This window comes from Typopeltis vanoorti, chromosome 13 (assembly GCF_054136105.1).
Source record: "Typopeltis vanoorti isolate ZY-2024b chromosome 13, IOZ_Tvanoo_1.0, whole genome shotgun sequence".
NCBI lineage: Eukaryota > Metazoa > Arthropoda > Arachnida > Uropygi > Thelyphonidae > Typopeltis > Typopeltis vanoorti.
The window spans coordinates 50,293,019-50,501,256 of record NC_143561.1 but is presented as its reverse complement, the minus strand read 5'-3'; the positions used below and the strand labels follow the sequence as shown (position 1 = coordinate 50,501,256).

General features: G+C 35.1%; 4 protein-coding genes across 6 annotated transcripts; 2 read left to right on the top strand and 2 right to left on the bottom strand.

Moving 5' to 3' along the window:
* The first annotated feature begins 5,361 nt into the window (after positions 1–5,361).
* On the top strand, positions 5,362–26,597 carry RpL37A (ribosomal protein L37A). The gene is made up of 4 exons (XM_090402896.1): positions 5,362–5,383; positions 7,488–7,616; positions 15,801–15,883; positions 26,478–26,597. Exons 1-4 carry the CDS (start codon positions 5,381–5,383, stop codon positions 26,539–26,541), a joined length of 279 nt encoding a protein of 92 aa, XP_090259022.1. The 5' UTR covers positions 5,362–5,380; the 3' UTR covers positions 26,542–26,597.
* Positions 26,598–43,018: 16,421 nt separating this feature from the next.
* Positions 43,019–72,294, bottom strand: fest (wurstfest). 2 transcript variants are annotated; one of them, XM_090402586.1, is made up of 3 exons: positions 72,065–72,294; positions 54,403–54,480; positions 43,019–44,348 (listed from the first exon to the last, which is right to left on the bottom strand). In XM_090402586.1, the coding sequence occupies exons 2-3, from the start codon at positions 54,406–54,408 to the stop codon at positions 43,176–43,178; spliced, it is 1,179 nt and encodes a 392-aa protein (XP_090258712.1). In that variant the 5' UTR covers positions 54,409–54,480; positions 72,065–72,294; the 3' UTR covers positions 43,019–43,175. The 2 variants fall into 2 exon arrangements, with proteins under 2 accessions (XP_090258712.1, XP_090258713.1); XM_090402587.1 differs by lacking the exon at positions 72,065–72,294 and adding an exon at positions 65,563–65,738.
* Positions 72,295–85,803: 13,509 nt separating this feature from the next.
* On the top strand, positions 85,804–164,075 carry LOC150100142 (tubulin gamma-1 chain). 2 transcript variants are annotated; one of them, XM_090403278.1, is made up of 12 exons: positions 85,968–85,978; positions 96,593–96,643; positions 99,227–99,320; positions 120,193–120,254; positions 128,588–128,755; positions 140,551–140,699; positions 141,346–141,559; positions 142,668–142,817; positions 147,277–147,429; positions 155,818–155,979; positions 159,038–159,229; positions 162,467–164,075. In XM_090403278.1, exons 5-12 carry the CDS (start codon positions 128,657–128,659, stop codon positions 162,485–162,487), a joined length of 1,140 nt encoding a protein of 379 aa, XP_090259404.1. In that variant the 5' UTR covers positions 85,968–85,978; positions 96,593–96,643; positions 99,227–99,320; positions 120,193–120,254; positions 128,588–128,656; the 3' UTR covers positions 162,488–164,075. The 2 variants fall into 2 exon arrangements, with proteins under 2 accessions (XP_090259403.1, XP_090259404.1); XM_090403277.1 differs by lacking the exon at positions 99,227–99,320 and having other exon boundaries at positions 85,804–85,978.
* Positions 164,076–166,701: 2,626 nt separating this feature from the next.
* Positions 166,702–203,166, bottom strand: LOC150100141 (toxin-like protein 14). The gene is made up of 3 exons (XM_090403018.1): positions 202,786–203,166; positions 178,493–178,613; positions 166,702–167,660 (listed from the first exon to the last, which is right to left on the bottom strand). Exons 1-3 carry the CDS (start codon positions 202,916–202,918, stop codon positions 167,546–167,548), a joined length of 369 nt encoding a protein of 122 aa, XP_090259144.1. The 5' UTR covers positions 202,919–203,166; the 3' UTR covers positions 166,702–167,545.
* Between the last annotated feature and the right edge of the window lie 5,072 nt (positions 203,167–208,238).

The window sequence follows — 208,238 nt, the reverse complement described above, 5'->3', positions numbered from 1 at the left end:
TAACGTATTTTACTTTGGGATTATGTACCCATACATTTGTTATCACAATGCCAATTAATATTAAAACTAGCATGGAATATACTTATTTTGATATGTATGATATATTCTTCTTCAAGCTGTACGAAAAGACTGCATAATAAAAAATAATAACACACGATTTAGCTTCAACACTAAGCAACATCAACATGGTAATAGAAATAATTTCTACAAAAACATTTGAAGAATCAAATCAGTAGATGTAAAGTATTGCACTTGTAGTTAAAAACGATCCTGGCTACACAGTAATGCAACAAAATTCAGGTAAAGACGTTTTTCCCCTAACTGGAATGACAACAATATTACTGGCTTCATGAGTGAAGCATAAAATGCTTTTTGTTTTCCCCTTTGTCTGTGTCGGGAAGCTCGATGGGGGGGAGAAAGGTCGTGAGCTTTATGCTTGCACTTTGTGGACTATGGAGTTAGCTCTGTTCTGTTGAGAGCAGGATTGCCTTGGGTCTGTTATGTTTGTGATAGTCGTGTTTACTGTAACTGAAAGTTTGTCTGATGAGTAGGTTGGGATGAAAGTGTGCCTTGCTGAAGAATGTTTATGCTTGATCGTGGAGGAGGGAATGGATGTCTCGGATTCCAGTTTCCTCTATGGATCTGTGTTTCTGACGAACCATGGGGCGTCCAGAATCATCAGCAGGCACTTCTTTTTTATCCACTGTAGTATCAGGATGTTGGTTTTGGATGTGTGACTCCATGCTGGGAATGCATATGTGGTTACTGGTCGTATTACCATCTGATATAGTAGCAGCTTGTTGCATGTGTCCAGTTTGCTGTTGCGGTTGATCAAGGGGGTAGAGATGGGCTCTGGCTCTAGATGTCTTTGTACCTATGAGTTTGATGTGGCTGTTGAAATTGAGTTTTATTTCTAGCTGTATTACAAGGTATCTGGTTTCTGTTTGCCAAGGTATCTTTTTTCGAGGAGTTGAATGTCATCTTGGATGAGGGCTTTGCATCTGGTGAATAGCATATCTGAGTTTTTGTGAGGGTTTACTTGTATCCTCCAGTCCGAGAACAATTTCTCTAGTGTTGTGATGGAGTCCTGGAAACAACTGATCGCCAGGTATTGGAATTGACGAGGCACTTTTAGCTTTATTTACATTTTGAAGAAGGGGGCAGGGTTTAGTCTCCACTAGTACCCAATCAAAGATATCTGGCTCAAGATTACCACTATTTATGCATGGCATCCGATGAAGAGAGGGGACTGACTAGTGCCATCTCGTGTTCCTTGATTCCAACACTATGTTTAGTGTCTGAAAATAGTGTGAGTTCTTAGAGTTTCGCTAAAAACAAAGAGGCATGTCATATCATAATTTTGTTTGGAAACAAAAATAATCAGACTTCAAGCAGACATGAGCAATTAAAAAAATTGTAACAAGTAAACTCAAGGAAGAAAAATTCAAAGCGCAGTCATCTTAAAACAAAATCTAACACTGAAGTGTCAGTGTTAGATTTTGTTTTATTTAATTTTGACCTATCTAATTTTGGAGAATGAGACGGCAGTTCACACTCCACTGGTTGCCACTTCAAGATGGAACAAGACTATCAATAATTATAAACAGCATCCATTGGAGACAGATGACAAGTCCGACCAACTCGTGGCCCTAAACCCTAACTGAATATATTTATTGTCTGAAATAATATGGATTCTAAGATCGAACTGAGAACACCTTTATTTTGGCGCCCTGGTCATATAGGTGCAGTCATCGTTTCCAGAGAGTCATCATTTCCATTTCCATGATTTCTATTTGTAGAAACATGTCTACAAATTAAAAATTAAAAAAAAAAAAAAAAATCAGCTAACGCCTTTTTATTCCCGTATATACGGGAGTAGGCGAGGCCATTTAGCCCTATCTAACTTTTGGAGACTGAGTGGGCAGTTCAATCTCCACTGGTACCCAATCAGAGACAGATGGCCCAAGGCTATCACTAATTAAGCGGTACGCAGTGAAGAGAGGCGGCTCAAATGTGCCGCCATCTCGTGGTCTCTAACCCTAACACAATATATTTAATGTCTGAAATAATGTGGGTTCTACGGTCGATTTTCTTGAATTTACAGGACGAAAAACCCGAGTTTCCGGGAGGAAAAACCTGCTTGCCCGTGCCAGAGATCGACTAACTCGGGAACCGGTCGAAAAAAGGCTTAGAAAAATTTCCTCCAGTCGCCGACTAGACTCGAAACCAAGACTTCCTTCGTGCGGCCTAGCGCGGTGGTGTGCAAACGCCACATCCACTGAGCTACACAGGCTCTCAATTAAAAATTAAAATCATTAAAAAATTAAAAAATAATGATCATTAGCTACAAATTCCGAGCAAGTCAATTCGATCAAAATATTCATTTCAAGAAAATTAACATCAGTTTTTACTAAAATAATGACTGAAAATTCAGAAGCGGTGTTGAACATCTTAACTAAGAAGAAACAGTCAATTTCTGGTAGTAGCTCTAGGATATTCCATAAGAACATAAAAATTAAAAAAAAAGCTAATTGGATAAAAGATATTGAAACACAATTGAACAACATTCAGAATGAAAGACCTTTTCATTACCTCAGAAATTATTGAAATACAAGCAAAGAATGTAACGAACTGAAGTGGAGCATGAAATGATGAATTGAAGAATTCATCTCAAATACTTCACCTATTCTCCTGTTCGTTCGGATAAACAGTTTAATAATCTATTGCAAACAGGCTCATTTAAGCCCAGATGATCACCAGAAGGGAAATTCTGATTTTTAAAGACAAGGAAAAACCAAACTGCTCCAAGTAATTTTCTCCTGAAAAGTTGCTTGACAATAACATTTTAGTTTTCACGGGATTAAATTATTCACAGCTAATATCTACCCTTTACCAATCACAAACCATTGGTCCAAGGTTATCAATGATTCTAAATAGCATCCAGGTAGGAGCATACAGCAGACAACTGTTGGCATTACATCTGTAGCAATTGTAGTCTGTTTAAGTAATTTCACGTTGCACTGAACTAATATTCCTGGATCGTATTTAGTTCCACTCCTGGGAGTTAATTCTTATCAAAACAATAGTTTTTCGAAATATGGGTGAAAGTTCATATTTAGAGCTGCAATGTTACAATTGCTGTTTCTAATCCCATGGAATCTAATTTAATCCTGTGGCCTCCTCTTTAAGAGGGTTGCAGCTGATGAACGGTCCGCTTCCATGCCTCTCTATCTCTTGCTTCTGTAAGATTCTTCCCCGTCCAACCTTCGATGTTGTCTTTCCATTGCAGTCGGGTGTTTCTCTTCATCTCCTTCCCTCCACCATCCCCCTGCAATAACATTCTGGGAAACTCTCCAGAAGAACCCCCTCATCAAATGCCCTGCAAACGATATTTTTCTTCTTTGCATACTAGCCATATAGTTTCTTTTCATTTTGAATCTTTTAAGAACCTCTTCATTGTTTACTCTTTCAATACAGCTGATACGATGCATTTTTCTCAAGCACCACATCTCAAATGCATTCAATCGGCAACTCATCTCCTTATTGATCATCCAGGACTCACATTCATATGTTCTCACGCTCTAGATCATTGTCTTGAGGACTCTTACTTTTAACTGTTTGTTCAGATTTCTGTTTCCTAATGTGTGGTATATTTAAAAAAATGCTGCTTTTGCTTTTTTAATTCTGTTCTTAATTTCCTAATCAGATCTATTGTTTTCTGTTATCCATCTCCCAAGGTATTCAAAACTTTTTACATTTTCTATTCTTTGTCCTTCAAAGTGATTTCCATGGTTGTGATATATATATATATATATATATATATAGTCATAATGGCTACTATTGAAAGATGTCCATATATTTGGATAATTTATTTGGATAAGATAATATATCACTGCTATAAAGCAACCACTGAAGACAAATCTCCATTTGCTGCTTATTCCATTCACTCACACCATGCTGTGAAAATGTATGCAAATTAATAGTCCTTTAAAATTGCTAGCTGATATAATTGCGACATAGGCTACCGAGTAGGGATGAAGGATCTACGAATAACTCGCAGCCGGACGGGAAAACCGTCCGGTTGAATGGATTTTCCGTGTCACCATACGTATCGCTCAAATGCCGCTAGCCATTGGAGACTGAAGTGTGTATCGTTCTTCATTTTATAAACACTGTTGATTTAACAACTGGCTCAAAAAATTCTTGAAAATTTAGCTATCGGCTTGAACAAGCCGAGCGGGCTCCAGCACACCACTGAGTATAGTATAGCGTAAGATGGTGAATTATGTTGTGTGGTGGACTACTGTGTGGTGGTCGCCTACCGCAAATTGTCCTCGGACTCTAGTGATATGTTAGTAATAATAACAATAAGAAGAAGAATATACTCGAGAAAAAAAAAAAAAACACTTGATTATCAATAGTTAAATTGGGCTATAGGGCTATTTTTTGATCCACTGGTATCACCTGGTGGTTAAACCTAATACTTTATGATTATTATTTTTATTTAGCAGTCTGGTTTCTTTTTGCTTAATTTTGTTGTTAGTAGTTCTTCTTTGATATAAAATGGTAAGTGTGGTTTTGTAATCTCTCTGCATCCAATATTTCATTTGGAATATATAAGATATTTTTGTTGCCTAGCGCATATGTTCCAACGGCTTCATAAAATTTCTTAATTTTATGAGATTTAGCTTTTAATGTGACATGGATTAGTTACATTTACAAATGGAAATCAGCGGTAGGAATCAAACGTTTCTGTGTTCTCGCTCGGGTTTTATTTTAAATGAATAATAATTTTACGATTTTCGGCAGTTATCATGTTGGCTTAACTTCCAATTGCGGAATCGCACAGTATGGGAGGATTAATATAAACACGAGTTTCGACGAAACATTCGAAAGAAGCTTACAAGCTTGTCTATAGTTATAATTTCTCTACCAAGTCAGAAGCGTTCCTAAAGAATTTCGCCATAAATTTTATTAAAGCAAAGAAATTCGGGGTCGCTATTTGTAGTAAAAAGTAGGAATCATACGGAAGAGAAAAGACCATATGAGACCACTGTATAAACTAGCATGTCATTTTCCTTTTTACAGTAGAGTAGATTATTTTCCTAATTGCCCAGCGCGCGTGCACATTAAATAACGTGTTTTTTATGTGAGGAAACAGATTTTCAAGTATGACTACTCTTCAAAGTATCAGTCTAAAAATGTTTTACATTTTGTGGATGATGCATTTTTCTAAGTACCCACACTCTTCTTTTTAGGCCTAAAATTATTAGTATTGAACAGTTGGCATCTATGCAGGCAGTGTCACTCGATCTCTTTTGAAGTGATTGAATATGAACATTCAGTTGGAAGAGAATTTCGCTTATCAAACTATTTTGAAATGGTAGGTTTTAAATTTTTGAGCCATTCTTTTCAAGCGAGTTTTTCAGAAGTAATTGATTACTTCCAATGGTGATGGCTGCATTCTTCTGTGAGGAAAGCTATTTGTAATTTTAAACCTTAAAAAACACTGTGTGTGTGTGTAGATAAACCCATGTCAAAATTACTACTAAAAAAAGTTATAGTCAATATTCAATTGGAAAAGGCCTGAGTTCACTTCTCATCATGACATGAGGCTTTATATGGGCTTTATCAGTTGAAGGTGAGTTAGCCAAACTCATATGGTAAGGTTTTTTTCCTCCAAGAAACTTGTTTTTTTTTTTTATTCATACAGGTGACAGGCATTTCAGCCATCAGAACACACAATTTGTAAACAAAAAAATACTGTTGGAGGTGGATGGCATTGATGGTAGTTGTGTGTAGTGGCAGAATTAAGCATTAGGGGAGACGTGTGTGTAGGGGAGTGCCCTCCTGCAACAAGTCCTTGGAGCTGTCAATAATAATATAATAGCATGTTCATAGTGTTTAGGAGCGAGCCCCTAAACACAGTGTATGCTATTATACCGAATTTCAAATAGAGGAGCTTCATGAACAAATTTCAGAAGTAATATATTAGTGAAAATTTACTTTTAAAATAAAATATTTTCATTTCAAGTATATACCGTAATACCCTGCCTTGTGATGATACACTCATGACCAGTGCCCATTTGTACAACACTGAAACTGAATTTGTTCGTGTGACTCTTTCAGTTAAGACTTACCTATTTACACAATGTTGAATTTATTCATATGGGTTTTGAATGATTTGAGAGTGGCGATATGCAAAGATTTGATAAGAGGTGTGTCAGTGAAAAGGTACACAAGGTCTATTTTCTGAGAGGTAGAATGAACAGGATGGGTGAACATGGGATAAGAGCATTTGTTTTGATGAAAAATTTTGGAGACTATTACTATGAATGGTAGCTTTAATGATCTTCTTGCTTTAAGCTTCAGCTTGTCTCTAATACTTTGATGCAGTCAATCCATCACTTTGTTAATCTGGCAAGAGTTTAGTATAAGTTTATAAGTAGTGGTAGTTGACACAAATGATTTGACTGGTAACAAGAATGTAAAGAGGGATGTCATGAGGCTGTTAGGGAGAGTGGAAGATAACTGTGTGGTAGTCAAGGTAGTCAGCGTGTTGCCCAGATATTGATAATGATGAGTTGAGAAGATGAGCAAAAATTCTGAATGGGATGCTACCAGTTGTGTGAGGATAAAGGAGTTCATTTTGGGAGTTTGAGGGACAGATAGAGCTGTATAAAAGAGATGGATTTGGTGCAAGTCGGTTGGAGAAACTGTTTTTGCAAGAGAGAATGACTGAAGTGAATGTAAGACCTGATGAAGCAACAGGTGTGGAAGAAGCAGAAAGGTAAGCAATTTTGTGAGTGGCACAAGTGAAGAGAATAAGAGAGAAGAACACAGAGTGGACAGCGAAACAGGGGAGGCCAGGGAACACTGGATGAAAAGTGTAGATGATGGTTTCAGGAATAGATGTGAGTGTGCAAGACAAAATTAAGATAGTTGTCGGAAGTTTTTCCATTTGGTTATACTATAAATTAAAGATGCCAAGAAATTATATTCTAGGTTTCATCCTTTATCCAAGTGTAAGCAAACAAAGTTTGCACCTGAAGCCGCTTCACAACTGGGTTATTTGTATATAGAGGCTAATGATTACATACTTTAGTATCTCATAATGTAATGCACATATCCTTATGGATCTCTATATATAAGTAGCCCAGTCACGAAGTGACTTCACCCACAAATTTTGTTTACTTACACTTGGATAAAGTATGAAACCAAGGATATAATTTCTTAGCATCTTTAATTTATAATATAACCAAGCGAAAAAAACTTTCAGTATTTGTCTCTAATCCAGAGTATTTTAGTGATAAGGTGTGACACTTTTTGGCTACTTGTATATGGAAATATGACATGCATTACTTGAACACTTCTTGGTCTGGATAATGAACTTTTCCTTAACGAATAGCATAGCACATGTCTAAGGATATGTGCATTGCATTATTTTAAGTTTTGTAATTAATAATGTGACATTTCTTTCTAAACAGGCAAAGAGAACAAAGAAAGTTGGAGTTGTAGGGAAATATGGTACTCGATATGGTGCATCTCTCCGTAAAATGGTGAAGAAAATTGAAATTACCCAACATAAAAAATATACTTGTACATTCTGTGGAAAGGTATGGATATCTTATATATAAAAGAATCATATGCATATTTGTATACTCATGAGCTGGACAGATATGTTCAGATAACTGTTTTTTGAGAAAACTTGTAGATAAGTGATTTGCTGTAAACTTAAATTTACTTTTACTCAGCATTTTCCCAACTGGAGAAAGACTATTCCAGGGGCATACATATAAGGACTTTTCACCTTAAGTTGCATTGCTGGTCTCATATGTAGGTGGCAGGACTTTTCCTCTCAGAAACTTATAAATTTTTCATAACAAACTGACCAAAAGAAAAAAACAATGTAGTATACAAACACATTGGCTCAGTCTTTTAGTTTTCTTATCTGTGCTCCTAAACAAATCCAGTGCAAATTTGTAATGAAAATTAGCAGTACAATTATCAATTGTTTTAATTATTGACCTGCATCAGATTTAAGATATCATCTGCATATGGAAAATAATATATAAAATTTGAGATGGTGAAAGTTCTCCATTCATCTGGAATTAACTTAAAGCCTTCTGGATTATTCATTATAGCTGCTACAAAATTTTTCTGCTGCTTATAGCATTTCAGGTTGAATATCTGCTGATGCCTTTCATATAACTTTCTCTACTCATTTATTTGATCTACACCTGATTGCATTCCTCCTCTGATATTTTATTCAATCTTTTTCATTTATTACCTCATCTAATAAGTTTTCCAAGTTATGTTTATGATTTTTCATTCTTTTTATGGTACTCTTTTCTCTATCTAAGATTTCTTATAGCTTATAAATCATTTTACTGCCTTTGTCATATTCTATATTCTTTTCATAGCTTTTTTATGTTTTTGTCTCTAGTCTTTAAAAACATAATTTTGATTTCTAGTTCCAACTTATGATTTCTTTTAATGGACTGCTTTAAATTTCCATGGAATTCTAATATTTTGCTCAACATCAAGCAGTGTTAAATAAGTAGTATACCAAGCTATTTTAAACCTGGTTTTAATCCATTTCCCAAGTGAGCAAACAGACAAAGTCAAGTTTGCACCTGCAAGTAGTGCAAGTCTGGGTGACCCCACATGTAGTGCAAGTCTTAGGCAACTTGTGGTAAAGGTGGAATAAGCTCTGATCACTATTCTTGGTATTTACCCTTAATGCAAAGCACATCTCCTTGAGGAGATGTATGATGCTATATATTAAAGGCAAGGGGCCACTACCCAGACCGGTTTCGACCTTTATTGGGGTCTCATCGGTGGGGGCCAGGCTTAGAAATACCAAGGTTAAGTAATACAGAGCTTATAAATATTTTACCAAAACAAGTTACCATAAGGTGCTTTGACCTTATTAAATAAAAATCTCAGGATGAGAGATAGAATCAAGCAGTGGTCATTTCATATCTCCTGTATGTTTGTATCAATCTGAAGAATTAACAGTAATATAATTGATAACAGGATTCTTATTTTATGTTTACTTCATGTGAACTTGGCACATTTTTATGTTGAAACATGAGGTTAATAATGACTAGAAAAATAGCTAGTAGTAAAGTCTCGAGCAGATGCTAGCCTGTTGGGTGGGGATTTTCCAAAACATTTACTCATTATCTGGGATTTATTTCTTTACTGTTTAGATTTCAAACAAGAACCATTATCATCTACCCTCTCTAATGCTGACTCAAATTCTACTACTATTTTGTTAAACTCTTCTTTGGCACCATAAGCAGAAGTAATTGTCTAATTTCTCACTTTGAAATTTGCTCTCATTCATGAAGTTCATGTTTAGTGTTGAATATTATTAATTACTCCTACCTTTACCCTATTCCTTAGGGCCTGAAAAAATCATCCATCATACTTATTGTAAAAGATGTATATTTTTGTCTTGTCTTGTCTCAGCAACTCGCAGTTAAGTCAGCGTGATATTTTTGTAATCCCTGTGCTGGCTCTACATTTTAGCATTGATGTTTCTTATTTTGATGGTACCTATCTTCATTTCTTTCTTTCTTCTTTTTTAATTTAAAAAAACAAAAACAAGGATCTTATATAACTGGACTATGCTCTACCCAAGTCCTAAATAAGCTGTTCTTATTCTTCAGTATTCAAGTGGATACATAATATGTGGGAACACATGGGAAAACGTTTGAGATAAAAGCACCAATCATTTCTGTTTTTATTTTGTGTAGCTATGCTCAAGTCTGCCAGTTAAATATCTGATCCATAAGCCACTCCTTAAGGGAATAATCATCTTGATGTGCAGCAACTTAAGATTAATATTGAGTTATCCTTTTGTTTTAATTTTATTTTCAGTTTAAGAATATAATAATAATGCTAATTAAATTTAGTGGTTAAAAAAGTATCCAAAATTTAAGCCTGTTTAGGTTTAATTTTGTGTTCTGTTCAAAAGTAATTATTCAGTTTCCACTAAGTTCTGATGTAACTGGAAAATTCCAAATGTGAATAATATTACAGATCATCATTAGTGTATTTTGCAGTGAAAAATGGAGCTGAAACTTCATTTGGCCAGATTGGTCTTCTTAAGGAAGATTTTACCAAATAGATGCACAGTGCATCTATTTGATAAAACATGCATATATTGATGATATGCTTTGCCATTACTGCTTAAAGGGCATCTCTGAAGAGTACACGTGTCCACCTTTTAATAATTTTAATTATGGATTGAACTGGCCCTGTACCAGAAACTAAGCAAAATCCAGGAATTTTATTCTCTTCTCTGAAATCTGCTAAATAAATGTAGTCTAACTCATCATTTTAATGAGTTAGACTACATCTTTACTTTAAGAGAAGATGATAAATTATCTAGTGTTTTTTCATTCATCATGAGTGTCACATTTCAGTCTTGCCAAGAGAATATTGCTCATACCAGTACTTACTTTGACTATTTGCAATCTTCTCTTTCATGAACAACTTAAACAGATCACTTGTCAGTAGAATAATGATAATGTTACCACCTTCATTGTTACTAAAACACAATCCTACATTCTTTCAAAAATTTTAATCTTATTGCACCCTCTCTTACCTTTTGATATTACCTAGATCACCAATTCTCTCATATGATATTTACTTGGCTGTGTGCACTCTAGTGTCCTGCACCAGTGAGAAAACATCACTATCAACAATAACACAGTCAATGAGACTTCTTGTTCTTTGCCTCCTCCATGTTGTACCATCATTATATATTGTCATGGGAAAGCTTTGAAAAGAACATAGAAAATAAATATCAAGAAGGTGGCAAGATATTCTGGAGATTGTTGAAGAAGCTCAAAAATAGAGGAAAGAGTGCTGGAAAATAAATTAGAGATGATAAAGGTGACATGAAAACTGGAGAAAAAGATCCTTGAAGTATGGAGTAATTATTTCGAAAAATTGCTAAATGAAACAATCAGTGACAGCACAGCAGTAAAAAAAACACTGACCAGGCATCCGATCAGAAATACTCGTCCATACTTGAAATAGAAAAAGCCTGAAATGTTGAAAGGCTGCTGGAGTAGATGACATTCGACCAAAAATACTCAAGTATGGAGGTATAAAAATCTTTCAATGCTGCACTACATAGTTCAGAAGGCCTGGACAGAGGGACAAATTCCCGATGATTGGATTAGAGCTCTCATGGTACCCATATATGAAAAGGGAAATAAAACTGAATATGAAAATTACAGAGGTATTTCTCTACTGAGTGTTCCTGGTAAGATTGGTGTCCTATTTTTTTCTGTTTCTGAAAGAAAACCATCTAAAAGAATGTTTATTCCTGTCATTGTAAAGATAGAATTTAGCTTGATGTAAAAATTTATTTTTTATTTAATTTAATTTAATTTTTTATTTATTTATTTTTTTTTTCCACCAGAGGTCACGCCAGTAGAATAACATGTGATCAAATCATTGTTTCTCTAGCTTACAGTTAATGATGTAACTCAGCTTGTTCTGTATACTTATGTACGCTCCAGATGATGATCTTGATGTGAAGATCAAAACGTCGGGATAATAAAAAAAAGTTTTTTTAACACGGTTGTAAATTCCATAAAATTTTTAAAATGAATGCTGATCACCGTGTAACCCTAAAAGAAAGGATTAGGAACTGTCTGCCTAGAAGGGCTCTATTTAATTTGTATGAATTAATTGTGTTGTGTTAAGAGAGATAATTGATGACCACGTGAGTGTAGAATGTGTGATAACTTGTGATGGGATAATGTTATATAGAGGTGGTCCAAGCAAAATATGTTCATGTATTTCATTAGTAATAATGAACCAGAAATCTTACTAAAATTTGATTCAGATTATCTAGAAATAAAACTTTCGTGTATCATTTCTTTAATGAATAAATATGTTTCTTAGTACCTGCCTGATCTGGTTTAGTATATGAATTCAAAAAGCCACTAATAAAAATGTTATCGAACTTAGTGGGAAGAACCCACGTGTATAATTTAACAAAGTGGACCACGACTGCATGCAAGAATATAGTGAACAGAAGTTAGAAATTTACCATAGTTTAGTTACATATACAAGAAACATATTATTTAACATATTAAAAGAAAGACAAATACCAAATAATATCCTAAAAGCTGTCACAAGTATATATGAAAATAATCAAATACAAATAAGATTAAATCATGAGCTATCATATACAAGAGAGATAAACGAAGGGGTCCGACAGGGATGTTCCCTCTCAGCAACTCTTTTTAATGTCTACTTAAATGAAATAATAATAAAATGGAGTAAAAATTTACATCAAGGAATTAAACTTTCACCCACAGTTAACTTAAACACTCTCCTCTTCGCAGACGACCAAATAATAATTACAAATTCTGAAGATAACTTACAAAAAGCTACTTTAAATCTAAATGAGATATCCAAAGATTATGGTATGATAATATCAATGGAAAAATCAAAAACTATGGCCTTTAAAGGACAAGATCCAGCAAGAACTAAAATAGTATTAGATAACAAGATCTTAGAACAGGTGAATTCATTTAACTACCTAGGATGTATGATCACTTATGAAAATGAAAAAGATATAAACATAAAAATTGCAAAATATTTAAAAATAACAGGAGTAATTAACTCTATATTTAAACCAAACCTAGTTCAAAAACAAACCAGGCTAAAAGTATACAATACATTATCCCTACCGGTCTTAATGTATGGAAGCGAAATCTGGATAATAAAACAAAAAGACAAACAAAGATTAACAACAGCAGAAATGAAGTTTATGAGAAAAACTGCAAAGTATACCCTATTTGATCACAAAAGAAACGAAGATATTATGAAAGAATTAAACCAAGAACCAGTAATTGAAAAAATTAAAAAATATAAACATAGATGGATGGAACACGTTCAAAGAATGAAAACAGAAAGATTACCAAAACAAGCCTTCAAGTACAAGCCATTTGGAAAAAGAAAACCAGGACGTCCTCTTAAACGATTCAACGATGACTTCTAAGGCCATACTAGGCTAAATCCTTGATACGTATGATGATGATAGTTACTGTGTATCACTGAGAGAGCCATCCTGGATAAGAGTCTCATCTATCCTCGGTATTGGCTGGCGCAGTAAAAAAATAAATTTGTCAATGCTTATCAGGTGGACTGTCTCAGAAGATATGTTTAATGGCTGCGTCTCAATCTGGGACAAAGCCCTAATCATAAAGTATCCTACACATGATTAAACTTAAGAGCGGCCAAAGATTTTGTTTGTTAAAAGGGGGAAAGATTTAAGAGAACAACGAGTTAAGTATAGACTAACCTTAAAGGCAAAAAGGGACAAAATATGGAAATAGAGGATATAACAATGGTATGAAGATCAGCAATAACAAGACAAAGATGATGAAAATATAAGCATTGAAAATATCAACTATTGTCGATGGAGAACCTATAGAACAAATAAAACATTTCAGCTACTTAGGCATGATTTTTAGTGAAGATGTAAATTAAATATGGAAATAGACAACAGAATCAACAAAGTTGGTATGGTAATAAGTCAACTGAATACATTTATATGGAATAAGAGAGAAATTAGTCAAAACTAAATTGGCTGTATGCAAGACAGTGTTCGAACCAATGTTAACTTATGGATCTAAGAGCTGGGTTAGAAGTAAAACACTTGACCAAAGACTAGAGACTGCAGATATGAGACTCCTGAGAAAAATTAGGGGCATAAACAGATGGCATCAATGGCAATATCATATTAAAAACAAGAATATTAGGAAAGAACTTGACATTGTTAGCAGAACTAATCTCAGGTGGTATGGTCAGTTAAACAGAATGGGAGAGGAAAGATTAGCAAAACAAGTGTTATCTGCTAGGTTGGCAGGAAAAAGACTCAGAGGCAGACCAAGATATAGGTGGATTGATACAGTAAAAAAGTGCCTTAGAAGATAGAAATATAAGATCTGACAATGTTGGAGTCTTAACAGATAATAGATTGATTTGGAGGAAAATTGTTGATAGGAAGATGTGTCTGACAGTCATTTCCTACTCTGCTATTTAGATTCCCAAACATAGACCAACTTTTCCTTTTTCATTGTGTCAGTTGCTTTTTCTAAAGCCTCAAAAAAATTCTTTCGCTTCTACCTTTAGTAGAACCTTCTGTGAGACCATAAGCACAAAGAAGTCTCATTTTCCAGTTCCCCATTCTGATAATTGCCCAAATCATTCTACTTGATATTGTCTGCTATTCAAAAAGTTAGCCTTGTATTTAGTGTTGAATACTATAACTACTACTCCTTTTCCATGATTGTTATTGTCTGAATATAACATTTTGTATTTCTTGCTTAGGAAGATCTCACCAGTTTTTGTCTTATTTGTTTGTGACCCCCTATTATGTTGATCTGGTACTTATCCAATTCTTCTGCTAGTTCCATTTCTTTGCTATTCAGACTTCTTATGTTAATAGTACCGATCTTGAACTCTGGTAGTGTTGAGTTTGGGTGTGTTTCATGATTTGTTCCAGTAACTGACTTTTTGCTGATTGTCCTGGTTCCCTGGCGAAAACGGCGGGGACCTTGTTTAATCGGGTGACACCCAGCCAGCATGAAATTATATCATTGTACTATCATTTTACTTGTGGTTTAAGCCAATAAGAATACAGTTTGGTCAGCTAAATGTCAAATTGCCAGCCCATCCTCATTCGTTCAGTATCCAGTAGATACCTAAAAGGGGTGTACCATGAGAAGATGAGGACATTAGGTCAGAAGTCCTGGTCAGTTCTCCGCATTATTCCTTTAAAGGCATTGTGGAGGTCTCCTCTCAGTTATATAGCTTTGACTTAAGCACCCTGAAATGCGATGTATCAATATTGTTTTGCAACAAAATTTAAAAAAGCTTCAGAAATGCTCCAGAAGAATGTAATGAAAATCAAGACTTAATCCCACACCAAGTATGATCTGTTTTCATCAAAAATCTAATTCTGAACTGAGATGTACCACATTTCATGTCACAGAACGTGAAATCAACAACTAGTATTGTTCTAGTGCGTGTCAGCCTTGTTGGGCGAGTGGTTCATGTCTTTGCTCTCTAGCCAAGAAGCTGTGGGTTTGAATCCTGCCAAGGACATGGATGTTTGTGATTGTACTACTAATCAACCAGTTATTATCTGTATGGCTGTGACCTGTGTTGATGCAACACAGGTCACAGTCAGAAAGACAAAAGATCTAAAGTCCTATTTTTTTGGCACCTTCTAACGAAAAAAAAAAAATATGACTAGGAATAGGATAGGACTTTAGATCTTTTGTCTTTTACAATTGTTTCACTCACTCACTGTCGCGTTTACAAGTGTGTTGTGCTCTGATGATGCTGAGTTGAAAATCAGCGAAATATAAGCGTTAATAAAACATCTTTGTGATAAAAGTGTGTGTGGTGTTGTTAATACCGTGAAAAATAAGTCGTGTGTAATTAATTTTTTCTAGTTTTATATATATATGTGTGGGAACAAAAAGGTGTCAGCTGATTTTTTTTTTTTTTTTTTTTTTTTTTTAGCTGATGTATATAATTTTTAGTACTTCTGATATAAGTTTGACCACTTACAAAACTTGTTGGGTTATGTTTATTTTATTGAACTTGTTATGTTTAGAAACATTTGTATTCATCTAATGTTACTATTGCCAGTTTTTTTTTTTTTTTTTTTTTTTTTTTTTTTTTTTTTTTTTTTTTTTTTTTTTCACTGCATTCAACTACTGCTGTTTATATGATGGTTTTCATTTTTACAGGATTCTATGAAAAGGCATTGTGTTGGAATCTGGAAATGTAGAGCTTGTCAGAAAACTGTTGCTGGTGGAGCATATGTATTTAGGTATATATCACTATTTTGGTAAATTAATGTGATGATTATGCAGTTTGCCTTTTTCTTTAATTGGATTTCTCTAGATCTAAATATTTAAAAAAAAAATCTTCAAATATTGTCTTATGGAAACAGAAATTAGAAATGAGGAAACTAAATTTTCTCTCTCCAGGCATCATTAATTTATTCACGATTTCTAGAATTTCTGATTTCAACTTATGTTCATAACACTTTTGCCTCTTAGCAGATTAACAATGTCATTGGAGATTGGTGTATCAGACTTATATATATATTATTCATCATCAAATTCCTGCCACGTACCCTCAAGGGGTGTACAGAATATGATAGTACTACATGAAAAATTTACATCATTACTAACTTCTCCTATCTACAATTTTCCTCCAAATCAGTCTGTTACTTGTCAAGACTCCGACATTATCAGATCTTATATATCGTCTATGGCACTTTGTACCGTATCAATCCACCTATATCTTGGTCTTCCTCTGGGTCGTTTTGCTGCCAACCTGGCAGAGAACACTTGTTTTGCTAATCTTTCTTCGCCCATTCTGTTTAAGTGACCATACCACCTGAGATTAGTTCTGCTATTGGATGCTGATAATGTCAAGTTCTTTCCTAATATGCTCATTTTTAATATGATATTGCCATTGATGCCATCTTTTCACGCCTCTAATCTTTCTCGGGACTCTCATATCTGCGGTCTCTAGTCTTTGGTCAAGTGTTTTACTTCTGACCCATCTCTCAGATCCATAAGTTAAAACTGGTTTGAACACTGTCTTGTATACTGCTAATTTAGTGTTCTGACTAATTTCTCTCTTATTTCATATGAATTTATTCAATTGACTTCCTACCATACCAGCTTTGCTGATTCTGTTGTCTATTTCTATATTTAATTTACCATCTTCACTAAAAATCATACCTAAGTTGCTGAAATGTTTTACTTGTTCCACAGGTTCTCCATTCACAACACAGTTGACATTTTCAGTGATTCTGCCTATTTTCATTGTCTTTGTCTTTTTATTGCTGACCTTCATACCATATCTATTACAACAGTTATTCAATTTAGTCAGTGAATCTTGCAGACTTGTAGCGGATTTATTTAGAAGTATAACATCGTCTGCATAAAGCAAAGAGCTGACATTAACATCTCCAATTTTGATATCGGGTTTAATACCACTTTCTTTCATAATGTGACCACATAGATAATGAATAACAGAGGACAATGTACATCCTTGTCTGACACCAGATTTAACATTAAACCATCTTCCTGTACTTCCTTCAATTCTAACTGCTGACTTACAACTCAAATAAAGACTAAGTATTGCTTGATATAATGCCTCATTAACACCATATAACTGTAGCGTATTGAATAGCTTCTCTCTTGGCACCTTGTCATATGCCTTTTCCAAATCGACAAAACTTAAATACAGATCTTTGTTATATTCCCATGATTTCTCCACTATTTGTCGTTAAGTGAAGATCTGATATTGACAGCTTCTATTTGGCCTGAATCTAGCTTGTTTTTCACCAAGCTTTTCTTCCACAATTCTTCTCAATCGTTTTTCAAGTATACTTGCATAAATCTTGCCAGGAACACTCAGTAGGGAAATACCTCTGTAATTCTCACATTCAGTTTTATTTCTCTTTTTATATATGGGTACTATTAGAGCTCTACTCCAATCATCGGGAATTCGTCCAGGCATTCTGAACTATGCAGTGCAGCCAGCCACTGTAAGACTTTTATACCACCATACTTCAGCATTTCTGGTTGAATATCATCTACTCCTGACTGCATGCCTCGTCAGTGTTTTTTATCACTGCTTGTTTCATTTAGCAGTTTTTCAAAGTAATTACTCCATACTTCAAGGATATCTTTTTTTCCCATTTTCATGTCACCTTTATCATCTCCAACTCCTTTTACAGCACTCTTTCCTCCATTCCTAAGCTGCTTCACACCTCCAGAATATTTTGCCGCATTCTTGATATTTATTTTCTATGTTCCTGCCAAAGTCCTCCCATGATTTTTTGTTTAGCTAGTTTTATACAGTGTTTAGCTTTCTTACATTTGTCTCTGTATTCTCTAACAGCACAAGCTGACTTATTTGCCAGAACTTTTGATATGCTTTCTTCTTTTCCTTCACTGCCTCTTTAACTTCCTGTGTCCACCATGGAGTTCTAATTTTTCTATCCTTGCAGACAACTTCACCACATGCTTCTTGAGCTGAATCAGTCAGGGTTTTCTTCAAGGTTTGGTTCCTGTTCACAAACTCTTTCATTTTTTCTTCAATGATCTTTGTGTATTTTTCTTCAATGATCTTTGTGTATTTTAGTCTACAGTTCACATCTGAGAGCTGCTCAACTTTTATTTGCTTTAAAACTTTCTTACATGTTATTCTTTTCAATATGAAATTCAATTTTATCCTGCTCAAGACTAAATAGTGATCACTTCCAATTTCAAATCTTCTGTACACTGGTGTTCTGCACCAGGGAGAAAACATCACTATCAATGAGACTTTTCTTATTCCTAGCCTCTTCTCTCCATGTGAATTTGTGCACATTTTTATGTTGGAACATGGTGTTAGTAATAACCAGTCCATGTGCTGAGCAGAAATCCAACAGATATTTGCCATTATTATTAGCTTTGCTCTTTTCTCAAAATTTTCCCAAAATATTTTTGTATGTCTCACAATCATTTCCTACTCTGCTATTTAGATCCCCAACAAGGACCAACTTTTGCTTTTTCTAATGCATCAAAATTCCTCCACTTCTACCTTAGTCGAACCTTCTGTGGGACCATAGGCAAAAATAAGTCTCATTGTCCAGTTTCCCATTCTCATATTTACCCACATTACTCTACTTGAGACTGCCATTCAAGAAGATTAGCCTCGTATTTTGTGTTGAATACTATGGCTTCTCCTTCTTTTCCTTGATTGTCGTGTGTTTTCAGATTTGTTCCAGTAGCTGACTTTTCACTGTTCGCCCTGGTTCCCTGGCGAAAACAACGGGGGCCTTGTTTAACCGGGCGACGCCTCAGCCGGCATGAAGTTTTGTCATGTTGTACCATCATTTTTTATTTTGGTTTAACCAATAAGAATACAATTTGGTCTGCTAAATTCCAAATTGCCAGCCCATCCTCGTTCGTTCAGTAATGAGATAGATACCCAATAGAGGTGCAATACGAGAAGGTGAGGATTGGAAATTAGGTCAGAAGCCCTGGTTGGTTCTCTGCATTCCTTTAAAGGCTATATGGAGGCCTCCTCTCAGTTATATAGCTTTGACCCTTGAGCACCCCTATATATATTGTTAATTAGTTTAAATATATATATATATATATATATATATATATATATATTGTCTTTTGTACTTGTTCTGTTAATACAATGTTAAGTCTGTAATTTTTCATATATTTCTTTGATTGTGATACCTGAAGATGTTGATCAATTCAACGAAACTAGTAAACTAGTAGTATCTTTTCAAATAAACCATGTCATCTCTTTATCTCTCGGTATCAGTCATTAAAACTTTTTAATATTTTCCACCGAGTAAAATGAGTTATAATAATAAAGGGTCAAAGCTGTATAACTGAGAGGAGACCTCCACATAGCCTTTAAAGGAATGCGGAGAACCGACCAGTGCTTCTGACCTAATGTCCAATCCTCACCTTCTCGTGGTGCACCCTGTTGGGTATCTACTTTGATACTGAACGAACAAGGATGTGCTGGCAATTTGGGAATTAGCCGACCAAATTGTATTCTTATTGGTTAAACCAAAATAAAAAATGATGGTACAACATGACAAAATTTCATGCCGGCTGGGGCGTCGCCCGGTTAAACAAGGCCCCCGTTGTTTTCGCCAGGGAACTAGGGCGAACAGCGAAAAGTCAGCTACTGGAAGAAATCTGAAAACAAACCCCAACTTAACATCACCAGAGTTAAAGATCGGTACTATCAACGTAAGAAGCCTGAACGGCAAAGAAATGGAGCTAGCTGAGGAATTAGATAAGTACCAGATCGACATAATAGGGGTGACTGAAACAAAAAAGACCAAAACTGGTGAGATCTTTCTGAGCAATAAATACAAAATGTTATATTCAGGCAATGACAATCAAGGAAAAGGAGTAGCCATAGTATTCAACACAAAATACGAGGCTAATCTTCTTGAATGGAAGTCAGTCTCAAGTAGAGTAATGTGGGCAAATATGAGAATGGGGAACTGGACAATGAGACTTATTTGTGCCTATGGTCCCACAGAAGGTTCTACTAAGGTAGAAGTGCAGGAATTTTTTGACGCTTTAGAAAAAGCAACTGACACAATGAAAAAGGAAAAGTTGGTCCTTGTTGGGGATCTAAATAGTAGAGTAGGAAATGATTGTGAGACATACAAAAATATTTTGGGAAAATTTGGAGAAAAGAGCAAAGCTAATAATAATGGCAAATATCTGTTGGATTTCTGCTCAGGACATGGACTGGTTATTACTAACACCATGTTCCAACATAAAAATGTGCAGAAATTCACATGGAGAGAAGAGGCTAGGAATAAGAAAAGTCTCATTGACTATGTTGTTGTTGATAGTGATGTTTTCTCCCTGGTGCAGGACACCAGAGTGTACAGAGGATTTGAAATTGGAAGTGATCACTATTTAGTCTTGAGCAGGATAAAATTGAATTTCATATTGAAAAGAATAACATGTAAGAAAGTTTTAAAGCGAATAAAAGTTGAGCAGCTCTCAGATGTGAACTGTAGACTAAAATACAGAAATATTATTGAAAAGAAAATGAAAGAGTTTGAGAACAGGAATCAAACCTTGGAGATTCAGTGGCAAACTCTGAAGGAAACATTGATTGATTCTGCCAGAGAGGCATGTGGTGAGGTTGTGTGCAAGGATAAAAAAATCAGAACTCCCTGGTGGACACAGGAAGTTAAAGAAGCAGTGAAGGAAAAGAAGAAAGCATATCAAAAGTTCCTGGCAAATAAGTCAGCTTTTACTCTTACAGAATACAGGGACAAATGTAAGAAAGCTAAACAGTGTGTAAAACTAGCTAAACAAAAGTCATGGGAGGACTTTGGCAAGAATATAGAAAATAAATATCAAGAAGGTGGCAAAATATTTGGGAGGTTGTTGAAGAAGCTTAGGAATGGAGGAAAGAGTGCTGTAAAAGGAATTAGAGATGATAAAGGTGAAATGAAAACAGGAGAAAAAGATATCCTTGAAGTATGGAGTAATTACTTTGAAAAACTGGTAAATGAAACAAGCAGTGATGACAGCACAGTGATAAAAAACACTGACCAGGCATGCAGTCAGGAATACATATCCATACTTGAAGTAGAAAAAGCCATCAAAGGCTTGAAATGTGGAAAGGCAGCAGGAGTAGATGATATTCGACCAGAAATGCTGAAGTATGGTGGTATAAGAGTCTTACAGTGGCTGCACTGCATAGTTCAGAAAGCCTGGACAGAGGGACGAATTCCCGATGATTGGAGTAGAGCTCTCATAGTACCCATATATAAAAAGGGAAATAAAACTGAATGTGAGAATTACAGAGGTATTTCCCTACTGAGTGTTCCTGGCAAGATCTATGCAAGTTTACTTGAGAAACGGTTGAGAAGAATTGTGGAAGAAAAGCTTGGTGAAGAACGAGCTGGATTCAGGCCAAATAGAGGCTGTCAGGATCAGATCTTCACTTTACGACAAATAGTCGAGAAAGCATGGGAATATAACAAAGATCTGTATTTAAGTTTTGTCGATTTGGAAAAGGCATATGACAAGGTGCCAAGAGAGAAGCTATTCAATATGCTGCAGTTATATGGTGTCAATGGGGCATTATATCAAGCAATACTTAGTCTTTATTTGAGTTGTGAGTCAGCAGTTAGAATTGAAGGAAGTACAGGAAGATGGTTTAATGTTAAATCTGGTGTGAGACAAGGATGTACATTATCCCCTCTGTTATTCATTATCTATATGGATCACATTATGAAGGAATGTGGTATTAAACCTGGTATCAAAATTGGAGATGTTAATGTCAGCTCTTTGCTTTATGCGGATGATGTTATACTTCTAAATAAATCCGCTACAAGTCTGCAAGATTCTCTGACTAAATTGAATAGCTGTTGTAATAGATATGGTATGAAGGTCAGCAATAAAAAGACAAAGACAATGAAAATAGGCAGAATCATTGAAAGTGTCAACTGTGTTGTGAATGGAGAACCTGTTGAACAAGTAAAACATTTCAGCTACTTAGGCACAATTTTTACTGAAGATGGTAAACTAAATATAGAAATAGACAACAGAATCAGCAAAGCTGGTATCGTGGGAAGTCAATTGAATAAATTCATATGGAATAAGAAAGAAATTAGTCGGAACACTAAATTAGCTGTATACAAGACTGTGTTCAAACCAATTTTAACTTATGGATCTGAGAGCTGGGTTAGAAGTAAAACACTTGACCAAAGACTAGAGACTGCAGATATGAGACTCCTGAGAAAGATTAGAGGCGTGAACAGATGGCATCAATGGCAATATCATATTAAAAATGAGGATATTAGGAAAGGACTTGACATTGTCAGCATCCAGGAATGCGTTAGCAGAGCTAATCTCAGATGGTATGGTCACTTAAATAGAATGGGAGAGGAAAGATTAGCAAAACAAGTGTTCTCTGCCAGGTTGGCAGCAAAACGACCCAGAGGAAGACCAAGATATAGGTGGATTGATATGGTACAAAGTGCCTTAGACGATAGAAATATAAGATCTGATAATGTTGGAGTCTTGACAAGTAACAGACTGATTTGGAGGAAAATTGTAGATAGGAAGTTAGTAATGATGTAATTTTTTCATGTAGTACTGTCATATCCTGTACACCCCTTGAGGGTACATGGCAGGAATTTGATGATGATGATGATGATATATATATATGTGTGTGTGTGTGTAATTATGAGCTTCAACTCGGTTGTTATGATACATTTTAAAAATAGAGATTTAATTACTTTAAACAGAGATAAAATATTAAGTTTTAATGAGAACGATACAACTAGTTTCAGCTTTTTACAGCCTTCATCAGGTATCCACTAAAGGTAGAAAATAATAAAATTTGAAGTTTCTAAAAAACTGAGAATCACAGGTAAAAAAAGCAATACATAATTGACATATAAAAAACGTATTTTTTAATAACGTGCCATTGTTTATTGCGTGCGTGCTCGTAGGCTCTCACATGCAACTGCATTATCTAGTCATGTTCTTTTCTCAAATAATCCTCATAATGATCTCCAAAGTCACTCAGTTTGCTATGATAGATCCGAAAACATTTTTCGCTGCAGTGATGAGTTTGAAAAGAAAATTGTGGAATCCAGGGTAATCCTCCTTAATCCTGAACAGTTAAACAACAATTTGAGTTACAACATCCCTGAGAGACATACTGCAGTTGTTCAATGCTGGCTTTCACGAGAGCCTACAAGCACGCACGCAGTAAACAATGGCATGTTGGATAGAACAACTTTAAAAATACGTTTTTTATATGTCAATTATGTATTGCTTTTTTACCTGTAATTTTTTTTTTTTTTTAGAAACTACAATTTTTATTATTATTTTCTACCTCTAGTGGATACCTGATGAAGGCTGTAAAAAGCTGAAACTAGCTGTATCATTCTCACATTCCACATTCCTGATATCACTCCCTCCAATATATCAGAATCATAAAGGAAACCAGGAGAGAGTGCAAAGGAGTGTTAAAAATGATATCAGGAATGTGGAATATTGATTATGAAGGCAGATTGAGAATTTTTAGACTGCAGACATTAGCAAAGAGGAACAATATGATTGAGACTTTGTTAATTCACTAAGGCATGGTTGGAGTGTGTATAAATCTGATGAGCTCATGGTGAATATAACGATCTTAAATCTAGAAAACATTGGAATAATTTTCATATCATGGCATTTTTTTTTTAAAGAAAGGCAATCTGAATATGAAATTTCGCTCATAAGACCTGCACACAATAGTCCAAGTGAGGTCTTATCAAGGCCTTATAAAGAAGCAAATATCCTTATCTTTACATGTGAACGTTTGTTCATTTCAGCGTCGAGCTGTATTTGCAATCTTCGCTGCATGGCCCCCAAACTTCAACTTCCTATCTACTAACACTCCAAGATCCCTAGCCTCATCAGCTTCTTTTAGCATAATCCCACCAATATAATATGACATTGGATATCTAATCACGCTGAAGTGAATGTCTTTACACTGAACTGCCATCCATTTTCCCATGCCCACAATTCCAGCCTATTCAAATCATTCTGCAAGTACTGCATTCCTGATTACTTTGCCTATATTTACATCATTAACAAATAGCTGTATGTCACTTGTCGAATCCTTCCAAATATCATTAATGTACAGATTGAATAACAGTGGACCAAACATTGATCCTTGTAGTACATCACTAGTTACCTTTGCAGGCTCACATCCCTCTTATACCACTTTTTAATATCTGTCAGTCATCTATCCTCTTATCCATGCTAATATTTTATAACCCAAACCCATATTCCAATTTATTCAACTACCATGCTCTATTCTGTCAAAAGCCTTAGCAGAATCCAAAAGTATCATGGTGTATCCATTCCCATTGTCTAGTTCAATTGTGACATTGTTATAGAATGTGAGCAAGTTGCTAAAACATGCCCTTCCATTAGTAAACCCATGTTGCTCATTGCAAAGTAGATTCACTGTCAACCCGTTTCTGAATGCAAGCCCTAACCAATTTTTTCAAAAATCTTCATCACTCCTGAGATACTAATTGGTCAATTGTTGGATACATCAGCAGTCTTTGCACTACCCTTGTGCAATGGAATTATCATACATTCTTTCCATCCTGCAGAAATCTTCACTGTTCTGAGACTCATTTGTGGAAGTGAAGAGCTTTGTACCTTCTTTTCTTTATTTAAATCATTTACATAATTGACAATATGGTCATTTAGCCTAATATTTCCTTCTATTCTGCAGGACCTTGATTATACTGCTATTAACTGCCAAACTAATCAGTGCTACATTTTTACATAAATTTTCTAAGTGGTTTCTGACAGTCTGAATATTAATCAGTACATCTGCAAAGTAGACTGCTTATGTGGGTTTGTTCAACTGAATCTTTGAGAGCATATCCATTTCCTGTGTCTGAATATGTAATTAAGGGTAAAAATAAAAAAGATAGTGCCAAAGAACTCCAGTGGAGATAAGAACTGTCATCTTTTCATTAATGATTGTTGTTGCATAATAATTCTGGTACAGTTCTGCTCTTGCTTTGATTATTTTCAATGATATGCTATAACTGAGAATTTTGAACATCCTTTGTTTATTGGTTGAATTGGAGGGTTTGAGAAATCTGAAGATTAAGAGGTTTTTATATTTTGCCCTTTCTAGCAACCTTCTAAGATAGTGGGTGTGGCCAACTTGCTTCTGGTTTTCAGTAAACCTGTTTGATTTTTGAATAGAAGAGGTGTTACATATGTAAAGTGGTTCTTCCACTCTAAGAGTTCTTAATTTTTCTCTTTAGGTATCTTGCCACTTTCAGCTTTTATTCCTAGCTCTCTAGATCCTTTCTTCAGTGCATAAGGAATTACCTACCCATTCCTATTTGTGCATTAAAATATCCACCTATGATGTGGAGTTATGTGGTAAAACAGTGGAGAGAAAGTTTGAGTTGTAGAAAGCATCCTTGGAGTTTTCGTCTGAAGTGCATAGGTACATGTTTGAGTTTCAAGTTATGGCCATTATTCTCTTAGAGGCTTTAGAGATGTTAATGTAAACCTTTTGTTGAATAGAATTCCAATTCCTCCATTACCAGATTTGTCTGCTGATGTATAGATGAATGTTTTTTTGCGATTTGATGCGACTTCATTCTATTCAAAATCTGTTCTCCACCTGCGTTCTTGGATGCATAGTGCATCAAGCTTAAAGTGCACCAGAGTTGATATTTTGGGTGTCTGCTTCTTGAGCTTCCTTGAAGGCTTTCACGAACACTAAGGTGGTATAGTCACTTAAACAGAATGGAAGAAAGAGAGAGGGAGAAGAGATTAGCAAATAAGTTGGGTGATGGAAATGTTGAAAGAAATGAAGGTTGAAGGAAATGAAGGAACAGTGATTTAGAGACCAGTTGAATGTAATGTTCAAGCATTAATAAACTGATAGGAAAAAGACTCGGGGAAAACCAAGATCTAGGTGATTTATGTAGGAACATTGAAAACATAGGTGCTTTGGAATTGCTTTAGAAGACATGATCAGACAGTACCTGGAGTGCTTACAAATAGCTAATTAATTTGTGTTCACATTATTAACCTGCTATCAACATTAATGAAATGTTGACAGCAGGTTAATAATAATAATATATTACTATCGGAGTATCCTGTACCTCTCATAAGGGTACATATCAGGTATATGTACTCATAAGGGATTTGATATTATTTTTCAGGACAATTTATGTAAGTTATATAAAAATCTAAAATTTACTAGAAGAAAAATAATTCTAGTCATTTCTGTTGAAATCTCAAATTAATGTGTTAAATATGGTTAAGAAAATAGGCTAAAAATAATATATTTTTCTTTTTCTCTAGTACAACTGCTGCAGCTACAGCAAGAAGTGCAGTAAAAAGGTTGAAGGAAATGAAGGAACAGTGATTTAGAGACCAGTTGAATGTAATGTTCAAGCATTAATAAACTTCTCATTTATTATATTTATGAACTTGTGATTTTTTTCATAACATGTGCATTCTAGCATTTTGCTGGAGTACGTGTGGTTTTCATTTTGAAACATTTCAGAAACATCTTAGTTTTCATATTGAGACCAGTGTGGCAAGAATTTTTTCATTATTTGGGAAATGCATGTTTATTTAACGACAGTTTTTTTTTGTGACATAGCAAATATATCAAGATCAAAGACTACAATTTGTGATTATTACTTTCATGTATATCTTTAATAGTTATCTGGTAACTACTAAGATGCACATGATTAAATGTATTTATCATATGCTTTTTTGGGGGGGGGGTGAAGCTGTAAGTAAATTCTCTGAACTGATTATTAAATAGTACACCAAGACTAATAGTTAAAAATGGAGACACTGTGAAAGTAATATTTTATCGGAGCAAGCATTGTTGTATGTCGTCAGCCATCTTGGTTGGCTGAGTGGTTAGCATATTTGCTTTCCAACCAACAGTTCGCAGGTTTCAAATCCTGTCATGGGCATGGATTTTTTGTGACGGTCTTTTGATGGGAGGCTAATTTTATTACCCAGTGTGAGACCACTACCCTGCTTATCTGAGGGCTTAAAAAAAAAAAAAAGTTCCATGTTTTGTCTCCTAGAGCAGGGTTTCCAGACTATTTAGGAGATTAAGTAAAAAATACAGAAAAATTTATAAAGATTAATAATAATAAATTAAATTTCTGAAAAAATCATTCAGAAATGAAATATGAGAATAAATGGATTGTACAAGATAGACAAGTGAAGACATTAAAAGAATTAAACCAGACAATAAATTAAAAATAATAATAAATGGAAAGAGTATCTAGATGTGATGTGTCTAGCTAGGTTTAATACAGAAACTGATTTTTTCTTGCATTCAATTTATTCTACTTCATCATTTTCCTGCAGTATATTTTAAAACTAAATTTAATGAAGTTTGTTTAGAAACAATGAGTACTTTTGTTTCATAAAAATATAAAGCTAGCAGGGGTTGGGGAGGGAGATGAGTATCTCTACTTTCACTTACTTTGCAGAAATCTGGGATATTTCCTTAAGACCTTTATAATGGTATTTTGGTTGAAGATGAGTTGGCCAATCTTGATCAGAGATAGCAAGATATTTCGTTGTGCAAAACAAACTGCGCTGAAGAACATAATCAGTTAGATAATACACTAGCCTCAACGCCTTAGTTGATTTGGCTGTTGTTCCAACCAACGGCCAGGTGGAGCTAATGTCAACTTACTGTGATTTTTCTGCCATTCACTTATGTTTTCAGTCAAAATAGAGTTGTTTCAGTATGTATAGTATGAATATTGGTTTTTAACTCTATGCTTATCTTCTAGAGAGCAGAAATAGAGGAATTTGATCCCTTTGAAACTGTCATAACTAGTCTATTACCACACACCGGCAATTTGATTGTCCTGCTCACACATCTTTGTATGTTTTCTAATATCAGTAAGTGGTATCTTTTTGTTTTTCAGACACAAGATTTGCAACACTATAGCTGAAGAATAATAAATTTATAAATTATTTATAACTGGGTTATAACTCAAATTGTACATCAAGAATGTAAAAGCAATCAGTTTTATTTTTTGCATCAGAAATTATTTGCTAGATGAAAATAGATATCACACCCTATTCTTACAGATTGGTTTACATTCTTACTATCTTCTTTGGGTATTTAAGTAAGAATGCCACCTTGTTAGCTCTGTTCACACATTCTTGAGTAATGATTTTAAGTTCCTTTCTAATATTTGGAATTAGTTTTTTCGAAATAATCGAAAAACACCAGACATGAACTGTGTTTTGATAATGTCCAAGAGTTATTGAGGGTCAAAAAAGAAATTTGAGGAACAAATTATACATTTCACCATTGATTAATATGCCTGTTTTAAAGAACGCATTTATCGAGGAATTGCTGCATATGGAACGCTAAACTGGATTTATATAAGCAGTTTTAGAGAGTTAGAGAAAAAACTTGCACAAGCTGCATTCAGGTCAAATAGAGGTTATCAGATTTTTACTTTAAGACAGTTGAGAAATCATAGGAATATGCAAAAGAGGAGCAATATGATGGATCTACATACTTTTGAAAGGATCATATAGCATACAGCAGATGGAATATTTCATTTATAGGTCAGAGGATGAGGGCATCCTTGGAGGTTGAGAATGAATGCAGTCAAGAAAGGGGGTGACAGCTAGATATTTCTCCTACAAAGCAGTGTATGAATTCAAGAAATGCTATGACAGCTGGTTTGCCTAATGTGTATCCTCTTTCGATGAGTCCCAGACTCCCTATGGACCAATATCTTTTAGTGAATTTATTAAGGATTATATTATGAACTTCATAAAAACCAAAAGCATAGAGTTTAAATTTCTAATTTTTCTAATAAAAGATATTGGCCCATAGGGAGTCTGGGACTCATCGAAAGAGGATACACATTAGGCAAACCAGCTGTCATAGCATTTCTTGAATTCATACACTGCTTTGTAGGAGAAATATCTAGCTGTCACCCCCTTTCTTGACTGCATTCATTCTCAACCTCCAAGGATGCCCTCATCCTCTGACCTATAAATGAAATATTCCATCTGCTGTATGCTATATGATCCTTTCAAAAGTATATAGATCCATCATATTGCTCCTCTTTTGCATATTCTCCTATGATTTCTCAACTGTCTTAAAGTAAAAATCTGATAACCTCTGTTTGACCTGAATGCAGCTTGTGCAAGTTTTTTCTCTAACTCTCTAAAACTGCTTATATAAATCCAGTTTAGTGTTCCATATGCAGCAATTGCTCGATAAATGCGTTCTTTAAAACAGGCATATTAATCAATGGTGAAATGTATAATTTGTTCCTCAAATTTCTTTTTTGACCCTCAATAACTCTTGGACATTATCAAAACACAGTTCATGTCTGGTGTTTTTCGATTTCCTCAACAACATTAATGTAATGCCTTTGCGGGACCTAGGATTTTGTGCCCTATAAACTACCATGGTTTTAACTTTAGATCACCTTTGGCATTGCCACCCAATAGAAGTCATTCTATCCTTTACGACTTTATAACGATTTTAAAATACTTTAAGGAAAACAATTGCAAGAGGGGTGAGATATGATCAGTAAAATTCAATTAGCAGACGAGTGTGAGATTTCTCTGATTTGGCCTGAAAGTCTTGGAAGGCGTTTGCTTCCAAAAAAAAAGGCGATTTCATCAACATTAAATATTTGTTGGTTGCAATAGCCCCTTCCACAATTTTCTTCAAAATCTGTGGATGATTTGCAGCCACCTCCTTATCTGCACTTGCAGCTTTGCCTGTGATTCGAACATTATGTACGCTATTTTTCTTTTTGAAATGCTCAAACCACCAAGCACTAGCATGGAATTCTTCTTTTCCATCGTTGATAGCCTTTGCTTTCAAGGTTGCAAAGAGACTTCATGCTTTTGATTTAATAAGATTAGTACTTAGCAGGATCTGTTTTTGGTTACAATCTTCAATCCATGTAGAAAGAATTCAGTCATTATAATACTTGGATTTCAAGTGGTCTGCATGCATGATGAACTTGAAGCAGCCCTACCTTTCTCTTTGTATTCAGCAGCTTTGCTTAAAATTGCTCTTATAGTTGATTCACCCATTTTATGTTCTTGTCCTACCTTTGCTCTGGGCTCGCCTTGTTCATTTTTCTTTATCATTTCAAGTTTTTCTTCCAGTGAGATTACTTTTCGAATCTTTTTCACACTTCCACCTTTTTTTTGCTCACTAATTCTTTTACTCATGATAAAGGTTGGGAAAATACTTTAAAATAAAAAAGTAAGGAAAACGATTGCAAAAGAGGGGTGAGATATGATCAGCAAAATTCAATTAGCAGGTGACATAAATTTTGGCAGTAAATGCAACATAGTGTAGTACTGTATGCCATTAAAAAATAACTTTGTAAAGTGATTTAAATCAGTAATTAAATTATTTCATTCTGGTGAGTGATTGTTAAAATAGTTAGCCATAAAAAATGTATAGATAGAAAATTTTTTTAAATCTGTAACAGTTATTTTTAAGATGTATATAGGTGCATTAATTGAGGGATTGCTATACCTAGAATACTAAATTAGGAGATTTCTTTGTAATTCTCAAATTGTTTTAATTTCTTTTTACATGTAGATACTGTAAGAAATCTACTTGAGTCATCCTGGATTTGACCTAAATTATGCATCGTATAAAACTTATACTTCCATATTTGAGGATTTCTGGTTAAATATCACCTATAAAGCTTCTTCTGATATAAAAACTTGGTTTCTTCTCTGCATTATTCAACTCTTCTCAAAAGTTATTAAAACTAGAATCTCAATCAACATTGATATTCACTTTAATTTTAGCTTAATTATATTAATTATGCATAAGCATCATTCATATCTTTCCTTCAACTTCATGTTGGAAACAAGAACGTTAAAACAATTTTCAGGCATTTGTAAATTAGCAATCTTGCTAGTTTACTTCCAAATTGATATTTATTAGGCCCTTGATTTGATTACTTGGTCATGTATTTACATGCTCATAACTGTATCAAGCAAATCTATATACAGGTCAGGTTCCTTCCCTACATTTTTTTATTTCAAAAATTACTATATGAACTGCCTTAATGATATAGCAAATCTCAGATGTAATTCTGATTTCAAGTTTATTTTCTTTTGAAAATTTGCTTTACATAAATCACTTGCGTTCTTTGCATTCAATGACTGTATTATGGACAAGTGTGATCATATTTTCTGCAGCCAAAAAAGTGTAACTGGTTGTTGCAACACTGTATTTAACACTACAATAAAATTTCCACTTTGTTTTGCTAATGTCTCTACAGTATAGTGTGTGAGAAAGGAGGCATTTTCCACTACGTGATGATTTCTCTCTTAGTGCCCCATCAATGCACTTGTAACTTATATACGCCTAGATAAATCATGTTATCAACATTATTAGTTCAGGCTGTTTCCCTCCCTATAATCATGTACTAAGCTACCAACCAATGTATACAGGCACTATTTATATTTCACAAATCTCTTTCCCTTACTTTTTTTTTGTCATAACTGCAAACATGAACGTGTGACAATTATAGGATGCCATGTAATATGTAATGCAAATTATTAGTAATTCATTTACCTCTATTCTATTCACACTTATTCTTTTCATTCCTTATATGCACAATCATTTTTACTTGTGGGTTTGTATCTCATTGATACCAGTTCAGTTCACGGCCAGGCCTTTTGAATTATGCAGTGCAGCCATTGTAAGACTTTTTATACCTCCATAACCTTTTAGTAATTTAAATATGCCATCCAAATACAGATATCCCTTGCTTAACGTGGGATTTGATTAACACTGCAAAATTAATTGTGGCAATCCCTTGATATACACAAAAAGAGTTTTGATCAACGCGCCTTTATCCCTGCAGAGCTCGCAGCTGATATGACAGATACATGCAAAATCTTTACCATAAATATTCTTACACAATTCAGTGTATAGCTTGGAGGTCATGAGTAGCTGTGCATTCATATGTTACGAGTGATATTCCACACTGTTTTTTGCTGTCAGTTTGGTTTAACACGTTATATAAAGGTTTGTGATATTTGACAGTAAATTGTATCTGAGAGATACTGCACCCTCCGATGTCAGTATAGCATGGTTTAGTTGTTTTTTTTATTCTTTGTTCAATAATTTCTAGATTGTAACTGAAAATAAACTGTACTGAAATAGAGAGCCAAAGGCTTATTTATCATACAACTCCTCTAGGAGATGCGCTTTACATTATGGAAAAACTAAGGAAAGTGATCTGGAGCCAACTCCACCTTTACTATGAGTTGCCCATAAGGTTACTTATGCTTGCATCCACCGAAACTTTTAGTTTCTATATATTTGGCACGAAACTCTTGTAGTTTCTATATTCGGCTATGAAATAATGTTGGATTCAATATCCACTTAATTTGTACCATTATGAAACGACTCTTAATAACTTCTTTTGATAAAAAAAAAAAAAATTACAGTAAATAATGTAGGTACAAATATTTATTAAACATTTAGTTTGCATTCATTTTTTATCTTTCCTAAAAGAGTACCACATAAAACGAATTATTAATGCAGTAATCGATCATGGATGAATCGTAATTTTTACCATTGATTATTAGGTTTGATTAATGTGATTTTGATATACGCGGTAACATGGAGGGATTAATTAACCGCGTTAATCGAGGGATACCTGTGTAAGATTTAGATTTCCCATAATTACTAGTTTCTAATACAGTATTGCACCAAAAAAAATGCTGAATAACTACAACAATATGTAATGGAGTTCAGTTATGTCAAAGTTCAGTACTGTTGTTTTTTGTGCCATACTGTACATATCCCTGAATAAACACATTCTTTATACCCCCTCTACACAGTCTTGGTTTCAATGAAAATACATACCACAATTTGTGATGATGCTGATCGTTATGCAAATAGGAAGTATGAAACAAATTGTCATCTCCCAAGGTAAAGTACAGAATAGGACAATTCTTCCCTATCCAGTGTAAACCTATTAACTTACATAGAAAACATGAATGTATTAGTCATTACCTATATAAATAAATTACTGACTAGGTTCACCACGTAAAAGAGAAGTGAGTTCTTCAGGATTAGATATATCAAAACCAATAAGTACAAACATCACAAAGTCAACTAAACGTTGAAAAACCGTTAGAATGAAAATAGGCAGGTTCATGCTAAACAGTAAACATAAAAACATGTCACATGCATTAGTTGTATACAGTTAGTGATGGAATGTGATTCTTGGCAAAATTGAAATCTTTAATAAGATTTCCATATGCTTAAACCTGATCTGTCTCACCTCAGATCCATGGCTTGTCTGTCCTATGCATTCCAAGCCACACGAGCATGGAATTTGTATACTCTTGGGTATTTGTAGAAAGATGTTAACTTTAGAAGACCTCAGGAGGTTACAGACAGTTTGAATTGATTTAAAAGTTACTCTGATGTCATGATCTTTGAAAAGAAATGTCATTTTAATTGATAACCTTCTTACGTATGGTATTGTGATGGAGTCTATTGGATATTCTGGTTATTGGGAGTCAAAGGCTTCAAAAATAAAATCCTATCAACTTTTTCTTGGAATAGAAAAACAGGTGATAGGATTTTATTTTCTTAGTGCATGACACCAGAACAGAGAAATTAAATCAAATTTACAAAATTATAGGAATTATATATTGTAATTATAATTAAAATAATTAAGGGATTATACAAAATGATGACCAACTCAAGACAGAACTCCAAACGGTCATTTTGTATAATAGAAACTGTTTTATTCTTATAGTGTGTGGATTATGGCTAATTTTTGAGGATGGTGAAAAGATCAGGCATGAAGATGTCCTGTATGTTGAAGATTTACATTACATATCAAGAGTAACACCACTTTCAGGCTTTTTTTTTTAGTGATGAGAACATCATGGAAAGAGTTTTCCATCTTCCTCAAGTTCTAATATAAATTTGACAGGTATTTGTAAGAGTTAAGAGAATGTAGAAATTGTTGGAAACCGATGTTTCCAAATAATGATGTCATCCACATCTCTCCTATACTTCTGGTTTGATACTTGTTTTTTTCTTGTTAGGAAGGTCTTTTCAAAATTCTCCATGAAAAGGTCAGCTGGCAATCCAAATTTTTGTTTATAAAACATATTGTTCCACTGAAATAGTTTGAATGGAGATAACATGGTTGGGAAAAAAAGTGTAAAGAGTTCTAATGCATCAGAACATTAGAGATGGAAATGTTAGATCTTGGGATAGATTAAGAAAGGAACATGGTGGTGGTTTATGTCTAATAATATTGGCAGTATCTTGTGGGAAGATATGAATCCCTTTTCAATATTGCATAAAGTATCAACTTTTGGAACAAAATCTGGAGTTACAGCATAATCATTCTCTTTGATAAGAGCAGATTTCTTTGAATGTGATAAGTGATGGTCTGACAGGGTTTAATACAACTTTATCTGAAGGTAAAAACAGCTGTCCATTTCTCTGAGATCTGAGTAATGAATCAAATTTCCTCATTCTATTGGTGCCAGAATTAAAATGGTGATAACAGCTATGAATCATATTACTGATATCGTTCCAAAAAATGTATCTAACTCATTGGTTAATACAAAATATAATCCAAGACGTGGAATCTAGTTTGATCTCGTACCTGGTATAGTGGATAAGTTTATGCAAGAGTACAAACAAAGCTTTTCAATAAATATGCCTTACTTTAACTGACCATATGTTATAACATGTGAATCCTTGATCTCCTGATATCCTCATTTCTGCTACTTATTATTATTACAGGCAACTCCAAGAAGGCCTTAGGCTCATTGAGTTCTTGACATGATGTTTAGAGTTATCCAACATTTGCACAATATTTCTCATACCTTGCTTTGAACTCATTCACACTCTAGTGAATGAGTGGAACCTATTCCACTCATTCACTACCCTCTAAGCAAAAAAAAAAAAAAAACAGTTAGTTCTAACTACACTCTTACTCAGTTTCCATGGATGGCCCTTAGTTCTCTCACCACCAGACCTGTTCTGAAAAATTTCCTCTGAATTAATCTTGTAAAAAAACCGCTCGGTAATTTGTATGTCTCAATCATATCATCCTTTTTTTTGCCTATCAACCAGTTTCTGTAACCCACAAATCTTCAACCTGTTCTCATAAGGTTCATTCCATAGACCTGCTACCATCTTGGTCACTTGCCTCTGGATCCTCTCTTCCTCACCAAGAAACCCTGATCCCCAGATCTACACGCAAGTCAAGTGGGGTCTTATCGAAGCTTGATAAAGAGGAACAGTTACTTGCTTGTCTCTGTTTGCCAAAGTATTCTTCAGTAACTAAGTAATCTGATGATCTGCTTTAGTCACTTTTGCTATGTTCCCCTAAACTCCTTATCTACTAACACTCCCAAGTCTTTAGCTTCTTCAATTTCCTGGTTCCCCCAATGTGGTATACAGCTGGTAATTTTTTTGCCCCAAAATGCATATCCTTTGCCACATTAAACTGACATCCTTTCTCCTTTGCCTAGTTTGCCAATCTATCCAAATCATCTAAAATTTTGACATCTGTATTAACTGTTGCTCTACATCCATTTATACTTCTGAACTCGTCAGCGATTTCTAATCATTTCTCATTCAACTCAAGATCCATTTGTTAATATTCAAACAATTCTGATTAGTTTTGATTTATTTCTCCAAAGCTGTGCACCACACCAATATTGCTTATTCTATTATTTCCATATTTTGTCATTAAAAAAAAAATAAAAAAAAAAAAAATCTTTTCACTACTGCTATATAAATGCATTACAAGTTCACTAAGAATGTACATGTTTTCTTGGCTTTATTTTATTTTGTTAATTGATTTTCATACAGATTTATTATAGTTAATTTGGTTACCAGGTCTTTCTTTTCAGATTATTTAACAGAATAGCATGGGCTTGCTATTCTTAATATTAGTCCATGCTATTCTGTTAAATAACTGAATGGTCTCATTTAGTACATCGGTGATGCACTTTAGTTGGACCTGAGTTTGTATTCTGTCTAGGATACAATCTTTATAAGGCCTTTTTATCTGAAGATGAATTAGCAGTCTCATTACGGAGGTGGAAAGGAACTGGTTTTTCATCTTGCAAAACAAGAAAATTGATCAGAGAATGCATGTGGCTGACTGACAGGTATAAACAGATATTAGAATTAAATACCCCATCATAGCATTACTTGGATTTCTTCAAGGTCATTAATCTAAACATATAAGAGAATATGAAGAATGTCACTTATTCTTTATGAACAAAAGAGCTTAATATCATTTAATATTAGTCCTAACATTTCAGAAGATAGAACAGCCTTCCACCTGATTTAATGAAACTGCCACTCTAACTGCTAAAATGTTAGGACTAATATTAAAAGAGGATAATGAGTCAAATGTTTACAGTAAGATCATGCTATTATATTATATACTTTGTTTATAAACATTTGACCCATTAGTGCCTTTCCAACATCTGAACTTGTATTTCCTGTTTTATTTGGATTGTCTTAGGAAGTAGACTGATCTGGTAACAGACGTGAAATTTTTGAGGAAGTTTTAACGGTAACTTCACTTACATGGTGGTGGTAGCATTCCATACATGATAGATTTGGTATTTGAATTTTGAGGTTATCAGTTTAGATGAAAAGTAACATCTAGAACTGAAAAGATAGACCAAGACCAGCTTTTTAGATGGGGACATGGACATCATCAGTAGTGAGTCTGAAAAATTAAATTTGATAGTAGACAACAGTAAGCAGGACTGATATGATGGGGAATTTAGTTGAATAAATTTGTATGGAATAAGAAAAATTGCCAAGATGCCAACCAAACTAAGTAGTATAAAGACACTTAACTCAACAGTCTCATTGAACAAAAGTGCCTTTGTTCAATCTAGAAAGTGAAATATTAACTCAGAATATTGAAATATTTGATTTTGCAAAAGCAACATTAAAAAAAATGTGATGTCAGAATTAGAAGAATTTTCCTACTGAATGTCCCAGGTAATTTATGCCAGCATACTTGAATAGGATGATTAAAATTGTGAAAGGTCACCATATAAAGAAGCAAGTGTGCTAATGCCATAGGTTGTCAGGATCATTTTCAATTTAAGACAGATAGTTGAGAAATCATGGGAATATAACAAGAATCTCAATTTAAGTTTGTAGATCTATGAAAGGATTGACTAGGTGCCAAGAGAAACTGTTGAAAACACTAGTTATATGATGTGAATAGGATATATCAAGCAGTGCATAGTCTATATTTAAGTCAGCAGCTAAAAGTGAAGATGATACAGGGAAATGGTTTGATGTTAAATCAGTCATTGAGACAGTGGTGCACATTATCTCCACTTCTCATAGAAAGGCTTATATGTTGGCAACACATGAGTACACATGAGTATTAAATTATTTAAGGAATTTACAACATATACTGGAATATTAATTAATTTGGGTGCATGAGACTGCCCCAAATTTGGGAGACTTACATCATGAGAACATCAACCCAATATAGCCTGCTAGAGGGCACCATTAGGACTTTAGGAACAAAGTAGTTTCTTATCTTCTGCCTCATTTGCTTTTTTGTAGTGCCTGCATGCACGTGCCATATTTGTATCTTCCCATGAAGATGGCAATGTGACATTGCCGAAATATAGGAAGTATTTATTAAATTTTCTTTTAATTAATATTCCAGTATACATTGTAAATTCCTTAAATAATTTAATAGTCATTATTTCCACTTATTCATCATCTGTATGGATCATATTATGAAGGAAAGTAGCATTAGGCCTAATATCAAAATTACAGATATTCAAGTCACTCTTTACTTTATGCAGATGACATTATACTCCTAAATAAATCTTGTACAAGATTCCCTAACTACATTGAATAAAGTGCTATAGTAAATGTGATATGAAAAACAGCAATAAAATACAAAAGACTGAAAATGGGCTGGAACATGGAAAACATCAACTACATCCTGAATGAGGAAACCTATAGAACAAATAAAACACTTCAGCTATTTAGTAATGATTTTTAGTGAAATGGTAAATTAACATGTTAGCTGCCAACTAAAAGTTATCTGGTGCCGTATTTTTTGTAGTGAATGTTAGTATATTAGCCCTGCACTCCCTACCCATGCAAAACTAGGGGCTTTCAATCAGTAATATCATAGGCTCTGGAAAATTTTACTAAAGAAAAGTTTGTAGTTACAATGACAAAGTGTAAAATATATCAACAGTAGTATATTTTTTGAGAGAAAATAATACAAACATACTGGCACTGGTATCAAGTTTACAAGTTAGGCCAATGGCAGTCGACAGGTTAAATATGGAGGTAGGCAAATTAGCAACGCTGGTATGGTAGGAAGTCAACTGAATAAATTTATATGTAATAAGAGACATTAGTAAAAACATTAAACTAGCTATATACAAGACAGTGTTCGAATCAATTTTAAATTACAGATTTGAGAACTGGGTTAGAAATGAAATTCTTGATCAAAGACTGGGTGAACAGCACGAAGTCGCCTACTGGAACACATCTCACCTTGACAGCAGAGTTCAAGATTGGTACTGTCAATGTAAGAGTATTAATGGAAAAGATGGAACTAGCAGAACTGAATAAGTACCAAATAGACTTAATAGATGTTTCTGAAAAAGAAGACAAAAGCAGATGAGATCCTTCTAAGCAACAAAATACAAGATGTTATATTCAGGGAAAAGAGGGAGTAGCTATAGTATGCAGTACTAAATATGAGGATAATCTTGAATGGTAGGCAATATCAAATAGTGATATGGGAAAATATCCGAATAGGGAAATGGACATTAAGACTTATTTGTACTTATGGTTCTACTAAGGAAGTGGAGAAATTTTTTGAGGCATTAGTGAAGGCAGCTGACAACAAAAGAAAGGTAGTTCTTGTTGAAGATCTAAACAGTAGAGTAGAAAATGATTACCGGGCATAGAAATATTTAGGAAAAATGGAGGAAAGCATAAAGCCAATAATAATGATAAATGCCTACTGGATTCAGGACATGGATTTATATTAACACCTGTTCCAACATAAAAATGTGCACAAATTCACATAGAGAGAAGACACAAGAAATAAGCCTCATTGACTATGCTATATAGTTGATAGCAATGTTTTCCCACTAGTTCAGGATGCAAGAGTACACAAAGGATTGAACTAGGAAGTGATTACTATATAGTTTTTGAGCTGGATAAAATTGAATTTCATATTAAAAAGAAGAGTGTGTAAGAAACTTAAAGCAAATCGAAGTTGAGCAGCTTTCAGAGGTGAACTGGAATCTCAAATACACAAACATCAATGAAGAAAAAATGCAAGTTTGAAAACAAGAACCAAACCTTGGAAATTCAGTAGCAAACCCTGAAGAAGCATTGGTTAATTCAGCCAGAGAGGCATGTGGTGAGTCTGTAAGGATAGAAAAATCAGAACTCCATGGTGGACACAGGAAGTTAAAAAGAGGCATTATAGAAAAAAGCATGTTGAAAGTTTCTGGAAAGTAAGTCAGCTTGTTCTCTTAGAGAATACAGAGAAAAATGTCAGAAAGCAAAGCAATGTGCAAAAGTCATGGAAGACTGGTAAAAACATAGAAAATAAATATCAGGAAGGTGGCAAAATATTCTGGAGGCTATTGAAAAAAAAAAAGCTTAGAAATGGAGGAAAGAGTACTGTAAAAGGAATCAGATGGTAAAGGTGAGTGAAGATTTTTAGATATCAGAGTAATCACTTTAAAAGACTGCTAAAAGAAACAAGCAGTGTCAGCATGGTAGTAGAAAACTCCCAACAGAAAAGTCAGAAATACATATCCATACTTGAAGTCAAAAAAGTCATCAAGAACCTAAAATGTGGAAAGGCAGTTGGAGCAGATATTATACAGGCATCTCCATGGAGTCGAAAGATTCATCATGGGAGATCCATTATTCACACAATACCTATTATAGCTCTCCTTAAACTCATTTGCTGCATTCACCATCCTTCAAGCAAAAAATCTAGTCCTAACACCCTTGCTAACCACGCTTTTACATAACTTCCAGAAGTGACCCACTGTTCTCTCCCTTCTTGCCATGTACTGAACAAAGTCTTCACTATCAATCCTATAAAACCTTTTACTTCTATCATATCTCTTCTTTTTTGCCTGTCAGCTAATTTTTGAAGCCTACAGACCAGAAATACTCGCATATGGAAGTATAAAAGTCACAGTGGCTACAAGTGCATAAGTCAGAAAGCCTGGACAGATGGTGAATTAAAGATGATTGGAGCAGAGCCTCTCATAGTACCATCTATAAAAAGGGAAATAAAACAATGTGGGAATTACAGAGGTATTTCCCTAGTGAGTGTTCCTGATAAGATTTATGCGAGTATATTTGAGATATGTCTAAGAAAAATTGTGGAGGAGAAGAATAAGCTGGGTTCAGGCCAAATAGAGATTACCAGGATCAGATTTTTACTATAAGACAATCTGTTGAGAAATCTTGGGAATATAACAAGGATTTGTATTTAAGTTTTCTTAATCTAGAAAAGGCATATGACAAGGTGCCAAGAGGAAAGCTATTCAAAACACTACAGTTATATGATGTAAATGGGACATGATATCAAGCAATACAGTCTCCATTTAAGTTTTAAGTCAGCAGTTAGAATTGAAGGTGGTACACAAAGATGGTCTGATCAGGTGTGCAAAAGAGTGCACATTATTTCCACTGTTATTATCTATATGGATCACATGAAGGAAAGTGGTATTAAATCTGATATCAAAATTGGCAATGTTAATCTTAGCTCTTTACTTTATGCAGATGATATACTTTTGAATAACTGTTGTAATAAATTTGGTATGAAAATCAGCAATAAAAAGACAAAGATGATGAAAATAGGCCAAAACATTGAAAACATCAACTGCATACTTTGTTCAGTACGTGGCAAGAAGGGAGAGAGAACAGTGGGTCACTTCTGGAAGTTTTGTAAGAGAATGAAGAACCTATAGAACAAGTAGAATATTTTAGCTATTTAGGCACAATTTTTAGTGAAGATGGCAATTTAAATATGGAAATAGACAACAAAATTAGTAAAGCTAAGTATGGTAGCAAGTCATTTGAATAAATGTATATGAAATAAGAGAAATTAGTCAAACACTAAATTAGCTGTATACAAGACACTTAAAAATAAAAACACTTGATCAAAGACTGGAGCCCTCAGATATGCGAGTTCTGAGAAAGATTATTGGAGTGAACAGATAGCATCAATGACACTATCACATTTAAAAATGAGGATATTAAGATTAGGAATGTGTTAGTACAGCTTATCTCATGTGGCATGGTCACTTAAACAGAATGGAAGAGGAAAGATTAGCAAAGCAAGTGTTCTTTGCTTGGTGTAGATAGATGGATTGATACAGTAAAAAGTGCCTTAAGAGATAGAAATAATAAGATCTGATAATGTTGGAGTCTTGACAGATAACAGATTAATTTTGGAAGAAAAATGTCAATTGGAAGTTAGTAATGGAGTAACTTTTTCATGATGATAACCCTGCTCTGAAGGCGAAACATGGAACAACAAAAAGCCTCTGATAAGGAAAGTGAGTGGTGATGTCACATTTGGCTGATGAAACCCATTTGCCTCTTAACATTTTCAAACATCAAGGTTGGAGAACATCTAGGCCAACAGTTTCCATGTTCGTATAATTACAGTATTTTTATATTAAGAGAATGCTTTGACTGAAGAACTTATGGTGATAACAAGAAAATTTAATTAGTTGTTAGTATTTGAAACTTACACCTACAAAGAACTGATGGCTTCATCATAGTTTAATAAACATGAAAAAAAAAAAAAAAAACTTTTTTTTTTTAAAATATATAAAGTTGTCCAAATACTGAAAAACTGGATAATTTCTGCTTTTTTAATCACAGGTTTAAATTGCACTCTGATATGGATGTTTGTGAGTACATTTAGTCTTGAGTTTCATTGCTTGGTTTGAGACTCCCACTATACTTATCACAGGCCAGTGTGGTTCAGATAAATGTATTGTTCCTTCTCTAGAGCAGTGCCCTTTTTGAATTATCTTGCCTACTCGAAACCTTTCATGGGTTGTGAGATACTTGATTTGTGAGGAGATTGGGGGAGTTATTAACTTATGGATAAACTCTTCTGGAAATATTGAATTGCCAAATTCATTTGGTAATTCAATATTACTTGGATTCTACAAGTAATACAGAATTCTCCCCACCACCATCACTTATGAGTGAAAAATCTACAGCACATTGGCAAGCATTTACATTGAATGTGAACAGCTAGATGGGAGGAGGAGGAAGAGAAGTTACTTTAGAGAATTTGAAGATATATCAAAGTGGCACATGTTTTTACAGACTTAAATAACGTAGAAGAGTGAATTCAGTTTGGCAACAACAGCATTCATGAAAAAGTGATTTGAAGTGAGCGCGTGTGAGAGAGAGAGAGATAGAGATGGAACATCAGTTCTAATGATGACCTGGTTGGCTGAATGGTTATTCTACTTGCTCTCCAATGAACAGATCACAAGTTCAAATCCTGCCATGGACATGGATTTTTTTAGCCTTGAAGACCACTTGTTGTGAGTCAACTTTTTTGTGGCAGCAGTTGATATCATGGCCTTAATACTTATATTTTTTGAGTGCTTAGTCTGTAATTCTGATTCCAGTACATGATTTGTAATGGTATCTTTCCAAATATCCAGCTGTCTTTTAATTTTTGATTAGAGTTTAGTTGCCTGCATTATGAGGAATGGTGGTTTGACTTTTTAGTTATTCAAGAAATTTGTACAAGAATGAGAAAGGTGATGCAGACATGTTTATAATAAGTTTATTTAGTAAACTAAACATTTTAATATTCCAGGATGGAATAACAAGACATAAACAATGTATACAATAAAAGAATATGTTAACTTCCTATATAAATATATTAAATTAATAACTATTATATATGTATATATAAGAATAAGTTAATGAAGAACTAGTCTTCCTTTTCTATCAAAGCCAGCTTTCTGACTTCCATTTTTTATACTGAACCCTCCAATATGGGCATCCAGTCTCTTCTCTCCTCTCCGAACAAAGAAATATCTATCTCTGTTATAGCCAGCTGCCATATATATGAATGGTGTGGAAACAGAAATTGTTCCAATGGTTGGAGAAGTGCGTAACACCCGTCGTCCATAATTACGAGAAACCCTCACATCCCCCCACTGATTCTGTTTTATTCTTACACCACCAACTGCCCACACTTCATCCCCATTCTCATAAAATCGGTAAGTTGTATGTGCAAGTGTAAGGAGACATTCATCATAAGCCTGTTGGCCATAGAAGGAATTTGTATAAAATACATCAAGTGAAAAGTCATGTTGTAAATTACGAAATCTTTCTGTTGTGGACTTGGTCCCAGATGCATCTACTAAGTAAGCTAAACTGTGATCTAGAGATGTAAAAGTGATCCCACGTCTTGTTATTTTTGCTAATCGGTTGCCAGTTTCCATGTGCACATTAATTCCATCTTGAAGCATTTTTCCATTTGGATGTATGATGCAACTTTTATCGCCAATTGCATTCATTGCAGCAATGCATCTTCCAGGAAAGTTGTTAAGGTATATTGCTTTATCAACTGTAATATCTACACGAACACAGTGTCTTAAAAGAATTGCAATTGTCCCACATGGAGTAATAAGTGGACTGTGATGAGAAAGCTGTGTGGAAGAATCTTGACTTAACATTTCCTCATTATAGGTCTGTTCTCCAATGTATTGTGGATCTCCAAAAGAGGTAAGAACAGGTGTACCAAATATATCAAGATATTGATAAGTATGAAGGCGATTATCCCACACATTCTGGATTATAAGTTCTTGAGGATTCCTTACACATTCATCAAGTGTGTTCATAAACATATAACTGTAATAATAATATGGGTTTACAACATTTCCTTGATCAGTGCTATAAGAAGATGGCATATAGAAAGGGGCATATAAGCCTGAGTTAAGGGCTGCCCATGTTTCTTCAGATGCCTGGAAAGAGACTTCATCAAAACTCTGAAGATCTTCAACACCAACTTGAATAGGATCATCATGCACACAACATGTATAGTTATACCTTTGCCTTCTAATACCAGTTACACCAGCAGAAACATTCTAAACCAAACAATAAACATAGATCAGTTAAAATGACAACCTCAGCAATTTTTAAAAACAGCAAAACTATGCAATTTTATGAAAGAAATATTTGTATAAGTGATAAAAATTGTTATTAAATGGTAAAGCTTATTTTATTATTATTATAGCCACTTCTCACTATAGCAAACTTATATGAATAATGTGTGGTGGTGAATTACTGGTTAGATCCTCAGTAGCTCAGTCAGTATAGATGAAGCCCTTTGGTTGGAAAGACCTGGGTTTGATTTCTGTTAGTGATGTGAAGAAAACTTTTATCTGGTATCTTTTGACTAAAAGTGAATCAGCTGTTCACATACAGAGGTAGAGTATTTTTTCACCCAGAAACTTGATTTTTCGTCCCTCAGAACAGGCAAACCAGCCACATGTATACACATAGGACATTCCTGGAACAAGGATTGACCGACCTATTCCGTGGGATTTTGGTTTTGAATGCCTGCACGGTGAAGTTTGGGTCTATGCGTGAGCGTAAATCAGGAAGGAATTACTTGTAGTGTAGCATTATACCTGTGAATTTTGTTCAGAAGTTTTCTGTAGTTTGTTATAACACTGCTTGCTAGCTATAGTGAGTCAACTGTAATGCTTATTACTGCCTTCTTATATTATTACTATATTCATAAGGAAACAGTAAAAACATTTTACATAGCATTAAAAATATGCAGAATACTGTACTTGAATGTTTTAATGCAATGTATAATTACCATATTGAATAATCCTGTAGAAAATGTGCTTTTTATTATTGAAATTATATGCCTCAACAGGTTTATCTCAACAGAAATATCATATTGTAGAATTTTAGTATTGTTAATTAATTGATTAGGCAAATTGCAAGAAGGTTGAAGAAATTATATAATCTGGTAGAATTTCCAAAAATTCTTCTATATTGCATAATTTCCAAATTATAAAGAGAAATTTTGATATTAGTAACAATACCTAGGGATCCAAAGACAGTTAAAGTGGGAGAATTTGCTATAGTGAATATCCTTTAGCATACACTGATATCATCAAGCCCTGGATGAGATTCTTGTTTATTTTATTGAAAGTTGATGAATTTTATATATATATATATATATATATATATATATGTGTGTGTGTGTGTGTGTGTGTGTGTTACCGCTAAAGTGCAGAAACCAGTTATTCTGCAGATTATCTAGGTATTGTGCAGATTAACTACAGTGATCCGTTAATGTGCGGAAAATTGTTTCATTTCTCAAATTACCTAGGTAATCTGCAAATTACCTAGATAATCTGCACATTACCTACTAGGCACTCGTTAAAGTGAAAATAAGATCTGTGCTGGAACAACAGCAACGTTTCTGTATGTTTAAATTAAGATAATGTTATTTATTTATTTTTTGATATCTAAAGAATCAAGTTAATACAATCAAACAATCAACAAATTAGTTGATAGAATCAATCATCAATCAATTAATATAATACAAGGAATCAAACGGTTTAAAATATTATTACAATTAAGAAAAAAAACATGATAAAATTATGTTTACTTATTAAAAAACCAAACTAAAAGTGGAGGGAGAGGGGGGAAGGAGTAGGGAAAGGAAATGAGAGAAACAAACTTTTGAACTTTAATGATACGGAAGCCGTTAATGTGCACGTTACCTAGGTAAAATGCGGAAAACTCTTGATTCCGCACGTTAACGGAGCAAATCAGTTAATCTGCAGATTAGCTAGGTAATGTGCACATTAACAGTTTTCGCACTTTAGCAGTAACATATATATATATATTTTTTTTTTTTTAATATGATGTGGGCTGCCCTTTAGATTATAGTACAAGCATACCTTGCTGTATTGTAATTGGCAGAAAGTGCACACTCTACCAATTTGTGATATGCATTTTAATGGAAGTACTTCTATTTTATGCTTAGTTTTTTATGGAGTTGCTGAATATAGTGATAGTGGCAATTTGTCACATACCTCTCCACCTCATCTCACAGTTGTTCGACTTAGACCTGGCCCATCAATCACTCTTTGTATATCTGGATTTCAGATGGGTTATTGTCCTGTTGCAACTATAAAGACACCTGGACATAAAGTTGCAATATAAAGTTCCAACAACACAGTACTTGGTACTGCATTCAACAACTGATGCACATTTCTTTGCATCAGTGAGCCATGTATGTAAAGTTGGTGAGTAATTTCCTAAAATAATAGTACTATGCTGTGAACGTTGTGAATCAACGCTTATAAAAATTACTTCATTAAAAAATTTAAAAAACTATTAGCATAAACATCTTCACAATTTCTTACAAATATTAAATACAGATTTATTTCACAAGCTAAAAAAAATTGTAGATTTTTTCTCATAATACTTATATTTTCAATAGTGTGATTTAAATATTGTCCTTAATTATTCAGTAATAGTTAAAAATGGTGGCAGCTAATAATAATGCAAATTGTAGAAAGAAATTAACTGAAGATCCATAATCCAGGATGTCACAATATGAGCACTCCTATACTATCATGTTTCACACAACTGGAACAGTGCAAAGACCATTGCTAGATAATGATTTTTCACGTGGATGAAAATGAAAAGTGCGATTCAATTACTCTTCCTCATAAAACTATTTTTTGTGGGTGCAGTGCCTATTATAATCACAACTGAGCATTAATATTTATGATAGGGAATTTGAAGACTGCAGCTCATCCATGCTCAAATATCTTTCGTATGTAACATATACTGTAGTGATATATATACCAGTATACTGCTTATATTTCCTGAATGATTCTGCTAGAACTATGGTGCCATTTTATTTAGCTACACGTGTTCTATGAAAAATTAATTAAGGAGGGAGTCAGGAGCAGCTCGTCTATAGGGGCCGGGCCACTACCCAGACCGGGTCGAAACCGGTCTGGGTAGTGGCCCCTTGCCTCTAATACAAAACATCATACATCTCCTCCATGAGATGTGCTTTGCATTAAGGGTAAATATTAAGATTAGTGATCAGAGCTTATTCTACTTTTACCATGAGTTGCCTTGGTCTTGCACTACGTGCAGGATCAGCTAGACTTGCAACACTTGCAGGTGCAAACTTGACTTGTTTGTCTGTTTGCTTATTTGGGAAATGGAGTAAAACCAAGTTTAAAAATAGCTTGGTATCTTTAACATTTATTATACCCAAGGTAAAATGCTTTCTACATCTATATCTCCTGAGATTTTTATTTAATAAGGTTAAAACACCTTATGGTAACTTGTTCTGGTAAAATACTTATAAGCTCTGTATTACTAAAATCTTGGTATTTCTAGCCTGGCTCCCACTGATGAGACCTCAATAAAGGTCAAAACCGGTCTGGGTAGTGGCCCCTTGCCTCTAATACAAAGCATCATACATCTCCTTCATGAGATGTGCTTTGCATTAAGGGTAAATATTAAGATTAGTGATCAGAGCTTATTCTACTTTTACCATGAGTTGCCTTGGTCTTGCACTACGTGCAGGATCAGCTAGACTTGCAACACTTGCAGGCGCAAACTTGACTTGTTTGTCTGTTTGCTTACTTGGGAAATGGAGTAAAACCAAGTTTAAAAACAGCTTGGTATCTTTAACATTTATTATACCCAAGGTAAAATACTTTCTACACATATATATATATATATTACTAGAACTATTGTGTATTAGGCTTATGTGCTCCAGCAGATTGGAAAAATAATGTGTATCCTGTATATCCTGTATTTATACTTGAATAAATTGCCTTTATTTGAAATTCCACCCATGGAAGGATGGAAAATGAATAATGCTCATTGTTTCATTGATGAGCTGAGGATGAGATAAACTGGGAATCCTGTTCTAGAGAGAGAGACTAAATATGAAGTCCTCTAACAAGTGAGGGAATATCATTTAGTCCGTCAGACCAATTGGTTTTGTTAGCAATGCCTTAATTTTGTTGTCAACCAAACAAAACTTATCAACTGGACTTATATACCTACATTATGCTATAAATTTGTGGTCTGTGATTTGATTGGTGAATAGCTTTAGAATTATGAGTAGCCAACTAATTTTAATGGGCATAAGACCAAAATTAAGATTGCTAAGTTCAGTTTTTCTAAGCTGTGAACTGCATTGAGTTCTGTTTAGAAATAACAGCACTGAATGAAGCTCTCTTCCCCATGCACTCACTGAGTGTATGTAATGCTAATTTCAGGAAAGAAACCTGCTGAATTTTGCAGAATATTGGAGACAAAAGTGTTGTGCTGTTGAACTATTGCAACTAGTTGTGTTTCTTGATATGTATGAGTAATGGTATATATGAAATACCTTTATAGCAGGTGCTCTGGTCCCTGCTAGAAATTAAAAAGCATATAAGTATACTAGTTGTGTTTAGGGATAGTTTGTGCCCTTGATCTTAACTTTCCACAACAACAACAACAATAAAAAAAGAGAGAGAGTAAATATAATGTGGTTCATGAATTTCCATTCTGTTAATATGTAGAATTTTGAGAAATAAATACAGAAACAGGCCCTTCTGTAGTAGTGAAAAAAAATTGCATATTTACTCTCTGATTTACATGTATTCAGTGAGTAGAAAATTAGAGAAGATAATTGCCTAGCTTATTTTCAGCATAGAGAATTGTGGTTGATGTTCAAATGAGGTTTCAAGGCAAATAGCAAAACTGATGCTAGTGGGCAATGGTTAAGAGAGAGAAAGAAATCTGTTGATGTTCTTTTTTATGTCATTGGGGAATATTTCACAGGGGAAGGCTATTCTAGAAAACAGTTGGGTGAAATGAAATGTGTCCCTTTGATCTTAGCTTTCCAAAAAAACTTGGGAAAAAATACAGATGCCATCAATAGCAGTGATGTGTACATCTACTCACTGAAGACAAATTGTGCATATTCAATCTCTGATCTTCTGTGAGTTGAAAACTTGACAAGATGGTAGCCTAACTGAAAAGGGGGGGGGACACTGTACTTACCTTTCAGGATACACTGGAAAACTTAGCGAATTCTTGTGGTTAGCACAAATTCCTGTGCAAATTTAGCAGGAAGTGAGGTGTTGAGCAATTAAACATCAGTCTTTGGATCAGAATAAACACCAGTGGGTGTTTATATGTATTAACGAAGAAAATTGCTTGTTTCTACTGTTCTTTCAAAAAACTTAATAAAACTGCATAGCGTTAAGAGTATAGTTTTGGCTGATGTTTTAGTATTCTTTCTATACAAAAGTTAGAATATTATAAATAATTACATAGCTATTTTTGATACTATAGCATACATTGAGTAGCTAATTCATTATGTACATCTACTTAAATGTTGGACTTAGATTTAGCCTCAAAACTTGTAACATGAATTCTTCATTTGAAAGCATTCCATATGAACACCGATCTGTATACACTTGATTGCATCCTACAATCATCTCATACTGGAGTACAATTCACTAAAAACTATATTCGTTCAGATGTAATAACTGAACAAGTGCACCTGTATTGTCACCTTACAAAAGACATGTCTTGTATACCATTGGCCATTATCCTAATGAAAGTAATTCAACAGATGGATAAAATGAACATGAGTGGATACATCTAGTAGTAGCAGTGTTCAAGTAGACCATGGTATCCAGACATTGTTTCATGAGATTGTGACAAGAAAATACCAGTAGCCTGCAGTTGCTACCTGTTACTGTGGATCCACTGTTTCATACTGCCTTTAGCATATAACAACAGCAAACTGAAATTTATCATACCAGATGACCATTTTCTATTCCTTTAGTTCTTGTATTCCTGTCTACAGAACATCAGACCCTGAGGTTTCATACATTTCATTCATGCCATTAGATTACTCTTTTACAAGAATTGAGTATCCTAACAGCAGAGTTTTTGTAACCCTTCATTGGCCTTTCACATTAACAAGCTTTCTCTAGGCAGAGGTGAAATAACTGGTCAAATCTCAGTACACCATGTCAGTGACTACCTCAATATGCCACTACTAGCATTTGCTGTGATACAAGCACATCATTTAATGTCTGCTGTGTTTATACATCTGGAATGGACATATTCATTTCTGACGTGCAGTAAATTTTGTAGAACTAAATAAAAAATATTTTTAACTATTATTTTTCAGGAGATAACAAATACTAAAATATTAATTATAAAAACTTTCATTAATACTTTCCTATATTTCAAAAACATTACATTGGCATCATCAGGAATCACAAAAAACAAAGATGTGCATGCAGCCAGGGAAAATGAGACTGAAGAAAGGCAACCAAAGTCAGCCCAAGAGTCCTAAACGGCATCCCCTATTGGGCTAAATTGGGTAGTCTTAGTTGTTAGGCTGAAGATTTGAGGATTAATGCTTCTCAAATTTTGGGGTCTCATGCACCCAAATTTGTTGAGGTTTGGAAAGTTTTTCAGATTTGAGGAATAGCCTTTCATATTTGTATTTGCTGCAGTGCAATACAGAGCCTTCTTCCATTGTATCCTGTGGTGGATGTCCAAATCGTAGTCAGCAAGTCCTGAGTGGCTGCACTGGTGGAACCAGGTGTAATCCTTGTGTTCAGAAATTCTGATATTGGCTGTTCTGCCTGTTTGGCCATAGTAGGATGGTTTGCAACTGTAAGGGACCTGGTAGATCTAAGGAAAGTTGTTGATCTTTGGTGGAGCAGATAAGAGATGCCAATTTTTTATATGGTCTGTAAGTGGTTGTGAGGTCGTTTATCAATTTTTCAGATGTGCCCCATATATATGAAATGGTGATAGATTTTGAGTAATTTCTGCTCTGAAGTGGGGGAGGTAAAGTTACAGGGTTTTAATATTTTGGGGAGATTGTAGCCATTAGCAAAGAAAGTGTTGAGGATATGGTCAAGTTCAGTAGTTAGGACACTTATCAGAACTGATTACTTATGTCGCTATATAGGGTTTTTATAACTGGTGAATGTATCTACGGGTTTTCCGTAAACCTGTAGATACACAGAATGCCAGGAATCCATCATTGTGTAGGAATGGAGACTGTTGTTTTCCTTTTCTAAGACAGACTGGATCCTGGGGTGTTGATTGTTTAGATATGTTAAGAAATTGTAGAGAACACATCTGTGTAGCCTAGCCAAGCAGTGGGTTTATGTGGGGCAGAGTTAAATGCTTTTTCTTCAAAGGTCTCCATGAAGGAGACCGTTGCTCATGAAGTCCAGGGGTGGAGAGCCCATGGCTGTCCCCTCTATCTGTTTGCAGAATTTTCCTTGCCTGAGTTCAAGATGAGCTGAAACAGGGCTGAAATATCGGGCCTGGATGAGGTCTAAGGTTGAGTAGGATATTAATTAATAAAAAGGAGACACCAAAACTGACCATTATGTCAGTGTGAGTTTCTCTACTGGCTTTGAAGTGAGCGAGTTTTTTATGTGAAAGTGTGTTGTCAGTATATTGTGTGAGCACTTGGGCTAATTTGGATGTGGGTGAATCAGTGCCATCCACAATGGGACATAATGCACATTTTGTTTATGGATTTTTGCTAGTCCATGTTAAAAGTCTGTTGAGGCTTTTCTAAGTATTCCAGTCCAAGTAGGCACCACATGGAAGATGTTCGGCTGTTGGAATACCAGTATTATTCTCCAGGTATAGTGCAAGCTGTGTGTGTGGGGGGGGGGGGGGTAGAGTTATAAGATTTCAGTTTGTGACTTCCACAGGCCAAGAGGTAATCTTTTTAAAGAGCCTATGGAGTGTTCTGATCTGTGTGTTGGTGGGATTATAGTCTATAGGGACGTAGGTAGAACGATCTAGAAATAAGAAGGCAAACTTGCCTATGTAACCTAATTTGTTTAAAACCACAGTGGCATGTTGCTTATCTGTCATTCTGTGTTTTTAATTTCTTGCAGGGCTTCAAATTCTTTCCTCGAGAGGTTGCTCTTTGGTGGTTTAGCATGAGTGAGTACCTTGGCTACATCCAGTCTGATGATGTTGGCAATACGGTTGGAAAGGCAGAGGCCCTTTCTACTTGGATTCTTCTTCTACTAGAATTCTACTTTAATTTCTTATGTGCTAGTGCGTAATTATGTGCGGCGATTGCTTCAGGGTGAAGAATGATAACTTCTTTCTGTTGTTAGGAGGTAGTTGAGGCTTGGAAGGTGAATTTTTTTTTTTTTAATGTAGATTTTCATGTTGATGTGTTGCATCGTATTTTTTGAAATACGATGCAACATCAGCAGATGTTGCATCGTATTTCGTATTTCAATACGAAACGCATCAGCAGACAAAGAATTAAAATTCTTTGTCTGCTGATGCGTTCGAGATGTCGGAAAGATTCGTCCAAAGATCGACGTTCAGCGTCGCCGCAAGCTCTTCTTCTAACTTACGGAGAACTTGGCCAGGAGAACGCGAGTAGCGGCAATCTGTTCCCGTAAACGAGCGAAGCTAGTGCGCATGTAAATGCGGACAGCCTTGGGTGAAGGAAACCGGTGGTTCAGTTTCACACAATTCGAGATAACGTTATTATCCCGGCAACGTTTTAAAAAGGCTAAATCTATTCAGTTCTTTGGATATCTGTCTTCAACTTGCTGTATTGATGGATCTTGCGTGCGATAGAATCTCCGCGGATAATAGTAATTCTGGTAGATAGGCTTATACGTTGAATATTCATAACCATTATTTTGCAGGAAATAACGTATACTAAAATATTAATTATTAAAAACTTTAATAAATTGAGTTCTCCATCCCTGGCTAACTTCTTTATGGAGACCGTTGAAGAAAAAAGCATTAAACTTTGCCCGGCATAAACCCACTGGCTATGCCACGTAGATGGTGTGTTCTCCATTTGGCCACATAGCTTTGGATACGCTCTACAATTTCTTAACATCTAAACAATTAATCCGGTTTACCTGGCGTTCTCTGTTTACAGAAACCTACACATACAGGTAGATACATTCACCAGCAGTCACCCCCCCCCCTACACACACACAACAATATGCGATTATAAAAACCCTATATAACAGCATAATTAGTTCTGATAACAGAGCCCAAACTGCTGAACTTGACCATATCCTCAACACTTCCTTTGCTAATGGCTACAATTCCCAAAAAAAATATTAAAACCCTCTAACTGCAATCCCCCTCCCTCCCTTCAGAGCAGAAATTACTCAGAATCTATCACCATTCCATATATCTGGGGCACATCTGAAAAATTGATAAATTCCTAAGGAAATACGATCTCACAACCACTTACAGACCACAAAAAAAAAAAAACTGGCATCTCTTATCCGCTCCACCAAAGACCAGCCACTTTCCATACTGCGGCCAAAGAGGCAGGACAGGCAATATCAGAATTTCCGAACACAAGGACTACATCCGGTTCCACCAATGCAGCTACTGAGGGCTTGCTGACCATGCTTTGGACATCCAACACAGGATACGCTGGAAGAAGCCCTCTTTATATCACACTGCAACAAATACAAATATGAAAGGCTATTTCTCGAATGTCTCAGCTGAAAAAGTTTCCAAGTCTATCAAATTTGGGTGCATGAGACTTCCCCCAAATTTGGGAAGTGTTAATTCTCAGATCTTCAGCCCAACAGCTAAGAATGCCCAATTTATCCCACTAGTGGACGCCGTTTAGAACTCTAGGCCCGACTTTGCCTAGTGTTAGTGCCAGCGTGCACATATCATTTTTTTTTTTTTTTTAATCCGTGATGATGGCAGTGTAGCGTTTTCGAAATATACCTTACCTATCCTCTTCGCTCCCTGCGGAGCATAGGGCCTCAACCATTGACTTCCATCTGACTCTATTCAATGCTTCTTTTTTTATCTCTTTTCGAAATAAGAAAGTATTAATTTAATTTATAATTAATATTTTAGTATACGTTTTTTTTTTTGTTTAATTTTTTGAAAATAGCTATGAGTAGTCAACGTATAAATTTATCAGATTTTTTTTTTTTTTTAATTTCATTGAAATACTTTTTGGGTCTATCTTTGTATCATGCTCATCTTTTATCATTTCCAACAATCTAGTACATTCGTATGATATATATATATATATATATATGGATAAGTATGGAATGAAATAAATAAAAATATTACCTCCATCTTTTTTTTTTTTTTTTTTTTTTTTTTTAGCGATGACAAGATATTTTACCTTAATAAGCTATTGGGAGCTACCTAAAAAAAATTAAAAATAAATAAAAAAAACTTACATTTATGCCCTCTAGAAACTTATTAAGCTTAAGTTAAAAACTGAATTCTGAAATACTCAAATGGTAAAAGCATAGCAATATAAAATTTATATGAATTTTAATTTGAAAAATTGTTAAAGTTTGGCAATTATTTAAAAAGATTAACTGAAATATAATTTTTAAACTATGGGTTAATTTATTTTAGCGGTCTTAATTTGACTGCTAGCATTTTGTTTATATATAGTGCAGATACAAAAAAAAAAATTTGCACAATGATTCATCCAAGTCTGTTTTGTGGAATTGTAGAACTTTTTCTAAGGCATTCTATTTTCATCGCCAGCAACTTTATTAAACAAGAACGTTTCTGACGAAAATATAACTGGCAGATGAGACTTAATGACTCAATGACTTCTTTTGCTTTAATTTATTTTTAATTATGGGTTAATTTATTTTAGCGGTCTTAATTTGACTGCTAGCATTTTGTTTATATATAGTGCAGATACAAAAAAAAAAAATTTGCACAATGATTCATCCAAGTCTGTTTTGTGGAATTGTAGAACTTTTTCTAAGACATTCTATTTTCATCGCCAGCAACTTTATTAAACAAGAACGTTTCTGACGAAAATATAACTGGCAGATGAGACTTAATGACTCAATGACTTCTTTTGCTTTCTTTTTGTGCTTTTCAGCTTACTAGGATGATTCCCAATCTTAATGGAGTAAAACAGCATTCAAAAAGAATTTAAAATAATATGTAATTCTTAAAGGCAACACAAAACTCGGTTCTGTTATCTTCGTGGGTGGGTGTGTACTCACTGAATGCGTCTCTGTGACAGGCAAAATATTGGAAGAATTAAATATTATTTTTAATTCTTTCTCAATGCTGTTTTACTCCATTAAGACCAACATGAATATCTCCCAGCACTTAAGCCTTAAGAACAAGATTCCAAATGGCAATTACCATTAGTAGAGCTAAGACACTAATAATAGTAAGATACTGTATATAGAATAAATACATATTTATTGCAGATCTGGTTAGCCACAATTCTGACAGTTTGCTCAGAACGTTCAGTAGTATTGTAACAATTTTCATTGGCAAAATAGAACACCATGTTGGCTTATATTTATTTTTAAATATACTGGTGGTAGTGGGCAGTAGATGTTGTGTGTTGATAGTAGTTGTGCAGTTGGAGGATTAAGTATGACAAATGGTAAGTTGCGTTTAGTAGAATAGTGTGCCCTCCCATGAAGAGTCAGACTCCTTGGAGATGTCATGTGATAATAATATACTGAATGGTGCTCAACAAGTAAGCAAGCGCAGTTGGTGCTTTTGTTATCGGATTCTAACAAGTGACATTCGTTATCGCAACAATTCAACGAAGTTGTTTTGGGGTATATGCTGTTCACATGAATTTTACTTGATTTGGCTATTAAAATGTCCAAAATTTATTTAAAAAAAAAAAAAAAAAACGTCAATTCAAATAGTTTTGAGGCCTGTGTATAATGTTTCCATCTGCTAGAAGAAATGCGATTCTAATAGTCGAAGAAAATAACTTTTTTTTATTATTTCAGATTGTAAGATTATTGTATCTTTGTTCCTGGAAACTTGAATTTAACTTTTTTTTTTAAATCCTAGAACTCGCGCTGTTACAGACATAATATTAATGAGCGTTGGTTATACAAGATGGCGACATAACTCACCGCAGGAATATTCAAATCAATTTTCAACCGTTATAGCTAAATCAGTTATGCCTCCACTCCCGTTGGGAAAAGGCTTAGGAGAAAAAAATTCATCTATTTTTATTTATTTTTGATAAATGATGACAATTATTATTCTAATTGAATTGCAACAGGAAAAAAATTAAGCAGTCATGGGCCAAGGATGAAATCAACTAAAAAAAATAAAACCACTGGATCCCTTTGATTAGGGTAAGCCTTTAGCCTTTAATAAGACCACTTAGATCAAAATTGAATTTTCTATCCTCAATAATTTCATTCTTTCATCAAGAATTATCATGATTATTACAAAGTTGCATCAATGTGCTCGATCCTGTGGCGTAGTGATACTTCTGTTAAAGATTAATAAGTGTAAAAATTCGCAGCACGTTAATGATGTTTTTTTTTGTTGTTGTTGTTATGAACAATCCAATCCTTTTCAATTCTTAGCGATCTTGTGAACAAAGGCCATTCTACTCGGCCACTTGTCCTTTATTTCAGTAATAAGTTTTTATGTTGTCCATCCAACTCTTGCAGTCTTCCTCTTCTCATTTCCCTCAATCTTCCTTAACACAATTGCCCTTTCCAATTATTCATATTGTAGCATAACATGTTCAAAGTACATCAACTTCTGTTTAACAATCATGCCTTCAAGGAGCATTCTGTCTTTATACCCTAAAACTTTACTGGTCATTCTTGAACTCCATGAGATTCTTAATAGTATCATTAACGCCCATAATTCAAATAAATCAGTTCGCTTTTTATCTTTCTTAATAACCCAGTTTTCACATCTATGTATCACTACTGGGAATACCATTACTTTGATAATTCTAATATAACTTTATTTCCCATGACTATCCTTCTAATTTCATATTCACATTTAGCATAATTTCTGATTCTTGACCTCAGTAAATCGTAACTTTCAACGATCTCCATTTTTATCGCCCTCTAAATTGCCAGAAGCCATCACTTGTTTTGCTGATGTTTAAATTAAGCCTGGCTTTGTTATTCCCTCTTAACTAATAGAATCAACTGCTCCAGATCTTCCTTTGTTTCTGCTATGAGAAATGTATCATTTGCATATCTTAAATTATTTATTTTTCTGCCACCAATCTTAATTCACTGGATCTTTCTCTAAATTAGTCATTCTCAATATATTCACTAAATAAAAAAAACAATCAGCTAATGCCTTTTCTGTTATAGGGCACAGGTAATTCCTTAACCCTATCTAGATTTTGGAGACCAAGTGGGCAGTTCAATCTTCACTGGTAGTCATTCAGAGATAGCTGGCTTAAGACTCACTAATTACAAGTCGCAACTGATGAAGAGACTGACAAACAAGTGCTACCATATCTTTGTACCTAATAGGATATGTTCTTGTCTGAAATGAAATAGTTCTATGGTCGATTTTTTTGAGTTTACAGGACAAAAAACCTGAGTTTCCAAACTACTTGCCTGGGCCAGAGATCAACTAAGTAGGGAACCAGTCAAAGAAAGGCTTTGAAAAAGTTCCTTCATTTGGCGACTAGACTGGATCTTAAATCTATCTTCGTGCTGCCTAGCAAAGAGGATGTAAGCGTCACTTCCACTGAGTTACACGGTATTTCTTTATAAATATGCAATATAAATATTTTTGGGTAGTGTACTCTAAACCTAAAAGGAACTGACAGATTCTAAATACAGTATTTCATTATACTCAATTCAGTCAGTGTGATGTTGTTAATATCAGTTTGAATAATTTCGCTCGTAAAAAGCTGCCTATTTAAACCAAAACAACCATATATTAATATGTCATAATTTCCAAACTAATCGGTTTCTATTAAGGCCTGTGTAGCTCAGTAAAAGTGGCGCTTGCGTCCTCTGTACTTGGTCACTTGAAGTTAGACTTAAGTTCAAGTCTAGTCGCTGACTGGAAGAACTTTTTCTAAGTCTTTCTTCGACCGGTTCCCGAGTTAGTCGATCACTTGCATGGGCAAGCGGGTTTTTCAACCCATAAACTCAAGGGATGAAACTCAAGTACCCACATTATTTCAGATAGTAACATATCATGTTAGGGTTAGGTACTGAGAGATGGTAGCACTTGTTTGCCAGCCATCTTCATCAATGGCTGCTATAATGAGTGATAGACATGGGCCAGCTACCCATGGAGCTTGAACTGCCCCCCCCCCCCATCAGTCTCCAAAAGCTAGATAGGGTATAAAGGCCTCGCTTACTCCCTATAAGGGAATAAAAGGCGTTAGCTGATTGATTTATTTATATGTATTTATTCAGTTTCTAATCTGTCAATTCAGAATATTTCAGTCTATAATTTCGACACGTTTTAACTATGCAAATTGCCAACTGAATCAAAAAGGGAATGGATCGACAAATTTTTATAAGGATTCAAAATATCAAATTTGATAAAATGCAATCGCTTTGAAACATATTTGTAACAACTCTTGTGGGTTGGGGAGTGCTTATTTCACGAACTGCAGTCTACATGCCACCTAAATTATGTTAAGTTCCTTTTTAAACCACTCCCCACCAGTGTCTGGTGAGTAACATTTTCCAAATTTCTTTCATGAAAAGAAATAACGCAGCAGAATGATTTTGTTCCTTCTTTGCTGTTAGATTTACATCCACAGCACTAGGCTGCCCAAAGAATGACCATCCTAAGTTCGACTGTAGTCGCCGACTACAGGAAATTTTTCGAAGCCTTCCTTCGACCAGTTCGTGAATTAGTCGATTTCTGGCAGCAAGTTTTTTCTCCTGGAAACAGTTTTTCTCCGTTTAAACTCAAGAAAATTGACTGCAGAACCCACACTATTTCAGACATTAGTATACTGCATTAAGATTAGGGGACCATGAGATGTGGACACTTGTCTGCCTTTGTTTATCGGATGCCATTTATAATTAGCAATAGCTTGTGTCTGTTATCCCTGACTAGCCACTGGTGAGAAATTGAACTGCCTTCCCAGTCTCCAAAAGTTAGAGTTAATATGGCCTTGCCTCCTTATAAGTGATAAAAGGTGTTAGCCGATTTATTATTTCTTTTATTTTATAGATTGGGGTAATTAAAGTGTTATCCATTGTAGTCCATGAAATGAAGAAACAGCAATGCTAAAGTTTCCAATAAAAGCTGCTCAAAATGCTTTTCTTGATCACTCACTCTCACATAATTGCAAACATCCCCAAAGACAGTGCAGTAATCACACATAATATATTTTTAAGATTTCAAGATCCTCAAGTACAGGGTCAGGAAGGAATAATAAAAATATAGTTGACATTCTTGTGAGCTCCATTTTTATCTTCAAAAAGTTAAAGGAGCTCCACCTTACTTTAGTATAAAAAGGCTTAGAGGTTTTTATTTTCTGTTGTAATATGTTATATATATATTTTAGTAATGTAATCAAATTTTTGTCTGTTTTTCACATGACATTGAGAGAGCTAGTTAGTCTTATGTACTTATAAAACTTGGCGTACTTTTTCTCTTTTCAATCCATATTAAACACCATTATGGAAATGCTTTACTTCCTAGAAGAATAGTCTCGGTGGTAACCAATGGTGGCATGAGCTGATATTTCGAAAAACAGAGTTTTAAGTCTTGAAACTTAAAAGAATAACCCGGAAAAGTGAACAGAAATGGTGAGCGTCGACAGGTTTCGGCATCTATTATAGTTATAAATCAAATGAGACAGACAACAAAGATGAAAAAAGATTCAGAGATCAGAGTGATGGTTCTGAGTAATCGAAAATAACTTTTTTATGATATAGGCTGGAGGGATCACTAACAGCAGTGGAGCAGCTAGGCTTTTAGCACCTTTGTAAGTTTGTAGCTGAGCAACTAATAGTGTGACAATTTCAATAAATAAAATATACAGCAGGTATAGCTCAGTGGAAGGGGCCTTTGCATCCTTATATGGTAGACTGCCCAAAGAAAGTCTTAATTTGCAGTCTAGTCGTCACATAGATAAACTTTTCGAATCGAAGGTGATTTCAATCGAAGGTGATTAGCCGATCTCATATGGAGATAGCAGGGTTTTTCTCCCGGAAACTCGGGTTTTTCATCCCGCATCAGAACACATGCAATTTACAGACAAAAAAAATACTAGTTGTGGTTGGGGAGGTGGGCGGTAGATGGCGTTGATGAAGATGATTCGTATTAGAGGATCGGTGTAGTGGTTGAGACAGTTGTAGGTGTCCTCCCGCGATGAGTCTTCGGACTCCTTGGAGGTATCAGGAATAATAATAATAATTTTCTTTCCTAAGCCTTCTTCAGCCAGTTCCAGAGTTAATCGGTCTTTGGCACGGAAAAGCTGGTTTTTCTTCCAGAATCCTGAGTGTTTTTGTCCTGTAAACTTAAGAAAATTGATCCTAGATTCCACATTATTTCAGACAATAACATTGTGCTAAAGTTAGGGATCACGAGATGGCGACACGTCAGATGTCTCTTCATCGGATGATCCTTATAATTAGTGGTAGTCTTGGGCCACCTACCTCTGTTGACTGCTGATGGGGATTGAATTGTCCACCAGTACAATCTCTAAAAGTCAGATATGCTATAATGGTCTCCACCTACTCCCTATAAGGGAATAAAAGGTGTTAGTGGTTTGATCTAACTGCCGTTGGCAACTTTCCCAATGCTAAAGGGTTCCTGTGTAACTGATTACTAATGGCAACACTAGTACTTACCAGTAGTTTAATGGAAACATGCGTGATAGTCATTTTAAAATAACAGTTTCACACATGTCAAGGAAACTAGAGAGGGAGAAAGCAGAATTTGCTAGAACATACCGCATGTGCCTTGGATATAGCTAAACGAGTAGGAGGAAACACTTAGTTCCAGGGAAAATAAGGTAGTAATAATATAATGATAATCAGCTTATGCCTTTTAATCCCTTATAAGGGAGTGGGCGAGGCCATTTCACCCTATCTAGCTTTTAGAGACTGAGTGGGCAATTCAATCTCCACCAGTAGCCAATCAAAGATAGCTGGCCCATGATAAACATCCTACCTGGCGTTTATCACAAATTATAAGTGGCAACCGATGAAGAGATAGTCAATCAAGTACAACCATCTCTTGGTACCTAATGCAATTAAAAAATAATATAAATAAAATAAAAATTATAGACAATGCCAAATGCTTCCCAAGACAGGCATATAAGTCTGTTCAATTAAGATCAGGGCAATTGTGTAGGGCTTCACACGATTCAAAAAGTCAATCAAATTTAGAGCTATTGTAGTGTATGAGCATCTTTGTTTGTTTGATTCGAGTAAACACTGGAATCAATATAACTCACTCTATCACTTAATGGATATAACGAAACCACTAAGAAAATAATCGATAATTATCATTCTTCTGCCAGATTTGTAATCTGATATGAAAATGATCCATATACCCTACCTTAAAGTGACTTCTGAACAAATAAGGATTTCCCTGCAAATATAATCTGTATAGTAAATCAACATCAAACCAGCCAGGAAGATATCTTCTTTCTTACCATAATATGAATGCATATCGCCAGGTTAAGGAGACAACAAACAACATCCAAAAAGGTGTGTCAGAATTTTCTTCCTATATTATTCTTCATATATCAAGTTTATAATATAATATATGAAGAATAATATAGGAGGAAAATTTCTGCTTTCTCCTTCAGTAATACTCTAAGATTTGAGTAAAGAGCCAATGACATTATAAAAAAGGGGCACTCCTAAATGAAAGTAGGCTATATTAGCCATTAAAATAATAATTCTTTCTTATCTCCTATTAAGGATAAATTATCACCTTTGTCCTTGCCTGGTGTTTATCAATGAGGTACGGGAGTGACCATATGGCATGAAAATGACGTCATGCGAATAACTACACTAGACGCAGACGAAAATATAACAATGTCCATTTTTGTTGAGTATTCACAGATAAAATTCTATGCTAGTACAGAGTGGAGGAAATCAATGGGGAGAGAGAGAGAGAGAGAGACCGTTAATCAATTCCATTGTTATCTGTTGAACAGAGATGGTTTGCAAGATTCTAGAGATTATAATTACTAAATGCGAAAGCAGTATACCACACGCAGGTAACTGACAAAAATATTACTAATGGGTATCTCCATAGATGAATCCCTCCCCCTCAGGTGTCGCGTAATAATTATTACTATTACGTGACGAGTCCGATGACTCATCGAGGGAGGCTACTCTGCTACACACACATTTAACCGTCTTCCCACTACTTAATTCTCCTACTACACACACAATCAAAATCAATGTCAATCTACGCCCACCACCACCACCACCATGAGTAGAAGCTGTTCCAGTATGAAGCAGTATATGTATGTGTATATACAGGGTGTTCGGGATAAATTTGACAGTTTCGTAAGGAAAAAGAAAATCTTCTTTGTATCTATTAAATTTAATGAATTGACAAAAAAAACATTACAGGCAGAGTTAATTACAATACTATCAACAAGATTTACTCAAAATAACCACCATTAGCATCGATCACAGCTTCAATTTTGCTTCGGAACCTCGAACAAGCTGATGCTACAGTCTCCCTGGGAAGGGCCGCAAAAACTGTTTTAATTTTATCCATTAACTGGGCTTTTGTATTACTGGAAGTGCGATTGGTGTCTTTTTCAACTGCGCCCCATACAAAATAATCCATGGGGTTAAGGTCTGGGGAGTTTGGAGGCCAAACATTTGGACTGGTGAAGTCGTTGAAATTTTCAGACAACCATTTTTGACTTTTCCCAGAGGTGTGGCAAGGGGCCGAATCCTGCTGCCATACATACGGCCTACCATTGGCTACCCTTGTTATCCAGGGCTTGACTACAGTTAGCAACTCCACGAACAAAGCCCGAATTCCAATGCCAGGGTTCTTCAACACCTGTTCCTGCAGATTTGCGAGGAATTCTGCTGTACGAACGCAATCAGATCGTCTGCTAGGGATCTTTCTTCTTGCTACATCCTCGTAGTCACCATTGCAAGTCTCTAGTTCATGCCTGATTGTTTTTACTGTATTCAGGGAGCATTGGGCAGCAGTCGTAATATCCTTATTTTGATGGCGGGCACGAATCATCATGATACAAGTTATTCTCTTCCATGATTCAGGTGGGTTCCAGCTATCCATCCTTTCTGACATCTTGTATATGAATGAAGAAGGGTCCAAACTTTTAAATGAAGAGAAGTGTGTGTTAATACATGTAACTTACGGAAAAATATAATTAATTATAAATATGTCAAATTTATCCCGAACACCCTGTATATATATATATATATATATATATATATATATATATATATATATATATATATATATATATATATATATTATATATATATATATATAATATATAATATATATATATATATATATACACCTCGGTGAAGTCACCGAATATACACTATTCGGTGTATATATATATATATATACACAGAACACCCTGTATATATATATATATATATATATATATACAGTATATATATATAAAGGAGCGGAAGGAAGTTCAGAATGTGAATGCTATAGCAGTAACAAATTTGTCGTGCAAAGAGAGACCTGAACTTTCTGTCATTCCAAGAAGAGACTTCTTGACAGAAAACGTAAATGGTATTCAAAAGTAAGACCAGGTGAAGTGATTATGGAAAGGGAAGAGAGGCATAAAATAGCCACAGTTTTGAAGGGAATGAAGTATTAAAATTGTCATGGACGTGGCTATTCCTTCAAGCGCATTTTCATTAGAAGCGAGGCAGCACATGGAAATTAAAGTGTAAAAATGAATTTTAATTTTCACCCAAAATATTCATTATAATTTAAGTATCACATGCGGGTAGTGAAAAATCGTGTTTTTTTATTACGCTAAACACTCATTTGGAGTAACCTTACACTACAACCCACTGTTAAACGCTACTCAATCATTCTCCAACGACACACAAAGGCCGTTACTACCATCCACATGCCATTAGGAGTATTTGTCAGTTGCCTGCGTGTGTTCTCTGACCGATTTTCCACGTATGCTGGTATGAAAAGCCCGAGTCTCGAGTAGAAAAAATCCTGCTATCTCTATATGAGATCAGCTAACTCTCCTTCAACTGGAAAGCTCATAAAACGATACCTCTCGTCATAAAGAGAATCGAAGTCAGCTATGTTCCAATGAGTGGATATAGTAGCTTTCCTTTTAAACGAAGCAAATATTTAAAACCACTTTGAGAGTAACAACTAATCTGTTTTAAGTACTGCTATATTTTAATAAAAATTGAATGGAGGAATACTTTCCTCATAAAGCAAAATGTCTGGCTACAGCTTTAACTGATTTGCGCATTATGACTGTTAAAGCTTCATGGTGAAATGTGCTGGTGATTTAAAGGAAAAAATCCGAAATTCTGATTGGAAAAAAAAAAAAAAAATTGGAACAGAATTTGAGCTTTCATTCACATTCTCTCTGTGTGTGTGTGTGTGTGTGTGTGTGTGTGTGTGTGTGTGTGTGTGTGTGTGTGTGTGTGTGTGTGTGTGTGTGTGTGTGTGTGTGTGTGTGTGTGTGTGTGTGTGTGTGTGTGTGTGTGTGTGTGTGTGTGTGTGTGTGTGTGTGTGTGTTGAAAATTGAAAAGATTACAGGGGCAAAGGTTCGTAGTTCTGTCATGGTTTCGATTTCAATTTGTTCATTATTAATTCGGTCTTTTATGCACAGTCAACACAGAGTACCGTCGACAGGATGTAGCATAGAGGCAGCCTGCTTTATATCACAGCTTAATTAGGGCGCTCGTTCAGCCATATTGTGTCGCCGTCGCTACGCTAACAATTCCTCTTAGCGTAGCAAGTGCGGAAAGAAGTTTTTCCAAGCTTAAACCAATTAAAAATTATTTGCGAACAGCAATGATCCAAGAAATATTGGTTGGTATAGCAACTATATCGATAGAGGCGGACATAGCTTATAATTTAAATTTAGAAGAGCTTATAAACAGTTTTATGGTGCGATATCCCCGTAGAGCAAACATTTAATTAATATTATCACGTAATCGTTTTGATTAATGTTTCTCTTGTAATAAACACAAAATAGCAATTGGAGATTTTCTTATATTTTATCTTATAATCCATCAGGGGCAATATTTAATTGTTTGCCTTAGAGCGCGATCTAATCTGGCGACGGCCCTGCGCGCGCGCACACAAACACACACACAATATTTATTATTTCCCTATATATATATATATATATTTTTTTTTTTTTAAAAAAACATAGATTTAATGACTTAAAAAACCGAGATAACTTATAAAGATTTTAATGAGAATAATACAACTAGTTTCAGCTTATAACAGCCTTCCTCAGGTATTCATAAAGGAAAAGAATAGTAATAAACATTGAAGTATCTAAAAACTGGAAATTACAGGTAAAAATTGCCACACATAATTGATACATAAAAAACGCTGTATTTTTTCAAGTTGTTCCAACAGGCGTGCCATTGTTTATTGCAAGTGTGCGTGAACGCCAATATTGAATAACTGCAGCATGGCTATCTGGGATGTTATAACTCAAATTGTTGTTTAAGTGGACAGGGTTTAGCAGGATTTCCCTTGATTCTACAATGTTTCTCTCAAACTCATCATCACAGCGAAATATATTTTCTGATCTATCCCAGCAAATGGAGTGGCTTTGTTGATCATCATTAGGATTATTTGAAAAAAGAACATGACTGGATAACGCAGTTGCATGAGATCTTTTGTAAGAGATGTCTCTCTTATGCTCTTCTATACGTTGTTCAATAGATTTCTTTGTTTGTCCAAAATAAGGGATATTGCAATCGCAGCATAATTTATATACATTATATCTTTGTGTGCACAAATGCCCTAATTTGGCAGATGCAACTTGCAGCCTTGACATAGCCCTACATTCATTCCGACAAGGTTCCGATGACGGTCAGACGACATCCGAAACGGTCCACACCCCGTTAACCCCTGTCCCAGTTTCCACATAAGGACACCCTTCCCCTTTGTTTCCCCCCCCTCCTCCCACAAAAAATGCGGCCCTAAACAAAATAATATATATATATATATTTATATATATATTATTAATAGTAACCCGGGTTTCCAAACTTATTTCCCGCGTCCAAACACACCCCCATGTTCCTTCCCCCCCCCCCCCGTTTATAAACAACCTTCAGCAAGATCTTGGAATTGGAAGGCATCATAGAACCAAAAACAAGGTATGTACAAAATTTTTCCACCTCTTTTATTCTGCCATAATTGCCTTCTATACTCACCCATAATGCCCTAAAATATATATACATATATATATATATATATATATACCCCTTTTTTTGAGTAATGTTAGCCAATGTATTAAAATAAGGGACACTCCTAAACAAAAAACATACTATAATGGCCGTAATTATATTAATGAGAAAGATCATGCAGATATCTATTGGTATGAGTAGGTTTTCTGTATATAGAGATTTTTAATCTTTCAGAGCATCGTGTAAGCATGACATCCAGGAAGGGTAAGGAGTTATTATTTTCTAGATCAGCAGTAAATTTTATATTAGGATGTTGGATGTTTAGATGATGAATAAATTCTATGAGAGATGTGTGCCCCTGATTCCAAATAATGAAAATATCATCAACATATCGTTTCCAAACTTTTGGTTTAAATGAGAAGGAAGATATGGCTTTCGTTTCAAAATCTTCAAGGAAGATGTTAGCTAGAACTGGGGACAAAGGATTGCCCATTGCCAGGCCTTGTTTTTGTTGGTAAACGGAGTCCTGATATCTGAAGTAACCAGAATGAATGCAATGTTTTTATAAGGCAAACATTTTTTTTTTTTTTTGGATAATTTGTCCTTTAGTAATGTAAGTACTTCGTCTGTAGGAACTTTAGTAAATAAAGATATAATGTCAAAACTTGCTAGAATGTCATTTTCATTGATGGAAATATCTTTTATATGAGAAACAAAATCTGTGGTATTTTTGATGAAAGATGATTTATTGGAGAAACACTTGAGGTACTTTGCTAGATATTTGGAAAGTTTATACGTAGGTGAGTCAATTCCTTCCACAATTGGGCCAAGAGGGATGTTTTCTCTATGTATTTTGGGAACTCCATAGATGCGTGGGATAAGAGGATGTAGAGAACGTAAAGAGGGGCGAACATTATGAGGAAGTTCACTCGTAGTCTTTACAAACAAAGTAGTCTTTACAAAACCGTACAAACAACTTTGTTTGTACGGTTTTGTAATTCTCTTGTAGGATCTTCCTGAAGAATTGAATATGTCGAATTATCTTCAAGTAATTGAAGCATTTTGTTGTGGTAATCTTCAGAGTTGAGGATGACCGTGGAATTGCCTTTATCCGCAGGTAAAATAATAATGTTCCTCTTCTGTTTTAGATTTTTTAACGGATGCGGAAACAGATATTCTTAGCAAAGGTCTCAATTTCATTCCCTCATCAAAATTTATCCCTGAAGAATCTCTTCTTACAAAAATAGAAAAGGCAAGTTCACTCATTCCTAATCATTTGGCGAAACTTCTTCGTATTGAATCGATTTTCATTATCAATAATGCTAAACCTCCAACAGATAATATTTCTCTGGCTGAAAGACAAGCCATAAAAAATCTAAAACAGAACAGTAACATTATTATTTTACCTGCGGATAAAGGCAATTCCACGGTCATCCCAACTCTGAAGATTACCACAACGAAATGCTTCAATTACTTGAAGATAATTCGACATATTCAATTCTTCAGGAAGATCCTACAAGAGAATTACAAAACCGCACAAACAACATGTTAAAGACTACCAGTGAACTTCCTCATAATGTTCGCCTCTCTTTACGCTCTTTACATCCTCTTATCCCACGCATCTATGGAGTTCCCAAAATACATAAAGAAAATATCCCTCTTCGCCCAATTGTGGAAGGAATTGACTCACCTACGTATAAACTTTCCAAATATCTAGCAAAGTACCTCAAGTGTTTCTCCAATAAATCATCTTTCATCAAAAACACCACAGATTTTGTTTCTCATATAAAAGATATTCCCATCAATGAAAATGACATTCTAGCAAGTTTTGACATTATATCTTTATTTACTAAAGTTCCTACAGACGAGGTACTTACATTACTAAAAGGACAAATTATCCAAAAAAAAAAAAATGTTTGCCTTATAAAAACATTGCATTCATTCTGGTTACTTCAGATATCAGGACTCCGTTTACCAACAAAAACAAGGCCTGGCAATGGGCAATCCTTTGTCCCCAGTTCTAGCTAACATCTTCCTTGAAGATTTTGAAACGAAAGCCATATCTTCCTTCTCATTTAAACCAAAAGTTTGGAAACGATATGTTGATGATATTTTCATTATTTGGAATCAGGGGCACACATCTCTCATAGAATTTATTCATCATCTAAACATCCAACATCCTAATATAAAATTTACTGCTGATCTAGAAAATAATAACTCCTTACCCTTCCTGGATGTCATGCTTACACGATGCTCTGAAAGATTAAAAATCTCTATATACAGAAAACCTACTCATACCAATAGATATCTGCATAATCTTTCTCATCATTTTCCACCACAAAAACTTGGAACTATATCTACCTTAGGACACAGAGCACGCTCTCTCTCTCTCTCTTGAATGAACCAGATGAACTACAAAAAGAAATAAATCACCTCACTCTTATCTTTAAACAAAATGGATACTCTGAAAAAACGATTAAGAAATTTCTTCTGGATCCTCCTAGGCAGTGCACAACAGAAACTATTAATTTTAAAGGTAGCATCTCCATTCCATACATTAGCACAGTCTCTAAAAAATTAGCTAAAGTCCTTAAAAATACAACATCAGGACGTTCTTCACCACACTTCCTAAAATTCTTTCTCTAATCAGCCATCCAAAGCCTACTCATCACAACCTAAAATATCCAGGTGTATATAAATTATGGTGCGATTGCAATATCCCTTATTTTAGACAAACAAATAAATCTATTGAACAACGTATAGAAGAGTATAAGAGAGACATCTCTTACAAAAGATCTCATGCAACTGCGTTATCCAGTCATGTTCTTTTTTCAAATAATCCTAATGATGATCAACAAAGCTACTCCGTTTGCTGGGATAGATCAGAAAATATTTTTCGCTGTGATGATGAGTTTGAGAGAAACATTGTAGAATCAAGGGAAATCCTGCTAAACCCTGTCCACTTAAACAACAATTTGAGTTATAACATCCCAGATAGCCATGCTGCAGTTATTCAATATTGGCGTTCACGTGAGCCTGCACGCACACTTGCAATAAACAATGGCACGCCTGTTGGAACAACTTGAAAAAATACAGCGTTTTTTATGTATCAATTATGTGTGGCAATTTTTACCTGTAATTTCCAGTTTTTAGATACTTCAATGTTTATTACTATTCTTTTCCTTTATGAATACCTGAGGAAGGCTGTTATAAGCTGAAACTAGTTGTATTATTCTCATTAAAATCTTTATAAGTTATCTCGGTTTTTTAAATCATTAAATCTGTTTTAAAATGTATCACAACAACCGAGTAAAAGCCTATGATATATATATATATATATATTATATATATATATATATATATATATTATATATATATATATATATATATATATATATATATATATATATATATATATATATATATATATATATATACCGTATATTGTTTTTATATATAAATACTAGGAGGGCTACGCCTCCCCCCCCCTCGAGTTCCGAGCTGGTAAGCTGGTAAGACAAAAAACGTGGCATAAAAACGTTTCAAATTTCGGCTTATATTTTTATATATATAGAAGAGTTATATAAAAATTTATATATATATATATGATTTATATACATATACAGTATAAATCATAATGACTAGTATATTCTTATCCTGAGAACAAGGCTATAAATGCCGTAAGCAGAACATCATGCTAGACTTGAAGACGCTAATTTAGAATCATAGAGATAATTACAAAATGCAGTTTAACTACTACTAATCCCCCCCCTCTCCTTTATGGTAATGACGTAACAGATTTTAACCCATCTACAATTCTCTCTCTCTCTCTCTCTCTCTCTCCCTGTTAACCTTTTGCTTTAATATGCTTTCCGACTCTTGGTTAATAACAAGATAATCAAAATGTTTTTTTTTTTTTTATGTCTTTAAAATCGTAACAAAATAACCAAAGGGTGGTGGTTTATATTGATAGAATCCCTAGAGTCTTTGGACTCTCTGGAGGTGTCACATAATAATAATAATAATAATAATAATAATAATAATAATAATAATAATAATAATAATAATATTTGCACCGTTGTAGTAGTTACTGCTAATATAGTGAAAATAACATTCATGACTGATCACGTAGTTGAAATCCTGAAATTTATTGAAAATTTTTATTCTTAAATGAACTGTGAATTCTTTGGGAAAATAAAAGTTCAATACTAGCAACATTTCTAGTATTTCTTTCTTTTTAAATATATATTTCAAATACATCAATAAATTTTGATATTGGAATACACTCTACATATGAATTACTACTAAACCCCAAATGTCCAATGGCTTACATTTTAGAAATAAATCATAGTCAACGGCCGATTATACATGGTCATCAATTCACTGTAATTAAACTTAACTGAAATGTGTATTTCTTATATCTTCCTGTGCATTCATTATTGGTGCATTCTTTTATTACTAATCCGGAAAGCATAAAACTTGTCAGATTTTGAACAAGATCTGTGGACGGACACTAATAACTAATTAATAAATAATAAAAGCATATAACTGGTATATGGAAAGTTTAGCTCTCCCCTGAACAAAATATTGTTACAATAACTGTGATTATAAGCAGTGCCGTAACTAGGTAGGTGCAACGGGTACACAGGGCCCAGAACGGGGGGGGGGGGGGCTGAAATGGGGAATCAAAAAATAATTCAGTATTATGTTTTCATTTTAAATTTTAAATTTTGCCACCGTGGAGGCCAATTCCGTATAGTTTTTGATTAAATTAAAAATTAATCGATCTATTTCTATCGTGTTTTATTTTCCAAAAAAAAAGGAGGGGGAGGCAAAAATAAAATCTTGCACAGGGCCCATGAAAGTAATTACGGCACTAATAAGCAATCACTGGTTTTTGATTGCATTCTGATATTGATATTAGAAACTAATTTTAGGTTCTAATTTTAGAAACTAAGTTCCCTGATTATATAATTCTTAGCTCAATCATGATAGGTTTTACACTTTCGTGAGTGAGATTTGCATTATCCTTAATGAAAAGAACGCAAAGTAGGCATATTATATTCTAGCGACTGAAAAGTTTAATAGATCGTATTATCTATGCGGTGTTTACACAGTTTACTTTGTTTTACTGTCTCTTGTAACATGCGATGCTTCTTTTACTTAAGGCTTTCTACAAAAGAAAGATTACAGCGCCTGAGCCTGGGCGTAATTTCATTGTATGATTATGTGAGTGGAAATAGAATCAAGGATATTAACAGTTGGCGACTTTCCTATTAATGTTGCAGTATCCACAAATGTTACAAGAAAAAGTATCAACTCATAAAAGAATTTACCAAAAAAGGCTTAAAGGCTGTAGGATATTTCATATATAATATCTAAATATTCAGGATATAAGTGTATAAATTTGCTTTGAATTCTGTTCGTATCCATCATCGGATCACAATATCTGAATATCAATATTATAAAAATATTCATGATAATATTTATAAACAATAACGTTGGAATGATTTTCTACATTGCTCATGAAACCGTTACATATTTGTACATCCTTGTATATTCACGAATAGAATAGCTAACTTTTTTGCTCACTTAAAACCAAAGCGTGCATATTTCAACAAGAAATTTTTTAAAAAATGCGAAATTCTAACACAAACCTTGTCATGAGTCACAAATTGAAATTTTAAACAATTCATAGAAAGATAAAAATCCATTTCCAGTTTTTAATAGATATTCACTTATTTTTTAAAGACCATACAAGATTCAGGAACATTTACTTAATATTATAAATGATATAGCTCTAAAAATAAAATACTTATTTTTTACAGTTACGAAAAGTCCATATAAATAAATATAAACTGTTTAGTGTTTGCAGTTACTAGTCTGAATAGAACATCTCGCGAAACGCGCTCTAGCAGAGTTAATGGTTTTAAGATTCATTCCACAATAGTGTTTTATTTATAACATGAGTTTGAATAATCTCGAGAAAACTGTATATTTATTTATTATTTAAAGAGAGTTTTTGTAAATCAAAAAACAGATTCTATTTTTTTAGTGAAAAAAAAAGCATTTATTCATTTCTTTTTATTTTAAAATAAAAAAAAATAAGTAATTCTTGTTAGGCATAATTCTAATGGCCCATTTTTTTTTATATTATTATGTGCATTTAGCACCTAATAATACTAATAATAAGGCATAAGCATTTATTAATTGTTTTTGTCCTTCTGCCAGTTTGTAACTTCAGTTTTCGATGGACTGATTTTAATAAAATTTAGCGCTTAGAATCTTTACTACAAATAATCGAGTCATTTCAGTTTTATTTCACTCTCGGACCAATTGAAATTTAGCTGCTTAAATGATTCTGAACAATATTACATGTTACAAATGGCAATAAATAAACCAGTCTACAGACAATAATACATGAACTGGCCCTGAATTCATTTGCAATAAATCATAATGACTTTACCATATAGGAACTTTAAGAAACCACAGTCTTTTTCACGAACTTGTTATTATTATCTTTCATCATCACGATTATGTGTATTCACTTATATATGGAATTCCCAGATTGATGAAACCAGTATTTTAGTACTTCAAAAAGGATTTCTTTCACAAGTCAGAAATGAAGTTTATAACACATAGATCGGACTGATTAGTTAAATATGGGCCAAAATAGAATAGCATGTCAAAGAAGGATTACACTAATAATTCTTTTTCAAACTGGATAATAAGAAAGTCTTGTAGAACTAATTGATAATATATTGTGTGATTAAGAACTGTTTTAATTGGGAAAATGATATGAGTTTTATTTATTTATTTCAATAACCGTGAGATAAGGAACACGTAACATACTCATTTAACCCAATGTTTACATTATTTATTTTATTTGAATATTATTTGTATAATTATTTATATATTATTTATTATTTTAATTATTATAATTATTATTTAAATATTATTTGTATATTATTTATTCTTTTAGCTATCCATTTTTTATTCAAAAAATGGAAAACTAAAAGAATAAATAATATTTGGAAAGAAGTTAGCGGGCATCTCCATGGGCAAGGTGCATCGCGCCATATAACGAGTCACGTGTTTGTATGAATTCCATCCATCCATTTACTCGGTCCAAGGACGGGTTGAGTTCCCTCCTAATGAGGGGCTTACTGGTGTATGAATGCAGCCGGCTCGCCACTCCTCTGCCGCATCCCGTAAGGGCGGTATTCTTAATTGCAAGTCCGTGTGTTCACAGGACCGGTTTGCCTGCTTGCGGGATGAAAAACCCCAGATAAACTAGGAGGAAAAACCCCGCTGCCCGCGCCCAAAACCCGCTAACTTGGCTATGGCTGAGGAATATCCTGAAGCTCCTCACGTCGTCGACGGGAATCGAACCTAGGACATTCCTTCCCCAGACATATGGTTGCGAAGCGCAAAGCCACTAGGCTAACCGCACGGACCGGTATGAATTAGAGGAATATAAATTGGAGGAACATGATGCTACACTCCGTGCAACTGAGTCCGGGTTAAGTGGCTGAGAGAAGGGAACTGACAGAGTTTGAAAGAGGCGTTGTAATAGAATGTCATACTGCAGGCCTATCTGTTCAGCAAACTGTTGATACATTGGGTCATCCCAGGTCAACAGTCAGCAAAACCATACTGAGATGGAAGTGCAGGGAAGCAACTACAAGTGCTACCCGCATTGGTAACCATAGGCCACTACGAAGGATAATACGTAAAAACCACCCTTCATTGGCTAACACGTTGAATGCGGAGTTCCAGGCATCGACTGAAACACAAATCTGAAACACAAAAACATTCAGAACACCGAGGCATACAACATGGATTTCCATGGTAGGACCGCAGTATGCAAGCCTCACAATATCCGAACCAAGCGTTGTCTTCAGTGATGGAAACACACACACACACACACACACACACACACACACACACACACACACACACACACACACACACACACACACACAGATGTTTTTGAAGTAATTTAAATGGTAAATACTTCCTAGAATTTTAGCACACACAGCAGTTAGACAAGGATTAATCTACTCGAAGATAATTGGAAACCCGCTTAACACTTACTACTCTATTAGGCTATCTCCAGTGTAACAGTTAAGCTAATCTGCAAAATAATTGTGTTAAAGCTGCTACTCGAAATAAAGAATTGGAGAGACATTTCTTAATCTCTAATACTCTGGAAGATATTCTTCACGTTGTCCTATCGAAGCAATTGGGGAAAAAATCATAATCGACTAGGATCAAGATTTTGCTCCTGCGCTGTCAGCTTCAGTCACTTCAAGCCTGCATTAAACAAGGAGTTGGGGATAGTACCAGAGACGAAAGTCGTTTCATCTTCCAGATTATAACCATCACTTCGATATACGGGATTCTACTACAGTGCCTTCAAAAATTATAACACTTTGATCACATGACGAGAGAGAGTTTCCGTTGTCTTATTCCGCATAGAACTGAACTACATCTAAGTTATGTTGGGTAGTCATTTATATTTGTTAGCTCCTGTTTAAACCGTCTCTTGATTGATTAGGTTGCGTCACATGTAGATAGGAGTTCATCAATTAAATAGCTAACGATTCAACTGAATAAAATAAGTTTTCAGTTGCAATTTAATTGCAATTTTTAGAGAAACAATTTCCACAGGTTGCATTTGTTGGTGTTGAAATACATCGAAGTGCTTTAAGAGAACATGGCTCGTATAGTCGAGACACTGGGCTTTACAATGTCTCGGACCGGTGCATAAGGGTTTTATTAAAAAATTAGCAAAGGAATCTCTCAGAAACCATTGATAAATAACTAATATCCAGTTTGAGACACATAAAAAAAGCATTCAGTTCAATTCTAGTCGCCCACTCGAGGAACATTTCTTAATCCTTTTGTCGACGGGTTCCAGAGTTAGTCGATCTCAGGCACAGGCAAGCGAGTTTTCTTCTCCCGTAAACTCAAGAAAATCAACTGCAGAAACTACACTATTTCAGACTAACATATTGTGTTATGGTTTGGGACCACGAGATGGAACCATTTGTTTGCTACCAGCTTCACTGGTTGCCGTTTAAAATTAAAGATAGTTATAGGCCAGCTATCTCTTATTGTCTACGTATCGGTGGATTTTGAACTAACCACTAAATATCTCAAAGTTAGATAGGGCTAAAACGGCCTCGCCTACTCTTTCTATATAAGAGCATAAAAGGCGTTGGCGGATTCATATTTATATATAAAAAATCAGGAAATTCAATTATGCTAAGTTTATTTGACAAAACCATGATTGGCATGAACATCCAAACTTCAACATCCTGTATAACCAATGTCATAAACAATCATCTCCATACCATTCTCCAATTGGTTTGGTCTAACTTTGTCACCTTCAGTGCTATCAAAATCTCTCCTTTTTTATTATAAATGATCGCAGCTACTTTCCTTTGCATCGAGTGAGACAGATCCCCATTCAGGATCCGATTTCTGATCTTGAACTGGCATTTATATCTAGGGATATATGACACTCACATCAGAAGATTCCTCAGGCTACAAAAAATTGGCATCTTTTATACATTCAAGGTAGTACATTTCATACACCGCCAATAACTCTATAAGTGTGTGTGTGTGTGTGTGTGTGTGTGTGTGTGTGTGTGTGTGTGTGTGTGTGTGTGTGTGTGTGTGTGTGTGTGTGTGCGTGCGTGCGTGCGTGCGTGCGTGCGTGCGTGCGTGCGTGCGCGCGCGCTCATGTTTTACTCGATATCTCATACTCTGTGTCGTTCTTTGGGGAATATTTTACAGAGTTATTGGCTGCGTCAGTAAAAACCATTTCAACAAGCTGAAATATCTATGCCAAAATCGCGATTCTGTCTTGCTGCTTGTAGGTTCTAGAATAGAGAGAGAGAGAGAGAGAGAGAGAGAGCTACCAGCTTGACTAATGACGCCTACAAATCATATTTTGTACACTAATATTCCATATTGATACTTAAAATAAATAAATCCTCTAATTCCCTTTTGTGGGATACCTATGTAGCCTCTTGAAACTCTGAAGAGCATTCGCCTACAAAGTTACACGCTCCCTCTTCCCCATCAAAAAAAAATTGACTCTCGTTCACCAACTAGAAGACTTTTTGATAGTATTTCAGAGGTTAGTTGATCTTCACTGTAGGTAAGGTAGGATTCTTTTTCTCCTGACAAATTTGCATTTTCCATTCTCCAACTCTTTAAAATTAATTGTAGAACTCACATATTGCTTATATAGTAATATTAAATAGGTTTAAGTTAAGGATATTACATCCCATATTGTTTCATAACCAAATAAGAAACTCAAAGAGTTTCATGCCGAATATAATAAATATATAAAGTTCGGCGAGTCCAAGAGTAAGCAAATACCTGGATAGTGTTACAACTGACCCTTTAGGGAGTGCAACACTGAGGCAACTCATGGTAAGGGTGGAGCAAGCTCCGATCACTATTCTTGATATTTCCCCATAATGTGAAACCCAGCTCCTAGGAGCTGTATTACTGTTCTACATTATGAGTGAGAGAAGGCCACTACCCGAACTTTATATATTTACTATATTCGACATGAAACTCTTTGAGTTTCTTATTCGGCTATGAAACAATATGGGATGTAATATCCCTTAACTTAAATAAGTTTATATGTCGCCGAATTGAAGCCTTTGGCTCTTCATATAACTAATAATATTAAATAGATTTAGTAACAGGCGATGGTGGCAGTTATATATTTTTAATTGTTTTCGCCTTTAAACGATAGCTAGAGATATCACTGATCTTCTGTTGATGATGATGACCTTAAAGATCAACTTATAACCGATTTTTATAAAATTAAGACGTAAAGAAATAATATTTTCATACCTTTTCATCCTCCAAACAGAGTGGCGGCACTCTTTTAGGTTCAACTTAGTATCAGACACTTACATTAAGTGTCGACATATCTCATGTTTAACAATGTGTGCATTCACACAGAATGCTACATGAGTGATGATATTCGTAATCATAACTAGTTGCTGTTATGTTTATCGACACTAGCGTTTCCCGTCTTTTTCCTACGACAGAACACTTTACAAATCCTGAAATTACCACAGAACACCTTGGTTATTTTGTAATGTATTAATAATTAATTATGGCGTAATCATAAAGAGTATTAGTACACTTATGTATAAGGTGTGACATGTTAACAAATATAAAATTACATTTATATCAGTTATCAATCACTGGAGTAATGAAATTTTGTAGCATATTGTAGTTTCCTCAGGCCAACATCATTAAATCAATTTGTGTTGATTTTCATTGACATATCCCATTCTGATCGCCAAAAATTTATAATATTATTATAAGCACTTACGAGTGAATGCAGACTTTTTCTCCTGTTGGTAGTTTTCCCCTCCTTTGTACATCCTGGAGATCGCTGTGTAGGCTGGAGGTGGATGAATTACTATCTGTTGCGTCACAAACACCTTCAATTATTTATTCATATTAAAATTTAAATCTGTAGGCCTATTATGTTTAAAAAATCACCGCATTACGGTTTCTAAACCAGCACCTTCACCATACATTACGAACTTGCGAAGAAAATATTCAGTATTACTAGATTTGAGAACCAGATACAAACTACCTTGACAATTTCAATTTCAGTGGAAAAATTTTCTTTATACTTCTTTCCTGATTGGTCACTAATATTTGCAACACAGATGTTATTTCGTTCAGTTTTGAGAACAGAGGATACGCCGCCCATTGTTGTAATCGGTTTGCAGGCAATTTTTATGACCGGTCATAAACAGCGGTATTCCCTTTCCCGAATTACTTCTATGTTTAAAAATATACGGCTTGGTCACTGACGTCACGGAACACTTATTCACTTTCTGCAGAACACTGGTGTTCCGCAGAACACAATTTGGGAAACCCTGATTACACGAGTGTGGGTGTGTTTTCCTGTCAATCGTACTCAGTTGCTGGATTAAAAATTCAAGTTTCTATAGACAGATTTTTTTATTTATTCTTTAGAAAAACTTCCACTTTGCTTTGTCTACAAAAACAAGACCATTTAAGGTGTGAATCTAGCATCATCGACTCGAGAAGATTTTTTTTTTTTTTTTTCAGCCGATTCCAAAGTCTCACGTCTTTGGGTTCAGCAGGTATGACGTTTATTCTGGAAAATACTGGGATTTTTTATCCTGTACCTTATAAAAAAAAAAAAAATCAGCTAACGCCTTTTTATTCCCGTATACGGGAGTAGGTGAGGCCATTTAGCCCTATCTAACATTTGGAGACTGAGTGGGCAGTTCAATCTCCACTGGTACCAATCAGAGATAGATGGTCCAAGGCTATTACTAATTAAGCGGTACACAGTGAAGAGAGACGGCTCAAATGTGCCGCCATCTCGTGGTCCCTAACCCTAACACAATATATTTAATGTCTGAAATAATGTAGGTTCTACGGTCGATTTTCTTGAGTTTACGGGACGAAAAACCCGAGTTTCTGGTAGGAAAACCCGCTTGCCCGTGGCAGAGATCGACTAACTCGGGAACCGGTCGAAAAAAGACTTCGAAAAATTTCCTCTAGTCGCCTAGATTCGAAACCAAGTCTACCTTCGTGCGGCCAAGTGCTGTGGTATGCAAACACCACATCCACTAAGCTACACAGGCTCCTTTACCTTATTAATATTAACACACAAGTACATCGCTTATTGTCTAGAATATTGTGAGAAAGCACTTAACCTTGACAACGGTGATAATTTATAACCAACTGCTTCCCAATTTCTAGAAAAGTTAGAGCTAAAAGAGTGCTACCTATTCCCTTTGGGAAATAAAAAGATGCAAGCGAATTTAATTATATTTTATTTTCTGCATTTATCTTTATGTCAAAATACCTTGTTTTGAACTAAGGAAATAAGAATATAAAAGCTTACGGTGAGAAATTATAATTATCAAAAGTTTGTCGAGTAAAATTAAACTAAAGAAATATTTTATTTAAGTTAAGGGATATTACATCCCATAGTGTTTCTTAGCCGAATAAGAAACTCAAAGAGTTAAGGGATGTAATATCCCTTAACTTAAATAAGTTATGTCGCCGAATTGAAGCCTTTGGCTCTTCATATAATTAAAGAAATTTTGTTTAGTAATAATTTTTTTTAATAAAACTTTTTTTTTCCAGGGGAAGGATGATAACATGCAAGCAATAACAAAAAAAAAAAAAAAGCGAAAACAATATGATGACCAGAGATGATCATGGCAGCACAGTCAGATGATAATGTAATTGTATTTATTGTTAAATTTCTCAATCGGACTTAACCATGAAGCATAATATTGTACATTATACCACCACTCTCTGTACAAAAAATATGCTCTTTATCCTTTTCTCACGCCCTCTTTGTACAGCTTTCCCAAATAACCGCTTTCCACGAATGAAAGCTTCCACGAATAATATATTATTATATATTTAAAAAAAAATTACCTAGCGTCTTTCCCTTATAGGGAGTAGATGAGGCCATTACAGCTCCATTTAACTTTTAGTGCCTGAGGGGAGAGTGCAATCTCCACCGGTAGTCAGTCAGAGATAGCCAGCCCAAGACTATTACTTAAAATTACTAATTTTAAGCTGCATCTAGTGAAGAGACAGCAAACAATTGCTGCCATCTCGTGCTCCCAACTCTAGCACAATATGTTATTGTCTTAAGCAGTAGGGTCGATTCTCCCATAAACTCAAGAAAATCGACTACAGTCGATTTTCTTGAGTTTATTGGAGGACAAACCTGAGTTTCCGGGATAAAAAACTTCTTTCCAGTACCAGAGATGGATTAACTTGGAGCCTTTCAAAGAAAGGCTTAGAAAAATTTTCCTGAAGTCACGACTAGAATTGAACTTTAGCATTTATTAAGGCACCCTAGTACTGTTGTTATATTATATATAATATAATAGATATTTAATATACATTAAATATACTCTACCTAGTACACTGGTGTCCAAACCTAAGGAGGAACACTATTGTGAACATTACAACCGCAAATTCAGACGAATCAGCTTGTAGCAATTTGTATAACTGGTGATTTCGAGTACATTTCGAATCTCGCGTGAAGGGGTCACGTGGTTGCTACGGTAGCGAATGGTGTTTGAAGTGAGCTCTTTTCTTGAAGGCTCTTCGCGAAGTTGAAAACTTTTCTGTCTCATAATGTTTCAAAGTCATTATCTGAATGATTTCACATGGGGAATAATTATTGAAAGCTAGAAGAAGATCGGATAATTACTAATATTGCCATAAAATTTGAAATCTTACAGCGTTTTGTCCAGGCTCTGAGCACCGTTTCAAACAAATGTAATGGGTATCAGATATTTGTTAAGAGGTCACCCTAGCTCTACCACAGACACGAACATAGATTTTTTGTTATAACAGCAAAACGTAATCGGCACACCACGGCTAGTCGGCTCCATTTGAGCACTGGTATGTGGATATCTCGACAATCTGTGACAGGGCGTCTGAAACAACTAGGTCTGTAAGCATGATGCCCTCTAGTCTGCGTCCCTTTATCTACAGCTCAACCCAGAGCTTGTTTTCAGTGGCGCTGTATCAATAAAAATTGGACACATCAATGAGCTAATGTACTCTTCACAGATGAGAGTCGTTTACCAAACCTTTCCTGCGATTCTAGACGACACATGATCTTGCGTGAAAGTGGTACTGCATACTGCATAGCATCACGAGAATTCTCCTGAAAGGAATAAATATAGCGGCGCTGGGGTCATGGTGATGAGAGACATTATGCTTAGTGGAGGCACCGAGCAACAAGTACTAGAAAAAGCGACAATGACTGGTGAAGAATATTGCAACGAAGGTCTTCAACGTCATGTCCGATTGTTCCTTTATGCTGTAGACGAATGATTCATCTTTATGGATGGCAATGCCAGACCACATCGTACACGAGCAGTGGAAAAACTTCTGGAGACCGAGGATATTAATCGAATCGAGCGGCCAGCACATGTCCCAGATCTCAACCCCATAGATGACATTTGGGACGCAATAGGGAGATGCACTGCTTCTCAAAATTCCTCTCCAGAAAACAAGCAAGTTATCCTTTGCTGCTAAGGAGAAGTGGGCCAGTTTGTCTCAACAACTCCGGCATCACCTGATACAATGTTGTGAGAGATGCATTGCAGTTCGGGGCAGACAAATTCCATACTGAAATGTCTCCGCATACGTATTGCCGTTTAATTTATACGAAATTTATAATATAATGTAGAGAACCTCCGTAACTCAGCCGGTATAGACGAATCCCTTTGATCAGAAAGACTTGGTTTCAATTCCTGCCAGTGACGTGGGTAACAATTATTCTGGTCTCTTTCGACGAAAGATGAGTTGGCCGGTCTGCTATGTAGGTTTTTTTTCACCAGGAAACTTGGGTTTTTCGCCCAGAGCAGTCAATCCGTCCCCGTGAACACACGCATCTACAGGCATAGTGCTAACCACTTATTCTCGAGTTACGGTTGCTGGTGCGAAGTCCAAGAATATTTAAGCGCCCAAGACCTTTCCATGGTCATGGGCACTTAAGTGCCTGTTAGGACCGCTGATAGGAAAAGATAGAATAATATAATGTAACATAAAGAATATTACACATTTTTATGCAGTATTATTTATTAGTATGCTGGAAATAAATTTATATCCACATTTGGCTGTAGTCATGAAATTTTTTTTCATATACAGATAAAACTTGTTTGTCCTTAGCTTTTGGACACTATTGTTTATATGGAGGCCTGTGAAAATGGTATTCACATAGTTGGTTTCCAAACCAATTACAAACTAATTGGTTTAACTATCTATGTTACGACATATATTTTTATGCAGCATGATTTATTAGTATGCTGGAAATAAATTTATGTCCACATTTGGCTGTAGTCATGAAATTTTTTTTCATATTAAGTACAGATAAAAGTTGTTTGTCCTTAGCTTTTGGACACTATTGTTTATATGAAGGCCTGTGGAAATGGTATTTACATTGTTGGTTTCCAAACCAATTAAAAACTAATTGGTTTAACTAACCATGTTACGACCTATTAAACTCAGTATAAGTTATCGTTTGTCACATTCGTTTTTTGGCCGTAATATCTACATACTCAAAAAATGTACATTGAATCATTCCTAGGAAGCTAAGCAATTAAAAATTACATGCAGAGAAGCAAAAGCAAAATTAGGTAATTTTAATCTGCTACATCAGTGGGAGTAAACTGCTACATCAGTGAAGAATTTTTGTCATTACTTATAAAACATGGCCAAAAATTATAGGAATTAGCGAAACTTGGTTAACCAAGAATGATATAGTTATTGGGATTGAATGTAAGGAGTACAGTATTTTCAGGCAGGATAGAGATGACAGAATGGGGGGGGGGGAAGAGGTTTTATTAATGATAGACGAAACATTAAAGCCAAAAAAGATAGAAGTACCTCACTGTGACAGGTATGTAGAGGGCAGTTCATTAGAGGCTGTTTGGTGTGAGATCGAGATTAATAAGGCGAAATATGTAATTGGTTGTTGCTATAATCCAAGGGGAATAAGGGAGAATGTAGATAGCATGCATTGACAAATTAGCACGATGAGTGAAGGTCGAGTAATTATTATGGGGGATTTTAACTTTGGGGAGATAGATTGGGGGAAGGAATGGTCACATTGAACAAAGGAAATGGAGTTTATACAGTTGATAAGAGATAATTACCTGAGACAGCATGTGATGGAAGGGACAAGAGATTCTAGAGTGTTAGATCTGGTCATAACATCTGAGAATATATCAATAAGTAATTTAGTTACAATGTCTCCACCTGGAGAAAGCGATCATGTGGTCTTGACCTGGGAGATTGAAAGACGTGCTGAATATTCTATTAAGAATGGGTATATGTGGAATTACAAGGCTGGTGATTATGGCAAGCTGAGAAGTCAGCTTTCAGCTGTACTATGGCATAAGAAATTCAAGGGGAGAGATGTTGATGGTGCGTGGGAGATTCTCAAGGAGTATTTGAAGAAAGCTGTATCAGACTGTATTCCCAGAGTCAGAAGGAGAAATCAAATAGGAGTAAAATGGATGAATAATACTATTAACTATTAAACAGGAGTTGCAGATAAAGCAAAAGTTGTGGAGGACGTATAAAGAAATAGGTGATGAGCGTTCCAATGAACAATATATTCATTCATTCTATACCTATCTGATGAATCCAAAAGAAACCCTAAAGAGTTCTTTCGCTATGTGGCTAGTAAAAGGAAGAACATCCATGGAAAGATCACTTTAAAAAGTGTTGATGGTTGGGAAATTACTGAAGCTAATCAAATAATTGAGTTACTTAGTGATCATTTCGCAAAAGTGTACCATCTTCGCACTGATAGTGCAGTGTCAGATGTGCCATCGACTGATGAGAGTATAGAGATAGATAAAATTGAGGTGCTTAATATATTAAAGAACCTTAACGCTAACACTGCCATTGGGTTAGATGGCATATCGGCCCATGTGTTACGAGAATGTGCAAGAGAATTAGCAACTCCTCTAACCAGAATGTTTAATTTAAGCCTCAGTTCTGGTAAAGTGCCAATAGAGTGGAAAGAGGGGAAAATAGTTCCATTGCACAAGGGAGGCTCTAAGACTGAGGTTGCAAATTATAGACCAATCAATATATTTGGAGTGGTGGTTAAGATTTTGGAGAAATTGGTTAAAATTAGAATTTAGGACTGGGTGGACAGCAATATGATACATTATAAGGGGCAACATGGTTTTGTGCAGGGGTAGATCTTGCCTAAGTAATTTGCTTACTTTCTATAATAAAGTAATAGTGGAGTTGGATAAAGGAAATCCTTACTCAGTGATACCGCTTGACTTTACAATGGCTTTCGACAGGATTCCACATGGAACTCTGTTACATAAATTAGAGCAAATGGGTTTGGATCCGAAGATGGTGATTTGGATTAAAGGATGGCTGGCGGACAGATATGAAAGAGTGGTTTACGGAGGGGCTGAGTCCAAGAAAAGGCAAGTGACTAGTAGTGTACCTCAGGGCTCAGTTCTTGGTCCTCTATTGTTTAATTTGTACATCAATGATATTGGAAATACCTTGAATGGAAATATCCACTTTTTTTTTGCTGATGATGCAAAATTGGGAAGTGCGATAATCAATTCAAATGATGTGGATATTTTACAGGATGACTTAAATAGGCTGACGGTATGGACTGAGGTAAATGGCTGTCAGTTCAACGTGGCTAAGTGTAAGGTGGTGCACTTTGGGAGGATGACATCGCATGCTGTTTACTATATTAACAGAACCGAACTGCAGGAAGTTGATGAGACAAGAGACAATAACTTGGGAGTTATTGTGGACAGAGAACTTAGGTTTAAAGGGCATATTGCAAAGATTGCCAAAACATCACATCAAATTACATGGTTGTTGAGGAACACACTAACAAGCAGGGATAGGGAAGTTATTGTTCCACTCTATAAGGCATTAATAAGGCCGCATTTGGACTACTGTGCACAGATCTGGTCGCCAGGATTTCTTGGTGATGCGGTAGTGGTGGAGAGGATTCAGAGGCGGGTTACAAAGATTGTTGCAGGTCTGTGGGGTGTTCCCTATGAGGATAGATTGAAGATCTGTGGGCTCCAAAAACTAGCTGATAGACGTGGGAGAGGAGATATGATAGAGGTATTTAAATTGTTAAACGGATTTTACAGGATTGATACTGATGATATTCTTAAGACCAGTGCAGGATGTGAGAGAACGAGGGGCCATCCCTGGAGATTGTGTAAGAGTGTGGTTAACAAGGGTGTTAGGACTAGATGTTTTACTTGGAGGGTTGTGAATGGGTGGAATGCTTTGCCAGAGGTGGTTGTGAATGCTTCAACTGTGAATGAATTTAAGGAGAGGTATGACAGGTATTGTGTAAATAATGGTTAGTGTGTCGATGTCGGGTCTCCTGCGATGAGTCTTTTGACTCCATGGAGACACCGTTAAAATAATAATAATAATAATAATAATAATAATAATAATAATAATAATAATAATAATAATAATAATAATAATAATACATTCTATACCTATCTGTAATTTTTTATTTATTTTTATATATGAGTCTACATTTCACCTGTAAAAGTTGTTCAACTTTAATTGTCTTTAAAACTTTATTAAAGTTTTTAAAAAATTTTAGTTAAAAGATGTTAATAAAAAACTTCCTTTAACATAATAATAATATTAACTAACTTTAACAAAGTTAATGTAAATTTATGTTACAAATTTGCAATCTTTGCTCCTTTGGGCGATAATATATGGCGCGAAATTCATTCTCTGTTTGTCAGATCCGTTTGTGTATGAATGCTGAGGAAATTGATTTTTTTTAGAGTAAGTTAACATGTGTTGGTTGCTGTCTGCTTGGTGGTAGTTAGTGATTATTAGATTGCAGATAATTTTAGCATTGCGCATTTTTTAACGCCTTTGTTAGTCTCTATATATACCTATATAATTACAAATAATCACGATGCCACGAGAAATGATTATGCTACAACTTGGACAATGTGGAAATCAAAGTGAGTTCAATATTATGTGTTTACTAGTGAATTTCAGCTTAACAACTGCCACTCGTTATTAATAAAATGTAAATAAATTCTGAAATTTTATGGAATCTATAATGAAAAAAGTTAAAAAAAAATTACAAGGAAGAGTTGAAATTTTCCTTAATAATTCTTGTTGCTGTGCAGACCTTATCAATGTTGTACTCTCCTAGTTACACTGACTTCTGCTTCACTTACCGCACCACCCGTTTCAGCCGTATATTCTCCTATATGGACGCTGCATCGCTGAACTAACATCCATCATTTTCCCCAGCTTTTTGCATTCTTTTGTTTCTCCTCTTCCATTCCATTTGTCCTATTTTTTGACATACTCTTCCTCACAAAATCTTCACCAACAAGTGCAAACTCCATCCTTTCAAAAAAATATCAGTTGGTTCCTTCTCCTTTTAACTTTTACGTGATGCCAGTGTGTTATACATTTCGTTACCTTCTTGTGTTTGATATATATATAATTTCTCATATTTTATGTTTTGCTGTTTTCATAACATATAAGGATGTCAGCTTCTTTTTTTTTATCAGCAGATGAGCTAATTTTTTCCGTCTTAATCATGTATTATGGCTATTTCTTGTGTTGAACTGACTGAAACCAAAATTGAGATAATGCAGCAACTTTCGGTTGATATATTAAATGCCAAGTTTTAACTTCTGTTCATCCAGACAGATAGTTATTACTGCCATTTTGCAAATAAATATTCAAATACGTCCAAAATTGAGTTGAGTGAAGCATCTATCAAAATAGCAAATATTACTGAATTCCATGTTCCAACATGAGCCATAACATGTTTTTTATAATTTTAGAATGTTTTATCAAATGTTTTTCATCTAAATATTCTGATTTAAATAGAAAGGAGGTGGCACTATATGATTTTATAAATTCAAAATACTGAATTTCAATAAAATCTTTCCCCAGCGGTAGCTGAAGAATAACTTGCATACAGATAGTCAGATCGAATATAATAGATGGATCCTTCCATTTGGGACAGGACACCAGATGGATGGATTGTGTGGAGTTCAGTGTGTAGGATACTTATTGAAAGCTTGAGATGTTTGAGCACTGCAAGGTTTATGGGTAGAGAATGCTATCATCAGTAAAACTGTGAAGGAAGAGGTGTATAAAACTGTGTATATGAGAAAGACAGCTTGGAAAATAACAGAGCTCTGAGGAACACCTGCATTAAAAAGAAAATATGAAGAGAGAGATATAGCACTTTGCACCATTACATATAGTGTAATGGTGCAAAGTGTTATCTGACATGATTGGACAAAAAGAACGGGCTGTCCGTTTATGAAGAGAATTCAGACCATAAGATGGCAATTTACTGAGAAGTGCTCTGTGCCAAACCCAATCAAATGCCTTGGAAATGTAAAGCAACTGTTTCTCTTTTCCATGGCATGTGCCCAGAAGAGGCGGGTAATGTAGGCAAGGAGATCTGCTGCTGTGTGAATTCATTAGTGAAGTCCTTATTGGAGTCACTGATTAGTTGATAGTTCTCTAGGTGCTGAAGAAGTTGAGACTGTTGATGACATCTTCATTACTTTAGACACCATGTAGGTGAGAGCAATAGATCATTAAGTTTAATAGTAGACACATCACTTTTTTGGAATTGGCTTCCATGCTGTAAGGTGAATGCCAGCTGAGTATAACATAGGGTATAGATGATGAAGAGCATGTCAGTTCAATCCTGAACAATCTAAATATCAAAAAAGTTTCTAGTCCTAATGGAATACCACCAACTGTGCTCAAGTGATGTAGTATTCCATTAGGACTAGAAACGTTTTTGATATTCAGATTGTTCAGGATTCTTCTGATGCCCACAGGAGACATGAAATGCAACCTTTCAAGTAAAGGAAGTATGTGATTTGCTTAAGTCATTTCGGCAGGATTTGGAGGAGAAAAATGATTCCAAGAGGTCAGCTTTATCTTTAGCTGATGTTTCAGTACCACAATTAAGGTGAGAAATACAAGCAATACGTTATATCTAATTTTATCATTAATTAAAAATTACAAGTTAAAAATCCATAGTGATTATATTGTGTATATTAACTTAATTATATTAAATATGTTATCTTACATAACTAAAAAATCAGTTTCGTTACTACTAATATTTTGATCAAGCATTTGAGGCCATTCTCAGTTGTCTCAGATGGACTGAAATCTTGGTAGATAAATAAAGTCTTTACTCACATAAGATAAAACTAGAACTCATTTGGGGGTGGGAGGGGATGATATGCAATGGAAGGGTTACTGGCATTTGGTATCTTTATTAACAGTGATGTGACATATGGATGCAGTACATTTAGAAATTTGTTATGTTCAATAATTTTGGATACATTTACCTAGTATGCAGATATGCTTAGTTATTTAAGAAAATTTACATTTTATTTATCCTTTCTTTTTGTGGTTTACTTATTTTTGTATATACTTGTGCAATACATTTATGCTTAATAAATGTTTATTAAGCATAACTGTATCTAACCACCAATATATACTTAATTTGCTGTTCTTATTCTAAAAATAGTATCACACTATGAAGTAAAATATCAGAGAATAATTTTATTATTATTCAGGCCTCCATGGAGTCAAGTGACTCATCATGGGAGGTCCTTCCTAGGAAATACAAAGTCTATCATACCACTTGTTGACTGTTCTTGCTCTCACCACTCTATCAGGCAATGCATTCCATGGTTCCCCACCCTCCATGCAAAAAAAACCACTCTTCACCCTCTTGCTCACAGCTTCCTTTCGGATTTTCCAAGGATGACCCCTTGTCATCACTCCTTCCCGCTGCTCCACCAAGTGAAAGAACTCCCCAGTCCCTCTCCACAGTTTAAAAGTCTTGATAATATCACCTCTCCCTTCTTCTAACCACCAAACTCTGCAGTCCACATTCCCTCAGCCGATCCTCATAATTAAATTGTACAGTCCTGAAACCATCTTTGTTATCCACCTCTACACCCTTTCCACAGTTAATTTATTCCCTTCAAATCCTGGGGACCAAATTCGAGAACAATAGTCTAAGTGTGGTCTGATCAGGGTCTTATACAATGGAATGATAACTCTTCTATCTCTGCAAGTCAGCATCCTTCTTAGTATTGCAGCAATCCTCTGGGTTACCTTCACCACCTTTACAATATGGCCCCTGAATTTCAATTTTCTATTGATCATCACTCCCAGATCTCTTATCTCCCCTACTTCCTCCAGTACAGCTCCTCCAATCGAGTATGCAGCCTCCCATCGATGTATCCCAAACTTCAAGACTTCATTTGCCCATCTGTCTAGTTTATTCAAATCCTCTTGCAGGGCTGCCATATCTGTACTATTACTAATAACCCTTCCTAGCTTCACATCATCTGCAAACAACTGAATATCCCTTTGCAATCCATTGATATAAAGGTTAAACAATACAGGTCCCAGTACTGAGCCCTGTGGAACCCCACTTGTAACCTTCTGCTTACTTAATATTGCCCCACCATACACAACTCTGATACCTATTAGACAGCCAATCCTGAATCCAGTTGACTAACCCAACATCTAAAACCGATGTTCTGTAACTTAAATATCAGCTTATCATGTGGCACCCTGTCAAATGCCTTGGCAAAATCCAAAAAATGGCAGTGCATGCCTTTCTCTCATCAACTGCTCTTGTTACTTTATTATAAAAGGCAGTCATATTACTTAAGCAAGAGCACCCCTTAACAAATTCATGTTGATTTTCACAGATAACATTACCCTCATCTGCCCAACACTGTATATGGTCCCTCACTAATTTCTCCAATACCTTAACAACTACTGATTACACACAAACTGACCAATAATTAGACACTTCCAGTCCTCTATCACCCCCTATGCAATGGCACTATCTTACCTTCCTTCCATTCCTTGGGTACCTTTCCCATAGCAAGACTTTCATTGAAATGAGCTGTCAGTTGTTTAGCACATTCTCTAAAAATTCATTGTGAAATACTATCCAGTCACACAGCTTTAATGACAACCAGGGTACTCAATATTTGGAACACACTCTCCTCTTGCACCTCTAAACCTCAAACCAGCCCTACCTCCCCCTCTAGTATTAAAACGTTCTTCTCCAGGATGCAGTACCTCAATAAAGTGCTCATCGAACAACTCCACTACGTCCTCTGCATCAGTCACTCTATTCCCATTTTTATTTCACAATGTCATTCTTCCACAATCATTTCTCCTCCTACTGGCCACATAGCTAAAAATTCCATAGGATTTTCTTTGGATCTTGGTGCCAATCTTTTCTCATATTCCAGTTTTGCCTTCCTCGCCATATTTAGTCACTCTCTGGCCTGAGTCTTATATTCTTCATGCAGCTGCTCTCCACTCTTCTCCTTATATCTCTTCCATAATCCTTTTTTCACCTGCAGTTCCTGTCTGATATTGTTTGTCATTCACTTTACACCAAATTGTGTCCACTTCTTCACTCATGGAATACAGCTTACTATCCTGGTGATATTATGATATCCTGGCCTTCCAATTCTGCCCTCCATGGAACTGCCCCAAGTTGATATCTAAGACTATTATAATCACCCACTTTATAATTCCACATATGTTCCATTTTCTTTGATACTTCTGCATGTCTCTTCATGTTTGATGTCAAAACCACATGGTCACTCTCTCTAACTGGGGGAAGAGATATCATCTCAGTTATTATCAGATCTTCTGATGCTATGATCAAATCCAAAACTCTTGTTCCCTCTATTACAACTTGCCTAAGACATTTGTCCCTCAAGAATTCTAGAAATTCCATTCCGTTATTACTGCATGCATTTTCCTCTTCCCAGCTTATACTGCTGTAGTTAAAATTTCCCATAACAATCATTCTTCTTTCACTTGCCAAGCTCAACTGCCTAAAACATTTCCTGCTCCCCATCCTCTGTACTCCTTGGCTCGTAGCAGCACCCCACTAAATATCCTGTCTTGCCCACCTCTACCTCACACCATATGCTTCCAAAACCATTGGAAGACATATGGTGTGAGGATTAGATGACATAAGTCATGACTTATCATAAGCAGTACTCCATCACCACGTTTCCCCCTCCTATCCTGCCGAAAAATGCTGTACTCTGCTACTTCTATTTCTGTTATTATATCATCTTCCGTCAACCACGTCTCGGTGATCCTAATAATCTTTGGCCAGGCTGATGCTATCAGCCCGCTAATTCATCTCCTTTATTTCGAATTCACTGGCATTAGTATAAAGCATAAAAATGTCACTGCTTCTATATTTATCATTATCTCCTCCAGACTCCACTGGCCTCAGTGTTTCCTGATGTCGTTCCCCTTCTTCCAAGCACCCTAGGAACTCTAGTTTTCCTGCATTGACATACCGACTCTTTCAGAAAACAGCAATCTCTCCAGATATCTACGTCCTTCCTCATTCAAATGCAAGCGGTCTCTTGCATACATTTCCTTTCTGTCCTCAAATGCCCTCCAAGCATCCACGTATTCCAATCCTCTCTTCTGACACGTTCTGGCTATTATGATATTCATTATTACTGCTCTTCTGCTGAGCTCCTCATTATCATACCTGGGTAATACACACACACTATCTTTTCTCTCTGCGTTTTCTTTTGTACAACCTCAAGCATGAATCTCAGCTCTCTCACCACTCGATTTACACTGCCTCTCAAGTCATTTGTGCCCACCATCATAATCATTTTATCCAACCTTTCACCCTGCTTAATTGCCATAGCCGCACTTTCTATCATTCCTCCAGGCAAACACTGCTCTGGCATCCTATCTTGCACACCACGGATCATCGAGTCTCCGTACACCTCTTACCACTCTGTTCCTTGATTGCTCATCTGCATCCCTCACTCTCTCCTTTAACCCTTTCAGTATTCCCCTACTTTCCTGCTGTCCTGGCATCACTCTATCCCTGGTTCCAGCACTCCCTCTCATTCTTCTCACTTCTTCTCTCTGACTGTTTTCATTCTCTCCTCTTCTATCATTCCCATAACTCTCTCTCATTCCCTCTCTTCTACTGTTTCTATTCTCTCCTCTTCTATCCTTCCCATACATCTCTTTCTCTCTCTCTCTATCATTCCCTCTCTTCTACTGCTCATATTCTCTACCCTTCTATCATTCCCATACCTCTCTCTCTCTCTCTCCCCCCCCCTCCCTCTAGAACAACTACAACTAAATGCTGAATACTAAATATTACTACAACTAAATACTATGTTATACTCTCTACTGTAAGCTAATTTACTTATGCTATACTGCAAATATAAACTATATTTAACTATACAAAATAACAAAAACTTCTCTTCTCTTCCGCTGCAGATTCGTCCCCTGGTATTGTTTTGCAAAACATTACTGGATAAAAACCATTTAAAAACAAGCTATTTTGATTGAAACAACTGAATCACAGTTTCTTTAAAGTAGAAAGTGGGACTTGGGATGAGATTTATATATCTGGAAGGATCCAAACAAGCATACTGGCAGAAGTTACTTTTAATGCATTAAATGACATCCAACATCCATTGTAAAATATTTGCTGATTAAGTTACAATCCAGTGAATAAAAATTTATTAGCAAAAAAAATGATTACACTCAACAATTCAGCCTCCATGTTGCCTTCTTGGCAACATGGAGGTTTCTTGTAATTTCACAACCAGCCACTCAACCTGACCACTTGTCATTCATATCATAGTAAAAGCCAGTATATGTGATACTAGAGATGTGTGATATAGTTTTCATTTGAAGTTGCAATTCTAAAAGGCAGGATTCTAGGATACTAATTGAAGAGTGGCAGTATCCAAGAAACTGCCAATACTGTAGGCTGTTCACAAAGCGTGCTGTAGTTAAAATGTTCTAAAAGGGGAGTGATACTGGACAGAACAGTGGGTCATTATGGGCACCCATGCCACATTAATGTCTATAATGAAATTGTTTAAACTGTAGCTGATCATGAATTTAACCAGGGAATGAATGCTATTTTTTCCAATGCCATAACCAGACCACACTTTCTCTGTATGGACCTCCAAAGTAGGCATCCTATCAAGGTACTCATTCTTATGCCTAACCAGTGACTAGTTGAAGTGGGGGGGGGCTGCTTTTTCGGATGAATCTCAATTCCATCTGTGGCATGTAGGTAGGGAGCAAGACATGTGATAGGATTTATCCATTTGGAAGGATCCAAACCAGTATACTGTTACTTGTCATGAATTAAATGACATCTGACTTCAATTGTAAAAGACTTACTGATTAAGCTACAATTCAGTTAATAAAAATTCTTTTTAGAAAAAATTATAACACTTAACATGGTATCTTGAGAATTAGCTGAAAACCTGGGAGAATAATCACCCCTTTGTTAATCACTAGCAGTAACAGGTAGGAAGGTGATCATTGCGGCTGATCACCTCCCTTCATGGTGGTTGCCTTCCCAGATGGTATAGGTGTTCCTGTTTGATGATGTGCCATTCCACATTGCTGTTATCATGCAAGAGTAAGTTACTGAAACATAATGGCTTCCAGATGTTACCATGGCTGCTGAATTTTCTGCCAGATTTGAACCCTGTAAAGTGTTTCTGGGATTACTTTGATTAAGAGAGCCTGTAACAAAGTTAATTTTGAGCACCCTGTTGACTAGTATACTGTTGAAGATGATATTTACTGTCCTAATGGCCTGCAATCTTGATGAAAATCTTGGACACTTCTCAAGTTATGCTGACTGGAGCTTGGTGATATATGGAGCAGTGGTGAAGGATTAAGCTGGATCACAGCTGACCAAATTCTTGAAATCTTAAAGCCATTATGTTTATTAACATCGGAAAAGTTGATAATGGTCTCACATACTTCATTAAACTTTCTTTCATACCAGCCAGTTGTGTGGTTAGTGTCAGTGACATGGTTCAACAAATCTGATTTTCCTGGTTATAGGTATCTGATGTGTCTTTTGCATATGTCTTGTCTTATTGAGATAGTTCGTTAAATTGAAGATGCCAAGAAATTATATTTTTGGTTTCATCCTTTATTCAAGTGTAAAGATTATGGGAATGCCCACTACCCAGACCAGTTTCGACCTTTATTGAGGTCTCATCAGGGGGTATGACATAATCCATAGCATTATACATGTTGGATAGCAAGGCAGTTGATGTGAGGTCATTAGCCTCTATATTGCCGGCCTGGTTGGCTGAGTGGTTAGCGTATCTGCTCTACAGCCGAAAGGCTGCGGGTTTAAATCCCAAACTTCCATGGGCATGGAAGTTTGTGATTGTCTGTGAAACTACTAGTGGTTGTGGACGGTAGATGGCATTAGTGTAGATGATGATGGTAATTACAATTCGTTGTAGTTGGTGGATTGAGGGATGGAGACAGAGTTGTAGAGTAGGTACCCTCCCTCAATGAGTCTTTAGACTCCCTGGAGCTGTCACGTAATAATAATATACAAGTAGTCCAGTCATGAAATTACTTCATGTGCCGACTTTGTTGGCTTACACTTGGTTAAAGTATGAAAGCAAGAATGTAATTTCTATAAATTAAAGAGGGCAAGAAATTACATTCCTGCTTTCATCCTTTATTCAAATAATATAATATAAACTACAAAGCCTTTGTAGCTCAGTCTGCATCAGTGATTCCCTTAGGTTGGAAAGATCTGAGTTAGGATTCCGTTTAGTACTCAAATTTTTTTTCTATTTTTATTAATTTTCTTGCCATCTTTAATTTATAGTATAACCAAGTGAAAAACTTTCAACCAGATATTTCTTGTTTTTCCTATGTATGGAATGGAGGTGTTGGAAATTGTGTGTAGTCTACTTCCAAGTGGACTAGTGTGTATGGACGGGAGGAGGGGATGGGAGTGAAAGATACTCTGAAGTTCCACTTTCATAGTCTCTCCCAATTTTTTTCTGAAATCTTTGGTTGTACATGATGACTGTTGTCAAACTATAGTCAGTGTTTCTTCTTTATTGCTAAGTTATTATGTAAGATTTTTTTAATGGATAAGGCTTATAGATGTGGTGACTGGAATCTACATGAATGTACTCTCCTGTGTGGCATTTTTCAATAAACAGAAAAAGACCACCCAATGGAAGTTGAGAAAAGGAAGGCGATTCCACTCTTCAGTTTCAGAAATGAAATTTATTTATGTTGTTTGTTCAGGTTTGTTCACTGACAAACAACGAGGATGTTTGAATTTTTCTCTGATAATGGGAATGCAACAGTTATAACTGATCAAAAATGGAATTTAGAGAATATGAATTGGTTACTCACAGACACAGGTATTATATTATAATCCTACTAAACACAATTTAAAAAAGAGAGAGAGAGAGAACTATGAATTTATTTAGTCAAGTAACCACCTAGCTGACTGAAACTATTAAAAATTTACTACCACATTACATAATCTTTACTAGTAAACATGTTTACTAGTAAAACAACATCTTAGTCTAATAAATTTACGGGAAAAACTTCCAACATCTTTCTCTAAATCCAGAGTAATTTAATAATAAGGTGAGACACCTTTTGGCAACTCCTATAGGTAAATATGACCTCTCCTATTGCTTCCATCTTGGTATCACCACCTCTGGGTCTGCCTCTCACTGACGAGACCTCAATAAAGGTCGAAACCGGTCTGGGTAGTAGCCCTTCCCTTAATGCATAGCATTATACATGTCCGCAAGGAGATGTGCTTTGCATTATGGGAGATACTAAGACAAGGAGTGATGAGAGCTTGGTCTACCTTTACCACGAGTTGCCTCAGTCCTGAAGATACTTCAGGCGCAAACTTTGTTTGCTTACACTTGGATTAAGGATTAAACTAAGTTTATTATAGTCTAACCAAGTGGGGAAAAAAAACTTCGAATTTTTCTGTTCATTTGGTTTTGGTATCCAGAAAATTAGCAGCAACACTCAAGAACACATGTAAAATAAATAAATAAAAAAAAAAAAGGAATAACACTCCATTGTTTGGAATGTTATCAGGCTATCATCAGTGCACAAGCACATTCACATTTGCCTTATGAATGTCCTTGTGTACAAATAACGCCTGCTAGTTTCACACTAAAATATTTGCAGATATAATTGTTATTATTATTATCATTTATGAATGCATGTTTTCTAATACTTTCTGGAACCAAGTTACTCATCAGTAACAAACCATAGAACTAGGAAAAGTGAGATGCTAGGCAAATGTCAGTTTAGCATGTATTCCAATGTTTATCCCTTCCCCCATTGTTTTATTTTGAGTATTTTCTATCTCCATCAGAAAAAAATGTTCGGAAGTGAAATTCTTCAGGCCAGTTATAATAACAAGGTTGCTTAAGTTCGATATTTATCTGTTGTTTGTTATTTCTGTTTCTCATTTCTTTTAAACTCTCCCCCCCACACACCTATGCACTTTTTAAAAATGCAGGCAGGGGGAGAAAAAACAAATATACAAGTATATTTTATTACACGAAAAATGTGACATTATTAAACAAAACAAAGAAATTGGTTTCCTATTGTATATAATAATAATAATATAGAATTTTAAAATTAAATACTATATTGTGGTGTGGTGTGAAATATGCTAATATTTAATGTTTTGGCTTTTTTATATATAGTTGGATTTGAATTTTGGAAAAAACTTTGTGCTGAGCATGGAATCAATCCAGGTGTGTATGAAAAATATTTAAAAAATCAGACTTGTTTTTCTTTTTTATTATTATTATTATTGGCTTTAGTCAGAAAGGATAAAAATTCATATTGCTTTTCTTTGACCCTTATTCGAAATACCCATGATTTTTGTTAATGCTGTTTCCATATTGGCTATCTGTGAAATACGACAAATGTAATAAATGAGTAGACTGCAATTATGTAAGTTTTTTGCTGTTTCAAACATCATATTTCTGAAATAACAGCATCTGCTTTTGAAATCTGGGTGATTACTTACTAATAATATGGAAAAAAAGCCTTATTTACAGATAATAATCGAAAATATAGTCAACTCTCCATAATGATCTTCTTGGGAATGAAAGGCATGGTTTTGTTATAGGGGGAGGTTTGCTAGTGTGAGTTTCTTTTATAATGGCATTGATGCTATTATAAACGACAAAGCCTCTGTAGCTCATTCTCAGTCTGCATCAGTGATGCCCTTAGGTTGGAAAGGTCTGAGTTTGGATTCCATTTAGTACTTACATTTTTTTTTTCTATTTTTATTAATTTTTATGATTTTTTAGAATATTATTCCTGCTTTTTTTTTTTTTTTTTTTTTTTTTTTTTTTTTTTTTTTTTTAACCTTGCTTAAAAACTCTGCTCTAGAGAAGGACAAACATGAAACTTTCAAGCCACTTCAGGCCTCTAAAGATAATCACATATATCCATTAATTATGTTGTGATGATTAATGATTTAATCTTTTGACAATGTTTTAAAATGCATACATTTCTATTAAGCTTTATTATTATTATGATCATTATTATGATATTTCATTTAAAAAAAAATCCAAACCCACTAGCTTGTTCATTGTTGAAAGTTTATTTTTCACTTGGTTAGACTACAATAAATTTAGTTTAATCCTTTATCCGGTTTCGACCTTTATTGAGGTCTCGTCAGTGGAAGCCAAGCCAAGAGTGGAGATACTAAGGCAGAAGCAATAGGAGAGGTCATCCTTACCTATAGAAGTTGCCAAAAGGTGTGGCTCCCACTGACGAGACCTCAATAAAGGTCGAAACCGATATGGGTAGTGGCTCTCCCTTAATGCATAGCAGTATACATGTCCACAAGGAGATGTGCTGTGCATTATGGGAGATACTGAGACAAGGAGTTGAGAGCTTGATCCACCTTTGCTGCAAGTTGCCCGGTGTTTTACTACCTTACCTCAGTCCTGAAGATATATATTCCGGTGCAAACTTTGTTTGCTCACACTTGGATAAAGGATTAAACTAAATTTATTATAGTCTAACCAAGTGAAAAATAAACTTTCAACATCTTTCTCTAAATCCAGAGTAATTTAATAATAAAGTGGCACATCTTTTGGCAACTCCTATAGGTAAGGATGACCTCTCCTATTGCTTCCGCCTTAGTATCTCCACTCTGGGCCTGGCTCCCACTAACGAGACTTCAATAAAGGTCGAAACCAGTATGGGTAGTGGTCCTCCCTTAATGCATAGCAGTATACATGTCCGCAAAATTTATTATAGCTTGGTCATGTTCTTCCAAAGAGAGTAGGCAGAAGTCTTTTATCTCTAACATTTGAAAATCAGTTGAGAGCTATCAGCGATTTTTATGATCTCTAGGAAAGAGTACAGCAGACGGGTACTGCCAGTTAGTGATCCTAAATGCTAACATGTATTATTGTTTGAATTCTGTGAGTTCTACCGTTAGTTTTCCTAAGTTGTATAAACCCTCAATGCCATCAAAGACTAACACAGACGCCAGCTGAAGGAAGTCCTAGAAGTCCTGGCCTAGATTTGTTCTCTATCCTCTAGAGAACAAATGTTGCACCACTTTTTCAGACACTTCAGGCTTCCAGTATGTGGATTGGTAGTCTTTCAGCAGGCACTGAAAATCAACAGTCATTGCCCATGCTTCAACACTATCGCTACGTCATACTAGAATCCTGCAGTAGTTTGTAAAAAAATTGGTACCATTTGGTCTCTGGAAAACAGATTCCAGCTAATGTTAGGTAGGTTTAACCTTTTGTAGATAGGACTGTCGTAAAATATCTGTGTAGCTGGATTTAAACTCATATTCTGTGTATTAGACAGCAGCAATGCTGAAAATGTATATAGCAAAACAATTCTGTGAATACCCCCTCCCCCTGAACAGTGCAAATGAAAATATCACACACTAGATTTTGAAACTAGGGTCATGGTTTGAGGAACCAGTTACATTTGTAAAGTTACTCGACTAATTGTTTGCACAAGATGAAAATCTAATAGGATTGACATATTTCTCCAAAATCTACATGGAATGTTACACTTAATCCTCTGAGTTGTACTAAGAGGATTAAGGAACAACTGGAACAGTCATCACCCAAGGTATAACAAGCAAGTAGTATATAAGTCCCCTTTTTCCTCAATAAAATATAAATAGAGTTGATGTTCACAAACTTTGTGATAATACAACCTATAAAAATATATTTCAGTTTATATAATCTTTCTTTAAACATTTACTAAACACAGTTCAGCTAATTTACATCATTAAATTAAAAAATTCAGCCAGCCATGCTAATAATAATTTTAAATAATTGTTTTAGAAGTCTGTGATCCTCTTTTTAATGTGCTCATGTCTTCTTCCTCGGAAGGTTATGGCCATAGTTGATTTCCTTCCTCCATTGTGAGCCCAGGCATGTGAGTGAATCAGACATTTTTCCTCATCTGTTTATATCAGAATTGTGCAATATGGTAAACAATATAATCAGTAATACTAACAATTAAAGCAAAATTATGATTTTAGGATATCATGGGAAACATTCTTCCTATACTGTAAAGCCATTTTTGGAAGCATGTTTCCCATGACATAAAAGAAAGAAAAGAGCAAGGTGAAGAAACCAATGAGATGGAATGAATACAAAACTTTATCCATGAAGGAGAGAAGACTTCTAGATCACTATTATTACCAGCACTCAACAATCCCTTTTTAACAGATAATACTGTTTGCTATGTAAAATGATCATTTCTTAAATGCAGCAAGTATTGCAATTAGTTGCTTCTCAAATGAATAGAGCCTCAGTAGTTCAGTCTGTATTGGCAGTGTCCTTTAGTTGCAAAGATTTGAGTTCTAGGGTGCAGAGAACCATTATCAGGGCTTTTCAGCTGAAGGAGAGTTATCCATTCTCATTCAGTGTTGGTTTATTTTCCTCAGAGACTCTAGTTTTTCATTCTGCAAAACAGACAAACTAGCCAGAAAATACAGTTCACAGACAAGCACTTTGTAGATAGGATTAAGTACCCTGCTATTAGGTTTCTGTAAAGCTTAATTACTTGGTTGCAATAGGTCCATTGAGCCAAACGTATTGGTGGGAGGGAAGGGGAGAATAGCATTGATGCAGTATTTTCATTGAGAGTTTTGAATGGATTGTTGTGAGCAAGTTTATCATAATTGTATTTGCTTTAGTAAAAATTGACTGTATTGTAAGACATGTAAACATCTGCTGATGTGTGCTTGTATGATATGATGAAACTGATGCCACAAGCATTCTTTAATTTTGTTTTATAATGCCTTATATAACACTGGTTGGCAAGGGCTTTATAAGTAGAATCAGAACAAGTGGATTCTATGCATTTTAGTTTGCGAATATTTAAAATTGTAACTGTTTTAGCATATCACAGTTCCTTTTTTTTAGCAAGCATGCCAAAACATAAGCTTGGCTAAATGCTTTTTAGTGATAAAAAAAATATATGTATATTAGACAAAAAATTGTATTAAATGGGTATGGGGGGGGGGTATTTCTACTGAATAAACCATACCTTGTTATTGCAATATCATTTCTGATAATAGAGATATTTTCATCTTTGGTATAAGTCTAATATTGTTATTAAAGTTTTATAGGTTTTTACTCACCTGATAGTGCTCCAGCACAGAGGAGTAACTGGCATCTTAGGTACACTATCTTGTGCCTTACTCAGTTAATATGCTTGAAAAAAATCTGGACTTATCTTGGTAGAGATTAACAAGAGTTGCAAAGCATAATTTCACCCATTTGCTTTTCTTTCTGACAAATCTGAAAACAAACCCCAACTCAACATCACCAGAGTTAAAGATCAGTACTATCAACATAAGAAGCCTGAATGGCAAAGAAATGGAGCTAGCTGAGGAATTAGATAAGTACCAGATCGACATAATAGGGGTGCCTGAAACAAAAAAGACAAAAACTGGTGAGATCTTTCTGAGCAATAAATACAAAATGTTATATTCAGGCAATGACAATCAAGGAAAAGAAGGAGTAGCCATAGTATTCAATACAAAATACAAGGCTAATTTTCTTGAATGGCAGTCAGTCTCAAGTAGAGTAATGTGGGCAAATATGAGAATGGAGAACTGGACAATGAGACTTATTTGTGCCTATGGTCCCACAGAAGGTTCTACTAAGGTAGAAGTGGAGGAATTTTTTGACGCTTTAGAAAAAGCAACTGACACAATGAAAAAGGAAAAGTTGGTCCTTGTTGGGGTTCTAAATAGTAGAGTAGGAAATGATTGTGAGACATACAAAAATATTTTGGGAAAATTTGGAGAAAAGAGCAAAGCTAATAATAATGGCAAATATCTGTTGGATTTCTGCTCAGCACATGGACTGGTTATTATTAACACCATGTTCCAACATAAAAATGTGCACAAATTCACATGGAGAGAAGAGGCAAGGAATAAGAAAAGTCTCATTGATAGTGATGTTTCCTCCCTGGTGCAGAACACCAGTGTACAGAGGATTTGAAATTGGAAGTGATCACTATTTAGTCTTGAGCAGGATAAAATTGAATTTCATATTGAAAAGAATAACATGTAAGAAAGTTTTAAAGCGAATAAAAGTTGTGCAGCTCTCAGATGTGAACTGTAGACTAAAATACACAAAGATTATTGAAGAAAAAATGAAAGAGTTTGAGAACAGGAATCAAACCTTGGAGATTCAGTGGCAAACTCTGAAGGAAACATTGATTGATTCTGCCAGAGAGGCATGTGGTGAGGTTGTCTGCAAGGATAAAAAAATCAGAACTCCATGGTGGACACAGGAAGTTAAAGAGGCAGTGAAGGAAAAGAAGAAAGCATATCAAAAGTTCCTGTCAAATAAGTCAGCTTGTGCTCTTAGAGAATACAGACAAATGCCAGAATGCTAAACACTGTGTAAAACTAGCTAAACAAAAGTCATGGGAGGACTTTGGCAAGAATATAGAAAATAAATATCAAGAAGGTGGGAAAATATTCTGGAGATTCTTGAAGAAGCTTAGGAATGGAGGAAAGCGTGCTGTAAAAGAAGTTAGAGATGATTAGGGTGACATGAAAACTGGAGAAAAAGATATCCTTGAAGTATGAAGTAATTTCGTTGAAAAACTGCTAAATGAAACAGCACAGTGGTAAAAAAACACTGACCAGGCATGCAGTCAGGATTACATATCCATACTTTAAGTAGAAAAAGCCATCAAAGGCTTGAAATGTGGAAAGGCAGCAGGAGTAGATGATATTCGACCAGAAATGCTGAAGTGTGGTGATATAAGAGTCTTACAGTGGCTGCACTGCATAGTTCAGAAAGCCTGGACAGAGGGACGAATTCCTGATGATTGGAGTAGAGCTCTCATAGTACCCATATATAAAAAGGGAAATAAAATTGGATGTGAGAATTACAGAGATATTTCCCTACTGAGTGTTCCTCGCAAGATCTATGCAAGTATACTTGAGAAACGGTTGAGAATAATTGTGGAAGAAAAGCTTGGTGAAGAACAAGCTGGATTAAGGCCAAATAGAGGCTGTCAGGATCAGATCTTCACTTTACGACAAATAGTCGAGAAAGCATGGGAATATAACAGAGATCTGTATTTAAGTTTTATCAATTTGGAAAAGGCATATGACAAGGAGGCAAGAGAGAAGCTATTCGATATACTACAGTTATATGGTGTCAGTGGGGCATTATATCAAGCAATACTTAGTCTTTATTTGAGTTGTAAGTCAGCAGTTAGAATTGAAGGAAGTACAGGAAGATGGTTTAATGTTAAATCTGGTGTGAGACAAGGATGTACAATATCCCCTCTGTTATTCATTATCTATATGGATCACATTATGAAGGAAAGTGGTATTAAACATGATATCAAAATTGGAGGTGTTAATGTCAGCTCTTTGCTTTATGCTGATGATGTTATACTTCTAAATAAATCCGCTACATGTCTGCAAGATTCTCTGACTAAATTGAATAGCTGTTGTAATAGATATGGTATGAAGGTCAGCAATAAAAAGACAAAGACAATGAAAATAGGCAGAATCATTGAAAATGTCAACTGTGTTGTGAATGGAGAACCTGTGGAACAAGTTAAACATTTCAGCTACTTAGGCACGATTTTCTGAAGATGCTAAATTAAATATAGAAATAAACAACAGATTCAGCAAAGCTGGTATGGTGGGAAGTCAATTGAATAAATTCATATGGAATAAGAGAGAAATTAGTTGGAACACTAAATTAGCTGTATACAAGACAGTGTTCAAACCAGTTTTAACTTATGGATCTGAGAGCTGGGTCAGAAGTAAAACCCTTGCCCAAAGACTAGAGACCGCAGATATGAAAGTCCTGAGAAAGATTAGAGGCGTGAACAGATGGCATCAATGGCAATATCATATTAAAAACGAGCATATTAGGAAAGAACTTGACATTGTCAGCATCCAATAGCAGAACTAATCTCAGGTGGTATGGTCACTTAAACAGAATGGGCGAAGAAAGATTAGCAAAACAAGTGTTCTCTTCCAGGTTGGCAGCAAAATGACCAAGATATAGGTGGATTGATACGGTACAAAGTGCCTTAGACGATAGAAATAAAGGGTGTCCCAAAATTCACGCAAGATTTAAATTTACCGCCATTTGTGCGGTAAAGTGTTGCCAACGAGGAAAAAAAAAGATAGTGTGACAGCTGACAGTTCAGGGTTATTAAAAATGGAGCGCTACATGAAAGAACACCACATTTTCATTATTGAGTAATATTTTAAAAATAATGAAGGTTTGGCAGCTACAGTTCGCAATTTTCATACAAAACATGGTCGGAATAGTCAATTAACTTCATCAACTGTGAAAACATTATTAAAAACAGAGTTCCATGTAGTATCGTGTCATATCCCTTTGCTAAATCCAGCAGAATCATCATGTAGATTCCCTTTATCCAATTCAGCTGTTGCTCTATTATAAAAAGTTCGGAGATTACTAAGGAATTACCGACCCTTCACAAAGACTTGCTGTCCTAATAGAGTATCATGTTCTTATCCACCAATTCCTGAATTCTCTTTTTTGACCAAGTTTTCCAGTACTTTTACCACCTCTCCTGAGATATTGATTGGTCATGACAACTTAATTATGTTAGAATGTCATAATACCTGGTATACTATGGGACAGTAGACACTAAAAATGATAATGATATGCAGTTTTTATTAATTTCACTGTATATGTATGAAGTCAGAAGACTCATTATGTAAAGCCTACTGTAATAAGTAGTAAACCATCTTAAACTCTTCCTACCTCTTGATGATGTGTGTGGGGGGGGGGCGGGGAGCTTCCATAACTGTTAAAATTTACATATAAGTATCCTGCTGAGGATAGTTTTTTGAAAACCATAACTCCATTATAAAACTTCTAGCAACATATAAATTAATCAAATACTTTTTCTACACAAGGATTTATTCTGAGCATTTAATGCAGTTTATATATATTTTGTTCAAACATAATGTTTCTCATTTTTTGTTTTGAATCTGTTCCTTTTTAATACTGTTGTCTTCATTTGCTAACTCTATGGAAAATGTATAATGAATTACCTGCAATAAAAATTATGAATCAGAAATGCATTTATTAATTTTTAGTAATCAGATGTTTTCCACTGATAGTTAATTTAATACAGCCAAGTCTCACTATAGCAAATCGAATTCGGTGACCAAATGTATATCTCAACAGTTTTATTTTTGAAGGCAATCATTGTAGTAAACATTCCATTATAAAAACTGTTCTTCCCACATGTTACTCCTCTGAGAATCATATTATGCTTATGAATTTATTATTATTTTGCCTTCATGGAGTCAACAGACTCATCATGGGAGGTTCATTCAACTGACAACATATTTATCATATAGAATCTTAAAATCCTTAACACTCCTTGCATTAACAACACATTCTGGTAATGCATTCCATTCACTGACAATTCTCCATGTAAAAAATCTATTCCTCACACCTTTCTTCACCACAGTTTTACATAACTTCCAGGAATGACCTCTGGTTCTTCCCCTCTCATCTTCTGCTCTTTTTATAATCCCCTCTGGATTAATCTGATGAAATCTTCTCATTAACTTAAACGTCTCTATCATATCACTTCTTTTCCTCCTGTCCACCAAGCTCTGCAATTCACATTTCTTCAGCCTCTCTCCATAGCCATCATTCCTAAGTTCTGATATTGTCTTAGTTACTTGCCTCTGAGCCCTCTCCAACGTCTCCATATCACATTGTATACCATGTGACCAGTGCCTTATACAGTGACACAACCACTTCCTTATCCTTGTATGTTAGAGTACTTCTTATCATATCTGCACTACGATACAACTTTTGCAACACCAGCTATATGCCCTCTAAACTTCAGTCTGCTGTCAACCATCACTCCTAAATCTCTAATGTCATCTACTACCTGCAGTACAGCACCATCGATATAGTGCACAGCCTTATATTTCTGCACTCCAAAATGCATCATCTTGCACTTATTGATATTAAAACTACAACCCGACTCTTTTATTCAAGTAAAAAGTCTATTCAAATCTTCCTGAAGGGACTCAGCATCAGCAGTGCTTATGTGTAAAGAAATTTTATTCTTCTTACGAATTTAGGCCAGATGGCCAAGTTGGATTCGAACTGACATTAGACCAAAGTGGTTCAGGAGTTTTTCGCTGTGTTTTTCCTTTCATTTTATAATTTTTCAGCAAGATTATAATTATAATCTTGCTGAAAATTCTTCATAATAACATTCTTTTTGAGTGATCTTTCCATTTATTCTTCTATTTTTATGTCTTTTCTTTAATTGTGTGATTTAATTCTTTCATTACATCTTCAATTTTTAACTTTATAAGATTAAAAATGGATAGCCTGCTGTTCTTATTAGATATTTCATTTGTGCTGCAATAATTCATAGACCATTATACAGTTTTAGTCCTGTTTCTGTAACTAATGATGGCTTTAGTGCAATACAGGAATCTCTTGGGGGGAAAAATGCCATGCTAAGTGAAAATGTGTTAATCAGATATAGCAATGAAAAAAAAATTGTAACCCCTTTATGGGTTTTCAAATTTTTTTACTATTTTTTTTTTTTTTAAATACGTTTGTTTTTGCTGTCTTGACTGCACTATGCAAAGGAAAATAAAAGTGTTTTTTTTTTTAATATTTAAAAGAAAATTATAAGAAATATGAACAAAATACCTTGTTCAAATATGAAAATTTGAACAAGGCATTTTGCACTGATTTTTGTTTCTTTCTCTATGTGTACATGTCACAGTAACAGCTTATAGCTTTGTCTACATTAGGTAGACTTGCATTGCATGCTGTGATTAAGATTAGGGTCAATATCCATAAGATGTTTTAAGGTTTCAACATCTCGAAAAATTCATGATTCAAAAAATTCTTTTAAAGGTATGTCCTTCCTTGGTAACCTTCCTTCTGCATCAGAATTATATCCAAATACAGGCAGCCCTCAGTTTATGCTTCACTTCCATTCCTGAAAAAATCGGCGTAAAACAAACCCAGTTTTAATGGGAGGTATAAAGTTATGTTCCGCGCAATCAAAAAATATGCACATGAAGTATGTGTAACATTATTATATTTAAAGATTTGATAATACATACATATATATTTGTTAAAATAAAATTATTAATAACGAAAACAAAACAAAATTATATACAAAAAATATGAAACTTCGAAAAGATATTACATATTTCTATGTTGAAATTCCTGGTTTCGGATCACCTGCATTTTTTTTGAAAAAAAAGTACCCAGTGTTAACCGCCTAGATTTTCTTTTTCTTTCTTTAAGGAGTTCAGTGTAAGGTCGAATAGATGCGATTACACTTCTTTTTACGTTTGCACTTCATTCCCAATCGTGGTCCAGAGTTCATCAGTCAATGTCTCTATGCTTGCAAGGATATGCTGTAAATCGGCCGTTTTTATATCTCTCAGAGGACCTTCTTCTTTTTCTTTCTCCTCATTTGGATGTTGACTTAATTGTTCAACTAATTCTTTTAAGTCTTCATTGGAAAGCGGTTTATCATGGCTCTCTAAGACTTCTGTCACATCTTCAGCTATAATATCGTCCAATCCCACCTCTCGCACAAGCTTGGTAACATCTTCAATAACATTCTCCTCTTGCTCTAATTCCTCGAAGTCATACATAAATTCTGGAAGAAGTTTTTGTCATGCTCCTTTTAAACACTTTGCTGACACTTCGTTCCAAGCTGCCTTGATGTTGTTAATGCCCTTCAAAATATTGAATGACTGCAAATAGTCTTTAATAATTTTTCTTGAAGTATCCAAGACTCTTGCTATTTCCATAAATGTTATACGCAGGTAATAGGCTTTGAAGATTGATATAATCCGTGATAAGAGAAGCAATGCCTTGGCTGGCAAATCATTTTCTTTAATGAAGCGAAGCATGGTAGGGCAAAAATAATTTCTGTATCAATCTATAAAAACGTCTTGTGTAACCCAAGCTTTCTTGTTCCATTTCCAATAGACTGGCAGCATGGCTTTTAGACCCTTGAAGGTGCATGGTGTCTGGGAATGGTACACCAACATTGGTTTTAAACTTCAAAGTTCCGGAGACATTTGAACCAAGAAAAGGATAAGTCTATCTTTTGCAGCTTTAAAACCTGGAGCAGAACGTTCTTCACAGGAAATGAAGGTGCGTGATGGCATTTTTTCCAGTACAGCCCAGTCTCATCAACATTAATTATGAGATTAGGAAGATAACTTCCTTGTTCTACACAGTCTTGAAATTCTTTAGGAAAAGCAGCTGCTGCCACAACATCTGCACTTGCTGCCTCACCACATAATTTGATACTATGGCACTTACTTCGCGACTTAAATCTCATGAACCAACATTTGCTTCCTAAAAATGTTTCTTCGCCTCCATCTGTCTTTTTAAGATCTTCAAAAATTGTTTTTGCTTTCTCAGTTATAACAGCCTGCGTCAGAGGAATGTTTTTCTGATTCAAGTCATCCACCCATAATAATAATAATTTTTCCATTTTTTCATGAAGTTTACCCCTGCTATAACTTACATGTTTTGCGTTTAGTAGTGTCGTAGATTGTTGCACAGATTGTTTTATTCTCTCTCTGCATTTTTCATAATTGTAGTAACAGTCAATGGAGGTAAGTTCATACTTCTACACACATTAGCACGTATCTGCCCATCTTCCATTCTTTGAAGCACCTCCATCTTCTTTTCAAGTGTGATTGATTTCTGTGCCTTCTTAACACCAAGTTCTGCTAACTTTTCTGCACTTCTTTTATCAGACATGGTATGTAATTATGTACTTTATCAATTTAAATACGTGTGTATGTAAAAAAATTAAAAAAACTAGGTTTGATACATATACGTCGTAGTAGCTCGGTAAACACTCAAACACTAGAGTGCCTGCTAGCGTAGTTTCTTTCTTACTGTAGTCAGACCACACTACAGTAAGAAAGCATGCACAGGCATCCAGCGTTATTGTGAATCTGCGTAAATTGAACCGTCATAAACCGAGGACTGCCTGTATTTACTGAATGAGGCAAGAGTTTGCACTCTTGCATTATTCAATTGCTTGAACAATTTTTGCTTTCTTATTACCATACTCATATATCTTAATTCACATTTTTGCTCTTAAGTGATAAATTTTTCCTTGATTTTATGATTGGCTCTCACTATTTCACTCTTCTGTCATTATCCATCATCAGTGTTGACAGAAAATTTAATATAGAAATTTTTATATAAGGCACACTCTGATATGAATTTGCACACTTCATTTGAAATTATAAATCAACTCAACAAAAATACTGTGAATTAGTTTATGATAGTGTAGTGCCTCAGTCTGTTTTGCTTCAAGTGAGAATTTGTTAACGGTATGCCATGTCCCTTCCACATAACAGGTGCATTTTCACATTTTCAGTATACAGCGTGCTAGTCTGAATGTTTTTGATTAAATGTTATTTGTAAACTGTCTTAATGATATAGAAAATCTCAAATGCAATTCTCCTTTCTTTTCTTTCATGCTTAAACGGTGATCAGAATGCATTACAAAAAATTTTGGATACAACTACCGTGTTAGAGTAAAGTCAAATGCAATTCTGATTTCAAATTATATGTATAGCTTGTTCTCACATTTGAGGTAGTATACCCAAGATCTGCCTAAGAATTCTTGATGAATACAGAAGAGGGCAGTCCATTTAATAGGTGACCCCTTTATCACAGACTCCCTTCAGTCACTTTCTGATAGTTTTGACACCTTGCCTTTTTATAGGTACTTTCATGGGCACTGCTCCACTGCACTGGCCACTACCATTTCTTCACCATATTACATGATTAGAAGAAGGTGGAGAAACTGTTAGAGCAGTCACTGCCCAACACCTGTATGCTGTTCATCTACAGACATACTGAACAAACTTCTCATCATCTTCTTTCATTCCATCCACCTCTGTTCTTTGGAACAGTGTCACCCATACTGTTTTTCCCAATGAGTACAACCTCCAACTCTTTAAAACACACGAAAACAGATTACTCTTTTCTTCTTAATCACTTCCAAACATGACACTGTTGTGTTATGGGTCTTGTGATCTTTATGTAAGTTCGTTATATACAATTATCGTCTCAAAAGTTCTCAGCCTAACAATGAAAAAACAAATTTATTATTTCAAAATTATTTTTATTTTTCAGCATAATCTCCCTTAAGATTAATAAATTTATTCCAGCGATGCTCCAGTGCCATTATCCCATCCTTGTAGTAGTTCTCAGTAAGATCTGCAAAATACCACTCTACAGCTGCAATCACCTCTTCATTCAAAGAAAAGCGCTGACCCACAAGGAAGAGTTTTAGTTTTTGGGAAGAGATAGAAGTCAGAGAGAGCCAAATCTGGGGAATAGGATGGATGTTCCAACAATTCATAGTGCAGATCCCTTAATTTTCCTATTGCCAAAACACCTTTGTGGGCAGGTGCATTGTCCTGATGAAAGATGATTTTTTTTCGTCTGCAAACCGGGTCTTTTCTCACGAATTTTTATCTCTAGTCTGGTTAAAAGATCAGAATAATATTCCCCAGTTATTGTTTTACCTTTTTCAAGATATTTAATAAACAAAATACCTTTAGCATCCCAAAACACCGGCGCCACGACCTTTCCTGCTGATGGAACCAATTTTGTCTTTGGCGCTGAACAACCAGCTTCTGTCCACTGTTTTGACTGATGTTTGAATTCTGGTGTGTAATGGTGAATCCAAGTCTCGTCCATAGTAATAAATCGATGCACAAAATCAGTTTTATTCTTGATGAAAACGCTCCAAGCACTCTTCAGAGATTTTCATGCGAGTGTGTTTTTGATCTGCTGTGAGCAAGTGCAGCACCCATCTTGCACAAATCTTTTTCATTTGCAATTCTTCATGCAAAATATATCTTACACATTCTTTTGAAATGCCTATATTCTCAGCATTTTCATGCACTTTGACTTGCCAGTCATCCAGTACCATATTGTGCACTTGATCAATGATTTCTAGTGTTGTTACACTTTTTGGACATCCTTCATGTGGATCATCTTCAAGGCTGGTACGCCGACGTTTAAACTTGGCAGCCCATTTCTTAATTGTCAGAAACAAAGGGGAAAAGTGCCCATAAACTTTTATGAAGTTCGAATGAATTTCTTTTGGCATTAAACCAAAGAATTTTATAGCTGCACTATACTCAATTTTATCCATTTCAAGGGATACAGATAACACTTTTGCTTCAGACAGCTGTATAAAATAACCTACTTGATAAAATGATTTGCAATTTCACATGAATGCTTATGACAGATGTACCAACTTAGAAAAAAATAATCTTGCCAATAGTGTTGCCATCTATGGACGAGGCCGAGAACTTTTCAGACCTCAGAAAATAAAAAACGTGTGTGTGTGTGTGTAAATCTTTCATTTGCTTTTGAGTATTTACTTTACATAAATTGTTTGGTTTCTGCACTGTAAACAAGTGTTACCACATATTTTTGGGAACTAAAAATGAGAGGTTGTTTGACAGTACATTAAAACTTTGTTTTGTGTGTGCATGCTGTATAGTGTCCATGGGGTGAGAAGGTGTTTTTCATTATGCAAGGTCATTTTCATTCCCATTGTCTTTAATTGCACTAACTGTCTCTAAATATAGTACACATACTGTGAATGTCTCTGTTCTGTATTTAACAATATGTAAAGCTACATTTCACTTCAGGATCAAAGATAGTCCAAGAAGTTTCAGGACCATGTTAGGTGAATTTTTAACCATGTTAATAAATTGATACCACATCATTTGGAAAAGCTTTTTATTCCAAATGATGTAAAGTGAGGGATTCCTCTATTTAATATTCTGTTTACCTTGTGGAATTTATTTATTTTGTTGATATGCTTAAATGTTCTGTTACTTATTTTATAGTACCGATAGTTAAAATTATTGACTTGTCATTTGTGATCAAAATAGATAACTGTGGAATATTACTGTTTGTTAAATTCCAACCGCCCACCCCCTTAAGATAATTTATATATATTTTTACCAGGTTATCTTCAATTTCACCAATATCACTTGATTATTCTGAAAAAAATACATGGTATCTAGAAGAAAATCTTTTTCCTCTCTGCATTCTTTGTTTTCCATTTTTCATTCTTTAGTGTTTAATTTATATATCATATTATTCTGTCTGGGTCCTACTAGATATCCTTGAACGTTTTTGTTCTGTTCTCACCTAACACCTTTGCCTTAGCACTTTGTATGTCTCTTCCATATTTTTTGGCCATTAAAGGACCACTATATACATGATCTTGGTAACAATATCTGGAAAAGATAAGTGCTATTTTGTGTAAGAATTGGTGATATTGCTTGTATTTTAGTATATGTTTAATGTTGATAGCTTAGTGCAGTGTTTCTCAAACTTCAGATATCCACGTACCCCTTCTTAAATTTTCATTATTACTAAGTACTTATCAAAATAATAATAATAAATAAATAAAGTATATTTCATTGTAAATGTCTATTTTATTTGAATTTATATGTTCATGTAAACAAAAAATATGATTTATTTTTAATAGAACAAAATTTGGAATCGGTTCCTCTTCATTTCTCGTCCATGAAAATCCACATTTCAAGTAATTCATATCATACTTACGAAGATTTTTCATCTTCTTCTTCCTAGTTGATTCTCTAGAGATGTCAGACGACACACCCTTATCAATTTTATTTGATCCAGATATAATATCAACGTTTTCTTGTTGCTTACAGCTGCTTGTATTTGCTATATTGCTCTCTTTTGTGTGTTTTATAAATCCAGTCTTTAACCAATGACCTTACTTAAGAATTCGAAAGCTAAAAAATTAGTATTTACTCGAACATAACTTGCACTTTTTTTCCAAAATTAAATCTAAAAAATGCGGGGATATTCGGAAACTAAAGTTTTCAGGAAAAAAAACTGAAAATGGTGTGTTTTACCAAGAAGCTCCTATTCACTATCGCTACTTTTGGCATCGAGAACAGTTTCCTTGTGTGCATGGTCAAAGTCATCTACACAAATAGCTTCATCTTCCTTCCCATTATTTGAAGCAAAAATTAACAGTAATTTACAAGACTTGAGATACGTAATGAACAATCCTTCACAAATAACTAATGAGAAGTAAGAGCAGAACGAGAAACAGACAGCCATGGTAGGCCAGTAGAGAGATAGAGCAGCTATGAAGAGGTGCATATGATCGGTGCAGTATTAACAAAAGATTGCGCGAACCAAAGACAAAGTCAGGCCAACAGTTGAGTTGAAATGCTAATTCTCTGCAACCGAATTCCATAATATCTGAAACACATTCACTATATATTTCTTAGTTTTAACATGTTCACGACATTGGTGCTGTATAGACTCGAGTAAAACCATATGTTGCCAGTGCAACATATGGTTTTGCTTGAGTCTATACAGCAGTTTCTGTTGGAGGGGTGATGTGATTCATTAGTTAGTACTATGTTTTATCCCAGTTGTCTCTAATGTGTTTGTGAGACTTTATCGCCAGGACGTGAACGTCGTGGTGATAGTAACATGCAATTTGAGTAGGAGAATTCATACATAATATATAATTTATTGAGAAATATATACGTTTAAAATAATTCTTTTTTTCTTAATAATAATTCCATATGTTAATGATGCATAGTTGAAAATTGCTGCGTCCCCCCCTCCCCCCCCTCCGAAGACATTTCGCATACCCTGGGGTATGCGTACCACTTTGAGAAACACTGGCTTAGTGTATCTGTGTGATTTAGCTTTTGATTTTTGACTTTTTTTTACTATTTTTGTATTTTGCCTTGAATGGGACACAGTGGCAGTATGACAGATCTGCACACTGTGCAGTGTAAAGATCAAATGCTATTAACAATGTAGACTTTTTTTTTGAAAATGGTTCGATGCCATGAGGTCAGATGTGAATAATGTGTTTGTGAGACTGAATAGGAGACGAGAAAGGGTGTGGATCTGTAGACAGTGTGATGTTTTGTTAGGCTACAAGTTATGAGTAAATGTGAAACAGACTAAAGGAATGAAAATTAGCTTAAATGTAGGTGCAAAAGACAGTATGAATAACAGATCAAAGTTAGTGAAACCTTTTTGCCTTGCCTGTCTTCACAAAAGACTGCCTATCCCTCCCTTTCTGTTCCTGTCAGAATGTCGTCCTTGTTCAACCATGTCTCACGTATTCCAATAATTTTGGGACGAATGAACTTTATCAGTTCTACAATTTCATGATCCTTGCTTTGAATTTAGTAAGATTACTTCTAGTAATCTTAAATATGATCTTGTTATTGTTTCATTTCTGAACTGATTGAGTATTCTTATATAAATCTTACTGGGAAATGCTCACATTTAATTTTACTTCTTTTTTTTTTTAATAGATGAATTTGACATTCTAAAGTATGCAGTATAGTCAATGTAAAATTTTTGTACCTCTATTTTTGAGTATTTCTGGTCAGATGTATTCATCTTCAGCTGTCTTTCATATTTCTGATTTCTAACAGCATTTTGCACTTCCAGAACTAATATGCACTCATGACTGCTATCCTGATTTCTGTCACATTTCTATTGTTGAGATACTCTCATTTAATCATTTTCAAGAACAATTACTCCATACAATCAGAATATCCTTATTTTAATTTTTTATGCTGCCTTTGTCATCTCTGATTTTTTTTTTCTATAGCATTCTTCCTTTTTCGATTGTCTAAGTACTTTTATACAGTCCATTTCCAGATTATTTTCTTCCCTTGTATTCTCTATATTCTCTAGTTCTTAGCTTGTAAATCAGCACATGCTGATTTAATAGTGTTAAAAGTTTTTTCGCTTGGTTATACTATAATTTAAAGATGCTTGGAAATTATGTTCTTGGTTTAATCCTTTATCCAAGTGTAAGTAAACAATGTAACAATGTTTATGTGTGAAGTAACTTCATGGCTGGGCTACTTTTATGTAAAGGCTAATGACCTCACATTAATTGCCTTAGTATCCCATAATGCAAAGCACACAATCTTTCAGAAGTGTATAATACCTTTTCTAATCTTTATTGAGGTATGTTAAAGTGCATGTATACCTCTCTAAAAATTCTGAATTATCTACAACATCACTCTAAATCTCACTAAGTGACCCTAAAGGATCACTACTAAACTCATCATTCCTGACCCGAATTACTCCAGGACAGGAAACTCATCAGTGGAGATTTTTGCCCTCCATTTAGTGGCAGGCAAAAATCTCCACTGAGTAGAACTTTTCTACTCCCCAGTAAGCAAGTAAATCCAAAAACATACATTCTTAAATGTCATCAAAGAAATTTGACCTTTATTGAGGTCTCATTAGTGGGAACCAGATATTGAAAGTTGATACTGGTCTGGGTTGTGGCTCTTCCCATAATTCATAGTATTATACACATCTGAAGAGTTGTGGGCTTTGCATTATAAGATACTAAAGCAGTTAAAGAATTTTTAGCTTCTATATACAAGTAGCCAAACTATGAAGTTACTTCACATTCAAACATTGTTTGCTTACCACTTGGATAAAAGATTAAACCCAGAATATAATTACTTGGCATCTTTAATTTATAGTATAACCAAATGAAAAAAAAACAAAAAAACTTTCAGTATTTATCTCTAATCCAGAGTATTTTAATAATAAGGTGTGACACCTTTTGACTACTTGTATGTGAGATATACAGGGTGTTCGGGATAAATTTGACATATTTATAATTAATTATATTTTTCCGTAAGTTACATGTATTAACACACACTTCTCTTCATTTAAAAGTTTGGACCCTTCTTCATTCATATACAAGATGTCAGAAAGGATGGATAGCTGGAACCCACCTGAATCATGGAAGAGAATAACTTGTATCATGATGATTCGTGCCCGCCATCAAAATAAGGATATTACGACTGCTGCCCAATGCTCCCTGAATACAGTAAAAACAATCAGGCATGAACTAGAGACTTGCAATGGTGACTACGAGGATGTAGCAAGAAGAAAGATCCCTAGCAGACGATCTGATTGCGTTCGTACAGCAGAATTCCTCGCAAATCTGCAGGAACAGGTGTTGAAGAACCCTGGCATTGGAATTCGGGCTTTGTTCGTGGAGTTGCTAACTGTAGTCAAGCCCTGGATAACAAGGGTAGCCAATGGTAGGCCGTATGTATGGCAGCAGGATTCGGCCCCTTGCCACACCTCTGGGAAAAGTCAAAAATGGTTGTCTGAAAATTTCTACGACTTCACCAGTCCAAATGTTTGGCCTCCAAACTCCCCAGACCTTAACCCCATGGATTATTTTGTATGGGACGCAGTTGAAAAAGACACCAATCGCACTTCCAGTAATACAAAAGCCCAGTTAATGGATAAAATTAAAACAGTTTTTGCGGCCCTTCCCAGGGAGACTGTAGCATCAGCTTGTTCGAGGTTCCGAAGCAGAATTGAAGCTGTGATCGATGCTAATGGTGGTTATTTTGAGTAAATCTTGTTGATAGTATTGTAATTAACTCTGCCTGTAATGTTTTTTTGTCAATTCATTAAATTTAATAGATACAAAGAAGATTTTCTTTTTCCTTACGAAACTGTCAAATTTATCCCGAACACCCTGTATGATTTCTGCATTACTTCAACTTTGGTATCTCTTCTGGGTCTGGCTTCCACTGGTGACATTTATTAATGCTCGTCATTCGGTTTGTTTACTTCCTGGGGACCAGAGAAGCTCTAACTTGTTGGTATGTTTTTGCCTGTTACTGAGTAGAATCACCACTGAGTTTAGTAGTGATCCTTTAGGATCACTCGGTGAGATTTAGAGTGATCTTGTAAATCACTCGGAATTTTTGGAATAGTCCCTGCACTTAAACATACTTTGATAAGGGTCGATACCAGTCTAGGTAGTGGCTCTTCCCATAATACATAGCATTTCTAAATCACTTAGGGAATTGAAACAATGTAGATCACAATATAAATTAAATAATACTTTAATAGATATTTCCGATATTTCGGCAATGTCTCATTGCCATTTTCTAAAGGAACTTACAAAAGGCAGGAGCACAACAGGCCCTAACAATACAGTAACTGGAAATGAAGATATGAAGCTATCTTTCTCCTAGAAGTCCTGATGGTGCCCTCTGGTGGGCTAAGTAGGCGTTCTTGGCCATTGGGCTGAAGGTCTGCTGATGTATGCCTCCCAAATTTGGGGCAGTCGCATACAACCAAATTTGTTGAGGTTTGGAGAGTTTCTTAGGGCAGAGGCTGATTCCATAAATAATCTTTCGAATTTATATTTGCTCCGGTGTATTATTTTTGCTTTCTTCCACCGTATTCTGTGGCGAGTATCCAGAGCATGGTCTGCAAGACCAGAATGGCTATATTTGTAAAATTAGTAGTGATCCTTTAGGATCACTCGGTGAGATTTAGAGTGATCTTGTAAATCACTCGGAATTGCAAATGCATAACCAACGTATAAGCCTATCTACAAGAATACATAGCATTATATACACTTCTTAAAGATTGTGTGCTTTGCATTATGGGATACTAATATAGTATTTGATGCAAAGTCATTAGCCTCTATATACAAGTAGCCGGGTCATGAAGTTACTTCATGCACAAACATTGTTTGCTTGCACTTCGATAAAGGATTAAACCAATAATATAATTTTTAGCATCTTTAATTTATTAGTTAAGAACCTAATATATGACTTCTTTTCTTGGATTGCATAAGTTGTAAGATGCAGTATTGGATTATTATTATTTCAGTACCTTCCATGGAGTCAATAAACTCATTGTGGGAGTGCCCATTCAACCAGCAACATATCTATCATAATGAAATTTGAAGTTATTTGCACTCTCTGCATTCACAATGTGCACTGGCAATGCATTCTGCTTACCAACAACTCTCTCCATGTAAAAAGTCTCCATACACCCTTCTTCACCACATCTTTATACAATTTTATAAGGGGAACAGTGAAAGTTACAAACTTAAGAGCAAAAATACAGGAGGCAAGGTTGAGATGGTTTGGTCATGTGATGAGGAGGGAGGACAAGTATGTGGGAAGAAAAGTCATGCAGATGGATGTATGGGGGGGGGGAGGAAATGCAGGCAGCCAAAGAGGAGATGGAGGGAGCTGGTGGTGGAGTAGTTGAGGATGAAGAACTTGTATGTGGTTACAGCCCAAGACAGGAGGATGTGGAGAAGACTCACAAAAAAAAGCAACCCTACTTAAGTGGGACAAGCTACAGAAGAAGAAGATAAATAACTAGTTTGAATAAGAGGATGACTGACTGATAGATATTAAAAAAATGTGTCTACAAGATTTAAGGTGATAGTGGTGTACATCAGGGATCAGTCTATGGTCCATTGTTATTCATTCTTTACGTTAATGACATTGAGAAAGATTTAACAGGAGACATATAGCTATTTGCTGATGATGTAGGGATAGGCAGGGGTAATCACAAATGCAACTTACATGCAATACTTGCAGAATGATTTCAGGAAGATGAAATTGTGAGAATGTGAAATGGCTGTCAGTTCAGTGTTTGTGAATGTAAAGCTATGCACTTTGGTGTAATGATATATCCAATATTCTATGCTAGAAGAAACTGACCAGGCTAGGGATCTTGTACTTTAGTAAATAAGAAGTTGAAGGTCATGGGTCATACTTTCTAACCAGCTTTCTAGCTAACTCGATTTAGTTTACATTTGACTATTAACATGAATGTCTCATCCAGTTACAATAGAGAACCATTGATTGAAAGCCTCCTCAACATCTGGATCCTTGTCTTCTCACTTCAGTTTATGGAATTTTCCCTGTTGTCTGTCGCTCGATGCCCATTCTTCTCGCAATTTGTCCTACTGGCCTAACAAAGGTGCAATTATAGATTTTGAAACACTGATTATCTCTGCCAGCTGACGAAGGCTGGTGTTAGATGTTTGACTTTTTATTTTGTCAAGTAAGGTTTATTTTATCTGCTAATGTTAGATCTTTCCTTGGCATTTTCTTGACAGATGCCTTATAGAAACAAAAATGTAAATTGCTACACTGTTTTGCACTTTTTACTAAAAAATTAACACACACCTGTTTTAATCAAAAGTACACTATAGCGTCACTGTAAGTAGCATCATTATGCTGTCAAAATACGTCCTATCTATGCAACTCACTACCCATTCGCCCAATAAAGCAGCAAGGTAGCCCAAATAAGTGAAGCAACTTTGGATGACATTCTCAATTTGTTTTTGTTCTTCAACATTTGTCCCAAATAAACAGCTGTCCTGATTAACTGATGCCCCAGTTAACTGGAATCTACTGTATTAGGATAAAATACATATAGCACTGCACCAAATAAGTTTCAAAATACAGTGCAGTACTGGTATAACATTGAACTACAAGGGTGGTCTGAAAAGTTCTCGGTCTAACAATGAAAAAATGAATTTATAATTACAAAATTATTTTTATTTTTCAACATAATCTCCCTTAAGACTAATACATTTATTTCAGCACCATTATCCCATCCCTGTAGTGGTTCTCAGTAAGATCTGCAAAATACCCCTCTACAGCTGCAATCACCTCTTGATTCAATGAAAAGCGCTGACCAACAAAGAAGAGTTTTAGTTTTGGGAAGAGATAGAAGTCAGAGGAAGCCAAATCTGGGGAATGGGGTTGATGTTCCAACAATTCATAGTGCAGATCCCTTAATTTTCCCATTGCCAAAACACCTTTGTGGGCAGGTGCATTGTCCTGATGAAAGATGGTTTTTTTTCTTCTGCAAACTGGGTCTTTTCTCACGAATTTTTTCGTCTAGTCTGGTTAAAAGATCGGAATAATATTCCCCGGTTATTCTTTTACCCTTTTCAAGATAATTAATAAATAAAAATGCCTTTAACATCCCAAAACACTGATGCTATGACCTTTCCTGCTGATGGAACCGACTTTGTCTTCTTTGGCGCTGAACAACTGGCTTCTGTCCACTGTTTTGACTGCTGTTCTGGTGTGTAATGGTAAATCTAAGTCTCATCCATAATAATGCACAAAATCTGTTTTATTCTTGTTAAAATGCTCCAAACACTGTTCAGAGATTTTCATGCACATGTGTTTTTGATCTGCTGTGAGCAAGCATGGTACCCATCTTGCACAAAGCTTTTTCATTTGCAATATTCATGCAAAATATATCTTACACGTTCTTTTGAAATGCCTATATTCTCAGCAATTTCATGCACTTTGACTCACCGGTCATCCAATTCCATATCGTGCACTTGATCAATGATTTCTGGTGTTGTTACACTTTTTAGACGCCCTTCACGTGGATCATCTTCAAGGCTGGTACGCCCACGTTTAAACTCGGCAACCCATTTCTTAATTGTCGAAAATGAAGGAGAAGAGTGCCCATAAATTTTTATGAACTTCGAATGAATTTCTTTTGGCATTAAACCTTCTTTTACAAAGAATTTTATAACTGCACAATACTCAATTTTATCCATTTCAAGGGATACAGACAACACTTTTGCTTCAGGCAGCTGTATAAAGCAAACTACTTGATAGAATGTCGTGCAATTTCTCATGAATGCTTATGATAGATGTACCAACTTAGAAAAAAAAATCTTGCTGATAGTGTTGCCATTTATGGCAAGGCTGAGAACTTTTCAGCCAGCCCTCGTAAGCAGTGTTTAGTATGAAATATATATTGTGTAATGGGGATTTATGAAATGAATATTTTTGTGTCTTAGTTGCTAATTGTATTTATAAATATACCTTGTTTAATTTCAATTACAGAGGGTGTATTAGAAGACTATGCTACAGAAGGCACTGACAGAAAAGATGTTTTTTTTTATCAGGTGAAATATTTAAATTTGAAGTATTTCTAAGAGAAGATTTTTCATTTGCTTAATAAATTGTTAATAGAGATTATAGCTGTCAGGGGTACAGAGTACACTTGGTTCTCATCATTGCTTTTAATGGATGAAGGGGTCAAATCTTACTTACATAGAATTTGCAGAATGTAACTTTTACATAAAAGAGGATGATCTATGTATCATGCCTGAAACTTTAAAAAAAATGGATGGGTAAGTGAGGTAGTTGTTGATAAACTTCAGAAAGTAAAGATGCAGATATAGTCCACAAAAAGTTGTACACTTATATGTTAGTGGTGTGGTTGGACTAAAAGTTAAATAATCTAGGTGTACTGCTCTAGAGACCACATATGGAACTCTTTGTGTCACTATCTCCATTTAGTAAGGCTGTAGTCTCACAGTGTACACTGAAATTCACCTGCTACCTAAAGACATTCAGAAATATCTGTCTCTGCAACATGATTCATACCTGCTATGTTAACAACTGATTTTTCCTCTTCATGTCAAATTCTATTATTTTCCACGTGTGCTAACCATTATTAACAGTATGTCTACTGCACATATTCTTTTAAAATGCATAAGCTATATGAAGGCAGTTACTTCACCATGTTGTTGTTGAGCCCAACCTATTAAGAGGAAGGTGAGAACAATAAACTAGGTTTCCATAACAGAATTGAAGATAGACACCATCAGCATATGAAGCATCATCATCATCGTTATTATTATTATTGTGCGACATCTCCAAGGAGTTGAAGGACTCATCGCTGGAGGGCACTCTGCTATACACACTTCTCTATTTCCTCTACTACTTAATTCTCCATATACACACAACAACACTACCATCGACGCCATCCATCACCACCAATAGCAATGATGTATTCAGGCAAGTAGGAAAAAGGAGACGGCTATTCTATGAAATGTGAAGATGATCTTCTTCAGTGGAAGGCAATCTCGAGTAGAGAGATATCATTCATCTTTCAAATAAGATTTTATGGTGACCACACTGCATAATTGAGAAGGTAACATTCATTGTATCCACAGAATTGGATAATGGGACTTATTTGTGCCTTTGGCCCACTGAAGGTGCCCATAGTGTAGGTGTAAAGGATTTTTTTTTTTTTTTTTTTTTTTTTTTTTTTTTTTTTAATATCATCAGAGAGGACACATGAAAAAAAAAAAAAATCCTTGGTGTTAACTGAAATAGCCAAATAGAATTGAATCACAGATCTACAGAACTGTTAATGAAACAACGAAGTAACATGAAACACAGTAATGAACTTTTATGAAAAGTACGGATATTTTGTATTGAAAATAACAGTACATCATTGGTGTGGGGAAAGAAAAAGTAATTCAAAGAATAGGAATACAAAGTAAATACAAGCTGATTTACCGATTAATAACAGTTGCCACTTGCTAGAAAAATAATATTTTAAAAAAAAACATTTTTAATTACATAACATTGAGAATCTTCCCAAACTTTTTTTTTGGTATGGGGAGAATCATTCCATTTTAGGTTAGGCCACTGTAAAAGTGCTTCACAGCTTTCTTTCAAAAGTCATTCATATTTAAAATTGCTTCTATGGCAAAGACAAGCTTCATCCTATAGGATTAATATGAATACTATGCTGCCAGATTAAACTTGAGATGATCAAATATTCAATGTAATATTGATGTTCATTAATTTTTTTTTTTCCACAGAACCCCAAAGTATATCAAATTACATTCACATGGGATCTGGTAAACACCAGCTAAAGATAGAGGCGACAGTTTGTTTTTTTGCAGATAGTAAAAGATGAGAAATTTTGTTTTTAGAAAAATATATGGTATTAAGGTGAAACTTCTTCAAAATTCTACCAATAGGTTCAGATATGTCAGAAATATAAGGGACTTGAACTGTACTATCTTATAAAAATATTCTTAAGTGTTTGAATATAGGAGTCAGTTATCTGTTGGATTTGATGAGGGTTGTAACCATTTACTTTCATCAAAGTTTTGATAATGAGAGGAGCAATCATTATGCACTCATTAATTAATGGCGTGATAACACAATGTTTGGGAGTTATGATGAGCAATTTTTTGATCAATACATCTGCCAGTAAAGGTAGATTTCTAATGTAAATTTAGTTTAATCCTTTATCCAAGTGTGAGCAAACAAAGTTTGCACCTGAAAATATCTTCAGGACTGAATATGGTGTTGTGGTTGACCAAGTACCAAAGGTTGTGTGAGTAAGAAGGATGTCCAAGAATGATAAACTACTAGCATTTTCTTATTTCATGGCGAATTGAATACATGGGTGAAGGCTTTTTATCTGATGTAGAAAGGTAGTAAGTTTGCTTTCAGAATGAGATCAAACAGCAAAAACATGATCGACGTAATGAAACCAAAGAGAGGATTGGGGACAAATGGATGAAAACAAGGTATCTTCCGGGTGGTTTAAAAAATAGTTTGTCAAGGTAGAGATAGAACTGTGCCTTCAGTCTGTTTATAGATCCTGTTTTTCAAGCTGAAATATCCTGAGTGTATAACAAATTCAAAAATCTTCACATTAGGTTAGGAAAATAATCATATAGAAAAACTAATACTCCATTTACCAACATTCTGTTGGTAAATAGAGAAATGACATCAAACTGACTAAAATATCTGACTCTTATATTTGAATATCCTTGATTTTATTATTATTATATTATACAGGCATCTCCATGGAGTCAGAAGACTCGTTGCAGGAGATCCATTATTCATACAATACCTATCATATCTCTCCTTAAACGTATCACTGATGAAGCACTCACAGCCACCTCTGTCAACCCATTCACCACCCTCCAAGCAAAAAAATCTACTCCTAACACCTTTGCTAGCCACACTCTTACACAATTTAAACTAGTGACCCCTGTCATATATTGAAAAAAGTCTTCATTGTCAATCCTAAAAAAAAAAAAATTAAAAAAAATAAAAACTTTAATAACTTGTGCTTCTATCATGTCTCCTCTTTTTCACTTATCAGCTAGTTTTTGAAGCTCACAGACCATCAATTTCTTCTCATAGGGAGCATTCCACAGACCTGTCACAATCTTTATTACTCACCTCTGGATCCTCTCCACAACTTCATCATCATGGAATCCAGGTGTCCAGATCTGCACACAGCAGTCCAGGTGTGGCCTTATTAAATCCTTATATAGGGGAACAATAACTTCTATATTCTAGCTTGTTAATGTGTTCTTCAACAGCCACGTAATCTGATGTGCTGTTTTGGTTACCTTTACAACATGCCCTCTAAACTTCGACTCCTACACAATCACCCCTTCAAGTCCCTGGCTTCATCAATTTCCTGTAGTTCAGTTCTATCGATATAGTACACAGCTTATGATATCTTCCAAAAGTTCATCACCTTATACTTGGCCACATTAAACTGGCATCCATTTACTTTGCCCATACTGCTAGTCCGTTTAAGTCTTCTGCAGAATCTCTATATCATCTTCAATTACCATTGCTCTTCCAAGTTTAGCATCATCAGCAAACAACTGAATGTTTCCTGTCAGATTATTTCCTGTGTCACTGATATATACAAAATAAACAACAGAAGTCCAAGTACAGAGCACTGTGATACACCACTGGTCACTTGCCTTCTCCTGGACTCAATTAATCCATAAACCACTCTCTAATCCAAATCACCAAATTCATATCTATTCCCATTTTTCCCCAATTTGTGCAATAGTGTTCTGAGCAGATTCTTGTCAAATGCCTTCGCCAAATTAGCAGTATCAATGAGTAGCCATTTCTCTATCCAACTCCATTGTCACTTTATTATAAAAAGTAAGCAGATTAGTAAGGCAAGACCCTACCCTTCACAAAACGATGTTGTCCCTTATAGAGTACCATATTCTTATCCACCTAGTCCTGAATTCTGCCTTTCGCCAATTTCTCCGACACCTAAACCACCATTTCCTGAGATGCTGGTTGCCATATAATTTGCTACTTATGTCCTGAAGCCACCTTTTTTTTTTATGCAGTTAGACTATTTTGCCCTCTTTCTACTCCCAGGGCTTAAACTAAACAGCTTGGTCAGAAGAGCTGATAATTCCCATGCACATTCTCATAATACATGGGTAAATATGCCATCTAACCATGGCTGTGTTTTTGTTGATATTCTGCAGTATTTTAAGTACCTCCATTTCTTCAGCCTCTTCTCCCATCAACACTTTTCTTCGGCACTTCTTTTAAAGTCATCCTTCCATAGTCATTCTTCCTTTTACCTGCCACATAGCAGAAGAACTCTTGGGGATTTCTTTTGGCCTTCTTCATTATACATGTCACCTTTCTTGCCTGTGCCTGGTACTGCTCAATGGCATGCTCATCACCTTTTTTTTTATAATCCCTCCACGACCTTTTCTTTGTGTGCAACTCCTGCTTAATGAAGCTATTCATCCATCTAACTCCTGTCTGATTTATCCTTCTGACTCTAGGTATACATTCTGATACTGATTTCCTCAAATACCTCTTGACCCATGCACCACAAATACCTCTCTCCCTCCAAATTCTTATGCCATGGCACTGCTGAATGTTCACTCCTCAGCTTGTCACAATCACCTGCTTTGTAATTCCAGAAAATTCTGCATGTCTGGAAATGTTCAAAGTCAAAACTACATGATCACTTTCTCCAAGCAGACGTAGTGTAGTTAGATTGTTATATTAAGTTCTCTACTATGATGAGATTCAGCACTCTCATACCTCGTGTCCCCTCCATTACCTTCTCTGTCTGTGACCATTCCTCCTCCCAATCTATGTCCCCATAGTTGAAATCTCTCATAATAATTACTCAACCTATATTCATCATAGAACACCAGATAGGCTCAGATGAATTGCCCTCTGAATTCCTGTTCTCCTGGTGTACTTGCTCTTCTTTTCAGCTTCGATTCATCTGCTATCATTATCAAAATCCCCCCCCCCCCCCAACCTGTTCCTTCTGTCCTCTGAAGACACCAATCCCTTGCATTCTATTCCTATAACTATATCATTCTTAATCAACCAAGACTCACTAATGTCTATAACTTTTGGCTAAGTTTAAGTAAACAATGCCAAAAACTCCTTGCCCTTTTTTCAAATACTTCTGGCATTCGTATAATAAACTGCCGTACCCCCCCCTTCTAGCCAAACCTCCCTTATGGCTTGTGTTGTTTCCTTCACTAAAGTTAAGAAATTGGGCTGCTGTATTTAGCCTCATGTGATCACTCTTCCACTTGCGCCTCCCAGAACATTCTAGTTTTCCTGACTGCACTTCCGGACTCTCACTGAACCACACTCTCTCAAGACTGCTCACACCAAATCCATTGAGATGCAAGCCATCCACCTCATATAAATCATTCCTTCCTTCAAACTCACTTTACATATCCACAAGTTCCACACTATTCCTTCTGCATAATCTGTGTACTGACTCATTTGCAATCATAGCTCTCTATCTCAACTTACCACTCTCTTTCATATTGACAAACAGACTCATAACTTTTACTTTCTCACTCTTCTTTTTGCATGCACTAGCAACTCTTTCATGGTCTTAATTGGTCCAATGCAATTATTTGTAGGATAACTTTGAATACACTAATTTATCAATTAATTGTAATTGAGAGGGAAAAAGATTTGTTTGCAAAGTATAAATAACTAACCAATAATAAACGGTCATTATATACATTTAATAGTTCAGTTAAAAACTATAGGGAAAGACTAATCTGATGATGAACCAATAATGTTGATAAGTTTTTCTGATTCATTTAAGCATAGCAGGAATAGTCTTGCAGGAAAATTAATAATTTTCTTTTATTTGTTACTTTTCTACAAAATAAATATTGCTTTTTTCATTTATGTATAATATCCATATTAATGTAGTTAACTCTCGCTATAGCAAACACTTCTCAAAAAAGAAAATATAATAAAAATATTATATAACAACCAAAACCCATAAGTACAATGATATGGTATGTGGAATTTGCTATAGTAAATTGCTTACTATAACAAATTATTCTGGTTAATGAGTTTGGTGTAGTGAGAGTTGACTTTATCAGCATATATATATATATAATGCTAATCATTAATGATTAGTATAATAAATATATCTTAAATGTTATATTGTGCTCCTGTATTTCTTGTAGAAGGGCTTATGTGTTGGTTACACATGATTATTAAATAACTTAAGGAATTCATGACGTATACTAGAATATAAATTAAATTTAACTGTAATATATATTTCCAATATTTCAGCAATGTCACGTTGCCATCTTCATGGGAACTTAAGATAAAGACACGTGTATGCAGGCACTAACAAACAAACAGTAAATGAGTACAAAGCTACTGTTTTTTTCTAAAGTCCCCCTAGCGGGCTATATTAGGTATTCTCATGCATCCAAATTTGTTTAGGTTTGGCATGCTTCTTAGGGCTGAGGCTGATTCCATGAATAGTCTTTCAAATTTGAACTTGCTGCGGTGTATTACTGTGGCTTTCTTCCACCTTATTCTGTGGCGTGTATCCAGAGCATGGTCTGCAAGCCCAGAGTGGTTGTACTGGTGAAACCGAATGTAGTCCTTGTGTTCTGAAATTCTGATATTCACTGTCCTGCCTATTTGGCCAAAGTAGGACAGTTTACAGCTGCAAGGGACCTGGTATACACCAGGTAGGTCTAGGGGAAGTGGTTGGTCTTTAGTCGTGCGGATAAGGGGTGCCAATTTTCTATATGGTCTGTAAGAAGAGGTCAAGTCAATTTTTTTTTAGGATTTTGGTAATTTTTTCTGAGGTGCCCCAGATGTATGGAATGGTGATGGATTTAGAGTAATCTTTGTTGTGAAAGGGGGGGGGTACTGGTTTTAGTATTTTGGAAGGGGGGTATCCATTGGCTGACAAAGTGTTAAGGATGTGATTTAGTTCAGTGGTTAGGGCTTTGTCATTTGAACAGATTAGTTTAGTCCTGTTGTATAGTGTCTTAATAACTCCATATTGTTGTGAGGGGGAAGGGGGGGGGATTGTTGGTGAATGTATCTGCCTGTATGGGTGGGTTTTCTATAAACTGAGAAAACCAAGGTTCCATCAGGTTGGCAGGTGACTAGTGTGTCTAGGAAAGGGAGGCTATTGTTTCCCTCTTTTTTCCAGGGTGAACTTGATTCTGGGGTGTTGGTTGTTTAGGTGTGTTAAGAAGGAGAGGAGTGTATCCGATCCATGTGGCCAACTAGCAAACACATCATCAACGTAGCGAGGCAATATGGTAGGTTTTTGTGGGGCAAAGTTTAAGGCTTTCTCTTCAAAAGTCTCCATAAAGAAGTTGGCCAAGGGTGGGGAAAGTGGCGAACTCATGGCTGTCCCCTCTATCTGTTTGTAGAATTTTCCCTGCTAAACGAAATAGCCTGAATTCATTGTGAACTGAAATAGGGCTGAGATATCGGGAGGAAATTTAGCTTGGATTAGCTCTAAGGTTTCCTTGAGTGGGACATTTGTGAATAAGGAGAAGATGTCAAAACTGACCATTATGTGAGTATGTTGGTTAGACTAACATACTGACAAAAAAAAAAAAATCCAAAAAATACTAAAACCAGTAACCCCCCCCCCCCCCCTTTCACAACAAAGATTACTCTAAATCCATAACCATTCCCTACATCCGGGGCACCTCGGAAAAAATTACCAAAATCCTAAAAAAAAAACACGACTTTACCTCTTGTTACAGACCATATAGAAAATTGGCATCCCTTATCCGCACCACTAAAGACCAATCACTTCCCCTAGACCTACCTGGTGTATACCAGGTCCCTTGCAGCTGTAAACTGTCCTACTTTGGCCAAACAGGTAGGACAGCGAATATCAGAATTTCAGAACACAAGGACTACATCTGTTTCACCAGTACAGCCACTCTGGGCTTGCAGACCATGCTCTGGATACATGCCACAGAATAAGGTGGAAGAAAGCCACAGTAATACACCGCAGCAAGTTCAAATTTGGATGCATCAGACTGCCCCAAATTTGGGAAACATACATCAGGAGAGCTTCAGCCCAACGGCCAAGAATACCTAATATAGCCCGCTAAGGGGCACCATCAGGACTTTAGGAAAAACAGTAGCTTCATCCTCATTTACTGTTTGTTAGTGCCTGCGTGCACGTGTCTTTATCTTAAGTTCCCATGAAGATAGCAATGTGACATTTGCCAAACTATTGGAAATATATATTAAAGTTAAATTTAATTTATATTCTAGTATACGTTGTGAATTCTTTAAGTTATTTAATAATAATCGTGCTCCTGTATATGAAACTAATTACTGAAATTATAAAATTTTAAATTTTTTAAAGGCAGATGATGAGCACTATATTCCTCGGGCAGTACTATTAGACTTGGAACCACGGGTAATTCATAGCATCATGACCTCACCATATGCAAAACTTTATAATCCAGAAAATATTTATCTTTCGAAGGCTGGAGGAGGAGCAGGGAATAATTGGGCTGTTGGATATACCCAGGTTGGTATGGCATCTTAAGTGCTTTTATTGAAGATTATTTGATAAAGAATGATAGCATTTAATCATAAGATTCAGCATATAAGAATAAAAGATGAATCTATAGTAATTAACCAGGTCTTATGTCTCTCAAGTATTGGGGGATGGGAACTGTCTCATATAACAAAATAGTTGAAGAATGAAATTGTCACTCATCCACGAAGCTGGAGCCAAAATAAACATTTAAGTATTAAATGTTTATTTTGGCAAAATTTAGAAATGATGCACTCCTGATAAATTGCACATAATTTCTTTACATGAAGTCTCATGATAAGCCGTGATGTATATAAAACAGTACTAAGTGTATTGAGGACAGAATGCTTCATTTTGTAAACAATACACCCAGCACTGGTTTAAAAAAATTGTTTTGAACTTGGATGAATTGATAGATGAATGTATCCAAGGATATTTGGCAGAGAGAGACTTCGCTGACAGAGAGCAATATTGTGACTGGTATATAACATTTTGCCACAGTAAAATTGGATAAGACAGAGAAATAAACAGGATAGTAGGTTTTATTAATGATTGAGAAAGAGTTATACCCACTGAAAGCAGAAAGCCATGAATTATGTAATGGCAAAACCTGTGTAGGTATTTGGTGTGAGGTGAAAATAAACAGGACATGTTTTGGCTTATGTTTATTATTGTTATTATTATTATCTGAGGCCTCCAGAGAGTCAAGGACTCATTGAGGGAGGCCATAAATCCCAAACCAGCTATCATATCTTCCCTTAAATTCATTCACACTAGATGCACTCACTATCCCCTAAGGGCAAATTATTCCACTCACTCTCTCTGGTGTAAAAACCTTGCTCTTACTCCTTTCTTGACTGCAAATAAATTTAACTTCCGTAGATGCCCCCGTGTTCTCTCCCCACCTTCCATATAATGAAAAATTTCATCAGTTGATATCCTATAACACCATTAAAAAATCTGTAGACCTCTATCATATCACCCTTCTTTCTTCTGTTAATTAACCAGATTCTGCAATCTGTCTTCATAATCTAAATTCCATAATCAAGATATAATGTTAGTAACTCTTCTTTGCACCCTTTCCACAGCTTCTTTATCCCCTTGGAATGCGGGAGACCAAATCTGCACACGCCTTATAAAGAGGTGAAATGACTTCCTTATCCTTACACATCAAGGTTTGTTTTAATGGCAATTATCCACTGAGTTGTATTTGCAACTTTTGCTGTGACCTTTGAAGTTTAAATTCCTATCCACCAATATTCCAAGATCCCTTGCCTCATCAGTTTCTTTTAGTATAACCCCACTATTATAATATGTCGCTGGAACTCTAATCATGCCAAAGTGCATAACTTACTAACATTAAATTGACAGCTATTTTCATTTGCCCAAATTTTTGGTCTATTCAAATAATTTTGTAATTGCTGAATATCAATAGCATCCCTGATTGCCCTGCCTATCTTTACAGCATCAGCAAACAGTTGCACATCTGATGTTAGATCCTTCCTGATGTCATTAATGTATACATTGAACAATAATGGCCCAAGGACTGAATCCTGCGGTACACCACTGGTCACCTTAAATCTGGCAGATTCACACCCACTGTATACCACTTTTTGTTATCTGTCTGTCAACCATACCCTGATCCACGTAAAGAGTTTATATTCCAATCCCATATTCTCCAGTTTATGCAACGGCCTTTCATGTGGTATCAAAAATCCAATATTATCATAGTGTATCCATTCCCTTTATCCAACTCGGCCGTAACATTGTTATGAAATATGAGCAAATTGCTAAAACATGACCTTCCTTTAGTAAATCCATGCTGTTCCTTGCAGAGTATAGCATGTTTGTCTACCCATTTCTGTATACAAGTTCTTACCAACTGCTCTAAAATCTTCACTACCACACCAGAGATATTGATAGGGCAGTAGTTAGACACACATCAGTTTTTTTACCACCCTTGTACAATGGAACTATCATGCATTCCTGTATCATTCCTGAGCTGAGATTAAAATTATATAATGGGGTTGTCAACTACGCAGCCTTTTGAAGGCAAAATAATTTTGGTAAGACTTACAAGAGTCACAACCTTTGACCGATGCGATAATATAGGAGTACGTGCATGGCAAGGTTGTAATAGCTTGTAAGAACTGCTTTGACTAATTACACATCGAATTTTAAGGAGCTTACTAAGAAGATTGATTCAAGGAATGCCTCTACTAGTAACTAAATAATAAGTAACTAAAATTATTGTGTTTCGACTTTAAAATTATTCTACTTGTTACTTCATTTAATGTGTTTCAAATTAAACTTTTTTATTTCAGTAATTTTTATTAACCCTGTTTTATTCTCTCTCTCTCTTTTCTCTTTTTTTTATTTTGTTCCTCTTTTTTGTTGTCGACTCTTTATTTTTTTCCTGGTAGATCGTGAAGAGATGCATGGATGCGAGCCTCATGCAGCTTGCAAGCCATGTTGTGGCCACCCCTTTATATAAACATGTGAAAGGTGTAGCCAATTCGGCTGAACATTCCTTTAGTAAACGGGCTGATGTTCCATCTGTCCCTGTAGACAAATTTTTATCCAGATTATGCAACAGCTCTGCAACCTCATTTTCATGAATCTCTAACTTTTCATTCAATGTAGCAGTAGCACTGTGCACCATGTTACATACACCTAGTTGATGTATCTTAACAAAGTGAGCACTCATTACCTGAACAATCTCATTATCTTCCGACACTCGAGTACCATCTGCATTCAATAAAGTTATTCTTCCACATTCATTCTTTCTTTTACTTGCAGCATAATGATAAAATTCTTTTGGATTGCCTTTAACTTACATGGCAAATTTCTTTTCCTACTCCTAAGTAGCTTTCCTCATAATATTTGTTACTTTTCTGGCCTGAGCTTTTTATATTTCATAACTTCTCTCACTCTTATTCTCACGATATTCTTTCCACATCATCTTCTTCTTGTGGATTTCTTGCTTAATATGTTTAGACATCCATTTCAACCCCCAACCTATTTATTCGTCAAACACTAGGGATGCATTCAGATACCACCTCATTTAAGCACTTTTTCAAAGATTCCCATGCATTGCTGAAATTTTTCCTACTCAGTAACTGATACCATGGAACCAAAGATAGTATTCTCCTAAGTTGATCATAATTTCCAGCTTTGTAGTTCAGATTAAAACAGATTAACCTGTTTTAATCAGAGCATCAATACAATAGATACTTCCCAAGAAAGTGCAACATGATCACTGTCACCAATTGGTTGTAAAATAGCCATATTCTTGACAGAGACCCCCCCCCCCTGACACTATGAGCAAATCCAAAACTCTTTGACCTCGAGTTCCTTCTTTCACATGCTGCTTGAGAAAGTTGTCTCTCAACTTTCTGAATTTACAATTCAGTAAATTCCTCTTCTTTCTTATCATGAGATTTATCTTGTACCCAATCAATGTTTGGAAAATTGAAGTCACCCATAGTGATCATTCGTTTGGTACCCATAAGGCTAAATTGGCAATGCATTTCTTCCCCCTGCAATTGAGCTGCCAGATCTTAGCAACATCCCACCATGTATTTCATTCTGTTAACCACCACTTCACACCAGATAGACTCAAATTCACTGCTACGTGGGACATTATTACAATCATTGTTTTCTTTAATAAGTTTAGTTTAATCCTTTATCCAAGTGTGAGTAAAGTTTGCGCCTGAAAGTATCTTCAGGACTGAGCTAAGGTGGGGCAACACCAAGGCAATTCATGACAAAGATGGAGAAAGCTAGGAGTGATGATAGCTTTTAAAAGCTATCATCACTCCTCTCTCAGTATCTCCCATAATGCAAAGTACATCTCCTTGTGGATATGTGTAATGCTATGCATTAAGGCAAGGGCCACTACCCATACTGGCTTTGACCTCTATTGAGGTCTCGTCAGTGGGAGCCAGGCCCAGTAGTGGAGACACCAAGGCAGAAGCAATGAGAGGTCATCTCCACCTATGGGAGTTGCCAAAAAGTGTACAACCTTATTATTAAATTACTCTAGATTCAGAGAAAGCTGTTGAGAGTTTATTTTTCACTTGGTTAGACTATAATAAGTTCAGTTTAATCCTTTATCCAAGTGTGAGCAAACAAAGTTTGCACCTGAAAGTATCTTCAGGACTGGGCTAAGGTGGTGCAACACCAAGGCAACGCATGGCAAAGGTGGAGAAAGCTATCATCACTCCTATCTCAGTATCTATCAAAGCACATCTCCTTGCGGATATGTGTAATGCTATGCATTAAGGCAAGGGCCACTACCCATACCAGTTTCGACCTTTATTGAGGTCTCGTCAGTGGGAGCCAGGCCCAGTAGTGGAGACACCAAGGCAGAAACAATGAGAGGTCATCCCCACCTATGGGAGTTGCCAAACTAAACTTATTATAGTCTAACCAAGTGAAAAATAAACTCTCAACATCTTTCTCTAAATCCGGAGTAATTTAATAATACGGTTGTACACCTATGGCAACTCCCATAGGTGGGGATGACCTCTCATTGCTTCTGCCTTGGTGTCTCCACTACTGGGCCTGGCTCCCACTGACGATACCTCAATAAAGGTCGAAACCAGTATGGGTAGTGGCTCTCCTTAATGCATAGCATTACACATATCCGCAAGGAGATGTGCTTTGCATTATGGGAGATACTGAGATAGGAGTGATGATAGCTTTCTCCACCTTTGCCACGAGTTGCCTTGGTGTTGCCATCTTAGCTCAGTCCTGAAGATGCTTTCAGGTGCAAACTTTGTTTGCTCGACTTGGATAAAGGATTAAACTAAACTTATTATAGTCTAACCAAATGAAAAATAAACTCTCAACATCTTTCTCTGAATCAGGAGTAATTTAATAATAAGGTTGTACACCTTTTGGCAACTCCCATAGGTGGGAATGACATAACTGCAAGGAGATGTGCTTTGCATTATGGGAGATACTGAGATAGGAGTGATGATAGCTTTCTCTACCTTTGCCACGAGTTGCCTTGGTGTTGCACCACCTTAGCTCAGTCCTGAAGATACTTTCAGGTGCAAACTTTGTTTGCTCACACTTGGATAAAGGATTAAACTAAACTTATTATAGTCTAACCAAGTAAAAAATAAACTCTCAACATTGTTTTCTTGTATCCCTAACTGGACTTAAGTCATCTGATATCATTAGTAGCACTCCTCCTCTCCTATCTCTTCTGTCATCACTCAATCCCACTTACCGTATCTGATTCTGATAGCCAGGTTTCACTAATGTCAACGATCTTAGGCCACATCGTATTCAATAAAGCTACGAACTCAATCCTTTTGTTTCTAATGCTCCTGGCATTTGTATATAAACATAATAAATTACCTTCTTCTTCTTCTCTTGAGCAGGATCTTCCAGTCTCCTCTATTCCTTGCTGTTCGAAAAAGTTCCTTATATGTTCTGCATCCCGAGATGTTCTTTATTAATTTCAGCCAGGTAATTCTTGGTCTTCCGGGTCTTCTTTTTTCATTTGGAAAAGTGTTGATTAGGACATCAGGAAGTCTGTCTGCGTCCATGCGCACAGTGTGTCCAAACCATCTCAGTTGTTGTTTTCTAATTTTTTCTATTATTGTCTTTTTATACAATAGTTCTTGTCTGACTGTGATGTTTGTTTTCTTTTCTATCCAACTTGTTCTATTTATTTTTCTTAAGCATTTCATTTCAAATGCCAGCAGTTTTTTCTCCTCTCTTTTTTTAACTGTCCACGCTTCTGCTCCATAGATGACTGTTGGTATAATTATTGCTTCATATAATTTGATTTTGGCTTGCTTAGATATCTTGTTTGTTTTCCAGATTTTCTGTAATTTTCCCATGGTGGTCCATCCTATCGCTATTCTGTGTTTGATTGTTTTGAGTTCATCTATTGTTTCTGTTAGTTTTGATCCAAGGTATATGAAGTTGTCTACTTGTTCTATTTGTTCTCCGTTTAGGGTGGCTGAGATGGTAGTTCTGTTCCTCCCTTTTTTCATCACTTTTGTCTTTTGTATATTTATTGTCATGTCATATGTTTTACAGGTTTTGTTTAGCTTGTTGATCAACTTTTGTAGTTTATTTGGGATTCTTGCAAGAAGGACGAGATCATCTGCATATTTGATATTATTTATGTTTAAACCATTGACATTGATTCCAGGCTCATTGTTAATTGCCTTCTTTACAACTTCTTCTAGATATATGTTGAATAGGCATGGGGGATAATGAGCATCCTTGCATTACTCCTTTTTGGATCTCTATGGGTTCTGTTGTGAGTGTGTCCTTTTTAATTATTGCATTTGTCTTAGAGTAATATTTTATTAGAAACTGTATTATATATTTGTCTATTGCTTTTTCTAGTAGAATTTTAAGAAGGATTTCTCTGTTGATGTTATCGAAAGCTTGTTTAAAGTCCACAAAACAACAATATAGTTCTTTATGGTCTTCCCAGCTGAGTTCTGCTAGTTGTGCAGTGTGAAAATTTGGTCTATTGTTGAATAGTTTCCTTGGAAACCAGCTTGTTCTATGCCTATCATTTCTTCATAGGTGTTTTTTAATCTATTTTGTATAATTCTTATGAATATTTTATAGGTGTGAGGGAGTAAATTGATTGGTCTGTAATTTCTGCAGTCTCTTTTGTCTCCTTTCTTGTATATTGGGATGATCTTTCCAGTTCTCCACTCATCTGGGATCTCTCCTGTTTGTAGTATTTTATTGAATACGGTTGTTAAATATTCTATCGATATGCTGCCTCCATATGACCACAGTTTAGTAGGGATTGTATCAATGCCTGTGCTTTATTGTTTTTCATCTGTTTTATTGCATATCTAACTTCTTGTAAAATTTTTGGGTGATTATTATTTTCTTCTATTGTTGGCATTGTAGTTTTGTTTCCTTGGTGGAAGATAGTCTTAAAATGGTTTGACCAGATTTTTCTTATATTCAATATTCCCGGTTTCAGTCATCTTGTTGTTTATCATTGTTACTGCTTTTGCTGAGAATTCCTTTGTAATTTCTCTTACAGTATCATGGAAGAATTTTAGGTTGTTTTGTTGGTATGCTTCTTGGCATTTCTTAGCTTTTTCTTCTAACCATTTTTCTTTGGCTTTTTTGCATAGGTTATCAACTTTATTTTTTAGTGCTCTGTATTTTTCTCTATTCTCTTCATTGTTTTGTTGGTTTACAAGTGTCTTGGCCTCTCTTTTCTCTTCTATGGTAGCTATGATTTCTTGGGTTATCCACTGTTTGTTTATTTTGGGTTTGGAACCTAGAGTGTCTTTTGCAATTGATAACACTGTTTCTTTTCCTTCTTCCCAGATTTTCCGCTGTTCTGGAAGGTGGAGGGTTTTAATTTCAAGCACATCTGTTCTAAAAATAAATTACCACCTAGCCTATTCTTATAACTAGATATGCAATCTATTTGGTATTGTTCTGGAATTTTCTCTTTTCCCTCCCCAAGACATACTTAAAACGTCCGAACATGAAGCATATTTTTCCACCTCTTTCGCCATATGCATAACCATGTTTGAAGACATTCATATCTTTATCACATTTGCATACCATAGCTGAACTTTCCCACACATTTTTCCCATTCCTCCCTTGATGATCTAGTTTTCCTGACTCTCTGCATTAGGTCTCATACCAAGAAGTAATTTCCCCAGGCTTCTTATGTCAAATGAATTCAAGTGCAGGCCATCCTTCTTATACAAGTCTTTTCTGCCATCAAACACACCCTACACACATCTAAAAACTCACATCCATATCTTCTACACAGCCTGCGCATAAAATCATTTGCTATCATTGCCCTCCTTCTTAACTCAGTACTGTCATATCTGGGTAGTAATCCAACAGTTTTTACTCTCTCACATTTCTTTCTCGCTTCTTCCAACAGACCTTGTCACTACTTAAATTATTTGTACTACCAGAACTACCATCTCTTTTACTTTTCTTTTTTGGTTTTCAATTATGTTTGTCATATTTTTAATTTTTGCTCCCAGGAAACTAGAAGTGGTGACTTCCCAGCAAGCACATATTTTAAAATTGAGTCACCATACCATATGACTTCTTTTTTTGTCTTAGAATTTAACTGAACTTACCTTGTTGTTATTAATATTTTGACTACCAAGTTCAGTACTTTCCTGCCTGTTCTTGTTCTGATCCTTTTTCTTATCCTGTCTAAGTTTAATCAAACGTTTATCCAATTCCCTAGTGGATTTTCTAATTATTTCTTTTAATCGAAATATTTCTAATGTCAACTTTTCCTCAGATAAATATCATCATCACTGTAACAGTACTTTTGTTCATCAGGACAAACACTCTCCTTAGTAGCAACAACTTGAGCTTTAGACACTGCCTTGTTATGACAAGTAACAAGGCAGTGTCTAAACAGTGTTTATACAGGATAAGAAATGTTGAGTGAGATTAGAATAAGCAGATAAGATTAGAAAATATTATTTGTTGATGTGACTAACTATGGAAACATGGATTGGCAGTAGGAAGCAGCATGTTCAAGACTTTTGTGCATTGTTAAGAGTGTTGTATTAGCAGAATGTGATAGTAAATGACATTTCCATGCAGCCTTGGATTAATGAGAATACTGTGATCTTGGCATTGGAAGTAATCAGGCATATATCTGTTTTAAGACTGGGAAGCAAAAATGAGGAATGAGAACATCCCGAATTATCATCATCAAATTCCTGACATGTATCCTTAAAGGGTGTGCAGAATATTATGATAGTACTACATGAAAAACTTCCATCATTTACTAACTTCCTGTCAACAATTTTCCTCCAGATCAGCCTGTTGTCTCTCAAGACCCCAACATTATAAGATCTTATATTTCTGTCTTCTAATGCACTTTTTACTGTATCAGTCCACCTATCTCTTGGTCTTTTTCCCTGACAACCTGGCAGAGAACACTTGTTTTGCTAATCTTTCCTCTCCCATTCTATTTAAGTGACCATATCACCTGAGATTAGCACTGCTAACACATTCCCAAATGCTAAAATATGTTTTTAATATAATATTGCCCTTGATGCCATCTGTTCATGCCACTAATATTTTTGAGGACTCTCATATCTGTGGTCTCTAATCTTTGGTCAAGTGTTTTATTTTTAACCCAGCTCTGATCCACAAGTTAAAATTGGTTTGAACACTATCTTGTATACAGCTCATTTAGTGTTTTGACTAATTTCTCTCTTATTCCATATAAATTTATTCATTTGGCTTCTTACCATACTGGCTTTGTTGATTCTTTTGTCTATTTCCATATTTAATTTACCATTTTCACTAAAAATTGTGCCTAAGTAACTGAAATGTTTTCATTGTATTTGTCTTGTTATTGCTGATTTTCATACCAACATCCAGATTTATAGAGTAGAAAATTATAAGAAACCAAGGCTGAAGCCAAAGAGAGAGAGAGAGAGAGAGATGGTATATATTGTATTATATTGGTGGGAATGTACTAAGTAGACGAGATTTGGGAGTCGTGGTGGATTTGGGTTATATATGGATTAATCTTCATTAACTTTACTGTATATATAGTAAAAGTAATAAAGATGGTACAGGGGATTGTCAGGATAATTGAAGCATACTAGTAAGTTGCAAACAAAAACAATAACAACAAAAAAAAAAGTGATTGCGCCAATACATAAGGCAGCGCATCTTGATTCAACTACATTTGCACCATTGTGTGCAGATTTAGCATTCTGAATTTCTTGAGGAGTGATGAAAAAACATTGGAAAGCATTCCAAGTTGAATAACTTAGTCGATAATTAATGGAATGTGGACTAGAAGGATAGATCTGCTAAAACACCACCACCTTGCTTATTGAGAACCTGAAGTAGCTGTTGTCATGTTTGATATACTCAGAGCCAGGGGGTTCTAATTTCTGTTCCTTGCAATCTTTCACTCTGTGTGAGTGATACCCAAACATACTGTGGAGATACAGAATCTCCCTTATCTTTGAGAGTACAGCAATAAAGCAGCTCCACAGGCTGGTCACCAGATGGTGTATAGTAGGGATAGCCAAAAGAAACATATAAATTTATTTCCTAATAATTGTGGTAGCATCTGTAGCAACCCTCTTATTTTGCAGTCAAAGTTTCTGCAAAATGAGAATATATTCATGAATATTTTGTGTTTATGTTTGTGTTGCTGTTTAAGAAGGAAGAACGTCATTCGCAATTATTATATTTTTCCTAGTAATATATTTATTAAAGCCATTGTTTAATTTACATAAAAAACAGTTTGTATTATTAAAAATGTACAAGTAATTATTATTATTTTTGTATACTTTTAGAACTTCATGACAGTAAGTGAACAAAAATAGAGTAAAAAACGATTATTATAACTTTCAAGAGAAATGGAAGGGAAAATGTTGTTTTGTTAAAGTTAATGGGTGTGTTCTGTATCATTTGTGTAAATACAATATTGAAAGAAGTTTTCACAGAGAAACAAAAAATATATACTTCATAACAATGTGAGAAATCAAGCACAAGATTCAATCTTTAAAGTTGAGTCATTCTTGTTAAAATAAAAGCCATTTCTAAATGGCAAATTATTAAGATGTGCTGTTGGTGAATCTCTTGATGCTTTTCAGAAATATTGTTTGCCATACAATTGGCAGTTATCATGAAACTTAAAAATAAATTTAAAAAAAATTAAAAGAAGAAAGACGTTGAGTCTACTGGTTTGTATAAACAGCTATGTAATGATATATAATCCAGTGTAAATGATTAGCACTTCAAATTGATGAATCTGTTAAAGGCAGAGTGCAATTAATAATTGTAATAAGAATGGTTTGTGATTAAATAATAAGAGGAAATGCTAACAATTTTGCAAGTTAAGGTACAAACAAGAGAAAAGGACATTTATCAAACGTTGAAGAATTTTATTTCAAGCTATTTTCAAGGATTTTTAATTTCACTTAAAAATGTGCAGATGTGTGCAGATTTTTAAGTGAAATTAAAAATCTACCATATTTAGTTCATTATGAAGATAAGTGACATTAATGTAAGCGAACATAAGATTTTGAATTCTAAACATTAATTCTACATTTTTCATTTGTATAATTTTATACTCTTCTACTTCTTACTGATATGTCTCCATTATTGTTTGCATTTGTACTTTTTTCATGTCGTTTTGTGTTTTTTGGCTCTTGCCAATCCTTCACTTAACTTATATGAAAAGCTGAAATGTTTTCATTGTCTTTATCTTGTATGAAATCAAGGGGTCAATGATAAGTGCATGTAAATTATGTCACAAATTCAAACAGTTATGGACATTTCTTAGACATGCAAGAAGTAATGTGCTGAACCTTGAAAGCTCTCCAGTTAATCACCAGCTTTGGAACAGAATCATGGATTTTTAAGAGGTATTTATCTGTGACAGGTTTGGAATTGGGAGAGTCAATTTGTGATGGAAATAATAATTGGAGTAAAAAGAGTAAAACATAGTTTTTTGAATGTTGAATTAAAACGCTATAGCTATGATACATTTATGCCAGAGATTGTTGGAGATTAATTGTATTTCAAGAAAATAAATCTTTTATTTAAAGATAAAGGTAACTTAATTTTTGTGAGACCAAGACTGAATTTTAAAATTATTAGTGCCATCTACGTCCATGATGTTTACTTATACATGCACAAGATCTGTTATATTTCTGGAATAAGAGAGGTGTTTAAAGTTACTGGTATGATGTATGTTGAATTTCCTGTTTTCAGTGTTCTGTTCTTGAATTAATGCATTCTTTAATCTTTTTTTAATTTAGGGTGAGAGACTCTATGAAGAAATCTTTGATATTATTGACCGGGAAGCTGATGGTAGTGATAGTCTAGAAGGATTTGTTCTTTGTCATTCTATTGCAGGTGGTACAGGATCTGGGATGGGTTCCTACATTTTGGAAAGGCTGAATGATAGGTGTGTAATTTTGATTTTCTAAAATAAAGCGTTGACTTACATGTGGCATATTAAAATATAAATTACATATGTATATAACATTGCTTATGTATTCAGATTATTATTTATTCAGACCTCTTGAGCTATTTCAGTGGAATCAACCTGTGACAGTATTAATTGCACGAGATGGAATCCTCACCATCCCAGACATGTTTCCCATAATGTCATTTTGGTCAGTTCCTGAGATTTGTGATGTTTATTATTTGCTGCTGAATAGAAACTCAGATTTATTGGGAAAAGGAAAAGAGACATTGAATTGCTTGTGGCTGAAAGTATCCTAAAAAGATATCTCACTATGATAAATAATCAGTGCTAAAAGCTAAGTTGTGATTGTAGATTATCACTCATGGCTAGAAGAAATGTTTCCAACTTTGTAATTAATTAATAAAGGGAAGATATGTTTATGTTTAGGTGCATAATATTGTATATACTAATTCTATTTAAAAAAAAAAAAAAATTATCAACACAAATTCAATAGTAGACCATGTTTGACAGGCATGTATACCAAACCTAAACATGCCCCTGCAAATGAGAGCATTTGATATTCTCTGTATTTATTTCATTAGAATTATTAATATGTATTTATTTATTCTTCTATCACTTTCAGGTTTCCAAAAAAATTGATTGAGACATATTCTGTTTTTCCAAATCAAGATGAAATAAGTGATGTTGTTGTACAGCCATATAATTCTCTATTAACTCTGAAGAGGCTTACACAGAATGCAGACTGTGTTGTGGTTCTTGATAATACAGCTTTGAATAGAATTGCAGTTGATCGACTTCATATCCAAAACCCAAGTTTTGCTCAGATTAATATGTTGGTATGTATTTGTCTCTTAATGATATTAAGTTACTTTTGAATTGTGCTTTATGGGTAAGCAAGCCATAGTTTTTTTAATATTGATACCTTCATGAAAGGTCATAGAACTTATACCAGTACCATGTGTATATTAGGAATAGAAATTGAGAATGAACTTAATCTTAGTTCTCGACTCTATGCAGAAGCTGTTATCCTCTTAAATGTTATACAAGTCTTCAACAGTTTGTCCAAATTAAATAATTGTCATGACAGATTCAGTACGAAAATTGTTACTTTAATTGATTAACATTATTAAAATTTAAAACTGCAAATAAATGAAAATGGAAAATATCAGTTGCATTCTCAACAAAATATGCTATCTACATATAGTGAACTTGTAGAGACCACATTTTCAACTATTTAGATACAACTTTTATTAAAGATGGCAAATTAAATATGGAAATAGATAAAGAATAAATCAAAAGTGTATAGTTAAAAGCCAGGTGAATAAATTTTTATGGAACAAGAGACAAATTTGCCAAAAGTGAAGCTAGCAGTATACAAAAGTGTTCATATCAGTTTTAACAATGGATCAAAAAAACTGGATTAAAAATAAAGCAGCTAATCAGACTGGAGATAAGAAATGTGAGTTCTAAGGAAAATTAGCACAGTGATCAGATTGGCAGAATTGTGTTAAACATGGAAATATCTGAAAATAATTTGACATCATTAATACTCAAGCATGTGTTAACATAGATAAGATAACATGGTATATGGTCACTGAAATTGAATGGGAGATGAAAACATTAACAAACCAGATATTTGAAGGAAAAATATCAGGAGAAAATTCCCACAGGAAGATCAAGATATAAGTGTGTTGAAGTAGGAAATGCTTTAGAAGATTAAAATGTTTTTGTGTTCTATATCAACAAGAAACTTGTTGATATAGAACACTTAGCCATGAAATATTGGATTGGAGTGTAATGTATAATCTCATGCTGTTATACATCAGAAGATGATTGTATTAGTTATAAATCTCTTTTTCTACTTAAAAATAATATAATTTTTTAATAATTTGAAAATGTTTGGATAAGAGGTGTTTTCCAGGTTGACAGGTGTTATCTTTTTAGGTCTCGACAATAATGTCTGTAAGTACTACAACTCTTCGATATCCCAGTTATATGAATAATGACTTAATTGGGCTTATTGCTCCTCTTATTCCAACTCCACGACTTCACTTTTTGATGACTGGTTATACACCATTAACTACAGATCAAGAGGTAAGCTTGAAATATTTTTTTTTTAAAAAATTGTTTTTACTATAGAGAAAACACTTGTTTCATATTTTCTAGCATGAAATGCAATTTTCATCCAAACAGTCTTGTTGTGCAAATGTTTTTTTCATAGGACATTGATTCAAATAACAAACAGGGGTTCACTTAGGGGTAGAATTGGCAAGCAGAGTAGTATTTTAGATGGCACTTGAACTAAATATTTTGTTTATGACATTCAAAAAGTTTTTTTTTTTTGTTGTTGTTATTATTATTACTTTTTTTTTAAAAAAAGATAACATTATTTACTGCTGTTTATATTATTCCTCTGAAAGTAACTCCTTGTAACTCTACAATAAGCTTGACTGCGTTCCCTTTTTTCTTCACGTTCTTAATAGGCTCTTAAGCACCCATAATCATGATTCCAGAATACAGTTTAGTCCTATGATTAAGGACTTCTTTCCACTGCTTGGAAAGAAGTCAATAGACCCCCTTCCACCATGGGCTTGGCTTGTCATGCTATGTAACAAGCCACATGTTTGTAGCCAGTATAAATTGGAGGAATATGATGCTCCCAAGTCTCAGTGCAACTGTGTCTGAGTGAAATGGCTATGAGAAAGGAACTGACAGAGTTTGAAAGAGATAATAGAATGTCATTCTGCAGGCCTATCTGTTTGCCAAATTGTTGACAAATTGGGCCATCCCAGGTCAACAATTAGTGATATGACACTGAGATGAAGCGCAGGGAGGCAAGTGCTTTTGGCAGTAGGATGCTATGTAGAATGATATGAAAAACAGGCATTTATTAGCTGACACATTGAATGCAGAGTTCCGGGCATCAACTGGAACACTAATCTGCACCAAAACATACAGAACCAAGACTCACAACATAGGTTTCCATGTCAACCACGATATGCACGCCTCACATTACCCGAACTAACATGCAGCGTTGTCTTCAGTGGTGCAAAGAGCATGTACAATGGGACTTGGAAGCTTGGAAAGTTGTGTTATAGAGTGACAAATCACGCTACCAAGCAGATAGACAGTGTGGATGTGGCAGATGCCTGGTGAATGTCTCTTACCACAAAACCTAACCACAACTATGAAATTCAGAGTTAATGGTATATTGGTATAGTCCTGTTTTTCCTGGTTTTGCTTTGGACCGCTATTTGTGATGCCATGAACATTGAACTCCAAATGATATCTGAAAATTCTGGACAATGCAATGCTTCCTCTTTTGTGATGTTTCTGTGAAACTGACCATTGTCTCTTTCAGCAAGACAATGCACCATGTCATAAGGCTGCTGTAACTGCATAGTTTGTGGACATGAACATCACCACACTTGAGTGTCAGATGAACTGGCACGTTGGGTGATGCTCTGGTTCATCTGACAGATCCAGAGACGTCCATCCCATAACAGTTCAGAATCTCATTACGTGTCTACAGGAAGAATCAAATTCCTATTGATCACTATCGTATGTTTGGGAAGTATGCCCTGTAGGATTGCTGCAGTCATTGCAGCAAAAGGAAGCCCTATAACTTATTAAGATGGGTGCCATGGCTGTTTGTTCCTCACACTATGGTGTCTGTTGGCTTCTTTTTAAGCAGTGTATATTTTATATATAAATTGCATGTGTTCTCTTGGACAGTTTGTCTGTATGCGGAATGAAAAATCCAAGTTCGAGGGGGGGGGGGGGGGACTCTGCATCCTAGATGGGATTTTAACCCAGTTCTTTTCCAACCAAAGGGCATTGTCGAGACTGAGTGAGCTATGTAGGCTTTAAGCCTAATTCATACTGAATAAAATGGAATATAGACTGTAACATTAGTAATAAATTTATTTGGGCTAATATTTAGACATAATGGTTAACTCGCAGATTATATAATTTGATAGAATTAAATTATGTTGCATCATAACAGGGTTTTTTTTTTTTTTTTTTTTTTTTTTTTTTTTTTTTTTTTAATCTAGATTCTCAACATAGTTTCAACAATCATGATGTATTCCTTCCTTGAATAAATCTTAATAAGAATGATTCCATGCATATCTCAAGAATATAGGAAGTGGTTTTCTGAAACATGCATATTTAAACTTTTTTTTTACATATTTTTTTTTAAGATCTAATGCCGTTGTCATACTATTTCTGGTGACATTTAAGACACTTCATTGCCCCCAGTAAGCATCTTACACTAGGCAGTGAAATTTTATCCATATCTAAGGGCATTCATAAACATTCTTTTCCATGATGGGATTCGAAAATTGTTTGTAACTTTCACAGTTGTCGCGTTTCTGAAGATATTAGCTATTACAGCTGATCAAATAGCATAAATAAGTAATTATTAACGTTGTGGTTTATGTCAGTATGCCATTTTTACTAAATGTTATGTTACAAAGACATAATCCCCAATTTGATTTAAAAGTTGTATAATTTTTTTTATTTCAGTAATATCAAATGTTTTTCTCTCTAGTTCCAACTTGAGGGTCTTTTTTTGGGGGGGGGGTGCTCAAGGTTCCTGATCTGGGTAATAAGAACAGCAGAATAACTGTCATGGTTTGGTAGACTAGAAATTTCTGCACAGATGAGATTTCAATTTGCATGTTCAGATTTTGTGTTAGAATGTTTTTGCATAATCCAAATGCAATTCCCAACCAAATGGCTCGTGTGGATAGTAATACGTGAATATAAAGTAGGAATATTTTATATTTCTATGTTACTTTGGTTTTTCACCCTTCTGTTTTCACAGTCTCTCATTATGTGGTTTGAATTATTCACAGAATCCCTGCCACCAATCAGATGTATGTGTCATCATCAGTGTGGCACTGGCACACAATAGTTTAGTTAAAAATTATTGTGAACCAATGGATGCTGTATAATTAAGTATATTATAATTGTTATTATTATTATTACGTGACACCTCCAAGGAGTCCAAAGACTCATCAAGGGAGGGCTCTTTACTTCACAACTTTTCTTCTCCACTAACTACAGTGAACCTCAATTACCATCACATCTACACCAATGGCATCTACTGCCCACCACACTAGTATTTTCAGAGACAATCACAAACATCCATGCCCACAGCCTTTTTGCTGGAGAGCGGATACGCCAACCAGGGCAGCATAAAGTTATGATTAATATAAGTGTGTTGAATGGGAACCATGGATGCTAGAATATTTTGTGGATCTGTTTAAAGACTAGAAATTTAAAATTCAGAATCCATGAATTAGATCCTTCAGTGGAAAGGAGTATGAAAATTGCTCGAGATTTGGAATAGGCATTTGTACCATATGCTATGTGGTACATCCAAATGAAGCAACAAAAAAAAAAAGTGTCTCTCTATAGCACTATTTTTCATAAAAAATAATATTTTTTCCTTTATGTTAATTAATAAGATACGTGTGTTCATATATGTAGGATAAAAAATTATTTTTATTTAGTTTTGGTTTAAATACGTTGGCAAATTCAATAATAAATCATTTTATGAACTTCTCTTATTTTTATTTTATTAGCATTTTACAAGAAGGAAAATATTCCTTCTATTAAATACTAAACACTGACAGTTGGGTGTACATTTACTTTTAAAAAAAATGTTTTTCTGAGAGGAGAGTCACCAAGGGCAGCCATCAATTATTCGCAGTAAGTCTCGGAATGCATCCTCCACAAATGTTGAAGGAATTATGCACTAAAAAAAAATTAAGACCAATCCTTAATGTACCTAAAATTTGAAAGTTTTACAAATATGACAATCATCTTTACCTTCAAGAACTTTTTCAGTATGTTTTGTTATAAGTATTCTTTCCGATTTTAATCAGTAAATAAACAATTTCTAGCCTATTCAGGCTAGCTATTTATCTGTTGATCTGTGAAGCATTTTCACTATTTTGCTCATCAATGAATGTTCCCAACATTCAGTATTAGTAGCAAATATCACTCCACTTTGAATTCATATAACTAATCGAATGTTTTCCTGCTTTTCAGTTTTCTCAGTTCAAATGAGAGCTTGAAACACATGCTATTTCTTTTGATTAGCTGAAATTATAAAAGGATAAAAGGTACAAGCAGAGTCAGCATTTATAGTATATTACTTCTCAATATAACTAAAGCTACAACTTTGAAGTCAATTACAAATAACTCAGCAGATTCTGCTCTGCTTAGTAGAACTTTGTATGAAGTGCAGTGGGTGGCATATGGTGGTCTTTTTACCCCCCCCCCTCATATATATATATATAAAACAAGATAGTCAAGTATCAGTTTCTGGCATTTTTTTTATTTTTTTTTATTTTGTGTGTGTTAGAAATGCTACTGTGTTCCCACTCATTATGAGTAAACTGGCTTTTGCCCACTGACATACTAAATCAGATTACTGCCTGATTCAGTTTAATGTTTAAATAATAAACAATGTTATGGCTTCTTAAAAGCAACATTTAAGTAAGCTCAACCACAGTAAAACCATATAATTTCTTTTCTATAGGTAGGTAGTGTGAGAAAGACAACAGTTCTGGATGTCATGAGACGTCTTTTGCAACCCAAAAACATGATGGTATCAACTACTCATGATAGAAATACTACCCATTGCTATATTAGCATTTTGAATATTATTCAAGGAGAAGTTGATCCTACTCAGGTATGTTTTTAACTGGAATGTCATTTTCTGATAGATTTCTAATTTTTAAGAATTTATTTAATTTTATATACATTATGATTAAATAGAAATATTCCTTATACCTGCAGTCAACCTGTATTATAGCAGTTTGTGGGAACCAAATCTCCTTCAGCATGATATTGATGCTATGCTACTTTGACTGGAGGGGGGGGGGGGGGGACTTTTTGCAAGTTCGTCATAGTGAGTGATTTCACTTTAATGGTTCTTGCCATAATGAGAGATGACTGTATACTACCATCAATTGTTCAAGAAGACGTGCTCTAAGAAGCATATACTTTCAGAAGTATTATTTATTAAAATAAAGTGATGGGATCTAATTAATTTATCAGTGTCGCTTAGCCATTTTCATAACAAATTTTAATAAGCATTCCTGCACTAGATTTTATCAAAATCCATAATGGTTAAGGTTTTGATACTTTGATCAGATTGGTTGCCACATAACCTCTACCTAGGTTTTTCCATATAAGAGAAATTAGCTGTATCTGAAAAGTGAGAAAGGGAGAATTGAGACATCATCCAGACTTGCTTGTTTGAGCTGATCAAATTATAAAGTTGAATGAGGACCTGTTATCTTGATATCATTCATGCTTAGTACTGCCAAAAACAGGAGAATGATCCAAAGGAATAATAAAGACCGACCGAACAAACAAGAAAAACAAGTTAAGGAGAAAATTATGTCACAAGATTATGATCAGGGGAGTTCTTAATGAAAGTATGATAAACTTGTATTTCCCAGGTGCAAAAAATTCATGATGGTGGAGTTCATGATATTGGTGATGCTTGAAAATTAGCCAAAAATTATTAGTATTAGTGAGATCTGGATAATGGAAGAGAGCCTCCCTTTGTTGGACTAGAATGTGGCATATATAGTATAAATATGGCAAATATAGTGAGTCTACAGTTTACATCTGATAGCTGTTCAACTCTGATTCGTTTCGAAACTTTCTTACATAACCTTCTTTTCAATATGAAGTTCAATTTTATCCTGATCAACACTAAATGGTTATCACTTCCTATTTCAGATCCTCTGCATACTCTTGTGTCCTGAATATAGAGGAAAAGAGAATAGGAGGGGAGTAGTAGTGGCGGTAGTAGTAGTAGTATGATGTATATGTACTATGGAGGATAGCTTAATGGGTACGATAAGAACAACTGTTATGGGAAAGTGCAGGATAAAGGATTAATTGGAAGAAAGAAAAAACATGCATGATACATGAGAATTTGAGTGAAAGTGTTAGATTTGAGAATAACTTCTGGAGATGTGTCCATAAATGAGGTGGTCATTATGTGTCCAATTGATTGGGTTGGTCATTTGGGTCTTATTTAGAAATGGGTTAAGCATGTAGGAGCTACAAATAAAGAGTGATAATGTGACACCGACAGATAATTATAATAAACTAAGAAGGCATCTTGAAGTAGTGCATACGAAGCAGTCAAAGGTCATCCCAAGAAGTTAAATCAGACTCCATTCCCAGAGTTAGAATAAATCATATTAGAATTTAATGGATGAGTGAAATCAAAATGCAAGAGCTGCATAAAAAAAATATGATGGAAATTTGTGATGAGCAAGTTAAGAAGCCATATATAAATTGCAGTTTAGGGAAGTTAACAGCTATGGTAAGGAAGATAAAGTCAGACTATGAAAAGACATTAGCTGAATAAATCAAAAGAAATCCTTAAGAGTTATTTTGGAAAATAAAAGGAAGAATTATGATGGAATACAAATGATTGGGGGAGTGCTTAAGGGTCAAGGCTGGATAACTGGGTGGAAACCTCCACATGGCCTTTTGAGGAATCTGAAGAACCGACAAGGGCTTCTGACTTGACATGAAGTCAGAAGCCCTGGTCGGTTGACATTGTACTTCTCTAATTCTTCTGTCAGTTCCACTTCTTTTCCATTGGTTCCTCTTATGTTGGTGATACTTGTCATGTCATATCCCCCATATGCCCCCCAAAGGAACAGAGGTCTAACATACATCAGTTTACAGGCCGCAGTTAACCCTGTGAGAATGGTCAGTCCTCGGCAGAATGCTAGCAGCATCAAATGATTAAACCCCTTCCAACTACTAACTGCAGTCAGACTTGCTTAACTTCTTGCGCGAACCATTAGTAACAGAGACTCTACCAATCGACCAACCTTTGATGGCGCTATCTTATTCTATTACTATTGCTGTTCTTTTTTTTTTTTTTAGTTTGTAGTAGCTGAGTTTTCACTGATTGCTCTAGTTCCCTGACAAAATCAACTGGAGGAAGTTGTTTAAGTGGTCGATGTCCCAGCATGATGACATTCTATGATTGTGTTCTGGTTTAAGCTACTAAATATTGAATGCAGTTTGGTTGGCTGATCCCAAATTGCTAGCCCATCCTCATTCATTTAGTATCCAGGTAGATAATCCACTTAAAGTGTGCACCATGAGATTGTGTAGATTGGACATATAGTGAAGTGCACTGATCACTTCATTACATTTATTAAAAAGGCTATGTCGAGTTCTCCCAGTTATATAGCTTTGACCCTTCAGTGACATCTCTTTACGAATATATTGTAAATATACCTTACAACTCTGTGGTCAGACCAGGAAGTTCTGAGAAATCATGGCATGCACATAAAATACTTAGAATTAAAAAAAATAATAATAATAATAATAATAAGCAAAGAAAGATTGTGATTTGCATATCATGCCTATAAAAGAAAAGCATAATATCAGTTGGCAAAGTACAATGTTTCAATACGTCTGTTATAATACTTTTGGATGACAGGTTAAAGAATCGATTGAGGCAATTAGAACTACTACAAACCCACAAAAGTATAATAGTGGAGAAATTGACCACACTGGTCAGTTTCCTTCATGTCCATCAGGCAAGATAACAAGCATGTTATCTTACCCGATGGTTGTTATGAATGAATTTAAGGAAGAAGTTGAACCTGTGTGTAGCTAGTTCCCTACATTGAATTTCATTATTTTTTCTTGATGAAGTTAGTGATGTAAAATGATTATCACTTCTGTAATCCTAAAATTTGTTTTGAATATGCTGCTTTTGATAACCTATTGCTTCTTCAAACTGAAGAATTCTCAGTAACAGTTATTATTTAAATCAGTCCAGTCATCCATCGCTTAGTAATTCATAGGCTACTACAGCAAACTTTCGCTATCACAGATTTGTGAACTATGGGAATAGTTGGTTATAGTGAATGCTCTTTAGAATAGCGTTGTGTTTATAGATTTGCATTTGGTACCTGCTAGTTTGTTATAATGAGAGTTGACTATACATATGATTTAAACATCTGTAAAATTCATTCCTTCCTAGACTGGATTTGAATCTGTGTTTCCTCTGCAAATATAATGTGCCATTGCTACTCTGCCATAAAAAGTACCCCTCCCCCTTATAATGGATTAATCATTATATCAAGCTGACTTCACTGACAGCATAAATAACTAAATGTTGACTTGCAAATTCACTTCCCTGAAGATGTAAATGAAGAATTGGATAGTATCATATAATTCATCAGAATTTCTGTGATTCTCAGAATCCAGTATACTTTTGTGGGACTGCAGATAACTTTATTTTTTTATGAAGATGGACCAAATAAAAGACAAAACACAAGATCTTCTGATTAGTAGTGTTGTATACATATGCTCAGTGGTTTGTTTAGAATAAACACAGAAAAAGCTAAAACCATGAAGTAATTATATCTGTGAATTGCTTCAAATTCATCTGAGTTCAGCTGCTTCTTCAACTAAAAACTAGAGAAAGATAAAGAAATAATTTCTCTCTCAACTACATTAAAAATAGCTGTAACTTCCTGGCATATCCTCAGAGGGATGTATAGAATACTGTGCTGGTTCAAAGTTAGATAACTTTCAGGCGATTCTCACTTTGCCTACAATTAATGCAGAGAACCAGGAGACCTCTAATTCATTGTCCAATCTTTTACATCCTGTGGTGCACTCTGTTAGTAGATATCCGCTTGAATACTGAATAAACTCAGATGTGCTGAATTTGGAACTTAGTCAATAATTTGCATTCTATTTCAGCTTTGAACTGCATATATGCATTACAAACATAGTGAGAGTATTAGAGCGCAAAAGCAGAGGGTGGAAGAATTAATGGTTGTGGCGGGTACGAATGAATTGAAAGGAGATAAATTCTTTATGAGAGAGGACTTGAAAGTATTGTTAAAGGTAGCGAAAGAAAAGAGTGACAGAGTTAGGATGGTGAGTCTGTTGCTGCGGTACGACAGAGAGGAGTTTAGAAAGAGGGCCATAATCGCAAATAACTATGCGCAGGTTATGCATACGGTTGGTGTGGAATTTGTGGACGTGTGGAATGAGTTTGGTGGGCGAAAGGATTTATACAAGATGGATGGCCTGCATTTGAATGGATTTGGTGCAGAGACTGGAAAAAGTGTTGCTGAATGAAGTAAAAATTGATGTGCAGGAGGGGGGGAAGTGGATATGCGGACATCAGTGAGACATTCGAGTGTAAGAATGTATATAATCTACCCGAGCCAGTACTAAAGACAAGTAATCGGAATGGGACAGTTAGAATAATGCATCAAGATAGCCGGGGACAAAGGGACCTCTACATTTCATGTATACTAATGCCAGGAGTATTAGGAACAAGAAGGAAGAATTTTTGGCCTTGGTTGGCTCTTCCTGACCACAGGTTATTAGCATTAGAGAAACATGGCTGACGGAAGAGGATATAGTTAGTGGGATAGAATGTGTAGGTTATAGTGTATTTAGGAGGGACAGAGAGAATAAAATGGGGGGAGGAGTGTTATTGATGATAGCTGATGAACTGCAGCCAAGGAGAATTGAAGTTATTGCAGGATAGTGAAAAGAGCTCATTTGAGGCTATTTGGTGTGAGATTGTGACTAGCAGAACAAAATATACAGTTGGGTGCTGCTATAGATCAGGTGATGGAATAGATGGTGGAGATAGTATGCATAAACAAATTGATTAAATGAGTGGAAGGAGGGTAATTATTATGGGGGGGGGGATTTCAACTATGGTAACATTGATTGGAAAGAGTTGAAGACACATATGAGGAAGGAACTGGATTTTATTCAATCATTAAGAGAGAACTATCTGAGACAGCACATAATAGAAAATACTAGGGGTTTGAGGGTGCTTGACCTGGTAATAGCATCTGAGAATTTGACTGTAATGAATATGACCATGTTGCCACCTATCGGTGAGAGTGATCATAAGGTCTTGACCTGGGAGGTGGCTAAAGGTGTGGAATTTTTGATTAAGACAGGGTATATGTGGAATTGCCGTGCTGGCAAGTATGACAAGCTTAGGAGATTGCTTGGTTCAGTGCCATGGCATGTAAAACTGCAAGGGCTGGATGTCGATAGAGCATGGGAAGTGGTCAAAGAGCATTTACAGGAGGTTATGGCTGATTGTATACAAAGGGTCTGAATAGTAAAACAAGTAGGGGGTTAAATGGATGAATAACACCATTAAGCTTGAGCTGCAAAAAAAGAAACAACTGTGAAGGGAATTTAAAGAGAAAAGTGACCTGCAGTCCAGAAGGGTAACGAGTGTGGTAAGAAAAGCAAAAGCGGATTATGAAAGGAAACTAACTATGGAAGCTAAAGAGAATTCCAGACAGTTCTTTAAATATACTGCAAGCAAAAAAAAAAAAAACTGTACACGGCAGAATAATTTTAAGGAATGCCGATGGCAAGGAGGTCACTGAATCAGTCGATATAGTGAAATTACTGAGTGAGCACTTTGCAAGAGTATATCATCCAGGTGGTGACACTGAAAGAATGAAAGAACCATTAGTTTATACGGGAATTGTGGTGAATGAAGTGGAAGTGTATAGTCTATTACAGAACCTTAATGTGAATACATCTGTGGGATTGGATGGTATACCAGCACGGGTCTTATGTGAAGCGGCTAAAGAATTAACAGTGCCGTTGACCGTGTTGTTTAATCTGAGTCTCGGGTCTGGTTTAGTCCCGAAGGCATGGAAAGAGGGGGGAAAATAGTTCCGCTTCATAAAGGAGGATCCAAGACTACTGTTGCAAATTACCGACTGATCAGCATATCAGGAGTCGTAGTCAAGGGAAAAATACAGGAATGGATTGATGAAAATGAGATACTGTACGGGGGACAGCATGGCTTTGTGAAGGGGGTAGATCATGCCTCAGTAACTTGCTCGAGTTTTATAATACAGTGACGGCTGAACTGGATAAGGGTAATGGGTTTACAGTGATACTGCTGGACCTGGCTAAGGCCTTTGACAGGAATTAGAATTCCATGATACCACATGGAATTCTAATCTGTAAACTACAACATATAGGAATGGATATAGGGTTGGTGAGATGGATAGGTGGGTGGTTGATGGAGAGATACCAAAGAGTAGTTTATTCAGGAGTAGAATCCAAAAGATGGCCTGTGACTAGTGGTGTACCTCAGAGTTCTGTTTTTGGACCACTGCTGTTTAATTTGTTCATTAACGATATAGGGAAGGATCTAAGAGGAACGGTTCATTTGTTCACTGATGATGCAAAGTTGGGTAGGGCGATAGTGAATGCAGAAGATGTAAAAATCTTACAGGATGATTTAGATAGATTGGAGTTCTGGGCTAAGGAGAATGGATGTCAATTTAATGTGACAAAATGTAAGGTTATGCATTTTGAAGTGAAAAGATTAGCAGCACTATACCACATTGGTGGAACTGTACTCCAGGAGATTGATGAGGCCAGGACTTGGGAGTGTTGGTGGATAATGAGATGAAGTTTAGGGAACACATTGCAAAAGTGGCTAAATCAGCTCATCAAATCACTTGGTTGCTGAAAAATACTTTGACGAGCAGAAAGATTAGCAGCAGTATACCACATTGGTGGAACTGTACTCCAGGAGATTGATGAGGCCAGGACTTGGGGGTGTTGATGGATAATGAGATGAAGTTTAGGGAACACATTGCAAAAGTGGCTAAATCAGCTCATCAAAATACTTTGACAAGCAGAGACAAGCAAGTTATTGTTCCTCTGTACCAAGCCTTGATAAGACCTCATCTCTCGACTACTATACCCAGATTTGGTCACCTAAGTTTCTTCTTGATGGGGAGGAGGTGGAGAGGATCCAGAGGCGAGTGACCAAGATAATAGCAGGTCTATGGAATGAACCTTATGAGAACAGGTTGAAGATTTGTGGGTTGCAGAAATTAGTTGATAGACAGAAAAGGGGAGATATGATTGAGACATTCAAATTGCTGAATGGTTTCTATAGGATTAATTCAGAAGATATTTTTGAGATCAGGACTGGTGGTGGGAGAACTAGGAGACACCTATGGAAGTTGGGAAGAGTGTGTTTAGCAAGGGTGTTAGAGCTGGGTTCTTTACTTTTAGAGTGGTAAATGAGTGGAATAAGCTGCCAGAGTCTGTTGTGGGTGCTATGACAGTGAATGAGTTCAAGGCAAGGTATGATACTGTGAGAATGACGAATAGTTGTGTGGACATGATGTTTAAGGCCTCCCTCGATGAGTCTAAGATGAGATCGATGAGACTCCCTGGAGTTGCCCATAATAATAGTAATAGTAATAAAAACATTTCAACTCAGTCCCTGATTATCTTAATTTGACTTAATAACTTTCATTATACTATATAGAGTTTCTTCATACCAAATGATTTGAAAGTAAATAGCTTACCCTCTAATTGGAATCAGAGAGTTTCTTGCCGAATATAGCCGAATTCGGTTTTAAAACAATGTGGGATTTAATATCCCCTTAATTTAAATAATGTTTTTATCACCGAAATGAAGCTTATTAGCTCTTTATATTTAAGTAACTTAATGGTTGCACCTGTTTGGAAACTCGTATAGCAGAGTATATAAGTTCTTTTCGCTATACACTTGGGTATTAATTGGTCTAGCTACTCACTGATGAAGCCTCAAAAAAGGCTGAAACCGGTCTGGGTAGTGACCTTCCACCATAATGTAATAACAGCATACATTTCCTAGGAAATGTGTTTTTACATTATGGGAAATACCTAAGAATAGCGATCAGAACTTCACCACCTTTGCTGCAGGTCGTCCGGTATTGTACTATGTACTAGGGTCACTTGTATTAGCTCACGCTAGTGGTCACCGATACTTTATGGTTTACTATATTCGGCAAGAAACTCTCTGATTCCAATCTTTGAGTTTCTTATTCGGTTTTAAAACAATGTGGGATTTGATATCCCCTTAATTTAAATAATGTTTTTATTGCCGAAATGAAACTTATTGGCTCTTTATATTTAAGAAAGCTCTTAATAACATTTATTAAGTATGCATTCTTGTAATTTAGTTTTATATGCATTATTAAGTCAAAGTTTTGGTTGGTTTTACAAGGTTCATAAAAGCTTGCAACGCATTAGAGAAAGAAAATTGGCACAGTTTATTCCATGGGGCCCAGCTAGTATCCAGGTTGCTCTCTCAAGAAAATCGCCATATATACAAACTGCTCATCGAGTTAGTGGCTTAATGCTTGCTAATCACACTAGCATTTCATCGGTAGGTTCATAAGTATATTTTAGCATTATATTATTATAATTGTTATTATCATCAAATAATTTCCATGGCATCTTCTAATGCATAGTAAGATAAGAGATTCAGACTTTTTCTTCATCATACAAGAAGTGAGAAACATTTCTAGAATCAGATCACCTATCTTTGCACTAGAAACACAAAATTTACAGTTTCTTGTATAAATTCCTTTATGCTTAATTGTTCTACCCTTCAATTACTAAAATCAGATTGGGCTCTTGAGTTTCAGGATGATGCATAAATGCAAAAGGGAATCTGCATTATCCTGAAACTTAAAAGCTTAAATCTGATTTTAGTAATTGAAGCTTAGAACAATTTAAGCATAAAGGAATTTATAGAATTAATTTTCATTTTTGGGTTTCTACTACTTACATATTTGTCATGGTCATAATTCCTGGTATTCTTTTAATATCTGTTTTAGCTTCTTAGTGTGTACAATTTTGTCCCCTTACAATTGCTATTATTATGATAATTAGCTCTTGCTGGTATAAAACATTCATATCATCTTTCCCTCTGTCATCCTTCATGATTCTTTTCAGCTTTGGATCATTTGCAAACAAATGTAGATGTTATATGTAGAAACAAATGCAGTACTCTGCTGTCACTTTCTTTCCAATTCCTTTTGATCTCTGCATTAAAACTGGAGGTTTATCTTGCAATAATTTATTAAATGCTTTTGAAAAATCAAAATTTAAAGATTTTTATTTTAAATATAAACTTCACTTCTTTTCTAGATTTCATCAGGAGTTTAAATTGCTTACCATCAGTTCCTTATCCTTTGCTATTGGTCTTAGTTCAGCAGAATTATTTACCATGATAAATTTCTTCATGATCTTTCCTAGGTATATGTCCAATCCATCTAAATCTAAATTTTTGTTTTCTGCTTTCAAGGTTGACTTTTTGCTTATTTTCCAAAGGTCTTCGTTACTAATAATTTCTGGCCACCAAATTTGAAGTATGCTCTGCAGACATCAGTTTATGAATGTTTGTAGTTTTCTTTGTATTTCCTTTAAAACCAGCCACGTTTCACATCCATATGAAAAAATTGATTTGATACATGCATTAAATATTTTTAATTTTGTATCTGTGTGAATATTTTTCAATTACCATACTCTTGTTGCTCTTCCATCTTCTTGATGGAAGAGCAACAATCATAGATTCTGTGAATCTTTGATTCACAGAATCTATGATTCTGTGAATCAAAGATTCACAGAATCATAGCTCAGTATTTGCAGTATCTGCTCTGGCTCACTTATCTTCTCCCCCCCGCCATTATTTAAAAATTCAGTACTTGATTTTTTTATTATTATTATTAGAATACCTAAATAAAGAAAATTATAACTATCAAATTGAGTAATTAATAACAAGATTATCACTTGTTTGTGCAGTTTGTCGTATACCACACTTTCATTCTTTTGTGATTACTGGACGTAGATCACTAAAATAATGTTAATGTTGAGATGGACTGCACTGTAATTATGCAGCACTGGGAAAGTTATGAAAGTTTTATTTTTCATAACAATGAAAGGTGAGTAAATATTTAACTGTAATAAATTTAAATGAATATAGAAATTATTCCAGAAAATAACATAACTGGGAAAGTTATGAAAGTTTTATTTTTCATAACAATGAAAGGTGAGTAAATATTTAACTGTAATAAATTTAAATGAATATAGAAATTATTCCAGAAAATAACACACACATTTTTTCTCTTTCACATTGCAGATTTAACTCAAATGAATTTAAACAAGTATGGAAATTATTCCAAAATCACGAAGATATTATTTCCCTTTTTAAATTGGGCAATTTACATTTTAGTTTACATTTCTCTAAAGAGGTAATTTTAAAAAAAATAGCACTAACTTTTCAAAAAAAAAAAAAAAAAAAAAAGTTTTTATTATAATTAAGAAGATTCTATATTATTATTTTTGTTACTACAAGTTAAACAAAAAACAAAAAAGCCTGCCCGTGCTGCTAATATGCTATAGATGTACAACCTTATGTGAGGCATCATCAAATTCCTGACATATATCCTCGGGAGGAGGGGGGTACATTATCTTATAATAGTACTTCATATAAAGTTACATCATTACTAACTTCCTGTCAACAATTTTTCTCCAGATTAGCCTGCTATCTGTCAACATTCCAATATTATTAAATCTTATATTTCTGCCTTCTAAGGCACTTTTTACTGTATCAATCTGCCTACATCTTGGTCTTCCTGTGGGTCTTTTTCCTGGCAAAGAACATTGTTTAACTAATCTTTCCTCTCTCCCATTCTGTTTAAGTGGTCATACCACCTTCATGAATGCTAACAATGTCAAGTTCTTTCTTAACATCCTCGTTTTTCTTAATATGATCTGCCATTGAATTTGAAATTGTTTATAGTTCAAAATTTGCTAATAGTGAATTTAAGGAAAGAAGACTGATCTCTCTTACTCCATTCTCATGAAACCAGTTTGGAACAAATGAAATGGCTGGAAATTATACATTCACAACAGACACTACTGTGGAGCCACTGAACTAATCAAAAATACATTTCCCCTCCACACACACACACACATTTCAGTCATGCCTTGTGTTCATTCACATTCGGACTACTTGTGCCTTTTTTAAATTATACAATCATTTTTAAAAAGAGTATAAAATAAAAATTTAACAAAATACAATCAAATGGATAAAAGAATAAATTGAGACCAGTAGAGTGAAATCATTTGATAGTTTAGAAAAGCGTAATATAAAAGGAGAATAGGATTGTTTTGGGGGGGGGTGAGAGTGACAAAACACAGTGCAATCTTCATTAAAATTATCTAATTGAATACCTCAGCTTTGACATTCTATTCAGTTATATTTTGACCCCAGCCCCAGCAGTTTTTTTTTTTTTTTTTTTTTTTTTTTTTTTTTTTTTTAATATCTGTTACTGATTTTTACTTACTGCATTATCGTTTTGTTTTTTGTGGTCCAGAAATTTTCTGTTAACATATTTTTTATATTTTTTTCTTAATTAAATTATATATTAATATAGTTATTTGAAAGAACTTTGAGGCAATATGACAAGCTCAGGAAGAGAGAAGCATTTTTGGAACAGTTTAGGAAAGAACTGATGTTTCAGGATAATCTTGATGAGCTTGACTCTTCTCGCGAAGTAGTACAACAGTTGGTGGATGAGTATACGGCAGCAACAAAGTCTGATTACCTTATTTGGGGAATGCAACAGGTATGTATGTTCTATAAGGTATAATGAGTTAATAATCATATATTATTTATGAAAATGAAAGTTAATTTGAAATTGTCCTTTGCAAATTGAAAATTTTTGTGCATTGCCTTGAAGCACAAATGAGTTAATTGCGACCTGCTGATTTTGAATATGAATTTAAAATTTTCCATTATCCTTTAAGAATCAAAATTACATTTGTTGACACTATAATAGCATATGAATATGAGAATTTATTTATGATTAAAAAGTCTTACTTGAAATTTTTTGCTTATAACTGGCAACATTGTTATATTTTTATTGAGAACTGACAAAAATTAACAGACACCTGCTGACAAACAAATGTCCCAATATAATTAGTTGCCATGTGCAGATAAGGATTGAGAAAGAAGAAATCTGTTGACATATTTCTTAAAGTACTGGAGGTTGAAGTTGTTGGGAAACACATTGAGTATGCAACTGCAAACTCAAACACAGCTTGAGTTTGCAGTTGCACTGAAAAGGGATGTTAGGTAGCTGCTGCTCTTGTTTTTACAAGCAGGTCCAATAGCAAGTGAAGGAATGATGTTTGCCAATTCACTGGAGCAGTAACCTGTAGAAGCGACACAGAGCCGAAACATTGCATCTCTGAGATAGAAGTTGAAGTGAGTCTCTGAGGGAAAGATCATCTATTAGCTGAATTTTTCTCCTCTGGACAGTATCAAGAAGTTTATGGAGGTTTTAGGTGTGCCATCCCAAATGTGTGAATAGTATTCTAAGGATGGCTGGAGTTGTGATTTATATATGGTTAGTAGCTGAAAGTAGTATCTAGAGCACAATGTTTGAGTGCAGTGTGAGAGATGCCATTGGAACCAGACGACTTTGTGGTGTTCAGGTTGTCTAATATTCTTCTCATGTCTTTTTTTGCTGAAAGACCACAAAGAAGAAAGCTAATAATGTGGGTGTAAAATAGCTTCTGGAGTAGAAAAAGGATGTCTAGGTTTTTAGAAGCTGAGGAAGCTATTGTTGTGATGTGTTTGTGCCAGGAGAGTTTAGAGGTAAATGTCAGTCCAAGGAGAGATAGTTCATCCTGTCTAGTGATATGCATATTACTGAGGATAAGGGAAGGTTAGCTGAGATCTCTTTTGTGAGAGAAAAGACATGACTGCATTTCGGCAGCATAAGGTGACTAGGTTATCCTTGTCCCACTGAAGAATAGTGGCATAAAGATAAATGGTGAGCAAGTCATGTGTATAAGATTTGCTGATGACATAGCCCTTGTAGCAGAAAACAGAAAAACGTTAAAAACAATGCTAGAATTACTAAATAATAACCTTGAAAAATATAAAATGAAAATCAACACAGATAAGACTAAAATCATTGTTAGGCAAAATCCCTATCAATACAGAGCATATAGACATCAGTGGGGAATAAATAAAACAAGTGAAAAGCTTTAAATATTTAGGAAGCCTAATAACAGAAGATGGCAGAACAAGAGAAGACATAAGATCAAGAATAAACAACGCAAAAGCCCAATTCTCTACGATGAAATGCATTTTAACAGGAAACCTCGACCTACAATTGAAAAAAAAATTAGTAAAGACATTGATATGGATTGCACTGTATGGATGTGAAACCTGGATTCTAGGCAGAGCAGATGTAAGAAGATTGGAGGCTTTTGAAATGTGGTGCTGGCGTCACATGAACAAAATAAAATGGACAGAAAAAAAATCAAACCAACAAGTCCTGAGAGAGATAAACGAAACAAGAACTCTAATAAAATTGATCAAAATTAGAAGGGATAGGTGGTTTGGACATATACTTCGACATGATGGACTTGTGAAAAGAATAACTGAAGGCAAAATAGAGGGGAAAAGAAGAAGAGGCAGACCAAGGAAAAGCTTTCTTGACCAAGTCAAAGACAGCATGGGTTTGAGGAGTTACCAGGAGGTTAAGAAGAAAGCCAATGACAGAGCAGAATGGAGGAAATTGCTGCTGAGCTACCAGTCCCAAGACTGATGCAACTGATGATGATGATGACGACTAAAGAATGGTATGGAGATCAGTGTTTTAGCTAGTTTCAGATGATTTTGATGTAAGAGATATCTTGGAACTACATGGTTTGTGAAAGGAGTAGGATGAATGAAAAGTGCTATCATTGGCAAATCTAAGGATAGGATTTTAGTAATTGAAAGTAAGTCATTTATGTATAAGAAAAAGAGGATAGATGAAAGAATGAATCTCTGAGGCACTCCTATATTGGTGGCAAAGCTTGAAGAGAAGGTGTCATCCACCATGACACACACAATGAACAACCAGAGAGAAAGCTGGCTATCTAGTTATAGAGGGTGGCAGGTAGACTGAAGGAAGGCAGTTTGCAAAGCAGTCCTTGATGTCAAACATGATTAAAAGCCCTGGAATTTTGAGAGCAACAGCACATGTTTCTCTGAAACTTTCCATGGCACATGTTCAATGGTGGGTGATATAAGCTAAGATATCATCTGTGGGTCTCAATTGACAGAATCCATACTGGTGGTTACTGATTAACTGGTGGGCTTCTGGGTAATGAGAAGTTGACTATTGATAACTTTCTCCATTATTTTTAAGAGGATTGAGGTAATGGTAGTTGGATGGTAAGCTTTTGTCTGTCTTTTTTGGAATGGATTGGATATATGCTTGCTTCCATGAGATGGAATAGGTGCCAGCTGAGTATAGAAGAATGAAGAAACAATAGAGACAGATGTTAGCTCTGGAGCACAATGTTTGAGTACAGTAGGAGAGATGACTTTGTAGTGTTCGGGTTGTCTAATATTCTTCTCATGTCTTTTTTGTTGAATGACCACAGGAAGCATGAAAGAATAACAGATACTCAGTTGCTGGTATGGAAAGAGGAGAATTGCCTTCGTTGTCTGTGCAGGAGTTAGAGGAAAAGACTGAACCTAGGAGGTCAGCTTTTTCTTTGGGTGCTGTAGCAGTGGTGCTATCTGGATGGTGGGGGGGGGGGATAAGAGGTGGAAGTGCAGGTGAGCAGAAGTTGTGTCCAATTGCTTTGGTGAAGGACTGGAAGGCGTGGCTTCTGTTTGAACAAGAGATGACTTTTTTTTGCTACTGGTTTTTATGAAGTTGAATTTAGATTTGCTGATAGTTGATTTACATTTACTGCTTCCTGCAAAAATAATTTACACAGAAAATTTTGTAATTGTTATGCAAAGTCAGAATAGTTTTCAGAGAATTAATAGGTTTATAATTTTTGTTTTATAGGTCCCAACTGAAAACAAATGAAAAGAGGAAATTTTTCTTCTCTCTTATAGAAATGTAAATGTTGACTGTAAGTAATGGTGTCATATTTGACCAGAGTGAGTTTTGTTGGCATAGTACTGTAATCTCAATAAATATGTCTATTTGTATATAATACTGAAAACAACTTTTTTTTTAAGTTAAATTTAACAGGAGTTTGTTGTTGTGTTTTTGTCATCTCTAAATAGTAATGAATGCCTTATGTATATTTATAAAATATTCTCTGTTTATTAGCAGTCTTTAGTGCCTCAAAATTGTATCTTTTCTCTCCATATATTTGGGCATATTAATTTTGCACAAGTATTCGAGCTTGTGAATATTAAAATATTTTTAAAACTACATTGATACTTGATGCATTATTCAAACTCACTGTCTTTGACTGAATGCATTACTGCATTACAATGGAATCTGGAAGAAGCGGGAATCATATCAGCTATAGAAATGTCACAAAAGATTCCTAATAAACTTGTGTATATAGTTATATAAATTCATATGTTGAGGACATTAATTTTAATAATGAAATATCTGAAAGATTGTTTATATGGTTTTTTGCAATGCATAAGAAAGTTTCATGAGTTATTTTGAGGAATTGTACAAATCATTAAGTATTTACTGCCCTAGTTATTGTAAATCTGTCATAATTCAAATTATATAAAATGGATTATTATTATTATTATAGTAGTAGTAGTTACAGTTATCACTTGTATTCTAATTGATGAGTCTAGTCAAAAATGTTACTATTTCCTTGAACTTTCTGTTGATATTTGAGACAGTGAAATATTTTCAAACTATATGTTTCTATGAAAAGTATTGATCTTTCAAATAATGATTGAAATGTGTGTGTATGTGTTGCATACACATAGTGGCTAATGCTAATACTTTTGTGCATCATGATGCAACTTGTATTCCTGGCTATTTAGCATATGTGCCATATATATCATATGTATCATTTCATGTTTTGATTGACAAGCTCTGTAAATGAGTCTATGTGTTTTGTTATATCTTGTACACCCCTTGTGGGTACATGGCAGGAATTTGATGATGATGATGATGAATTTTCAGTAATTTAAAGTCAGTTCAGTTCACTTGTGCTAAGTGAATAAATTTAGTTTTATGTTTAATAAATCTGTTTGCCTTTGTATGACTGTTCTGCAATGTTTAGAATGCATGATCATATGATTGCTTTCCTTTGTTTTAGTGTATTGCAGGAATGGAAATGTGACGTTTACATTTGTAGAAAATGGTTTTGATAAATATATGAAGCTGTATTAGATTAATCTGAAGAAGTACATACCAGTAAAACTAATATTTGCTCCTTTTTTAATACAATTTATCCAATGAGCCCTTACTAGGAAGTGCAAAATGCATATTAGTTTAGTTTATGAATGTAGCTTAATTATGCGAATTCTATATGTAAATCAGTTAAATTATGAATCTGATTACAAATTATAGCAATCTTAGAAGTGTGTAATTTTATGTTTGGTTATGGAGGACAGCTCTTTTGCAATCTATTAAATGTTTCCCCAAAAGAAAGAAAGAATAAATAACCTCATCTGAGACATCAAGCTACAAATATTCTGTTTTTTATTTATTTAAATGAAATTCATCATTTCTGTAATTGTGTACCTGTTATGCTAATAGTTTCTTATCCTCTTCTTGAAGAATTAATAGTTAATTTTTATTTGTAGTAATGACAGATAAATTCAGGTTGCAATAATGATTATAATCTTGTTATTTTGTTTTTATTCAGATTTTCTAGATGTAGAAATTACCCAACTGAAAAAAACAACTGAGTTTTAATTTTTTTTTTTTTTTAATTCTCTTTTAAACAAAAGAGAATTTTTAGTTTTTTTTTTTTTTTTCTGTTTCAAAAACTGATATATATATATATATATATATATATATATATATATATATATATTAGGCCTGTGTAGCTCAGTGGAAGTGGCACTTGCATCCTCTGTGCTTGGTCGCTTGAAGTCAGACTTAAGTTTAAGTCTAGTCGCCGACTGGAGGAACTTTTTTTCTAAGCCTGTTTTTGACCGATTCCCGGGTTGATCTCTGGCACGGGCAAGCGAGTTTTCCCTCCCGGAAACTCAAGAAAATTGACCGTAGTACCCACATTATTTCAGACAGTAACATATCTTCTTAGGGTTAGGTACCAAGAGATGGCAGCACTTGTTTGCCAGCCTCTTCATCGGTAGCTGCTATAATTAGTGATAGACATGAGCCAGCTATCTCTGATTGGCTACCAGTGGAGATTGAACTGCCCACTCAGTCTCCAAAAGCTAGATAGGGTATAAAGGCCTCGTCCACTCCCTATAAGGGAATAAAAGGTGTTAGCTGATTTATTTATATATATATTTTATACCTCCCCTATAATGCTCACTTACTGTATTTCACTGGCCCAGAGTTTCCCATTCATTCTTAAGTAAATAAATAGTGATAATGATATTTATAATCATACCATCTTGGTTAGAAAATGGATAGTGTCTCTGCCTCACACCAACAGGAGATCGGAAATGATTTAAGAAAAATCGTTTGGCTTTTAGAGAAAGGATCCCAGATTATTTAACCCTTAACCCAACTAAAAAGGTTTCCAACCTTCTGTGTTAACTAATTTTAGGCTGTACCATTTTTGAGCGAAAACCCTTAAAAATGCAGTATCATTGTATTAGTATTAATGGTGATGAGTCCCACTGAGTAAATAGTTGCAATAAGTTGATTGCCAGGATAAAGTGTAGATTGAATAGTCATTTGAAATGAATTATTAGGATAACTGTTAAATGCATTTTATTGTTTACATTTCTTATCATAACACAATTTTATAGTAGCGACTAAGGTTCAATGTAAGATGAAAAGCCAAAAGGGTAGTGACCTCTCCTCATAATGTAAAATAGTACTACATCTCTTAAGAGCTGTGTTTTACATTATGAGAAAATATCAAGAACAGTGAGGAAGCTTGCTTCACCTTTGCAATGAGTTGCCGTGGTGTGGCACTACCAAGTGGTCACTTACGCTTGGATACGCTGACAGTTCGTCGGCATGAAACGTTACAGATCGTAGTGTTCGATCTTAGTTTCGCTTACTGGCTGAAAAAACAATGAGGGATTTTTATCTCCCCTAACTTATAAGGTTCAATGTGTTATTTGTATTGACTATAGAAAATAAGTAATTTAGATTCGTTGAAATACTGAAATATGAGAAGTTTAATGGATATGAGGATTAAATAAGGATGTTTTAATATCCTTGTGAAAGTTGGGCTAAATGGCTAAAATATGCATGTTAGTTTGGAAAATTAATTTTTTTTTTAACTTTATTTCATGTTTTGTTATAGTCAATAAATTAAGTCAGTTCAGTTTTATTTGTACTGAATGAATAAATTTCGTTTTATATGTTGGTAATGTAAGCCTGTTTTCTTTTGTATCAGTACAACTTGTCCAATGCTTGCTTATAAGCATGCTTCCAAATTGCACCATTTGGAAGCATGCTTATATGCTTGCTTATGTCTGTATATGTTCATATAATCAAATTCATTGGGGGGGGGGGTAGCAGAACCAAATGTTATTTTGAGGAGTCATTAAATTTTAGAGCCTGGTAAAAGACAAAAAAGAAATCTGATGCAATAATCTGAGCCTTACAGGTCTTCTACTGACATTCGCATTTTAGTAAGTCTTTGTGCATACCAATTGAACAATTGAATGAATTCTATGTTTCATCATTATTTTTTCTACTGTGTTTGCATAGCACATTATCAGCAAAAGCCTTCTGTTATCAGAGCTCAAAATATTTTTCTTTTGGCTTGATTTGCCAAGTCCAGTATGTGTTTGTACTGTATATCTAATTACTCAAAAAAATTATAGAATGCCTTATTTTACTAGGCTAAACTTAATCTCTCAAAAATAGTGATGCATTTTAAATGTAGACTGTTAATATGATATTAGTTCCTATTATTTTTTATGATGACTGTTTAAAAAATAATTATTAATAATCTTAGATATTGTTCTAAATATGGTAGTAATAACAGAGTTGAAGCAAAATTAATGTAATTTCTTTTAAAGAGAGATTATCTGGTAAGAGATAAGAGAATTTTTCACATGCAAAGGATAAATATAAAATTTTGCTCCATTTGATGACTTTTAGATGAAACTGTTTTTTCATCATGAATGAACTGAAGCAAGAATACACATAAGACTGCCTTATACATCTGAAGTTTTATTTTATACAGATACACAAATACATATAATTACATGATAACTTAGTAAATAAAAAAAAGAGACTAATTAAATAGCTCATTGATATATTGAGATGAGTGTTATAATTCTATGCATGAGCATTCAGCTATTTTCTCGCATGAAAGATGTGCAAGATTTAGGTAGATAAAATATTTAGAATTGATTGTAACACTAATTACATATATCCATCGTGAGATTTTTATTAGCCTTTAATAAAAAAAAAAAAAACTGAACATAAACATTAAGTATCTGTTTTCAACACTAATGTAAGACTATCTCTTCCTAACAGTAAAGTTTCTCCTCCACCTCCAATAAAGTAGGAAGCCTTGAGATAAAGGTGCACTATAACTCACATGGAAGGAGTAGTCACTCAGACTATTCATTCTTAAAGCATATATGTAGAACTTTGATCCCACTGTGTATTTAGATAAAAAAAAAAAAAAAAAAGACGTACTGCAGCTTACTAATTTTAATTCTCAGTAAATGTTACTTTAACATTTTCTGTTAATTTCCTGTGATGCTACTGCATTTCATTTTCTATTATTTTTCTACTATGTACATCCTAAACTAAAATACTTTTAATAATAGTAGCACTCTCAATGCTAGTTAATAAATATGTTGACAAGACAAATCATCACCTTAACATGCCGTTAAATACTTATTTGTGTATATATCATGCATTTACAGTGTTATGTTTATGGAATATAAGGAATTTAAAAGAAATAGTTGGGATGAATGAAATCAGTATAAATTTTTACAGTTAACTTAAAGCAAATTCATGAACCAAATATTATGTTCTATGAGTTAACTAGCCAAGCATCTCCTCTTCATCCTCTGGACATCTTGCTTGTGGACAGCAGTTTGGATATTCACCTGTACCTTCCTCAAGCCAGCACTCTGAAGAGTATCCTACAACTCCACAGCTAAAGAAAATAATGGGCAAAATTAATAGAAAAAGATTACTGTATTATTTTTATTATTATTAACATGCTTAGCATAGTGAATATGTCATCAAAATTAATATATAAGAACAAAATCAAAAATCTGTATCCCTGTGGAAATGTTTCCCATGGAAGAAAGACTGTTCTCAGTTTAATTCTATTCTATGACCAGAGGAACTTTTTAAGCCAGTTCCCAAGTTAGTTGGTCTCTAGTACAGGCAAGTAAGGTGTTTCCCCTCACGGAAGCTCTGACTTTTAATCGCACAACTCAAGAAAATTCACTGTAGAACTGTATTATTTCAGATAACCATTATCCTTATAGTTGTCTGCCACCCTCTCTTCTCTGGATACCAATTAAAAATTATAGTGTTGGACTAGCTATCATTATTTAACTAATGATTATGATTGATCCCTTCCCCCCTCTATCCAGTTTCCAAAAAGTTATCTAGGGCTAAATTGCTTCATCTACTTCCTTTGGGGGAATAAAAGGCATTAATTTAAAAAAATTTTAAAAAAAAGTTATATCTTAATGCCTATGCAGATACAAGAATTCAGGAGCTAAGAACCACATTAAATAACTTGGGGGAGGGGGGGGGGGCTTACTTTGTTTGTCATATCAGATAGAGCAAGGGAAGGAAACTAAGCTGTTACAAAGAACTCAATTTTGATGCTTTTTATGAAGACCTAAAGTATTCTGCAGTACATCAAACCTAAATTGCTTTTACTGCATAAAGATATCGAAGTAATTGCCTTGAACTGCCAATTTTTTATGGGTAATTATGCTGTAAAAACAATTCAGGTATCAGTGTAAATAAAGCTCATATTAAGCTCTATTATAATATATGTCTGGGGGTGCTTAAGGGTCAAAGCTGTATAACTGAGAGGAGACCTCCACATAGCCTTTAAAGGAATGCGGAGAACCGACCAGGGCTTCTGACCTAATGTCCAATCCTCACCTTCTCGTGGTGCACCCTGTTGGGTATCTGCTTTGATACTGAACAAACGAGGATGGGCTGGCAATTTGGGATTTAGCCAACCAAATTGTATTCTTATTGGTTAAACCAAAATAAAAATGATGGTACAACATGACAAAATTTCATGCCGGCTGGGGCGTCGCCCAGTTAAACAAGGCCCCCCGTTGTTTTCGCCAGGGAACCAGGGCGAACAGCGAAAAGTCAGTTACTGGAACAAATCTGAAAACAAACCCCAACTCAACATCACCAGGGTTAAAGATCGGTACTATCAACGTAAGGAGCCTGAATGGCAAAGAAATGGAGCTAGCTGAGGAATTAGATAAGTACCAGATCGATATAATAGGGGTGATTGAAACAAAAAAGACCAAAACAGGTGAGATCTTTCTGAGCAATAAATACAAAATGTTATATTCAGGCAATGACAATCAAGGAAAAGGAGTAGCCATAGTATTCAACACAAAATACGAGGCTAATCTTTTTGAATGGCAGTCAGTCTCAAGTAGAGTAATGTGGGCAAATATGAGAATGGGGAACTGGACAATGAGACTTATTTGTGCCTATGGTCCCACAGAAGGTTCTACTAAGGTAGAAGTGGAGGAATTTTTTGAGGCTTTAGAAAAAGCAACTGACACAATGAAAAAGGAAAAGTTGGTCCTTGTTGGGGATCTAAATAGCAGAGTAGGAAATGATTGTGAGACATACAAAAATATTTTGGGAAAATTTGGAGAAAAGAGCAAAGCTAATAATAATGGCAAATATCTGTTGGATTTCTGCTCAGGACATGGACTGGTTATTACTAACACCATGTTCCGACATAAAAATGTGCACAAATTCACATGGAGAGAAGAGGCTAGGAATAAGAAAAGTCTCATTGACTATGTTATTGTTGATAGTGATGTTTTCTCCCTGGTGCAGGACACCAGAGTGTACAGAGGATTTGAAATTGGAAGTGATCACTATTTAGTCTTGAGCAGGATAAAATTGAATTTCATATTGAAAAGAATAACATGTAAGAAAGTTTTAAAGCGAATAAAAGTTGAGCAGCTCTCAGATGTGAACTGTAGACTAAAATACAGAAATATTATTGAAAAGAAAATGAAAGAGTTTGAGAACAGGAATCAAACCTTGGAGATTCAGTGGCAAACTCTGAAGGAAACATTGATTGATTCTGCCAGAGAGGCATGTGGTGAGGTTGTGTGCAAAGATAAAAAAATCAGAACTCCCTGGTGGACACAGGAAGTTAAAGAGGCAGTGAAGGAAAAGAAGAAAGCATATCAAAAGTTCCTGGCAAATAAGTCAGCTTTTACTCTTACAGAATACAGAGACATATGTAAGAAAGCTAAACAGTGTGTGAAACTAGCTAAACAAAAGTCATGGGAGGACTTTGGCAAGAATATAGAAAATAAATATCAAGAAGGTGGCAAAATATTCTGGAGGTTGTTGAAGAAGCTTAGGAATGGAGGAAAGAGTGCTGTAAAAGGAATTAGAGATGATAAAGGTGAAATGAAAACAGGAGAAAAAGATATCCTTGAAGTATGGAGTAATTACTTTGAAAAACTGCTAAATGAAACAAGCAGTGATGACAGCACAGTGATAAAAAACACTGACCAGGCATGCAGTCAGGAATACATATCCATACTTGAAGTAGAAAAAGCCATCAAAGGCTTGAAATGCGGAAAGGCAGCAGGAGTAGATGATATTCGACCAGAAATGCTGAAGTATGGTGGTATAAGAGTCTTACAGTGGCTGCACTGCATAGTTCAGAAAGCATGGACAGAGGGACGAATTCCCGATGATTGGAGTAGAGTTCTCATAGTACCCATATATAAAAAGGGAAATAAAACTGAATGTGAGAATTACAGAGGTATTTCCCTACTGAGTGTTCCTGGCAAGATCTATGCAAGTATACTTGAGAAACGGTTGAGAAGAATTGTGGAAGAAAAGCTTGGTGAAGAACAAGCTGGATTCAGGCCAAATAGAGGCCGTCAGGATCAGATCTTCACTTTACGACAAATAGTCGAGAAAGCATGGGAATATAACAAAGATCTGTATTTAAGTTTTGTCGATTTGGAAAAGGCATATGACAAGGTGCCAAGAGAGAAGCTATTCAATACGCTGCAGTTATATGGTGTCAATGGGGCATTATATCAAGCAATACTTAGTCTTTATTTGAGTTGTGAGTCAGCAGTTAGAATTGAAGGAAGTACAGGAAGATGGTTTAATGTTAAATCTGGTGTGAGACAAGGATGTACATTATCCCCTCTGTTATTCATTATCTATATGGATCACATTATGAAGGAATGTGGTATTAAACCTGATATCAAAATTGGAGATGTTAATGTCAGCTCTTTGCTTTATGCGGATGATGTTATACTTCTAAATAAATCCGCTACAAGTCTGCAAGATTCTCTGACTAAATTGAATAGCTGTTGTAATAGATATGGTATGAAGGTCAGCAATAAAAAGACAAAGACAATGAAAATAGGCAGAATCATTGAAAATGTCAACTGTGTTGTGAATGGAGAACCTGTGGAACAAGTAAAACATTTCAGCTACTTAGGCACAATTTTTACTGAAGATGGTAAACTAAATATAGATATAGACAACAGAATCAGCAAAGCTGGTATCGTGGGAAGTCAATTGAATAAATTCATATGGAATAAGAAAGAAATTAGTCGGAACACTAAATTAGCTGTATACAAGACTGTGTTCAAACCAATTTTAACTTATGGATCTGAGAGCTGGGTCAGAAGTAAAACACTTGACCAAAGACTAGAGACCGCAGATATGAGAGTCCTGAGAAAGATTAGAGGCGTGAACAGATGGCATCAATGGCAATATCATATTAAAAATGAGGATATTAGGAAAGAACTTGGCATTGTCAGCATCCAGGAATGCGTTAGCAGAGCTAATCTCAGGTGGTATGGTCACTTAAATTAGCAAAACAAGTGTTCTCTGCCAGGTTGGCCGGAAAACGACCCAGAGGAAGACCAAGATATAGGTGGATTGATACGGTACAAAGTGCCTTAGACGATAGAAATATAAGATCTGATAATGTTGGAGTCTTGACAAGTAACAGACTGATTTGGAGGAAAATTGTAGATAGGAAGTTAGTAATGATGTAATTTTTTCATGTAGTACTGTCATATCCTGTACACCCCTTGAGGGTACATGGCAGGAATTTGATGATGATGATGATGAAGAACATATGATTTGAGAACTTCGTACATCTCATTCATCCTTTTGAGAGCAGGGTACAGAGACAACCATCGTGTTTTAGAGTGCCCTAACACTGTCTTCTACTCTGCATTTAAAAAGTCACAAAAACCTTTGAGTGTATGCACTCTAACAGTGTAGATATAAAAATGCTGATATAATTTTTCAATGACAGCTTGAACATCCATGGGCAATATATCAGCTGCATATTGCATAGCATTATTTATGATATGGGATGAACAACCAATGCATATCAATGTGCAATTCAATTTTGATTTAAATTTATGAAAAACATTGTTCTTTCCTTTTCTGGAACTTCCACCAAAATTTGTATTAGTATTGTCTGCTGACAAGGCAACAACTTTCTTTTCATTATTCCACTTTGTCACTAGTTGCCATACATATTCTGTAAGTTGGTCTGCAGTTTCACACAGTAAATCTAAAAACTCTAGAAAACCATAGTTTTGATGGCCTCTTCTGGTATGAAGTATCGAACTAGAACTGGAACTATTTTCAAAGCACTGTGGTTAGAACTGTCTATCATTATTGACACATAATTAGCTTTCACAAGTTCGTTTCTGAAAACAGCAATTGCATAATGTGCTAATACACTCACGATTATAGTTTGAGTCTTCTTTTGATCGCAAGTGAACTTTTTCTCATATAGTTTCCGGATTATTTTCAACGTGCAGTCCATCGAACTAAACTCTGGTTGTGCATGCATACATGATATGCAAATATAGCTACATCAGCTGCAAGATTTCTTTCCATTTCACCCATTGTTTTTTTAGAAAAATAATCTGACACTTTACTACTTACACTTGCATTTTATGCTAATTTGTGTCTCTTCGTAGCGATGTGCTGCGTGATGTCTGACCGACCGTCGTGTTGTATGCTGAATATTGCATTACATTGTGTACATTTCACTTTCTCGTCGACTTTGCCATCACAATTACATGGTATAATAAAAGGATATTCAGTCCTTAGCTTTTCTGTGAGAACACACTTTCTCTTCGGCATTTTAAAGGCATATAAAATAAAACTATGCTTCATAACAGATCTGTGTCATATCAAATAAGCCATGCTTAGTTATTACAACGTCTGCTAGTTGCACTATTCTCGCAAAATGTCAGTATTGTCAATTGATAAGACAATTTTATGATCAATAACTAATATCGATTTCTTGGCAATTACATGTTTTATGTTTAAGAATGGGAATATTAAACACAAATTACGCGACAATTCTGCGTCCCGAAGAGTTTTATCAGGACGTCAGGACACAAACTCGTAATAAGGGACAATCCCGTAAAATACGACCCTACCAGTAGCCAATCAGAGATAGCTGGCCCAAGGCTATCACTAATTAAGTGGCATGTGCAGCGAAGAGACTGCGCGATAAGTTCTGCCATCTTGTGGTCCCTAACACAATATTTTTAATGTCTGAAATAGTGTGAGTTCTATGGTCGATTTTCTTGAGTTTACAGGACGAAAAACACAGGAGCTATTAAATATATATTTCTCCATTTACTTATATAAACTATTCAGTTTATGTGAAAGGCTGCTGGAGTAGATGATATTCAACCAGAAATGCTTAATTATGGAAGTATAAAAATTTTGCAGTAGCTGCACTATAATTCAGAGACCTGGTCAGAAGGTTGAATTCCCGATGATTGGAATAGAGCTCTAATAGTTTTCATCCATAAAAAAGGGAATAAAGCTTGACATGTAGAAATTACAGAAGAAATTCAATATTAAGTGTTCCAAATGAGATTTGTGCAAGCATATTTGAAAACGGGTTGAGAAAGATTGTGGAAGAGAAACTTTGAGAAAAACAAGCTGGGTCAGGTCAGCCGTGACAACAATGTCAAGATCAGATTTTCACTTGAAGACATAATTGAGAAATCATGAGAATATGACAAGGAACTGTACTTCAGTCTTGTAGATCTGAAAAAGGCATACAACAAGATGCACAGAGAAAAGCATTTCAAAACACTACAATTATATGGGATAAATGAATCATTATACATGTCTATATTTAAATTGTGAGTCAGCAGTTAGAATTGAAGGAAATACAGGAAGATAGTTTTGACAAAATCAGGTATAAGACAGGATTCACATTATCTCCTCTCTTATTCATCATCTATGTGAATCACATGGGAGAAAGTGGTGTTAAACCTGATATTTAGAATTGGAGATATCAAACTTAGTTGTTTTTTGGTTTTGTTTCCCTGTATGCAGATGATGATGTACTCTTAAACACATCCAGTGCAAGTCTACAGCATTCTCTAACTAAATTGAATAACATCTGTAACAAATTTGGCATGCAAATCAATAAAGAGACCAAAACTATGAAAATAAGTAGAAACATAAAAAACTTCAGCTGATTCTGATTGGAGAGCCTAATAGACCATGTAAAATATTTCAACTATTTAGGCACAGTTTTTAGTGAAGATGGCAAATTAAATTTGGAAATAGACAACAACAGACTAAGCTGAGCTGGTATGCTTCGAGCCAGTTGAATAAATTTATATGGAACAAGAGAGATTAGCCAAGACACTGCTCAAACCAATTTTAAATTGTAGATCTGAGAGTTGAGTTAGAAATAAACCATTTGATGAAAGATTAGAAACCACAGATATGAGAGTTCTAAGAAAGATTAGGGGAGTGAACAGATGGCATCAATGGCGGAATCATATGAAAAATGAAGACATTATGAAGGAACACATTCAAGTATGTATGAGCAGCTAATCTAAGGTGGTATAGACACACTTTAACAGAATGGGAAATCAAAAGTTTAGAAAATTGGTGTTTGATGCCAAAATGGCAGGAAAAAGACCCAAAGGAAGACCAAGGACTAGATGGAGTGATTCAGTCAGTAGTGCTTTAAAAAGAATGAAATGTTATAAGCAGTATTATATGTAGCTGACAAGTAATAGACTAATTTAAGGAAAATTGTTAATAGGGGATTATTAATAATATAAACTTATTCATAGTAGCCTGTACACCCCTTGAGGGTACATATCAGAAAATTGATGATGATAATGATCATGAATTAATCAGTTTTGTTACTAAAAACTTTACTCTTAATATTCATTGCACATATTGCCGAAGGATTGGAACACATTCCAGTTAAATGTTTGCACATGTGCAATTGAACAATTCCATACTTTTGCAATGGGGTCATCAGATGCAAACTATGCAATCTTCTCTATGCTCTTCAAGTTAAACTTCATGCACTTTCATTTATAGAGATTCTGTACCTGTACTAAATTTTGGCCAGATAATGATCTGAATCAACAAATTTCCCTTTGATTTTGCATCATATTTGATGGCAAATCTTTTATCTCAGCATGATCATTCTGATTAAATGTAGTACCATCTGAGGACATCAAAATTCTTTTATGAATGCCTTTATGAGGAAAAGATGCAGAATATAATAAGTTTAGTTTAATCCTTTATCCAAGTGTGAGCAAACAAAGTTTGCGCCTGAAAGTATCTTCAGGACTGGGGAAAGGTAGTGCAACACCAGGCAGCTCGTTGCAAAGGTGGAGAAAGCTCTCAATATTTGTTTGCACACACTTGGATAAAGGATTAAACTAAACTTATTATAGTCTAACCACGTGAAAAATAAACTCTCAACATCTTTCTCTGAATCCGAAGTAATTTAATAATAAGGTTGCACACCCTTTGGCAACTCCTATAGGTTAGGATGACCTCTCATTGCTTCTGCCTTTGTATCTCCACTGCTGGGCCTGTCTCCCACTGACGAGACCTCAATAAAGGTCGAAACCGGTATGGGTAGTGGCCCTTGCCTTAATGCATAGCATTACAAATATCCGCAAGGAGATGTGCTTTGCATTATGGGAGATACTGAGATAGGAGTAATGAGAGCTTTCTCCACCTTTGCAACGAGTTGCCTGGTGTTGCACTACCTTTCCCCAGTTCTGAAGATACTTTCAGGCGCAAACTTTGTTTGCTCACACTTGGATAAAGGATTAAACTAAACTTATTATAGTCTAACCAAGTGAAAAATAAACTCTCAACATCTTTCTCCGAATCCGGAGTAATTTAATAATAAGGTTGCACACCCTTTGGCAACTCCTATAGGTTAGGATGACCTCTCATTGCTTCTGCCTTTGTATCTCCACTGCTGGGCCTGGCTCCCACTGACGAGACCTCACTAAAGGTCGAAACCAGTATGGATAGTGGCCCTTGCCTTAATGCATAGCATTACACATATCTGCAAGGAGATGTGCTTTGCATTATGGGAGATACTGAGATAGGAGTAATGAGAGCTTTCTCCACCTTTGCAACGAGTTGCCTGGTGTTGCACTACCTTTCCCCAGTCCTGAAGATACTTTCAGGTGCAAACTTTGTTTGCTCACACTTGAATAAAGGATTAAACTAAACTTATTATAGTCTAACCAAGTGAAAAATAAACTCTCAACAAAAGATGCAGAAGATATAACCATATACAGAGTCCATCAAAAAATGTATACACACTTTAACAGATTTCATCTATGGACTGTTTTCGAAGTTGAATCGAATTATGGTAGCAGTGTGTAGTATGATGTTCTCTCAAAAGATGTCATTACTCACATGAATACTAGCATCAACATGTGACCAGTAGGATGATCAAACAAAATGGGCTAGGCATGATTGTCATTCGAGGAACGCAAGACCATTGTAAAGTAGTATTTTAAATTTGCGAATGTTGCTGAAGTTCAACAACAATGGAGGCATGAGTTTGCAACACATCCTCCAATATGCCTGACAATTGCACATGTTCGTGATAAGTTTGAGACCCATGATACCTTGTGTGAATCCCACTGGACACTTTGGCCAACATTGCCCAACCAATAGTTCGCCGTAATAATAAGTGTCTGGACGCTAATGGTAACCACTTTGAGCACCTCGTGTAATTATAGAAGTCAAAGGTAACTTGTATTCATCCCTTGATGTCTGTATAAATTTAGTATTACAATTTTTATACAGGTTTTTCTTTTGCTGAGGTGTGTATACATTTTTTTGATGGACTCTTTATTTACTTTCTAAAAAAATTGTGAATTTTCTTCCATTATCATTAGAATGGGCATACAGGCTATTTTCCACTTCTTCCTTTATTCATATCTTCCAATTTTTTCATTGAAATCTCTAGCAAACATTTTTTATATCATTGGGTTAGGAGATCCCTTTTTTCCAATATTGTCCTTTTCTGATAAGGTATGGTCATCTATAATCCATAAATAAAGTCTTTTGATTTTTTTTTTAATGCACATAATCGTTCATTCACGAGTTTAAATTCTAAAACATTTCTCTTTAATGTCTCTTTCTACTATGAATGCTATTCCAAATTCATCGCTCCCTGATTGAAAAAAATTGTGAATTTTCTAAAATTTTTTATTCCTGCTTCATTCCATCTTGTTTGTTGTACTGCCACTAATTTCAGTTTAAGTCAATGAATTTCTGATATGATTGCTTTAAGTGCTCCTATCTTATATAATGTTCTTGTGTTCCACATTCCAGAATCATTATCCAATATCTGCTTCCTCAAGTTGTACACATTAGGTTTGTTCAGTTGGAGGCTTTTTCTTTCCACATGTTCCTTAACAAGTAGTAGTGGGAATGAGCTGTCAATCCATTGCCCATCCCCCAACCTGGAGGGCCAGATTTCTATATTTATATACCCTAGAAATAGGGTGGTCCAGCTATATATATATATATATATATATATAAGCAGGCATTGAGTTTGGATAGTCTACAGCCCCTTATTCAGTATATTCAGAGTAGTCCATAACTGAGAACAAGTTTCAAGTCAACAAGTCATAGGTTTCTCCATTTGTCACCCAAAGGGATATGCTTGATAGGTCATAGCCCCCCCCCATTCATTATTTATCTGATGCTTTTTTTTTTTTGATAACACCCATTTGGTATCAGTTATTCATTGATCAAATTGAGAAATATAGTTTAATAAATAAATAGTGCATTATTCTTTTATAATCGAGATATGATAGGCATGGTACATTCACATCAGTAAGTGGCATGCCCTCCAACAAGTCATAGCAGATTCATTAGGACCAAAAAAATAGTTTTCTATAATATCATTTAAGTTATTAAAGGGATTTTATTGCTTGGGTGGGCCTGGAATGGATTGCCAGAGGTGGTTGCAGGTGCTTTATCAGTGAATGAGTTTAAGGAGAGGTATTGTGTGTATAATGGATCTCTCACAATGAGTCTTCTGACTCCATGGAGATGCATATATAATAATAATAATAATAGTGGAAGTCTTGTGATAAATTTCCTTTCAAATTACATGGCAGCTTATTGGGTTTCGAATAGGAATTTGTAGTCTGTTATAATGAGCAAGTTCACCATAGTGGTGTTTGCTATAGCAAGAGTTTGATAAACAAAATTTTAAAGTTGACAACATAGGATCACATATTTGACAAACCTAACCTAACCTAGAGCTGAAGAGTTATTTTTAATTAAGTAACACTTAGGTCTCAGTGCTATTACTAATTAAACTTTAGCTTTCTAGATATAGTTGTATTAATTTGAAAATTTGCTTGGTCTTATTTAAAACCTAAAGAAAAGTAAAAAAATTTCAAAATCCACATAGCTTACCCATAAGTGGAGATATAAAGTATGCCATCATAATATACACAAGACATCATTTCACATTTTTCGTTATTGTACCATGTATCACCCATTTCGTGTGCCGTCCAGTCATCCTCAATGCATCTACCTGAAATGTGTTACCATATTGATTTCAGATTTGTTAATGATGTAAAGCAGAATAATTTTGATTAGGAAATATACTGTACACAAATTAAATCACATTATTAATGTAATTTAGTGCTAGCTTGTTATACCAGAATTCATTTGTCATGATCATCTTTTAGGTCCCATTCTAGTGCATTGTTCTTTTAAATATAATATAGAATGAGAGAACCATAATATAAGAAAAATTCCACTATCTATATTATTAAACAATATCTTAAACATTTAGAATAATTATTTTGAATGTTGATTATTAGCATTCATTTCAACAAGCTCTATTATCCATGAGTGGGTTATGTTACATGGGAAATAAAATTTTGGCATAACTAGGAGGTGGTATATCAAATGCCAATACAAAACTGTGGTTATGGTATGTTTATATAAACATGTACAACAGTTGTTTCATTTATTATTTTATTTTATGTGACACCTCCATGCAGTGCCGTAACTAGCTTTTCATGGGCTCAGTGCAAGATTTTATTTTTGGTCTCCCTTTTTTTGAAAAAAAAAAATATAAAAAACAAATACGATAGAAATAGAAATTTTGTTTATCATTATTATAATATGTTTATGAATCGGGTCCCATGGCAGCAAAATTTAAAATTTGAAAAAATGAAAATATATAATACTGTTTCTTTTGTTGATATTCCATTTCAGCCCCCCTTTGTCCTGAGCCCATTGCTTGCATACCCATTGCACCTGCCTAGTCACATCACTGCCTTCATGTATTCTGTGGGCTGCATAAAGTTGTCTCATAGAGGACACTACACAGCCATACATAATCAGTCATCTACCACCCACTAATTATATTTTTGCCTTTTAATTGTAATCACATGTGGTCTCTGACTTTTCCTGTATGGTTTAATGTGGTGCTTCCTAAATTGTGAGATGTAACTCCCTTCAGGAGGTAGTACAGACAGAGTCCAGGTGAGGTGTGAAGAACGTTTACGTTCTTACAATAAATTCAATCTCATCGAATTACAGAGCAAATCTTTGCTAAAGCAAAATCAATAAAATCTTGATGAATTCTAGTGTTTCCAAATGGCTGCATGTCCAGTTTTGGCAAGTAATGCTCTTTTAACCTTAATCCCATTTGCTATAACCTATCTATCTGAATCTGGATTTTCAGCAGTCAGTGTATAGTATACACAAAGTTTATAAATCAGTTGGATTCCAGACGTATTTGCCTAGTACTGTCAAAGACTTCCTTGATTTTCTTTCCTAACTGATCAAAATCAGGAACATCCATCTCATTAAAGTGGTTATGAAGAATTATATAATTATTATATAATTGTTTAGGATAAATAATTATTTTTGGTTCATTTGAATTTTTTTTTTTATATCTTTATTAAAAAAAATTCATTGTATTGTTTGCATTGTTCTTTTGTATTCATTTTAGTGTTTGGATTTTTAAGGGAAGTGTGTACATTGAGATAACACTAAAGCGAAGTGTGATGGCAAAAAGTTTGAGAACCACTGATTTAATGTTTTTTTTTTTTTTTAATGTGATTCCCACCCACGAAGGGTTGCAAACCTATAGTATATTAGTACCATGGGTCAGATATCTTTTTTGTTTCTATTTTTATTAATTTTTGTGATTTTTTTTACCTTGTCCAGAAACCCTCCTCTAGAGATCAAACATGAAACTTTTTCAAGCAACTTCAGGCATCCAATAAGCAGGGTGGTGGTCTCACAATGAATAATGAAATTCTACCATCTAAAGACAATCACATACATCCATGTCTTCAATAGGATTTGAGCTCGCAGCCTGTTGGTTGCATATACTCTATCCACTCAACCAACCAGGCTGGCTAAATATTTACCATAGCAATATTGTTGTGGTTAATGTTTTGCCATCTATGTGTGTTTTAAAATGCATGCATTTATAATAATCATATGAAATTATTATAATTTTAAATGTAAAAAAAAAAATCCAAACCCACTGTGTTCATGGTCCCTGAAGGAATTATGTAGAATTCTTTTAGCTCTAACATTTGAAAATCTGTTGGTAGCCCTCACTACTCACCAAAAGCTGAGTTTGGGTCTATTGGTGATTTTTTATGATTTCAAAAAGAGAGAGCATAGCAGACAGGTTCTGCCACTTTGTAATCCTAAATGCTAACATGTATTATTGCTTGAAATATTGTGAGTTCTACAGTTCAGTTTTCCTAAGTTGCAAAAGTCAAAACTCTGGATGTTTATAGCTGAAGAAAATCCTAGAAAAAAGTTTTCTACTTGGTGACTAAAACCAAACTTATTAAGTTGTCTTTCTTCTACTGTTGCAGTCTTGTGGAAATGTCTCCTCTTTCTATAATAGAAACAGGAGATATTTCTGCAAGACTGCACAGACTCGTTATTGTGTATCAGCACAATATAAATTATACATTTTAAAGTGTATAATTTATATTGTTCTAATATAGTTTGGTAAAAAGATTACGTAAATGCTATCATATATGCTATAAATGGATATTATGACAGTCCTATCTACAAAGAGTTAAGACTATCTGATGTTAGTACAGCTGGTGTGGTAATTAGGTAATCTGGAATCTGTTCTGAAGAGATCAAATGTGGTGCTACTTTTTTCAAACCACTGCAGACCAGTAGTAGTGGTGGGAGTGATCATATGGTCTTGATCTGGGAAGTGGCTAAATGTGTAGAATTTTCAGTAAAGGGGGGGGGGGGAATATATGCAGAATTATAAGGCTGGTATGAAAAGCTTAGGAGATTGCTTGGATCAGTGATTGCTGGACGTTTGCGAAAGCTTTTGACAGGATACCACATAGAATTCTAATCAATAAATTGCAGCACATGGGGATAGATATAAAGTCGGTGAAGCAAATAAGAGGGTGGTTGATGGAGGGATATCAGAGTAGTTTATTCAGAAGTGTCCAGTAGAAGGCCTGTAACTAGTGGCTTGGCACAGGCTCTGTTCTTGGACCACTACTACTTAATTTGTACATTAACGATATAGGAAAGGATCTGAGAACTCTTCAGTTGTTTGCCAATGATGCAAAATTGGGTAGTAATAGTTAATACAGATGATGTTAAAATTTTGCAGAATTTTGCATTTGATAGACTGGTAGTCTGAGTAAAGGAGAATAGGTGTCAGTTTAATGTGTCAAAGTATAAGATTATGCATTTTGGAGTGAAAAGATTACCAGCTGTGTACTACATTGATGAAACTGTACTCCAGGAAAATAATGAAGCCAGGGATTTGGAGATGTTAGTAGATATGGAATTAAAATTTAGAGGGCATATTGCAAAAGTGGCTAAAGCAGCTCATTGAATTAGTTACTGAAGAATACCCTGATGAGCAGAGATAAGATTATTATACCCTTTTTATTATTATTTATCTTTATTTATTCATACTAGTTCCAAAACTAGGACGAATCTTCAACTATTATTCAAAGAAATGTTTGCTTTTATCTAAAATTATATTTCTGAATGCATTCAGATAATTTTCTAACACATTTCAAAATGAATCATTCATTTTCAAGAAGAAATAAAAATGATATATAATCTATAATAATATATAAAAAATAAATCAGCTAACACCTTTTATTCCCTTATAGGGAGGAGGCAACAAAGCCTTTTAACTCTCTCTAGCTTTTGGAGATTAAGTAGACAGTTCAATCTCCACCAGTAGTCAGCGATAGCTGGCCCATGACTTACTAATTATAAGTGGTAACTGATGAAAAGACGGGAAAAAAACAAGTGCTGCCAACTCTTGGTATCTAACCCTAACAGAATATGCTAGTCTGAAATCATGGGTCCTACTGTCGAATTTTTTTAGTTTATGGGACAAAAAAGCTTCCATGAGAAAAACCTGCTTGCCTGTGCCAGAGATCGACTAACTCAGGAACTGGTCGAAGATAGACTTAGAAAAAGTTCCTCTAGTGCTAGACTTGAACTTAAGTCTATCTTCGGGCAGCCTAGTGCAGAGGATGCAAACGTAACTTCCACTGAGTTAATATTTATGTCTTAACACGAATTAAGGGGAAAAAAAGAAATTTTAATTTTGAAATGTATGTGACTATAGGTTATGAGGAAGCTTTTGATATAATATCTAGGAAAATTATTATTGTTATCAACATTTGACCTCCATGGAGTCAGAGACTCATCGTGGGAGGTACTCACTATTGCATACAATGCTCATCCAATCGCATCTTAAACTGATTCAATGTGTCCACAACACACTCAGGCAATGCATTCCACTCACCAACCACCCTCCATGCAAAGAACCTGCTTCTCACTCCTTTGCTCACACCCTCCTTATACAGTTTCCAGCAATGGCCTCTTGTCCTACTCCCATTTTATGAAAAATCTTTTCCATGTCTGTCCGATAACAACCCCTGACCAGCTTATGTCTCAATCATATCCCCTCCTATTCATGAGGCTCCACAACTTTGAAAAAGTTATGGTGCATAATGAAAAAAGAAAAACAAAAATTATCCATTATATTTATTCAGTATATGATATAATTTTTATATAAAATTGCAATTAGGTAATAAAATAACAGAAAATTAATCAAGGTGTAGCTTGTCTCCATTTCTATTATCTGATCTGATCCTGTAGCTTCCTATCTTTGAGAGGGTTGCAGATGATTACTACGGAGATAATGACGCAAAGTGGTTTCCCGTTGCCTTCCTTGCAACGGGAAATATTTTTATGACTGTAGCCTGTGTGTTCGCGGGTCCAGTTTGCCTGCTTGCAGGATGAAAAACCCCAGATAAACTGGCAGAAAAAACCATGCTGTCCACACCCAAGACCGGCTCACTTGGCTATGGCTGAGGAAGATCCTTAAGCTCCTCACGTCGTCGACGGGAATCGAACCTAGGACACTCCTTTCCCAGGCATATGGTTGCGAAGCTCAAAGCCACTCGGCTAACCGCGCAGACCCTTTCTATTATATACTGTATATAAAAAAAAGTTGTAAAATACTGATGGAGATGATCAGATTGTATAATAACATGATGTAGATGACCTTCAAAATATCAGTTTATGAATTAAATAGAATAAACCAACAATACAGTCTAAAGATTTCACAAAAGGAAAAAAAAAATCATTTAAATGTAGATGTCATATTAGATCAAAAATAGTCAGACAAGATAAAATAATAGAACGGGTGAAGTGATACCATTTAATAATAATAACCTGCTAATGCCTTTTATTTCCCCATAGGAAGTAAGTGAGGCCACTCTTTAGCGCTATCTAACTTTATTGGAGACTGAAGATCAGTCAATCTCCACCCTAAGCCAATCAGGGATAGCTTGCCCAAACTATCAATGTCAATGATATTAAACGGCATCCGGTGAAGAGAACATGGCAGAATCCTGACCATGTCTCGCGTTCCCTGATCCTAAAAGATGATGATATAGATTAAAAAAATAAATACATTTCAAAAATTATGCAGAACGATTAAAAGAATAACGAATATAAAAAGTAGTAATAAAATAAAAGCAAGGAAAAAAAACAACTTTATTTGACCAGAAATCCGATTTTATAAAGGAAAGTCTGTTCTTTGCGGTTTGCAACAGACAAATGCCTAATCCTTGATTAGAAGAAAATTTGTAGTATTGGAAATTTGCAAAACAGTTTACTAGAACTATGGGACTATCTTTGGAAGGGAATAGAATAGGAGTGGTGAAGAAGTGTGAATATATATATATTACATGAATCATTTCACAAGAGAAAAAAATGTAGAAATTACAAGAAATTCATGTAATATAATTACATGAATATATATATTGTGAATGCTAAGAATGTGAATCAGTTTAAGGTTCAGTATGAATGATATGTTGCACCGGAGAAGAAGATGATTCCGTGATAAGTATGTGGACTTTTGTATAACTCTTACATAATGTATATTGTATAATATTAATTGTTAATTATAAAAACCTCTCTCTCGATGAGTATTTGACTCCAGGAGAATTAATGTAATAATAATAATTTTTAAAACAGTTACTAATGATAGTATAAAAGTGTTCGCTCTTAATAGGGGGAGCTGAATGTTGTTGTTGTTTTTTTATTTTGTATTACGTTTGTTTGCTATAAGTAATTTTGGTGATATTTTTGTTGTTGGTGTTTCTAATTAAGTTTTATTTAACTTGGAGTATTTTTTTTTTTTAAAGTACAGTATAAAGGAATGATGTAATGGATAAATCAAGTGATACTGACAGTGATTTATTTTGCGCATTTTCTCGTCATACATTCAGACCCCTCAGAAAATGGAAGATAACCACAGTTAAAGTGAGTATTCAGGTATGTGAAAACAATGCTTGTTACGCGAATAGAACGGACCATAGTGCATGCGAAGAGCACGATAGCTGCAAGTTGTTTTGTGCGTTTTCTCATGAACCTCTTACTCATAGTAAATCATTTGCTATGACTCCAGAAAACGGAAATGTGTCATATCAGTCCTAAATAATATTGGTAAAGCTAATTTTGGGAATAAAACGTAACAGTTGGCAGTGTAATTTCTTTACTGGTGCAGCTATTCCTAACACTGAAATTAAAATTGAAAACTATGGAAAATGCGAAAGAAATTCTGATAAACTACAAAAACAAGACATCTTGAGATGGATGAGTCTATTATTCGTGCGTACGTTGCTCCCGTATCCATGCACTAAATCAGGCAAGCACTAGAACTGTTAATTATTGCATGTAATAAAAAACGATAACTGTTTGTATGTTGAATTTTAAGAATTTGCTAGCATATATGAATCTAAGAAAAATAATCAAGTAATACAGTAGTATTTGTATAAATTAAGGTTGTTGTGGATATCAGTTTTATATTACTATCACATTGCCAGAGGTGGTTGTGAATACTTCATCTGTACAGGGCCACGCCAACCCGAGGGTGCAAGGGGTGCACCGCACCCGGGCGACAACATTGATAGCGTGGCATTTTATGTAGCTAATATCTAATTTGGATTATACAACAGTATTAGGGGCGGCCGATAAAAGTTTGCACCCAGGTGACAAATACCCTTGGCGTGCCACTGCATCTGTGAATGAGTTTAAGGAGAAGTATGACAGGCATTGTGTGAATAACGGTTAGTATGTCAATGTGGCACCTTATATAATAATAAAAAAACGCCAGAAAAATAGCTTTTCTTTATAACGATTGGCTTATCTACTATTTAAAAAGAAAAACTAATAAAAGTAACATTCACATTATATTTAATTAGTGTGGAAAGAAAATAATTCCATGATTTAAATAACTAACATTGTTCTTGAATATAACACTTAATGGATAGTTTATTTTTCAACTGAATAAAAGAAACTGTCCTGCATGACTTAATATTATTTTAAGTATGAAATACACTATCATGCTGTATCTCGTACATCAGTTTCTTAACCTTTAATTTAATTAATTAATTTATGCGACACTTGACCACACGAAGAAAGACATGAGTTCAAATCTAGTCGCCGACTAGAGGAACTTTTTCTGAGCCTTTTTTTCGACTGGTTCCCGAGTTTGTCGATCTGTGACTCGAACACTCTGGTTCTTCGTCCTGTAAAGTCAAGAAAATCGACCATTCGAACTCGCACTATTTTCAGATATTGAAAATATATTGTGTTAGGGACCACGAGTCGACGGCACTTGTTAGTCGTCTGTTCACTGTGTGCCAGCTATCTTCACTTGGTCCAGCTATCTCTGATTGGTTACTTGGAGGTTGAACTGCCCACTCAGTCTCCAAAAGTTAGATAAGGCTAAAACGGCCTCGCCTACTCCCCATATGGGAATAAAAGGCGTTAGCTGATTTATATATATATATATACACGAGGGGAGTCTGGAAAGTTGTGATAAATACCTAGAACAAAAATTAATTAATTTTATGTCTTCTTATATATCCTAAAAGAAAAAGAACAAATTATTACAATTTGATGAAACATGGAGGTTAAAGGGTTTTAAGATATGTTCTGTCTTTTGGTTATATCAGTTGTTTTAATATAATTTTTGTTCTAGGTGTTTATCAAAAATTTCCAGACTCCCTCCCCCCCCGTATATTATATACACTCTGAACCACCTTATAAACTTCATTTAAATTTCTTTTCTATCTCCTGTTGAGTAAATTCATCAGATTACAACTAGTCAATCGATTCTCATTACTATCAGTGAACGCTTTTGATGATATCCAGTGTTATCGGCCTTGCCAATGATATAATTATATATAATATAATTGTAACAGTATTATTATTTTTAACAAGTGAAGCTCCTTGTCTTCTGGAAATGGAACTTGCATCCATAGTGTTAGGTCATTTGAAGAAAGACCATTGTAGGCCCGATCTAGTCGCCGACTACAGGAACTTTTTTTAAGCCTTTCTTTGGCCTCTTTTTGAGTTAGTCAACCTCTGAGACGAGAAAGTAGAGCTTTTCTCCTCGAAATTCGGGTTTTTAACCTTACATTTATGAAATCAACCATAGAACTCTCACTATTTTAGACAGACAGTAATATGAGTGCTAGTGTTTGTATGACTCTCTCTCTCTCTCCCTCCCTCCCCTCTAAAAAGCCTTGATTCACTTGATAGCGTAGCTCACTATGAGTTAAGGCTTGAAGAATGAACTGGCTACCCACCTGTCCTAAGAGAGTTAGTTAGAACCAAAGGAGCTCTGCCTACTCTCTTTCGGTAATAAAAGACAATAGAGGGTTTATTTTATTTTACAGTCTGTTGAATTACTTATCAGTATGTTATCAATCCATTAGACATATGAAGAGCCAAAGGCTTCACCTTAGACATGAGTTGCCTCAGCTTGCACTACCTTAAGGGTGAGTTGCTGCAGTATCCAGGTATTTGCTTACGCTTGGAATCGCCGAACTTTATATAGTTTCTACTATATTCGGCATGAAACTCTTTGAGTTTCTTATTCGGCTAAGAAACGATATGGGATATATATCTCTTAACTTAAACATGTTATCAATCCATTTAAGATAAACTTCTTACTAAATCTTGTATATTTACATATGTTCACATTAAACTCTCAATTAAACTCCCACTTTCCTGGTTATTATTTTAAGATCATCTCGCAAAGAAATTATCTTAAAATAAGATCATTTAATAAAATAAGAAAATAAGAGGTTACACAAACTGATATTTGAAGCTAAATCATTTATTAATACAAAAAAACGAACATAGCACGTAACCCGATGTAATTGGATTCTTCCCACCTGCCTCTTTGAAGATACCCTCTCCCTCTAAAATAAAGGTCAGTCAATCAATTTCCTGTCCCTCCCAGTATAATTTTCAATGTCTGTTGTATTATCAAATGAAGAGCTTCTGTAATGCTGTCAAAATGTTTGTTGGAAATAGAAATAACTAATTTATTTTCAAAGGCACTACCAGTTTCGTCTTTCTAAAATACTTCATGTGGTGCATAATACATAGAAGGAAAAAGCGATACATAAAAAAATAATAAATAAATAAACATTATTTTGGTACATCACCAAAGTTCACACATGAGACACAGTTCACAAAGTGCTCACATTAGAATGGACCAGCTGCGTTGTTCTCGTGCACGAGGAGGTGGTCTCGAGACCGCCATAACTGAATAGCAGAGGGGTAACAATCAGAAAGGCTGTGGCTGATATATACTTTAAATCAAAATCAAATCATTTAGGATATCAATAATTTCCTCTCTTCCATCACTCATTAGGTGGGAAAGCCTGCCTCTCAAACAATATTTCCTCTTCTGACTGATAAGCATTCACGTAGGTACTCGTAAAATACGTATTAAATTCTTCTGCAGTCCCAGTTGAAGCATTCAAGATTTTTCAGAACAGATGGTTATGCGTAAATTCGCCTCTGTTATTCTTGCTCCTTTTACATATCTATAAAAGCGTTTCGGATTAATCTTAGCATTCCTAGCTAGCTCAGATTTAAATTTTGCTAAACAAAATGTTAGTTAATTTCTTTTATACTTTATAACTGAAATTATCTATCAGTTATAAAGAATGACAAATATCTATATCTGTCATTATACTCTTTCCATATTTTTTTTAAGTATGTTTTCGAGAACATGATTATTCAACCAGCTGACTCCTCTGTGGTGAACGAATAGCTTTGTGCACAGTTAGCAAAGCTATGTGTCTGTGCGTCTTTTCCGCAGATCACTCGGCCGACAAACACATGCCATTATTTGCTTCGTCGTGATCCTAAATTTTATATGCAAATTAAGTAATAAGGAGAATAAAATATAGATTGCGAACTGGCAACCAGTGTGCAAAAGCTCAACGAAACAACAGTTTTATGTGGAAAAATCACAAAGCTGAAAACAGTGACGATCAATGTTAGTTCCATCGATACATCTCATGACACAGTAACGGCAACTTCCACGATCGACACTGACATTTACCATTATTATTACTGTTATTAAGTGACACCTAAAAGGAGTCCAAGAACTCATCACGGAAGGGTCCTCTACTCTATTCCACTGTACATACATCTCACCGTCTCTTCCCCCCCCCTCCCCCCTCCTTAATCCTCCAACTACTACACATAACTCACCGTTAATTACTTTGAATAAATACGTATCTCATCATTATTATGAAGCAAGCATTATGAACTAGAATTTAGTACTAGGTTATGGAACTATGCTATATACAGGGTGTTCGGGATAAATTTGACATATTTATAATTAATTATATTTTTCTGTAAGTTACATGTATTAACACACACTTCTCTTCATTTAAAAGTTTGGACCCTTCTTCATTCATATACAAGATGTCAGAAAGGATGGATAGCTGGAACCCACCTGAATCATGGAAGAGAATAACTTGTATCATGATGATTCGTGCCCGCCATCAAAATAAGGATATTACGACTGCTGCCCAATGCTCCCTGAATACAGTAAAAACAATCAGGCATGAACTAGAGACTTGCAATGGTGACTACGAGGATGTAGCAAGAAGAAAGATCCCTAGCAGACGATCTGATTGCGTTCGTACAGCAGAATTCCTCGCAAATCTGCAGGAACAGGTGTTGAAGAACCCTGGCATTGGAATTCGGGCTTTGTTCGTGGAGTTGCTAACTGTAGTCAAGCCCTGGATAACAAGGGTAGCCAATGGTAGGCCGTATGTATGGCAGCAGGATTCGGCCCCTTGCCACACCTCTGGGAAAAGTCAAAAATGGTTGTCTGAAAATTTCTACGACTTCACCAGTCCAAATGTTTGGCCTCCAAACTCCCCAGACCTTAACCCCATGGATTATTTTGTATGGGGCGCAGTTGAAAAAGACACCAATCGCACTTCCAGTAATACAAAAGCCCAGTTAATGGATAAAATTAAAACAGTTTTTGCGGCCCTTCCCAGGGAGACTGTAGCATCAGCTTGTTCGAGGTTCCGAAGCAGAATTGAAGCTGTGATCGATGCTAATGGTGGTTATTTTGAGTAAATCTTGTTGATAGTATTGTAATTAACTCTGCCTGTAATGTTTTTTTGTCAATTCATTAAATTTAATAGATACAAAGAAGATTTTCTTTTTCCTTACGAAACTGTCAAATTTATCCCGAACACCCTGTGTGTATATATATATATATATATAATGTAAATCCCACTAATGAAAGATCGTAAACATGTAATATGCCATGGGTGGGTTAACCCATCCATGGTTAGATAATCTGACACGCTGTTCTAGAGAGAAACGTGGAAGTTCCATGTTTAGTCTCTTGAACAGCGTCTACCACCCAAAAGCATTCACAAACCTCAACGGCCGCAATCTGCTGAATGTATTCTCACTCATCGTTTTATCACATGCTGTATTTAGGAAACTGAATAGCGTTCATCAAAGCAGCCTCTTGTGCCTGCTAGAAGAGTGTGATGTTTATTAAAACATATAAATCGTAATAATGTGTTAACCTGATAAAAAATGATAGTCAAGATGATGTATTAAAAAAATCGTCTTCTCTGCTTAGAAAAAAAGAAAAAGATCTAATGAGTTACTCCCGTCTGACACGGAAGTAGCTTTTCAGGCAAAACTAAAGATTCAAGTTAGCCAGTTGCAGACAGCTTGCAAAACAGCGTGTAGACACGTAATTGTTAACACGAGCGGACTACTAGCACACGATTGATTAAACTTAATATAAAAACTATAAGTGTTGCTAATCACTTTTATTTTTTCAAATTTTGATGCGCACTTCCTTCTTATTTTATATGAAATCCATAATTCTAGTATCCACACCGATTTTTTGTACCCACGGCTTTGTAAATGAGAGGATAGGGAAGTTGTATTTGATTAAATTCAATATTGCGCATCGAATTTACATTTTTTATAGAGAACGTACGGAAAACTAATCTTCGCGCTGTGGAAGAGTTCGCATTAGAAGACTGCAATACTCAAACGAATTTGCCCTACAAAACTGTTTTTATTTATGTACTGCATAATTTGTGCAGCAATTTCCCAGAGCAACGTATATTCAGCAGTGTCATAGTTGCAGATGATGAAATTCTTTCAGCATATTTTTATTTATTTTATTTTATTTTATTTTTGAAAATGCGTGTAGATGTTTAGGAATACCTAGAGTACAGCATTCTGGTGTTATGGAAATCTAATAATCTTTCTCGGGTAGTTATTTTGTAGAACTGGAAGTTAATTTCCTTCATCAAAATATTGGCCAAGTAGTTACCCCCATGCTTTCATCAATATCACTGAATTAATTATAAGTCAAGCTAAATCAATTAATGACCATCAGCTCCTGATGGGAACTAACACACACTGATCACATGTTTGTTTAGATTTATGAACGTTGTCCTGCTGAGGCATCGTGATTTTTGGACTTCTGAGCAATTTGCATAAATAATTCTTCTTTAAGAAAACCGTCAAGAACTTAATACCAGAATAGTCGCACCACAGTCCCTTTCAATAGAAAGAGAAGTGAGATTTCAGAACTGAAATTGTCTTGAACTTTTAGCAAAAATGCTGAAAAAATATGAGAAAAAAAAAAAACATGAAAATTTTCGAAAGCTACAAAGTAGTTTTTCGATATACACTACTGTATGTTCACAAGATAATTCGGACACCTAGTTGTGGTAAAAAAAAAAAGCATTTTAATTACATTTTTAGTACTGAATGAGACCACATTTGGCCTGAATGGCAGCAACTACCCTTCGGGGCATGCTTTCAACCAAATTCTGGTATGTCGCGGCAAGAATATTCTTCTCTTCCTCGCGCAAAGTTACCCCCAGTGCTGATGACGGCCGCTGTGGTCTGGAGTGAAATCGGTGTTCTAATTCGCCCCAAAGATGTTCGATGGGAATCTGAGCCGGCCATTCCAACACTTTAACGTTGTTTTGTGGAAACCAGTCTCAGATAAGCAGTGCAGTGTGGCATGGAGCATTGTCGTGCTGAAGCATGGAATTGTCCAGGTAGCCATCAGATCATGGTTTTGGGCACGCCCACCAATGGACCAATTCCCCATCCAACCGAAACACCTCCATACCATTACCGAGCCTCCCCCAAACTTGACAGTTGGAATGATGCAGTCCTGCCTGAACTCTTCCCCGGGTAATCTCCAGATCCAAACACTACCATCAGAGTGAAACATTTGGAACGTGATTCGTCGCTCCACAGAACCTTTTTTCCAATCGTCTACGGTTGAACGGTGTGAAAGTCACGTTCAAATGTCGTTTGGCATTGAGGAGATGATGTATTATTGGCTTGCAGTCAACCTAGATTTTGTAGGTTGACTGCGAGGTCCGCCGCTGATGACGTGCAGGATGCTCAAACATTCCCAGACAGAGCATGTCGATCTCCATCAATAAGTGTCGGTGGCCTCCCAGTGCGTTTTCTTGCTGTGGTAGCACCATCGACTTTCCATCTACGAATAACATAAGGAGCAGTGGATTTCGGTATACTGAGACGGATAGCAACACAGACAGAAAGACCACTGATGCGACACCCAACTACCATACCACGTTGGAAGTCTGTCAGTTCATCTGAACGTGGTATCTTGACATCGAGTACAGTGCAAAACATGCAGCACATCCCACCTTTTATTGCCAGACTTAAGCAGACATTCCCTGAATATTTGCATGTGGTAGAATCGGAAATTTACATGGAACGTAAGGTGTCCAAATACTTTTGTCAACATAGTGTATATGGTACGCAGTTTCTCTCTCTCTCTCTCTCTCTCTTTATGAGAATCATTAAATGCTTCCTGAAACGTTAAAATTATACAAGAAGCGATTTTATTGCCGCTTTTTTGCCTAGACATGAATAATACTCGATGTACATTAACTCGATATTTTCTTGAGGTAACTAGGCTATATTGATTTTAATGGAGTCCGAGACATCGAAATCAGGTATTTAATCAGAGAACTGGTTATTCTTAGATCAGCAGAACAGAAACAATAATCACATCATGGGAAAAGAGGCGTAGAAATCACGAAGGTCATCTCAGTTGGCACCGTTGTAGTGCCAAAAGGATACAAGACTGAGATTGAGGAGAGGGACGCTCTTTGGAAAAGAGAAACATGAACAAGGTTATGGTCAGAATTGCCAAGAAGAGAGCTAACATCAGAGACATCTTTTAAGGATCTGTGAAGTTAGGTAAGGTGAGTCACTCTTCATTACTGACATTATGGAAGAAATGAGATAATCTCCAAGGAAGATTATCTGACTTCTTAACGATGTGACATCGATCGAGAATATGCGCTTGTCACGTATTGTCACATTGTTTCACCGAAAACAGTAAAATTCACTTTTTTTTAATGTGAATCCCACTCATTGTACTTTTATTACTATTGTAAGCATCTTGCTCGTCGAGACGAAACACAATACTTTTTCACGTCATGAAATTCATCTGTCTTCTAAAGACTCACCAACATCCATTTCTTCAATAGGATTCGAATATACAGGCTATTGGCTGGATCGGAGAGACTACTCGCTCAGTCAACCAGGCCGCCAAACTCGCACTTACATGAGTGTTTCATAAATTTCGAAATATGTCCTATATTTCTTTGTACTTAGAAGACATATGACTTGGTAACAACCTGCTTCGTATAGCTCCGTCTATATGCAAACATTTATGTTAAATATGATGATGATGAGCAGCCTATTCTTCCCCACTGCAGTGTGAAGGCCTCTCCCATTGAGGGAGGTTTGGGGATCTACTACTTCCATGGTGACCCAATCCATATTGAGAAAGTGTATCTATACTTGGGTGAATGAATGTATGAAGGTTGAAGACAATCACAAACATCGATGCCTAGGCGGGATTCGAACCCGCAGCCTCTTGGCTGGAGATACGCTAACCATTCGACCAACCAGGCCGGCCTTATGTTAAATATAGCTTTACAGTAAATTTTGCCTCCATAAGGCAGGACTGGTTGGCCGAGTGGTTTACGATAGTGCTTTGCTGTCACAGCATTGCTAGTAAACTTCATATGAACTTTTCGTATCTCCGAAGTGCTTTCATTTTTTTTTTAATATTCTAAATCGATACAGAGTATTTTAATTACTTTATCAAACGTAGATTAAGTTATTTCTCCAAACAGCCTTGAGTTGGAGTCTTGTTATTGAATTGGCGTCAGCACCAATAGCTTTTTTTTTTTTTCTGGCTAAAGACAGTCTTAAAGTAGTTTACACTTATGGATACTTCAGCTGCTAAAATATCAGTGGTTTTTGAAAACTGATCTCTAAGAAATCTCTCTCTTTTTTTTTTTTGCTTGTGTTTGTTGCTGTTTCTCTCAAAACTAACGGACACGTTTATTGAGAGGGGAGGGGGAGAGAAGAGAGAGAGAGAGAGAGAGAGAGAGGAAGCGACTGCCCTACTAAATATCTGCAATGATCTGTCTGTTGCAGACCCTAAAGACATCCGATATTTTCACGTTCCTGTGCCGTAGCATAATCATTTCCCAAAGTTACGAAAAACTTTCGAACTAACAAACTTTTTACCATGTAGTTATATATAGACATATACTTCTGAATGTTAAATAAGCATGACGTTGAAGGATAAGTAATCGATATGCACAGAGAAAGCCTCGAGCGACGTGTGCATTACATTGCCAGTTACATTTCTCTTTAGCATCAATCGAAACTTATGCTATCCGTGTTATTTTGACAACAAGCACCAAAGTGATTTTAGTACTGTCACTTAGGGAGACCAACAAACTTGTTTCGGAAAGAGTATTTATAACACCGTTCTTGTGAAAATTATGCCAAATATTTCTAGAAATAACACAGCTAAAGAAAAAAAATCTTCTGTAGTTAGTTCGGTGTTTTTTGAGACTGCGAAGCCCTACTTAAAAAATATTCTTTTTATCGGAACTCTATGAAAATTTTCCTAAAAATTATCGGAAAGGAATTTGTTGGCCCAAATAATGAACTTAAAAATAAATAAACTTCACTATCAGCATTAATTTCAAATGTTTAATTACACGACATAGCCCTGATCTTTCTGTACTTAATTTTTTACATTGTATTTTGTAATTTAATTTCATTTTGATTTTTAAGAAAACTTGTTTTTGTTATAACCAGTATTTCTATGTTTTTGAGATTTACCACTTTCGAATTGGGCAGCATTAAAAATGAATACAAAACAATAATACCAAATAATTTTCACAATTATATTAAGTATTTTAACATTTCTTATTCCTCACCATCACTACAAACGCGTGTTATTTCTTATTTTATGACCTGTATAGTTTGTTCCTAATATTAACCACCAGCGTTCTCAATGTTTTTTTTAATGCGTTCATAACGGGACAAAATAATTTTGTTTGAAACGATGCTAGGCCCCCTTTGTGATAGTTCAAAAATTACTGTGCTTAATTAACAAGGTGTCTCCTGAGTGTATTTGTAGAAAAAGGTGTCATATATAAAATGACACACGTTTTACTTAATACGTGGGTGGCAGATGATTTCATCACCGGGTGTAAGACCAGCGCCTTGCTTACCTGAGGAGGTAGCTTCAAAATGTTCCATGTTTGGTCTCTACAGCAGGGTTTCCGGATCAGGTAAAAAATGAATGTAAAAAATTATAAAAAATAATTTAAAAAAATCCATAGTCCACCCACGGCACCAACGTACTATAGGCTTACAACCTTTCGTGGAAGTGGTGAGTCACATAAATAAAAATTATTGCTGTAAAGCAGGGGTCGGGAACCGGCGGCTCTTGGCTAAACAGAGTGCAGCTCTTTTATATTGAATTAAAAGATACATAATTAATACAAACAACTAAATATTGTTTTTGATACGGCCTGTTCGTGGCGATAGATACTATGCATGTGATGTGTGTGTTATGCATGAAATTTGTTACCCATGCCTAAGTGTGCTTAAATATCTATTAAAATACATAATATTGTATTTTTGTTCGGACTAATTCTTTTTGCAATACAAATTCTGACTTTTTTGCAATATTATACTTACTTAAAATGTTTTGTGATTAAAAACTTAATCAAACTTAATGTTGTTTTATTTATTGAACATATAAAAATTTATATGCAAACATAAGAGTGGTATTTGATATGTTGAAGTACTGAATTAAAATCAAATTTACTCAAGTTTGAACTAACTGCAACTTCGAATCACCAGGAAAAATCGAATTGAAATTGGGACTCCCAAAATTTTGTTTTAATTAATTTTTTTGGTGGAATGGCTCTTTGGTTCGAAAAAGTTCCCGACCTCTGCTGTAAAGAGTAACCTAAATATTTTCGTCCCGCTACGCCAGCTTAAATTCATATCAATAATTTTTTAGTTATTTTTAACGGGCCTTTTTTTTAAATGTGAGATATTTCGATCGATAGCAGTATTTTTGTATTTTGGTTAATAACATTTGAATTTTCAGAATACTGTTTGTTATTTTGTTCTCTTTCCTCCCTTTCCCCCCCCCCGCTATTAATTATTGCCTACTTTATTGTCGTAGGAAATGTAATTGTGGGTTTCTTTTTTCACCAACCCTGAATCTTCAAGCCTATATGCCATTCTAAACTACTCGAATATCTAGGTAAAGCATCGACCCGTATGAGTCCCCATAGCTAACTATATATCGACGGTGCCCTTTGATTTGAAACACTGGAGTTCCAGCGCGCGAAGAATCTTCTTTATAAGGACTCTTCAGCTGAGCGTGAATTAGCTAGTCTCATTCAGAGGTAGCGGAATGGTTTTCTTTTCCTGAAAATTTCCGTTTTTTTTTCATCCCGCACAACTGACAAACCAGCCAGAGAACACATGCAATTAAGAGACGTAATACACTTCAAGCCTTAGTAAATCCAGTCGTAATCCCAAACCACCAGTTTTCTTTGAAACATCATTAATGCTGTTACAAAATTCTGAATTCGCTCGACGTATTTTTCTCTAATCTTCCCATTTTTTCAATGAATCTTTATATACAATCCTGTGAAAAAATTCTGTCCGTGAATTTTTAAATAACTCCATGAAATAAATGTATCTGTTAATCTTTGAACAGTCTACGACACGGTTCTCTAACTTCTCTCAGATTTCGACCACGTTAATAAGGTTGGACAGTCCTGATCTGTAAAGTATAGGAAGATCACGCCCAATATATGATTCAAGTCAAAAGCATCTTACCGGTAGAGATAATCTGTATTATTTTACTGGTTCAAAGCAGCGACGTCTTTGCCAATGACTTTGTAGTGCCTCTCCTTAGTTCCCATTCATTTCCGTTCAGTGGGAAACAGAAATGCAATCAGCGAATTAAATCAGAATGAGTTCCAATGATATCCGACAGTCATGGAGGTGTTAATCAAATTCTGTTCGTAAATCTAATTAAGAATTACAGAAATAAATTATCGTTCACTGTGTTATTTGTATGTACACGTAAATCGATGGTGTTCTTTGCTAAGTGCTAAAAAATTTACGTTTTAAACTTGTGTTTTATTTCACAATTCAGCACTTACAGGTTATTGGGCAGATAAATCATATAAGCAGTGTAACAAAAAGAAAACTACCATACACGCACGCACGAGAGAGAGAGAGAAAGTTTAAAACGATAATGGTATAATGGTGGTCACGAAATTGCTCATTCACTTGATATGGACTTTTAATTAAAATATTCTTCCTTTTTCTTCTTCTTCTTCTTATTGCTATTCTCATTAATGAGGCTCTGACAAATTATGCAAACCCTGCTCTCCACAAAAAAAAAAAAAAAAAAGTTGCTCGCGCTAGACTCCTCCCGCCTATTTTTTAATAATATGTCCCAGTAAGTCAATAGGAGTTCCATAAAATGATTAGTGGTTTTGTTTGGTTGTTTGAATAATATTTCCTTAGTGTGAGAGCTCTTCCAAGGAGGACAGGTCACTAAATAGTAAGACTAGGAGAATAGTAAAAGCAACATTGATTTTTTGGAAAATATAATTGGTTACATTAATTTTTGCTACTATAATTTATATTACGCATATTCCTCTACGATTTCTTAAACTTAAAAAGATTTTATTTAGAAAGTTTTTTTTTTAATTAAATAACAAAATGTGCTGTTTTGTCCAGTCTGTAACTACTCGTCACGGACTAGTTGGCGATGTATTTGCAGAGCGCTGAAATTTATTGTTGTTGTTATACAGGCATCTCCAGAGAGTTAGTTTCATCGAATAAGAGCCTTTGTAAGTCGTACAATGCCCAGGCACCTATCATATTTCTTGAAAACATTCATCGAAGAAGTATTCACAATGCCCATTGGCATCTTATTCCATTTACTCACCATACTCCATATAAACAACCAGTGGTGTAGCTAGAGCTTTTGCCGGTCGGGGTGGTCTCTGAGTTTGCCGCCCCTCTCAATTATTATTATTATTATTTGACACCTCCAGGGAGTCCAATAGACTCATTGAGTGAGAGTGTGCCAACAGCATCGAATGATTGGACCCCTTCCAACTACTAACCGCGCTCAAACTTACTTAACTGAGCCATTAGTAGCAGAGGCTCTACCAATCGACCAACCTTTGCCGGCAATACACGCCAAAAATACTACAAGAAGTCAAAACGACGTATGGGGAAATAAATTAAAAACATTACGTTTATTTTTGGAGTAAAACTTTAATTTCAACATTCTAAAATGTTATTTTTCTTGCTTTTTCTGTTAGCAAAATGGTCGATGACATTGGCGAAGTCTATTTCATAGTAATGTAGGTAATTTTTAATCAATTTCATTTAGAAAAACTCCTCTCACAACTAGCAATACTTATGAGGAAATTTCGCAGTAGTATTACAATATTTGGAAATGAGTTCTCGAGACTGTATTTTAGAATTAACTGCGAAAGTTAAAGGTTCAAAGTGCCGTCCGGGATGGATCTTCCCCTCCCCTCCCTAGCTACGCCTCTGTTGATAGGTCAAGGCACCAGATTGATTACATCCTGGCTCTCCAAGGCAGAAGATAAGCATCTGTGCTGTGCATACTTGTCCTGGAGCCAGGGGCGCGCCGACCATATGGCAATGTGTGCGACGCACACAGGCGCCAAAGAGGAGGAAATACTTTGGCGCCTTTACTTTTTAAAAAAAATAAGTTTTTTTAAAGTGATTTTTTTATTGGAGGGGGGGTAGGGGCGCCAACTAAAGTTTTGCACACAGGCGCCGGACACTACTGGCTCCCCCCCCCCCGCCTGGAGCACACTGTGGTGCAAATCATCAGCTAGTAAGAGCCAAATAAGATTGACACCAAAAGCTTCCAAATCAGAAACGACCCACTAGACCGGGTGTCAGAGTAATTCCTGGTGGGTTCACAGAAGAAACACTAACTCCGTTGGATAATTTTTTGGAGATTAGTGAGAACTCACCAAAAATGCTTTGGGAAGGAGTCAAGGTTATAATACAGGATACAGACAAGAAGTATCTCAGCACAATAAGAAGACTAAGAGACCCGTGGATACAGTTGCATAGCTAGAGCCTTTGCCGCCCGGGGCGGTTCCTGAGTATGTCGCCCCTCTCAATACGCACCAAAAAATACTACAAAAAGCCGTATAGGGAAATAAAGTAAAACACTACGTTTATGTTTATTTTAGTTGTAAGTATAATTGTTAAAAACTAATTATTAATTAAGTAATAAAAATTACTAAGTTAACATAAATAAAAGAATCATCGAAAAATAAGATTGTCTCACGTGAAAAGTGTCGCCCGGGGCGGACCTCCCCCTCCGGCTCTCCCTAGCTACGCCACTGTAAACAACCTAGACCTAACATACTTTCAACCACGCCCTTACTTGGTTTCCAGCGATGACCCTGGGTTCTCCCTATCCACAAACAACATGAGCTGCAAATTTTCACTTGTACATAATACAACCGATTTTACTGCATAAGATCACCTAGTTGGCTTTGTATGTTTGATCGTAGCTCCTTTCCTTCACCAACTAACTTTGAAGACAACACTTCTTCAGTCGGTCTTCATATGAAAAGTTCCTTATCCCAGATCCTGTGCTGAATCGTTTCGATAGTTTCCTGATTTCCATGAAAACTAGGCGATCATATTTGAACGCAACACATGTAGTCATATGAAAGCTTTGTAAAGTGGAAGAATAACTTCCTTATTTGTACAAGTTTGTATTCTGTTGAACATTGCAGTTATACAAATGATGTCTTAATCACCTTAATAGTGTGGCCTCTTAAATTTGAACTCACTGTTTCCTATTGCAAATACTGTAAATTAATATTGTAAAGAGGAAAAATAACTTCCTTGTTTGAAGTTTGCATTCTGTTGAACATTGCAGTTATATAAATGTGATGTCTTAACCACCTTAACGGTGCGTACTCCTTAAAGTTTAACTCATTGTTTACTGTCATTCCTAGGTCCAAAGCTTTTATCAACTACTTGTAGCAAATTTCCATTAATATAATATTCATTAATATAAAAGAAGAAGAATTTTATTCTTATAAGTTTATTTATTTGCAAATAAATGATCACATAATTTTGACTAGCCGAGGAATTAATAAAAATTGACTCCAATCATTGCATTTCTACAAATTTTATGCACATCACTGCATTACAAAGGGAAACTTCATAATTTATAACTTCGAAATAATGTCATCTCATGCAGAATGGTAATTTCGAGTTAGCAACCTATTATCATTGCACCCGAATATGCAAACTTGCTGTATTCTCTCTAAACACCAGTGTTACCGTATATGTCGGCGTATAAGACGACTCTCAAATACTACAGAAAACCCCTCAAAAATCATGGGTCGTCTTATATGGCGAGTATAAAAAGAGAAACTTAATTTCTTGGATGAACATTTAGGTAGTTATAATACATCGTTATATAAGAAAATAGGCAGTGTTTATAAACAAATCAGATTAATTTTTTGTTACATAAATTTATTTAAAATATTACAATAGATGTAAGTCTTAAAAAACAACTAACAATTATTAACCTAAATTTTCATGTTAATTTTCTTCATCATTGAAAATAGTTCTTCAGATTCATTATCTAAATGATCGTCATATGGATCTCAGTTCGAATCCGGTGAATTGATTTCGTTTTCATCGTCATCAGTGTCCCACAATAGATCATCTTCCGTACCATCCATAAGATTAGTGATACCACACTTTTTAAATGATTTTATTACATTCTCTACTTTTACTTTATTCCATGCTTTGATCACAAAATTGCACAACATATCAAGTGATGCAGTGCTCATAGATCCACTGTTTGTAAATGATTTTTTACCAGTCAACATCAGTTATTCCACTCTTCTCGTATGTGATCTTTAAACGGTTTGTTCAAGCAGACGCCTAGTAGTTGCAATATAGAAGTTAAACCACATGGTAACAGTAATTTTTGTGTTATTTTTTTCTAGAAGACTTTTAGTATTCTCAGTTAAATGAGTACGAAACATATCCCATGCTAATAAACTGCGTTTCTTCATTATACCGCCTGGTCGCGTGTTTCACACATTATTTATCCATAATTTCACGCCATTTCCGTCCATCCATCCTTTTTCGTGAACATGTACAAAAACACCTGAAGGAAATTTTATCTTAGGTTTAGTTTTACGTTTGAAGATAATCATTGGTTTTAACTTAGTTCCATCAGCCAAACATGACAACACAACTGTAAACCTTGTTTTTTCATGACCTGTAACTTGGAACTAGCACACTCTTACTACCTTTAGACTCCACTTTTTTATTGCTTATCATATCAAAACTCATTGGAGTTTCATCCATATTTCCAATTTTTGACAATATAAATTTATGTTCTTGTCTCAACTGAATAATAAATTTATGGAAACTGGTAAGTTTGTGGTCAAGATCTCCTGGTAATTTTTGAGTAATTTTTGTTTTATGTTGTATTACCAGATTTTGTCTGTTCATAAAATGATTACACCATCCTGAAATAGCTTGAAATTCTATACTTTCATCCGTATTCAATCTTGACCATTTTAGTGCATATGCTCTAATCATATTTCTTGTAACAAGATAACTATTCCGCCTTTGTTCGAATACCCATTCTGCAATGTAATTTTCCAGCTGCGGCCATCGGGTGATCCCAGTTCTCATCGCACATTTTTTCTTTGGCATTTTTTTTAAAAATATCTTCTTTCTTCCTCCATTCTCTTACCATCTTCTCGGTTATGTCAAACTTTCTTGCAGCAACACAGTTATTAGTTTGCTTTGCCATTTCAATGATTCTTATTTTAAATCGCGCTTCATACTTTCTTCGTTTTGTTGCTGGTTCCATGATTTTAAATTATAACAATTTTAATAATCCTAAAAATTTTTTAAAAAATGCAAAATTAATAATTAATTAAAATTGTAGCTAATCACTTTTAATTAGGGTAATTCGCGTAAATACTACATAGATATTTTTATATCTGTGCATAACGGATATGCATAGATACAAAAATAATGGATATAACAACAATACCTAACGTTGCATTAATACAAGAAAGAAGAAATTGGATGGGGGGGGGGGGGGTCGTCTTATACAACCAACATAAACTTAAAACCTAAAAATAGCTTAAAATTTAGGCCTCGTCTTATACGCCGGTAGTCCTATACGCCGACATATACGGTATGTTCTTTCATCCAGTTATGTTTTCTTTATGTCTCTGATTTAATAATCATTCATCAATTTATTATATCATATTAATCACTATAATATTTAAATTTGTAAGTTGAAATAATATAATGATTATTTTATACCAAAATTATTTTTAAAGTTAATAATAACAACTAAATCATTTGAAAGGCCTTACCTGGACCAGCTTTTATAGGCTTCAGATATACGTACGCTCGTGAGGAACTGATATAAAACAATAATAAAACTACAACGAACCAATACTGATGAGAAAAAATAATGGAAAGTTGCATTTTATTCGCGATGATCATGGTACACGAATTTGAAGTACTTGGCTATGAAAGGCTCCATTTCATTTACTCGAATTATACAGTTCTTTTATAATCACTTTCCGTAACCGGAAGTTAATGAGTAGCTTAGCCTAAATCCGGGAACAAAAATTTTATGCAAGCACCGTTTTCGTGGGTTTCCGAAAATAATAGATTACTTGTAAAATTCAGTCCAACGTTTCAAAAGTAAAGTGGGAAGGACGCCGTTTTATCAACAGGATGCATGTCCGTAGCTCAGCTTCCTGGACATTTGCTTAAGTGTATTATCTTTCCAGTACTGCCATGTTTCTCGGATTACGGATATAAGAGCTCGTCACATTCCATTATCGATCCACACATGGTCATAAACGTATTTCCCTATTTTCGTAATACGAACACTATGATCTATAAAGGAAGCAACTTTTAAAAACGCCAATAACGACTTTCTATAAAAAAAAGAAGAAAAAAAAAGTTACGAACTATTCAGATGGTACGAATGCACGCTACTTTTGAAATGAATTAATAAACTTCTACTTAAAAGAAACAGGAATGTTCATAAAATATTTCTACTTGAAGGAATTCAAAATTGATATAGTATGTAGTATTCAAAATAGTATATGCAATATTCAACTTTAGTCAGTTTTCATCGTCTGCTAAAATAGATTTGTATTAGACGATGAGAACTAAGCTATTATTTTGTTCTACATTTTTAGCATGATTCGGTAGTCATTAATAGCAGATGGCTATTTTTTTTTTTTTGTGTCCACAAAAATCTACTTTTTTTGTGTTGCATTGCTAATGCTTGTTTACAAATAACTGATATATTATTTTAAGACTGGAAAAGTATTAGAACTGATTTTGAAATTGCTATCGAATGCTCAAATTCAAAAACATGTACGGAATTTAATTTTTTTTTTTTTCCCCATACAAGTTTCTATATAATTCCTCCATCTTTTAATGTTTTGAGTTTTAGATTATTTACATAACTTCACACTTCACTGGAATTTTTCGGTAGTGTTAAGGGAAAAAGCAGTAATTTTTAAAATTCTTTCTACATAAGCGCTGCTATTATTTCAAAATTGGACTGCGGTTTTTTTTTTTTTTTTTTTTTCCAGTGGCATAGTGGAAAAAATTGGAAACTCTTACAAGCATTTTTACCTTTTGATACACTGCTGATGCACCATAAGTGTTACGACCTCTCCTGTTTTTAGAAGGGTGATTTGAAAAGTTCTACACCCTCCTGTTGTTAAACGAATATTTATTGATCAAAATACATTTGCAGGCTATTTTGTTATGTCTATTGTGCTATTTTGCCTTATTAATGTTGATAGCTTGTATTCTCGTTAGCATGCTTTTTTTTTTTTTTTTTGCATTAAATGCAAAAGAGATGATAAATGTCTTCTTTTTTTTTGCATTTAGAAGCAGCCACTTGTTATACATACCGAAACATGTATCCTCGTATTGTCATATAAAAATGGAACGCGATTTCCTACTTGAATCAGATTCTTCTTCAATTTCTCGGAACAAGAAGAAGAGAAACAGAAATCAGCACGCATCGCTTTTACTGAGTCTGACGTGCAGCTATTACATCATCCCACTGGCGATGCATGCGTGGTGTGCAGAACGTTTGTAATGACTCGTAAAAAGTACTGAAAGGCCTCAGGTGGCTTGATAAAATATCATATTTGGTCACTAGAGCGGGGGAAGGGAGTTTCCGGATTACCGAATCCTTATCCCGCTTACAATACTAATAAAATTTTTTATAGATTCTCATCTTTCGTGGGTGGAATTATTACCTCAAAAAATTATCTATATTTGGCTTCCTCTCTAGAAACAGGCATATATTTAAGGAAGATTGGTGATTTTATTAATGTTATTAACTAATTCAATAGAAAACTTTGTTACTTATATTTGGAAATTATACTTATAAGCACATTTCCATATTGTATGCTGTATGCAAATAATATTTGCATACAAATGCAAATGAGTCGTACAAATTTAGTAATGGAAACAAATTGTAATTCTTTGCGATTTTTCTACAAAATTTTGTCAAAAAATTTCAAAATCATTTTACTCAAAAATGTATTAATTCTTATGATTTTTACAGCAGTTTTGATGTAGTCTTTATAATTGATTTTCTTTGCACTCGCTAGTGGACGTTATTTTTTTTATATATATTATTTTATTATTTTTTTAAGGAGTGGTGTGCTACAAGATCATAATTCATAATTATGATCTGGAATTTAACTGATTAACCACATTTGTGAATATTCAGACTTCATTTATTCAACTCAATAACTGTGTAATATCGTAGTAGATTTAATAAACTTTAATAATAAATAACCTAATACATTTATTTTATTTTCACATACATTTATATATTGAAATGTGTGATTTTTCATTTAAATTTCTGTCAGCAAGCGAAAGAAAAATAGGAGAGTGTCATATCCTAGTGCTATAGCTCCCACTGGATTTTTCTTCCAGAGGAAAATGTAGAATGTAGAAATTCTACAAAATGTTACTGTAATTTAAAAAAAAAAAAAAAAGAAAAGAAAATATAGAAAATGTGGAAATCTGTTGCTGAAAAGACGAATTATTTTCGTACTTTCCTGTGTCTAAAGATGTTATAAATATTCAGTTCATGTAAACAATCACAGGGAATTATCATATGAATATATTAAGCGGTGTCTTTAAAATTTCTAGACAAATTTTATTTCTAATTTTGTAACTCTAATCCTAATTTTTTTTAAGAAAGTGTTTTGACTGCATGCTAACTTGATATCGTTACAAATCGAAGTTTCTTAAAGTATATTCCTCAAGATTTATTTATTTATTTGTATATAATTAACATAAGAGAAAACATTAAAGTTCACTTTCTGTCTTACATAGAAATTGCGATTTAAGATTTTTTTTTTTTTTATTGCTGTTAATTCGTATTCATAGCGCAGTCGATATTATGCCCTTTGGTTGAAAAAGATCTCGGTTCATAACTCATGATGTGAGGAATTATTATCTCAAGATTAGAGCTCAGGATTTATCCTTCTGGAAATCTGATCTTGAAGACACACACGTATCTCTGGACAACGTACAAATACATGCCATTGTCACCAGCGAGAGAAACGAAAATCGAAAATACTGTAGATCCCAAAATCCTTAGATAAAGGCGAGGAGGAAGGAGGTTGTTGGTTGGTTGATTGATTAAAATTGCATCCAAATTGTTAATTATTGTTGATGGGTAGTGAATCTCTTATCATTCAAATTTGGCCATAGTGGAGATTACTCATAAAGAGCTTACATGCTCTTCACCTTCTTTCTGCTTTCTTTCCTTTTTTTTTTTTTTTTTTTTTTTTTTCCCCAGCACCGAGTTGTTTATCTTGAGACATGGTTGTGGAATTATATAGTTGTGGATATCCTACGGGTGTTCCTCGATTTTCAGTCCTAACTGGTCGAAAGCAGCAACTTCCATCTCATTAAAGTGGTTATGAAGAATTATATAATTATTTTATAATTGTTTAGGATGAATAATTATTTTATTTCATTTGAAAACATTTCTTTCTTTGACCAGATCTTTATTAAAAATAAAGTTCATCGTATTGTTTTCATTGTTCATTTGTGTTCATTTTAGTGTTTGGATTTTTAGGGAACCCCTGCTCTAATGTGTGGCCACAGTTGCCTCGGACTGAAAAATAATAACACAATAATTACCTTACAAAAGAATTTAATTATATAGCTTTTATGATATAATCATGATAATACTATTTTTCAGCAGAAACTTGTTGCTTAAAATAAATAAATAAAAACTAGTAAGTCAATTTAAAGTAGCTGTCAGTCGTTATTTGTACAGATACAGATTTGATAGGTCTTTGTTATTCAAGCTGTCTATTTTCTCTCGCAACAAAGTTCACATTTAATTTTATACTACACATACTGGCCACTGAATTATAAACCTTTATGCAGAGTACGTAAACGTTATTTGCACAATGTATGTGCAAAATACATGGTCACGTGTGTCACCACGTGTTCTAGGTAGCTATTTAAATATGCTGCTGGCCAGTAATCGTCAATAGTGTCGATCACGATGAGAAAAACAAATGATCTTTTCGGAGTTCGATACAGGGCTTATTGTGAGTGCTCATCTGGCTGTAGCCGCAATTTGAAAACAGCAGAGCTGACTTTTTTCCTTTTTTTTTTTTCTTCTTTTTTTTTTTGTTTTAAAAGGTGAGATATCCCGGGTGTTTAATAAGTAAAAATATAACCCATATTGCTTGTCTAAGAGGCTTAACTGTAGCCCTAAGACAGTCTGTCAGGAACGAGATCGCCGTCTTCTGTGAAGTAGGTTTGTCTTGTACGGACAAACAGAACTTCGTGTATGCGGCAATTGACCGAAGCATTTCATGAAGGGTGACCACTCAGCAAAAATATTTCGCACCAACTTATGCAAGAAAAAGGTACAAAATCTGAAAAAAAAGTACTAGATTTTTTATTTGCTTTCGTTTCACTCTGTTTTGGGCATTTTATCACATTATCACTACCTTATTATCATAGATGAACTCGATGTAAAACCTCTAAATTAACACATGTACGACAAAAATGAAAAGAAAAAAGTCAAAACTCATCTACTGTAGTCATCTATGAGTCAAAGAGCTGCAGTTGTCATTCATCATAACAGAAGTCCCAATTGTAACTCTAGCACTTAATATGTGTATTAATTTAATATATAATTTGTAGTATTTAAAATAATGTAACATTAAATTTTCAGTTATTTAATATGCTATTTACATATATACATATACAGGGGTGCCCATTCACAAGAAAAACACTGGAAATATTTATTCATTATTTTTAGCAGATTTTGCTAAATTAATTAACTCTTCAGAAATAGTAAAATCTGTAGCTGATGAAAGTTTCAATTTTTCTTTTGTCAAAAGGAGTCCATTCATCAAGTGAGTTTGTAGTTGATTTCTTATTTATTATCACTGCTGAAAATATTCTTTCAGTTGCTGCCGATGAATGAGGGAGGCACAACACAGCTTTAACTGATGTTGTTCAATTAGGGAATATTTGTTCTCCTACAGCATTTTTCATTTCAAACACTTAATTCCAAAAAAAACTTTTTTTCAAATGCTTCTACAGTCTTCAATAGTTGCTATTCTCTATCAAGCTCTTCGTAACGCCCCTAGATATACATTTCTATGTTTAAAAACTGCCCATTGTTGGTTGGATTTATCTTTTCAATGGGGTCCAAATGACGCTGTGCATAAATAAAAGGTGGTTACTCATATTAAAATATTTAATTTTTCCACTTGTTTTAATTGCTGTAGTG

Coding starts and splice junctions, on each gene's coding strand:
- LOC150100141 (XM_090403018.1), bottom strand. CDS start 202,918: ATGATCATCGCGAATAAAATGCAACTTTCCATTATTTTTTCTCATCAG. Junction 178,614..202,785: donor GCCTATAAAAGCTGGTCCAG/GTAAGGCCTTTC, acceptor AACACATTTCAG/GTAGATGCATTGAGGATGAC. Junction 167,661..178,492: donor CTTTATATCTCCACTTATGG/GTAAGCTATGTG, acceptor TATTTTCTTTAG/CTGTGGAGTTGTAGGATACT.
- LOC150100142 (XM_090403277.1), top strand. CDS start 85,930: ATGCCACGAGAAATGATTATGCTACAACTTGGACAATGTGGAAATCAA. Junction 128,756..140,550: donor GGGCTGTTGGATATACCCAG/GTTGGTATGGCA, acceptor TTTTTAATTTAG/GGTGAGAGACTCTATGAAGA. Junction 159,230..162,466: donor TTATTTGGGGAATGCAACAG/GTATGTATGTTC, acceptor TTTGTTTTATAG/GTCCCAACTGAAAACAAATG.
- RpL37A (XM_090402896.1), top strand. Junction 7,617..15,800: donor CTTGTACATTCTGTGGAAAG/GTATGGATATCT, acceptor TCATTTTTACAG/GATTCTATGAAAAGGCATTG. Junction 15,884..26,477: donor GGTGGAGCATATGTATTTAG/GTATATATCACT, acceptor CTTTTTCTCTAG/TACAACTGCTGCAGCTACAG.